Source organism: Ictidomys tridecemlineatus, chromosome 1 (assembly GCF_052094955.1).
Source record: "Ictidomys tridecemlineatus isolate mIctTri1 chromosome 1, mIctTri1.hap1, whole genome shotgun sequence".
NCBI lineage: Eukaryota > Metazoa > Chordata > Mammalia > Rodentia > Sciuridae > Ictidomys > Ictidomys tridecemlineatus.
This window is the reverse complement of record NC_135477.1, coordinates 33,126,377-33,414,734: the sequence shown is the minus strand read 5'-3', so window position 1 is coordinate 33,414,734 and position 288,358 is coordinate 33,126,377. Positions and strand designations below refer to the sequence as shown.

The following is a 288,358-nucleotide window of genomic DNA, read 5'->3' as shown; positions in this document are numbered from 1 at the left end:
TTAATAAATGAGAATTGAACCCAGGGCCTCACACATACTAGCCAAGCACTCTGCCACTGAGCTACAACCCCAGCCCTCATGGGGGTAATTTTTTAAATAAGAAATAGCTGGTCCACAAAAACCTGAATAACCCAATCAATAAATGGGCTAAGAAACTGAACAGACATTTCACAGAAGAAGAAATACAGTTGGTCAATTAATATGTGAAAATATGTCCAACTTATGTAGCAATCAGAGAAATGCAAATCAAAACTAGTCTTAAGATTTCATCTAACTTCAGTCAGAATGGCAATTATCAAGAACACAAGCAACAGGGGCTGGGGTTGTGGCTCAGTGGCAGAGCACTTGCCTAGCATCTGTGAGATACTGGGTTCGTTCCTCAGCACCACATAAAAATAAATTCAAAAAATAAAAGCATCAACAACTAAAAAATATTTTAAAAATACAAGCAACAATAAATGTTGGTGAGGATGTAGGGGAAAAGGTACACTTATACATTGCTGATTGAACTGCAAATTGATGCAACCACTTTGGAAAGCAGTATGGATATTTCTCAGAAAACTTGGAATGAAACCACCATTTTTGACTTGGCTATCCCACTCCTTGGTTTAAACCCCCAAAGACTTAAAATAAGCATGCTACAGTGACACAGCCACATCAATGTTTATAGCAGTTCAATTCACAATAACTAAACTATGGAACCAATGTAGGTGTCCTTCTGCAGATGAATGGATAAAGAAAATGTGGTATGTATACACAATGGAATTAAAGAAGAATGAAATTATGGCATTTGCAGGTAAATGGATGGAGCTGGAGTATATGCTAAATGAAGTAAGCCAATCCAAAAAAACCAAAGACCAAATATTTTCTCTGATATTTTCTAATTTACAATAAGGGGGTGGGGCTAGGAAAGAACAGATTTGGATTGGGCAGAAAGGAGTGAAGGAAGGGGAGGGGTTATGAAGGTAGGAAGAATAGTAGAATGAGTTGGACATACTTACCCTCTGTGCATATATGATTACATAACCTGTGTGATTCTACATCACGTACAGCCAGAAGAATGAGAAGTTATACTTCCTTTATGTGTGATGTGTCAAAGTGTGTTCTATTGTCATCTATAAACTAATTAGAACAACAACAACAAAAAGAAGATGATGAAGAAATGGCTGGTCCATGGGGAAGGTCTGTCTCCTTTCTGTAGGGGCCTGATTCTAGTGGTGCTGGATGCCTATGGATGATAATCTGAGCTTTGAGTCATGGCCATTTCCGATACATGGATTGATATTATCCTCCAATTAGAAGATTTGGTTAGTTCTGCACCTCACGGCCCATCTGTAGAGGTCTATTTCCTATTTATTGGCTTTGGCTCTCAGAAGGAATGTGGCAAAGTGGTTCAGAGCCTTATTCAGGATTTAGACAGACTCAAAGTTTTGAACCCTAGTTCTAGCACCTACTATCTTGGTGATTAAAGTTGAATCAATTGTCTTCTTTAAATATCAGTTTTCTCATTTGTAAAACAGGGGTATAATACCTGTCTGGAGGTCATATATACAGCACTTAGGACAGTGTCTGGTCATTATTACTATGCTGTCTTAATGAGTGAGGTAATTCAGAATGACTAAATCTCACTATGTCCATTTGACTCATCCCAGACTTAACAATCATATGTGTCATTTTCTGTGTGTTACCACTTCTCTTAGGGAGACTGAAGTCACCAGGCATTCTTCCCTTTATTTTTTCCCCTTTTTTATTGACGTATTATAATTTTACATAACAGTGGGATTTGTTATAATATATTCACACATGTACACAATAAAACTGTATAAATTGATGAGTTTCATTCCCCAGTACCTCCCCTTTCACTCCCCTCCCTCCCCCTTTTCTATTGGTCTCCCTTATATTTTTTAAAATTTGTTCTAATTAGTTATAGATGACAGTAGGATGCATTTTGACACATTATACACAAATGGAGCACAACTTCTCATTTTTCTGGCTGTACATGGTGCAGAGTCACACCAATAGTATAATCATACATGTATATAGGGTAATAATGTCTGTCTTATTCTACTATCCTCATCCTCACAGCCCCAACCGTCCTCCTCACGACCCTCTACACAATCCAAAGTTCCTTCATTCTTCCCTACCCACCAGCCACAATGGGTCAGCATCCACTTATCTGAGAAAACATTCTGCCTTTGGTTTTTTGGGGATTGGCTTATTTCATTTAGCATGATATGTTCTCTAGTTCTATCCATATGTACCACATTTTCTTTATCTTTTCATCTGTTGAAGGGCACCTAGTTTGGTTCCATAGTTTAGCTCTTGTGAATTGAGCTGCTATAAACATTGATGTGGCTGCATCACTGTAGTATGCTGATTTTAAGTCCTTTGGGTATAAACTGAGAAGTGGAATAGCTGGGTCAATTGGTGGTTCCATTCCAAGTTTTCTGAGGAATCTCCATACTTCTTTCCAAAGTGGTTGCACTGATTTGCAGTCCTACCAGCAATGTATGAATGTACCTTTCCCCCCACATCTTCGCCAACACTTATTATTGCTTGTATTCTTGAAAATTGCCATTCTGACTGGAGTGAGATGAAATCTTAGAGTTCTTCCATTTATTTAATAATTAATTTATTTAATAGTTTCCTCATGTAAACCTCAAGAAGTGAACAGATTGCAACATATTTAAGGAAATAGGAAGGCTCAAATAGGAAGCAACCCTACTACCACAAAAATTCAACAGAGGTCAAAGATTCATTGACTTAATGAATAAATATTTATTGCATGCCTAATGTAGGTCAAAGGCTATTTTAAATGATGGGAATTTAGTGATGGTTAAAACTGACAAATACCCCAACTTAGGAATTAAGTTACATTCCTATTGGGAGGTTGGTCCTTCTCATCTAGCAGGTGTTATTTATTAAGTGTACATAGTTGTTGTAAATACAATCATCTCTCCATATTTATGAGTTCTCCAATGGCAGATCAAAAACACTTTTAAAAATTGCATCCATAGTGTATATATACAGACTGTTTTCCTTGTTACTACCTAAACAATTTAGTATAACAACTATTCATAGCATTTACATTGTACTAAGTATTATAAATAATCTAAAGATAATTCAAAGTATAATTGTCCCTTGGTATCCATGGAAGATTGGTTCCAGGACCCCCACAGATACCCAAATCTATGAATGCTCAAGTCCCTTATATGAAATGGTGTAGTTTTTGCATATAACCTATGCTTATCCTTCTGTATACTTTAAATTATGCAAAACAACATGCAGGCAATGATAAAAATCAACTTCAGGTTGGTGTTTCTTCTGCAGAAAGAGAGGTATATTAAGTGATGAATGATTGATATTCAGAATAGTTGAAGAATTCTTATAAATGAATAAAACATAATCCAGTAAAAAATAGGGAAATGATCATAAGGGTGAAAATGATACTTTACAGTGCACTGTGTTGTTAAGCTAGGGTATTTGGCAGGTTTAGTGTATTAAATGCATTTGACTTCTTATATTTTCAACTTAGGATGGGTTTATTAGGACCTAACCCTGTTTTAATATGAGAAGCATATCTATATTGTTTCATTAGTTCCATAGGGTGAGTGAGGGCTTATCCCTATCTTGTTATTTATTATTTTGTACGTTGTACACAAATGTGCAAAATCACTATTTTTCATACACCTGTGAGGAGTCTGGGAAGGGAGCATGAGGTGCATAATATATACTCATTCAGTTATTTGAGTCTGTGAGTTCTTTCTGTGCCTAGTCTGGGTTAAGGTGGAGAAAAAGAGTTTCCAAGATTAAGACTGAAGACATTCATCACCAGTCCACTTCCTTAGAAATGCTAAAGAGATTCCTTGAGCTTGGATGAAAAAGTGCAAACTGCCAACAGGAAAACATATGGAAGTAAAAGTGTCTCTGGGAAAGACAAGAAGCCCTTAAGAAGACCAAGTAAACATAGAAATAGAAGATAGTCAACTGTACCAACAAAGGAGAGAGGCCCCAGAAGATACCATTCCAGCCAACCACTTGATGTACAGCTTCTGGAGTTATGAGAAAATAAATTTCTGTGGTCAAAGCAAAAAACAAAACATGTTTTGTGGAATTCATTGTAGTATTTTGTATGTTCTAAATCTTGTCCTTAATTGTGAAATTTTCAGTTACTTAGGCATAGTTGTTTTCCTTTTTTTTTTCTTTTTAAAGGAGTGTATTGACCCTGGATCCCAGACACCCTGGCCCAGAACTGCCCCGCTGACCACCAGATCCATGCAGGACCCCAGCCTCAGGCCTAGGACCACCCTGCCGAATAGCAGGTCCACCCCAGAGTCTCCCATCCAAGAGAGCAAGTACTATACCCCACCTCTAGGAGCCACAACCCCAAGACCAACCCTCTCACCCTAATAACCTTCACCAGCCTGAGGGTGGAGATACCAGCAAACAACAGACACCCCCCCCCTTTTGGATGAGAAGGGAAGCTGGAAAGATACTGATCTCCAACCCAAACTATCCTTGTATCTTCCTTTGAGATTTTAATTTTTTTTCTCTCTCTCTTCTCCCGACCTCACATCCCCAACATTTGTGAAACAAGTACTTTTTATGAATTAGTCTACTGAGGACTGGAATGTCTGAATAGTACATTATGATGGTGTTGTATATTCTTTTAGCTCCTATTTTTACTTTTCTTCATATTTATGTTTGTTGTATTCTACTATCTTCCCACTTACTTGTCTGCCTCAAATCACTTTCTCTCTCTTCTCTTGCTACTAACCAACTTCTTTAGATTCCTCTTTCATGTTTTCTAAAATTTAATAACTCTATATCCTCATCTCCTACTCCCTCAACATCTCATCCTATACCTCACCCCCAGTTCTTTGATTACCATCAGAAACTGTAGACCCTTTTACAAACCTACAGTTTATATTGTAGATAATAATTGAACTCACCATTTCTGTATATTGTGACAAAACCGTAAATGTCTTAGTAGTAACTATGTGGTTGAGGCTGCATATTGTTTGTATTGGGATCTGCTCACATTGTTCTCTCCCTTAAAGGAAAAGTATTGGAATTCCACAGGGACACTATAAGCCTATAGGGTAAAAACTGTAATGCCTCCAATCTGCAGTGCTAGAAGGGAAGATACACGAACAACATGAAAAACAAGGGAAGAAAGTGCCACCAACAAACCAAGATATTACATTATTAGAATCCATGGCTAATACAACAGCAGAAATTACAGAGAAGGAGCTCAGGATGTACATAATTAAAAAGTTCTGTGAATTAAAGAATTATATAAGAGAGCAAATACAGGTAACAAAAAATCATTTCAATAAAGAGCTATATAAGCAAACATAGGAAGCAAAAGATTACTTCAGTAAGGAGATTGAGGTTCTGGAAAAAAAATCCTTGAAATGCAAGAAACAATAAACCAAATTAAAAGCTCAATAGAAAACATCACAAGCAGATTACATCACTTGGAAGACAGGACCTCAGACAATGAAGACAAAATCTATAATCTTGAAAAGAATGTTGACCACACAGTGAAAATGGTAAGAAACCATGAGCAGAACATTCACGAATTATGGAATAACATAAAAGGCCAAATTTAAGAATTACTGGAATAGAGGAAGGCAGAGTTTCAAACCAAAGGAATAAATGATCTATTCAATGAAATAATATCAGAAAAATTTCCAAACATGAAGAATGAATTGGGAAATCAAATACAAGAGGCTTACAGGATACCAAATGTACAAAATCACAATAGATCCACATCAAGGCACATTAAAATGAAAATGCCTAGCATACAGAATAAGGAGAGAATTTTAAAACCACAAGAGAAAGTAATCAGATTACATATAGGGGGAAACCAATTAGGATATCTGCAGATTTTTCAACTGGATCCTGAAAGCTAGATGATCCTGGAACAACATATACCAAGCTCTGAAAGATAATGGACACCAACCAAGAATCTTATATTTAGCAAAAATAAGCTTTAGATTTGCTGACAAAATAAAAACCTTCCATGAAAACAAAAGTTAAAAGAACTTACAACTAGAAAGCCTGCACTACAGAACATCCTTGGCACCATAGTCCATGAGGAGAAAATGAAAAACAACAATAAAATCAGCAAAGGGAAGTATTATATGAAAGGAAATACTAATCACAGAAGAAACCAAGTCAAGTTAAATACTAAAAATAAACAAATATGACCAGGAATGCAAATCATGTCTCAATAATAGTCCTGAATGTTAAAGGCCTAAACTCACCAACCAAAAGACATAGACTGGCAGATTGGATTAAAAAATGCTGCCTTCAAGAGACTCATCTCATAGGAAAAGACATCCACAGACTGAAGGTGAAGGGTTGGGAAAAATCACCACTTACATGGACTGTGGAAGCAAGAAGGGTTTCCATCCTCATATCAAATAAAGTATATTTCAAGCCAAAATTAATCAAAAGGGATAAAGAAGGACATTTCATACTGCTTAAGGGAACCATACATCAACAAGACATAACAATTATAAATATATATGCCCCAAACAATGGAGCATCTACATTCATCAAACTCTTCTCAAGTTCAAGAATCAAATAGACCACAACACAATAATTCTGGGTGACTTTAACACACCTCTTTCACCACTGGATCAATCTTCCAAAGAAAAGCTAAACAAAGAAACTACAGAACTCAATAATACAATCAAGGGCTGGGGATGTGGCTCAAGCGGTAGCGCGCTCACCTGGCATGCGTGCGGCCTGGGTTCGATCCTCAGCACCACATAAAAACAAAGATGTTGTGAGTGCCAATAACTAAAAAATAAATATTAAAAAAATTCTCTCTCTCTCTCTCTCTCTCTCTCTCTCTCTCTCTCTCTCTGTCTCTCTCTTTAAAAAAATAATACAATCAGTAACTTAGACTTAACAGACATATATAGAATATTTCAACCATCAATAAATGAATACACTTTCTTCTTAGCAGCACATGGATCATTCTCTAAAATAGGCCATATATTATGCCACAAAGAAACTCTTAGAAAATACAAAAAAATAGAGATACTACCCTGCATTCTATCAGATCATAATGGAATGAAATTAGAAATCAATGATGAAATAAAAAATAGAAGCTACTCCAACAATTGGAGACTAAATAATATGCTATTGAATGAACAATGGGTTGCAAAAGACATCAAAGAAGAGATTAAAAAATTCTTAGAGGTAAATGAGAACATTGATACAACATATCAAAATCTCTGGGACACTATGAAGGCAATACTAAGAAGAAAGTTCATTGCCGCAGTCTGGCTGCAGCATAATAAGGGGGGGGTGACGAATAACTTGTGCAGATTGATACAGCAGGAATGGAAGCCGTTTATTGTAGGACAACAGAGCTATTTATACATTTTGCACAGCTTATCTTAATTAGCATAAACTAGATACATCAGTCAACCAATAAGGAATCTCCACACTTAATGGCTCGCTTTTGTTACTTCTCAAACCACTCCCTCTGGCATTTTGCCAGGCACCATCCAGACTTGTTTACGAACTCTAACATTTCTCTGGCAAAATACCAGGTGTTATTTTGACTTGTTTACAGACCTTAACAATTCCCCCTTTTGTTTAATTTAAATAACGACCATAGTGGTTTTTACAGAAACACCATAAATAACCTGCTACAAACAGAAAGTGAGGATACAAAATGTAACAATACCAAGCCAATTAATGGCTCCATGCAAGAAGCCCTTGGAAAAATTATACCAGCAATGACACTGTTAGCAAAGATATCAAGTTACAATTTGTTGTACATTACAGTTTGTTGTCTCAGTCCAAGTAAAGCAGTGTCTCCATAGATTAACTCACAGTCCAGGTAAATCATAGTCCAGGTAAGTTCTGCAGGCAGCTAGCTTAAATCACAGTCCAGGTAAGTTCTGCAGGCAGCTAGCTTGATCCGAAGTCTCCTCCGTTTTTCAGCTGAAGTGTCATCCTTTTTTCAGCTGAAGTCTCCTCCAGTTTTCAGCAACACTGGAAATTCTTCCACACTCGTTTTCACCAGCACTTGGACGAAGGCAGGAACTCTGCAATGCTGACTAAAGAAAATCTTGTAGCATTCTACTAGGAAAACAACCTTCTGAACAATTTAGTACATTATCTCAAGGTTTTTTACATTTGAAATAAGCCTTAATAGTGCTCATTACTCATTAGCTTCCAGGTGTGGGAGAACCATTGTAGTTTAGTTAAAGGTATTGAAAATGACCAAACATCAGGGATGCTGGTAGCGTCTTCTGCGGGTTGTAGCATCCTGGGAGCCCCAGATGGCCCCGGGGAGAGTCCGGGGAGTGTCCGGACTCAAACTGCTACTGGGCACAGGGAGCCAGAGCCTGCGAGACTGTACCTCCAGGTCAGGTCTGGATTTGGGCTCTTGCAATGGCGTCCCGCTCCCCGGGGAAGAGGCTGCCGCTGCTTGGAAACTCCTTACTACACCATGATTTGCTCCTGCACATGGCAGCCGCTGCACCTATTCACGCACCCTCCGGTAACGAAAAGTATTTAGTAATAGCCTTTTGCTGCAACTTTTTTTCTGATAATCTTTCTTCTTCTGAACTTTCTTTTTCTTTCTGACTAGAGTTTCTGGGCTCTTATCAACACATGCCCTAATTATTCTTCGTTCCATTGGGGTGCCTTCTTCCCTTAGTAATTCTCACCCCTTCCATATTTTCATCATAAAGACAATACAATACACTGAGACAAAACAAGACACAAACATACTGCATCAATCTTCTCCATTTTCTCGAAATGGCCATTTTTCCTCTCGCCCTATCTGTCTAGGGACGAGCAGATTGCTCCCGTCCTATCTATGGACGGGCAGCTTTTTTTTTCGTCACTTACCCCCGAGGGTCCCGGGGCTCCCCGTAACGGGCCACCATCTGCCGCAGTCCGGCTGCAGCAGAATAACTGGGGGGTGACGAATAACTTGTGCAGATTGATACAGCAGGAATGGAAGCCGTTTATTGTAGGACAACAGAGCTATTTATACATTTTGCACAGCTTATCTTAATTAGCATAAACTAGATACATCAGTCAACCAATAAGGAATCTCCACACTTAATGGCTTGCTTTTGTTACTTCTCAAACCACTCCCTCTGGCATTTTGCCAGGCACCATCCAGACTTGTTTACGAACTCTAACATTTCTCTGGCAAAATACCAGGTGTTATTTTGACTTGTTTACAGACCTTAACAGTTCATTGCATGGAATTCATTCCTTAAAAGAAGAAAAGTAATAAACAAATGAGCTAACATTGCATCTCAAAGCCCTAGAAAAAGAAGAACAAATCAATACCAAAAGCAGTAGGAGACAGGAAATAATTAAAACCAGAGCTGAAATCAATGAAACAGAAACAAAAGAACCAACTGAAAAAATTGACAAAACAAAAAGTTGGTTCTTTGAAAAAATAAATAAAATTGATAGATCCTTAGCCATACTAATGAAGAGAAGGAAAGAGAAAACTCCAATTACTAACATATGCAATGAAAAAAGAAATATCATGATGGACACTACAGAAATACAGAAGATAATTAGAAATTATTTTGAAAATTTGTACTCCAATAAAATAGAAAATATCAGAGGCATCAATAAATTTCTAGAGTCATATAATTTTCCCAAATTGAATCATGATGCTATACACAAGTTAAAATGGATCAATTTCAAGGAGTGAAGTAGAAGACATCATCAGAAGCCTACCAATCAAGAAAAGCCCAGGACCAGCTGAATTCTACAAGACTTTTAAAGAAGAACTAATACCAATACTCCTCAAATTATTTCATGAAATAGAAAAAGAGGAAGCACTTCCAAACTCATTCTATGAGGTTGATATCACCCTGATTCCAAAACCAGACAAAGACACATCAAAGAAAGAAAACTTCAGACCAATATCTCTAATGAACATAGATGCAAAAATTCTCCATAAAATTCTGGCAAATTGAATACTAAAACATATCAAAAAGATAGTGCACCATGATAAAGTGCGGTTCATCCCAGGGATGCAAGGTTTGTTCAACATACAGAAACCAATAAATGTATTCATTACATCAATAGTCTTACGGATCATATAGTCACCTCAATAGATGCAGAAAAAGCATTCGATAAAATACAGCACCTCTTCATGTTAAAAACTCTAGAAAAACTCGGGATAATAGGAACATATCTCAACATTGTAAGCTATCTATGCTAAGCTCCAGGCCAACAACATTCTAAATAGAGAAAAATTGAAAGCTTTCCCTTTAAGAACAAGACAGTGATGCCCTCTTTCACCACTTCTATTTAACATAGTTCTTGAAACTCTAGCCAGAGTAATTAGACAGACAAAAGAAATTAAAGGGATATGGACGGGAAAAGAACTCAAATTATCACTATTGCTGATGATATGATTCTATACTTAGAAGATCAAAAAAATTCCACCAGAAAGCTTCTAGAACTAATAAATGAATTCAGCAAAGTAGCAGAATATAAAAATCAACACCCATATCAGAGGCATTTCTGTACATTGGTGACAAATCCTCTGAAAGAGAAACTAGAAAAACTACCCCATTTACAAAAAGCCTCAACCCCCCCCCCAAACCTGGGAATCAACTGAATGAAAGACCTCTACAATGAAAATTACTGCACACTAAAGAGAGAAATTAAAGAAGGACTTAGAAGATGGAAAGATCTCCCTTGTTATTGGATAGGCAGAATTAATATTGTCAGAATGACTGCACTATCAAAAACACTATATAGATTTAATGCAATTCCAATCAAAATCCCAATGACATTCCTCATAGAAATAGAAAAAGCAGTCATGAAATTCATCTGGAAAAATAAGAGACCCAGAATAGCTAAAGCAATCCTTAGCAAGAAGAGTGAAGCAGGTAGCATCACTATTCCAGAACTTAAACTATACTACAGAGCAATAGTAACAAAAATGGCATGGTACTGGCTCCAAAATAGACTTTAGACCAATGGTACAGAACAGAGGACACAGAGACAAACATACATAAATACAGTTATCTTACATTAGACAAGTTGCCAAAAACATATATAGGAGAAAGGATAGCCTATTCAACAAATGGTGCTTGGGAAACTGGAAATCCACATGCAACAAAATGAAATTAAGTCCTTATCTCTCACCATGCACAAACTCAACTCAAAGTGGATCAAGGACCTAGGAATTAGACCAGAGACCCTGTGCTTAATAGAAGAAAAAATAGGCCCAAATCCTCATCATGTTGGATTAGGCTCCGACTTCCTTAATAAGACTACCATACTGCAAGAAATAAAATCAAGAATCAATAAATGGGATGGATTCAAACTAAAAATCTTCTTCTCGGCAAAAGAAATAATCAGTGAGTTAATAGATAGCCTATAGAATGGGAGCAAATTTTTACTACATGCATATCAGATAGAGCACTAATCTCTAGGGTATATAATGAACTCAAAAATCTTAACACCATAAAAACAAATAACCCAATCAATAAATGGGACAAGGAGCTGAAAAGACACTTCTCAGAAGATGAAATATATGAAACAAATATATGAAAAAATGTTCAACATCTCTAGAAATTAGAGAAATGCAAATGGAAACTACTCTAAGATTTCATCTCACTCCAGTCAGAATGGCAGCTATTAAAATTACAAACAACAATAAGTGTTGGTGAGAATGTGGGGAGAAAGACACATACACTGCTGGTGGTACTGTAAGTTGATTCAACCAATCTGGAAAGCAGTATGGAGATTCCTTGGAAAGTTGGGAATGAAACCACCATTTGACCCAGCTATCCCACTCCTCAGTCTATACCCAAAGGACCTAAAAACAGCATGCTACAGGGACATTGCCACATCAATGTTTATAGCAGCACAATTCACAATAGCTAAACTATGGAACCAACCTAGATGCCCTTCATTAGATAAATGGATAAAGATAATGTGGTATATACACACAATGGGATATTACTGAGCACTAAAAGAGAATAAAATCATAGCATTTGCAGGTAAGTGGATGAGTTGGAGAATATTATGCTAAGTGAAGTAAGCCAATCCCAAAAAAACAAATACCCAATTTTTTCTGTGGTATGAGAATGCCGATCCATACTGGGGATGGGCCAGGGGAGCTTGGGAGGAATGGAGAAACTTTAGATAGGGCAAAAGGGAGAGAGGGGAAGGGAGGGGGCAGGGGGGACAGGACTGATGGTGGAATGAGATGGACATCCTTACCCCAAGTACATGTATGAAGACACAAATGGTGTGACTGTATTTTGTGTACAACCAGTGACATGAAAAACTGTGCTCTATATGTGTAGTATGAATTGAAATGCATTATGCTGTCATATATAACAAATTAAAATAAATGAATAAATTTTAAAAAAGGAGTGTATCCCTCATATCTTAGATTTCAGCTATACTCACAACTGATAGATAAAAGAACATTCTGCTAAAAAAATGGAAATCAAGCTATTTAGGTAAGAAGGAACATGAGAAAGCACCGTTAACTTTCAGGCATTAGCTTTACTAACTTTTAAATTAAAAGGCCAAGCCAAAGAGAAAATGCATCTTTTTTTTTTAAAAAAATTGCATCTTTTAAGAAATAACAAAGTAGATAAGGATTCACTTTGTAGCATTTAGCAAACAAAAAGGTAAAGAAAAGAGAATGCTATCACCAACAGATAATTTTTATTTATTTATTTACTTACTTATTTACATATTTATTTATTTATTTTTGGTAGTGGGGATTGAACCCAGAGGTGCTCTACCCTTTTAATTTTTATTTTTAAAATATTTTATTTTTTAGTTATAGTTGGACACAATACCTTTATTTATTTATTAATTTTTATGTGGTGCTGAGGATCAAACCCAGGGCCTCACACGCGCTAGGCAAGCGCTCTACCACTGAGCTACAACCCCAGCCCCCCTTTTTATTTTTTATTGTGAAACAGAGTCTCACTAAGTTGCTTAGGGGCTCTGTAAATTGCTGAGGTTGGCCTTGAATTTGCAATCCTCATGTCTCAGCCTCTCATATCATTGCTGGGATTAGAGGTGTGCACCACCGCTCCTGCAGACAATATAAGATTGAGGTAAGGAGAGAGAGAGGCTTTTAAATAATCTTTTTGTTTATTTTTATAACTTCTGTCTTTCTGAAAAAATATTCTGTGGCCAGAAAGCTATAATAACCTGAAATGGAAAAGCAACCAAACATCAAAGACAAGGAAATGGTGGTTTTCAAAGCAGCAGCTCTCAACTTCTGGGATCATGATATACCTTGGGAATGAAATGAAAGGTAGGTAGCTTCTTCCCAGAAAAATGCACTTATATCCCCCAGATTCTGCCCATAATTTCAGGGGGCCACAGAATACTTTGAAAATCAATCCATAGACACTCCCATCCTCGACTAAGGGGTCCATGACCCTACATTAAAGCACCTCTTTTAAAATAAATTAAAGATTTAGTAATATTATCAATTAGAATTCAATGACATGTTTCTTGTGATACTGTACATATCTTCAATTAATGTTGCAATGAAAATATGGTACCCAAAAAGTCGTGGCAGGGATACAGGGAAGTGACCAGCAAAGAGGATGGTGAGTTTTGGTGTGACACAACATGGATCTGAATCTTCCCCAGCTCTGTGACCCTTGTGAAGTTCTTTACCTCATCAGGACTTTCTTGTCAACTTCACAGGTTGTTATAAGAACTCACTGAGATGATATGTATAAGACTTTGAAAATATTTTATTTATTTATTGGTTCTTTTAAGTTATACATAACAGTAGAATCTATTTTGATATAATTATACAAGCTTGCATAAGACTTTTAAACCCAGTGCCTTGTCATATTATAAAAGTTTTAAAAATGATAGCTACTGGAGCTGGAGTTGTGGCTCACCCATAGAGCGCTTGCCTCGCATGTGTGAAGCACTGTGTTCGATTCTCAGCACCAAATATAAATAAGTAAATAAAATAAAGGTCCATCAACAACTAAAAAAAAAAAAGATAGCTACTATTATTGACAAGAGGTTAGTTTAATTTATTGCTCCAAAGAATTTTAGAACAAAAAATTCACATGCTTAAAAGAGAACTTGTTTTCCATACAGCCTTGTAGAAAAGGAAATCATCCTTTCTAAAGAAGAAGCAGGAGGAGAAAAAATGCCTATGATCTTGTGCTAGGCATCATAACCATATTCCAAGTTTGTCATTCCTCCCCTCTCCACTTCTTCACATCCTGCTCTGGGCTTCCATCTTTTCTGTTTTTCTTTTTCTTTTTTTTGTACTGGAGATTGAATTCAGGGGCACTTGACCACTGGACCTCATCCCCAGCTCTATTTTGTATTTTATTTAGAGACAGGGTCTCACTGAGTTGCTTAGTGTCTCGCTTTTAGAGAGGCTGGATTTGAAATTGAGATTCCTCCTGCCTCAGCCTCCTGAGCTGCTGGGATTACAGGTGTATGCAACCACACCCAACGGGAATTCTTGAATGGCCTCTATATTTGCTGCTCAGTGACTACCCAGTGGAGGAAGGCTCTCTTTAAATGAGTCACAGAGTCTCACATATTTTGGCCTAGCTCTTCCAACACATCTCCATCATTTGTCCTCATTCCAGGCATACCTACCTGCCGGCTGTTTCCCCAGTATATTAGGCTTCTTTGGGCTTTGCTCTTGCTGCACCTCTGCCTGCAGTTCTCTTCCCACAGAGATCTGTATACCCTCTCTCAGTCAGGTCTCTGCTCAAACTTCACCTCCTCAGAGAACCCCTCCCTGACCAACTCCTCTAAATTGGCGCTTGACGTTTTATTATATATCTATTTTATTGTGTGCCTGTCCCTTCATGTAAGCAAAGACTTTATTTTATTCACTGCTGTATCCACAGGACTTATCTGCTGTATCCCCAGCACTAAGCCTAGCACTTGGGAGGCACCCTATCAATATATGTCAATGAAAGGAAGAGTGCATGAAGGAATATTCAGGAAAACAAGGGGAGAAGTACATATTTGGTCTCTGTTTCTGTGTCATGTGGCTCTTCAAGATTGAAATGTTCCAGATGAATATTTCTCCAGCTGGTAGGGGGAAGGAACTCTCAGGAGGATTTCTCAGGGAAGTAGGATGAGACCTATCAAGGTGGGGTGCCTGTTGAAGTGACCTCTTCCCTTTGACCTTTACTCTCTGACTTCTTCACAGCCTTGGCAGTGCCTTCCTTTCTTCCTGATTCCTCCCCAGTGGACCCTTCAAGTACCAGTGAACCTAGGACTGACCTCTCAAAGCTCTCCTCAGTTCCTTGATTTAATGAGAATTTTTGCCTTTCCAGCCAAGAACAATGTCACTAAACTCCTGTTTCCTGACCTTTTAGAAAAGCCAAGGATGTGGGAGAAAAAGTCTCTCTATTAATTAGCCAAGTGGATTCTGTTTTGTGCCTGCTGCCCTATATAATCTATCTTCTCAGCCTGACCAGAGTTTTTCTTAATAGGATTGGTACCATGTACTCTATTCTTTCATGGGATTTGAAAATTGGTTATTTTATTTTTTTCCTTGGCATTTTCTTGGGAAACAAAATTGATCTTTATTTCTCTTTTATAATATAGTCACCATGTTGCTCTTCTTAAATATTTAGTTCAAATTTGAAAGCAGTTTGGTAAGATATTATAGAATAATTATGAAATTTGTTAATTATTTTAAATTTTATAATAGTGTTGAAAGTTACAATTTATTAAGCACTACTGGGTACACTTGACCACTGGGCCACAACCCCAGCTCTATTTTGTATTTTATTTAGAGATAGTGTCTCACTGAGTTGCTTAGTGCCTCACTTTTAGTGAGGCTGGTTTTGAAATTGAGATTCCTCCTGCCTCAGCCTCCTGTCAAGGGTTTTGCATTGATTATGTCACTTGGTCCAATTAACAATGCTATGACATAAAATATATATATATATATAAATTTTGAGATAGGGTCTCATTAAGTTGCTTGGGGCCTTTCTGAATTGCTAAGGCTGGCTTTGAACTTGCACTCCTGCCTCAGCCTCCTGAGCGACTGGGATTACAGGAATGCACCCTGGAGCCCATCTGGAGTCTTCTTTGGATGGGTGGGGACGTTTGTTTCTCTTACTTTCACACTTCCTTTAAAAATTCTTTTCTCTTGTCCTATTTCAGCTCATTTCTTGCTTATCTGCTCTCATTGATTAAACACAGGAGCAGGTGGAGCTATCTTTGCCGCAGGAAGCCACACATACCTGTAGGCATGTAGACCTGTCTCTGTCATCTGGCCCTTTCTTCTCCAATGTGGCTGGAATCCCTGGGAAGCTTGTTTACATACACATTCCAGGGTTTCATTTTTGGGTTTTTTGATTTGTATGAGTAGGTAGACTTAGGAATCTGTGTTTTACTAAGCATCCCCTTATTCTCCAGAGGCTTTATTTTAAAGCTCAAGAACCATTCATGGATCCAGGCCCATTTTGTCTAGGCCAGTGATGGTGAAGCATATTGAAAGCATCTGCTCACTCACAGTTGCCCTTGACGCCTTTAGAGTTCTTGCTTCTGTCTGCTGCAGTTTTATGGGTCTTTGCTGAACTGGCTGCTACTACCATGCCTGGTTCTGGGGTTCTCCCATCCCTAGGCTTGGCTATGGACAAATACAGAGTCCATTTATCCCAGTGTAAATGTGTTGCCTGCTAATTGTCTTTATAGCCCTTGCTCTGCTGCTAAGTATTAGTTCATGCCCGGTTCTGATCCCTCAGTTTATGAAGCCAAATAGAATCTGGCAATGATGTTGTTGGTCATGTAAGTTGGAGAGATGCAAGCTTAAAGCTCAGCTTCACTTGGTTACATGACTGGGTCACTGGATCTTTTGGGGCCTCTGCTTGATGATCTGTAAAATGGGATAGGAATGTTTGCTATACCTATGTGAAAGAGTTGGTGAATAGGAATGACAAGCTACTCCATGCAAAAATGAATCCTAAAGGAAAGACAGTAACATTACTATTGTGCTATTAAGGAAATATTTAAATTAGATGGAATGATGCTTTAGAAATTACAAGATTCAAACACTGTTTTATGTTGAGAGAAATCCCCCAGAGGTTTTATAAGTAGTGCAGGAGTTGGGGAGGGCAAAAAGAAGTTTGACTTTATCAGAAACTTAAAAAATAAAAATAAAACAACAATGTTGAAACTATAGTGCTCCACTGAAAGCTGACCACCTGCCCTGAATTGAAGACCAAAGCTGTTCTCTTTCAAATGCAGAGGGAAAAGTTAACTCTTTGTTTGTCTTTCTTCGTGTGGGGTACCTTCTAAGGGCTTACCACTTTGGGAGTGTGACCCTAGACAGCATTTAGGACAAACCCACACTCTCCCTTGTGAAATAGAAAAGACCACTGTAGGGTTAATCCTAAAGTTTACTTGTGAGTTCATATAACCCACTGTCAAGGAGAAACCTGCTCTTGGGGAGCTGGTGGCCTCTACACCTGCCAGCTGGGGCATTTGAGGCTGAACTGGCTGCTTCTGAGAAGGCCACAGTTCCCACACTTGGGCAGCTAAGCATCTGGATGGCTGGAAACCTGAGCCCAGAGCCTAGCATGGCACTGTCAGGCCCAGCATCCCCTCCTCCCAGACGGAACTGTGGAGGGTGCCCTCTGGAGGTTTATTCACTGTGGTCTCTCAGTGTTGAAATATTCAGCCTCTGCTTTTAACAGATGACTAGCTGTAAACAGGTGGAATCTACTGCATAGGGTCAGAGCAAACCTGGGCCTGTAATTCCATGCTTTAATTGTGCAACAGGACTTGGAAGCAGGCCTTTCCTGAGCTGGTGGTGTGCAAGGGAAATGCCTTGTAGATTTGGCTCACAATAGGGACATCCTCTCCAGGGCACTGGGATTGAGGCAGAAACATTCAGTACAAAGCTTGGAGGTGTTTTAAAAGAGAGATTAACACTTATTGTAGAAGTGCTAATCACTGATTGAATTAAGCAAGGGCCAAACTACAAGATGTTAACAAGAAAGATTAGTGACTTTGGTGTGAAAATTCAAAATCAGGATTGGGAAACTTGGGACCTGAGGTTTTCCTGAGTACATAGAAGAAAGAAGACAAATAAAAGACAAGGTAATGAACTCTTAATTTGAACTAACAATTTTCCTTTAATCAGGGCTCTGGAATCATTGTTAAAAATATTAAATGTCAAGTGCCTGTCATAGTGCGTGACCTATAGTAAGCACTCAAGAGATATTAGCTATTGTTATTCCATTTGTCTATTAAGATCCTTTGTTTGGAATATTAACAAGGACTAGAAAGAAGCATTTATTTTCTTTAGAGGAAAAAAAAGTCTAGCTCAATTACTTTTTTAAAGAATTGAAGAATAGTTTGCCTGCAGCAAATTGATAAAGCTTACTGAACAATTTAAGCTCCACTACTTTCATAACAAAGGACTGGGGAGAATCATGTTACAAAATATATTAAAATTATTTTCACTTTCTTTCTGGGAAAAAAGTGATCTGTAATAGAGAACCAAATAACCAAGGGTACAGAACTTGAAAATAAAATTAGAACATAAAAGGATATGATTGCTTTAAACAAACATCAATGTCCAAATCATTAAGGCCAAATGAAATGGTTTTGTAGGGAGTCTGTATTTGCAGAGAACACAGTGGGAGGGCAGAGGGGAGGGGGTGGGCACTGAGGGAGGTTTCTCAGAGAATGAAGAGCTTTGAGAATGAGGTGTTAATTTTAAAAGAATATGATGTAACAGCCAGGACAAATCCAGAAAAAGAAGAGGAGGAGGAGGAAGAGGAGGAGGAAGAAGAGGAGGAAGAGGAAGAGGAGGAGGAGGAAGAGGAGGAGGAGGAAGAGGAGATAACATATTAGGTGGCATTAACTTGAAAACAAAATCATTTTTTAAAAATCCATGAGGATCAACCAACAGTTGCATGAGTGTCTTTTTTATTACTGAATTGAGGAAGAAGGAGGGCACCAACATTTATTGGGCTTTATTGGGCTATTGAAGCGGTAAAAGGATAATGTACTTTGTGTTTCCAGCTCAAAAAGGACTTCACATGTAGACAATTCCAGGCTAAGGACCTTGAATGGATAATCTCCTTTCATTCTCCCCATAACGCAAATGAGATGGGTGACATTATGGATGGGGAAACTGAAACTACATTTGAAGTTCTGGAGATATCAGTGTAGTTTTTTTTTTTTTTTTTTGCATGTAAACCAGTCAAAATGGATCCAAGTACACATCTAACATTTTTTGGATGGTATGGTGGTTACTGGAGATTGAACTCAGGGGCACTTGAACACTGGACCACATTCCCAGCCCTATTTTGTATTTTATTTAGAGACAGGGTCTCTCTGAGTTGATTAGTGCCTCGTTTTCTGCTGAGGCTGACTTTGAACTTGGGATCTTCTTGCCTCAGCCTCTGGAGCTTCTGGGATTACGGGGTTCATTATTGTGCCTGGCCACATTTAACTTTTCTTAGAGGCAAAATTTTGTTTACCATATAAGTTCACTGATTTATATAGTTATTCAGGTAATCAGTTATATTTAAAAATTTGGCTATCTAGATCAGCACTGTCCAATAGAAATGTAGTGTAAGCCACTATACCTGTGTAATTTATGTACATATGTACGTATGTATGTATGTATGTATCTGTCTATTTGACACTGGAGATTGAACCTAGGACTTTGTACATTCTGAGCATGTGCTCTACTATTGTGCCCTACTATTATATCTCCAGCTATACCGGTGTAATTTAAACTGTGTGTGTGTGTGTGTGTGTGTGTGGCACTGGGGATTCAATACAGGGCCTCATGCATGCCAGGCAAGTGCTCTACCACTAAGTTTCATAGCCTGGGACTTCATAGGGTCCTATTTCAGAGCCCTTTACCTTGAAGGTTATAAATCATTTGATAAATTGCTCTAATGGGGAAAAGCTTTACCAAAGGAAACACTGAGTTCAACACTGAATTAAATTTTACTTTGAGGCAAGGTCTTGCTAAGTTGTCCAGGCTAGCCTTGAACTTGGGATTCTCCTGTCTCAGCCTCTTAAGTTGCTGGGATTATGTGTGCACCACCATGCCCAGTGAGAATCTTTATGATGGTGAAAATAGGATCTTTTTCAGAAGGAGGATGGCAAGTCTGTTATAAAATGAGTAATTAAATAAGTTGTCCAAATTGTATAGCTGAGGGCCACTGTGGATGCTTTTTTGACTTTCCCTGAGCCCACTTTGAGCTAAACTACCCCCCTGAGATGCTCAAAATAAGTAATTACAAACATTTCTTTGCTACAAGACACCTCAGTTTTTCAAGAGCTTGAAATTAGAGTGGGGGCTGAATAAAAATAATAGTTTTCTTAAAGCTCAGGAAAGAGAGCACTTACCTGGGATTTTTTACACCCACATCCCATCTTTCAGGTGCTTGGCACCCTCCTGTTGTTTCCTGGCTGCTCCTTGATGTCCCGACTCAGGCCTGCCTTCTTGTCTCTTGTCTGATATTTGTCACATGCTCCAGAATTGCTCATCACTTTAATCCTTCTCAAGGGAAGTCAATCTGATGAAGTTAATTTATATCCATTATATTAGGCAGCTTTGATTTACTATAACAAAATACCTGAGAAAACTAACTTATAAAGAGAAAAAAAAATCTTATTTTTAGCTCATGGTGCTAGAGGTTCCAGTCCAACATTGGGAAGAACATTGTTTTGGGCCTCTGGAAGGGTAGCATATCATGGCAGGAGTGAGTGGTAGAACAAACCACTTACATCATAAGTCAAGAAGCAAAGAGGAAGAGGAATAGCCAGGGTCTCACAATCCCTTTTGGAGACTACCCCTAATGACTTAAGTAGTACCCACCTTTTAAAGGTCCACAATATCTCCCAATACCACTAAGTCAGTACCAAGCCTTTAACACCTGAGTTTTGGGGAACACTACTATATTTAAAGCATAGCACCCATAATGACAATAATTGACAGTCCTCTATCCCTTGAAAGGAAGGTCTGTACTTTTAAAACAGTGTTAAATTGATGATTCTCTATCCTCTCCTTCCATCTCTCTGTGCAGTCAGCAAACATTTAACGAGTACATCCCATAGCCACATACGAGACTAGGTCCTGGGGCACGCAAAGATGAATGAAAGTTTATGATGCCTTGAGTTGTCCTCTAGAGGGCGTTACAAAGGGAAATAAGGACTTTCAGGTACTATGTAGCGGGTGGCAATAACCTCTGGAGTATGTTATAAACTGGGAGTTATTTCAGGGTCTACCCAGTATAGTATTTAAAAATAGCTCTGAGTAAAAATGTAGTGAAAAGTTAAGGTCCATTTAAACATGTTCTGAAATGCAACTTAAATGCTCCTCCCCACAACCCTGGCCCTAGTTTTTTTTTTTCCTCCATGATCTGTCCTGGCTTTGGAGGATTCCTCTGCCTCTTCTCAGTACACAGCACAGCTGCCTCTCAATTCAGACAAGGAATAAATCTGGCACATCCCAGGCAGAAGGTCCAGAGCCCATGGTGCAAACATCATGGAATGAAACAGCCAATCTCATTTGTGAGATAGGTTTTCACACAGAGCAGAGCACGTTTGAATACATGATTGGCAACCCCTCTAACACAACTTTTAATGTAGCCATGTACCTAATATATTTTAGAATAAATTAGGCAATATAGAATCATACTGATCTAAAATATTTTGGAAATAGATTTCTGCTTCCTCCCTGCCCCCACATTGGTCAGACAAGCCTGCCATCTATCCAAAAGGCATTTTTAAATTAGTGAGTCATTAGGCTGTGTAAAAAGAGTTATCCTTGTGTAAAGGAGCCTTTTCCCACAAAACAAAAAGACTTTGGTGACCACAACTCATTTAAACTAAAGATTAAACATTTTAGCAGAACTGTGCTCTAATTCAGCAAATTTTATTTATGCCCAAAGGTAGTGCTATTGGCAATGAAGAACAATTCAAGAAGTCATAACCCAAGACGGTTATTGTGTAGGGTCTTCAGAGTTCCCTATAAATGTCCTTTTGTGACCTTAGAGCCAATGCTTGACCACCTAGCCAAATATTTGTATTAGGTGTTTCTGTGTTTAGCACACTAATTAAAAAGATGGAATGGTTTGATTCTATCTCAAATCATTTTACTTCTAATCTCTTTCTGGAAAAGGCTGCTGGATAAATGGAACTAAGAGTGTGCTTTCTGAAAAGAGGCTTTACTGTGTTGCAATAAATCCCGGGACTGGGGACGTTAATGTACCTGAAGTGCTCTTAATGTGTCTATGGTGGGGATCATCCTTAGGATCCTATTTCAGAGACCTTTACCTTGAAGGTTATAAATCCTTTGATAAATTGCTATAATGGGGAAAAGCTTTACCAAAGGAAACACGGAGTTCAAACATAGCTAAATGCTCTGGCCAGAAAGGCAGGTTTAAGGGCAGGTGAAGAAGCCATGACGCTTTGGAGCATTAACTAAAGAAACTTGTCTTTGCTGAGGCCACATGACTGGCCCTGAAATCTACTCAAAGGAAACTAAAATACTACCTGAAATCTGTCCGCTAACTCTAAAATAATGTATTTCTTTTTCTTTTTTTTTTTTCTTTTTACAATTTAGGAGTGGCAGGGACCTGTTGAAAGTGTAGTCTGAGGACCACTTGCATGGTAATCAGCTGGGGAAATTACAAAAAAATAAACACTCCCAGCGCGAGCTCATTCCTGCTGAACCAGAACCCTTGGTAGTGATGGTGGTGGTGCTGAGGAGTCAGACTTGGAATCTGCATTTAAATAAAAATTAGTATCTATTAAATTATTTTAAAATAGCAACTATAAAATTGTCACAGTCAATACACATAGCATAGCTTATGAACAAATAATTACAGTTTCCAAAGTCACAAATAATTCCATGGGAATGATTTTTTTTTTTGCAAAGATAATTAATATCTGGTTTCATAGAGAACAGCTGGACCCTCCTGTGTCCTTCTGTGTTGAATCTATTGTGATATGCTAGTTCTGGATGAAATCTAGCCTCATTCAGATATGTTGGGGAAAAAGTGGGTTGCTTTAGTAGCATTTTCAAGTAATAGTAATTTTTTTTTCTATTTCATCAAAACCAGGCATGTAGCTGGACATGGTGGTGCACGCCTGTAATCCCAGCAACTCGAGAAGCTGAGGCAGGAGGATCACAAGTTCCAGGCCAACCTCAGTAACCTAGGAAGGCCCTCAGCAGTTTATTGAGACCCTGCCTCAAAATAAAAAAATAAAAAGGGCTCATTGGTTAAGCATCTCTGAGTTCAATCCCTGGAACGAACAAACAAACGAAAAAGCAGACAAGTAGTAGTTTCTTAAAGGGTAACTACAGTGCAGAATCTGAAATCATTGAAGTTTTCATACTTCTACATTAAAATGTATTCATCTCTCTGGAGTCCACATTTTTAAATAGCTATCAGTTGTGATGTGTATATAGACCATAGTTTTAGAGCAACTAAATCAAATTCAATCACTTTATTTCAAGAGGTATTCTGAGGCCCCATAAATGTATATATTTCTTCACAGAATCCAAAGGCCTTTATTGGTACTTGTTAGTGCCTAACATGGTTGTGGAAACATAATGGGGGAGCTGTACACTTCTCTAAATTACTCTGTGAGTTTTGGGGGTCCAGCAGGTATATTCAAAGAGAAAAATGGGGAGAAAAATCTGCTTATCCAGGTGGACAAATTATTCAGGCACCAGGATATTCAAGTAACTAAGTAGGAGTCACAAGTCAAATCAGAAAGCAAATGGATTCCTGTACTTAAAGAGGCAACCCTGGGTCTCCTCAGCTGGGTGGTGACTTGATTTGATTCTAATGAATAGGTTCCTGATTCATTAGAACGGAGTGAGATGTTACCTTTAATCAAGTCATGACCCCTCTAACAAGCAGAGAAACATTTATATTCCTACCAGTATTTGTTCATATTGCTGTGCTTGTTGTCTTTTTTCCTCTCCCAAGACCAAGACAATCAAGGACTTTAAAATGGGCTCTTACCTGAAATGAAAGTACTTTCCTAAGGAGGGGAAGGGAGAAGAGTGCGATATGGCATCCTCCTGAACAACAAAGGCTGGTAGTTGAACCTCAGTATTCTCATTCTCACTTTCTACCATCACAGGATTTTTGTAAATATGCATGTGGTTATTGAATTTAGACTACATTTTCCAGCATTCCTTGCAGCTTAGTTACTTAGTCTGGCCAATGAAATGTGAGGGATGTGATATGAGACAATTTGGAAACCTCCCTTCTGAGATAACTGGTGTATGTCCCCTGCTCTTTCTTGTTTCCTTCCTCCTGTAGAGAGCTGGCTAGAGTTTCATCTTGGGACAGGATGACAAAGCCTAAGAGTAAGGTCTTTGGAATGGTGAGTGGCAGCCTAAAAAGAACCTGGAACACTGAAGACTTCATGCAGCAGGACTACCATGTCCGTCTGGGATTACTATTACATGAGAAATAAATACAATTTCAGCTTTTTCTGTTATCCTGTGTCTCTATTGCTCCTGCTTAGCTCTAACCTAATGATACCTCCTTATTTAAGTGTGAAGGAGAGACCAGATGAGGCCATGTAGGTCCTTTGCCAGGCGGCCAGTTGTCCTATGATGTCACCACCTATAAAAGTTTCTGCAGTGTGGGGCAATAAGGAGGCAGCAACACTTTCCTAGAAAGTCTCTGGGGAGCCTGGCTTTGCCTAGCTGCCCATGGGACAGGCAGGCTTGATTGGCACCCTGGATATGCATTAAGTTCCCAACTAGATGGAGGACAGAAATACAGCTCTGTTGTATTTCCCTGACTCTGCCTTCACCTGAGTGGCCTGGGTGGAAGTAGCTCCATTAAATCTGGAGGATCACACTAGAATGGGCAATATAGTCAACTCTCCTATATAGACATGTAGTTTTTTTAATTTATTTTTTTTTATTTTTATTTTTTGTGGTGCTGGGGATTGAACCAAGGGCCTTGTGCATGCGAGGCAAGCACTCTACTAATTGAGCTATGTCCCCAGCCCTAGACATGTGTTTCAATTCTTTTTTTTTTTTTTTGAGAGACAGAGACAGAGAGAGAATTTTAATATTTATTTTTTAGTTTTCAGCGGACACAATATCTTTGTTGGTATGTAGTGCTGAGGATTGAACCCGGGCCGCACGCATGCCAGGTGAGCACACTACCGCTTGAGCCCCAGCCCCAGCCCATGTTTTAATTCTTATTAGACATTTATTTTATTTTTATTTTTTGAACTCGGCATTCGACCACTGAGCCACATCCCCAGCCCTATTTTGTATTTTATTTAGAGACAGGGTCTCACTGAGTTGCTTAGCACCTTCCTTTTGGTGAGGCTGGCTTTGAACTTGCTTTCCTCCTGTCTCAGCCTCCTGAGCAGCTGGAATTATAGGCGTGCGCCACTATGCTCAACTTAAACATTTATTTTTATTTTTACTTTTGTGTGGTGCTGGGGATTGAACCCAGGGCCTTGTTCATGCGAGGCAAGCACTCTGCCAACTGAGTTATATCCCCAACCCTTAAACATTTATTTTTAACAGCTTAAAGTTCATTATTAAATTTTTTATTTAACTCATTCAATGTTAATTTGTTCACTCTTTAATATTCAATGTGTCACAATTTTCTCCTTTTACATTTTGGGTTTCTGGATTTCTTAACTTTAGTAGTTCCATTTCTGTGATGTCTATTTTCTGTGGCCTAACCATAATTTTTAAATTAACTTTAATAAACTATTTTTTTATTCATTTTGTGGGTAAGTAGGCAACATGGCCACAGATGTGAGGCCATAGTATTTTGGTCTTCATTCCCTAACTTGCTTCTCCAAGTAGAGGTACTTTGACTAGAGGGTAGAGGACAACAGAGGGAAGGAGAATATCGTTTCTGTAGTGGGTCAAAGGTACTGGAACTATACATAAACAGTGCATTTTCTTGAAGAATCCATTTTACTAAAAATGCTAAGAGAAAAAGCTTCTGGATTCTTGAAGATCTTTGAAGAAGAGAAAAATTATTTATACTAACCATAATATTAATAATAGTATTGGTATTAATACTACTGGTAGTACTAAGATTAATTTCAAGTGTATATGAACTTGAAATGGGTGTCAACTTTAAAAATTCACCCCCCGTTTAAAAAACAGACTCACTCTAACAGCATCTCAACTACAAACCAATAAGAAAAGGAAAAGCTTCAAGACTTTCTTGTCTGATAAGTAAACCCAAATATTTCTGCCTTATCTTTTCCCCCTTTTTAACGCCCCTGTAAAAATAAAAAGCCCTTCCCTTTGTTCAGCTTGCCTTTCATATGCCCTTCAGTTTATTCCCAATTTTCTGATTCTCTGTCCTTCCATGAGTTGTCCCACAGAGTCCAATTTTTCCTGCTGAGCTCAACGTATACACTCAAGTGGTCTCAGATCATTGGACTTTTCCTTTTGTTTCACATCACGCTCAGAATAGCAAGGGATTGTGTTTTCCTTGCATATTTCTCTGGTAGTGCACTGTGGAAATTTAATGAATGATGGAAAAGAAAATGGATGGATGGATAGATGCTCAGAATAATAAGGCCACTGTTGACTTTCTGGGCTGCCAAATTTAATAACCTACTTTAGTTTTCATGACTGCAAACCTTTTTACAACCTAAGCTTTTCAACTTTCTTCGCTATCTCTTATCCCTTTCTCAAATATCTATCCTTCCTTGGCTTTCAAAATCAAATGCAAGGGGTTAGCAATGATGGTGAAATGTAATGGACATTATTATCCAAAGTACATGTATAAAGACGTGAATTGGTGTGAATGTACTTTGTGTACATTCCAGAGATATGAAACATTGTGCTCTGTATGTGGAATAAGAACTGTAATGCATTGTGCTGTCATATATAAATAAAAAAATTAATAAAAAATCAAAATAAATAAATATATTAAGGATAATGGGGGACAAAAATCAAACGCAATTCTGGTTGAATCCAGACCCTCCAAATCCTTGTTTCTGTACCCTCTGCTGCTTTCATTCTTTCTCCTGGCCTTAACTGTGGACATCCCAAGTCTTGGGCACTGGACTCATCTGTTTATTTTCTGCCTGGTTCTACCTGAAAAGTTGTCACAACTTCAACCCTCACCTCCATGCTGATAACCCCCAAATCTATATCTCTAGCCCTGACCTCTCACCTGAGTTCCTGCCTCTTATCTCTGTCGGCCCACCACTGGTGATTTCTGCATGGATTTCCCACCAGCACATATGAAAAACTGACCTCTTCAGACTTCAATCAATAGGGAAGGGATTGTGTGTGTGTGTGTGTGTGTGTGTGTGTGTGTACATGTGCAGGTGTGCATGTGTTACTTGCTTTTGCTACTACTGCAAATAGTAATGATAATGATAGCTACCATATTTTAGTTACCTACTATATGTCAAGCACTTCATATTATCAGCTCACTTAATCCTCACAAGAATCCTGTAAAGCAGGAATTATCTGCATTTTTATAGGAGTGGAAACTGAGGCTCAAAGAAGTTAAAAAACCTGCCCCATGTCACACAGCCAGTATGCCAGATTCAAAATCAAGACTGTCTAAGCCCAAAGCTCATGCTCTTTCCAGCATACCCATGTATTTATTTATGGCTAAATTCCTTGCAAGGTGGGGAGCACCCGTGAGCTCTATTAGACTTTGGAATTTGGTATGATCTATATCCCTCCACTGACAATGTTTGCCCAACAACAGGTGGCAACTAAACACAGTGGGTCTTCCCAAGTCCCATCCCAGTGCCATTATCTACATGAAGGGATAAGATAACCTTTCTGAGTCTCAATTTACTCGACTGTAAAATGAAGACACTAACACCTACCTTCTGGGAACATCAGAAAGAATAAATGAAAGAATGTCAAGAGTCAACCCCAACTAGCCATCCACTAATAAATGAATGAATAAAATGTGAAACATCCATATAATGGAATACTGCTGAAAATAAGAGGGAATGAGTTCTGATACATCCTACAACCTGGATGAACCTTGAAGACATGCTGAACGAAGAAGCCAGACCCAGAAAGCCACATCATATTCCATTTTGACATGAAATGTCTAGAATGGGAACATCTATAAAGAACAGAAGTAGAGTAGCAGTTGGCTAGGTTAGAGGTGAGAGTGGGAGGGCAATGGCGGGCAGAGAATGGGGAGCGACCACTGATGGGCATAGGGTTTCTTTTGGGTGTAATGAGAATAGACTAAAATTATGCTATGGATTGCACAACTCTGTGGATACACTGAAATCCATTGAATTGTATCCAAGTAATGGGAAAATTACGTAGTATTTGAGTTATTCTCAAGAAAACTGTTTAAAAAAAAACAGAATGTGTGTCAAATGCTTAGCACATAATTGGTGCTCAATAAATTTTCACTCTTATGACTTTCTCCTCCTTGCTGGTTGGTTTTCAGCGACTGATGGGACAATCACTTTCTTATAGTGTCCTGGCTTCTCATTAACTTCAGCACAGCACCCCTCCCAGCCTCGTTAAACACTTGGTGGATTTGCTTTGTTTTCTTTTGAGGTGCTTGAGGATTCAGGGCTGTCTGTCTGCTACTTCTTATGGCTTAACCTGTTTTTTGCCTGGGGGTCCCAAATGTGCCCTCCTTCACAGCCTGTCAAATGACCTTGTGGACTACCTTTTAGACCAACCCCCTTTCCTCCCTAATCAGCAAACCCTTGGTAGCTAAAAGCCCCAAGCAGAGAATATTAGGTATTGTGGGTGCTGCAAGGAATTCTTTGATTGTGGTGGGGAAATAGCACCTACTTGGAAAAACACAAGTAAGGCGAGGACAAAGTCTGTTGGGTGTCAAGTGTGCAATTCTCACTTGGGTGCTATGAGAGTTTAAAGAAGTGGGAGATCCTTGGTCAGAGAAGTCTTCAAAAAGCAGTTGGTTCTTGAGGATGGGTAAGTTCTCTAGTGAAGAGAGAGGAGGTGTGCAAGCAAAGATCAGGGATGAGCCTTCCCTCTTCCTGCCATATGGATTTATCAAGCATATATTATATGCTAAGACCTGGAGGATAAAAACAAAAACAAAAACCTCCCTGTAGGAAGTTTACTGATGTTGGGGAGTTCCACACACAAAGAAATTACCAGGGATCTGTGAATATAGTGGAGTTAGTAAGTTAGGCGTATGAAGGAGTGTGTAAAGGAAAGGTCATAGAGGAGCCGACATTTGGAGGGTCAGGGTGAATAAGAGTTTCCTGTCCAGGGGAGGAAGAAGAGAACAGCAGAAGCAAAGGCCCGGGGGCAGGAAGGTGCCTGCTGTGGAGCAGGGGGCAGATGCATCAAGGGATGGTTAGAGCACAGTTGGGAGCTGAGGCTGTTCAGGTATGTTGCGGCTTTGTGGCACAAGTTCTGTGTTTGGTACCATAACACACAAGTTCAAGCAGTGTGTGTTTTCTATGGAGGCAAACTGCCTAATTTCAGTTCTGTCATTCTACTTTTTCCTAAACACCAACCCTCTTCAACACTTCCTGCCATAGGCTCTTTGTTACTTCGACTAAACCCTAAGTGCCATGCAGGCCTCCAGGGAAAACACATTTCCTTTACCCTCTTCCACCTATCACTAATCTTGGTGGAGACAGAGAAGGAAGCTTGACTGGTAGCCCCTATCAGAGATCACTAATTCATAAAAAAATAATAATAATAAAGACATTGATCCCATGAATTTTTCCTGTGGTCGAACACATCTATTATATATCTTCCCAATTTTATTTTGATTATAGCAGGCCCAAAACACTCAACAGATAAGTGCTTACACTAAATGAGTACACTATCCATAGAATGTTTGAATGTACTGAAAGATTTCAGACATCTTTCTATGAAAACAAATCCCTCTGTAGATCATTTGAAGCATCAGTAGACATGTATATAATGTTTTCAAGTGTACTTAAGAAGTATTTTTAAGCTAAATAGTATTCAGACAATCATTTCTACAATCTACAGGCAAAACAAAATTGTAGTTTCCAAACTACAAATAAAAGGGCAAGTGTGTTGGCTGAATTCATCTCCATTTATCATACGCCTCTGTACTGTATTAGTATCTTTAACTAACCAGTCTATCATAAAAAAATTAAATCCTCTGTAAATCTTATCAGCACCACAAAAATAATGGGATCTCTGTTTACTAGGTGTCGATTGTGTCCAGAGTCTTTGATAACGTCTGCAGACAGTCAATAAACACTGAGACATTTACATGGCCAATAGGAGCCTAACTAAACTATCTAATCTTTCAGAAGACAGTCAACACAATGAACTCTAAACCTAATCCCCTCAAATACTAGAGAGACAGTTCAGTGCTTTAAAGACTACTCAACTCCAAACTCCACATTAAAACAGAAGGAAAAAAAGTTTGTTTGTTTGTTTTTTCTTTAACTCACAGAAGCAAGCAGACATTCTGATTTCAGTTCAATTTCTGATGGCAAATCTTTACCCTAACAATCCAGTTCAATGATTGACAGGACATGGTGTTTGTGAAGAGGGACAAGTTTTGTAGCTGGTGTACCACTTAACTAAAGAGTAAAAGAGGAACAGTATTTGACATTCATTTCAAATTTTGAAATAACCTTTTTCCCTTTAATTTCAACAAAGCAAAGCACATTACTTGTTGGTTTTGTTCATTATAATCAAGTAAGTAAATTCACATTTGTTGTTCAGACCTTCGTATAGTCAGTGTTATATTTATTGCTGAGAGATTCTTTGAAAGAAGCTGAAAAACAAAGAGCTATTAACTGATCATTTCCTCTCTTCCAGGCCCAGACTACCCTGTGAAGAGAAAATTCTAAGATCCTGACAACAGACTTTTACACAAGGGAAATTGAAAATGCCTGGCTATGGAGTCATCCACTTAGATACTAAAAGAAACTGGGTTTTCTATGGCAGAGGGAGAAAGAGAAAGGAGAATTTCAGCATGACTTGTGCAAATGCCCTTTTGGCTCTCTGATGTTTTTGTGATATTAGTTTAAAAGATTAGTTCAAAAGTTAAAAGATTCTTGGGTGTTCATTTGTTAATTACTGGCCGGGGAAACTGGGCCCTGGCAACCCACCCAGAATGCTTCTCCTGCGGTGTCTGACTTGTGGCTACATTATTCCTTTCTTGTACATGTCCAGGGTATTCCTGTGCAAAGAGCCTGGCTGAAGAGGTTCTGACTTATTCCACAACCAGGGAACGTTGTGGAAATAAAATGTTTGTGGAAAGAGCAGCCATGTTGCTTGGGAAGAGCATGATCGAGCCCTGTTAGAAACACACTTGGCCTTGCTTTTGAACTGATGAACACAATAGACTGCAGGAACTATGATGTTCAACTCTCTTCAGGTTATAGAAATTAGAGATGCTTTGGTTGGCCTGGCATTCTGCCATGTCAGAGAGCCCACTGGAATCTCAACTTTGTCATTTGCAGGAAATGGCAGGAAGTGCATGAAAATCCGGAATCCAGGAACAGGATTTAATCATGCCACATTAGGAGGTCACTCTCTGTTTCAGGTCAGTGGTTGAAAGGGGCTGGGAGAAAGCTGATTTATTTTTAGGTGGGTGAGCTCACACTGCTAAGCCCCTAGGTTTTAGACATCTTTGGATACCATTAAGGCTTAGAGTTGAGTTTCTTGTTTTTTTTTTCCCCTGGTCAATGGACATGTACGTACTCTGTAAATCCGAACAGTCTTCAACTCTATTGGAACCCAAATCCAGGGGCTAGAGTTGTGGCTTAGTGGTAAAGCACTTGCCTCGAATGCACAAGGCCCTGGGTTCAATCCTCAGCACCACATAAAAACAAATAAATAAGTAAAGATATTGTGTTCATCTACAACTAAAAAACATTTTAAAAAGAGGAACCCAAATCCACTATTCTATTATATTTTCCATGTTGTCTCCCGCCTTACCTAGCTCAGGTTTATGGTCCAACACTTCAACCATTCTCTTGAAAATACTCAGGACTCCCTTTGTTGAATTGACTTGGCTGTACGGCAACCTCTGTTAAACTGGACTTTTCCTACCCCATTACACCATTTAACAAAGCTGGAGAAAGTCACACAGTCAAGTGAGCCTCTGCTTTCTCTCCTGATCCTCTGCATGAACTCTCCACGCTCTTTACAAAGGCCAACACCTTCACTTACACACCATGTGCCCCCACCCCTGTCCAGTCAAGGACAAGGCCTCACGCCACTTCCCCTCTCTCTTGTGTCATCAGGCTCAGCACCACACAAGCATTTTCTCATCCTCTGTTGAAAACAAAAAAAGACAAACAACTCTCCTGATCTCACTTCCCCTTCTAGCTTACATCCTCTGTGTCCCCTCATTTCTCTTTTCAGCAAAATTGTCTCTCCAGTTCTCTTTGCCTTGTTTCTTCTCTGACCCTCACCACCCACTGAAACACTGGCACCCAGAGCATTTCACAGTCACTCCATTTTCATACATCTGCCTCCACCTGGTTTCCACCACACTCCTGGTTTTCCCTTCTCTCTCATTGCTTCTTGTTTTCCTTGTCAGTTTCTCCCCACACCCCTTTCATTTCCTTCCTTCCTTCCTTCCTTCCTTCCTTCCTTCCTTCCTTCCTTCCTTCCTTCCTTCCTTCCTTCCTTCCTTCCTTCCTTCCTTCCTTCTTTCTTCTGGGGCTTGAGCTCAGGACACCCTCTATCACGGAGCAGCACCTCTGGCCCCAGGGTTCTTTTCTTGTTCCTTGGTCTCTCTATGGCAGAGTGTCCCAGGCTCAGTCCTTGGAACTCTTCTGTTTTCCATCGACACTGACCACTTTAATGATTTCATTCAATCTCAGGACTTTAACTATTACCTCTGTATTGATTACTTCTAAATATATGTATCTCCAGTCTAAACCACCTCCCTGTGTTGCAGACCACATATGTTCAACTTCCAAATCAAAATGTGCCTTTGGATGTCAGATACACATTGAGCTGCTGAGCTTCCATTCCCATCCAGAACTTGCTCCCCCCATAGTGCCCCTTTCTCAGCAAGTTTCTTAACCGATCTTGGTGTCAACCTTGACCCCTTCTCTCATACCTCCATTCTAATCCATTAGCTAATGCAGTCGGCTCTGCCTTCAAGATAGAGTCAGAATCGGACCACTTTTCACCATCTCCATGACTGCCACCCTGCTCCAAACACCTCTCTTGCCGGTCACCCTCCTTTGGTTACAATTGGTCAGTTGCATATCTGAGATTCAAATCCAACGAATTCTTCCATTTGGAAGGCTTTGCTGTTGTGTATGGGCTCTTCTAATCTTCTGCTTCTACACCTTTTGTGACTACAGCTATAGATACCTCCCCTGTATCAATTCCCTATCCTTTCCACTCCCCCTTAGGTCATATAAAGACTGTCTTTCCCAGCCTTATGTGCAGATGGGTACGGCCATGTGATGAAGCCCTGGCCAATGAGATAAGTAGAAGCTGCTGGGTGGAATTTCCAGGAAAACTCTTATAAGCAGGGCACGCAGCTGGTCTACATCCTTTCTGTCCTTTCCCCACCCTCCTTTCTGCTGCCTAGATGGGGAACTTTGTGTCTAGAGCTGCAGCAGCATTTTTTCAACCTGAGATGAACTTGAGGATGGAAGCTGTGGCTAGAGACAGAAAGTAGAAAGAAGCAGTCTGGCTGTCTGAGGACTCTGTGGAGCTGCCACAGCATCACTAGTCCTTATCCGGAATCTTTTACAGGAGAGACTCAAATTAACGACATAATTTGTATTAAAGATAAAGTATGGCTTATAAAGTAATGAGACTGAGTCTATAGGATTTCACAAATGAAAGCTCCATCACTTTAAAACTCTAAGGATTATAAAGTACTATTACCAACATGTTAGTCAGCTTTGTGTGACTGTGACAGAATGCCTGAGAAAATCAACTTAAAGGAGGAGAGACTTATTTTGGCATATGATTTCAGAGGATTCAGTTCAGGTTAATTGGCTCCATTTCTCTGGGCCTGTGGTGAGACAGCATCATAGCAGCCAAGGCATGGTAGAACAGAGCTGCTCACCTTGTGGAGGCCCCAGAAGCAGAGAAAGAGACAGAGAGCAAGGACAAAATAAACCCCTCAAAGGCATACCCCCTGTGATCTACTTCTTCCAACTAGTCCCCACCTCCTAATGTTTGTATCACCTCCCAACAAGCCATTATATGGGGACCAAGTCCTTAACACATAAGCCTTTAGGGGACAGTCCAGATTCATGCTGCAGCACACTCTCAATTCCTTCCACTGAAACATCATCGTGAGACAAATTTCTGTATAATGCAAATTGTGGATCTTTACAAAGAAACATTACCAACACTACTTCAAGAAAGAGAATAAAAGGATTGCTCATGGTATCTGAATTTGGCCCATGTAACATGGACATCTTATAAATTACTTAAAGTAAATCAATGCATGATTTTGATCTTTCCTCTTCTTGGGATAAAGTCTTAAACCTCCAAACCACAAGTTCTACCTCCAAGGCTGGGAATTGTCAGCCTAGTAAAGCAGACAGAAAAAATGGTTACAAATATGGAAAGTGGATTGGGAGATGATTTGCCCTTCTGGATATTTGTGCCAGGGGATCTGGAAATTATTCATCCCTGAAATGAATTCTGATTGGTGAAAAGAGTGTGTTCCTTCAAGTGCTGCCTCCCACACTGACGAGTCTCTAAGCAAGTCTTCTAGACTCTCAGAATCTAAGTAGTTTTTTAAAAAAATCTAAAGAATGGAATTAATAAAGAAATAGTTATTGCATAAGGCTGTTGAGATCACAGAATGAGAGAGTATATGCAAAAGGGCTTAGTTCATAGTAGTCACTCAATAAATATTCATTGGTCTGGAGAATGTATTACATTTTATAAATGCTTCAGAATTTTTGAATTGTTTTCACGTACTGTACAAGTTATTGTCAAATACCAAGCACCGATCAACACTTCCTCTAAGAGCTTTTGGATGGTTGGGTTTTAATCGTTTTAGGATGTGACCAACTCTTGTGGAGTTGAGTTAGTTGGCTTCATTATTCCCCTGCAACATTTCCTTTGCACTCGTTGATTTCCATGGCTACATGATGATTACTTCCTGAGAAACAAAGGAACACATGTGTTTAGAAGTAAAAAGGAAGCATACAGATCACCTATTGAACCATAACCCTGTAAAACCTGGTACAAATGGAAACTTTTCTTTTTATCCCAGTGTTCAAAATGAAGGAATCCACAGCAGTCATCTTCTGTGTTTACTCTACAACAGTTGTACTCACAAAGGATCAGATTGTGTCAGGGTTTATAAACCAAATTTTTCCCAGAAGTTTTGTAAGACTGAGTGTTGATGACACTCAGAATTTCTGAGTGGTGAACAATCCAGAAAAGTGATAGTAGGGAATGGAAAGTTTGAATGAGTGGAGGAAGAAATCACTCACCACTCTAAAACACACTGGTTCCATTTTTCAACATTAATTAGTTGACTAACTAGTCCAACAAACATTTATTGATGACTTCTATGTCCAAGGTCCTGTACCTTAAAAGGGCTTTGAGAACTACAAAGGCAGGCAACACCCAGAGGTGTTACTTAGTTTAGTATTGGAAACAGAGTCAATTGCATCCTATGTAAGGTGCAATTCAGATCTAGAGTGGCTTTGAGGAGGGTGTTGTCTGTGTTGAGTCTTGAAGAATGCATAGAGATTCGTTCACAGGAGGCCACTCTAGACAAAAGGAAAAGCATCTACAAATGCCCAGAGGTGCCCAGGTCAGAGCTAATGGTTCAGAGCTTGGCAGAAATTAATTTGGAGAATGAAAGCAAGTTGAGAATATCCATGTTGGGGTATTATCATTATTTGCAGGTGGGCATTGAGTGTGTGGAGGGTGACTTCGAGGACAAGAGAGGAGAGGAAAGTTAATGGATTTAATGTTGGACATGTTGAATGGGGTGGGTTATTCTGGTGGAGATATAGGTTGTGAGAAATAGAGTTTGGAGCTTAGGATAGAAGAGCAGTTAAATATCTGGATTTGGGGGGCTGTGGCTGTGGCTTAGTGGTAGAGCTCTTGCCTTGCACAGGTGAGGCACTGGGTTCGATCTCAGCACCACATATAAACAAATAAATAAAAATTAAAAAAAAAAGATCTGGATTTGGGACTTGTCGACACATGAGTGGAAAATGAATACTTTAAGGATCCTAAAGTAAGAGGAGAATTAAGGAGAGAATGCTGGGAAAAACTACATTTGAAGGACAAACTTTTTTATTAAAATAGTTATTCTTAAGTTTTAGGAGGACACAATATCTTTATTTTACATTTATGTGGTTCTGAGGATCGAACCCGGTGTCTTGTGCCTGTTAGGTGAGCACTCTACCACTGAGCCACAACCCCAGCCCCTGAAGGACAAACTTATAAAGTTGAACTTGAGAAGGAAGCTGAGAAAGAGAAGCCAGGGAAATATGAAGAAAAACCACAAGGAAATGATAGTTTTCCTTTCTTTTTGTACAGACCTTCTTTAGTGATGGACTAAAGTAGGTGTCAAAAGGGAACAGGAGACACTAAAGGAGCACTTAGCCAGATCCTTTTTATTCTGAGATTCTTTATTTTGAGATGGAAGCTCTTTTTCTAGTGTTGAATCTTCTCTTTGCTCCCATGAATTAACTCCAGGAGTCTGAGCAGAACAAATGGGTGGCTACCTCTGTGATTGCATGCAGAATGGATGCTTCTAGGAGTCAAGTTAAAAGGGCAATGTGTCATAAAGGTTATGAGCTCTAGATATGTGTTCAAATCTTGTTGCTGAGGTCCAGAGGTGGATCCTTCCAGTATGTGCATGCCATCCTGGGTATAGATTGCAGATTTCTCACTCCCAGACCCCACCCCCTCAGTCAAGTTGAAATACAGAAGAAATTTCTCTGCTGAACTCTGGAGTTCTCAAGGGCTTGATATATAGTAGTATTCCTTAGTATATAGTTTTCTTTATAAGGATGAATGAGTAAATGAACAAAACAATACTGCAGAGGAAATAGTTTTATAATAAGCACATGGACATTGTGGTCTCCTAACAGTTTTATGTGTAGTTGGCCTTTGTGAAATTCAGATCATAAGAGTGTAGCATCTAAAAAGAAATAGAGGAAAAATGCTACTCATCAGAACCAAAATAGAAATTCATGAATTAAGAAAAATGCATCCTCAATGGTACATCATGGTATTATCATTAAGCAAAGGTATAAGAGTAATATTTCCATAGTGTATTGCTTTCCTGGCATTGTTCGGAGGACTTTGTTTTCATTAATTAACTGGATCACATAACAAACTTATGGGACAGGAACTTGTCTATTGTGTAGAAAAAGAAGCTCCAAGTACAGAAAAGTACCCAAGGTCACATAGCTAATAAGTAGCAGAGGTAGGATTTGAAACGGGGCACTTCAACACCTCACAGAGTGCTTGATGCATAGTAGATTCTTTAATTCTGATATCTGATAACGTAGCTAGAGACGCTTTATTCATTGTCGAGTACAGAAGGAAAGCTACATGGGGCATGTGATACAAGGCTTCTGTGGGGACAGGTTGTGGGAGATGTATTTGTGTTAAATCAGATAACAAGCATGATAGTTTATTTATACTAAATCATAATCACACAATGGTCTGATTCCACAATTTACCTCCCCCAGTCACGTGGGCAGGTGCCTTTAGCCCCTGATCACAAATCCTCATCATAAGCTAAGAAGGGCTCGGTGCCTGTGAGCAGGGACCACTGACCCTGTCTGCCCCTTATAGTCCTGCTGGAGAGTTTTCTGAGGGACTGCTGTGTGAATGACCTGTATCTTTCAGTTGGTCTCTAGGGGGCTGCAGTGATTGTTCTTTTTCTGAGAGGTAAGTGAAGAGAAATCTTAAAAGGAGTTAAGCCGAAGAGAATTCTAACCATGAAGTGGAAACACTGCTGCTCCTTGAAGGGAATTTGAATTCAAAATGATTATTTACAAACTGGGCACGGTGGTGTGTGCCTGTAATCCCAGCGGCTTGGGAGGTTTAGGGAGGAGGATTGCAACTTTGAGGCCAGTCTCAGCAACTTAGTGAGACACTAAGCAACTAGCAAAACCCTGTCTCAAAAATTAAAAAAAATATATATAAAAAGGAAGCTCAGTGGTTTAATCCCCTGGGTTAAGTTCCCAATTAAAAAAAAAAGATTATTTACAATCATTCTAATGAATGTGTCCAATATCTGTTAGAGAACACGTATTTTTTTTTTTTTCCTGAAGTTCAGGGCTGGGAGGTAGCTCAGTGGTAGAGCACTAACCTAGTATGTGCGAGACCACCCTCCCACCTTACACACAAATTCAGAAAAAAATATTTCCTGATATTATGCTCAGTGAATGAGGGCATCTTACAATTGGCTAACTTTTATTTAAAAATACTGAATATCACTTACAGCAGAAAAGAATCCCAAACACATAAAAATAAATCAGATTAGCCTTTGTCTTTTGATTAATGTTTTTTTCACTGAACAGGAAAATACTTATTAACAAAAGTTTTGAGAACAATAAAGCAACTGGAGGTTATTAATATGAAAATATTGTCAATTGTTCCTCCTGTAGAAATCTCCCTGGACAGCTCACTTCCTGAAAAGTGACTCAGCAAAAGGTCCCAAGAAGGGTTGTTCATGCTTAATACAATTGTTTAGGTCAATGGCTTATTTCTTATCTATAAAGTCCCCTTGTGATTGATGATTCATGTTTCTTTCAATAATGGGCTTTGAATGCAAACTATTTCTTAATGTAAACAAATGGCCTCAGTATTTAAAACAAAACATTTCCGTTGGTTTAGTACTATTTCCTATTTTATGCCTGAAACAGTGTTTTTGAGGGGATTGTTTGGTTTCAAAAGAGAATGATTGTTTAGAAGAATGTGTGTAAAGGAGAAAGAAGTGCCTTTGCTCAGGCAGCCTCCAAAACCTGCCTGGAGTCAGAGGGGGCAAATGGAGGCGCATTCTCCCATAGCATGGCCCAAGGAAGCTGGTGTCCTGAATTCTGCCTACTGTATAAGTCCCTCGGATCCTGGGAGGAAAGGGCATCTTTGAAGCCCAATAATAGATCTTGTAGCATGGCTTTAAATTTTCAGTTCTACTGAACAGATTTAAGCTAGATGAATGGTGGATAAATGACACATAAAGCAGTTACTAAAAATATTAAAAAGAAGAGAGCAAGATCTTCAGTGATTTCTAGTGACATTTTACAATTGACAATTCAAAAGTAAAGGGAAAACCTGTAAGAGTTTGAGCATTTCAAGTGTGTGCCCAAAGTTGACCACTAGGTAGCATCATAGGCTAACTCCAGGACAACTGTGCTGTTAACCCGTTGATTCTATATTGACCAGGATGTGAAAGTTTTTAAGATTTACACTTGGGGAAAAAAAACAACAACAAGGTCAGCTTAAAAATTTTCAATGAAAAGATCATAACAAAAACAAACTGAGGAGGCTTAAGATTCAAGTATTCATTTGATGAAACTATTTCTAATATAGCAGTTATTTTTATTGAGAATTCAGAAAAACAGCACTGTACCTGATGTATCTCTTGAAACCCCAAATTTGCATGGAGATAAAGAAAAATAATAACCATAGTTAATTAAAACAACTAGTACAAACTTTTCTTGTCCAATTAGGAAAAAAACATAAATTTTTTGGGGGGGTGGGGTGGGGCAGATACCAGGGATTGAACTCAGGGGCACTCAACCACTGAGCCACATCCCTAGCCCTATTTTGAATTTTATTAGAGACAGGGTCTCACTGAGTAGGGTCTCAGTGAGTTGCTTAGCGCTTCACTAAATTGCTTAGACTGGCTTTGAACTTGCGATCCTCCTGCCTCTGTCTCCAGAGTCACTGAGATTACAGGCATGAGCCACCACACCTGACTAAAAAATCCCATAAGTTTAATTAAGCAATAAACGCTACTGGTGTTTGTTTTGAGTCATTGTTGTTTCATCATTCCTAAACAAGTCTTCCCCTCAGCAATGATTCAGGAGTGGCCCACTCTATGCCTATATTATGCTACGTGCTTTAGGTCTAAAGCACATTTCTTGCCTTTGTGTACTTTATAATCCAGCAGATGGATAAAGATGTAACAAAACCAAGGAATACAGATTTCGATAAAGACATGTTCAAAAGAATCATGATAGCAGAAAATCACTCTACAAAGCAAGTAGTGCTTAAACAAGTACTTGAAAGATAAATAATAACAGCTGTAACTTATTGCTATGTACCACATGTTCAACTCTCTCCTAATATTTTACTGGGCAAATGCTTCAAAGTTGCATTATCTTCACAACAATTATATTATCTCTGTATTACAAACAAGAAAGCCCATTTGTGGAAGACCTTGTGTGTAAGGACTCAGAGATGTATTATACCTTGATGTATTCCAATGAGCAGGTAGATTGGATCAGTAATGACATTAAAATGACATTAAAATATTCAAAGCAATGCCATGTCCTCAATGATTTTAAAAACAGAAGTGTGATGTTAGAGATTTAGAATAGAATTTAAAAGAATACTTTCTTATTACTTATTTGTTTATTTTAATTAACACCTAAAAATTGTACATAAATATGGAGCACCACGTAATATTTCAAAGAATTTTTGTTCTTTTAAGAACAGTAGGAATATAGCCTATTAAGAAAGCATTGGGCTGGGGTTGTAGCTCAGGGGTAGAGAGCTTGCCTAGCACATGTGAACCACTGGGTTCGATCCTCAGCACCACATAGAAATAAATAAATAAAATAAAAGCATTTTGTTCATCTACAACTAAAAAAATATTTTTTAAAAAAGAAAGCACAGAGCGGGCTTGTGTTGTGGCTCAGTGGTATAGTGCTCCCTTAGCATGCATGAAGCACTGGGTTTGATTCTCAGAACCACTTAAATGTAAAAATAAAGATATTGTGTCCACTTAAAACTAAAAAATAAATATTAAAAAAAATAAAGCACAGATCCAATGAAAGAACAAAACTTTTTTTTTGAGTCAAATATTATATCCTGAATTTTTTGAAGATGATAAAAAAATGTAGAATAACTCTGTGGAATCACAATTTCAGATGCTACAGATGTTTCTTTAAGTAAACTAACTTTCAAGTAACAAACCATATTGCTGTGTGTCTCCTAAAAAGAAGAATGCTATCTATGGTTTTAACTTAACTGACTATCTTGAAAGATTTCCTCATGTTGAAATCCTACTACTACTATAACAAAAACAACTTTAACTATTTTATTTTAGATAGCCTTTGTAAGACAAACTGTGATATCATGATTAAATATTTATTGGTTGTCATTACTTATACTTTGCTTCTGTGTCAGGATTATTTATTTAACAAATATTTATTGAGCACCTACCTTGTGCCTTGTAGCTACCGTAGCAGCAAAACAACGAGGGCCCAGTCTCTGCTGTGTCTCCATCTCCACCCTTATCTCAGGCAAGTGTACCTTTGTTCTCCACCCCAGCCACACTTCCCCCTCCCTGGACATGTCCTCTCTCCACTTTAGGGGCCCTCATTTCTAGGAACTTCTTTGCATATGACTTGGCTGCTTGTCCCTTCACTACCCTCTTATAAACAAATGGAACCTCTTCTTTAGTTTTCAGGCCAGTGACTTAGCCTCTGTAGATAATTTAGTTTTCTTCTGCATCCTCCTGGTACCAAAAAATAGCAAAAATCACCTTAACCATTTTTAAGTAGAATGGTTCAGAGTGTTAAGTATATCAACATTTTTGTGCAACAGATCTCCAGAACTTTTTCATCTTGCAAAACCAAATCTACACTCATTCAGGAGCTTCCATATTTCCCCCTCACCTGTCCTCTCTGTCCTCTGACAACCATCATTCTGCTTTCTATTTCTATGAATTTGATTGCATTAGTTGTCTGATAAAAGTGAGATGAGGGACTGGGGTTGTGGCTCAGTGGTAGAGTGCTCGCTTAGCATGCATGTGGCCTCACCTGAGAGGCCCTGAGTTTGATCCTTAACACCACATAAAAATAAATTAATTAAATAAATAAAGGTCTATCAACAATTTAAAAAAAATATATATATATATTAAAAACAAAAAATGTGTAATGACACAGAATTTGCCTTCAGTGTTCTTCCACATTGGATCATATGGGAGAATTACTTTCTTTTTCAATGCTAAATAATATTTCATTGCATGTTTATGCCACATTTCATTTGTGCATGTCCATTGGTGGGTACTTGGGCTGCTTTTCCTAGCATTTTTATCCCTTCCTTTTCAGCTCATCTCTTACCTTCATGAATGAAAATGTTCTCAACTGCAATTTTCTTTCTAATTTTTTAAAAAATTGTATGTTTCTTCACTTATCCACCAATCCATCCAACAAATATTTATGGATTGTCCATAAAACAGGTCTAGGCCTATTAGTAAACTGGAGACATATTCGTGAACAAAATTTCGTGTCCTATTTATCTGCATTCTAAGAGGGGAGACAGATACTAAATAAGATAATTAAGTAGCATCTATGGTATATCCCCTGGTGGTAAGTACTAAGGGATAAAAATAAGACAGAGGGGAAAAAATAGAGCAGAGAGAATGGGGTGGGGATAGGGAGTGTCGGATCAAGGTTAAAAAGTTGGATGCTGTTTCCAGTGAAGGCAGGGCTGAGAAGGCAAACTTTGAAGGAGTGAGCCAAGGGAACATCAGGGGCAAAAGCATTTGAGAAAGAGGGAAAGCCAGAGCATAAGCCCTGCGGGCAGCATGCCTGGGAGTGGGAGCAACAGTGAAGAGGCAGGACAGCGGACTGCCACCAGCAAGGAGAGCAGGAGATGAGGTCAGCGCAGCACCGGGCAGCAGGGAGGACTGAGCACCGAGGTATGGTGGGTCATTCTCAAGAGCAGGAGATGTGTCTGAGTCAGAATTATTATTTGAAAGAATACTCTCTGAATGAATGAAAGCCTCCTCTGAATGCACTCCATGTCAGGGCTGTCTCTGTTAGAGGATGGCACTAACGTCACCACACCATGAGATGGAGTTGTTGCCTTCTTTGCTCTGCCCTCTGCCTTGTGGATGCAGCCTGAGATTGCACTTGACCTTTAGCGGGGATCACACAGTGCACTACATGAAGCTCATGGTCTCAAAGCTTTCCTCTGTGTCTTCATCCATGCTGTGCTCTGTCCAGAATACTCTTTCCCCTCCTTCACTTGGCAAATTTCTATTTCTTTGTTATGGTTGCTCTGATGTCATCTTTTCCTCCTCCTCCTCCTTCTCCTCCTCCTCCTTCCTTTTTTAAACTTTATTTTGTTTATTTATTTATTTAATTATTTATTAGGTGGTGCTGAACTTTGAACCTGGTGCCTCCTATGTGAGAGGCAAGTGCTCTACCACTGAGCCACAACAACACCAGTCCTGATGTCATCTCCTTAAGAAAGGCTCCTGCCTTCCTGAACCCTATAGGGTGCCCCTTTTTTCACACTCCCACAGCAGCAGCCTCTCAAAGTGTGTTTTATCTCTCTTTCTCTCTTTTTTTTTGGACTAGGGATTGAACCCAGTGTTGCTTAACCACTGGGCCACATCCTCAGCCCTTTTTTAAAATGTTTTATTTTGAGACAGGGCCTTGCTAAGTCCTTAGGGCCTCGCTAAGTTGCTGAGTTGGTCTTGAACTTGCACTCCTCCTGCCTCAGCCTCCTGAATCACTGGGAATTACAGGGGTGCACCACCACACCCCACTAAAGTCTCTTCCATAGCACTTAAATATGCTATATAGAAATAATCTGATTCCCATAATAGACTTCAAGTTTTTTGAGAGAAGAAAGTAGGTTCATATATAACTGTCCCAGAGTAGATATTTAATATCAAATGAATTAAAACCCTCAAGTTTTAGTTCAAATATGGCACTTTTAATATGATTGAATTAGAGTTTTCTTTCTTCAACACACTCCATCAGCAGCATCGCTCCTGTTTCTTAGAGGTGACTTAGGTAGTGATTAAATGCAGAGTTCAGAAACTTCTGCTTCTATCCATCAAGTCACCAAGGGCAAGTTATTTAGTTTCTCTTTGCTTTGAGTTTTTTTTTTTAATTCTATGAAATGAAGCTAATAATACTAACATCTTCCTCCTAACATGTCATGTGGATAAATGAATTAATATTTGGGAAGTTCTTGGTTAGAATAATGTTTGGCATACATGAACTGCTCTGTAGGCACTTGTTAAAAATATAGTTTTAAAAAAAGTCTCTGTTTCAGAGATTTTTGCTCACCAAAGAGGATAGCCATGCTTGATTTATAGTTAGTGAAAAAAAGAAAAAAGTCCAGAATGGCACAGAGAAAGAGCACTAGACAAGTCAGGAAGTCCACATTGTATTCTTGATTCTGTAGAAAGATCCTGGGCAGTTAAAAAAAATTATGGAGGCTGGGATTGTGGCTCAGTTGGCAGAGCGCTTGCCTGGCAGTGGATTTGATCCTCAGAACCACATTAAAAAAAATAATAATAAAGGCATTGTGTTCATCTACTAGAAAAGATGTTTTTTAAAAAAAGTTATGCAATTTCAGGCGGGGGGTGTAGCTCAGTAGTGGCTCTGGGTTTGATTCTGGCACCACAAAAAGAAAAAGAAAAAGGTCGGTAGGAAGGTTAGGCAGTAAAAACAAAACAAAGCAAAACAACAACAACACTTATCTCCAAAGATGATCCTATCCACCATAAGATTTCATAGAGATGTGTGCATGTAACAATGCAACTATTCAGATAAGAAACAAAACAAAGGGAGGTAGGAATGACAAATATCTGATGTCTCTGAAGATTAAAATAGATACAGAATAAGATAGGAGGGAATGGAGAGACATTGAGCAAGGTGGATCTCTGAGTCCCCTTCCAGAGCCAATGCCAGGCCAGGAGAGCTTGTTTGCTGACCAAAGAGGCTGGGTGGGCAGGAGAGGGCCAAGTGAAACCAAACTCACCATGTATGGGTATTAGAAGTTCACATGTTGAGTTTATGGGGAGGAAGTGAAAAATATCTGTACACCCTGTGGAGAGTTCCTGTATTTCAAGTTACCCTGTCCCTTGTATGGTAAGGCAGCATGTCAGAGGGGAAAGGCAGATGACATTTTGTGACATATGAAAAGTCATTGTACTTGTGGTATCACCCTTGACCCTTAAAGCTAGAAAATTCATTCACATATCAAATGAGTCCAGGAAAGTATGTTGCAAGGGCTAAAGTTCATTCTAGACTTAGGGGTTCCCACACTCTAGTTATTCTTGATTCTCTTGGGCTTTTTCTCATCTGATAGGACACATCCTGAATGCTGACTTCTGGCCCCACTGGATTTGGAAACCCTCATTCTGCCTTTTTGAAATCTTTGACCTCATCATTTCTTAAATGTTTTATGAAATAATACTTTGCACTATAATAATACTTTCCTTTAATACTTTGCACTATGGCCTTATGGATCCCTAAATCCTTGTCAGGTAGCACGGCACAGTCCTAAATATTTGATATGTTTTAATGCTATTTTATATAATATGGATTTTGTATTTCATTTCCTAACTGATATCAAGGTAGAGACATACATTTAAATTTCACCTAGAGATCTTGTGGTATTTACTCATTGTCAGTCTATTTAAATTTTCTATATAGACAACCATGTATTCTACAAATGTCAAAGTTTCTTCTTTCCTACCAGTGTTTACATCTTTTATTTATCTTGCCTTATGACACTAGTTTGGATTTCTGGGACAATTTTGAATAGAGCTAATGATGGTTGTTTTCCTGAGGTGGGGGGGCCAATGCTTGGTATTTAGTCACCAAGCAAGCTATTTGTTTGGCACATTTTGATAGACTTTTCTGTTCCTAGATTACTGAGTTGCTTTTATGGACCCATCAAGACATATAAAGGTGAGAGGACTACTTCCACAGGGAGGTACCACAGGAGAGGGAGGATGGGAGTCTGACTCCACTAAGACTGAGCAGAATTAAACACCAGGTAACATTTGCCTGTCTGCTCCATCTACCCCTTCTCTTCCTTCCCCAGCAGCTAGACGTTTCCTAGAGTCAGTAAATTATAGAGGGGGCAACTGGGCCACCCCAGGAAAGGACCATATCAGAGCTACTTATGGCTTGATTGCGTATTCGGAAGATCACAGGACCCTTCAACATCTCCTGTCAGCGGTCAGGCTTGATCCTGTGAAGTAGACAAACTGAGCCCTAGTTGGAGGAGAGGTTAAGGGTTGAGACTGGGAACATTCCAGTCCCACATGCCATTCTTTTTTATGGGCATCTTGGAATACGACTGTTTGAAAATTTTCCATTTCCTCCTTTTCTCTTCCTTATTTGGTGAATTTTGCGGTCAGCTCTCTGCGACAGGGGAGATTGTTTTTCTGACTCTGACTTTTGGGAGGAGAGCCTTCTCCTATTCGTTCAATCTGTGCGGACTTCCGGCAGGAAATGGCACTCAAGGAAAGTTCTGAATAAAAGGAAGATGCTGTTTGAGCCAGAGGAAACAGGAAGTTGTTGCCTGAGTCTTATATAGAGTGGAGGAAAGTAAGGGGCAGGGAGAAAATTCACTTTGCAGAAATGGGAGGAGCAGAAGAGAGAGGAGTGAGAGAAAAGGAGGGTGGAGAGAACTCAGGAGCACAGAGAGGCAACCAGGCCACCAGATTAGAAGACCTTGAATCTCCTGGTGGTGCTGGCTGTCCTGGAAGAGGATGATGGCACTGTGTAGTGGGCCTGGGGTCATGCAGTAGCAGTAAGTCAAAGATACAGTGGTTTGTCGACCAAACTACTTTATTATGGTGTTATCCTATTCCAAAAGAGCTCTATTGAAATCACTACGATTTTTTCTTTCCATATGTTAAGAACATATACCTATATTCTAAAATCCCCTTCAGTAGAGAGAGAAAGAAAAAGCAAATGTGACAAAATGTTATAAATGGAAAAAGGGAATGTGACTGTTCATTATATTCTTCTTAAGACTCCTATAAATTTGAAAATTTTTGGAATAAAAATTTCAGCTGTGTGTGTGAGGAATAATAATCAATTTCTTAACTGTGGTATTTAGTTATATACAGTATGTATACTATTAAAGTGTTAGAGGCAATACAAAAATGAATCTGACATTCTGCTCATAAATATTATACCAAACCTCATGGTTTGATATAAATGAAAAACCTTATATATAAATGAATAACATTTTCATTAAGTCTTAAAGGTAGACATTTTTTCAAGTTGGGGCCAGGTGGTGTTAACCATATTCCTGTTGCATTTGTTCATCTCACATGAGAAATGTCAGGGCTGTTGGTGGGGTCGAAGTGAGAAATGCTGCCTTGGTTTGCTATTGCTGTGTAACCCTTCATTATTTAGTGACTGAAAAGCAGTTCTTTATTATGGCTGCTGAGTCTGTGGGTCAGTTGGGGCTTGGCTGATCTATCCTGGGCAGTTTCATTTCACACAGCTGTGGCTGGATGAAAATACATGCTTCTCCCTGTAAATCTGTGGATTAGTAGGGATGACTCTGTTTCATGGATTGCTTAAGAAATGTTTTTCTCAGGAAATGACAAAATGTAAGAGGACAAGCAGAAATATATGAAGCCCTACAAAGCCTAGGCTAGGAACTCACACAGTGTCCCTTCAGCTCATACATCATTGGCCAACAGATATCACATGGTCAAGGCCAAAGTCATAGTGCAAGAACAAATACCAGGCTCACAGTGAAGTGCTGGCGAGAGTATGGATGCAGACAGGAGTAACAAACTGATGGTATGTATGTCAAATGCCTTGTAGTCATATCACACTTTGACTATTATATTTTTATGAGAACATGAGTTTTTTTTCAGAAAATAATAGCTTCATGTGAAAGAACGTCACTATCCATCTCCTTAAATAACCACTTTCTTGTATGCAGAGCAAGAAAGTCTGAGGTTAAACTCATTTAAGGAAGATCTAGTGCAAATGCACATTTAGTCTCTTAGGCTTACTTGGGGCTGACTCTAGGTAATTTTCCATGGATATTTTGGGCCTCTGGTTCCTGCATTTATTTTTTCTTTCAGTGGCAATCAGTTCTCTTGAATTCTGACATCTTCATGCTCTGTCTTCTTCCCAAGCAAACTCTATTCTGAAGAATGGATCTGGCAAGCTCTATCACAGTGAGGTGTAAGTGACTGATAAGGATTAAAATCTAAATGCCTCTAGGAGCATTATGCATTTGAACATGAGGGAAAACAACTAAAGGCCCTAGAATGGAGGGAACTCACACAGCATAGAGTAGGGTGGAGAAGCAAAGGGCTCAGGATCCAAGGAACTAGGCAAAGACCTCAGAATCACATTCCATAGGACATTACATTTTTTTCCTAGGCGAGTTGCCTTCCTGGGTTTATGGGTAAGGGCAGAGGTACTGGAATAATCAGGAACATATGTCAACATAATTAATGCAGTAAATTATGCATTTAATATAAAGAATATTAAATAAATGCCCATCAAATCAAATGTATTTAACAAATTTTTATAGTTACAACGGTTCCAATTCTTACTTATAGTTACTTTGAGAAGCAAGTGAATAAATATAGCAGGCATTAGGCAGGAACTTTCTGAACTGTGTCAAGGTTAATAATAAGTAAAATGTTATAAGTAGACACAGGACAGCAACAGCTGTGCAACATTCTTGGAAGCAAGGACTCTGATAGCATGAGATCAGACAGTGAGCTTGTTTTTGTTGCTTCTTTGGGTGAACAGAGACTCCTTATAATAATTGCAAGGGAACTTGCATTTACTTTATAAATTACAATTGTTTTTCATGTAAAATTGAATGTCTGCAGCTGGAAGACCAGGGGCATATGGAACAATGTTGGAAGAAGACACAGATCAAACTTATGAGAATGTCCTGGCTGAGATTCAGTCTTTTGAGCTGCCCATTGAAGCTACACTAAGGTAGGGCACCTTTATATTTCATTGTTTCTTCTTTGGTGGCCTTTTCATTTTCCTTTTTTATACTTTATAAAATAACAGAATTTTAAAAAACTATATTTTTACAGAACAGTTGTAGCTTTGTATACACTTATTCTCACAGTTTGCTCATCTTTAAAGAAATTACAATAAATAATTACTCTACTTTTTTACATCATGTTTCTTTCTTAATTCATTACCACAGTTAAAAAATATAAATGACCTTCAAGTGACCACAAAGGACCTATACCATCTCAAAATAGGTGTTTTGTCTTTGTTTATGTGAGGTTTCAATTGTTTTCGTTAAAATATCTTTCTTTACAATATCACTAAGTGAAAAAAAACGTCTATAATGATTAGACATATCAATGAAACCAATTTATATTTGGGTAGATGTAAGTTGTAGAAAAAAATATAGAATGTTTGTTTCATGTTGTTGCTGCTCTCTTGGATATATCCTGACCTCTCAGATCTGTATTTTTTTAAATTTTCATATAAGATTTAAAAATAGCTTCTTTGGTAATACGGGTATTAATTTGCACAGTTCAAGAACAGGATTAAAATGAAAGACAGTGTGTCTTTGTGTTAAAGGGCAGCTTTGAAATTTTAATCCTCTCTGAGTGTCTGCCTAGATATGACAATTATCAGTATGGGAACAAGATACCAATCACTGCATGTGATAGTGACAATCAATAAATATTTGTTGACTAAAGGTTGTAGATTAAATGGAAGGATTTTTGAAATGTTCCCTCTTTCCAAGAATGTCTTAGGGCCATGTGCTTTGAAACCCACTATAGTTTAAACCTGAATAAATTTCTCCCCTATATTTGAATCTTATTTTGTATTAAACATAGTTTGAATGTCTTTGAAAGGCTTAGGGTAGTGCTGGGGCCACAGAAAACTGTTGTGTTTTACTGCTTAGTTACTGGAATATCAATATGTAGTTGCAATTGTGAAATAATTACAGCTCCATCATAACTGTTCAGTGCCCTTTCATCCTGGGTAGGTAATTTTTACCGTATTCAATAGATAAAAGAACTACTGTCTTTTAGAAATGGGAAACAATAAATTTCTTCGTATGGGATATACATTGTACTGTACTGTACTTTATACCAACCAGCTCCTTGTGCTTTTGCCTTGTGGCTAGGTCAGAAGTCTAAAGGAAAGTGAGAGAGAGTGTAGGGGGTCTACACATGTTGTAGTTACTACGGCCTTTGCTGCAGAACGCTCAGCCTTCAACCCCTGGTCCTCTTCCCCATTCCCCTGGTCTCACACCCCTGGCCAACATCCACAGACTTTATCCATCCACAACTATCTTCTCTGCTGTCTTTCTCTGGTGGGAGACTTGACTTCCTGCCTGGGTTGTTGCATGCTTTCTTTCCTCTATTCCTAGGACAAATATCCCCAGAACCAGTCTTCCACCTGAGGTTCCTAACTACATCTTTGCCATCTGGCAGTCACAGTACTCTTCCTGCAGCACTCTTTTGAGTAGAGAGAGTGCAGATACCTTCCCCAGGTGCTGTCCTGTCACCATAGCCCAGTGGGCTTGGAATGCCCCCTTTAGCTTTGCATTTGGGTTAGAGTCCTCTTTTGCAAGGGCTATTTTGGGGAATAGAATGGAGTCACAGAACAGACCACAGACTGTATCTGGGTCAATGTTAGACACAACTGTTGCTTTGGTCATTTTACTAGATGAAGATGTCTTACACTGGCATTTGGTGTCTTTTTAAAAATACCTATACATGCCATTGGTTTTCCAGTGAAACTGTTTCTATGGAACACATCATCAGCTCATTTGGCCAGATAGAAAATGGGGTTTGAAAAATAAATACAGGACATCCATTTTGGTCAAACTGGACTGTTTACTACTTGACAGTATGCGTAGAAATTTTTTCCTTTGGAGATCGTCATTCCTTTTTCTTATTATTTGCTCCTACTTCTGTCTGCTGAAAACCTAACCCAACTTTCAAGGCCAGCTCAAATGATTTCTTCTATTAAGCTTCTCCTATTTCCTTCTACTAGGTGTGAACACTCCATTTGTTGAAGTTCCAGATAATCCAAGACATTTAGTCTTGTGTGTGTGTGTCGCATGATTTAGGTTATAATCACTTCCAGGCTGAAGATTCCTGAGGGCATGGCCTGTGTTTTACTTGTCGCTTAGTATCCTCTGTAGAAATTTCCACAATGCCTGGTACATAGTAGCTGGAGAAATATTTGTTGAACTGATTCATGAGCCTATGAGTTAATATAACCTTACGAGGTAAAAGCAAGGAGGCGGTCTAGAAAGAACATTGTCATTTCAGCAAAGAAGATAAAAGTATTTTAAAACTCGAGCTTAAGGGGTTTGGCAGGAAGTTGATAGTCTTTCAGAGCCATAATGGCCCCTCTCTGAGGCCTTGGAATGGATATCGAGAGAAAAGTTGGGACATTGAAATGATAGGGCTGAGAATGTGAGAGAAACATTGCCAGGGAAGACCGTGCACCTGGGAACTGAGGCAGGGAGAATGTCAGAAAATGGAGAGTTCCCTTGCTTGCTTTTCCCTGTCATGGAAGTTAGGCATTACTTTAACTCACATGTTCTTAACTCTGTTAATGTCCTTTCCCTGTCACCTTCTTTTTCAGGTAGGAATCTGAGGTGCTTTGGTCACCTCAGTGTTCATATCAGGACCAGGTGGGGTCTGCTTCTACAAGAGGGTAAGCCCAGAGAGTTCAGTGACTCAGAACTCAGAGGGGTTCCACTAGTTACCTGAGGAAGACTCAATTTCTGTCCTTTCACAGAGCATGCCGACCTTCCTGACACGCTCATCCCTATTCATCATCGGGGAGAACTGATCTGTATCTGAGGAATTGTCAGTGGGTTTTTTGGGACAAGGAGTCATTTTGGCAGGGATTGTCAATGGCCTAGTCTCCTCCACCAGGCTCAGGTTGTATTCCTTCCTCTCCTGATTTCATTATGTGTCTTCTCCCAGAGCTCCCCACCATCCTGTCTCCTACCTGACTTCCCCAATAGGCCCTTGGGTCAGCATCTTTGGCACCCTTTATGCAAGAGTGGGTAAAAATCAGATGACTCTGAGGTCTTACATTTGTTTTTATTCTGTGTGTTAAGTTTCTAGTATTAAGTTTGAAGGAAAGTTTTAGGGTAAGCTGAGATACTATGGTCCCCCCCCACACCCCATGGGTTTTTGTTATTATTGTTGCCAATGAAACATTTGTTAAAGCCAACTCAAACAGTTGTACAAATTGAATTGGGAAATCAATTCCAGGATGGGAAAATGGAACTCATGGGGATGGTGATTGCACTTAAGAGAAAAGGAAGAAAGATAAAGGCCCACAGCCACTAGCAGTATTGCCACAGGCAGAATATTCGATGGCTGAATCTAACCACCAGGTGAGGATTGGACTTGGTTTTGCTGCCCAAATCCTTTTGCCCTGGGTATCACTGTTTTCATCATGTTGCAACCACATGCTAATTTCCACAGGATGTTCTCATTTTGTTTGGGGTTCTTGATTTTTTAATTCCAGGCCCTCTACTTGGTTTAGATACAACTGGTTTCTTGCCAGCTCTTCCCCTTAGAGGACATGTCTGTCCCTTAATGGCTGTTGGAGTTGTGCTAAAGGAAACAGTTAATACCAGTTTGATTCAGCATTGCCAATTTCCTTCAACAAGGAAGATAATGAATGGGTCTCAACCAACCTGTAAATTCGGATGCATTGATAATGGCTGTCTGAATTCTTCCTTCCAAGATGATTCTGACATATTTAGTGATAGCAGCTATGGTCCTAATAGGGCCATAGCAGTGTTCAAAACCTTTATTTGCCATATTCACACTAGAACTTCATACTGCCAGGTTTCATCATTAGACCCCCCTCAGACCAGAAATAGCCTGGGACTCATTATGCCTCCTGGGGGTCCTGCAGTTGTGTTGTTAACTCTTTGGAACAGGCCCTGAAAATAGGTCTGAATTGATTTGGCTCAAAAGTCAACGTGTTTTGTTGCTGTAACTGAGCCTAACTGATAAGAAAATTGTAGCTACACTGTAGGGCACTACAAAGTTAGTGGGAGGTAGAGGGGGGCAGAGCCAAAAAAGGGACTGCAGAGGGCTGGGAAAAAAATAAGAGGAAAAGGGAATTGTACAAGATGACGTACCAGAAGAAATTTTTGTAATTGTTTTATGATAACATAATTGTTTCACACTTGTATTCACAGCCTCTCTTGGGCTCTTTTCCAAAATCTGACCATGAATTTTTAAGAGCAAACAGGATATTATATTTCTTTGAGTTTAAAGTTTTTAGGAATGAAGATAGCATGCTTTTAAAAAAGGAGAGAATATATTTTAAAAAATAAAAATGCAAACTGTAAACACTATACAAATCTTAGGATTACATAAAAACAAAAATCATTTAACTAGTTACATTCAGCTATAGATATTCCAGAATGCTCTTGCTGTTGAAATCTTACAGAAATGTAAGATTTATATTATATTTTATTCTAGCAAGTATATGAAGATCAAAGTTCTAGATTTCCATCTGGAATAGACACCTATTAATTGTATGATTTGGCTTTAGTTTCTGACACTGTAACACAGACGGTATAATAAAATGTCTCCAGTGGTTAGTGGACATGAAGTGCTCAGCATAGCGTTGCTTGGCACATAGTAAATGCTTAGGAAATATTAGCTGCTACTACTATTGTCTAATCTGGGATATATATTTCAGTGTAATTTAATACATTCATATTTTTAATATGTATATCAGAGTCTTGACAAAGTATACAGGTACAATATCTTGAAATTCTACATGGGTAGGGAATATTGTCATGTGAATTTTTAAAAAGGAAATTTTGTAGTTTTTATTTTAAAATTTTAGCCACAAGTCAGGTACAAAAGCTCACTAATTTATAAAGGTAGTTGTTAGATCCAATAGAGAAAGTAGAGATCTCAGAAATATACCTGCAACCCAAACATCAGTATTTAATTAAACCAAATTGACCATAGAAGTCTACAAAATCCTTTTAAACATCTCATCAGGTTCAGACAGATAATAGATATATTAGGCTTTCCTTTCCCGCTTACTTTTTGCCCCCCAAGACTCATTCCCCGTAAAGGAACAGTTTCTCAGATAAGATGTAGAGTTAATTTACATCTTAAGGGCACAGAGAAATACCATAAATGGTGACCAAGAAAGAAATGTCCAGGGTAATCACTATTTAAATTTTTTCCTTTTTTTGAAATATATTTTATTTCTAATTGACACATGGTAATTGTACATATTGATAGAGCACAGTGTGACATTTCAATACATGTATACAATGTGTGATGACCTGATCAGGGTAATTGGTATATCAATAACCTCAGAAATATCATTTCCTTGTATTGAGGACATTTAAAATTCTCTCTTAAAATCATTATTTATTTTACTTAAGTTTTTTTTTTGTGTGTGTGTGTGTGGGTGTGAGTGTGAGTGTCTGAGGATTGAACCCAAGGATGCTTTACTACTGAAATACTTCCCCAGTCTTTTTGTAAATTTTGAGACAGGATCTTGCTAAGTTGCCCAGGCTGATCATCCTGCCTCGGCCTCCTGAGTCATTGGGATTATAGGAGTGAGCCACTGTACCTAGCTAAAATTTTATTTTAAATTGACAAATAATAATTGTATTTATTGGGTATAATCTTTTTTGTTCTTGTTGTTGGTTCGTTTGCTTTTGTGGTGATGGGGATGGAACCCACAGCCTCATGAATACTACTCAAGGGCTATACCACTGAGTTATACCCCCAGACCTTTTATTAGGTGTAATGTGATGTTTTGAAATGTTTGCATTGTAGAATGATTAAATCAAACTAATTAACATATCGATCACCTTGAATACTTATCTTTGTTTGTGATGAGAACATTTAAAATCCACTCTTTTAGCATTTTGAAATATATAATACATTATTATTATTGAAATCATATTTCTGAATGCTTATATTTTATACTAATGCAATATCATGACCTTATTTATTCTCTAATGAGAATGGTGTAGTATGCTACATGTTGTGGGTATAAAATGGAGTCTGGGGAAACAGTTCAAAAGTAAATGCACGTCCAACCATGACTGAGGCCTGCTGCCTCTGTAAAACCTCAGGAAAGCCTGGGTCCTTGATTAGAGTTGGTGGTATAATTGCCCAATTATTGAAGGACATTAAACTAATACAATTAGCTTTTTTATCTTCATTACAACACTAGACACAACTTAAAAAAAATGTTTCTGAACCAAGTATTTCAACTAGAAAGACAGCTGTATTTATTTTGTGGTTAAGTAAAAGGTCTTTGGAACGATGACATGGTTTCAAATCTGACGTTATTTGCTAAAAGAGCATCTAAAGGATTGTTTGAAACAGGCATGAAATGTATTCAATGTAATGTCTCATTCATGGCAAACACTTATTCACTCATTTCATTCAGTAAATACCTAATAATGGTTTACTAGAATATGTCAGGCCATGGTCGGTGTCCTGTTGATACAGCTAGATCAAGACCTGAAAATTCCTTGCCTACAGGGAGCTTGTATTTTAGGGAGGGGAACCAGAAATCTACACATAAAAATGGATAACAATTACTATGAAGAATAACAAAATAGGGAAGTTATTTTAGAGAGTGGCTGGGGAGTAAATATCAGCTATTATATTTATTTTGTTTCATTCCATTATCTACATTTCTAAACTTTTTTGGTCAAGAGGAAAGAAAGAAAAATAGGACAAATGAGAGGAAAGGAAAGGGGAAAATGGGCAAAGGACATTAAAGGAAGCTGAGTGGAGAAGAACAGGAATGGAGAGTGCACTGGATAGGATGGTAAGTTTTTTTTTAAAAAAAGCAATGACAAAGAGAAGGAAAGTAAGAGGAGAAGCGACAATAGTTTGTGTAATAAGTTGAGACAAAAACTCTGAAGGAAAGAGAATGAAATTCAGAGAAAATCATATTACTCTTTAATTACTCTGTACATTTAAAAATGTTTAGTTTGGGATGAGCATGCTAATAGAACTTTAAGGGCATTGTTTAAAGGCAAGTCTGGCCATATAATTTGTTGGGCTCAGTACAAAATGAAAATTCAGACTCCTTTGTTAAAAAATTATTAAGAATTATGAAATGGTGATGGCAGGTATTAAACCAAGGACAACTGAATAGGTCAAAGACCCCTGAGTCTGCCATCTCTGGGAGTTTAGCACAGAGCCTAGTTCACTGCAAACATTTAATAGAGTTCTTGCATGAATAAAACTGGGGGCTAATTACCTTTCAACTCCTCAGAGGACTGGATCATATTTAATGAAAAGATTATTCTATTTGGCCACAAATTCAGATTTCCTTCTATTGTTCTCTATGTGGGGTCCAGATCTTTATGGAACAGCAAATTCCTGAACATCCTTTAGTAGCAGGAATCCTCCCAGGATGGGCTGGGCTTTGTTTATTCTCTTGCATTTGCAAAATATGGCCACTTGATGTCACTGCACCAACAAGGGAAGGTGGAAGCTAATCAGGAAGACTAGCTTCTAATGAAATAACACTTCCTGGGTGCTTCTAGCTGCTTATCAGATAACCAGTCACTGATAAGCAGCTAGAAGCACCCCAGAAGGGTTAGTTTATTAGAACCAATGTATAAAGACTACTTGTGCTTTACATTTTGTTACAGTTTTGCAATTATACATGAAGGTCTCTAAAACTCCTTAAGAAACATTTGAATGCTTTTAGCAAAATCTCAAGAGGATAAAGATCAGATGTCTGCTGTAGAATAGCCAGGAGCAGGGGAGAATCTTTTTCCAGAGATGTATCCTACTTCATAAAACATGCTTTTACAAGATCAAGTTTAACATGAGAAATATTTGCATGTGGATAATTCATTTTACAAATATTAATGGGGCTCTTACTACATGCCAGATAGTGGACTGGGTGAACAGTATTACAAGGTCCCTGTCTCTGGCTTAGGAGCACTGCCTGTAGGTGGAGATAGACTTAGCAATTTGTTTGCCACCACAATATGTGCCTCAAAGGATGGACACTCCCTCCAAGGACCATGAAATGGCACTTGCCTTACAAGACTCAGAGGACTAAGTAAAGTGGATCTGGAAATAAGATGTGTTCCTCTTTCCTCCTCTATAACATCAGAAAACAAATTTCAGACTTTCCATCCTTTGGGGGTTCACAAATAATGAGATTCAGGTGCACAGACCCAAATACACAATCACACTACTTTGTCAATGGTTAGAAAAATGTGTGACTGGTTTTTTTTTGGGGGGGGTATTGGGAACCGAACCCAGGAATGCTCTACCACTGAGCTACATCCAAAGCCTGTTTTATTTTTTATTTTGAGGCAGGGGCTTGCTAAGTTGTTGAGACAGGCCTTGAACTTGGCAATCATCCTGCCTCACCCTCCAGGTTAGCTGGAGGGTGTGCACAATCATGTCTGGCTTGTGGGTTGGCTTTTATTCTCATTTTATTAAAGAAGATGCTAAATGCTGGGTTATGTGGTTTACTGAAAGATGCCTACTAATCCTAGTCTCTGATATTAACGTAAATTGAGCTCTGGGTTAAACATTACAAATAGAATACCTTCTTTTAATTCCCAAACAATTTGGTGAGCTAGGAATGCTTTTTGTCCCTAATTCACACTTGAAGAAACTGAAGCTTAGACAAGTAACTCCCTGAAACTTAACTTCTAGTAAGAGATCAGTTAGAATTTGACCCTAAGCTGTTAAATGCCAGACCAGGGCAACTTGTATTCTATAGTCTCCTTCTTGAAGGAGTTTCCTAAAAAATAGGTTATTAGTCTGTGGACAAGTGGCTCAAAGTATAAGTTGTTAATGACCAAGAGTTTATTTACATGTCAAATTCTTACTTTTCTGGTTAATTTCATACTGGATATAGAATGCAAACCCTATTTTGTTGGTCTCCTGGTGTATGTTTTTCCTCCTAGGACTCCTGAAGATAAATTTTGGATGGATCTCTGGAAGACAATATCCTCTGCCACCAACATGTACATGAAATGCTTATGTCCCCTACCCTGCCTACCCCTCCTCAAACCAGAATAATTAAATTATTTATCTTTTGGGTAGGCTTTTCCCCCCACATTTATATATTTGTTATATGTATGTCCATGATTAAAAACCTACAATGAGCAGGCTGAGAATGTTGCTTAATGGTAAAGTGCTTGCCTCGCACGTTTGAGGCCTTGGGTTTGATCTCCAGCACTGAAGAAAAAAAAAATCTAGTTATTTTGGGTTCTTAGCTTTAAATTCATAGCAAAAGCTTTCAGGTACTAACAGAACTGTCAGAAGTCACAGAGAGCAAACAGCAAACACTGTTACAGAAGAAGTGGTAAATGAACTTCCTTCCATGTTGAATTTTGAGATGATACTACTGCTATGTTGAGTTAATTTTTATGGGCAGGTGTTGAAACAGGCCTGGTAAGAGAAGTGCCTAAGCAGGCCTGGCTTCCCAGAGCAGGGTATTGGGATTTGGGTTTCCATAGATGGTGTCAGGATTGAAGAGAAGAAGAAAAGGTCTTGATAACAATTGCTCAGGAAAGGACTACTCCCGGAGAGGGTTGTCAAATAGGGAGCTAGCCTGTGCTATCTATGTGCCTTACCTTGCCTTGTTCTATTTTGCAGAGCCATGAATTCTGGTTGTGTTTACCCTCTAAGCTGAATAGTCTGCTGTCTCCTCCAGAGAGGACTAGCTTTTTATTCTCCCTGTAGGAGGAGATAAAAATTGTACTCATATTTTTATGATTCAGTTTCAGATTCAGTTTTCAAAAGGCTTATTCTCTCCCCTGAACCTGCAGTGGGGGTATGCTAATAATGGGTACTGGAGCCTCAGTAATCAGAGAAGCAGTTAGCCAAGGAAAAAGTTGTTCTTTATGATTTGATTAAAAGAACAATTTATATGGACAATGAGATTTGGTTTGATCTAAGGATATATATTTTTTAACAACTAGAAGTGGATACAGTTTATACTGTTTCTTACATTGGAGCTCTTGGTAAAAGCAGGCATCAGGGAATTTCAGGTAACATTCTTTGCCAGTGTTGTAGTTTCTATCAAGGGGACTAAATACAATCAACTTCTACTGTTACTATTATTTTCAATGTTCAATTTCCTTTAATGAACCCCATCTCTCTAAAGGATAGGTGCAGGCAGCTAGGTGATGGCAGGGGATGAAAAACATGGAACCTCACAAATTTGCATGTCACAATTTCTCTGTATCATCCCAATTTTAGTATATGTGCTGCTGAAGCAAGCACTAAGATGTTATATATATATATATATATATATATATATATATATATATACACATATATATAATATTTATTTTTTAGTTGTAGTTAGACACAATACCTTTATTTTATTTATTTATATGTGGTGCTGAGGATCGAACCTAGGGCCCCCTCCAGTTTCCTCTCATCTACGTGCAGAATTCTATGAGGAAGTATAGGAAGTTGGAAATTAAAAAAAAAAAAGTCATCTGAACTCAAGGACCTTACCATGGTGTGCCAATGCTGGTGGACTTGGGAAGAGACTTTCTGTTTCTATGTATTCTTGAAGCACAAGGAAGTGGGGTTTCCCAGGGAGAGGTCTGGAGCCTCTTGTTCCATCAAGGCAGTGAAAACAGGGATGAAGTTTGATGAATTCACACTGGCTTGCGATGGGGTTTCCTGATGAAATGGGCAGTTGGATGTAGCAGAGATTACTTGGTTTTCCATGCCAGTGTGCAGTGAGTTTCCAAGGAGGATAAAGTATATAAAACAAATAAAACCCATGAATGTATAAAAAGGATCAATTCAAAATAAGTGATTACTATTAAAACAATTGGAGGAGTGGATAAATGTGCTAAATTGAGTCTGTACTCATTGGAGAAGATTGATTAGTTTTGGGAATCTTCATGAAGCAAATAAATTTTGAGTTGCATTTTCCAAGAAGGACAGAGACTCAGATTAATAGAAGGGGCAATAAATAATGTTTATAGGACCCTTATAAGTATGGCAGGCAGGATAATGAACATTCAAATATGCTCACATCCTAATTCCTGGAACCTATGAATGGAACATGGCAAAAGGAGTGTTATAGATGTGACTAAAGTTAATAACCTTGAGTTGGAAGATTGTCCTGGATTATCCAGTGGGGCCCAATCCAATTACATGGATCCTTAAAAGCAGAGAAACTTTTTCTTGCCTAAGAGTCAGAGGGAGGTGTATCTACAGAGGAATGATCAGATGTAATGTGACCTTGAACATAAAGGAAGGGGGTCATAAGCCAAGGATTATGGGCAGCATCTAGAGGGTGGAAAAGTCAAAGAAACAAATTTTCCACTAGAGTCTTTGGAAAGGAATGTAGTTGTGCTGATACCTGTACTGTAGCCCATTGAGAACTATGTCAGACTTCTAACCTGAAGAACTGTAAGATAATGTGCCTGAGTTGTTTTAAGCTAGTATTTGTAATCATTTGTTATAGCAGCAATAGAAAATTAATATGAGACAGCAATATGAGGTAGATACTATTATTATTGTCGCTTACAGATGGGGAAGCTAAGAAATCAAGAGATTAGATTCTTGCCCAGTGTCACACAACTGTGCAGTGACATTAATCCAAAGAACTCAGTTGAAGACACTTCAGAACTCATGCTCTTGTCTATGATGCAATTTCATCTCCCAGGACTCACAGTGGGGAGGAGGAAGGAGACAGGTTTCTAGCAGAGGCTCACTGAAGGGAGCAGATAGTGACAGTGCTGGCCAACTCAAAGGAAAGCTCAAAGCCCTGGATTAGTGGAGGCCCGAAAATAGTTGTTCCTCAGGCTAGGTTCACACTCTGTCCCTGATTAATCTTCCTCGGTGGCTGCTTTGATCAAGACAAACTGGTTTACTCCCACAAACATGTTGTTAAGCAGGACTTTTCTACACAGGTACCTTTGCTCAAGCCGCCCACTTCTCTTTCCACCACTCTGCTGCCCACCTCTTCTCATTCCAGCTACCACTACCTGGGGGCACTTGGGTTCAAGGACTTTGGCATAAAATCACACATTGCTCTGGGCCTCTTTTGTATATTTGCTATTAAGTGTCTTAAATTCCTGTCGTTTACTTTTTCTTAAGTTTGTAATTTACTTCCTAGATGATATGTAATTTAATGGCCTCTGTGAATTTGCTTTGGGTAGGAGAAACAAAACCACCCAGAGCGGTCCTCATCAGGATTTTTTTTATTCGTTCCTAAAACAAACTTAACTTCCATACACAGTTTTGCTTTTTGTGAGTGTATGTTTTCCTTTCCCTGACTCCCCACCACTAAGAATATCAGGGCCTCTTGTTCAGCGATCCCCTATCCTTTATTACAGATTGAGGGTGACAAAGGGCTACCTTTCATTACCTTGGCACACTAAATACAAGAGTGTACGTTACAGCCCAAAGGTCAGGCAGGCATTAGACATCGAGGGTCACATCGTGGGAGAGAGCAGGTGGCGATTTTGCTCTCCTCGGGCTGGCGCGCCCCCGCCCCTCGCCCCGCCCCGCCCCGCCCTTCGCGCTCGCGCCACCTGCCGCTCGCCCCCGCCGTTCCCGCGGCGCCGCGCCTCGCCGGCTCCTCAGCTTCCAGCCAAGATGGCGGAGAGTGGCGAGGCCCTGGGCACCGTTCCGGAGCACGAGCGGATCTTGCAGGAGATCGAGAGCACTGACACCGCCTGCGTGGGGCCCACTCTCCGGTAAAACTCTTTTCTTCTCGGGACTTCGGGCTGTCTCGACAGTACCTCCGGTGTATGCGCGGGGTGTCCACCGCTGGCCGCGCGCGCACTGGCCCGACAGGTGGTGCGCGCGGGGGCGGACGGGGGCGCTCGTGGGCGGCTGGAGTCGGGCCGCGGCCGGGAGGGGCAGAGCGGGCGGCCGCACCTGTCAGTGAGGCGGTCAGCCCAGCGAGCTGTCACCGCGCAGCCGGTGGGTGTGGCTGCCCGGACGTCTCTGACCGCTGTAGCTGCAGCGTCGCCCGCTGCGCAGGTCCTGAGGACCCGCGGTAGGCCTGCCGGCTTCGTGCCGCTGCGGTGCCGGGGCGAAGGTTAGCTGCTGGCGGCCGGCGGGACTGAGGTGTCAGGTCACGCGCAGGGCGCGCCGGGCCGCCGCCAGCGTGGAAGAATTGAAATTGAGCGGGAGATGCCTGCACCTTGCATCATTTTATTTTGGAAAAATTTAAATGTTTAAAAGAGTAAAATAGGGGCTGGGGTTGTGGCTTAGCGTTAGAGCGCTTCCCTTGCACGCACGAGACCCTGGGTTTGATCCTCAGCACTATATAAAAATAAATAAAAGAAATAAAGGTATTGTGTCCAATATTTATTTTTAAAAAATAAATATTTTTTAAAAAGTAAAATAATAAACGAACCAGTATGAACCATCGTCTAGCTTCAGTTGTGCTTGATCTTTCCCCCTCTCCATTCACCCTCACTCTGGATTATTTTGAAGCAAATCCAAAGTGTATTAGCTCACCAATATATATTTTAGTATTCAAATTGACATTTTGTTATTTCCTAATTATCCTTTAGCTGGCCTGTCTATATTATTATTTTATTAAATTATTTTCCTCAGTGTCAGAATTTTTCAGCCTTCTCCCTGAGAAGTATGTGATACACTTTCCACAATACGGTCCTTTGATCACAAGAGAATAAAATTAAAAATCAATAATAGAAAACCTTCTGGGTGTACAACCAGAGATATGAAAAATTGTGCTCTGTATGTGTAATGTGAATTGTAATGCATTCTGTTGTCGTATATAACAAATTAAAATTTTAAAAAATTTTAAAAAAGAAAACCTTCTGGAAAAGGTTCTCAAATATTTAGTCACCACATGACATACTTTTGAATAATTCCTATGTCAGACACGAAATCACAAGAGAAATTAGAAAGTATTTTGAAGTGAATAAAATGAAAATGCAATATATAATTTTGAGAATGCTGCTAAAGATCTATTTAAAGAGAAATTTGTAGAATATCTCTACTAGAAAGGAATTTCAGTTTCTAAGTAAATGAAGTAAAAAAAAGGACCAATGAAACCCCAAAGAGTGGAAGAAAGATGATAAAGGTTAGAATGGGAAGCAATGAAAAAAGAAAATGGAAAGAGGTAGAGAAAATCAATAAAACCAAAACACAAGTTCTTGATAAACCTTGAGCAGGGAGTGGGTGGAAGAGATACAAATTACCAGTAACAAGAATAAGAAAGGTTAACACTACTGTAGATTTTATAAATGTTAGAAAAGGTAATATTTAGAAGGACTCTTGCCAGTTTGGACAACCTAGCAGAAATGTACAAATTTATTGAAAGATATGAAGTATCAAAGCTCACTTAGATCACCGAATAGTTCTCTATCAATTAAAGAAATAAGTTTGCTGTTAAAGCTTTCTTTCCTTAAAAGAAACTTGAGACTCAAGTGCTTTTTCTGGTGAATTTTACAAAACTTAAGGAAGAATCAACACCAGGTTTACAAAAACTCTTTAGAAAATTGAAGAGGTGGGAATATTTCCTGACTCATTTTGAGGTTAACATTGACCTTGATTAGCAAAATTAATCAAGACATTACTAGTTCAGTCTCCAGCACTGGGGGTAGGGTAGGAGTAAACATTACTTTAAAAAAGAAATTGTAGGCCAACATTCCTCATGAATATTAATCTAAACACTTGAGACAAAATTGTAGCAAATTAAATCCACACATGGATTTAATATGAAAATGTCATTTATAGAATATAGCTAAAGATATATCCATACACGTATATATTATATTAAAATGATATATATATATATAATGTATATGCACACATACACATATCATGATCAGGTGGGCCTTGTTTTAAGAAAGTATGCAGGCTTAATGTTTGAAAAAAAATCAATGTTTTCACCACAATGAACATTTAAGACCAAAAAAAAACCAAAAAACCCTGTATGTTTATTTCAGTAGATGCAGAGAAATCATGGATGAAACTTAAAAAAGAAAAAAAAAAAGATTATGTGGTATTAGGGAACGAGGTTGATCAAATTATGTTATGTATATATACAAATATGGCATAATGAATCCCACTATTATGTATAATTATAAAAAATAGGGGGGCTGGCATGTAGCTCAGTGATGAGCATTTCCCTAGGATGCTAAAGGCCCTTGGCTCAATCCCTAGTACTAAAAAACAAAACAGAAAGTCAAAAAGTAAGCAAAGTCCTCAGAAACTAGGAATGGAAATTCCTCAGTTTGAAAAGGGCATTTATGAAAATTCTATAGCTGACATTATACTTAATGGTAATGAAATGGTAATGAATGAGTGAGTGTTTTTCTTATAAAACCAGAAATAAAGCAAGGTTATTTTTTTAATGTTTAAATATTTTGATTACATTTAATGCCTAAGAATATCTCACACGTAAGAATCACAAGTATGTTCTTTTTTTAAAAAAAATTTTATTTATTTATTTTTGCATTACAATTCTTAATACACCATTATACCATAATTTATCATCTCTCTGATTATATATAAGGTATGTTGACACCAAATTGCAAGGATGTTTTTATCACTTCATTTTTAATGCAACATTATACTGGAGATTCTATCCAGTATAATGAAGCCATTTTAAAAAAGTATCTAGATGGGTGTGGTGGTATAATCCTATAATTCCAGCTACTCTGGAGCCTGAGGTGGAAAAATTGCAAGTTTGAAGCCACCCTAGGCAATTTGGGAACTTTATTTGTAGACAATATGATCATCGATATAGGAAAATATGAAATTCTGTGGAATCTATAGGAAACCTAATAGAATAGATAAATGAATTCAGTAACATTGTATTTGTATGCTAGCAATGAACAATCAAACTGAAATTAAAAAATTGATAACTTTGAAAATATGAAATATTTAGGGATAAATTTGACAAAAGATGTGACAAAAATATAAAACATTACTGATAGAAATTAAAGAAGACCTACATAATCGAATATGTATGCTGTGTTCATGGACTTGAAAACTCAGTATTAAAATGTCAGTTTTCCCCAGTTTTGTCAATATATCAAAAAACAATCTCAATTACAATCCCCACCGAATAAAAATTTGTAGAATTTGCAAACTGATTTTAAAATTTATATGGAAGGATAAAGGATCTAGAATAGCCACACTAACTTGGGAAAAGATGAACTGAGTGGCAGGACTTATACTACCTGATTGTAAGATTTATTATAAAGATACAAAAAGACAAAGAGGTACTTGCGTCAGGAACACAAATTGATGATATTGAATAGAGACCCTATAAATAGATTTATGTATGTTCAGTTGCTTTTTAACAATGATAAAAAGGCAACTCAGTAGAATTGGAATCTTATTTGTAATGGAGGGGGAACAATTGGGTTTCCACAGGCAAAATAACTTTGATCTGTATTTTGTACCATGTTTAAAAATTAACTCAAAATGGACCATAAACTTAAATGTAAAATGGAAAACTACTAAAACTGGAAAACAGGAAAAATTTTTTGTGATTTTGGATAGGCAAAAACTTCTTAAATACCATATTCCAAAAGCATAATAACATAAAAGAGAAAATTGGTAAATTGGACTTCATCAAAATTAGCAACATCTGGTCTTCAAAAATACTGTTAAGGGCTGGCATGGTGGCCCACACATGTAATACCAGTGGCTCAGAAGGCTGAGGAAGGAGGATTGCAGGTTTGAAGCCAGTCTTAGTAACTAAGCAGGGCCCTAAGCAACTTGGTGAGACCCCCAACTTAAAATAAAAAATTTAAAAAGGGCTGGGGATGTAGGTCAGTGACAAAGTGCCTCTGGGTTCGATTTCCATTATCCTCCCTTCCTCTAAAATACTGTTAAGGAATGAAAAAGCAAGCTCCATATTGAGAGAATATATTTGTAAATCTGTATCTAGTTAAAAAAAAATTGCATCCAGGATGCATAAAAGGAAGTCTTTGACACTGAATTATAACAAAAAACTTTAAAAAAATAAAAGGGTGATTTGAACAGACACTTCACAGAAGACACACAAAGGGCATAAACATATGAAAAGATGTTTAACATTATTATTCGTTGGAAATGCAAATTAGCCAGGCAAGGTGGCTAATAATCACTTGTAATCCCAGTGATTTGGGAGGCTGAGGTCTGAGGATCACAAGTTCAAAGCCAGCCCCAGCAACTTATCGAGGCCCTAAGTACCATAGCAAGATCTTGTCTCCAAATAAAATATATAAAAAAAGGGCTGGGAATGTGGGGATGTGGCTCAATGTTTAAGTACCCCTAAAACCACTACACTGTTGGAACATCTGAAATTTAAAAGATCATACACCAGGGGCTGGGGTTGTGGCTCAGTAGTAGTGCACATTCCTTGCGTGTGTGAGGCACTGGGTTTGATCCTCAGTACCACATAAAAATAAATAAACAAAATAAAGGTATTTTGTCCATCTATAACTAATGTGTGTTTGTGTGTGTGTGTATACAACTAGTATATATATGTGAGTGTGTGTGTATAATCATAAAAGTTTAGTTAAAAAAAAGTTCATTATACCATATATTGGTGAGAATATGGAGGAATTGGTACTCTCAACTATGGTAAGAGTTTCATGGATGTGTTTTATCAGGTTGAGGAAGCTCTCTTGTATTTTTAGTTTGTTGAGATTTTTTTTTTTTTGCAACAAAATGAAATTAAACCCCTATCTCTCATCATGCACAAAGCTCAACTCAAAGTGGATCAAGGACCTAGGAATTAAACCAGAGACTCTGTGTCTAATAGAAGAAAAAGTAGGCCCTAATCTTCATCATCTGTGATTAGGCTCCAACTTCCTGAATAAGACTCCTATAGTAAAAGACTTAAAACCAAGAATCAATAAATGGGATGAATTCAAACTAAAAAGTTTCTTCTCAGCAAAAGAAACAATCTGTGAGGTGAATAGAGAGCCTACATCTTGGGAGCAATTTTTTACCCCTCACACATCAGATAGAGCACTAATTTCTAGGATATATAAAGATCTCAAAAAGCTAAGCACCAAAAAACAAACAAACAAAAACAAATAACTCAATCAATAAATGCGCCAAGGACCTGAACAGACACTTCTCAGAAGAGGATATATATCAATCAACAAATATATGAAAAAATGTCATCATCACTAGCAATTAGAGAAATGCAAGTCAAAACTGCTCTAAGATATCATCTTGCTCCAATCAGAATGGCAGCTATTATGAAGACAAACAACAATAAGAGTTGGTGAGGATGTGGGGAAAAGGTACACTCATATATTGCCGCTGGGACTGCAAATTGGGTTAGCCAATGTGGAAAGCAGTGTGGAAATTCCTTGGAAAACTGGGAATGGAACCACCATTTGGCCCAGCCATTCCACTCCTCAGTCTATACCCAAAGGACTTAAAAACAGCATATTACAGGGACACAGTCACATCAATGTTTATAGCAGCACAATTCACAATAGCTAAACTGTGGAACCAACCTAGATGCCCTTCAGTAGAGGAATGGATAAAAAATGTGGTAAATATAGACAATGGAATATTACTCAGCAATAAAAGAGAATAAAACCATGCATTTGCAGGTAAATGGATGGTGTTGGAGAAGATAATGCTAAGTTAAGTTAGCCAACCCCCCCCCCCCCGCAAAAAAAAAACAACAAATGGTTAATGTTTTCTCTGATATAAGGAGACTGGTTTATAGTGGGGTAGAGAGGGGGAGCATGGGAGGAATAGATGAACTCTATATAGGGCAGAGAGGTGGGAGAGGAAGGGAGGGATCAGGGGGTTAGTAAGGATGGTGGAATGTGATGGACATCTTTATCCAAAGTACATGTATGAAGACACAAATTGGTGTGAACATCATACTTTATATACAACCAGGGATATGAAAAATTGTGCTCCATATGTGTAATAGGAATTGTAATGCAAAAAAAAGAAAGAAAGAAAATAACCCCTCATTTAAAAAGAGAATGTTAAATAATAGATTTATTTCTCAATGTGTTAGAAAAATTGGGTAGAAAAACTTAACATTTCAATCTCCCAGTTATTTTTAGACAAAGAAACATGATGAGAACATGTTTTTTAAAGTAAAATTTAGAATTGTACTTTTGCAGGTGTATTTTGAAAACTTGAATGAAAATGGTCTTTCGGCACACAAAAAAAGGAGTTTTTAATTTTATTAGATGATTTTTTCACATCTGATCTGATCAGAATGGTTTTTGTCCCTTATTCTGTGGATATGGTGTATTATATTAATTAATTTTAAGATATAAAACAGTCTTGTGTTTGTGGGATAAATCCAGTTTGGTCATAGTCCATAATATATAGCTCTTTTATTTTTTTGCCAGCTGTTTGCTAGATTTTGTTGAGGATTTTGCATGTGTATTCATAAGAGATATTGATCTGTCGTTTTCTTCTGATTTTTTTTGCATGAAAATAAGATATCATATTATGAGTTAATGTTCACTCACTTGATATGATCATGTCTACCTACCATATATTACCATTGATTGATTTTCATATATTGAACCACTTTTGCATTCCCAGGATAAAACCTATTTGGTTATAATATATAGTTCTTTTACTATACTATGGGGGTGTGCTAGTATTTTTTTTTTTAGGAGTTTTATGTTTGTATTCATAAGGGATATTGCTCTGTAATTTTCTTTCTTTTTTTTTTGTGAGATCGTTAGCTGGCTTTGGTACTAGGGTAATGCTTGAGTTTAGTAATTTGACTCTCCTTAGTTCTTCAATTGGATTGTTAATTTTGTCAATCTTTTCAAAAAACTAACTCTTTGTTCTATTCATTTTCTCTATTTTCTATCATTTCATTTATATCTGATCTAATCTTTATTCCTTTTTTCTATTTGTTTTGAGTTAGTTTGCTTTTTTTTTTATTAGTGTCTTATGGTGGGAGTTTAGATTAGTGATTTAAGATTTTTCTGTTTTTCTTTTCTTTTTTTTTTTGTATAGGCTTTTATAGAATTTCCCTCCAAGCATGATGTTAACTTTATCTAAAAAAATTTTGGTATTATGTCTTCATTTTAATTCATCTCACAGTATTTTTAAAAAAATTTTCCCTTGAGGTTTCTTCCTTAAACTATTGTTTATTTAGAACTATGTTGTTTAATTTCCATATATTTGTGCATTTCCCAAATGTTCTTCTCTTATTCATTTCTAGTTTCATTTTGTAGCAGTCAGAGATAATAGTTTGTATGATTTCAGTTTTTTTAAATTTATTGAGGATTCCTTTATGTCCTAACGTGGTCTCTTCTGGAGAATATTCCATGTGCACTTGAGAAAAATAGGTACCTCCTGTTGTTTGGTGGAGAATCTTATACATATCTAGGGTCTTGTTAGCTGATATATTTTTTTTCAAGTCTCTTATTTCCTTTTTGGTCTTCTGTGTAGTTGTTCTATTCATTATTGAATAATGAATAGTTTTTGTTTCATGTTTTTTTGTACCCTGTTGTTAGGTGTATATATTTTTATATTAATTATATAGTCTTGGTTGAGTGACACTTTTACCACCATAAAATATCCTCCTTTATCTCTAGAATTGTCTGTTTTGTCTGATATTAGTATAGTTATTCCAACTTGTGCTTGTTCTTTTCATGATACATACATATTTCTAGCCTTTTACTTTCAGCACCTTTTTGTCTTTAAATATAAAATACCTCCTCTAGATACCACATCATTGGATCTTATTTTTTATCCAGTTTGATAGTCTATGAATTTTGAATGGATTGTTCAGTTCATTTATATATAATGTTATACATACAATTAGATTTATATTTGTTGTTTTGTTTTTTATATGTTTTATCTTTTAAAAAATTTTTTATATTTATTTTTTAGTTGTAGTTGGACACAACACCTTTATTTCATTTGTTTATTTTTTTATGTGGTGCTGAGGATGGAACCCAGGGTCTCACATGTGCAAGGCAAGTGCTCTACCGCTGAACCACACCCCAGCCCCTGTTTCATATCTTCTTTTGCATTAATTATTTTCTAGTGCAATATTTAATTACTTTAATAATCTTTTTCAAAAGTTTTGTCGCAGTACTTGCTCTCAGAACTGCTTCAGATCTGTTATTTTAACTCAATTCCAGTGAGATACAGAAATAGTACTCCTATATAGCTCTATTCTTTCTTTGCTATATTGTTATAATCTTATATCTACTTGTTATAAATATAATAATACAATGTTACAACTTTTTGTCCTTTTAAAGAAGCTAAGAAAAAGGAGTGAATATGTTTATAGAGTTTGTTATGTTAATCTTTTAATTTTCCATTTATGATTTTCTTCATTTATTGCTGGGTGTTTAGCTGTCATCTGTGTCATTTTCTGATTCTAATACAGCTTTGCTCATAAACTCCCCCTTGTGCTCTTATGGTCAATTAATTATATTTCTACATACTATGTGTCCTCCATTACAAATTATGCATACAGTTTTATGTAGTTGAGAAGTCAGCTGTTAAATCAGTTAAGAGAAACATGAAGAAGAAATATATATTTATACTGTATAATTATATAGTTACTTTTACTAGGGCTCTTTGTGTGTCTGTGTGTTCACATTGCTACTCAGGGTTACTCTTGATCTTGATGAAATGCCATTTGTTTTAAGACTGGTCTGCTGGTAACTAATTCTCTATTTTTGTTTATCTGGGGATATCTTTATTTTATCTTCATTTTTGAAAGAAACTTTTGCTGGCTATAAAATTCTTGGTTGACAGTTTTTTTTCCTTTTTATATTTTGAATATGTCATTCTTTTAGCCTCCATTTTTTTCCCTTGTGTATGATGAATATTTTTTTTGTTTCAGTATATTTCCTTTATCTCACATTATTTTACTGTTCTCTGTGTATTATATTCATCATACTTGGTGTTATTTGATCTTAGATGTGTAGATTAATGTTTTTCATTGAATTTAGGAAAAAAATAAGCATTATTTTTTTCCAACAGATTTTCTGTCCCTTTCTCTTATCAGCTTTGGTGCTCCCATGACATGAGTGTTGGTGTGATTAATGGTGTCCATATTTCTTTGAGGCAATGTTTATTTTCTTTATTTTTTTCTTTTGAGTTGCATATGTTAGCTTATGTTGAAGTTCATTGATTTTTTTTGTTCTGTCATTTCACATTTACTATTGGAGTTTTCACTTTGGTTATTCTCTCTCTCTCTCTCTCTCTCTCTCTCTCTCTCTCTCTCTCCCCCCTCCCTTCCTCTCCCTCTGTCCCTCTCTCCTTCCCTTTATTTCTTTCTTTTTACAAAAATAATACCCAGGTTTTTTTTTATAGTTAACACAGTAAAACTCTCTTTCTTTCTCTCATCATAGCATCACTGTGCAAGTCACATAGTTCTCCTGGACTGATCTATTTCTCTGTTTTAATTATTAATTCCACAAATATTGATTGAAAATGTATGAAATATGATATGTCAAAAGCTTTATAATGTTTTGAATAACTAATAATTAAAAAAAGAAAAGCTCAAAAGTAGTAAAGGAGAAAACATATGTATTTGTGTTTTGCTTGCACACATGAGTAATAAAGATTAACTTAGTGTTTGGAAAAAAAATATTGTTTATATAAAACAAAGCTTTTTGGAGTTTTAAATCTATAAAAGAACAAAAAAAATTTGAGAACTGCTTTACGATAAAATGACTTTTTTCTTGAAAAACAAAAGCACATACTCAGTTGTGTTTTTTGGTCACGATTTTCTCCAGAGTGTTCATAGCCTCAGGTACTGATTTTAACTTTTTGAACAAACTAATTTATATTTCACATTGAAACCCCTGGAGCAGAACATTTAGAACTGTTGTATGCAAGCATTTTACTGTACTGGTAAAGTTCATACAAATACAGTTTCCTACAACCACAGAATATCCTTTTTATACTTTAAACTGGCAAATTTTTCATTAACATGTCCTAAAACTAAAGTCTCTGTAAGCATATAAAAATAAGAAACCTAAGTATATAAATCTATATATGTTTAGTAGTCTGTCTTTTAGTGTTCTTCTGTGCTTAAAAATTAACTAGGTAATGATTATGTATTAATTAAATATTAAGGTTTCAAGTTACCTAAATCTTGGAAATTATTTTCAAAACATGTTTTGCTTACAGAGCCTTTAGTTTTAGAACATGTTAATGAAAAATGAACCTAATAATCAACTTGTCTAGCTCTCGAAAAAAAATCTTTAAAGTGTTTTATTGGGATTTAACTTAATTTATAAATTAATTAGAGAGAACCTACATCTTGGTGTTATTGAATCTTCCTATCCAAGAACATATTCTAAATTAAAAGTTTTTCATAAATAACTTTTAGAATTCCTTAAGATTATGTGTTGGTACAGTCATACGTCTCATAATGATATTTGGTCAACAACACACATATGATGGTGGTCCCATAGATTATAATGGAATTATATGGATTATAATGTGATGGACATCATAATCTAAAGTACATGTATGAAGACATGAATCGGTGTGAATATACTTTTGTAAACAACCAGAGATATGAAAAATTGTGCTTTATATGTGTAATATGAATAGTAATGCATTCCGCTGTCATTTATTTAAAACAATTAAAAAATTAAAATAAATATTATAATGGAGCTGAAAAATTCTTATCACCTAGTGATGTAATAGACCTGGTAATGTCACAGTGCAATGAATGCATTACTCTCATGTTTGTGGTGAGGCTGATGTAGAGAAACTTGTATCCAGTCATATAAAAGCATAGTACATACAATTTTGTAATACTTGATAATGAATGACTATGTTACTTCTTTATATATTTACTGTGCTATATTTTTAATCATTATTTTAGAGTATAGTCCTTCTATTTGAAAAAAGAAGTTAGCTGTAAAATAGACTCAGGCAAGTCCTTCAGGAGGTGAAGGAATTATCATCGTAGGAAATGATAGCTCTATTTGTGTTACTGCTTCTGAAGACCTTTTAGTGAGACAAGATATGCAAGTGGAAGATAGTATTAATAATTCTGACCCTGTGTAGCCAAGATTAAGGGGTGTGTTTGTCTTAGGTTTCCTTCCTTCCTTCCTTCCCTCCCTCCCTCCCTCCCTCCCTCCCTCCCTCCCTCCCTCCTTCCTTCCTTCCTTCCTTCCCTTGGGATTGAACCCAGGATCTTGTGTTGTGCAAGCACTCTACCCCTGACCTATACTCTCAACCCTGTGTCTTAGTTTTTTTTTTTAAGATATATTTTTTTAGTTGTTGATAGACTTTTATTTTATTATTTATATGCACTGCTGAGAATGGAACCTGGTGCCTCACACATGCCAGGCAAGTGCGGACCACTGAGCCACAGCCCCTGCCCCTGTGTCTAGATTTTAATTGAGCAACACCCTCAATCTTGTGCCTTAGTTTTTGACAAAAAAGTTTTTCAAAAAGTTTGAAAATAGGTTTTACTACTTAGGTTCATTTAAGTATGCTCAACAATGTTTACACAGTGACAGAATCATCTAACAGTGCAATTCTTAGAACGTATTCTGCGGGACAAGGGGTAGTTTGTCTATGAGTAGCATGTAGTATGTGTTGTTCTAGCTTTGATTCCCAGTACCACAAAAAAGAAAAAAGAATGAATGAACATATCCCTGTTGTTAAGCGACACATGACTGTATTTCTTGTTATTTTTCTTGAGTGTTTTAGAATGTATATATATTTATTAGTAACTAGTATGTACACATACACATTCATATACACATACACACACACACAAACAAAGTTAGTTTGGATAGTGTTCCCCAAAGGTCCATGTGTTAAATATTTTATACTTGGGGTGAATCTTTTAGGAGGCATGAAACCTTTAGGAGGTGAGGCCTAGTTGGAGGACCTTAGGTCACTGAAGCATACCTTTAAAGGGATTGTGGGATCTCAGCCCCTTCTCTTCCTATTCTGCTTCCTGACTCTTGAGGCAGAACAGTTTTGCTCTGCCACATGATATGCTGGGTTACTGTAGGTCCAAAGAAATGGGACCAAAGACTGCAATCTCCAAAACTGTGAGCCAAATATACCTTTTCTCTTTTTAAGTTAATTATCTCAGATTTTTTTTTATAGTGACAGTTGATTTAAAACACATTAACATGTGTGCACACATACAAATGCTAGTGATCTTTGTATATTATCTGCACATTGAACCCAAGGCCTCCTTGTGCATGCTAGAAGTGCTCTACCTCTGAGCTATCCCCAGCCCTGTATACTAAATTTTAACTGTTAAATGCTATTTAAAGTTTTCTTATTATTTGTAGCAGTTTTCCTCTACTGGTTCTGTTAGGATTTTTAGTTATAAAATAAAATAACCTGCATTTAGAAATAACTTTATTTCTTCCTTTCTGTTTCTTAAATATTGGATTGCTTTTTCTTATCAACTTTAATAGCTTAATAAAGAAATTGCAACATAATACAGGTTGAGCATCCTTAATCTGAAAATCTGAAATCCAGAATGCTCCAAAATCTGAAATTTTTTGATCACCAGTATGATGCCACCAGGGGGAAATTCCGCACAATGAAACTTTATTTAATAAACACAACTGTTAAAACTGTTAAATTATCTCTGGCTATATGTATGATATCTTACATTTCCCAAAATTAAAAAAATTAAAAGAAGAGATAATCTAAAACACTTGTGGTCCCAAACATTTGAAATTATAGATACTTAACATGTAGCTGAGGCAGTCAGCATCTTCATCTTTTTCTCCACTTTAGCAGAAAAGCTTCTGGTGTTTCCTCATTAGCTTTTGGGCTGAGGTATTTATATTTTACAATGTTTAAGAGGTATCCATCCATATCCATTTTATTTAGTGTTTTTAACAAGAAATGCTGTTAAATTTTGTTAGATATTTTTCCTGCAACTTTGGAGATGGTCATATGATTTTTCTTCTTGGCTTCATCAATGTAATTGAATTTATCAATGGATTTCCTATTATTAAAATATTTGTCATCATAGAATAAATCTCACTTGGTTATGATTTGCTCTTTCAGTGTGCTATTGGGGTCTGTTGTTAGTATGCTTTCAATGATTTGTTTTGTATTGATATTTTTAAGTGAAATTGGTTTGAAATTTTCTTCTTTGGGGCAGTCTTTTTCAGATCTTTGAATCAATGGTATGCCCATTTCATTCAACAAAATGGGATTTTTTGCTCTTTCTGTGCTTTGTATAATGTATTATCTGATCTTTAAAGGTTTCTTAGCATCACCCCAGTGAAAATCAACTGGGTCTTGGGCTTTGTGAGTAAGGAGTTTTCTGTCTCCTTTCTTTGTTTCTTCTGTGGTAATTGGTCTGTTTTTCTGTCTCTAGATGGTCAATAAGTTGTATACTTTTCAAAATTTATTAATTTCTTTAAATTTATGAAATACATCTGAATAGTCATGCAATATGATCATGATTTTACATTTTTATAATTTCTTCTGTATTTCATAATTACATGCCTATTGTCAGTTGTACTTTTGGATATTTGCAGTTTTACCCATTTCCCGTTCCTTTCATAGGTTAGTGTACGGTTTGTCTATTTTGTTGATTCATTAAAAATAAACTTATTTTGGATGTATTAGTTCCACTAATTTTCTAACTTGATTTCTGTTCTTTAATGATTGATTCTGCTTCTTTTATTCTTTTTTCTAGCTTTTTATATTTTGTATCTTTTAACATTCACTGATATAACTAATGCTTATCTGACGATTTTGCTATACGTCTGTTTTTTCTCTAGCCATATTCTATATATTTTATTTTCCTTATTGCTATTTTAAAGAAATTCTGCTGTTTTATTTTTATATTTTCCTTTTTTAAAAATACTTTTTAGAAATATTTTATTTATTTATTTTTATGTGGTGCTGAGGATCAAACCCAGTGCCTCACACGTGGTAAGCAAGTGCTCTACCACTATAGTGCTCTACCATTCTACAACTTCAGCCCCTGTAGTTTCCTTTTAATCCAAAAGTTTTAAAAACATTCTAGTTTTATTACAGTATATTTAGATTAGTCTATTTAAATTATTTCTATTTTTCAAAATCATTACATTTTATTTGTGGCTTAATATATGGTTAGCTTTCTGATTATTTCATATGTTCTTGAAAGGAAGGTATATTCTTTTTTATCAGGATTAACAGTTTCAAATACATGCACACTTAGTTAAGTTTGTTATATCTTCTAAAGCCTCATATTATTTTTCACTTGATCTTTTTTGTATTAAGAAAGATGTGTTAAAGTCCCTTTTTATTGATTTATTTGTCTCTTATATCTCCTGTAATGTTTGTTTCTTGAAAATTTGTTGTTGATGTTTTGGGTAAAAACATATTAATGTTACATCTTTGCTTTTGAAAAATGAAAATATTTGTAGACTACTTCATTTGTAATTTTTAGCATAACAAAATGCGTAAACTCTAAGTCTCTTATTTTAGTTTTGTTTTCCACAGAGACAAATGTATTTTTTTGTTGCTTTGTTGAGAAGTAAACCCTTAAGCATATTTCTCCATAATTGTAGATTAATATTTCCATAAAGGACTTTGGCAGATTATATAGTTCATCTCTTAAGTCATTTGGCAAAATGCATATTAGTTCTGCCGTATGTAATCTGATATTTTTGTTTAATTTTCTAAAGTCTTCTAGGAAAATAATCTATGGCCATATTTATTAATCTGATTAATTATTTAAACTTTGTGAATTAAAATTTATTTTAGCAATTATTTATCCAAGAGGACAAATCAAATAAGTATATATTGTTATTTCTATTTCTTATCTTTTACATTTTACCAAGTAGCACAAAAGTCAACAGGAAGAGACATCTCTTTGGTCAGGAATGTGAAAACAGGAAGGAGGAAGTCTATTGCAAATCTGTGTTGGCTGATTACAAATTTAGTTTCACCATAAAGGATGTTCATTAGCAATTGTGCTATGCTGATATGCAGAATGGTAGTGAGCCTTAATGTTAGTACTACAGAAGGTTAACTTTAGTTATAGGAAGTAATGTTAATTAACAAACTACACCGAGTTCTTTCCTGTGCCTGGGAACAGGATACTATTAGAACAAAGTCACAGAAATTGCACAGAGGAAATCAAGGCAAGAAAAATTAAACTTTGAAATACATTGAAAACAATCCTTTATTTATTTATTTGCTTATTCTTGATGCTTTGACAGGTTATATGGTCTCTTTTTATTGTTTGTTTGGATGCTGGGGATGTGCAAGGCCTTGGGTTCTATCCCCAGCTACTTCTACCCCTTTTAAAAAAATAAGGTATGTTAGCTCTGTAATTTAAAAATAGTTTGGCAGAATATCTTCAACTGTATTTGAGGAAGCACCTGGTTGTTATTTTATAAAGCATTTTAAAACACATGTAGCAAACTAGATGAGATATTTCATGGGAAAATTCACAGGAGGTGAATATTTTGTAAGCAAGAAATCTTTTTTCACTGTTCTATATTGAAAAGACATGGATTCTGTGTTTGTATTCCTCCTCCTCCCCAGGATTTGTTAGAAACTCAAAATTATTCTTTAATTACAGGATACCTAATTAGGTTTGGATATCCGGCAGCAGAATTTTAAGATACATGCCTTATCCTAAACTCTTAACAGTACAATATTATAGATGTTTTGAAAAAAATTTAAAAGTGTGTAAAAGTTAGATGCATTATCATATAGCCTCATTATTCTGCAGAACTGTTTGACTTGCTCTTTTTCTTAGGAGTCTGTTAATTTAAAATATGTCTTGAGACCCTTATTTCTGGATTATAATATGGTAGTGCTTCTCAGCATTTTTTTATGTTATTACACAAGCTGAAAATTAGATTGAGGGCTGAGATGATCATTAAAATTCTAGTTCAAAATTTCTGAAAAAGTGTTTTCAGATTGAACTTAGATTAGTTGTATACTCCTGATGCAATATGAAGGGATTGGAAGAGACTGTGCTGCTCTACTCAGCCTTGTGAATGGGCAGTAGTTCTCATGGAGAAGGTATCTATTCCAATTGCATTTTTATGCTTTTCTGGGGAGATGTATAACTTTTGTCAGAATCACTGAGGAGGATCTTGCCACAGCCCAAATAAAGATTTGCTATTTTAAAAATTATAATAGAATTCATACTAATAATAGATGATATCCTTTATATAAGTTAAACATTTTAATTGCCTTTTTATAATGCCATCTTCTTTCTTGTCTGTCTTTGCCTTCCTTTTTCTCCACTTATGCAAATATTTACCTATTTTAAAATTCTCATTGTAGGTCCTTCTTCCTCTATGAAATTTTTGCATCGTAGACACACACATTCTACAAGGATACACACACATTATTTTTTGTTTGTGTGGATTCTTTCTTCCAGCATGGACTTTTAAGTTCTATACAGTGTTAGTTAGTTGTGGGTAAATGTATGTCTTAGTATATGTATGCATATGTGTATCTTAAATACAGGCCTGATGAAATTGTCCTTGAGACCCATGGTTGATATATATGTTTATTTATTTCCTGTTATATTAGGTAGCAGAATAACATGAGTATAACATACTCTTATTGGATTCTTTTTGAATCAAATTGATGAAAAACAAATGCCTTTATTATAGAAAAACTTGAAAAATTAGAACAAAGAGAAAAAATTCCCTTTTATTCCTACTAAAGAACAATCATTATTTATACCAGTTCTAGTTTTTTTCTATTGTTGTAGGCATGCAGTAAATATTTATTGAACATTTACTGAATGGATTTATGATATTCACCATATGAAATGTTTCCTACTGTTAATTTAAAAAAATAGTTTTGATACTGAGGATTGAACTCAGGGTGTTCTACTACTGAGCTACATCCCCAGCCCTTGCTATTTTTTATTTTGAAATGGGTTCTCACACAGTTTCTTAGGGTTTCACTAAGTTGCTGAGGCTGTGCTTGAACTTGTGATCCTCCTACCTCAGCCTCTCAGATTACTGGGATTATAGACATGTGCCACTATAAATGGCCCTTGTCAAAGATTTTTTGAATGAAGGCAAATTTCATTGTATGTAATTTTCATCATGTTTTCTCCACCAAAATCAGAGTACCTTCTTTTCTGATTATAAAAATATTAAATGTGCCAGGCTTGGTAGTGCACATCTGTAATCCCAGAAGCTTAAGGGGCTAGGGCAGGAGCATCACAAGTTCAAAGCTAACCTCAGCAACTTAGTGAGGCCCTAAGAAACTTAGTGAGATCCTGTCTATAAATAAAATATATTTTTAAAAAAGGGGGGCTGGGGATATGGCTCAGTGGTTAAGTGTCCCTGAGTTAAATCCCTAGTATACAAAAACAAAAACAAAAATTAAATGTTAGCTGGGGATATAGCTCAGTTTCAGAGCACTTGCCTAGCCTGTGTAAGTACCTGGGTTCATCCCCTAGTACCACAAAACAGAAAACAAAAAAACAAAAACCAAACTAATCCCAGCTACTTGGAAGGCTAAAGCAGGAAAATTGCAAGTTCAAGGGGGCCTGGATAAGTTAGTAAGATCCTTTCTCAAATATAAAAGGGTTGTGCAAGGCCCTGGGTTCATTCTCTAGTACCACCAAAACAAACAAACAAAAATTATTCATTTAAAATATTTCCCAGAACAAATGTATTTTTATAAAATTTACTTAAAATTCTTCTACTCAGAATACTGAATTAATATTTAGTGTGCATATTTCCAGATTTTTCCTTTGTGTTTATCCTGTTCAAAATTAGTACTGTTTAATATTTGTCAAAATGCTGTTTCATGCACTCTACAAGGCAAATTCTTAATGGTTTATTACATTTTAAAGCACATATACCTGATTATTTCCTTATGTTGCACATTCAGGTGTTTCTTATTTTTTGTAAAATTCTATATTAACTCTAATTTCCTAGTCAAGATCTTTGTTCCTAGAGGTAAAAGTGACCTTCTGGGTAATAACTGTAATAGTATCTATTTTCTATGTGCTGTAGTTTTAAACACTTCAGTGTATCTTTTTACGTAATTTACTTCACAAGAAGCAAATGAGGTACCATTACATACCCATTTGCAAATGAGGAAATCAAGGTAGGGACTATAAGGTGATTTGCTCCAGGCGTTCAGTTAAGTATTAGAGCTAAATGAATGAAGGCCATTTGACTCCAGGGCCGAAGCTTGTAATTACTATGTTTTGCCTTCTAATCTTACAGTATCTGATAATAAAACCTGCAATGTCAAAAACATTAAAACTAAACTTGAAAAACAGGCTTTATTTAAGTTTGGGAGCAGTAAGGAATATGACCAGAATTGAACCTGTGCTACGTCACAGGAGGTCAGATCCTGAAATAAACTCCAAAAAAGTGATGGAGGTTATCTTCTTCCTTTAATTCCTAAACAGATCTCAGGAAGCTATAATAAGGACAGTCTCCAGCTTATTCCCTCTAGGAGATGGGGGCTGCTTGGTACAAGAGAAATCACTGAAGTTTTACCCTATCCACACTCCTTTTCATTTCTAAATGATGTAAAACAAAATGGTGTAATCATTCCTTACCTTCCCTTTTTGTTTCTATCCTTATTCATTCATTCCAGTGGTGAAAAAGAACCTACAGCAAGTTTGTTTTTAGTGCTCACTTATTGGAAGGGCTGATTCTTTTTAGTTTGGTAGGGTAGGTGTAGTATCTGTACAGTGGTTTATTTATTTATTTTTATTGTTATGCCTGACTGTGAAGGCAGGCTACTCCCCTTTGTGTGGTTTGTGAGGGTGTGTGTATTATTGTTTTAGTGTTGTCCACTTCACTAGCAGGAGCTTAATTTTAAAAGAATTCATTAATTGAGGCATTGCCCCACTACTAAGAAAGAAATTGTAGAAATGAACAATGAACATACTCCTGGCATATTTAAGAAATAATTTCAGCAACTGAGTGGCAATTTTTGCTGTGAGCTTCTTTACCTTCCCTCTGCCCCCCTGTGGTATCCTCTAACATTCCTTATGAGGTCAAGATTTATATATTTAGCTCTGACCTTTTAGTAGCTATATGGTGTTGAACAAATTCCTTAACCTCTCTGAGCCTCACTTTTTAAAAATTTGTCAGTAGATATAAAACCAGTTATGATGTAGAGTTCCTCAGAATTCTTGGGATCAAGTACAATGATGCATGCAAAATAGCTTTGTAGATTGCAAATGATGAGCACAGATGTAAATATTATGTTTTGTTTTCCTACTTACAGTCTGCTTTTGAGTGGGCACAGTACTCTTCTTAACTTGTTTTCTCTCCTGTTGCAAATCTGTGAAATAACCAAGGGAAGGAGACTCTGTGATAAGGATCAATAATGTGAGTTGGGATCAGCTTTCTATTAGAGTAACCATGTTTCTGTTTTCCTCTGTACTACTTTTGAATATATTTAATTGGTAAAAAAAATTCTTTGTCTTTTAACAAACACATTATAAAAATTAAATATGTGTAAGTTATTATATATTTGTTTTAATATATTTATATTTGACATTGTCAAAAGGAAACATCTTTAGGTAAAAATAATAAAAGTTACGGGCTACAGAGATAATGCAGATAGTTCTAGTTACTTTATTAGTAGATATAAAGTAATCACTGAAGATCTTCAAGCTCCAGTCTTTTATTCATTTCTTAGTGTTGCAATTTCATATTACTTTTGTCTTGTTGGATGACTAAACCAGATGATGGTAGAGATGGTGAGCCATTGTTATTCAGCCCTGCCATACTTTACCCTCTGGAGTAGAGGGATTCTCAGATGGTGGATCTGATGCTTTTGTCTCCACATTTTTATGGTTTAGAGTTTTCTAAGTGTTTGCATTTGGTATTGAAGTTGCCATCATACTGATGTTGAGGTGACTGTTGACGTTAAGTCTCATCTGGATTTCCTTTATCCTTTTCAGTCTAGGCCATCTTTGGCAAGGAGGGTCCTGGACATATTTTTGGTAAAGACAAGCATGTTTTATTTATTTATCTTAGTTGTAGTTGGACCCAATACCTTTATTTTATTCATTTATTCTTATATGGTGCTGAGGATCGAACCCAGGGCCTCACACATACTAGGCAAGCATTCTATCGCTGAGCCACAAACCTAGCCCGAGAAACATGTTTTTGCAAGAAACTTTGTTTTTCTTAAAATACCTTTAAAGGGGGGCTGGGGATGTGGCTCAAGCGGTAGCGCGCTCGCCTAGCATGCGTGCGGCCCGGGTTCGATCCTCAGCCGCACCACATACCAACAAAGATGTTGTGTTTGCCGAGAACCTAGAAAAAATAAATAAATGTTAAAATTCTCTCTTTCTCTCTCTGTCCCCCTCTCTCTCTCACTCTCTCTTAAAAAAAAAAAATACCTTTAAAGATTTTCAAATTGTTTTATGCCTAGACAGGTTGAGATTTATAAGAAATTCATTTTTAATTTTTAATAAAAGTTGAATGTCAATAATCTGCAAATACCTATAAGTAGATAATTTATATGTAAATGTGTATTATATGTTAATATGTACTCTATATTTTTTTGGGAGGTTCTTTCTTCCAGAGTTAGAATTAAATACATCTGCATTTGACTTTTTCTCCTTTTTTTTTTTTGTGGTGCTGAGGATCAAAATCAGGATCTTATATAACTAGGCAAGCACTCTATCAACTGAGCTAACCCCAGCCCTGGCTTTGATTCTTAATATTTTCTGCAATTTAGTAAAGTTTTGGTTTTCACTTCAGAACATATTTTGTACAATGATACCTTTTCCAGGACCTCAAAAATATTTTTAAAAATATGAGCTTTACTTAAGGTACTTTTCCTGTAAGAAGGCTAATGTTATTATTTAGTTTAGAAGTAGGTTGAAAATCTCATAGATCTGTTAGAAATTTTAGGGTATTTTTCATTCAGTAATTTTAGCATGAACACATCATAAAAATATCTGTAGGTTTCCAAATGCTGATGAAGGACATAAATAAAATACATTTTTATTCATATTTGATTGCTAATTCTTTTTAGATTTATGAGTCAGTGCTAATTTTTCATCAGTTTTCAGTGTACTACATGTCTTTTTTTTTTCAAGGGTATTGAACCTAGGGGTGCTTAACTACTGAGCTACATCCCTGGCTCTTTAAAAAAAAATTTAGAGACAGGGTATTGCTAAGTTATTGAGGCTGGCCTTGAACTTGTTATCCTCCTATCTCAACTGCTGGGATTATAAGAGTGCACGATTGCACCTGGCTACTACATGTACTTTAATATATTTATTTTAAATTCAAACTGACTTTAAATTCAAACTAAAATTATTTTTATGTGTGTTCTTTCAGTACCCAAGTGTCTATTATATGTCAGGCACAATACAATATATAAAAGTTTATCCTATGCCATATTGTTCATATTTACTCCTAAGACCCTGTGATTAGAGAATTCTTATAGTGTTTTTATATATTTATATATTTATATATTCTTATAGTGTTCTGTCATTTTAATAATTATATCAAAGCAATAGTTAACAAAATAGCTTCAAAAATAGGGAAATATCACTTTTAGTTTGCTTTCATAGTGTTAATTATGAGATTCACAAAATACTTTGATGAAATAGTAAAAGATTAGATTTTGGGGGGAATACTTTTTGGTGAAGGGTGCCCTCTAGTGTACCTTTTTCTTTTATTAAGATTTCCAGTTTGTATCTTCACAGCACTTATGAATTAAACAAAAAATAAAAGTATAGTATAGGTTTTATGTAGAAAAGCTATAAAAATTCCAGGTAAAGCAAAAGTTATACATTATATCTATTCATGAAATTATCATGGAGAAACTGTCTTTGAGTTGAAATTTGAAGGAAATTTAAGATTAGTTTTGGGGCATATGGTAGGAGAAGAGGTTCCCAGGAATGCAAAAAAAGTTTAGAATAGTACCAAAAAGGGTTAATGCCAAAAGGAAAAAATTTAAGAAGAGGGGAATTATCTTTAAAAAGTTTTTAATGTAATACTATTTTAAGCATTTTATGCAAATGTCTAAAAATTTGTCTCATACTTGGAGACCTTTATTTGGGAATTCAGGAAGGTCTCGGATGGGAAGTTGTAGTTTGGCATCTCTTATGTGATTTATGTTAGCCAGCTTTCTGTTACTATAACAGATACCTGTGATATCACATTAAGAGAAAAGATTTGTTTTGTTCATAGTTTCAAAGGTTCCAGCCCATGATTGGTTGACTCATTGTTTTTAGGTCTGTGGCAAGGCAGTATATCATGGCCAGAGCACATGGTAGAGAAGAACCTCTCACTTTGAGACCAGGTTGCAAAAAAGAGGAAGAGGAAGAGGTTTGGGGTCCTACTATCTTCTTCAAGGGCATCCTCTCAATGATAATAAGACTTCTCACTAAGCCCTATGTCCTAAAGGTACCACCACCTCCCAACAGTACTTCCCGAAGGCCAAGTCTCCAACATGTGAACATTTGGTTAACACTTAAGATCCAAACCATTGCATGGTCGTACTCAGATGTTGGTTGTTCTTAGCCACTTGTTTGAGTTGGAAGTCATCTGAAGGCTCAACTGGACTAAACAGGCATGATGGCTCACTTTTATTGCTGGCAGTTGCTGTGGCCATCATTGGGAGTGCCTACATGTGACTTCTTCAGCATCCCATTTTTAGGGTAGTCAGATTTCTTACATGATAGATGGCTTTCTAAAGAAGTCCAGGTGGATGTTGCACGATCTTTTCTATTTTCCTGAATCACACTATATTTATTATTTCTTGGCCAGAATAATTGCAAATTTGCCCAGATTCAAAGGGTAAGCTATAGCTCCTACCTCTGAATGTAAGCTTTATCAAAGAATTTGGATCTATGTTATACAACTTTTTCATTTGCTTTCCTGCTTCTTTGAAAAATTAGGCCCAGTGCAGATAAATTTTAATGATGTAAGGAACAATTATTCTTTGTATTAAAGTTTCCTGTGTCTTTGCCTGTTTTCTGTATTTGGTTTCTAGTTTCTATTGTATATGTGGTCATGTAATATTTAGTAAATATTGTTGGAAAGAATCCTGTCTTTGTGGGTAGAGTTGTGGCTTAGTAGTAAAGTGCTTTCCATGAACACATGAGGCACTGGGTTCAATCCTCAGCACCACATAAAATAAATAGATAAATAAAACAAAGATATTGTCCATGTTCAATCTAAAAAAAAATAATAAAGTTAAAAAAATAATCCTCTTTTCTCTTTATCTGGCTATTATTGTTTTGGAGTTATTTCATTTCTTATTTGTTCCTGGTTACAAAGTATTAGTGAATGTTATGGGAAAGTTGTTATCCATGCTGCAATATTTGATAAAATGATTGGGAAAGTGTTAGGAGTACTGGATATAATACTTTTATACTGATTATGTTCTTTCTTGCTAGTTCATGGTGCTAAGTAGCTGTAGTAGAAATATTTTTTCCCTAAGATTGAGCAGCTATTTAGAGCAAGTAACAGATGGTGAATTTCAGGTCATATGATTTTATGAAAAATGGCTCTTCTCCCCAGTGATAATTTATTTGCTATCTTTGAACAATATTTTAGCCCACTGTTTATTACGTATTTTTTTAAATGAAAATCTGGGTGCCTTAACTATATCTGAAGGATACTGAAAAATGTTGTAGTGCTTCAAGTCTTACCTTTGACTCTAACTGCAGGATTTCAAGTGGATTCAAAATTGGTATTAAAGAGAGAGCTCCACTAAAAGATTGGGTTAAATTCCCTATACATATATCCAAGAATACAAAAACTTTCTAAAAATGAATAGTAAGGAACAAATAAAATATTTCAATGTAACTTCCTCTAGTTTCCAGGCTCCATGTAGGAGGCACAGAGAATTGCTGGTGAATTTATCTGATATAGTAAGATCTCACTGGATTTCAGATGCTTACTTTTTGCTGTTTAACTGCCCTCTTATACTTGAGGTGTTCATATGTTCCATTGTGAAGAGCTTTAACAATTTATGTGAACCAGTGTGATGGTGTGTGCTTTTAATCCCAGCAATTTGGGAAGCTGAGGAAGGAGGATCACAAGTGCTAGACCAGCCTCAACAGCTTAGTGTGACTATCTCAAAATAAAAAATAAAAAGGGCTGGGGATGGAGCTTAGTGGTAGAGCAACCCTGGATTCAATCCCCAGTACCAACAAAACAAAAAACAAAACAAACATACACACAAAAAAAGAGAGAAACAATTCTTGTGTTTCTGTTTAAGAATATCTTTTCAAATCTTAGTTTTAGATCAGTTGCCAAATGATTAATATGTTGTGTGACAATTTTTACCAAAATACCAAAATTATATTTTTAAAACTATTTTGAGATTGATAGCAAGCAGTATGTATTGGATGGGATGGTTTAAATAACTTCTGGAAATTTCTGAACAGTTTTTTTGATAATGACTTTAAAATTGTCTTCATAGTAGCATTTTAATGTTTAGTTTGTCCAAAGTTGGTAATTATTAGGGTAGTTGATTGTCTTATAAATATATTTAATATTCAAAAAAATTTTAATAACCAACATTTTAGTACTTACCATTAAGATATATACCCAGAATCTAAAAATAATTAATTATAAATGTGCAGTTGCTAAAGAAGTATGTCATTTTGTTAATATGAAATATTAAATTGTATTAGAAATATGCTAATGCTGATGTTAGAAATTAAGCTTGATATACCATTTGAAATATTAATGAAAAATAGCAAAAATTCCTGTAGACAGAAAGAGTACAGAATGCTTAAAAGAACATAAAAGCCAAAATTTTATTTTATTGCCAAAAATACTAATTTAAGACTGCTGTGTCATTGAAGAACTGGTAAAAAAAAATGTGGTTAATCTTTTGAAAACATATAATATAAGATGACATTAGGAAGCATCCACAGGAAGTTAGAAGTAATTGATACAATTTTATTAGAGATAAAAGAGTGAAATTTTGTTTTCTAAAAAAAGTTTGTAGAAATATATTTGACACCAAAAGGTCAAAGGCATCGTTAATGCCCAGAATTCTAAAAAGTCTTTCCCTTTCTAGTTTTCCAGTATTTGAAAATCCATTTTCTTGCTAGTCTTTGTTTTTTCTTAAAAAAGCAGTTGATTGACATTTTATAAAATTCCTTGGAAAGTCTGTCAGTGGCTATCATTTTAATATTGTGACTATTTCACAATAGACGGTATGTATACGTAGGTCTTGACCATTCTCTCATGGTTACAAAGCCAGTATATCCATCCTATTAGAAAGCAAAGTATTTGCAGACAGAGAAAAACCATTTTTGTTTTGTCTAGAAAAGAAAACTATAGTATTCTAGTAAATATAGGTACTTTGGGGAAAGTTAGGATTAGGTACTTTGAGAGTCTGCCAACTTTTCTCAAAGTATAGGTATTATTTTAGTAAATTAAAAATTATTTCCCAGGAAGTTAACACATTTTATTTTCTTTCCAGATATTGTGATGGAATTATTCTTTATAATTTATATTTAGTAAAAGGAAAAATACTGAAAATAGTATAAGAATATTGTATGCTTTTAAAAAATTGATATTATGTGCTTTTTAATGAAAAATATCCTCATATGTTACCAGAGCTGAGAGTCCTTTTCGTATGAATGGACTTGTGAATGTTTTTTTCTTTTGTTAGAAATAAACTTTTTCTTTACAAAGATAAAAATGTGGAATATGTTTGGTAGGTCATTAATTTTATCTATAGAATGTAGCTTCTTCAATAATATAAAAGTAAAGTCAGTTTCTCAGTTAAGACATTTGGTTTGATCATAAAAGCATTAATTTTCTGTGAACCAATTTAACATTTTAATCTTCATTTTATTTTTATTTTCTTAACACTAGGTGGAGTCCTATGTACATGATTCAAAAAGGCATCTGTGGAAGATAATTACTTATTTTAATTCCTTAAGCTTGTTGTATTAGGTGATCAAATACTATGTAGTAACTCATATTTCAACATTTTACTCTGGTGATTTGACAGAATAAAAATAAAAGACATCTTTGTACTTAAATTTCCAGCTATGTTTTTGAGACAGTGATTTTATGAATGCCTAATTGCTAAAATTAAAATATGTAGATAAAAATCTTTAGTGTAAACCATCAGTTTTTTATTTAAAATAAATTTTAAAGTTGATTTTGTATCTGTATTTTTGTCTGCATAGCATTAAATTTTAACAGAAGTTATATTTTACTATGCTAAGCTTTTGGAAGGGATGATTGAACTTTCATATTGATATCATTGTCTGTAATATGTAATATTAAGATACAGCCTTAGTGGATATGGGATAATGGAAAATTTACCAATTTTCTAATGCTCCGTTTTGCTAGTTATGTCATATTGATGTGCCTGTTTATAGAAATTTGATTAGATTTGCCAATAGACATAAAATTGGGAGAATGTTTTAAAAGAAGAAAACATTATTTTCATTAAGTTGTACATTGCTAAAAAAAATAGAATGGTTGTATAACTGGCACATTAATGTATTTGGTGGATATAACTTAACCAACTCAGGTTCAAAGAGTGAATAGTTTTGAACAGTATTTTATTGCAAATCAAAGTTTCAAGGAATAATAATGATCATTAAAGACAAAAAGGGACAAAGAAAGAAGATTTTTCAGAGTCCCTTCAACTGAGGTCAGATAAGTATGGGACCTTCAGTTTTCTCCATTTCATATTTTGTTGCTTCTTGTTTTGTTGCATTTGTAATTTAATACTGCCTAACAATTAGCTTTGCCTCAGTTCTCATTCCTTTTTTCTGTCTGTTGGTTGATTTCACCTGATGGGTGCAACAGTGCACATCAGGGATTCCCTATTGAGTCATTCTCAATTGTTGATCTTCAAAGGTGATCTGTTTGATTGCTATGCTGGTACTTCCTCTCTGCATTCCATGCTGCTTATCACCATTGCTAACTGGAGAGTTCATATCACATAATAGGAACATTGGCTTTGGAGTCAGGTAGACCCAGGGTTAAATCTTGGCTCTGTTTCTATGTGACTTTTGGACTTCATATCTTAATCTTCCCAAACTACATTTGTATATTGGGATAACGGAATCTATGTCATAAAGTGACAGTGAATATTTGATGATATAACACATGTAAAGCATTGAATACATAGTGAGTACTTGGTGGTTTGTTATTTTTTCTTTTAGTCACCATCACTAGCCAGAAGCAGCAGCCATGATTCCTTTTTATAGACAGATAAGTCACTGTGGAGAATCTTTATGAGAGAGCTTCTTTCTCTATTCTTCTCTCACTACAAGCTTTCAAATTATATCTATGACTAAATATAAATCTCCTCAGAAAAAAATATCGACGATACCTGTTTTATATACTGCATCAAGATTTTGGGCTTAACAATTCCTTTTACTTTTTTCCCCTTTCCAGTATTCTGATATCTATCCATCCTGTCTGTCTCTCTCTCTCTGTCTCTTTTGTCTCTATCCTGTCAGCTATTTCTTACTGACTTTATAAGTAAATTTCTAGAGTAGTTATTTTTATATTACCTTTCATTGATATGAATAAAGGATTAAATCAACTACATGTGGTAATTAATTCCATTTTGAGTTCTTGCTTGCTGGCTTTTAGGTTTGTGCTGCATTTATTAAAATGAGGTAGTTTAGATCTAGGAACTTTCTGGTCTATATTAGGGTCAGCATTCTATCATTTGTTGAATTTTGGATTCTGGCACTTGCCTGATACTTCAGTACTTTGTTTAAATGCAACTTATTTTTGTGGTTTAGAACTTTCCTTAATTTTGATGACTTTATTTCTGAGTACCCACTCACTGATATGGATTATAGATATAAACTTGGAGTTTGTATTCATGTCTGAAATAGCAAATAGCTATTAAGTGACGGTCAGGAGAAGTGTGGGGGAGTCTGAGACTTAGTTATAGGTAGATCAAGACCTGTTCTTTAGAAATGGGAGTTCAAAACCCAGTTGAGTCAAATGTATGAAAAATGATATATCATGAGCTCTGTAATGTTTTGAACAATCAATAAAAAAAAATTAAAAAAAAAAACCTGTTCTTCATGTTCATAGAACAGGTTGGCATATCTCTTATCTGAAATCTCAATATTTTTATTTTTTTCTTAGAAACTTCTGGTTCTATTTTAATAGCAGAAGACATGGAATATAAATAGGTTATGCTTTGCAGGCTTTATTAAAAATAGGAATATAAATAGGTTATTCTTTGCAGGCTTTAATAATTTATTACTTAGAGAAACAGTATGTTCTGATACTGTTTCTCTAAGTAATAAATTATCATAAAAAGAGGAGTTCACAGTGGATGTACTGGCAGTATTCTGAAATATTATAAAACAGTATTGTTTTTAAAATTCTGGGGAATAAATTGGAAAGACATGCCAAAGGATAGACATATAAAATATATATAAAATGAAAGACTTCTTGGAAAGAACTATTATTTCTCTTATGTTTATTTATATAATTTTGAAAGGGATAACAGTCTTGCCTTTTTACTTAAAAAGAGAGTCAGACTCTCCTTTGGTAGAGCAATCATGAAATATCTCTCGCTATATTTTTCCTACAGTGTGACACTTGTAATAGGTTAAGAAAGGGAGAGACAAAAAAAAAAAAAAGCAGCAGCAATGGCAGCCTCTCCTTCTCTTCATATGTCCTGTTTACTTATTGATACACACACACACACACACACACACACACACACATATTTTAGGTTTTAGGGATAGAATCTAGGTCCCCATGCATGCTAGACAAGCAATCTATCACTGAACCAAATTCCCAGTCCCTACTAGTGGGGATTTTAAGAGCCAGGTATATATCAAACTGTTTCATTAAAATACGTAGAAAAATTATAAAAATGTTCAGAGTGAATTATTCAGTGAGTTTTGAACATATACAAAGGAATATGATGATATCGATGACAGTTTAAAGTGATGGGAGTATTAATAATCCTTGAGATTGGTTCTAGGAATAAAAAGTTGATAATTAAAAAGCATGAGAGAAATTGGAGCTATTCTGATTTAGTATTTCACTTTTCATGTTGTGAACATGAAGATGGCCCTTTTTTAAAGGCTTCTGTCTTGAAAATATTATGTTTGAAGTTGAAGATATGTCTAACTGTATTTGTATAGTCCACAGATCTGTACTAATCTTGAATTTGATAGTTTAGGAAGGAATGATTTGAACTCATTCATGTTTAGACAAGGTGTCAGCAACTGAGAACCAGGAAGATCCATTTACCCTGCAAGTGACCCCCAAGAAAATTTCCTGAAGAAATTAGATTCTAAAGATTGTAGATGGGGAATTTTAAAGTTGTCATTAATATGTCCATAACTTGGAGATAAAAGAAGCCCGAATAGAGGAATTGTAGGCTGATAGGACAACTGGATTAAGTGCCAGTTCTTTTAAAAAGGGTATCTTAAAGATAATTTTGAACTTCAAACTTAGAGGAACTAAGGTAACTTTGATAGATAGTGAAGGAATCACAGAAGGTAAAATGTTTTAAATTAAAACTTAATTGTCTTTATATAATTTTGCCTAATATTACACATTTAAAAAACACCTTTACACTGTTTGTAGAAAGTCATGTATTTTTTTGGCTCAAAGTTGTTTTAGTGTTTTCTGTGGAGGGAATAAAAGTAAAATTTAGTCATAACAAACAAAATATATTTTGTTTTTCCTCGTAATTATGAAACACATACTAGGTTGAGTTAGATAAACTTCTTGCTCATGGATTTTCCATAGAAATAATATTACTGATTTAATTAAGAGTCCTTGTTAATTATGTATTACTTGTGGGAAAAGCATCAAGTAGGAGTTCTAATACTGCCTCAGTTATGTTGAACATATCATTTATCATTTCTACTCCGATTTCCTCATTTGTGAAAAGGAGGTAATGATATTTTCTCTGGTGTGGTATATGCAATAAATGAACACTAGGAAAAAAGGCCAAATCCAAATGTGAAATATCAGTAGAAGGCAGATCACTTAGCATGGATAATTAGCCATATTTATTTGATAATTGTAGCTAGAACTCAATTATTCAGCTTCTGGTTCATTCATTTAACAAGGATTTTGCTGTCTCTTATGTGTACACTGCATTAGTAGCCAATATATATGGAGCACTTATTATATGTCAGTTATTGTGCTAAGAAATTTTCATATTTACTAATCTGTCATAGCACTCTCATGTTGATAGTATTTTTTTTTGTATGGGAGATTGAATTCAGGGCCCTTAACCACTGACCCACATCCCAGCCCTGTTTTATATTTTATTTAGAGACTGGTCTCACTGAATTGCTTAGCATCACACTTTAGCTGAGGCTGGCTTTGAACTCTCAATCCTCCTGCCTCAGCCTCCTAACTCACTGGGATTACAGGCCTGTGCCACCACACCTGGTGATGTAGATAGTATTTTTAGAAAGACTTTATAGTTTTAGGTTTATAGCAAAATTGGGAGGAAGTTATACTCATGCAAAACTTCTCCAATATCAGTATCTCTCACCAAAGAGGTACATTTGTTATAATTGATGAACCTATATTGACACATCATTATCATTTACATTAGGGTTCACTCTGTGGATTGGGACAAATATATTACATATATCCATCATTATAATATTATACAAAATGTTTTCACTACCTTAAAAATCTCTGTACTCTACCATTCCTTCCTTCCTTCCCATTTATCTTTTTACAGCTTCTATTGTTTTGCCTTTTCCAGACTGTCCATAGTTGAAATTGTATTGTATGTAGTCTTTTCAGATTGCTTTCTTTCACTCAGTAATGTGCATTTAAGTTTCCTTCATTTATTTTTGTGGCTTGATAGCTTATTTGTTTTTAGTGCCAACTAACAGTTAGTTGTCTGGGTGAACCAGTTTATTTGTCCATTTACCTACTCAGGGACATCTTGGTTACTTCCCAGTTTTGGCAGTTATGAATTAACTGTTGTGAAGTTTATGTAGAGGTTTTGTGTGAATATAATTTTCAGCTCCTTTGGACAAATACCAAGAAGTATGATTGTTAGATCATGTTATAAGAATATTTAAAAAACATTTTTTCACGTGTTTGATTTTTTAAGAAACTGCCAACCTGTCTTTCAAAGTGGCTGTACCATTTTGCATTCCTGTAATTAATGAATGAGATTTCCTGATGTTCCATATCCTCACTAACATTCAGTTTTCTCAATTTTCTAGATTTCGGCCACTCTAATAGTTGTGTACTGGTGTGCCATTGTTGCTTACATTTCCCTGGGATAGCAAATGATATGAGACATCTTCTTTTTTATGTTATTTGCCATCTCTATGTATGTGTGTGTGTATATAATATATATCTCTCTATATATAATATATACACACACATATATATATGTATATACTTTTTAAATATTTTTTAGTTGTTGATGGACCTTTACTTATTTGTATGTGGTGCTGAGAATCGAACCCAGTGCGTCATGCATGCTAGGCAAGCGCACTACTTCTGAGCTACAACCCCAACCCCTGTATATATTTTTAAAAAGAGGTATCTGTTAAGGTCTTTGACCCATTTTAAAATTAAGTTATTTTCTTATGTTGAGTTTTAAGAATTCTTTGAAAATAAAAATTTAAAAAGAATTCTTTGTATATTTTGCATATTAGTCTTTTTTCAGATATGTTTTTGAAAATATTTTTCTCAGTCTATAGCTTCTCATTTTGTTCTCTTCACAGTATCTTTCACAGAGTAGAAATTTTTTATTTTAGTAGCATCCAGTTTATCAATTCTTTCTTTCATGAATTGTACCTTTAATGTTACTTCTAAAAAGTCATTGTCAAACTCAAGGTCATCTAGATTTTCTCTTATGTTATCTTCTAAGAGTTTTTTAATTTTAATTTTACATTTAAGTCTGTGATCCATTTTGAGTTAATTTTCGTAAAAAGTTAAGGTCTATGTTTAGATCCATTGTCTGCCATGTGAGTTACTAGCACCATTTGTTGAAAAGGCTATCTTTTCTCCTTTATATTATGTTGGTTATTTGTTGACATTCAGTTGACTTGGGCTGCATGTGTAACTCAGTGGGAGAGTGCTTATCTAGCATGTGTGAGGCCCCAAGTTTAATTCCCAGCATTGCAAACAAGCAAACAAAAAAATGTGTTTGACTATAATAATGTGGTTCTGGGTTGTCTGTTCAGTCCCATTGATCCATTTTTCTGCTATTTCACCAGTACCACATGTCTTGATTACTATAGCTTAATAGTAAATTTGAATTGGAGTTGTCGGCACTTTGTTGTTGTCCTTCAATATTGTGTTGGCTATTCTGGGTATTTTTGCTGCTCTCTATAAACTTAAAGATTAGTTTGTTGATATCTATAAAATAGTTTGCTGGAATTTTCATTGGGATTGCATTGAGTCTATAGATCAATTTGGGAAGAAATGACATTGTAACAATATTGTTGTCTCATTCTTAAACATGAAATATCTTTTTGTTTATATAGTTCTTGATTTTTTAATCAGTCATTTTCTTCACATAGATTTTTAAGTATTTAAAAAATTTATATCTATGTATTTCATTTTGGGGGATGCTAATTTTTTTTGTGTGTGTGTATATGTGTTGCTGAGGATTGAACCCCAGGCCTTGTACATGCCAGGCAAGCTTTCTACCACTAAACTATAGCCCCAATCTAATAGTATTATGTTTTTAACTTTAAATTCTTGTTCATTTTGCTATAGGTACTATTTTTATTCTTATCTTATGATTGAGAAAATTTATATTTAAAGAAGTCAGTTGCCTTACCTGAAGTTGAATATAGTAAATATGCTTTCTGATTCCATTTATGCAACTCAAGTATCAATTATTTATTGAGCATCTGTTATATGATAAGATAGATACCGTTCTAGAGCTAGGGATACAACAGGGAATAAACAGACAAAAAAAATCTGTGCCTTCAGGAGCTGGGACTCAACAGAAGAAACTATATAAAATCTATGTCTTCATGCAATTTGCATTCTATTGGGAAGACAGATAATTAGATAAAAATGTGAAACAATATATCCTGTAGTGGTAAGACCATTACCAAATAAATTCCTTTATTTTAGAAAATAAAAAGATTAAAAAAAAGAGAAAGGGATTGTGTGTGTGTGTGTGTGTGTGTGTGTAATGTAGATGTTGTAGCCATCTCAAAAAGAGGATAGAAGACTTAAATGAAGTGAAGGAGATAAGCACATACAAGAAATGTGATCCAGACAAAGGAAACAGCATTTGCAAAGATGAGGACAAGAACATGCCTGATGTGTTTAAGACACCAAAAGGAGTCCAATGTTGCTGACATGGAATAAATGAAATGGAAATAATTAGAAGTATGTGAGACCAGTGAAGTAACATGCAGCAAAATTATGTAGGCCTTAAGGATTATTGTAAGAGAAAAAAGGGTTTTGAGCAGAAGAGAGACATGGAATTTTACTTATGTAAAATTTAACTTATGATTTCTGCTGACATCATCTGATTACTCTATTGAGAACATACTGAAGGGGAGCAAGGGTAGGATCATGGAGACCAGCTAGAAAGCAATTAACGATAACCTAGGTGAGAAAAGTTGTTGGCTTAGTCCAGGGTGATACCCAGTGGAGGTAGAAAGGTGTGGTTAGGTTTGCTAGATTAATGGGGGGAAGAGGGTGAGAGAAAGAGATTATTCAGGGATGACTTCAAAGTTGTTGTTTTTTTCTTTTTCTTAGCAGTCAGAAGAATGGAATTTGCTGAATGAGGAAGACTATGGGAAAAACAGATTTGGGGAAAGAAGTTTGGGAATTCATTTTTAACATAGTTGAGATGCTCATCAGATATCTGTTTGGAGAGACTTGAGTTGGAAGTTTGAGAGAGGTCAAGTTTAGATATATAAATTTGGGAGATGTTAATATGTTTATGGAATTTAATGCTATACATCAAGATAAGAGCAAAAGAAAAATATAGGTAGAAAGGAGAGAGTGTTCAAGTTCAGAGCTTCATTCTAGCTCATCTTAAAGAGCCTAAATTCTTCATGATTACTATCCTGTATTGGTGTTTCTAGTATTATAGTTAGTACTCATTAAACCTGAGTTATGGAGGCTGCCCTCAAGAAGCTTATGATCTATTTGGGGAAACAAAATATGTGACATACCCATAAAGTATTTAAGTTAGATACAAAGTTATACATGATTACCTGTCAGAATAGCCGTGAAGGACTATAAATTTACCTGTCTTGCAGATGAAAGGATTACTTTGCATAGAAACGATAGGCAGAGGTCTGTTGGAGAACATGGAACTTGCACTGAACCCCGAGTAATGGGCAACAGATGGGAAAATACACTTTAGAATATCCCCAGATCTACCCTTAGGTTCAAAATTTGCAAGAATGATTCACAGAATATTATATATATATATATATATATAATATATATATATATATATGTATATATATATATATATATAAATTACAGAGAAAGAAAAGGCACATAGGGCAAAGTGTAGGAGAGTGCCAGGTACGAACTTTGAATTGTCTTTTCCCAGTGGAATTGTGTGGACAACACCTTTACCAGCACCGATATGTGGCAATACTCAGACAATGGCTGATCAGAGAAGTTCACTTAAGCCTTGAAGTCTAGGTGTTTTATTAGGGTATGGTTGTGTGAACATGACTAACCACCCAGGTAGACATGACTGACATCCATGTTGCTGATTGCCTGTATTGCTAACCTAAGTCTTCAGCCCCTTAGAAAGCTAAAAGGATGAAGCTCCTCCCAATAAATCACACTGTTAAGGCCTCCAAGAGGCAGAGAGGACCAAAGGCTTCCATTTCAGGAGCCAAGGCCAAGGTTAGTTCTTTACCACATGGTGAACGGTGGGGAGGATGTCCTCTAAGTGGCAATGAGTATGAACTGAAATACATCAGGCATGTGATGCCATCTTTAGAGAATATTGTAGTGACTACAATATGACCTTGTACTTGAGAATATGAACAGTGGAGCTAGATTGCCAGCATTCATATCCTAGCTATCATTTGCAAATTGTTGAGTTTACAGCAGTTACACATCAAGCAAAACAATAATAATAATAATAATAATACCTACTTTATGGGATTGTTGTGAGGATGAAAGAGTTAATATACAAAGTACTTAGAACATGGCTGATACATAGTAAATGCCATAGATACCATGAGTTTGTTCCTTCATTCCTTATTCACATGTAGATTCCTTTTTTAATTAATTAATTACTTTTTATGTGGTGCTGAGGATTGAACCCAGTGCCTCACACACGCTAGGCAAATGCTCTGCCACTGAGCTATAGCCCTAGCCCTGCTGCTTTTTTTTTTTTTTTTGAGCACTAGTATAAGACTTGTATTTGGCACTTATCTTCTGAGCCTCAGATCTTTGCTTGTGGATTACTAGTGATATATTTTGAGGGTTTTTGGTTTTTTAATATTACCATGTTCAAAAAGAAGTGAAATATTTTCACCAAAATTATTTCTATTGAAGACAATACCATCTTATTTGTTCAGACTTAATCTCTAGTTGTTACAAAAATTGGACTTATAAAGAATAAATTTTGGTGAACTGGGAAGTTAATTTTAGTTTTCTTATATATATGCAGGTCGGTGTATGATGATCAACCAAATTCACACAAGAAGTTTATGGAAAAGTTAGATGCTTGTATCCGAAATCATGACAAAGAAATTGAAAAAATGTGTAATTTTCATCATCAGGGTTTTGTAGATGCTATTACAGAACTCCTTAAAGTAAGGACTGATGCAGAAAAACTGAAGGTAGGAAATATGTTAAAATTTTGTTTTCCTTTGTTCTTATTAAATTACTCAACTATTATAGTACAAATCTGAAGTTACTATTAAATGCGCTTTCAGGAACTGAATTAGTATATGTATTTGGGAATGCTCTTTATGGCTGTTAACTCGGTTGTCATGCTAATGACAGGAGTAATCTCTTTTTTCCTAAAGCAAGTAGTACATTGACTTAATAGGATTTTTTTCCACCCAGGGAAGTGAATTCAAAACATTCATACAGTGTAAGGTCCTGTTTGCAGTTTTAGAATTTTTAAAATGATAATTAATACAATGTTGATTTGAAAACATCCTAAAATTGTTTAAAATTTACTATAAATGATTTTGTTCTCAAAATTATTTAATTATACTGTAAATTTGAAATAATTTAACAGCAGTTTATAATTTTTTAAAGGAAGATGGTCTACATTTTCTGTCATATAGTAAAAATATTATATATTAATGAGACCTGGATTTTTTCAGTAAGAATTTAAAATATTTAGTTATAAGAATTGTCCTATTTATCTTTGCATTTAGAGTGCTTAGCAGACAATTCAAAGATTATGATTAGAAAACTATTATGTGTTATATATAAAGGATATTCAGATAACAAGAGACCAAATACAGCATCAATGAGGTCACTGAGCATCTTTGTTCAGAAATTAATGAGATTTTTAATAAACCAGAATGTGCTTCCTTACTATGATGACCTAATGAGTCACTTAATATGTGGGAAAATTTGAGGTTGAGCTTTGCCTGCACCTGCAGCATTAAAATGTTGCTGTGGATTGAGATTTCCGTGTTTGATGTTAATCAACCACCCAGTGTTTGCATTCAGCAAAGTATGAATGTTTAATTACCATAAAATGCAATCACCATTTCCTACAGACAGTGAATGGCACATAGACCTCATTGAAGTTATCAAAAAGGGACCAGTGGTCAATTGGGTCAGTGATTTGAATTGTTTGACAGACTTAGAGAAGCAAGTAAAGTTCAAAAATCCTGAGTAAATTTGAGAAGTTTGCCACAGAATCTGTTAAAAAGAACTGTCATAAGTAATTGAAGTTAACAAAAGCCCTTTTCAATCAAAAGTTCAAGTTCAAGCTGTAGAGTTAATTTGAATTTGCATTTCTTTGTTCTAAGTTTCTCATGAAGCATGATCTGATTACAAGGGTGAGCAGTTACATCAGGGCAGTTTTATGCATATTTGTCTAACTAAGGTGAAATTATTTTTAAGGTACAAGTTACTGATACCAACCGAAGATTTCAAGATGCTGGAAAAGAGGTAAGAAAATGATAATTTTTAAAAATATATGTGGGTGTTATTTAATTGTTTTTTTAAAAGATGTGTATATTTCTTCTTTTCTAAGGTGATAGTCCAAACAGAAGATATTATTCGATGTAGAATTCAGCAGAGGAATATTACAACTGTAGTAGAAAAATTGCAGTTATGCCTTCCAGGTGAGTTTAATTTTATCAAGTCAAACATTATATTATAGACAAATTTCATAATAGCATATAGTCATTCTTTATTATGGGAATTTGATTATTTGGTGATTGCCTTGCAAAAAAGCTTTTGATTACCTCTCTTATTAACTCAATTTCATGAATTTCCATGGTTTTCTTTTTTATAATAAGGCCCTTGTTTGATTATCTGTTATAGCAGTATCCTAGAACAACTGTTAGTTTTGCACTTCCTCTCTGCCTACTTTGCTATCTGTCCACTCCAGCCCCCTGCCCTGTCCATGTTTTTTCCCCCCTCAGAATACTTTCCCATGCAGAGAGTGCCCATTACTTTTTCTCATCTTTGCCTAATTTGCCTAATTTTCTTACTTCTAGTTTTCCATCATTTTCTGTTTGTCACATAACAGGTTGGTTTTGTTTTGCTCACAATCTCATTTTGCTGATAAGGTAAGGAAACATCAAAAGTGTTAGGACTTTTCCCTTCTTGCTTTTTCTCCTATATTTTGGAAAGACTTAGTTTCTGGTCTCTCTGTTAGGGCTCAGATATTACTGGGACATCACATAAATTCTGAAGAAACTAATCAGTATTTTCTTTACCTGGATTTAATATAACTTTAAGTTGGAAGCATCCTGTTCAAACAAAAGGAAGCAGGTATATGCCATTTTTTTCTTAATATTGTAAGCTAAAGTTGTCTCATTGTCTCATTTGACTTATTAATTTTTAGGAAGGAACCTAAACCTATGCATCCAGGGGAATAGAATGTCTTGTATAATATTTATATGGTGTAAATTTAACTTAGAATACAAATTATATTGTTAAAACTGTCAGCAGATTTTATTGGCTAAAGAAATAGCTTTTCTTTTTTTAGAATCAGTGATAGCCTACTAAGTTTAATCTTTGATGGGCCAGCGATATTTACACATAAACTTTGAGTAAATAAAATACCTACTTATAATATTAGGTTTCAGGATTGAGAAACATATTTCTTTATAATGATGTTTAATATATGTTTGGCTGATATATCATAACAGCCATGAAGACAGCCTCTCAAGATTTATACTTTGTCCCTTTTTAATTTAGATAATAAGCCTAAAAATTGGTATTGATGGAATGAGAAAGAGCTGCACTCAGCTTTTTCTGTTAGTGAGCTATTCATAAGAGAAATAAAGGCTTCAAACTAGAGGTCAAGTTGTTGTTATTGTCACTGTCTGCTTTTAAGGCCAGAGAGCATTGTAAGTTCATGTAAATATTGTGTTCTGAATTGCAACATCCAGCATGACCACATTTCATTGTATAATTGTTGCAGATTTTATGCCAACTTTTTTTCAAAACAGTGGGGTGTGACCATTATGTGAAGCTTTTTAAAATAATAAATTGTGCTGGTATTACTTAGAAATCATTTATTACTAACCTGTCTTTGGTCCAAGAGTAAGTTGCACAAACTACTTGAGAATATATGTTAAAATTGAATAGTACAAATTGATGTACATTATCTTCATGACAGTTTAGCCAGTTTAGTGAACATTTTCTGGTCTTTATAAAGAAGTTAACTTATTGTTATTAATTTGTACATTATAGTCAAAATACTACACTTGAGAAAATTTACTATAGTGTTGTGAAGCGTAAACTGACAAAATCTAATCATCTGCATCTGAAGATTCTGTGCTTGCTATCATTGATTTTGTTATCTGACACATTGTCCTCAGTGCTTCTCATGTAAAATGTATTGATAATACATCAGTACTGCAGCATTCTAAGCCAATTGCTCAAGTCAGCTTTCTGAAATATACTGACAATGAACAAGTGCTGAAAATTCTAGGCTCTTGGCTTTTAGTGTGGGCAAAAACAAATGGCACATCCATATGCCACTGGTGGAATACATTGCTATTACATTTACCTTTTAAGCAGCATAACAAACAGAATTAATCTATGCAATGATTATGCTGTGAATGATTATTAACCAATTTTTGGACTGAAAAAATAGAGTGCAACAATTATGTAGTGAAATACAGTACCTCCTTTCCTCTGTCCATCCTTCTAAGTATCCAATGATAAATGATACTTACTTTTTTGTGTGTGTGTCAGGCATTATGGTAGGTATTGGAGATATAAAGTTGAAAATGACATAGTCCCAGCTTTAGAATGATTCTATAATCTAATGTGAATAAAGACAACTAAGTCATCAATTATAATACAGTTGCCTAACGACTCCTTGGTTTTGGAGGAGTGTGAGAGGATATAAGAATTCATAGCATAAATAATGCATTTTCTTGGTGGATTAGTTTTATTTGATTATTTTTGAAGAAAGCATAATTTTTATATGGAAACAAAGTAAAAATAATGAGGTAGATCTGAAATTTGTATGTATTATTGAGGTAAAACAGGAGACTTCAAAACCAGTTTATACTGTTGCAGCAGGATCTGTCCCATGTTAGGTGTTCATTCCAATACTTTGGTTGGAAAATGTGAGAATTATTATATTGTCTATAGGGGCTATGATAGAAATGTAGAGGGTCCTTTGAGGTCACAGAGTTAGGGCAGCTCACTGTAGCCACCATTGCAGGTCTGTTGTTTTTTGAACAAGTAAATAATTTCTTTAGTAAATTTGTAGACCCCTGGGAATAGCCATATAACTATAGCAAATCTGAAAAGAAAACTGTTGTCTAGTTCTAGGGAAATATGAGTTGGTTTGATGAGCCAATAATGATTTACTGACTCACTTTCAAATTCTACTAAGGTTAAATGGTCATTTATATGGTTGCAGTAAAGCCTTCTTGGTGATAGTAGGTCATTTTTTTTTGAAGCTTATGACAATTTTATTGAATAACTGAATTTCTGTGCCTTAATAGAAAGAATGAAATGAATAAAGATGCTTTGCTACATTTTTCTTTTTTTCTCCAGAATTACACAATCTCATTTATTGGTGCATTATAGTTGTATATAATGATGGAATTTGTTACTTATTTATATATGCATTCAATATGCTATGTTTATTTCTATCTTTATTGTAAATCACTCTTTGCAGTAAACTTTTGATATTTTTCTTTCTTTGTAGATTTGGTGTAAGTTTTTGTGTTTGGTTAATTCTAAAACAGTTGTGTTTTTGTTTGGTATGTTGGGTCAGAATCAGTGAATCTCAGTTGAGAAAGAAAATTTAATTCTCAAATAACTAAAGTCCAAACTTCTAATTCCAGTTCATGGAAGAAATATTAGAAATTTCTGAATAGTATAATTTTTACTAGGTTAATGTCTCAATTATAGGTATCAACATATGCAAGTGTTCCAGGTTCAAAAAATATATATATAAAATGTTCAATATCTACCTATCTATAAAATATTCAACATGTGAAAATTAAAATATTTTTATTTACTTTGAAACATATAATATTTATCAGAAAATATTAAGCTAATTCAATGTAGTGAAGACTATGATTTTGTAATATATCATTGCCTGTTTTAATTATTTTAATCTCTCAAAATGCTCTTTTTTTCCATTTTAAATGCTAAAATGTTATTTTTTGAATGCAGTGCTGGAAATGTATAGTAAACTAAAAGAACAGATGAGTGCAAAAAGGTAAGTTGGTTTCTTTCTTGTTATTTTAAATAAGCTTTTTTCCTATTACTGAAAGCACAGATAAACTTACTATAAAGCATAGTGAATTATGTGAATTTTGCTTTGTACTTCACATTAACCTTTTGTTCATGTAATTTGCTTATCAGGATCACCCAAGAAAGCAAACTTCAGTCACTTATTTATGAATATTTGTTGTTTTTGATATCAAAGTGATAATATTGATAAAGGGTAAATAGAGAGCTAAACAGGAATGAGAAAATTTTTATTAACTTGCCAGTGTACTAATACTGCATACAATCAAGGGCTTACAGACATAATGTGGAGTGAAGGCCAAGCGCAGTTTTGACCATCAGGGCTATTGTTCATATTCTGTTTTATAAAGAAATAAATACATGACAAAAGAAAAATAATTTAAATCATTTATTGATTGCCATTAGAGCATTAGCTATAACGATATTTAAAATGTTTTAAAATGAACAATTTTAAAGTAACATGGAAAAGCCAGAATAAATAAGACATATTTGGACTAGGAAAATATTTCTTCTTGATTTATTAATAATCATTTCATTTTCACAGCACATTATATACAAATCTATGATCAAAGATTTGTGTATGCTCTGCTTTATAGTGCTACACATTGAATTTCATTAGGCTTTACCAGTTGGTATTAATTAGTAGAATTATTTTTTTCCTTATTAGTAAATAAGACAATATATATTTATTTTGTGTGTATACTATTAATGTATCCTCTTTTTTCTGTTGTTGTACATCCTCATGTTTTAAAGATTCAAATAGTAGTTTTATGTGTTTGTTGCAAAAAAAACAAAAAACAAAACAAAAATCAAGCATCACCTTCCTTAATTTTCATATACCATTCCTACTTCATAGAGGCAAAATTATCTTTCTTTTTTTTTAAAAAATTGCTTTTTGTTGTAGATGGACAGAAAACTTTTATTTATTTATTTTTATGTGGTGCTGCTGAGGAGCAAACCAGTGCCTCACATGACTAGACAAGTGCTCCACCACTGAACCCCAGCTCCCAATTTTCTTTCTTAACTGATTATTTTGGCATTTACATTTATGTATTCAAATAACTAACTTTTATTATTATCTTATTATTTTCTGGTTTAGGGTATTAATTTATTTTTTCAATAATAAAATCCAATATTTATATAAATATATAAATATTAAAATGTTTTAAATTATCCCCTGAATGTCTTATATCTTCTTCCCTGAAAACATTGTTTGGTATGTCTTTTTTATTTCTTTTAATCTAGAACAGTTCTCCTGCCTTTCTTCATTTTTCATGAAAAAGTCCAGGACAATTCTTAAAGACTGCATTTTAGATTTGTCTGTTTGTTTCCTCATGATTAGATTCAGGTTAAATGTTTTGGCAAGAGTATGATATAAGTGGTCATTGTGTACCTCTTCATCTTATGACATGAGAAGGCATTTACTGTTAGGTTGTTTCTAGCTAATGCTAAATTTGATCATTTGGTTAAGGGGACTAGATCTCTTTTGGAAAGGTTTATTTTTATCTCTGCAATTAATAAGTAATCTGTGAAGTGACACTTTGATACCTGTTTCCTAATAATCTTTTACCCAGTGGTTTTAGGATTCTTGCTTTAATCAGTTATTATATGGGACTTATAGTTTCTTTTTAAAATGCTATCATTGCTGACTTTTTCATATAAAGAATTTTCCTTTCATCTGCCTTTTCCTTGCTTCTGATTATTGCTATGGATTTATGAATTTTTAATAATAAATGTCTCATAATTTATTAATGTCATTATTCCATTTGATGCATAGATTGTTATAAATTTTGCTAGAGAAACCCTCAAGCCAGTTTCTTTGTCCTCATTTGTCTTTGTATACTTTCTTGCTTGTTGTACAATAAGATGATCTAGCATCTCATTTTATTTTTCTTGCCCCAAACTTGGAAACAATTCTTTAAGGTACATTGGTCCCTCTAAGTCAGTAATGGTATTTAGAATAATTAAGATCTGCATATAAGATGGGCTTATTGTCCACACACACACACACACACACACACACACACACATATACAAACAGTGCCCCCCTTCCTCTGTCTCATTCCTTCTGTCTTCCAGGATTGCCATTGAGAAGTTTGAAGATTACCACCTTTGCCATTGAGAAGTTTGAAGTCATTGTGATTTCTCCTTCATTTGTGACCTATTTTTTTTTTTTGGTACTGGGGATTGAACTTGGGGTCACCCAGCCCTATTTTGTATTTTATTTAGAGACAGAGTCTCTAAATAATGAGTTGCTTAGTGCCTCACTTTTGCTGAAGCTTACTTTGAACTCGAAATCCTCCTGCCTCAGCCTCCCCAGCTGCTGGGATTATAGGTGTGTGCCATCATGCCCAGCAGTAACCTATCTTTTCTTGAGATCTAATTTTTTTTTTATGACATGCTTTGGTATAGGTCTATTTACTTCCATTGTGCTGGATACTTTAAATTTAATAAAAGGGGAGACTCCTTTTAACTTAGAAACTGTTCTTTAATCTGATAATGCCTTTAAATGCTAGGAAATTTTCTTGAATAATTTTTTTCCTTCTATTTTCTGGATTTTCTCTCCAGGACAGGTATTAATGTTCAGTCTTTTAGATTGGGTCTCTTCTTGGCTTTTTAAAAATCTTTTTTGTCTTAAAAACTGACATTTTTATAATTAAGTAACAATCCATTTTATTTCTGAAAATATTCATTGTTCTGAATGGAGCTCGTGTGAAATGAGTATAAGTAGTCCAGCTTTCTTTTGGTTAATGTCTACATGGTATATATTTCTCCTATTATACTTTTTCAATCTAATTCTTTATATTTAAAGTAGATTTCTTGTACACAACATGTAATTGGGCACTTCTTTTTTTTATCCAATGTGACAATTGATCTCATTTAACTGGTGTGTATATTAACATTTGACATGATTATTGATATATTTGGATTCAATTCTATCTTCTTGCTAGCTGTTTTCAATTTATACCATCTTTGTGCCCCTTGTTTTTCCCCTTCTCTTGGATCCATTGACCACTTTTGAAATTATTTTTGTGTGGAGATATATATATATATACACACACACACATATATAAAATTTGTGATTTTAACCATTTTAAGCATACAAGTCAGTGGCATTAATTATATTCACAATGTTGTGCAATACTCTCTATGTTTCTAAAATTTTGTCATCACCTAAAACAGGTACCCTCTAATCATTACTCAATACCTTCCCTATTTTCACCTTCCCCAACAAGTCTTAGAACAAACTATATTCTACTATCTTAATGGCTTTGTCAATTCTATATATTTTATATAAATGGAATAATACAGTATTTGTCCTCTCATGTATAGTTTATTCATTAGCATGTTTTCAAAGTCATATGGGTTGTAGCATGTATCAGACCTTCATTTATTTTATTGGCTGAATAATATTCCATAGTATTATGCATTACCCTGCATTTATCCGTTCATCTGCTTATGGATATCTGGATTGTTTCTAACTCTTGGATATGCAAATAATTCTGCAATAAAAATAAACATACAAATAAAAAAATCTTTTTTGTCTTTATTATTTCTTTTTTAAAATATTTTTGAGTTGTTGATGGACCTTTATTTATTTGTATGTGGTGCTGAGACTAGAACCGAGTGCCTCACGCATGCTAGGCAAGTGCGCTACCACTGAGCCACAACCCCAGCCCTGTCTTTATTATTTCTATGTAATTTCTTTATCTTTATTTTTCAGAGAGTATGCAGTTTTTTATTTTCCTATTCTGCTGTCTGATTTTAATTTCCAGGAAGTTTCCCTCACCCCATACTGGAAATCAAACCCAATAGAACTCAATTTTGATCTCTAATTTTTTGATTTATAGTGTTTTCTCTGAACTCTTTTGAGATTTTAGATGTGTACTGTCCTTACATGGTATATTTCCTCTAAATTTTAGATGTGTACTGTCCTTACATGGTATATTTCCTCTAAATTTTAATATTTGTTTTTATTTCTGCCTTTCCTGTTACAGACATTTCTTAGATGTTTGGTAATTGATTACTCTTATTAAAATGTGGTATATATAACAAACTGATTAGAAGCTCTGGAGCTTCTAATGAGACTTAATTATGAGTTTCCCTATATGGTTGGTTATTTAGTTGGGCTCTTTTTGGCTGGGAAATTTCTATCATTAATTAATATCTTGAGGTCTTTCTTCTGGGTTTGTTAGATTACCCAGAGGAAACTTCCTCTGTCTTCTGTCTAGAGGGTAAAAAGTCTCACTGCTAGCATTCTGGGATTTCAGTTGAGGAAGAGGACTCTAGTGTATGTGGGTTCAACTAATCTTCTTGTTTCTGAACCAGTACTATGGTCCTCAGTCTTGGCTGGTGTCCCCTATTCAGAGATTGTTTCAGTCTCCTTAGCCTTTTCCAGTATGGGTAAAGGATGGTTACTTACAGGCTTGGAATGGAGAAGAGAATTTAGAGTCTGTTTCACATTTTTCAACCACATTCCTTATGTTATTTTTAATTTAATTTTTAATGCAGATGCATAAAAGTTGTACGTTTGTACATTTGATGTTTTGATACATATATATTTTGTATAGTGTTAAACCAGGATAAATATATCTATTTCCTTAAACATTTATCATTTCTTTATGGTGAAAACATTCAACATATTCCTTATTTTTGTCCTCCTTTCACCCCTACTTCCAGAAACAGTAGGTTTCTTATCAATTCCTGAGTCTTTTGCAGATTTTAAAGAATAAATTAGATCATTCTTGGTTTCTCTACTTTTGGCTTAAGATTCAGTTTTCTCAGGTTTGCTGAGTTCTTACCACTTGCATAGGCAGTTTTCCAGCTTCTAAAATTTTATTCTTTTTTTTTTCTTTTCTTTCCATCGGAGTGGGCTTATGCTTTAAAAAAAAACAAAAACAAAAACAAACAAAGAAAAAACAAAAAACCAAAACCAAAACAAAAAAAAACCAAAAAAACCTTTGTTCATTGGTGTTTCATAAAGAAGTGAAAGTGAAAACATATTCAGTCTGCAAACTTGCTGCATTTTAGGACCCCATTTCCCTTTCTTTGATTTATGGTGTCCTGTCATTTTGTTGTAAAGGTGCCCTGCCATTTTGTTGTAAAGGTTAAGTATTTATACTAGGTAATAAGGTAGATAACAGAATGGACAGATTTTATTCTTGCCAGTCAACCAGAGATTGCAAATTCATGACCTACAGAGTCAAACACTCACAGATGTATTTGCTTTAACTTATATAGTATTTACAAATTTTGTAGTAGTTACTATCACTTCAAATTTGTTTTTTTAAAAAAATATTAATTTCTATTCAGATGACTTCCTAGTCTGATTCTCATGACTTAAGCTCAAGTTTACTTGATTCCTTTTGAATCTTTTCACTTGGTTATTTCACTCATCATGTTCAACATGTCTGAGGTAGGCTTAAAATCTGTATATTTTGGAACTTGGCCTGTTTTCTGTCAGATGTGTTATAAAATATTTTCTCTATTTATAGTGCATTTTTTATTTTTAGTTTTTTTGCTGAGTAGTTTTTAAGTTGACTTTTTATTATAACATAAACAAAAATGCACAGATCATAAATCTGCAACTCCATGAATTTTTTAATATGTAAACACACCTGTGTAACCACCAAGATCAAGATGTTGAATGTTATTACTACTTGTAAAGGTTTTGCCACAAGACATAGAATACTTCCATTACTCCTACAAAGTTTCCTCACCCACTTTCAAAACAATTCCTCCTCCATGTTCCAGAAATAACACTTTCTAATTTCTATCACCATATTATTAGTTTTATGTATTTTAGAATTAATATAAATGAAATCATTGTCACTCCAGATAATGTTTTCTGAGATCTGCTTTTGCATAGTTTGTTTCTTTTCATTGCTGAATAGTATTCAATTCTATTGTTTCTTTGAAGAATTCACCAGTTGATGGATATTTGGGGTTGCCTGAAGTTTTGAGGTATTGTTACTAAGACTGGTAACAATTATTAGTGTGCAAATCTTTTTTGTAGGCATGTGTTTATATTTCCCTTTAATAAGTATATATGAGTAGAATTACTGGATTATAGCATAGATGCTTCACAAGAAACCATTAAATAGTTTTCTAAAATAGCTGTATAATTTACACTCTCACCAGCAATCTAAGAGAATTTCATTTGTTTCACATCTTTGCCAACATCTGGCTAATCTGTTTTAGTTGAGTCATTTTGGTAAATGTAAAATAACATATCATTTTAGCTTCGGTTTGCATTTCAGATGTCCTTATGACTGATGTTATATTTCATTTCATTGCTATTTGGTCATTTCTGTATTTCCTTTTGGGAAGTGTCTGTTCAAGTCCACGTGTGTGTATTTTTTGGTAGTACTGGATTTGAACACAGGGGTTCTCTACCATTGCTACATTTCTAGCTCTTTATTTTGAGACAGGGTCTTGCTGTATTACTCATGCTGGCTTTGAACTTGTGCTTCTCCTGCCTCTGCCACCTCAGTAGCTGGGATTTTGGGTGTGCACTACCAGACTCTGCTTATTTTAAAAACAATAGAGTTTATTTTTAGAGCAATTTAGATTTATAGTAATGTTGAACAAAATTTACAGAGTTCCCATATATTCTCCGCTTACTCCCATGCACAGTTTCCTTATAATTAACATCTTGCTTTATATTGTACATGTGTTATAATCAGTGAACCCATATTGGCATATTATTAACTGAAGTCCATAGTTTACATTGGGGAGGGGGTTTCACTCTGTGTTGTACATTTCTATGACAGTTACATAATAACATGTATCCACCATTGTAGTATTATACAGAAGCATTTCACTGCTTGAAAAATCCCCTATTCTCCATCTTTTCTTTATCTGTTCTCTCACAAACCCCTGCCAGTCACTGTCTCTTTTCATTTCTATAGTTTTGACATTTTTGAGGGCTGAGAGTTGGAAGTATGCAGTATATAACATGTTTAGCCTGATAGTATGCATTTAAGCTTCTTTTATCTTCTTATGGCTTGATAACTCATTTTATCACTTAATAACTTTGCATTTTATGGATGTACCGCAGTGTTTATTCTGTCACCAAAGAAGAACATATCAGTTGCTTCAAATTTGGGAGTGATTATGAATAAAGCTGCTATAAACATTCATTTTTAGAGTTTTTAAAAAAATATTTTTTGAGTTGTAGATAGGTACAATGCCTTTATTTTATTTGTGCTGGAGATTGAACCCAGTGCCTCACATATGCTAGGCAGGCATTCTACTACTGAGCCACAACTCCACCTCTCATTTTCAGGTTTTTATGCACACAGGTTTTCAATTCATTTGAGTAAATACCTGGGAGTGCAATTGTTAGGTCATAATGCTTTATTTTCTTTGATTAGTTTTCTGTTTAGGTTTTTTGCCTACTTTTTAATTTGGTTGGTTGTATTTTTATTACTAAGTTTATTTTTTTGTATAGTTTAAATACAAGTCCTTTATTAAATACGGGCTTTGGAAATTTTTCTCCCATTTTATCACTTGTATTTCCATTTTCTTAATAGCGTCTTTACAGAGCACAAGTTTCTAATTTAAATAAAGAGTACCTTTATTTTTTTCCCATGGGTTGTGCTTTGGTATTATTTCTAATATCTCATTGCCAAAACCATCATTATCTAGATTTTTTTCCTATGTTTTATTCTAGGGTTAGAATTTTGTGTTTTACATGTAGGTCTGTGATCCATTTTGAGTTAATTCTTGTGAAAAGTGAAAGTCAGTGGATTTATTTACTTACTTATTTGTTGCACATGGATGTCCAGTTGTTCCAGCAATATTTCCTGAAAAGACTACACTTTTCTATTGGATTTCCTTTGCTTTTTTTTTTTTTGTCAAAAGTCATTTGATTATATTTGTGTGGATGTATTTCTGTGCTTTGTATTCTATTTCTTTGAACTATTTCTCAATCCTTTCACATTTATAACACTGTCTTTTCTTTTACTATAGCTTTATATTATATCTTGAAGGTGAGTAGTGCCAATCTTTTAACTTTGTTCTTCAATATTTTGCTATTCTGAGTCTTTTTTGCCCTTCTATATAAATGATTTTAGAGTTTGATTGACAGTATCCACAAAGTAAACTGCTGAAGTTTTTTGTTGTTGTTGTTATTGTTTGTTTGTTTTTGTGATGCTGGGAGCCAACCCAGTGCCTCACCCATGCCAGGCAAGTGCCCTACCACTGAGTTACAACCCCAGACTTCTGCTGGAGTTGGAAATTGATTGCCAAGATGAAGTTTGGAATTTTTATCTTGATAATATTGAGTCTTTCTTCCTGTGAACATGGAATCTCTCTCCATTTATTTAGATTTTCTTTATTTTCATCAGTTTTGTAGTTTATTTCACATAGATCTTATATATTTTTTGTTAGATTTATTCCTAAACTTTTCATTTGGGGTGGGGTGCTAGTGTGAATAGTATTTCTTTTTAAAAGAGAGAGAGAGAAAGAAGAGAGAAAGAGAGAGAAAGAGAATTTTTTAAATATTTATTTTTCAGTTTTCAGTGGACACAACATCTTTATTTTATTTTTATGTGGTGCTGAGAATCAAACCCAGCGCCCCGTGCATGCCAGGCGAGTGCGTTACCACTTCAGCCACATCCCCTGCCCAATAGTATTGTTTTTAATTTCAAATGCCAGTTGTTCCTTTCTGGAAAGGATTTGTTTATAAGAAAAGCATTTGGCTTTGTGTATTCACTTTGTATATACACTACAACCTTTTAATAATCAGGTATTAGTTTCAGAATTTTTTTGTCAGTTGTTTGGAATCTTCTACATGGACAATCATGTCAACTACAAAGACTTTTCTTTCTTTCTTCCCACTATGAATACCATTTATTTCCTTTTCTTCTTATATTGTGTTATTTACAACTTCCAGTATGATGTTGTTTTAGAAATGGTGAGAGGTGACATTCTTTCATTGTTTTCAATTTCATGGGGTAAAGCATCTTGTTTCTTGCCATTAAATATGAAGTTAGCTTTATATTATTTCTGCTCTTTGTAGTTTGTTAAGGCATATTTTATAGCCCAGAATGTGGTCTGTCTTGGTGAATATCTTATGTGAGCTTGAAAAGAATGTGTATTTGGTAGTTGTTAGATGAAGTATTCTATAAATGTCAGATCCAGTTTATTTTGGTACTTTTTGATTCAATTGTGTCTTTATTAACTGTCTGTTCACTGGATCTGTTAATTATTATTAGAGGAGTGCTGAGGTCTACAGCTATAATAAAGGATTTGTCTATTTGTTTTGCATTTCTATCAGTTTTTGCCTCCCATCCTCTTTGGTAATGCTGAGGATTGAACCCAGGGCCTTGAGTGTGCTAAGCAGACACTCTAACACTAAGCTATATCCCCAGCCATATCTCACATGTTTCTGATACACTGGTGTTAGTCATGTACATAATAGGATCCTTATGTCTCCTTGGAGAATTAACCATTTTACTACAATGTAATCCTTCTTTTTATCTCTGGAAAATTTTCTTGTTCTGAAGTCTGCATGAATATAGTTGTTCTAGCTTTTGTTTGATTAGTGTTAACATAGTATATATTTTCCATCTCTTTATTTTTGAACTTTTTGTATCTTTATGTTTAAAGTGATATTTTTTTAGAGAAATATAGTTGGCTTATCATAAGGGTTATAGAAGAAATTATAGGATAGCTTCATAATCCTTGGGTAAGGAAAGATTTTTTAGACAAAAGTTTCAAAAAATTGATAAATGGAACTTCAAAATTAAAAATTTCTCATCAAAACACATCATTACATTATATACTGTATAAAATTATCATACTGTATCCCACAAATATGTAAAATTATGTATCAGAATAATTTTAAAAAGACTTTTTTTTGTGTGTACCAGGGATTGGACACAGGAGTGTTTTGCTACTAAGCTACATTCTCAGCCCTTTAAAAATTTTATTTAGAGATAGGGTTTCACTGACTTGCATAGGTAAGTTGCTGAGGCTGGCTTTGAACTCTGGATCTTCCTGTCTCAGCCTCCTAAACTGCTGAGATTTTGGGCACACACCACTGCACCCAGCTAAAAAGAGACATCTTTCAGAAAATTAATAAATAAGTCACAGACAGGGGAAAACATTTTTTTTCCCTACTAGGGATTGAACACAGGGGCACTCACCAAATGAGTCATTTCTCCAGCCCCCTCTGCCCCATCCCCCCCGTTTTTAATTTAGAGACAGGGTTTTACTTGATTGCTTAGGGCCTTGCTGAATTGCTGAGGCTAGTTTTAAACTCACTCTCCTCCTGCCTCAGGCTCCCAAATCACTGGGATTATAGGTGTGTGCCGCTGTACCCAGCACAAGGAGAAAACATTTATAGTATTTACATAATATGTAAAGAACTCCTATGAATTTATAATAAAAAGATAAAAAAGATTTAAGAAAGGAACTTCTAGTTTCCTGTCTGGAAACTACTATGTGAATGGTTTGGATGCCATTGCTCCCATCCTCAATTAAAAAAAAAAAAAAAAAAAGCGGAAAGTGAAATTAATTGAAAATCAGCAAGTTTCCTTAATCTACCAAAGAACTGAGTTCACAGGCAAATTGATTCCCCCCAAAACTGGAGAGACCGGCAAAGATAGAATACTGCAATACTGGGAGCAGAATTCACTGTTGGAGTCTAGTAGCAATACTTAAAAGGTGATTAAGCATGTATTAGTTGAATGGTGTGTGTGTGGGTCCCATCTTAGAAAGGTTCCCACAATATTAAACTTTCTGGAGCCATATACTAGATTCTCCAGAAGGAGGAAGAAAAAAGTAACCAGTTTGAAATAGAGTACCCTGTTCTCTTCAACAAAATACTTTGGCAGAATTTTGATATTAATTCCATTACCTTAGTATGTGTTGAGTCAGCAAGACCTCTGATTTCTTCTTGAGTTAGTTTGTACATCTTGTGTTTTTAAAAAGACTTGTAAGTTTTAAAATTTACTGGTATAGAGTTATTAATAATTAATAGTGTTCTCTAGCCATCCTTTTAATATCTGTAGAATCTATTCTAGTATTCCTTTAATTAGAATTAAATCTATTACTTTTTGATGGTAATGGTATGAATTGATTCTATGATGGGAGATACTCTAAATTATATATCAAGTAACTATTATAATTCAGAAATATTATACTTTTCCATTTTTTCCCATTGTAAAATTAAAAACTCGTATAGTTCAATAATAAAAAGACAAACAGTGGGATAGTAAAATTATACTTATATATTTAAAACACTGTGGGGACTATGATGATGCTCTTTATGATATATATTTAGATAAAATTAAATAGTGAAGTTCATATTAGTGTGATGGTTTCAATCTGTAAATTGTATATGGTATATAATGTATGCTTCGTGAATAGAAATAAATGGGAATTTTACTTATTTTAACTAGTAACTCCCGCTGCCCCATTATCAAACCTAAGGCTTCTTGCATGGCAGGAGAGCACTCTACCATTGAGCTACATCCCTAGCCCCTATTACTTCTTTATCATGGGAGTGTTAAATTGGTTAGTTATTTAGACTTTAAAAATTAATGTGATAAGAACTTTATTTATAGAGTTTTATTTTTAACTTCTCACAGGTATTACTCTGCCCTAAAAACTATGGAACAATTAGAGAACGTGTACTTTCCCCGGGTTAGTCAATACCGGTTTTGTCAGCTAATGATAGAAAATCTTCCTAAACTCCGTGAGAATATTAAAGAAATTTCCATGTCTGATCTCAAAGACTTTTTGGAAAGCATTCGAAAACATTCTGACAAAATAGGTGAAACAGCAATGAAACAGGTGAGATTAAAAATAATTTTAATTTAATATTTAATAATCTAGGATATAAAATATATTCCAAGGTTTACTTCTTTAACTTACTTGAAATGGTTTTGTTTGTTTGTTTAGTTTTACCATTTTCTTATCCTTCCTGGTTCTTGTTTAGAATAGATTTTGTAAGTGTTTTCTTTGGATTTATAGCTATTCTATAGTTAAATAAAGTCAGTCTTAACTTTAATTCTTCAGTCACTCTGCTGTAGAAGTGTATTTCAGAGAAGTCTAAAGACTTCAGAACTTCACCTGAATTCTCAGTAATCTTCTCCACTTGTGTGGTGTTACAATAACTTTTGCCAGTGCCAAACCTGTTATAAAATTAGCTTAAAACTGACAGCCACAGAGATAGGAAGTAGCCCTTTTATGCTAAAATTCTAAATTGTTCTCTTTTTTAAAACAAAGTTTTTGAATTAAAAACTCTTACAGTTCAATAATAAAAAGACAAACAATGGTATTTGTGTACTAGAACTGAAATGCATTCTGCTGTCATGTATAACAAATTAGAACAAATAAATAAATTTTAAAAATACAAACAATAGAAAGTATTCAGCAGTTATGAAGTTATAATTCTACCATTTGAGTCTGTGGTTCCACTCCTGATTATTTATCAATTAGAAATGAAACCATGGCCTTATGATGTTCATATCAACTTTTTTCACAATTAGTCAAAAACTGGAAAAAACTCAAATTGCTTTCACAAGTAAAGCAGAATGGATACATTAATTATGGTGTAGTCACACAGTTGAATAATACTTAGCAGTAAAAAGAAAGGAATTACTGATAATATAACACATAGGGATCTCTCAGATAGATATGTTGAACAACAGAAGTTGAGCACAAAAAGGCACTGTTTATATGCAGTTTTAAAGCAGGCAAACAAGATTAAAAAAAATCAATATAGTTGTAGGTAACTAGAAGCTTGAGTGGGAAGATTGCCTGGGAAAGGAAACAAATGAAGACAGAAATATTCTATAACATGATGAAAGTGTACTGTCAAAATTGTACAGCTATGATGTATGTATTTTAATGTACATAAATCGTACTCCAAAGAAAATTGTTTAAAAAAAGGGTATATATGGAATGAGTGGGTAAATGTATAGATGAAACAAGTATGTAAAAATTTATGGTGGATGAGTGTTGCACACCTTCATTCCAGTGACTTGGGAGGTTGAGGCAGGAGGATTGCAAGTTTGAAGCCACCCTAGGCAATAGGGCAAGACCCTGTCTTAAAATAAATGAATAAATAAATAAGAATGTAAAAATATTACTTGGTTAGAGATTATTGGTGGGTACCTGAGAGTATGTTATATTATTTTATTTACTTTGCTTATATTTAGAATTTTCATTGTTGAAAAGTTTTAAAATGATTATGATTTAATTCAAATTTCTAAGGACTGTTAAAACTCATAATAATTATTACATCATAAGAATAAAACAGTGCTCAACCTGATTTCTGATGCCTGAGTTTTTTCCCCCAAGTATCACAAACTACTTTTAAGAAGGTTTTATTTTATTTTTGTAATTTAAAAATTCATCTGTAACAGAAGTTAAATCAGAGGAAATTAAAATTCCATATATGAATTGAATTCCCTATTTTAATCTTTTAAAGGATTATCTATAAATCAGATAATTTCTGTTTTACTTCTAATTTTCTCAGCATTGCATAGTAATATACTATATTCTGTTTTTTTCTCTTTCTATTGTGAAATTCACATAACAAAATTAATTACTTTAAAGTAAAAGATTCAGCTAGTTGGTAAAGATTTTGTACAACCATCATTTCTGTCTAGTTTCAAAACACTTTTCATCACCTCAGAAGGAAACCCTGTGTCCATTAAGTGGTTAGTCATGTCCCATTCTTCCCTCCTTCCAGCCTTTGGCAACTACCAATCTGTGTTATGTCTCTGTGGATTTATCTATTCTGAATATTTTGTATAAATGGAACCATATAATGTATGATCGTTTGTGTCTGGCTCCTCCATGTTAATTTTCTTTATTAATAGATTGTTTACTTGTAGGATGTATTGATTTTGGAAATTCTTTACCACGACCATTTTACTTTACAATAATGTTTTCTGAAATAGCTTAGTTTTTTTCTCAGTTGTAGTTAATTCTTGCGTATGTGTAGATGAATTATACAGACTCAATTTTCAAATGATTTTTGATAGTATCTTTCATTCAGCTTAACATTTAATACTTAGTTGACAAAAAACTTTATTTGCTGTAAATAATAAATAGATAAATAAAGCCACAAAATAGAATTTAAGCCAGACTTACTACCTCTCTCTTCTATGGAAGCCAGGGTTGAGGTCATTTCCCCTACCAATGTGGTGATGAGAATGTGGTCTGTTGTGAGTGATAGTGTAGGAATAGAAATGGTAATTGTAGGTCAGTGGGTTAGGGTTCCAACATCTGGTTAGTAACTTGAAAAAAGTAGAATCTAAGAAGATATGAGAAAATAAATTTCAAAGTCATAGTGCAGGAAAAGAATCCAGAGGTTCTGAATCTAGAAACTATGATTACCCACAGAACTCTTCCAAGGTTAGGAAAGCCCCATGTTTAGAGGGAAATTTATAGCCTTAAATTTACAAATTAGGAAAGAAAGGCTGAAGTCAATGATCTAGTAGTTCCATTTCAGGAACTTAGAGAAATAGAAAATTAAACTCGAAGAAAAAAAGAATAGAAATAAACTTTCCTATGGACAAGTATAAATAAATTACAGTGAATCTCTACATCATGTACAACCACAAGACTGAGATCCTAATTAGAATAAAATGTACTCCATGTTTGTATAAATATGTCAAATTATACTCTCCTGTCATGTGTAACTAAAAAGAACAAATTAAAAAATAAACAATGTGGCCTCTTGGTAATGTTATGAATTAAATTTTCATGATCAGATTACATAAAACAATATAGGAAATGAGATCAGTTATGTTATTTTTCTCAATTTGAAAATGTGAACATATTTTTATCAGTTTGGGGGGTAACAATGTGATCTGAATTTTCCTCGTGGTTTAAGACATATATTAAAGGACATGGAAATGAAAAAAAATGAAAGAATATAAATAAGGACAGATAGCAACATGATAGGAAATAAAATATAGTAAGTTGAATGGCAAAGCCAAAAGTTGGTTCTTCATCTTTTCAAATAAAGTTGATAAACTCCTGCAAGATTGTTTGTAAAGGAAGAGAGGAGGCACATGTATTGAGTAAACAAGCAAACACTGCTACAGATACTATACCTACATTAAAAATATAAGGAAGTATGGACAATATTTTGAACCAGTTTTTACCATAATAAATTTTGAAATAATTTGAATTCTGCTTTCTCCAAAATAGGCACAACAGCAAAAAGCCTTCAGTATTGCTCTGCAGAAGCAAAATAATGTGAAATTTGGGAAGAATATGTATATAAATCATGATAGAATTACAGAAGAAAAGCATGAAATTATATTGAGACATATACTTGAGGAAGAGGATGAGAATGAAGAGGAGGTAATGGGGTTTCTTTATCTATTATTGGATAATTTTTTGGATCATAGTGTATATCTGTGTGACTCTTAGTTTTCCCATGAATTCATGTTGACTCTTCATCTTTCCATTGATGTTGATCAGATTGCAGTAGGTTTGGAATCACCTGAAATTCTGAACTACATAATTGATAGACAAATAGGGCATATTATATATTCAAAAACCATTGATAGTTGGGTCTGGGTGTTTTGCCATAATTAGCAGTAAAAATGTAAACTTAATGACTTTTTTGTAGTAGTCTCACTTTTGAATTATCTTTGGCAAATTTTTTATTTCATAAGGTTTTGACCTTGCCATTTGCCCCAATTCTGGCTAGCTTATGCTTTTTTTTTTCTAGTTGGTGCTGAAATACTGCAAAGTAATTCTATTTTTTATTACAGTTTAAAAATTTTTTTGAAGTCTTAAAAAGTCTACAAACCTTGAAATTATTTTTATTTTTTTTTTTTTTTTTTTTTTTTTTTTTTTTTTTTTTAGAAACATCTTTTCAACATTTTTATTTTATTTTATTTTATTTTTTTTTTTTTTAAAGCTTGATGTTTCTTTTTTTTTTTTTTTTTTTTTTTTTTTTATTGATTTGAAATTATTTTTAAATGTTTATTTTCTGTCACCATTGGTATCCAAATTTATTCTTTTATCTTATTGCATTTTTGATTCCCTTCACAAAGTTTTCTATTGTGTCTTTTATCTTCTTTGAATTCTTCTGAATTTAGTTGAATTTCATTTATATCATAGGGAACCTAGTTACTCTTGGTTATTTATAAGTTTATCAATGAAATCTTTAATTCTTCTAACAATCTAACTGAGACACCATAAGAACTCTTAATTGAATTGTGTGAATGTGTGCTCAAGCTTCCTCTGTAGATGGGGAAATAACTGAGTGTTCATTACATACATTTGTGCTGTATGTCTGAGGATGAGACAAAACACTCTTCTCTGTGTGTATGTATCTGTGTATATATAACATATATTGGTGCACATATATATTCAGTGAATGTCTGTTATCATTCTGAATATAGGCAGCTAAACATTTTCTTGATGTAGAATTAGTGTGTCTTGCTTCATCCCTTGAAATTACATAAGTGATTTTAAAATATACACTTTTGTTCTTTTGTAATATTCAGAGGATCTCTATTTTCTATTCTCTCTAGGAGTTCAAAATAGTAAAAACAGACCATCTAGTTTTCTTACCTCTGCTTTCCCTGGTCTGTTTTGTGTATCTTAGCTACTTAGAGTGTTACAGTCATGCCTTAACCCCAGATCTACACTCTTAGAGTTACCGTGTTGGTTTGCCTGTTCTCTTCTACTGTTAGTAAAATTTGTTTCTATCATTTTTCCCTAATAAGTAACATTATAATAAAAATAATTTAGGAAATGTGTTCTTTAAAAAAGGGTTTCATTCTACTATATTTTATTAGTTCCAAGCTGCAGTTTTTCATATTATAACATTCCAGAAGTTGGTATACATCTCAAAATTGCTGGTGTCATTGTTTCAAATTACTGCATTATTTTTTCTTTAGTGTCCCATAAAATAATAGCGATGGTGTCTTTAATTTGTAGGTATAATGGCAAACCATATGATTTCGATGCTTAGCAGAAGGAACTTTTGTTTTATAGGTAAACCATAAGTTTCATGCATCATTTTACAAAAACAACAATGAAGCATGTAGGTATTTGTAGCAATATTCTGGTTCTCTATCAAGTACAATAAAAATAAACTTTATAATCTAAACTAGTCAACAATGGTAATAAATAGATGAAGAATAAACTACTGAAAAAATGCTATAGTAAAATAAAGCAGGTATTTGTTTATATTGTATGCTTTCAATGGGAGGATTAATTGAATATTATAAAACAAAATCCATGAGTTTTCTTGACTGTGTTATCCAATAGCAGATTAATATTTTAAACTATGATTTTTTAAAAACTGATTTTATTTTTCAGGTCTTAACTGTTCAGGACCTTGTTGATTTTTCCCCTGTTTACCGATGTTTACACATTTATTCTGTTTTGGTAAGAATATTTCATATGTATGTATACATATTTATATTATTTAAAAGGCATGTATGTAGTTTAAGCCTTAAAGAATGATCATAATCTTAGATACAATAAATCTTAATACAGTAAAAATTTGAAATATCCAGTGTATATGCACTTCTTTTTTTAACTTACAATGATCAAATTTCAAGTAACATATTTATGTATATCATAGGAACCTTACAGTTGTGTATAGTCATGTACATATAACAATGTTTTGAATTGTGATGGACTTCAAGTATGACAATAGTCCTGTAAGATTATAGGGAGCTGAGAAATTCCCCTTGGCTATTGATAGCTGTAGTCATTGTAATATCTTAGCATTGTCATTACTCATGTGTTTGTGGTCATGCTAATGTAAACAAACCTACTGTGCTGCCAGTCATTTAAAAGTAGAGCACACTAATTTCTTTATAGTATTTAATACTTTATAATAATAGTAAAAACTATATTACTGATTTATGTATTTACTTAGCATTTATTGTTATTTTAGAGTGTAGTCTTACTTAAAAAACACAAAAGAAGGTTAACTATAAAACAGCCTCATCCTTTAGCAGGTATTTCTGAAGAAGGCGTTGTTATCAAAGTTCCTTTTGTTGCTGCTTTCCAGTAAAATAAGATGTAGCTAAGGAAGATAGTGATATTGATGATTCTGACCTTGTGTAGGCCTAGGCAAATGTGTAGTGTTTATGTTTTGGTCTTGGTCTTTAACAAAAAAGTTTTAAAAGTAAAATTAAAAATTAAAAAACAGGCCTGGGATTGTGGCTTGGTGGTAGAGTTCTTACCCTGAATGTGTGAAGCACTGGGTTTCATCCTCAGCAATAAATAAAAAAAAATAAAGATATTGTGTCCATCTATAGCTAAGTTTTTTTAAAATTTAAATTAAAAAAATAAAGATATTGTGTCCATCTACAACTAAATTTTTTAAAAATTAAAAAACAATTGAATAGGCTATCCCATATATCCTAGGTGTATTGTATGCTGTATCATCTAGTTTTTTTGTAAGAACATTTTATGATGTTTACACAACGAACACAATGCAGTTCTCAGAACAGATCTCTGTCATTAAGTGACACATGACTGCACTTCCATTTTTCCCCTTGTTTTTGTGGTAATGTTGCATCACATTTAATTATAATTATGTTATTTCTACATATGTTTTATTATAAAGTATGTTATTCTTATTTTTGGTTAACCAATCCCTTATCCTTTTAAAAAACTGCTTTATTAAAATATAATTCACATACCAAAAATTCATCCTTTTAAGGTATGTAGTTCAGTGATTTTAGCATATTCACAAGTACATGCAACTGTTTGTACTAATTCCAAAAAAAAACATTTTATTATCTAAAAAAGAAACCCCTTGCATTAGCAGTCACTCCTCATTCTCTGCCTTCTTCCCCCAGTCCATGGCAACCACAAATTTACTCTGTTTCTATTTGCTTGTTCTAGTTATTTCATTTAAGTAGAATCATATTATATGTGGCTTTTAGCTTCTGGCTTCTTTTATGTAGGTGAAAGGTTTTTGAGATTTTTTAAAACATTTATGTTTACAGCTGTGATTTCTCTGTAAGTGCTGGTTTAGCTTTATCTCATAAGTTTTGATATGTTGTGTTTTTGTTTCCAATTATCTTAGAAGTATTTTCTAGTTACACTTTGTAATTGTTTTCTTTAACCCACTGATTATTTGGGGTGGGGAGGGGAGTATTTGTTTAGTTTCTATATGTTTTTGAGTTTCCAAATGTTTTTCAGTTAGTGTTTTCAAATTTAACCTAATTTGTGGTCAAAGATTATAACTATATTTTATATGTTTTCAGCCCTTTCAAATTTTTTGAGTCTTGCTTTATGGCCTAACATGTTTCTGTCTTAAGAAGAGTGTATCTCTGACTGTAGCTGGGTGATATATTCTATAGATATCTGTTTTGATATAGTGATTTTTAGAGTCATTTATATTTAATATCTAATATATCCCCGTTGGTTATCTTCCTATTCTGTTATTGAAAGTGAGAGTATTGAAGTCTCCCTCTATGACCTTTGAATTGTCTATTTCTATTTTCAGTTCTGCCAATTTTTGCTTTATATGTTTTTGAGATTTTTTTGGTACGTGAATATATGTTTATAATTGTTGTGTCTTCCTTATAGATTGACCTTTTCTTTCCCTTCCTTTCCTTTCTTTTATTTTCTCCTTCCTTCCTGTAGTGGAAATTGAACCTAGGGTGCCCTACCACTAAGCTACATCCTTAGCCCTTTTTATTTTTTCTTTTGACACAGGGTCTTGCTAAGTTGTCAGAGTTGGCCTTGAACTTGTATCTGGGAATACAGGTCTGTGCCATTGTAGTTGGTTTACATGTGTTTTTAAAGGCCCCTCCTGAAAGACTAGAGCAGATCATATCATCACCACCACTAATACAAAAGAGTAACTCCACACAAAATTGGTATTTTACTTCAAGTAAAACAAAAATAAAACTGTGGTAATTCACAGGGGAAACTATATTACTGCTAGTTAATTTACATCTTAAAAATCAAATGTTTGGAAAAAAGTCAAACATTTGTTGTTTACAATAGTTTCCCCAGTTAATCATCATTGCTTTTTAATTTTGTTTGTAGATCTATAAATTTTTAGAAGGTTAAATCTGTTCATCTTTCTTCATATTTTTTTCCCTGTTTTTATTTGGTTAGAATAGCTAATAGTAATTTATATGTTCTTCAAGTCTCCATTTAAATCCACCCAATTCTTTTTGGAATACAGTGAGTTGAAAATAAAATTCTCATTAGCTTCTGAGTTGTTGGGATTGCATACTCCTGATTCTGATCCATTTTTCATCTTAAATGTCTCTTTTTTTGGTAATATTTTTTGGTTTGAAATCTATTTTAGCTGATAAAAGTCTATCTTTTGGATGCTGTTAACATAGTACAGTTTTTCCATCCTTCTACTTTTAAGATCTTTGGGTCTTTGAATATAAATTGTGTCTTATACAGATAATATATGGTTCAATTTTTTTTTAATCTAATCTGCTAATCTCTGTCTTTCACTGGCCTGTTTAGTTCATGTACATTTAATGTAATTACTGATATGGTAGGACTTGAGTCTGCTGTTTGCCATTTGTTTAAACATGTCATATGTCTTTTTGTCCTCTATGTTAAAAGCGTTTAAAAAATGTTATAAAAGGGTTACATTAAAATGTATGAACTAGATCTGTTTACTGTAGGCCCATTTTTTTAGCCCGATGTTCAAAAATTTTAAGAGAGCATTTCCTTCTTTGTTTAATCAACTATAAGTGTTTTATGAAAGCAAATAGGTATACTATCAAAAAGCAGGGCTCTCTTTGGAAAATAGTGCAAACAACATCTACATTATAGCTTATCACACTCATCCTAAGAGCGTTCATGGTGAATTTTCTTAGGTGACTATGTTCTAAACTTTTGGTGAGTTAAGGGACTATTTTGTTAGAAATATGAATGAATTAATTTTTGGAATGTATTAGACAAATTCAAAATCTTGTGTGAGAATTGCTGTCTTAGGCATTTTAAAAGTATATGAATGCTTTTCAAGGAGTCCTGGGCTAGAAATTTTAAGAAAATAAGTTTGAATTCTCATCTTTTTCGTAAAAATGACCTTTCTTGGACACAGCCTGTTTGCATAATAGTTCTTCTCTTAATGTTGATGCTCTGCCTAAATCCCTTTGAAGCCCTTTCTTAGGAGCTAGAAGTGCCTTGGAGTCTATTACCACTACGATTCATACCATGTGACAAGGATTAAAATTAGTCAGTCACTGTATGAGGGTATGGCAGTTTAGAAACCTAGATTCTTTGCTTCGATTAGGACAACTCTAGAGTTACAACTTATACTCTAAATTTATATTGTGGAATCAAGCTGAAGCCAAATTTCTTGGCAATTCTTTACCTAAGGTGGGATCCTGGATTGGCTTCCTGTTGTTCTCTTTCTTGCTTTCTTCATTTTTTGAGCAGTTTCCTTTTTGAGCATTTCTTTAGTATATTGCCGATCTTAGTTCTGTTCCTAGGAATGCTACCTAAGATACTGTTGTATTCATTATCTATTTGCTGCATAAAATACTTGTTTAACATAATAACTATTTACTGCTTCACAGAGTCAACTGTTTGGGTGTGGCTTACCTGCTGGTTCTGCCTAAAGTCTCTCATGAGTTCTAGTTAAGAAGTCAGTGAGGGCTACAGTCATCCAAAGGCTTGAAAGGGGCTGGAGGATTTTTTTCTTCAATGGATTGATGGCAGAAGGCTCTTTACAAGGCCGCCTTTACAGTCCTCATGACATGGCAGCTGACTTCTTCTGGAGTGATACAAGAGAGAAATCAAGATAGATGGAAGCCATAAGATTTTTCATAACTTAGTATCCAAAGTGGCATGCTATTATGTTTGCTTTATCCTATTGGTCACATAGACCAACTATGATATAAGGTAGAGGGGAACTACATAGAATATGAATACCATGAGATATTCTTCGGAGGCTATCTTATAGACAACTCCACTGTTTATCAAAGAAAGTTGTGTCCTTCACTAATATTCAAGACTACCACGATGCATTGTCTTGTTCTGTAAAAAGCTTCCAGAATGTCACAGAAAAAAGAAGAAATTATATACACATAAGGGTGCCTTTCTTTCCTGTCTTACACAGTTTCCTGTTAAGGGTAAATTATATTAGAAACAATATATTTTGTCCTATGGTGGGGTGTTCTTAGTTCACATACATAGTAGGGAATAATGACATACTTGCCAGTAATATTAATTTACTCTCTTTTTTGGGGGGTATTGGGGATTGAACCCAGGGGCATTTAACCACTGAGCCCATCCCCAACTCTTTTTTATTGTGAGACAGGGTTTTGTTGAATTGTTTAGGGTCTTACTAAGTTGCCAAGGCTTATCTCGAACTTGAGATCCTCTTATCTCAGCCTCCTGAGTCGTTGGATTTATAGTCTTGTGCCACTGTGCCCAGTACCAATTTACTCTTAATGACCTGATTTCTTTTATTTCTAACTATTGACAATATAGTTATTCCTTACTATGTTACATTTAAGAGAGAGTCATCTGATAGTATAGCAGGAAAAACAGAAAAGTTTGAATGCTTAAACTATGTCTTGTGCATTAAATGATTTCGGCAGATGTTAATACCCTTCTTTAGGATGTGTTGTTTGCTGTAAAGAAAAATAACTTTCAGTAGCCAAAATGATATGGATTAGTGAAGTTGAGTTTTTAGAACAGAACTGGCATGTTTTCTGGGGTTGTTGAAAGTTTTAAGTGACATCGACCAATCCCATTCTTAAATTCATGTACATTACGATTCAGTGAAATGGTTAAAAATGTTTTACCATCTCTGAGAAGTGTCTTTTTAGTTCCTTGGCCCATTTATTGATTGGGCTATTTGGTTTTTTTGGTGTTTAGCTTTTTGAGTTCTTTATATACCCTTGAAATTAGTGCTCTATCTGATGTGCAAGTGGTAAAAATTTGCTCCCAAGATGTAGGCTCTCTATTCACCTCACTGATTGTTTCTTTTGCTGAGAAGAAACTTTTTAGTTTGAATCCATCCCATTTATTGATTCTTGGTTTTAATTCTTGGGCTATAGTAGTCCTATTTAGGCAGTTGGGTCCTAATCCGACATGATGCAGATTTGGGCCTACTTTTTCTTCTAATAGGTGCAATATCTTTGATTTAATTCCTAGGTCCTTGATCCACTTTGAGTTGAGTTTTGTGCATGGTGAGAGATAGGGGTTTAATTTCATTTTGTTACATATGGATTTCCAGTTTTCCCATAACCATTTGTTGAGGAGGCTATCTTTTCTCCAATGCATGTTTTTGGCTCCTTTGTCTAATGTAAGATAACTATAATTATGTGAATTTAGTCTCTGTGATCTCTATTCTGTACCATTGGTCTACCAGTCTCATTTAGTGCCAATACCATGCTGTTTTTTTTATTGTTGCTCTGTAGTATAGTTTAAGTTCTGGTATAGTGATGCCTCCTGTTTCACTCTTCTTGCTAAGGATTGCATTAGCTATTCTGGGTCTCTTATTTTTCCAGATGAATTTCATGACTGCTTTTTTCTGTTTCTATGAGGAAAACTATTTAACATCTGTAGCAATTAGAGAAGTGGAAATCAAAACTACTCTAAGATTTCATTTCACTCCAGTCAGAATGGCAGCTATTAAGAACACAAACAACAACAACAAGTGTTGGCAAGGACGTGAAGAAAAAGGCACACTCATATGTTGGTGGTGGGACTGCAAATTGGTTCAGCCAATATGGAAAGCAGTACGGAGATTCCTTGGAAAACTGGGAATGGAACTACCATTTGACTCAGCTATCCCACTCCTCAAAGGACTTAGAAACAGCATAGTAAAGGGACACAGCCACATCAATGATTATAGCAGCACGATTCACAATAGCTAAACTATCGAACCAACCTAGATGCCCTTCATTAGATGAATGGATAAAGAACCTGTAGTATATACACACAATGAAATATTACTCAGCAATAAAAGAGAATAAAATCATGGCATTTGCAGGTAAATAAATTGACGGAATTGGAGGAGATAATGCTAAATGAAGTTAGCTAATCCCCCCAAAACCAAATGTCTTCTCTGATATAAGGAGGCTGATTCATAGTGGGAATGGGAGGGGGAGCATGGGAGGATTAGACAAACTCTAGTTATGGCAAAGGAGTGGGAAGGGAAAAGAATAGGTATAGGGGTATAAAAAAGATGGTGGAAGGAGATGGACATCATTACCCTAAGTACATGTATGAAGACATGAATAGTGTGGATATACTTTGTATACAAGCAGAGATATGAAAAATTGTGCTCTATATGTGTAATATGAATTGTAATGTATTCTACTGTCATATATAACAAATTAGAATGAAAAATTTAAGAGAAGGAAAAAATGCTTTACCAAATTATATCATAAGTTCAATTGCATGTTTACTATTTTCTATTTTAGATTTTTAAAGAGTAAAATCTGGCAATTAGTTTTTAGCAATATATATCATTCTATTTCATTAAATATCCAGAAAAAGTATCGTCATCATAACTAACAATATTAATAGTATATGCCTTATTTTTGTACTTAGTTACATTTAATTATTTCTAAAAGTTAAATTTTGTTATTTTGTTTATGTTTACATATTTACTGAGGGCTTGTAATATTGTTTATCATACACCTTACTGCATAAATAACTTAGAATCATAGTTTACAAATTACATTGCATTATTATTAAGTAATGAGAAATAGAATAATGAGAAACCTATTTATTGACTTGTTTTTAAGGAACATAAATGAATAAAATAATCACATTGGGATTAATAACCATAATCTCGATCACTTTTTATTTCTTATAGTTTTCATAATGTTACTCAAAACATATGTTGGTATATTTATTTGATTTGCAACACAAAGTCACATTTTTCCTGAAAGATAGTAAATATAATTTGACTTATTGGTTTTACTATGAGGACTGATAGGCTTTACTAATAAGGTTTCAGGGTGGACTTTTTAAAAAATATGTTAAATACCCTTAATATTGTACAAATTTACTTTTTAGTTTACTCATTATCAAAATGTATGTAATCCCAGCAGCTCAGGAGGCTGAGGCAGGAGGATTGAGAGTTCAAAGCCAGCTTCAGCGAAAGTGAGACACTAAGCAACTCAGTGGGACCCTGTCTCTAAAACAAAAATACAAAATAGGGCTGGGAATGTGGCTCAGTTGTTGAGTGTCCCTGAGTTCAATCCCTGGTACCTCCCTCCACAAAAAAGTATTATATATTTATGCTGTTGAGACTCGTTAATTACTAATTATAATAATTTAATCCAGAAGGAAGAAAACTCTTTAACACTGAAAGTCTTAAAGTCTTATTATCTAAGAAATAAAATATATATAAAATATAAGTTAAAAAATACTACATTTGAAAAAAGCACATTAAATTTGAAAACATTCTGTAAGGGTAGTTTGGTACCAAAAAGAAAAAAAAAAAAGGAAACATGAATTCAAAAAGGAAAAGCATAATGTAACCTTTCAAAATGATAAGGGAGATTATGTTCGTATGTTTTTTAAGTGAATAATGGTTTGGATATATTTAAATAAGGTTTTAACAGTTTTTTAAAAAATTTTAGTGTTCATAATATGCTGGATAGCATATCATTTGCATTTAATTACATTGATGGTGAAAAATTTACTCTATAAAAATTATATGAGGGGACTGGAGTTGTGGCTCAATGGTAGAGTGCTTGCCTAGCACATGGGTTTGATCCTCAATATCACATAAATACAAATAAATAAAATTAAGGTTTTGTGTCCAACTACAACTAAAAAAAAATAAAAATTGTATGAGGAGGACCATAACTATTTTGAAATTCTTGTAATTATTTGAGTAAAAAAAGGGAAGAACTTCTTTAGGGGATACTTATGTAAAAAAAATTTTTGCATTATGAAGTTGCTTTAGAAGCATTTTTAGAACTTGTGTTTTTTCATAGCTACTTAAATGTAAAGAAAATAAAATCAGAATTTTTTTCCAGTGAAAATTGTGTTTTGATGTTTTTTTTTTCCTATTATTTTTTTCTTCTGGTTTCTGAAGCCTTAAACGAGTAGGGGAATATGGTCCCAACATTTTCTTCTGGCTCTGAATGAATTCTTCTTTGAAACAGAATATATAGCCATTCATTTATTTGTTTAATTATTCATTCAACAAATATTTTTGAGTGCCTTCTACAAGCCAAGCATTCTTCTAAATGATGAGCTTATACTGGTGATCTAGATGAATATGGACAATTTGTTAACAGACCAAGAATGGAAAAGTTAGCTGGGTGTGGTGGCGCATCCTATAATCCCAGAGGCTTGGGAAGCTGAGACAGAAGTATCCCAAGTTCAAAGCCAGCCTTAGCAACTTAGGAGGTCCTAAGCAACTCAGCAAGACCATGTCTAAATAAAATATAATAAAAGGTTTGGGGATGTGGCTCAGTGGTTAAGTACCCCTGGATTCAATCCCTAGTACCCCCTCCCCCCAAAAAAGGAAAAGTTAGATTTCTGTTGTTCACTGTGGTAGCCACTAGTTAAATGTAGCCATTTAAGTTGAAATTAGTTAAAATTAAGCAAAATTGAAGTGTGTCAGTCCTATTAGCTGCTTCAAATACTCTGTTGCCACATGTCACTAGTGGCTACCATAGTAGATAGTACAAACATAGAATACTTCTACCATCATAGAAAGTTTCATTGGGTAGCACTGAGATAGACTAATAATTGGGGAATTATAGCACAGTATAAATGCTGTGATAGGGAAGTACAGATTGTTGTGGTATAACAGAAAATAACAAGCCTGTGGAAATTAAGGAAAGCTTTTTAAATGAAGTATCATTAATGGCAAATCCTGAAAAGATGTGTAAAAATTGTATAGTATATTTCAAGTATATTTCAGAAATAGCCAGCACAAAAGCCTGGCAGTGAAAAGAAGTTTTGTATCAGATATTCTAAGAGTTAAGGTGTGGCAAGAGATGAGACAGGAGATTGAGGAAGAAACCAGATCATGTAGGACCTTATATAACATATTCAGAAGTTTAGGCTTGATGGTTAATAACTCTTTATTTCCTTCCTTCCTTCTTCTTTTTTTTTTCTGGTTGCATTAGGGAATTCCATTTTTGCCCTTGAACATGCTAGGCAAATTCTCTACAACTAAGTTACACCTCCAGTCTTTTTAGATTTTATTTTGAGACAGGAGCTCACTAAGTTGCTCAGGCTGGCCTCTGGCATCAGCCTCACGAGTAGCTGGGATTCAAATGTCACCTAACACAACCAGCTTGACAGCTAATCTCTAGTTTCTCTTATTAACTTCCAGATTGTCTTGGCATTCAAAAATATATAAAGCTTAAGTGATAAGTTGGGAAAGTGTCAAATGTTTGCACTTTATTCATTGTAATATTTAAGATGCCAAATAAAGTTGCTGTCTTTGAACTAAAATGACAAAAACCCTTTCTTGACATTCAGTATGAAATCCATTCAGCATTTATTTTCCAGTTAGAAAGTTTAAAATGACTCTTAGTGGGTTAATTACTCTTAGCAGTAAATGTATGTGTATGTGCATGCATGCAAGCTTGAATTTTTCTTATTCTACTGACTTTATTATTTAGGGTGATGAAGAAACATTTGAAAATTACTACCGAAAACAAAGAAAGAAACAAGCAAGACTGGTATTACAACCCCAATCAAGTATGGTAAGTATGTTAAAATTATTTATTAGCTTTGTTGGTACTTTTTATCCCCTTAACCTGCTTTAATTTCTTCAGAGCATGTGTCACTATTCATTCAACTACAAATATCTATTGAACATTTACCTTTTGTAGTAATTGGTTTAGGTGCCAAGGATACAGCACTGAACAAAATTAAATCCCTTCTCCCATGAGTTTGCCTTCTACTAGGGAAGAAAATGAACAATATAGTAAAAGATAAAAATGAATTGTTAGACCAGGACGCAAGAAAAGACCACTGACTCCAATTAAAATCAAATTAAAGCAAGCTTATTATTTCGACCGGCCGGGCTGCCTTTCCCTCCCAAAACAGCGGGAACAAAACAGCCGCCCCACCTTTCCTACAGCCCAGCTTTATAGCCCAGCAAGTTACACAAAAGGGGGGTTACAGATAACAGAACTCTGACAAGCATCACACTAATGGTAGTTTACAATTTTTTTTTTTTGCTGGCCCCAACATCAGAATTTATGAGGATCATTAGAGCCTCGGAGAGGGTCGTTGTCTGGCCAGGGAAGGCCAATATTTATGAGGTGTCACTAAGTTTCGGAGAGGGCTGCTATCTGGTCAGAGAGCCAGGCATGGGTGAGTTCAAGGCACGGGCAGGCATTCCAAGCAGGTTCAGAATTTGCAATAATTTATAGTAAAGCCGAAATTAGCTTTTCATGGCTTTGTGGCAAGATGGCTTCCAATTTTAATAAAAGATCAGGTTGGGTCTATCAGAATATGTATAATGTCAGGGTGTAATAATTAGTTCCTGATCATATGGGAAACTGTGTATGTTGATTAATTGTCACACCTAAAGATGTTGGATAGACATTTAAGTTTTTTTAAAACTTCTTTTTAAAAGCACAGAGGACCTGACAGAATAGTATAATCAGGCCAAAAACTAAGTGAACGTAGAACTCTTCTATATGTTGGTTGTGGTAATAGTTAATGTGACTAGTTTGTGGAAGCTCATAAGAAACTGCATATGAAAGAGAGTGAATTTTATTGTATGTAATTTGTATCTCAATACATCTGACTACAAAACAGATGAGTGAAATAAGAAAACCTAAAGGAAAGCAGAAACTCAGATAGGTTTGGTGAGGGACTGTTTTAGTCAGCTTTTATACTGCTGTGATTAAAGACCTGACAAAAACAATTTTATTGTAGGAAAAGTTTATTTGGGAGTTCATAGTTTCAGAGGTCGCAGTCCATAGACAGCCAGCTCCATTCCTCAGGGCACATGGTGAGGCAAAACATCATGGTGAAAGAGTGTGGTAGAGAGGAACAGCTCACATGATGATCAGGAAGCAGAGAGAGAGTCCACTCATCAGATATAAAATATGTACCCCAAAGGTATGCCCCCAATTCCTACCTTTGCCAGCTATACCCTACCTGCCTTCAGTTACCACTCAGTTAATCCCCATCAGGGAATTAATTCACTGATTGAGTTAAAGCTCTCATAATTCAATTATTTCACCTCTAAGCCTCCTTGTATTATCTCACACTGAGCTTTTGGATGACACCTCACATCTAGACCATAACAGGAATTGAATGTAGTTTTTATTGTAGGAGTATATATTGAAGTAGAAAGCATAAGTTTCAGGATATGGAGTTCAGAGGGTTAAGCCCAGGGCCAAATCAATATGTCAGAATTTATATCCCTTTTAAAGCCCCATTATTAGGATGTCCTACAGATAAAACCATCTAAAATCTTCTCTATTTCTTCTTGCAAATACCATAAAGAAAATTACTTATCATTGCTGAGTGAACTGGGAGAAAAAATTCTTTTGAGGATTCATAATAAGTTTGTCACATGTGTTTGCAGCTCAAATGCATTCTTGTTGGATAGACAAAAAAAAAAATTCAACTGAAAGTTTAGTTTAAAGTTGCTCCATGGTGACATTGCTTTCAAGTGCCTGGCAGAAGTGAATGTCGATCTTTGCACTTTCATTCCAAAATTAAAGAGTATCCAGAGTTAAAGTTTTAAGGAAAATTTAGCAATTCACAGTCAAAAGTAATTACCAGATAAGTGAGAATCATTTACCCCTCACACATCAGACAGAGCACTAATCTCTAGGGTATATAAAGAACTCAAAAAGCTAAGCACCAAAAAAACCCAAATAACCCAGTCAATAAATGGGCCAAGGACCTGAACAGACACTTCTCAGAAGAGAATATACAGGCAATCAACAAATACATGAAAAAATGTTCATCATCTCTAGCAATTAGAAAAATTCAAATCAAAACTAAAGTAGACCAATGATACAGAATAGAAGACACAGAGACTAACTCACAAAATTACAATATCTTATATTAGACAAAGGTGCCAAAAACATGCAATGGAGAAAAGATATCCTCTCCAACAAATGGTGCTGGGAAAAATGAAAATCCATATGCAACAAAATGAAATTAAACCCCTCTCACCATGCACAAAACTCAAATCAAAATGGATCAAGGATCTAGGGTTAAAACCAGGAATAAAACTATTAAACCTGCATCTAATAGAAGAAAAAGTAGGCCCTAATCTTCATCATCTGTGATTAGGCCCCAACTTCCTTAATAACACTCCTTTGGCACAAGAATGAAAATCAAGAATCAGTAATGGGATGGATTCAAACTAAAAAGTTTCTTCTCAGCAAAAGAAACAATCTGTGAGGTGAATAGAGAGCCTACATCTTGGAAGCAAATCTTTACCCTCACATATCAGATAGAGCACTAATCTCTAGGGTGTATAAAAAACTAAAAAAGCTAAGCACCAAAAACAAAACAAAACAAAAAAACCCAAATAACCCAATCAATAAATGGGCCAAGGACCTGAACAGACACTTCTCAGAAGAGAATATACAATCAATCATTGAAATACAATATACAATAAATATATGAAAAAATGTTCATCATCTCTAGCAATTAGAGAAATTCAAATCAAAACTAAGATATCATCTCACTCCAGTCAGAATGGCAGCTATTAAGAACACAAACAACAGTAAGTATTGGCGAGGATGTGGGGAAAAAGGTACACTTATACACTGCTGTTGGGACTGCAAATTGGTTCAACCAATATGGAAAGCAGTGTGGAGATGTCTTGGAAAATTGGGAATTGAACCATTTGACCCAGCTATCCCTCTCCTTGGTCTATACCCAAAGGACTTAAAAACAGCATACTACAGGACACAGCCACATCAATGTTTATAGCAGTACAATTCAAAATAGCTAAATTGTGATACCACCTAAATGCCCTTCAATAGATGAATAGATAAGAAAAAGTGTGGCATAGATACACAATGGAATATTACTCAGCAATAGAAGAGAATAAAATCATGGCATTTGCAGGTAAATGGATGGAGTTAGAGAAAGTAATGCTAAGTGACGTTAGCCAATCCCCAAAGGCCAAATGCTGAATATTTTCTCTGATATAAGGAGACTGATTCATAGTGGGGTTGGGAGGCAAAGCATGAGAGGAATTGATGAACTCTAGATAGGGCAGAGGGGTGGGAGGGGAAGGAAGGGGGAATGGTATTTGAAATGACGGTGGAATGTGATGGACATTATTATTCAAAGTACATATATGAAGACATGAATTGGTGTGAATATACTTTGTATACAACCAAAAATATGAAAAATTGTAATACATTTCCCTATCATATATAAATTTAAAAATTAATGAAAAAAAAAAACAAAACCCAATAACAGATTATTTTTAAAGAGCTATTATATAGACTGGTCTTATGATTCATATTATGTCTATTAAAATAATTTTAATATCCTCAAAAACAAACAAACAAATTTTGATGAATTGAATAGCAAAATTAAAAACTTCTGCTGTTCAAAGCCATTGTCAAAATACCCCAATTAATGAATGGGCAAAAGAACTAAACAGACACTTCTCAAAAGAAGAAATACAAATGACCAATAAATATATGAAAAAATACTCAACATTCCTGTCAATCAGGGAGATGCAAATCAAAAGTATATTGTGATTCTATCTTACCCCAGTTAGAATGGCAGTCATCAAGGATACAAATAATAAATGTAGGAGAGGATGTGTGGAAAAAGGTACACTCGTACATTGTTGGTGGGAATGCAAATTACTATAACCACTTTGGAAAGTAGTATTGATATTCCTCAAAAGACTAGGAATAGAACCACCATATCACCCAGCGATTTCACTATGGGTATTTATCCAAAAGAACTAAAATCAGCATATTATGGTGATACAGGCCTGTCAATGTTTATAGCAGTGTAATTTACAACAGCTAAGTTATGGAATCAGCCAAGGTGCCTATCAGCAGATGAATGGATTAAGAAAATGTGGTATGTACAGAATGGAGTTTTATTCAGCCATAAAGAAAAATGAAAGAATGGCATTTGCTAGTAAACGGATAACACTAGTGAATCATGCTAAATGAATTAAGCCACACTCAGAAAGTCAAAGGTCAAATGTTTTCTCTCATCCATGGAAGTTAGAGCAAAGTAAGGGAAAAAAAGGGGCATGGGGGTTTGGAGGTAGGAATCAGATCTCAAAAAAATAAAAGAGAAAACAGTGGTGTTACAGGAAAGAGATTGAGGGGAGGAAGGAGGGATGGGGAAAGGGAGGAAAAGAAGGAAATGCAGAATGAATTTGAGGAAATTACAGTATGTACCTATATAAATATACCACAGTGAATTCCATCTTTATGTACATCTATAAAGCACCAATTAAGAAATAAATAAATAGGGCTGGGGTTGTGGCTCAGAGGTAGACTGCTCACCTAGCATGTGTGAGGCACTGGGTTCGACCCTCAGCACAACATGAAAATAAAGATATTGTGTCTACCTACAGCTAAAAAATAAATACTTAAAAATAAATAAGTAACAGAAGGAAGATAAGTAGAATAGAGGAGGAAGGATAGGGAGATGGAGGGGGGTGGGCAGGAGAGAGAAAGTGCTAGGGACTGAAATGGAGACAGCTAAATTCCATGTATATGTGATTATGTCAAAATGAACCCCACTATTATGTGTAACTATAATGAACTTATAATAAAAACATTTTTTTTAAAAAGGCATTTTCAAGAAAATCAAAAGGCAAGACATTTGGAGAAATATTTGCAAAACTCATGTCTAACAAAGGGCTTATATCCAGAATATAAAAATAACTTATATAATTCAACAGTTAAAAGACAAACAAACTAGCTTTGAAAATGACAATAAAAATTTGAATATACATTTTATTAAAGATATACAGATGGTAAATAAACACATGAAAAAATGTTCAGTATAATTTTTTTGTCAGGAAAATGTAAGCTAAAACCATAATGAATTGCTATGACATACTTATTAGGATAACTGACTTTAAAAAAATTGATAATACCAAGTGCTGATGAAGATGTAGAACAGTTAGAATTCTATTATACTGTGGTGGGTATAGAAATTACACTGCCACTTTGGAAAACAGTTTGGCAATTTAAGATAATGAATTAACATAAAACCGTACATCCCCAATCCTAGATTTTTACTCAGAAGAAATGAAAATATGTTTTTATACAGTGGTTCATATGTGAATGTTTATAGTAGTTTATTAATAAATGTCAAAACTTGAACCAACCTGAATTTCTGTGAACTAGTTGATAAATTGTGGTTAATCCACATGAGTAGATAAACAAATTGTTTCATATTCATATAATGGAATACTTCTCAGCAATAAAAAGGAATTGATAAACATAGATAAATGGATACACTTCAAGAGCATTATTCTGAGTAAGAAAATTAGATAATGAAGTTATGTTATTTGACATTTTTGAAAAGGCAAAACTGTGGGACAGAATGGGATTAGTGGTGGTCAAAGGCTGGGAGTTGGGCAAAATAGTTCACTGCAAAAGGGTATAAAGAAACTTTATGAGCTAGAAATCTAGTTATACTTCTTGATTTTGGTAGTGATTACACAACTGTCTACATCTGTCAAAATTTAGTGAACTCTGTAGAAAAAGAGTTGGTTTTATGCTATGTAAATTATATGCCAATAAACTGTACATAAAAACAAATCAATCTTAAAATACTCATAAGAGAGTATTATCAAGTAAACAAGACAATGAAATATTATCAGTACCAAACAAAAATAACTGTCAACCTAGGAAACAAGGTCAAAGATACATATTTTAAACAAAGAAAAGCAGAACTTAAGGAAAATTTAAAAGAAAAGGAAAAAGGAAAATGAGACCATGTGGAAGATAGGAGATGTGAGAAGGAATGAGTAGTGAAGAAAGTATAAATATGTAGATAAACCTATGTTGACGGAACAAAATTTTCAATAAGATATTATGGACTTAAGATGGAATTAAAATACAAAATAATAACATAAACATTAGAATGAGATGGGAGTTAATGAAAGTGTCTGAATTGTCTAGAAGAGCAGCAAAAATGTTTGACTAATTTTAGAGTTTGATTACTTACAGATATATAATGTGGTGTTTAGGGTAATTTCTAAAGGAATAAAAACCAAGTATATACTTTCATATAATACAAGATAAAGCCTATAATGATAAAAAATAAAATATATGTATGTCTTAGAGTTGTTAAACATTATATACCTGTTATAATTATTTATTATAATTATAAACCTGTGTGCACTTAATAACATTGATTGGAAATATTTAAAGCAAATATGCCATAATTACAAGGAGAAGTGGAAAAATCCACAAGCATAGTAGATTTTCAGTTGTCTCAGTATCTTGAAAGCCAAGTGGACAGAGTGCCAGTAAGAATATACAGTATGCTTAAGAGGCTTGATCTAATGGAACATAGAGAACCCTATTTCAACAGTTGCACATACGTATATATACTCTTTTAGAGTACACATGGGATAATAAAAAATTTTTAAATTACATTCTGTATAGAATAAAGCAAGTATCAAGGAATATCAAACATTTGGTGTCATTGTAAACTATAGTTTCTGAGCACAGTATTTTTTAAGTTAGAAGGTATTAACAGTCTTCTCCCTGCAAAAATTGAAAAAAAAAACCCAGAAGTTTGAAAATTTGATCACATTTATGAAATATGCAAATATATAATTTGAACAATAGAAATATGAAATATTTTCTACCAGCAAGTTTTTATCAATGATAAGTCAGGTGATCAAATGTTTTCTTTTATGCCTTTTGTTAAAATGATAAACAATGGGCAAATGTAGACTATTTTTAAGAGGTTAAACTTGTTATATGAAAAGGCACTAAAAGATTTTCTTTGGCTGGGGAAGTTACTGGGGGTTGAACTCAGGGGCACTTGACCACTGAGCCACATCCCCAGCCCTATTTTGTATTTTTGTTTAGTGACAGGGTCTCACTGAGTTGCTTAGCACCTCACTTTTGCTGAGGCTGGCTTTGAACTCAAAATCCTCCTGCCTCAACCTCCTGAGTATTGGGATTATAGGTGTATGCCACTGCATCAGGCACTAAAAGTTCTTTTTGGCAGAAGATGTAATGTTCTGACTATTGTTTGAAAAGCATTATCCTGCAGCTATATGAGAATATACCATAGGGGGTAAGGCTGGAAGCTAGGGAGACTAGGTAGGAAAATGATGTGTTAACCCAAGTAAGAGATGATGGTAGCTTCAACTTGGGTGCTGAGAGGGGGTTCTGAAATCCTATTTACTTTTAACTTATTTAATGTCTTATCTTCTTTCTTTCTTTTTTTTTTTAAAGAGAGAGAGAGAGACAGAGGGGGACAGAGAGAATTTTAACATTTTTTTAATTTATTTTTTCTTAGTTCTTGGCGGACACAACATCTTTGTTGGTATCATATGTAAGCATTTTTTGTTATTTACATGTGTATTTCTGGAACCTAAAAATATATGCAGCATACAGTAGGCTGTCAATAAATATTTGTTAGTGAAGTTGTAGTGACTTGGAACCTTTATATCACTGGTATTTATTGGTTTAAATTGATTTTTGTTTTTCATTTAAAGCATGAAACAGTTGATGGCTATAGAAGATATTTCACTCAAATTGTAGGGTATGTATCTAATATGGAAGTAACTATTATTAATTTTAATTATGTTAAACATAAGAAATAAACATTTTCTATTTGGGCTTTTAAAAAAATTTTTAACACATGCTGTGTTGGTAATTACTATTCTAGGTTCTTTGTTGTGGAAGATCACATTTTACATGTGACTCAAGGATTAGTAACCAGGGCATACACTGATGAACTTTGGAACATGGCCCTCTCAAAGATAATTGCTGTCCTTAGAGCTCATTCAGTAAGTCAGACAATTTTTGTTACTAAAATTTTAATTCGGTTACTTCAAGAACTTTGGAGTTACACAATTCAAAGGAAAACTGTACTTCCATCTTTCTGTATTTTTTGGTAATTTCTTTGATTTGAAAGCAGTAATGTTAGGCCTTTATGTTTCTGGTAATATCACTCTGGATTTTGCAACTGACGGGGGCTTCCCAAGACATTTTTATTCTAGCATTATAGAAAATGAAGAATTAAGCTGGTCTCATTAGTCTCAACTGACCTCTTTATTGGATCACTGAAAAGCACCATGAAGAAAGGATTTTTAATTATCATTCCAAATTCTTTGTTTCCAAAATAAGCTCCACCATTAAAACTCAATAGAACTTGTTTTTCAATGTTTATAATTTGCAGTAGTACACTACAATTATGAATTTATGAAAAATTTTCAGTTTTAAAAAGTTGAACTCATTTGAAATAATGAACCTTTGTGTAATGCGAAGTTTTTATGGACTAAAATTGAGCAAATATTTTCCTAAGGCTTTTTGTGGAAATAATAAATATGTTAGTGTCATAAGCAAGATTGAAATTAAAAATTGGTCAGACTTTTCTTTAATAAGACAGTCTAAACTATCACCGTATTCAAATTTTATAATTTGATATTTATAATTATTTTATTATTGATTAAGTAGAGATTTAAAATATATGAGGGAGGATTAATTATCATATATAATATTTAGATTGTAAACACACTACATTTTTATTTATCAGGAATCTAGATGCACTGTCCTATGAACTGGAACTTTTTCTGACATATTAATAAAGAGTAATACTTTTTTGGGGGGCAGAGACGGGTGTTGGAGATCAAACCCAGGACCTCACATGTACTAGGGAAGTGCTCTACCACTGAATAATAATAATTTTATCAGATCAGTTCTAAGTATATAAAATTATGGTATGTTTCCTATTAATTCCATGACATTAAATGTTAAATGATATTATTAAATGCAATATATAACATTCAAAATCTCATTAAATGCTGTTAAAAAATAATTCCAGATATTTTAATTGTTATTCTTATGTTAAAAAAATACATTATATATTTTTATAAGAGGGGGAATAAATGATTGAAAACTAAAAATGCATGGTCTATATTAAATCCATTGTGTCAGTTTAAAATAACTAGTTTCTTAAAATCTTAAAAGTTTTAGAAATATAAGTATTATTGTTTTGTCCAAGGTTTATCATGTGCAAATTTCAGAAAAAAATAGTTACTTTAAATAATCTCCCTAAAAATTTATACCAAGTAGAAGAAGCCCAGCTGTGGATCTGACTAATAAAGATTTTAATTTTATTGTGAAGTCTGTTAAATTAAAAGAAACTTTTTTGGGGTTCTTATTTCTTAATTTTTAATTAAATGTCTCTGTCTTCCCCCCACCCTCCCGCCCTATGTTGTGTTTCCATCTCCACGCTAACCCATCCTTGTTCCCTCAGTCTTATTGCACTGATCCTGATCTTGTTCTGGAGCTGAAGAATCTCATTGTAATTTTTGCAGATACTTTGCAGGTGAGTAATAACCTAATGTTCAATTAATGGCTGTTTTGAGCACTTAAAGACATACAAAATACAGAGCATGCTCATTTATTTTATTGTGGATTAATGGTAGTAAATAGATAGTAATAAATGTTTACTTATGTATTAGCATTCTATTACCTCAAACTATTCATACCACTTCCTTCTAAAATAACAGAGAATTGATTGCATTTTTGTTTTTATGCTTAAACTTATGGGATTTTATGGTTAGAATTAACTTTTTTATTAAAACAGGCTACCATTTTTGTAAGTATGAAATAGCTATATTTGCATATTGTTAGATATGCAACAAAAAGGAGTTTTTGTCAGAATGTGAATTAACTATATTATTAAGTACAGTGTTTAGGACAATTGGCATCTTGCTATGGGTGATAATTTGTCAGTGTAGGTTAACAACATTGATTTATCTTTTGGTACAAGCTCCTTATCTCTTTGTAGATCATTACAGCTTTTGGATTGGCACTTTCAGAACAACTAAATCTAGAGTATTTGACATGGTTCTAATGACCTTTGCAGGAAATCAAAGAAAATTGGAAAATTGTTGCATTGGAAAAGCAGCAGTGATGGTTATGTAAACCCTTGCCAAGAATACCTTTCTAATCTTACTACTTTAAAATAAGATTAAGGAGGACACCAGTCCTTTTCACTTATTCAGAAATGCTGCAGTTTTCATTTTGCTGAAAATTGACAGACTTATTATTTGGAGGATTTTTATCTGGCTTTTAAATTTAAACCTATTGAAGAATGGACCTGTCTTTTTCATTAAAACCAGTTAAGGAATGTCATATAATTTTTTTCTGGTACTAGGGATTCAATCTAGGGGTGCTTTACCATGAGCTGCATCCCCACTCCTTCTAATGTTTTTTTATCTTGAGACAAAGTCTCATAAAATTGCTGAAGCTTATCTGGAACTTGTAATCCTTCTGTCTCAGCTGCCCAAGTAGTAGGGATTACAAGCATGTGCCACTGCACCCAACTAATTTTTAGTTTTTTAAATTGGCCATCTTAAGGAAATTTTGCTTTTAAAAGTACCAGTGTTTTATCATTTAAAATAAGGTGACTAAACAATAAAGTAAAAAGTAACACCAGCACATTCCTAGTTCTGCTTACTGACTGTTAGGCAAATTGAAAGTAAACATAGATTGATTTATTCATTAACACTTTTTAAGCATCCTTTTAGCAGTTATTTGATATATAAAATGGTGGAGCCATAGAAATTAGTAAGAAAGTATGGACATAAAAATCCTTGGTTTTAATAAATTCAATTTACTTGTAAACAAATAATGAATTTAATAAACAATATAATAAAACAATATGTTAAAGAGTACTAGCTCACAGAAGATAGAATGACTAATTTTGATTCCAGGAGTTGGGGGAGGCTATATTCAGAGAGTTGAAATTTGAGCTAGATTTTGAAGGATGAGTTCAGCAAGCTGATAGGAAGGAAAGGACATTAAGAGAAAAGCATGTGCAAACTATAGATCTAGTTTGGAATGGTGAATTCAAGACTGATTTAGCAGCTTTATTATGTTAGAAACTAGCATGTGGGTATGAGCAAGGAAGTACAAATAGTGGTGATGAAATTGATGAAGTAGTTTAAATTAGATTGTGTCAGGTCTTGTGGGAGGGAGTTTAGTAAATCTTTTTTACTTTTTTACTTTTTAGGGGGAATGGTATGATTGGGTTTGAACTTTTGAATGGTTGGTAATTTTGAGGGTTGAGAATCTATTCAGTTGAAATAGGTGGGTGTGATTTTAGTTTAGGAAACTCTTACAATGGCCTATGAAAGAGATATGAAGGACCTGAAATAATTCAGTTATACTGGGAATATTTCTAGAAGAACGAAAGATTTGAAGGAGATTTGTGAAGGATGAAAAATGAAAAGTTTTTGGTGACTGATTAAATATATATAAGGGAGTTTAGGTGATTTTGAAGTTTTTCTCTTGAAAAACTGTATTGATGATAAAATTATTACCGTAGATAGAAAGTAAAAAGACACATGGTTTAGTTAGAAAGGGAGAAAATAAGTTAATTTTAATGTGATTGTTGGCTAACTGAGTGGATTTTCTAACAAGGTGTTGTAATTTATTGGAATTAATTGTCTGGAATTTAGAGAGGTCTAGCTAGACATATAGATTCAGAATAATCAGAAAAATAGTGATTAAAGTCATTAGAGTTAATATTGCTTTAGAGAATTAAAAGAAAAGGTAGAAAGACAGTGATAGAAATTAAGGAACTAGAAGGATTGTTTATAGATGTAAAGAACAAGGAGAGTAAGGTGGTGTTACAGAATTCAAAGCAGAGGAGTTTCAAGGAAGAGGTCTCCCTTGAGATCATGGAATTTTATATTTAGGAGATAATCTTTCACATTGTTGAGCAGTTTAAATAAAGGAGTAGGAATGGGAATTAGATTGCATTAGGGGTGGCCATAAAAGAAGCGAAAGGGAAACACCTAGGAACCACAAAAATTTCAGAGAGGACTTTTTTGGTCTCTTTGTTGTTCTTAGTTTAAAGATGGGAGACAATTTAGCATGTTTACTTAGCTAAGGGAAAGGAGCTAGGGAAAACTGAAGACATAATAGAATAAGTAGATAATCCATGGAATAGTTCTTACAGAAAGAGAACAGAGATGAAGGAAAAACCTTGGAGAGGAAAAGGGACAACTCTGCAAAGTAAGACAAGATGTCTGGCCCCAGAATGGGTAGGATTTCAGTGAGCTCGGAGTATAAAGGACTAAAGTTTAGGGAGTACATATGTAATTAATGGAAAGATACAAATTTTCCTTATAAGCAAAAAAGTAAATCTGAAATTGAAGGTACAAAAGGAAGTCACCATTTTCTAGACAAATTTGTTCCTTTTCCTCTTGTTTACTCTTTAGGTACACAGCTATGTAGAACATTAATCTTGAACTCTTTCCCATCTTGACTCTTTAATACTTTTTGAGGTTAACACTGAAGTCCTGACTGAAAAGAGAGAAGTGGGAAAAAATTTCCAGTCCTTTAAAACTCTTTCTGGACCTCTATCTTAATGCAATTCAGTAGAAAGTTTAAAAATCATTGTATGCTTTCAGAGTGATGTACAACGTGCTTTAGTGAACTCTTCCAAATGATTCTTTAGTGTTCCCACCATTTTTTATAAATATTTTTATACATTTGTTTATCTGCTTTTTTGTTTCTTTTTTGGTATTTTAGGGTTATGGTTTTCCAGTGAACCGACTTTTTGACCTTTTATTTGAGATAAGAGATCAATACAATGAAACACTGCTTAAGAAATGGGCTGGAGTTTTCAGGTTAGTCTAAGCCATGTGCCTTAATGTAATGAATAAGTTTGTCAAATGCTTAATCAATTGATTTTGCATATAGCCCCCCAAAATGCTTATAATCAATTTCTAATACGGTAAAGTACACATAAAATTGACCATTTTAATCATTTTAAAATGTACAGGTCAGTGTTGTTAAGTACATTTACCTTGTTGCAACCATTGCCACCATCTATCTCTAGAAACTTTTTATTTTCTCAAACAGTAATTCTGTACCCACTAGACAATAACTCCCATTCTTCTTTTCTCAGCACCTGGCAGTACCACCATCCTGTAAAATTTCATTTATCTCTAAAATTTAATTGTTTTAGGTAACTCCTGTAAGTGGAACCATACAATATTTGTCCTTTTGTGTCTGGATCATTTTACTTAGCATAATATCATGAAGGTTCATTCACAGTGAATATATTAATTAGAATTTCATTCCTTTTAAACAATGTTCCATTGTTTCTTTTTACCACATGTTATTTTTCCATTCACTTGTTGATGGACATTTAGGTTGTTTCTATTTTTTAGCTATTGTCAGTAATGCTATTGTGAACATGCCTATACATATATCTGTTTGAGTTCCTACTTTTAATCTTTTTGAGTTTATACCCAGGATACGGTAAATATATCATTTTTTGAGGAACTGCCATACTGTCTTCTATAGTGACTATACCATTTAGAATCAATTTTTAATTGTATTTACTTTTAGTTAATATCTGTAATTTTCAGCAAATAATTAGATACCTAAAAGTCTATGAATATTCAAAGGAATTTCATATACAAAACTGAAATTTATAGCCATTAAATTTGGTTTGGAGAAAATGTTTTTTTTTTTTTAACAAATAACCTAAGTAGATTAAGAATTGTGGAGACTCTAAATAGGAAAATTGCCTTTACTATAACCACTTACCTGAAGACATGGATTAAAGTATTTTAATATCTGTGAGACTTTGCATTGCCATGAAAAGAGAAATCTGCCCTTGCTTTTAATTAGTGAAAGCTTTCCTCCCTCCCTCTTCCTACCTTCCTGTCTTCTCTCTTCCTTTTTACTTTGTTCCTCCTTTTCTCACTCTTTCCCTCCCTCTCTTTCTCTTTCAGAAAAAAAGTCAATCTTGAGATCTTCTAGGTTGTCCAAAATATGATAAAAGTAATATGTCAATAATGTCTGATGATTTTAAATTAAAAATACCAGCTTAACACTTACCCCAACAGTTTGTAGGGAAATTAACCTTCTGAATTCTATAATAGAAATCTTATTAATTGGTGGTACACATATTAAAATTATATTTACATTGTATCATATTTATAAGATGATACATTTATATTAAAATTAAAATAAACTAAATAGATTCTTATTTGAGCCTATTGTGTTAACATTTTTTAGGAGTAATACTGTCAAGATGATGTCTTGGTTGAAATAATTGGCAATACTGATAAGTCCATATTATTATCATCAATTTTTTATATTATTTAGGAGATGACAATAGTGCTTATTAATAGAGGCAGTTATCTATAACATATACTATGATATGATGTGATATAATATCTTTTTTTAATAACTTTATTTCATTTATTTATTTTTTGGTGCTAAAGATCGAACCCAGGGCCCTGCAAGTGCTAGGCGAGTGCTCTACCACTGAGCCACAACTCTAGCCCCATGATATAATATCTTTATACTTGTAAAATCTTAGAGTTGTTATTTATTTGGCCTCTTCAGAAGAAAGTTTGAGATTTTATAATTGTTGCTGGATTATATTGAGCCAGCTATTCTCTTTTATCTATCTTAAGACTTCTAGCAGTGACATTACTCCCCCAAATTAAGGAAATCAGGAAGTACCTTTTCTTTGGAAAGCTAAGGAGTTCATTCAAATAGAGTTAAGATGAACTTTATTCTTCAAAGTAATAGTGGAGGAGAACAAATGATAGTTTACAGATTATAATACATAATTCTCAACATCATTGTAGGTCACATTTTTTGCCTAAATTTTTTGGAAATAGTAAAGTTTTAGCTTGGCTTGACTTACCCTGATTTATATCTTCAAATATTTTACAAGTAGTGAATTGACAATCTAACAGTAAAATGGGGGAAAAAGTAAAAATTTTCATCAGTACTAAATAATTAAAACTCGGCCGTATCCATGGCAGAATTTATAATTTCACTACTAGTATACTTTATCTATATGTAGTTCTCTCTGACCACATTGTGAGTACCAATGTTTTATTATTTTTTATACATTTTATATACCCATGCTTTTTATTTATTATTATTATTACCAGTGATTGTATCGAGGGGCACTTAAACATTGAGCCCCTTCCCCAGCCCATTTTAATTTTTTTATTTTGAAACAGGATCTTACTAAGTTGCTGAGGCTGACCTTGAACTTGCAATCTTCCTGCCTTAGCCTCTGAAGCTGCTGGAATTGCAGGTGTGTTCCACCACACCTGGCTATTTATTTATCATTCTTAGTTGACAAATAATAATTGTTTATATTTATGGAACATAATGTGATGTTTTAATAATATATTATTGATGATTAAATCAAACTAACATACCCAGTGTGTGGGTGTGTATTTTTGGTACCAGGAATTGAATCCAGGGGTGCTTAATCACTGAGCACATACCCAGCCCTTTGTTTTATTTTTTCTTTTGAGATAGGGTCTTGCTTGCTAAGTTGCTTAGGGCCTTGATATGTTGCTGAGGCTGACTTTGCTCCTTCTGCCTCAGCCTCCTACGCCACAATGCCCAGCTATTCTCATCATTTTATATGCATACTTTTTTGTAGTGCAAGTATTTAAAATCTACTCTCTTGCTGTTTGGAAATACATGCCACATAATTAATTATAGTCACCTTGCTGTGCAACAGATCTCAAAAACTTATTCTTCCTCTCTAACTGCAACTTCATACCCTTTGACCAACATCTCATCTCACCCCTTGTCTCTAGTAAGAGGGGTAACCACCCTCCAGTAACTACTATTCTACTATCTACTTTTTATGAGTTTGGCTTTTTTAAGATTCTACAAGCAAGTGAGATCCTTAGTACTTGTCTTTCTTTGCCTGGTTTATCTCACTTATATCCTAAAAGTTTGTTCATTTTATTGCAAGTGAAAGAATTACCTTTATTTTTAAGGTCAAATGGTTCCATTGTATATATGTACCACATTTTCTTCTTGCTGTTGAGTTCCTTTTATTTTTTTATATTAATCTCTTACCAGATTTATCAGATATATATTAGCAACTATTTTCTCCTAATCTAAGTTGTTTCTTCACTCTTGTTTCCTGTGCTGTGCAGAAGTTTTTTAGTTTGATGTAGTCCCATTTGTCTACTTACGCTTTTGTTGTTTGTGCTTTTAAGATTATATCCAAAATATCATTGCCCAGACCAATGTTGTGGAGCTATTTATATATTCTTGATTACTTAGCCCTATTGCACTGTTTTGCACAGAATAGGCCCTCATTGTATGTTTGCAGAATTTGGTACTATAACTTCAATCCTATAACTTGCTTTATAATCTTTTTACTTTATTTTTAAACAATATTTAGAATGGAATAGAATAAATAGAAGCTTCTCACTATGTTTTAAGTGAGCTATGCCTTACTTTGTGTGCCATCATGATTTATAAACCTGTATCTATATTTCTATCCTGTTATTAAGACCTAAGAATAAATTTTTATCAACTGGACATCATCTGCTACCCAAACCACACATTTCTCTATGTGCCTTACCTCAACGAAATGTCTCTGATGAGTTATGTATCATTTATTCATTTTCCCTCTCTAGAAACCAGATTTGTCATAAATATATTCTCTTCCACAATCCTATTTAATTTTAAGTCCTGTACATTCTACTTTTTTTTAAAGGCACTTGTTTATGCTACCTTTTTTTCTCCCTTCTCTACTATAGTTTTAAGTCAAACCCTCCTTGCCTATTATTTAGGTTATTCCTCAGTCTTTCTAACTGGTCTTTTTGTACTCATTATTGGCCTTTTTCCAATTTGTTCTCCCATATAGTACCAATCTTCCTATGACATTCTCCTTCCTAAAACCTTTATTACCTCAAGGATAAAGTCTGTGTACCTGAGTTTGTCAAGCTGCTCAACCTTGTCTTTCAACATATGCCTAATAAACTTTAGACTCCGGCAATATCTCAATACCTATTGTTTGACACCACCTGATATTTATACTTTTTCACTCTTTATGCCTTTGAACATATGTTCCTTCTGTCCCAAATGCTTTTCTCCCATAATCTCATCAGTAGTGTTTCTTTTCATCTACAGAGTCCATAGCTCTTCTGTAGAATTCCATGAGATATTCCTCCACCTGCTCTCATAGTTACTTCTTCCCTTATCCTGTTTTTGATTCTTGTAACTCTCTATTATATGTAAAACATCTCATTATAAACATAATTTGTATATCTGTCTCTTGTATTTGATTCAAGGACAGGGATCTGGCTTTTTGTGGGGGAGTGGTGCTGGGGATTGAACTCAGGGGCACTCAACCACTGAGCCACATCCTCAGCCGTATTTTGTATTTTATTTAGAGACAGAGTCTCACTGAATTGCTTAATGCCTCGCTTTTGCTGAGACTGGCTTTGAACTTGCTATCTTCCTGCCTCAGCTTCCCGAGCCATGGGGATTACAGGTGTGCACCTCCATGCCTGGCCAGAATCTTGCTTTTATCTTTATGAAGTAAGGAATTTTCACCATAGCTCAAAGCCTAGAATATACTAGGTATAGTAAATATTTAACCAAATTGTTGAATAAAAATTAGTTACTTGGGATGGGACTGTAGTTCAGTGGTAGAGCGCCTGCCTCGCACATGTGAGGCACTAGGTTCAGTCTTCAGCACCACATAAAAATAAATAAATAAAGATATTGTGTCCATCTGCAAATAAATATATATATAACTAATTGAACAGCAGCAGCTACCTTAGGATAGGCTGTATTATACTGCAGCTACAGAAAAACAACAAAACTCCCCAAATCTCTACACAGACAATTTCTTATTTATACTGAAGTCTACAGTGGGTTTAGTAATCAGAGATCCAAGCTATTTATATTTGTGATTCTGTCTCCTCAACATATTGCTTCCTTTGTCACTATGGGGAGGAGGGTTACACAGTTAGCTCATAAATACTTTAAACTCAAAGTATCCCTTCCGTTCATAGCCAGTGACAACAACTAGTTATGTGATCCTTCCTAACTGTAGGGGGGCTGTGTAGGGGAGCACATGAATAGGTGATCAGTAGTACATGTCTCTGTCTCACTAACTATAAAAGGTCCTTTATAATCACAACATTATGAGAAACTAAATAAATATAATATTTGGTTCATCAAGTGCTTGTGGTCTAGTTGGGAAGAGAGAAGGCACAAGACAATTTGAAAACTCTCTGTATCAAAAAAATCTGATTGGTCTTGGGGTTCTGGCTAGTGGTAGAGCGCTTGTCTCACACATATGAGGCACTGGTTTCAATTCTCACCACCACATAAAAATTAATTAAAGGTATTATATTCATCTACAACTGATAATATTTTTTAAAATCTGATTTGAATATGCTTCATCTCGTGGATATGTTTTTAATGCCAATGATGAACTTCTGGTTCAGACTATATCTTAAGAATTGTTCTAGACTAGAAAACTGAAAGTACTGGCAGGATATAACACATGACACATGACAAAGAGACAAGACTTATACTGGATTTTAGAATTGTAGATGATTAGACAGTATTTTCTTATTTGGACTTATAACTGACAAATAAAAATGCTTTTGTTGTAGTTGGGCTCTTAAGATACTGTCTTGTAATGCTTTAATGATATATTTTCTAATAATTTTTTAATTCTCCTTTCTTAACAGGGATATTTTTGAAGAAGATAATTATAGCCCCATCCCTATTGTCAGTGAAGAAGAATATAAAATAGTCACCAGCAAGTTTCCCTTTCAAGATCCAGACCTTGAGAAGGTATGAATTAGTTTTTAATTTAAGAATTAAAAAAAATAAATTCATGATCTGTATTATGACATAAAATTAACCTGATATTGTAAATAAGAATGGCTTTTTGGAACAATTTTTTGGTTGTATTATTTGAGAAAATTATTTATATTTTGTTAGCTTTTAAAGATTATGCTATTATTCTACTATTTTGATGAAAAGAAGAAGGGCTTTCCTGGGGATGCCAGAAGGAAATGTTATCCCAAATGTTAGGTGGATTCTTATGGCAAGTACTTACGTTGAGTGAATTCCAAGTTATATGTACTAAATGTTGAATGAATTATTTTAATAAGAATATATCGAGGGAAAGAGAAGAGAATTTCTTTGAAATATTCAGCACTGTGGAAAATCTTATTGTGGCTTTTTAAAGGAAGTATAGTTCTATAAAAATTTTATCTTGGTTAAGTAAAAGATATATGAAGGCAATAGCTCCTTGCATATTTCCTCTGGAAGAAGGGATATATTTTTAGAGTCAAGATACCTAAATAAAAGATAGGGTAGAGAAAGGAAGTAGATCAATATGAGGGATATTCTGGGATACACATGAGTGCATACACACACACACACACACACACACACACACAATTACACTTATCCAGTGTTGCTGGAGAGATTCAGATCTTATGAGATTTGAATATGAATATGAATAGCATATTTCCTGCAGCTGTCACCTATTTTATTTTCTTTATTTTTGTTTTTGCTTCTTATTTTTTTTTTCAGTTCTTTATAAATTCAGTGCTTTTCTACTTTTTTTGTGTATGGTACCAGGGTTTGAACCCAGGTGCACTTAACCACTGAGCCATATCCCCAGCTCTTTTTTGAGACAGGGCCTTGCTAAGTTGCTGATAATGGCTTTGAGCTTGTGATCTTCTTGTATCCTTCAGCCTCCTTATCTGCTGGGATTACAGGCATGCACCTGCTTATTTTCTATATCTTTATTGTCAGAATAAGCAAGACTGAATTCAGAGTGAATTGTGACTGTAAGTTTTTGTCATATTTTTATGTACAACTTAGTCATAAATGTGTAATAATCACTCAATATAGAAAAAAAACAATTAAATGCATAGCTTTTAGATTATAGCTAACATTGCTAAAAGATCAGAATAATTCTTATTCTATATTTTTTAAAGTCCCAGAGTTGTCCCTGTGTCAAGAAACATTACTAGAATATTCTCCCTCTCATGGCTTGGTTTTGTTTTCTTTTGTTTGTAGTTACTGGTAAGGAGTTCATTCAGACTATAACATCTGTGTCAAGAGCACTGAACCAGCCAGGTGTTGTGGTGCACACCTATAATCCAGTGACTCGAGAGGCTGAGACAGGAGGGTAACAAGTTTGAGGCTAGTCTTAGCAACTTAGTGATGCCCTGTCTCAAAATAAAAAATAAGCACAAGGGATATAACTTAGTGGTAAAGTACCCCTGGGTTAAATCCTCAATACCTACCCCCACCTGCCACTGAAATAAAGCACTGGACCAAGCTGGATTCGCACATTAGCTCTGCTTGTAGCTTACTATGGCCAAGTGACTTACCTTATTTGGGTATTAGGGCCTAATCTAATCTGTCAAATGAGGTAGAACTGAGTGATGTTTACTGTCCTTTCCAATTATGCTAAATAATTCTAAGTAGGTTTATAATTTAAAATAAAATTTTCTTGTGAGGAGCTTCCAATATATTCATTTATTCCTTAGATTAAGCTCCTAATTTAGAAAAATCATTTCTGCATGTAGAAGGCTGTAATTCTGTAAAGTATAGTTGATGAAGTTTAGTAGATGGAGATCCAGAAATGTAATTGGAAGATGCCTGTAATACTCGTGACTCAGGAAGATTGCAAGTTCGAGGCTAGCCTCAAAACTTAGTGAGACCCTGTCTCAAAATAAAACATAAAAAATGGCTGGAAATGTAGCTCAGTGGTAAAGTAGTCCTGGGTTAGATCCTCTGTAGCTCCCCAAAAAAGAAAGAAAGAAATGTAATTGGAGAAATAGAAAGGGTCAGACCATAATAGCTCTTGTCAATAATGTTGGAGAGTTTAGCCTCAGAGGCAAGTCACTGAAAAGTTTTAAGCAGTAACAACATAATTAGATTTGTGCTTTAGGAATATCATTCTGGCTAATCTGTGATGATTGGAAAGAGTAAGACTGGTAGCAAGGAGTCCAGCTAAGACATTTTTACAGTTATCCAAATGAGAGAGGTTGGTGACCTGAATAGGGGCTATAGTTATGGAACCTGACTTAGGAGGTAATTAGGAAGTTGAACAACAGAAGCTGATGGTTATTTGCTTATGAGGGATAAGGAAAATAAAAGAAGTCAAGTATAATAACTAAATTTCTATCTTGAATAGTGGTGGTATTCACTATGATGGGAAACACAAAAGGAACAGGTTTTGAAAAATAAAAGAGATGATCATTTCACTTTTGGATCTATTGTGTCTGAAATAGTATAACCAAAGGGAGTGTCCAGTAGGTAGTTAGATATATGGATTTGGACATTAAGAGAAAGATTCAATCTGGAATTGTAGATTTGGGAAATACTGACATTTGCATGGTCATTGAAATCATGGGAGTATGAGATCATGCAAAGTATACAAGTATTATGGATACAAAGTAGTAAGCTATTAGATTTTTTTCTGTACAATGCTCATCATCAGAATACAAAGAGGTATTGATATGTGCTGTCTCTGCTTGTTGGAAGTATACTAAAATGATTTTAAGTATAAGATTAAAATGCTGCAGTTTTTCAGAATTATTTTGGATTTCTTTAAAATATAAAAAATAAAGTAGAAAAACAGCAATAGAATTTATGTAATTATTTACTATTAATTCAAATATGAGGTCAATTTAATTTTTATATTTTGTAATGATTAGAGTGACTTTTCCAAAATTTTCAAAAACAATATTTACTTTCTCTTTCTACAGCAATCTTTCCCCAAAAAATTCCCCATGTCTCAGTCAGTGCCTCATATATACATTCAAGTTAAAGAATTTATTTATGCCAGCCTTAAATTTTCAGAGTCACTGCACCGGAGGTAAGCTTACTAATAAGAAATGTGTCTTTATCATACTGTTTTTATGAATCATTAACATTTAGTTTTAATACCATGACTCTTTAATGAATTACTCTCTCATCAATAAAGTTTACATATTTTATTTAGTTATATTTAGGGTTTAGTTGTTATAAATCTAATATTGTATTTTTAAGTTTTAATTATGTAAATCTTCAAAGTACATAAAAGTAAAAATAATTTATAGGAAACTTCTATGTTCTCAGCATCTAAATTTAACAGTAATAAAAATTTTGTCATATATTCTTTTTTTTGCAGTGATGGGGATTGAACCTAGGGCCTTGCTCATGCTGGATCAATACTCTGCCCCTGAGCAACATCCCCAGCCTTTGCCATATCTTCTTCTTCTTTTTTTTTTTTTTTTTTTGCTGATATATTTGCAAGCAAATTCCTAATATAATGATCTTTTATCCCTGAATACTTCAATATGTTTTTCTATAAACAATGAGGACATTTCATTAGTTAACAAAATGTAACAAAATTAACATGATTCCATAGTATCAGTTTCCTAGTATATGTCAATGTTGTCTTGATTGTCTTGCTTATCTTGATTGTCTTTTTCAGTGAGGTCCAAACAAGGTTCACACCTTGCATTTATGATTCAATTTGTTTCATGATGTCCCTTTTTCATCTGTGACACTGACTGCCTTGTTGAAGATCTGATATTGTTAAGCTTGTTTTGTTTTTTTTTCTCAGAAAGGTTTAAAGTGAGGATTCAACAAAATCAATAGAATAAAGAATCAATAAGTAAAGAATGTTGTAGCAAGTTGATACACTCAATAATGGAGAGCAGCACAACTATTGGTAGCAATAGCAAATTTATTTTTATAGGCAAGAAATGTCATTTTATCTGATATGATGAAAATAATATCCTATGTTTATGGAAATGGGAAATGTGATATTATTCTTTTTTGCTGATAAGGAAACTGAGGCTCAGAAAGGCTAAATCAATAATTCAGAATGATCATGCTCATTAGGTTGAGAGCTGGGATGAAGAGCAGGTCTTCTGATTCACGTCTGTAAAAATGTGTGACACAATAAAAAAGGTTCAGTTAATGGAAGCAAAGCATTAATCTTTATGCTACATCCAGTTATCTAGAAAGATCCTGCATTATAGTTAGGTGATACATTTCTGATTGTGAACACTCTGGAACACATGAAGTGGTAATTCTTGCTTTCATGTTTACTCTGAAATTCATTCTTCTGAATTTATATATGGAATAGCAGGAGATATTCTTTTTCAGGGAAACTCAAAATTTTAAATCACAAAAAAGCAGTTCATATGTTATAATTATTTTTCAAGCAGAAATTTTATTGTATCTGTTTCTTATCATAAAGTACTACTATTTTGGATTTAAACAAGATAAAAATAAATGGAAAAAGAAATTTGTTCTGCCAGTGTGAATGAGTATCTGATTTAAAGTCTTACATTGTTCTTTCTTTGTGAGTAGTAATTCTTTGAAAGATTTTGTAATTCCTGTTCATGAGTAATAAGAATAGGAGAAGAAAGGAAGGCAGATGTCTAACAAATAGCATTTGTTGTGTTATGTGATTCCCATAAGCCAGCAGTTCTCAAAGTAGTTGCCAGACCAGTAACATTAGTATCACAGAGGAAATAATTAGAAATACTACCTCAGACCTCCTAAATTAGAAACTGAGGGTGAGTTCCAAGGTTTTACCAACTTCTCTGAGTGATTCTGTTGTATAGCAAAAATTTTTTAAAAATCACTGCTTAAGCTTCATCATACTTTACCAACCACTTACACCAAAATTTCTAAAGACACTAACTTTAGCTTTAGATACTAGAGGTTATGTAGCATAACATATCACACACACCATCATGTAGCCTTTGAAAAAGGTAGTGAATATAAGTTGAGTATTACCTGAAAAGGAATAACATAAGAGTAAGTCTGATTACAGTGGTAAGTTTTTCTAGTGGATATGTCAGAGCCATCAACAATTTATTCCTATCCTGTTTTTCATTTAACATTCTGTTCTAAATAGAAGCTATGCAGTGCTTAATAACATAAGCTTTAGTTTGAGTCTTGATGCTAACAAGTCAATTCATCTCCTTAAACTGCAGTTTCCTCATCTGTCAAATGAGGAAAATAATTTGTAGTAAGAATGAAAGAAGGTAGTGCATGTGCAATAAAGCACCAAGTACAGTACCTGGCACCTGGTAGGCTCACAGAGCTTAGGAGAGGATGGGATGCTAGATGTGAGACTGGAGCTTGGAGTATTTATATTTTATTTTAAAAGTGTTGGGGAACTATTGAAGAATGTTTAAGGTGTGACATGATTGGAATTATTTTTTTCAAAAGTTTACCTCTGGCTCAACATGGATGGTAGATTGGAGAAGGATAACAAAAAGTATCATGTTAAGGAAGTGAAGTCAGTGGCTCAAGAAACAGATGAAAAATGACTGAAATAGGATCAATGGTTACAAAGAGAAAGAAACATATACAAGAAGTGTAAGGAGCCTGAAATAGGACTACTTGTGAATAAAGGGATGGAGGAAAGTTTGACTTATATTTCAGTGGATTTGAATTTGTTTATATACATACTCTCTAATAACTATAACTGAAATCTCTATTATCTTTAAGTTTTTTTTAAAGAGAGTGAGAGAGGGGAGAGAGAGAGAGAGAGAGAGAGAAAGAGAGAGAGAGAGAGAGAGAGAGAGAGAGAGAGAGAGAGAGAGAGAGAATTTTTAAAAAATATTTATTTATTTATTTATTTAAGTTCTTGGCAGACACAACATCTTTGTTGGTATGTGGTGCTGAGGATCGAACCCGGGCCGCACGCATGCCAGGCGAGCGCGCTACCGCTTGAGCCACATCCCCAGCCCCATCTTTAAGTTTTTAAAGATGGGGATATATTCATCTTTTTTTTTAGGTGAACAAATGCTAGTGAAAGGGAAAAACAAAAAGTATCTCTTTAGCACTCATCTTATAACTTGACTCAAATAGAGTAAATTTGAGAATTATTCTTGAAGTGGGGGATCCTGGGATTGAACCTAGGACATTGTGCATGCTAAAGGATGTGCTGGCTCATCCCTGGTCTTGAGAGTTATTCTTGAAACTGCAATCCTAATCTATAGCATTAGTTCCCTTTATCTTTTCCTTTAAATATAATTACTTGTTGTGTGGACAATTTGAATGTTCTAACATGTACTTGTTATTACCTACTCTAATGTGGATTCTTGAAACACAATACTCATACCTGATTAAGATATTACTAAATTTGTAGAGCTAAGCATGGTGGCTTATGCCTGTAATCCCAGCAGCTTGGGAGGCTTGAGACAGGAGGACAGTGAGCTCAAAGCTAGTCTCAGCAATTTATCAAGGCTCTAAACAATTAGTGAGACTTTGGCACTAAATAAAATATAAAAAGGGCTGGGATGTAGCTCAGTGGCTAAGCGCCCCTGGTTTAATCGCCAGTACCAAAACCAAACCAAACCAAAACAAACAAAAAACCACTTGTAGAAAGCATGGAAATATAGCATTTTGGAATTATTATTTTTTTTATTTACAGAGGAGATATAGTGACTTTCTAATAATTATGATTTGGCTTTTAAACTGAATTTATAATACCAAAGATAAACGTCATTAATCATATTATTATGTATAAATTTCCCTGAAACTTAATGTCTGAATATAAAACTAGAACATCAATTCCAACTCCTTTTATATATGAAGTTTTAAAGGCAAATATTGTGTGCTAATGCTACAACTGAAAAGGCTACAATATTCTCCTTCTCTCTTTGACAAAAATATCTAATTTTGTTAGATTGATTCTGATCATTTTTTGGGTGGTGGGGATACCAGGTATTGAACTCAGGAGCATTTGGCCACTGAGCCACATTCCCAGCCCTATTTTGTATTTTATTTAGAGATAGGGTCTCATTGAGTTGCTTAGTGCCTCACTTTTGCTGAGGCTGGCTTTGAACTTGCAATCTTCCTGCCTCAGCCTCCTGAGCCACTGGAATTACAGGTGTGTGCCACTGTGCCTGGCATTCTGCTCATTTTAATAAGCTGTGATCATTATCTATTCAAGAAAGTATTTATGCTGACATTTAAAAAATTATGCTTTGCCAAATGCACTCACTATTCTAATTTTGTTACTAAGAGGAAAAAGAAATTCAGAATATGGGGCTGAGGTGTAGCTTAGTGGTAGAGTATTTGCCTAGCATGCAAAGACTCTAGGTTCAATCCCCACTACTATAAAAAAGAAAAAAAATTTGGGATATGAAGAAACAGACAATGATTAATTAAAAGATATATAAATCTAAATTTACTCTAGATTATTGGTTCTTTGACATTTTTATTTTTAAACTCTACATACATAATCTAAAATTGAGCTTTAAGAGTTGTTATGTTTTTTATCATTAAAGAGTTATGGAAGCCAGGCACAGTGGTATATACCTCTAATCCCAGTGATTTGGGAGGCTGAGGCAGGAAAATTGCATGTTTTGAGGCTAGCCTGGTCAATCTTATTGAGATCTTGTTTCAGAACAAGAAAGTAAAATGGACTGGAAATGTAGCTCAGTGGTAAAGTATCCCTAGGTTCAATCCCCAATACAAAAAAAAAAAAAAAAAGTTATGGATAAAAAAAAAATCATGTCTGTGTTTAAAGCTCATATTTTATTTTTGTTTAAACATATTTTGGAGTTAAGATTTTTTAAATAAGAAGTATTTTATAGCTTTTATAGTATAAATGTTTTTATTTATGAATAAAAGTAGTGCCGAGAATTAAATGACTTCATAAAAGACTCCAAAGTTTCATGATTATTTGGTTGTAGAGGAATAATATAAGATTTGAATGTTGTTTTTAAGCGTTTTTTAGTCCTCATAAGAGATTAAGCTGTAAGATATTTAGGAGAGTTATTGCACATTAAATTTAATTATTGTGAAGTGTTCTTTAAAATTTAGGAAGAGTATAAGTTATAGGTTCAAAGGGCAAGGACTTAAGGAAAAAATTGCTCAGTTGATATTAAAAACTACATGGGGGGAATACTGGTCATAAGGTAAATCTTGCTGGCCCAAATAGGACACAGGTGCTGATAGATTTTCTTTCTCTGGTTTATGAAGAAACCAGACTCAGCATTCAAGGATGTATAGGGAAATTAAACAAAAGATATTATCTGTAAATGATAACTTTCACATGAAAAAGATGCTATGCAGTGTGTCTTTAAGCACAATTTCAGTGTATCTGAAAAACCAGAGTTGTTGTCAACCACCTTTCTTTTATTAGGGTGAATAATTGGCTTGTTCAAGGGATACTATTGATCAATTAAAACATTTTCTGTCTTGAATGTTTGATACTAAGTAACCCTGAAGCTCTGCTCATTTCTGGAGAAGTCTTGATTCTATATTTTAAAACAAATCAGAGAGAAATAGCCTCCTTGGGCCTACTAGAATTAGGGTTAGCAGAAATAGTACAGTCCCTGCACTGGAGCTGGGGTGGAAGCAGTGTTAGAGCAGGAGCTTAGCAAGCACAAAGCTCTTGGTTGGACCCCAACACCAAAAACTAAATAAAGTAAACAGAAAAGGACCTGCATTAAAATGTAGAACGTTGGAACAGTAGCAAGAAGTGTTCATGTTTGGTCAAATTTTGCTTTATTTGCATCTTTAAAAATAAATGTAGGGGCTGGGGGTTATAGCTCAGTGGTATAGCCCTTACCTCGCACACGTGAGGCACTGGGTTCAATCCTTAGCACCACATAAAAATAAATAAATAAAGTAAAGATATTGGGTCCATCTTTTAAAAAAATCTTTAAAAATGTAATAAATATTTGTGCTTTATATAGTTTTAGGAATGTTATTTTAATACAGTAAAAAATAAAAGGAGATGACTTGGGAGGTTAAGACAGAAGGATCACAAATTCAAGGCCAACCTCAGCAACTTACCGAAGCCATAAGCAACTTAGTGAGACCCTGTCTCAAAAAATAAAAAGGACTAGGGAGTAGGTCAGTGGTAAGGTGCCCCTGGGCAATACCAAAATAATTTTTTAAAAAGTAAAAGGTGTAAGGCAGTTGTTCTAAACGGAGAATAATTTTGGCCTCCTCCCTGCTGCCACCCACCTCTCTACCTTTGGCAATGTCTAGAAATATTTTTGGTTGTTACAATTTGGGGGAGGGGTGCTACTTGGAACTAGTAAATGGAGACCAGAAATACTGCTAAACATTTTACAGTGCACAGAATGCCCCCCCCAGCACAGTATTATTCAGTCTAAAATATTAATGGTGCTGAGATTGAGAATCCCAAGAAATTATGATTCGGTTGAAGGCCTAGTGGTGAGGAGGAAAGCATAAGAATAGTGCCAGCTTAACAATCTTTAGGATGTTCAGAAGCATCATAGGTTTTTTTGCACTAAATTGAAATTAGTTTAAAATATGAGTGTCTTAAAAAATCTCAATGGAAATGGATAGCTTAATTATTTTAAAATTTAAATCTGAAAAATTATATCTAAGAAAAGTTCACATCAATGTGTGTTAAAAAAGTAATTTTTAGCTATAGTTATATATGAAGTGTCTTGCAAAGTGACTGTAGAATGTAGTTGTAATTTAAGAATAGTTTTATTTCCTTGTACTAAGTACCTCATGATTTTTCTGTAGTGGTTGATTTGATGAATTTAAATTATTGCCATAAAAGAATATTCTGCTTTGTGAATTTATGAAATTGAATTGAAGTTTGTGATTTACTAAGTATGAGTTATTATAATTCATTTAAAGATAAGAAAGAATGGATTAGAACAAATTATTTTAACAAATAATATTAAATTACTTAGAATGTTAACTAACTATACCCTTGGAAAGTTTAATAACATCAACCTTTCTTTTTTTAGTTCAACAGAAATAGATGATATGCTTAGAAAATCAACAAATCTGCTGCTGACCAGAACTTTGAATAGCTGTTTATTGAACCTTATTAGAAAGCCCCATATAGGTTTGACAGAGGTAGGTTAAGAAGACATATACAACCAAATAGTTTTTTATATGAAAAAATTTATAGATTATTGCTGAACATCATAATATAAAACTGGCTTGGTATTTTATTTATTTGTTCTTTCTTAGATATACGTGACTGTAGAGAGCATTTTGACATATTATACATACATGGAAAATAATTATTTTAATTAGGATCTCATTATTGTGGTTGTACTTGATAATGGAGTTTCACTGGTAGTGTATGTATATATGAACATAGGAAAGTTATCTCAGATTCATTCTACTGTCTTTTCTAATCCCATCCTCCCTCCCTTTCCTTCATTCCCTTTTATCTAATCCAATGTGCATCTTCTCATGTTTTCATTTATTTACATCAGAAATAAAGGAAATGTGAGAAAATGCATTTAAATATCTCATTGCCAGTCTTTACATGGAGGATCAAAATTCTCAATCCTCATGTTTTTTTACTTATTTAATGTATGAGATTGGAAAAGTACTATGGAAAGCTATTTTAAAATTATTGGCAGTTGGATTCTTGGTGTATCCATATATATTTTTTAATGATGTTAGCAGTATTTGCATCAGGCTTTTAACATCAGATAATCAGTTGTTTCCTGTGTTGCTATAATTATGCAGAAATGGTACAGTGTCTGGAAGTAATAATGCTGTTTTAAAAAATCAGATAGTTTTGCATATGTGTAAATTGCATTTTACTGTATATATATATATTTTGTGTTTTCTAGCTAGTGCAAATCATCATAAACACAACACACCTGGAACAAGCTTGTAAATACCTTGAGGACTTTATAACTAACATTACAAATATTTCTCAAGAAACTGTTCATACCACAAGACTTTATGGACTTTCTACTTTTAAGGTATATAAAATCTGACCAAAGTTTTCTATTCAATTACTGTAGCAAAATTAGGTAATTAAAGACAAATTTTTTGGTGTGATTTCATTGTATTTCTAAATATTGAGAATTAGAGCTAATTATTGTCAACAAGCAGATAAATGTCAGTTCCTTTTTGGCATTTTAAATATTAATAAAACATTTTAAACTTCAATAAAAATGGAGAGAAACATTGATTTTCTACACTGAATTACATTTTGTTTATGGTTTGAAAACAAATGTAAGGTTGAATTAGGCTAGCTGAATTTTAGAGTTCAATAATTAATTTTACATGTGTGTGTGTTTGGAAATGAAAAATATGAGATAAATAAGTGTGAGATTTGCTTTTCATCCCTTATTGACTCTATACTGAAGAAAAAAATATGTCACAGAAGTTCTTTTTTCTGGATGAAAAGATTTATATTTGTATAGTAGCAGGGGATATACTGAAAGATGAATTGATGGTTGTTTTTAGCAGAGTGCAAGGTTCAATAATTTTATGTTTGTGTTATTGATTTGGAAACACAAATGATACATTGGAATAGGCTAGCATTGTAAATTTCCTTGTAAGGAATATTTTATTGAATTAATTATAAACCACTTACTGATCCCTTCTAACTTTAAAAATTCAAAAGAATTTTTATCTTCCTACTTTTTCTATATTATAAATTATTCATTTTATCTCCTAAAATTATATTGTAATAATTTATTTTTAAAATTAAGTGCACTTGTATTTAGATATAATTAACTTAATGTTAATATTTACTCTGAATGTGCAAAGCCCAGAAACAACTGTGGGTTCCCAAAATTATCTATTTGGTCCCTAAATCTTATGCTTCCCCGATGACTCTTAAGCTCATGTTGTCAGCCTGATACAGAAGACAAATTCAGAATGGCATCTGTGTCAGTGGACTTATAAAATTAGAATTGAGACAGAACGATGTGAAAAAGCAGGCATTCATTTATTCAATAATATAATGTAGTGATTAAGAGTATATACTCTGGAGTAGACTGCTATGTGACCTGTGCAAGTTTTTTAACATTAATGACTATAAATTTCTTCATGTGTAAAATCAGAGTAACAATATACTATCTACCTCATGAGGTTATAAAGATTAAAGGAGATAGCACAGAGCAATTCATTGTTTATCAGTTATGCTCTGAGCGCTCTATTAGGCCCCAAGTATACAAATATCTGTAACTTCCCTGAAGAAGCTCACAGGAAGAAAAAACTGTAAAAGATACTTAACAGTATCACTTAAGTATTATAAGGGGAGAGTACAATTTTGGACCTTTATTTATCCAAACATGCATTGATCTTCAGCTTTTATCTTTCTTTTTTCCTTCTTTGTGGTACTGGGGATTCAACCCAAGGGTGCTCTACCACTGAGCTATATTCCCAGTTCTTTCTTTCTTTCTTTTTTTTTCTTTTTTTTTTTAATTTTGAGACAGTGTCTCGTTAAATTGCCCAGACTGGCCTTGAACTTGTGATCCTCTTGCCTCAGCTTCACCAGTGTCTATGATTCCAGATGTGTGCCACTGCCTTCAGAAACCCTTAGCTTTTATATTAGATTTTTTAAATAATCTCTCTCTCAGTTGTTCTTTCTGTCCTTATATTCATGTATGCTGCAGACCCTGACAAGAGGGGATTTATTTAGGCTTAGAGTTGTAAGCCTAATTGACTGCTCACATTAAATTTGATCTGCTTACTCAGTACTCTGAATAAAATATGAAATACCTTGGTGTTTCTAAGGATTTTCAAGCAATTGTTTATTATCAGTTAGAATCAAAGATGCTGGAACATGGTGCTCTTATATTGGGAGATCTTGAAACTGTTTCTCAAAATCTGACTGTTGGGAGAGAATTTTAGAAATATTAGCTCTGGTTCACCACTCCATAGTTGTAGATATTTAGTTGAAACACCAACTACCATCATATACCCTTAGGTGGGTTTCCTTGGAAATCAGAAATCAAGTTCTGCCACTACAAATAGCATAGCTTCCTCATTTTTTGTTATTCTTTGTTTTATTTTCACTTAGAGCTTAGTAAATATTTCTTTGTTTCATCCTATGTTTCATATTATAACAAGAGCTGTTTTGTGCTCATTATTGGAAAATCAAGTATTTGTTTCTACATTTTGATTTATTTCGAGAGGAATTTGTCTTGAATTGTGATATGAGGAAGTGGTTCAGCAGGGAGAATTGTTAACTCAATGTTAGAGTGAATTACTCAGGGACATTGGGGAATTTCCATTCATATTGAACAGTCAATGTGTTGCCTATTCCACAGAGATGATTGAGGTACAGTCTTAGTTATGGATATTAGATTGAATTGCTTAGTTAACCTCTTAGCCTAATTCTTTTCAATCCAATAACCCTACAAAACATTCTTGTTTGGTTTCTTAAGGGTCATGGAAACAAGCATTTTCATGATTCCTTTACCATACCTCTATTTGTTTTTCTTCCAAAATGCACATATGCATACATATGATATATGTGCTCATGTATGTCATCTGTTTATTTTCTAAATTATTATAGATTTTCTTATTAGCTTACCTTTTACTTTGCTGAATCTGTGAGTGGTATTAGAGGTACAACAGAAGTTACTACCCTAAAACAGTACTTCAACTTATTGAAATTAACTTGGACCCACACAGAGCCACTTAAAAATAATGTAAGAGTTATGCTCACTGAAAAAAATTTGCATCAGGATAGAGAGATGAAATGGGAATATCATTTCCTTTTTGGTTTATGTTGTAGAGGAATGATCCCAGTTCTCTCTCTTTGGCACCAGGGATCTTTTAACTTGGTTCCATGGAACTTTTCCAGTCTGTCACCCTGAAGAGTTTCTTTCTGAGTCCTGGTAGTGATTGCAACTGTAAGTCAATCACAATAATATGGCATAATGAAAAAATGTGTTGAAAAATAGCCAAGTGAAATAGTGCTCCTTTACTAATTTAATTAGAAGCATAAAGAGACAAATCTTTCTTTCATTTTAAAGTTGTTGTTAGGTACCAAATATAAGAATTAAGTAACTTTTCTTGATTGTCAAACTGGTATCTAAAGCATCTAATGAAATTAGCTATTTATTTTTTAAAACTATGATTCCTTAAATTGGCTTGTCCTCCTGTCCATCTTACTCATTATTATACTCCTTCCCCCATCATGACTAAATATTAGGTTTGTTGTATTGTCTTATCTGTTTTTCCCCTGTTTTGTCAATACTGACATTAAGATAATGATTTGGATGCTATGTGTGGTATAATTAACATTTAGAAATTTCTGGATCAAAATTATGGCTTACTGTAACATTGTTTTTTGAAGAAAAGCAGGAAAAAATTAACTAGGGAAAATAGTCTTGTGACAGTTCCAGGGCCATCTGCTACTTAGATTTTTAAGGCCCCAAAAAGGTTATTGAACTGTTTGCCTTATTCTGAATGAGCAAAATTAAACATAGCCTTTTTTTCCCCTTAGATACTCAATAAAATGTTCAAATAGGATACTTGTAATAGAGCTACTAAGAAAAAATTTGATAGAAACTAACAGAAAAATTATCTCAAACTTTCTTAAACAATAATGGGGCCTGGTGGAGTCACATGCTCCTAAAGCCACCGAGCAACATAATGGCACTCCATCTTGAAACAGAAACAAAAACAACCAACTAAACAAAAAACTGCAATAATTTTTTGTCAAAGTAACTGAAAAGTCCAAAGACAGGGCAGATTTCAGGTGAGGATGAAGCCTGCTGCTCAGGATGTATCACCAAGGACCCAGAGTCTCTCCTTTATTTAGCTCTACTTTATGCAATTTTGACCTCATTTTCAGACACCATGTGATGACCCAGTACCTGTAGGTGCTCTCCTGGTAGCAGAATGGTTGCCTGGTCCCAGTTCCAAACCTCACATTTTCATGCCTTATCATCTGAAGAGAGAGAAAATGTTTCTTTCACTAGCTGCTGTGGAGTTCCCTGTATAAGAGGATGGAAACTGCGAATTTTCTTATACTCATCAAGATTCATCCTTGGAGCCAGATATAGGTTCAGTCTTGCCTGAACCAAATATCTGTGAATGTTTTCCAAAACATGTTTGAAGACTGCTCCAAAAGGGAGAATAAATGACAAACAGAAAATTATAGATGTGTATTTCTATTTAGCTTTCATTCAAAACACATGCTTATGGATTAGGAGGTACAGATGAAGTTTATACATGTTTGAAAAATCCCTCTGGGGTAGTTCTGCTGTGCACCAATGGTTGAAAACCACAGATAGTATGACCTCATTTAATTTTTATGCATTGCAATAAAAAATAGTTCTCAAATTCTGCTCAATACATTTCTGCCTCCAGAGGGCACTGTTTCTGTAACAAGCAAAGGAAGAATGAAAGAATTTGTTTATAAGCTGAATGTTTTTAAATTTTATGTTAAGATTTAAATAAGATTTAAACTGACCTTCATAAGATCACTTCATGCAGTATCGAGGTCATATATGTTTCCTAATGATTGTATTTGGATTACAAAATAAGTAAAACTTTTAGTCATTAGAAATGTTGTCTTAAAATGTGTTCCTGCTCAGAAATTCTGTCTGAATTTTTCTTTCACATAGCATAGCCACTAACTTCCTGATTTAGATTTCTTGGCTTTCCTTTATAGTTTATGGACTATAATAAACTTCTTAAAATATTAAATACTTCTCCTTCCAATTTAAAAAAAATCTTGAAAAAAGTTGGTTTGAACCTAAATAGTTTATAGGGAAAGTAGAACCTGCCCTTGGTGTTACCTCAGAAAAGTAAACTAAACACCAAAGTTCTTGACAGTAACAACAATGAAAATAATAAATTTTTATATTTCCACTTTATTGTTGCTTAGTTTCTTTTCTTTTCTTTTTTCTTTTTTGTGAATCACTTTATCATGAAACATGAAGTCCAGAAAGCACGCAATTATAATTACTTCATTTGACTATAATGTGAATGACTTTATTGTCATCATTTTAATAATTTTTCTTTTTTCAAATAAAAGACTGTTTTGTTTTTCCTCATGGCTTCAAATTTTGTAGATATTTTCTCACTCTTTCAATTTTTGGTTAGCATTTTAGTTGTCCCATATTACTTTTAAAAAATTCAGGAAAATATTAGTTAATACCTTCTTTATTTTAATAACACTGTGTATGGTAAAATAGGGTATTAAATATACCATTAATTTTAAAAGTGAATTTAAATTAGAATCTTTAAAGAATTTCTATTTTATAAAAATCAAAAGCTATAAATCCATAAATTTAGAGGAAAGGAGTCTCTTGAAACTGGCTTAATATTTTGTTAGGGGTGGGGGATATAGTTAGCGGCACAACACTTGGCTAGCACGTGTGACGTCCTAGGTTCAATCCCTAGCATTAAAATAGACAAATAAATAAATAAATAAATAAATAATTTTTTTTGGTTAAGAATCTTCTTTTCTTGCCTACATAAGAGGCTTCCCAGAAAAGCAAGAGAAATCATAAATACAGTCTGAATGTATATAGGAAATGTAATAGAAGATAGAAACAATCAGTCTCTCAATTTTCTTTGCCTTATAATAGAAATGTTGAATATGGGATGATTATACAACACTGAGCTTTAGGTCTCTTTTATCTGAGTGGTGTATGGAATTTTTGTTTAGCTTCACTTCTGTTGTGACCTATATTAATCCATTTAGATTCAACAAAGACAGTGAGTCATGAAAAAGGACTAATAATGAATGTTGGGGCAAAATGGAAAGTGATAAATGAGCATTTTTTTAAATATATGGCTTCAAGAAATTGACTTACAAGTGGTATTAAGATGTGTTATGGTATAGTTCTGTAGGTTATAAGCATTTGTCATCTTAATAATATGTTGTTAGGGATGTTGTTAGGGAAGTTGAAGAGAGATGTGTATTACTGCTATTGATAATACTTATTATCTATGTTCCCATTGGCTAGTTGCTAGTGTTTCACATTTAAAAAAATCTTTCTGTGAATGTTCAATATGCATTTTTTCTCCACTACATGCAAATAACTTTTGTAAGTTAAGTTAACTTGGGCAATTTGGAAGGCTTGAAATACTGATATGTTAATCATCTTTATGCAGTTCACTTAATATACATTTATTGACCATTACTAGCTACCTAACACTAGTAGGTGTAAGGAAACTAATCATGTTTTTAAATGATAGGTGCCTAGTACAGTTACTTTGAATTAATGATAGAAGTTTGCATAATGTCCTGTGAGATAGGGATGATTGTTACTTCCTTTGAAATAATAATAATCCAAGGATCTACAAAAGTTATTTTGCGCAAGATGTAAAGATATAGTGGGACGCAAACCCCTTCCCATTTTTCTCAAATCCCTTTCCACTTTTTCTGTTAAGTAAATTAAAATTCTGGCCCATATTCTTTAAGTACATCAAAGAAAACTTTATGGTCCATTTCTTCATTATTTATTATTAGCAAGGATGACAATTTTTTAAATGGCCACAATTCTTAACACTTCTTTCATTGAGCAGTGTGTGTGTGGGGCGGGGGGAGGTCTATGTCCCTCCTTCCTGATATGGGTAGACTTGTGATTGCTTTGATCACAAGTCAACTAGTACAGTGAAAGCATTGTAAGACATCTGAAGCTAGGACATAAAAGGCAGTGTAACTTCCACTTTACTCCAAGCATGTGGGCATGGACCCTGAGCTGCCATTTCATGAGGAAACCAAGCCATATGGAGAAATTACCTATACCAGGTGCCAGTCATATGAGTGGGGGGCCTCCAGAATGATTCTAACTCTTCATTGTTGAATCTTATTCTCAGACTCAAGTTGTTCCAGCTGAATCCCAGCTATTATAGAGTAAAATCATCTCCCACCCCTAGAACCTGAGAACATAATAAAATGCTTTTTTCAAACCATTAAGTTTTGGGGTAGTTTATTATTCAGCAGTAGTAACTGGAATAGCAACTGATATAAACACTTCTCCCTAGGTTCCTATTTTTGCATATCATCTGGTAGCTTTTCTTCCATGACACCTTTTTTTCCAGCCTAAATGATCTCTCCTTTCTTGCTATACTTTCACTATACATGTAGTCAATACTGATTTATTCATATTTATTTATTCATTCTGTGAATATTTTACATTCGATTCTTTTCTATTCCAAATAGATTATAAACTTCTTCAACATTTTCATTTAATAAGTACTTAGTTGCTATCTACTATACATCAAGTTCTGTTCTAGGTGCTGGGGATACATTGTTGAACAAAAATAGGCACAAATTTCTGCCTTAATTGAACTTACTTATTTTTGTATAACTTATTCCTGCATTGCTCAGAGTGCTGCACATATAGTGACTAATAAATTATTATTGATAAATACTAGTTTTTAGCTTCTCAAGATTTCTATGAGATAAGGTTAGAAATTTTAATGAAGAGAGACTAAAAGCGTAAGTTACTATAAATAACTATTTTGAGTCATCTCATTTTGCTACCACCATATTTAGTAGTACTTCATAACGGTTTCTGCTAATGCCATGAACATTAACTTATCCTAAATTCCTTTTTTATTTAAAGTAGTATTTATCTTTACTTTCTTCTATAGCTGAGGAGAGGCACTATTGAAGGTTTTTATTGTTTATGTGAAATTGGTATTAGATCTTTGAGTAGAAAGAAGAAAAATCCTTCTTGGAATTCCTGTTCCAGTTCTACAGTGAAGCTAAACATGCAGATGGAAATATATCTACTGGTAGTTGGTTTTCCTCAGCAGGGGGTGGCAGTGAGTAGTAAGTGATTAGACAGTATGAAAATTGGACTAGGAACAAAAAAGTGTTACAATATGAAGATGATACATTTTGATCATTCATATTTACTTCCTTTATGCTCTTTTTTCTTTTTGGTACTGGGGGTTGAACTTAGGGGCACTCAACCACTGAGCCATATCCCCAGCCCTATTTTGTATTTTATTTAGAGACAGGATCTCACTGAGTTGCTTATTAGTGCCTTGCTTTTGCTATGGGATTACAGGCATATACCACCACGCCCGGCTACTTTCTCATATACACTTTAAAAAAAATTTAAGGCACTCAAACCAAAAATACCTTTGAGCATTATGTTTTTTAAATATTTTCTTAGTTGTACATAGACACAATATCTTTATTTTATTTATTTATTTTTATGTGGTGCTGAGGATCGAACCTAGTACCTCTCACATGTGAGGCAAGCACTCTACCACTGAGCTACATGCCAAGCCCATCCTGATTGTAATTTTGAAGTTCTGACTCAAGTAGCATTGCTTCCACAAAGCTTTATCTGACAAATATGTACTAATTATTTTCTCCTTTGTTTGCTCAGGATGGTTTGCAAAACTTTTAATGTCACATTAATCACATTTGATTATGTTGCATCTTTTCTTGCATTATAAATCCTTGATGTTAGAAACTATCTTACCCATTCCATTGTCTTTATAGTGTTCTTACTCATAGACATGGTATAAATGGTATATTAGGTGAAATTGTATTCAAATGTACAATGTGACTAATAATGGTGAGTGATACTAGGTCTCTCAAGGCATTAGTTTAAATAGGTATTCATTTTTTCAGAAATAGTGCTTAGCTACTTAAATAAAATTAAATCCAACTCCAAAGTGCTACTGTCACATATTTGTGAATTTTATAAATTTTTTTCTCTTATTAATTTTTTTTTCATTTCATTGTGGCCAGAGAACATACGTAATGGTGTGCCTTCAGTACTTTTAAGGCTTGTTTTATGTCTTAACATATGCTGTTTTCTGGAATGTGACCCACTTAGCAACACATTTGAGTACACACTTTTTTTTTAAATTTAAGGTATTCCAACCAAAATTTTGAAGATGGTTTAGATATCCATTCTCTGCTATTTTTGTTGAGGTTACTCCTATCATTTCTTTTGTCCTCAGAGAAATTAATCATCTACTTCTTCTACTACCTTTTAAACTCAAAGCATTACAGTTTGTTCTCTGTATCCATGGAGTCCATATCTGTGGGTTCAGCCAACCTTGGGTCAAAAATACCTACGGAAAAATTTTTGTTTGTACTGTACATGTACAGACATTTCTTGTCATTGTTTCTAAACTGTATGGTGTAACAACTATTTACATAGTGTTTACATTGCCTTAAGTATTATAAGTAATCTAGAGATGATTTAAAATATATGAGAGGATGCTCTAGGTTATATGCAAATACCATTTTATATAAAAGACTTATGTGTCCTTGGAATTACATATGGGAGAAAATAAGGGAGACATTTAGGAATAAACCCCACTTCACTCCTGAGATACTGAAAGGCAACTATATTTCATATTTTTTTCTATGATAATCTAGCTTTCTTTTCCTCGGTGGGAAGGCATGATCTTCTGCATTACTGACTTTTTTGTTTTCCCATTTCTTAGGGTCTTCTTAACGTTATGAGAATAAGTTGGGAATTAATATCTCATAAAGTATCTGGTCACACAAAGAAAAAACAGGTGACAAGTTGAAAAAGAAAGAAGAAAATATGTGATATTCAGTCAAATAAACAGAGTAGTATTAAGAAGTTAACAGTTTTCCTGGGCTTTGAATAAATGACTAAAATATTAGACCAAAGACCAAAGAAAAGTATAAGATAAAATTTATAATTTTAAGCAAACTTGCTTTATTATCTGCTTCTGTAATGGTTTCTTATTTTTTCTTTTTTGCTATTATTTTGTTTTGTCAGGATGCTCGACATGCTGCAGAAGGAGAAATATATACCAAACTCAATCAAAAAATTGATGAATTTGTTCAGCTTGCTGATTATGACTGGACAATGTCTGAACCAGATGGAAGAGCTAGTGGTTATTTAATGGATCTTATTAATTTTTTGAGAAGTATCTTTCAAGTGTTTACTCATCTGCCTGTAAGTATGAACAATTTTTAAAAATTGTAGTATAAATTTGCTTATAAAATGTTTTAGAATTTAACTCTAGATTGGGTTTACTTGTTTAAATAAAATTCCTAGATTGTATATTTCCTTTTCCATTATTATAAATCAGTTTATAAGGACTGAGCATGTAGCTCAGTATAGAACACTTGCCTAGCATGTGTGAGGCCCTGGGTTCAATTTCCAACCTGCAAAAAAAAAAAAAAAGAAAGAACACCAAACCAAAAACAGTCTAGTCTAGTCCTTTTAATAAATCAGTTTATAAGGATCATAACTTAGCCAGTTTTTTGAGGTTCTAATTTATTTTACTTTCTAACCAAAAAATTTATTTTCACTAAAACCAAAGCAAAACCCTGAAACTGACAATGTAGACTTAAATAGAAATAAATACTAGTAGAAGTTTTTGGAAAAATCAGTATAATCAATGGTTTTTCTAGTTATAAAGGGCCAAGAAGTCACTGACTAGTTTTTATACCAGAGATGAAAAGTAAAACAAGCATGTTCTGTCCTGGTACATGTTCTTAGTTCATGTATATCTTGAACTTCAGTTGATGAAACAATTTAAAAAAAATTAGAGCAAGGACATTTGGATGTAAATAGGCTGAACATCAGATTCTCCAGATGAGGACTACAAAGGCCAAAGGGTGGGATGGACATGCTCTTATTAAATGTATCTAGAAAATAATATAACCACTGTGAAAACAGAAATACAGTAGTTTTACACAAATAAAATAGGAATAAATTTTATCAACATTTCTATCATATGATAGAAGATGTAGCTGAACATAAAAAATAAACTATTTAATTCAAAACTTAGCTAACTACCACCAACCCTCTTCCTTGTTTGAAATGGAGGGGAAAAAAAAAAGTATTTTCCTTATTCTTACCCTATCCTCTTTCCCCATTAGGAGTTGTTCCAAAGAGCTAATTAGAGAAATTGAGGGAAGGTGTTTCTATAGAAATAAATAGAAGAACATCTTAAAAGAGATTTTAATCATGGCTCTTGGTCAAAGAAATTTTAGGTGCTTACCTGGGGATGATATTTTGTTTCTAATTGCTGTCCTTGAATTTATTTTAAAAACCTGTAAATATTGTTAATTAAATTTTACATCAACTGATTTCTAAAAAAGTGCTTTTCTTGTAGTATGCACTAAATAATTATTGAGTTAATTTGAATTCACCTTGTCAGTATAAATCTCTATGCTTCTATCCAAAAGCAATCTTCAAGGATAAATATATACAAAATGTATATATTGTGTTTTTATGTTGTAATATCTGCATCACAAGTTGGTAAGAAGTGATAGATAGGAATTTTATGTATACATGGGATAAAATTAAGAGAGATTATATGTTAGAAATGTTTGGGATAAATTCCTCACTTTAGAAGGCTCATATCCTGGAGGAAATCCCAGTTTCTCAAAAGAGACTGATTACTTTGTGAGAAACAGACTCTTAGTCTAACTAGATTCAATCACTTACCTGATACATTGTGATATTTTGTCTGATTTTAAGTGAGTTTTTATATGCCATTTAAAATTTTTATCTTATCTACATGGGATTTTCTATAAAGAAAATAAATTTTTATACAGTGTAGACAGATAAATTCAACAATAAATTTAGGACATGACCAAGCAATTCACAGCTAAGAGAATGTTCTTACAATAGTATGTTCTTATTTAAGAATGAACTAAAAGAATTTTTAAGCAAAAATATTATGATATTGACTGTGATAAATTTTAATTATAATTAATAGAGCAACTATATTGTGACTTAGTATATTCCCTGAAACTCTGAAATTATATAAAATATTGAACTAGATTGTTTTCTTTCAAGAAAATTGACATAGTTACTAAATGCATAATTTATCTAAACCAAATATGACATTATGTAAGCTATCATTTTTAAATATTTTAAGCTGAAAATGATTTCTTAGTTTTAGATTATTTGTGGACTGAGATAGAGAGACCAATTCCAAAGTTCTTCAACCCTCAAAGAAGCTTCAGAATATATTTATTTATCACATCTAGTCCCAATTCAGGCAGCAAGCAGAACTAGTTATCCTATTTATAGACATAGGAGGTTAAATAATGTGTCTAATTTTAGACTCATGCCCTATCTTTGGTTTTAGCAATGTTCCTGAAAAATGGGATGAGTTAGTCAGTGGAAGCTGTGAAACTAATGACTCTTTCAAACAGTGCTAATATTGGCCAAAAGTGCAAAAAAATGGGACATGGAAGTAGATTTTCTGCAATAAAAGAAAGTGGCTCTTACTTACCCTGCAACTCTGAAAAGACACAAAATTGAACATGTTCTGTTTAAAATCTCCACCTGTAACTTTACTGAATATTTAGGTTTTTTGTCATTTCTATCACTGTTGCAAAAGAATGTTTTCTTTATCAAAGACTGTCATTATGTACAATTGGCGACCACATTGCCCAGTGAAAAGTTTCATTGATTCCAGAAAAGTTACAATTATCTAACAGAGTTTTGTTCTCTGCTTACAAGATCTGAGAACAGTAGAAGTTAGTAGATAATCATGGTTTTGATGGAGCCTAGGGAAAGAACTCTGTCATTTTCAAATAATGGTAGAAGTAGAAAGCTGTAGGATTTGGAGAACTACCAGTTATGTCTACTTTTTATTTTCTCTCCAAGGTTAAATGAGTGAGAGAATGGATATCTCTTACTTGTTTCTCTTAAGAGTGAATATAAACCTTTTTAGGAAATGGAAAAATAAAAGCTTTTTTGCCTCCATATTTAATTAGCTATTCCTCTTCATTTCATCGTGCTCCAGCAGATAAGACAAGCTCTTTTCTGGCCAGAAGAATTAACAGAAATTGAAATAGTCAGTATTTGTAGTAATCACAGTTATTTTTCCATTACTCAAAGTATTAAGCTTCCTTGCTAACTATGTTTTCTGCCTCAAGGAAACTTGCCTTTTTCATGGCTCATTTAGAATTAAACTCATTAATCTTTTATAGTTTCTACAGGCTTAGGTGCTGAAGTGACGATATTCATAGGATAGGCTCTGGAGTTAGGATGATTGAATTTGAACCTTAATTTATAATTTGCTAGCTATAGGATCCTGGCAACTTATGTAACCTTTCTGTGCCTCTTCCCTTCCACAAAATATAATGTATATATAATATATATTAGTTTCAGATTATTTGTGGACTGTGGAAAATATAATAATATATTTTGGACTGTGGAAAAAATATATATTTGTGGAAAATCTATATGTATAATATATAATCCATTCATTCTCCATAGGACTATTATAGGATGAATTACAATGCCTTGTAAAAACATTGCCTGACAGGGTGCTTGGTGTGAAGTAGGCACTATTAATAAATGTTTTTAAGGTTTAGTTAATATGTGAAATAAAAGTTACTTTTTCCCTGTATCAGTGCCCTTGGAAATAAACAAGTTTTACTATTTCAAAATGTGTAAATGACCCTTCTTTTTTTATAAACTTTCCCTGACAGTTAGAAAATACAGAAGAAAGACAACAAAAAATTAATTTTGTCAAGGGATGATTAGTGTTTTTATTTTAGCCTATATTCTGCCAGTTGATTTTTCCTATGCATTTATGACATATATTTTTTAAACTAATTTATAAGCAAACTTTTTTGTATTGTAAGATTTTATATAAGCCAGAAAATGTTATACTAAGGAAATTTTTAAAAAGCATTAAACATTTACTTCCTGTTAGCATGAATATAAATTAAAGAAATTTTTGAGCCACTTGTACATCTAGGCACTCTCCATGCCTGCCAATGGAACTCAGTAACATTTTGCTCCAACTACTGCTTCAAGACCCCAGAACTGGTCTATTTCTGGAAAGAAGAGTTAACATTTCCTTCCTTCATAAATGTTATTCATGAGTTTGCTTTAATAAAGATAATTTATTGATTTACAACCACTAAGGGATATATATAAATGATAGTTTTTAATTTCATCACAAATATTTATTAACGAAAGGGTCCCAATTATTCAAATGTTATTAACAAATAATTATCTTCTATAGTAGAAATAAATGGGAGCTCTCAAATGATCAGTTTGGCTCATATTTCTTCCTTTTTAAGAACTTTCCATTGTTTTACTTTTAACCATAAGGTAATCTTTTCTGCTTCTTTACTTACTCAAGAGGTGTAAGATTTGTAGATATATCTGATTTCTATTTGACTTTTCAATGTTTTCTTCCCATAAAGATCTTTTCCTTTTGCTTTCAAATATACTTAACTTTTTTTTCCTGCATTAATGAAAGTGGCGTGGACAGTTTTTTTAAAAATACATTTAAAAAAAAATTTAATTGTTGATAGACTTTTATTTTATTTTTTTATATGCGGTGCTGAGAATCGAACCCAGTGCCTCACACATGCCAGGCAAATGTACTATCAGTGAGCCACAGTCCCAGCCCCTAAAAAAGACATTTTTAGAAATGACTTTACCTTTGGCATGTAATTCTCTAATCAAATGTAAATATAATTGGATGTTTTTCAAGAAAATCACTATATGGTTATAGGTGTTTCTCACTTTAGAGAATAAATGTCTGAAAAACTGTTCACAGCAGTATCTGTTAATCAAATTATTCCTCCCAATAGCTTGTACTCTAAGATTAGAGATGCCTTCCTACTGAGAGAAAGTGACCTCAAGATCATACTGGGAAATTGATATTGAGCATACCTCTTCCCAACTGTGTATTCAGTTACATTACACTGGTAGTCATGGTAGGAGTATTTAGAACATTGTAACCAGCAAATGATACAAACCAAGTTTTTTTTTCCTCCAGAGAATCATTGTTAAAAATTAACTAGCACACAACTAAATACAGCTTAACTTTAAAAATCACACTGTAAAACAAACAAACAAACAAACAAAAAACTTAACTCAAAAAGTAAAACATAGTATTGCTCAACAATAAATTGAAAATATGGGATTGGGGCTGTGGCTCAGTGGTAGAGCACTTGCCTGACATGCTTGGGCACTGGGTTCAATCCTCAGCACCACACAAAAATAAAATAAAGGTATTGTGTCTGTCTATAACTAAATATATATATATATATATATATATATATATATATATTAAAAAATAAAATGAAAATACTACAGTAGAAATAACTTTTAAGGGAAATGTGTCACAAGTGTTGTTAGTCTTTAAATGCAGTGCTGTATTTCCTATCTAGTTCCCTTTCAAGGTGTTTTCTTTCAGATGCTTCCTTTGAAAGCGCTTCCCTTTTTTTGATTTGTTTGCCTTAGGCTGTTAGGGTTCTATTGATGTGCTAATTTGATATTCTTTGTAAATTCTCTGTGCTTAAGGCTGTAATCCCTTTTCTTACTAAATGTAGATATCTGATGGGACTGAAGTTTTAATTTCCTTTTTTATTTGTTAATGATTTTTAAGCATATTATGCTCTCTTTAATTGAGAAGCATATATATATGCATATATATTTATATAAGAACATATATATATACACATACACACAATATTAAATGAAGATACATAACTTAGGCAGAAATGGATAGTATCTTAACTGTTAAAATATTCTCTCCTAAAAAATTTTTTCAAGATGTAGCACTGTACTAATATTTTGAGATTTGGGTCCTCGATTTGATTCTTCCAATTAATTGCATTGTGAAAGCAGGCAGATCATTTACCATCTGGATTAATTTACTAATATATTTTATTTCATAGAACTGAAAATAAAGTTTTTCTTGTTTTATTTTACTTTTATTCCAATTAATATGTTAAATGGAAGTAAGCCCAGTAGTCCTGAAAAGTCTGGAATGGAAAACAGCCTCTCTCCTTGCCCTTTCCTATCCTCACTGCCATTCTCCCAGACTACCATTTTTCATCACTGGGTTTTGTTTCTTCTGGTGGTTACCATAATACAAAAATAGAGACTAGCTAGTGATTTCTTGCTATGAAGGATAAAGCACAGGTAGCAACTCCCCCTTTCCCTTTTTCCTCCCATGGATTTTTATATTTTATTTATTGTTTTATATAAAATAGTTGTATTTCGATTTCAATTCTTTCTACTTTAATCACTATCTTAATTCTCTTCTATGTAATGTAATACTATTAGCCTCCCTATCTTTCGTGCCATCATTTCTTCCATCTGGTACTGTTTTCCAATAAGTATACTTTTATTTTTACCTTTATTGAAGTTATTAATATTTACATTATTTTGACAACCACAACCTAATCTATGCATTGTTCTGGGTTGGCTTTTCAAGGTGAATACCAGAAAACAGTACTTTTTAATGTTATGACAATATTGTTCCCTTTAGGCAAGGAGTGAGTACGCTAGGATTTTTTTCCCCTTTCATGTTTGGGGTCTGGTATTTTAAATTCTGGTCATTTAAAGGAGATTATTTTTTCAACATGGCCAAATAGATTCTTTTTTATTATATTCCATATCTACTGAAATTATACTGCATTTTAGATGACTTCATTTTTTTTTTATCTTTGTTGATAAGTGAGTGTTGTATTTTCAAAATATCAAGTGTTTCTAGCCTTCTTTCCTTCATTTGGGTAAAAATCTTCCACAGAGGCCTTTCTTCCAGACTCCTTTGTCTCTAATCTGTACCAGTTGTTCTCTGTAATAGCTGCATAGTCATTTTCCTTTCTTGCTCTCCTGGACTGAGAACTGTTTCCTAGATTTGGTGTGTGTGGGGTGTGTGTGTGTGTGTGTGTGTGTGTGTGTTTTATTGCTTTACTGATTTGTCTTGTGCTGCTTCAGAACTTCCTCAATAATTAATAACTTCCCCTGGAAAGGAAGTACATTATTTAAGTCCTTGAATATCAGAAAATATCTTCTGTGCTCATGTTTTATTAAGAATATGGCTAGTTATATAATTCTAAGTTAAGTAGTTTTTTTCTCTTGCAACTTTCATTGCATGCCTGCATTGTCTTCTGTCATCTGGGTTTTAGAATCTATTTTTAAGTTCTTACTATTAAGAAATACATAGAAACATGTAGAGATGTTAGTCTTTATTTCATTCACTTAGCTATTTACTCAGTGGCCCTTTGCTGAAAATGAGTGTTCTTATTCAGGAGAGGGAAATTATCCTCTATATTTAAAAAAAAATTTTTTTAGTTGTCAATGGGCTTTATTTATTTTTTATATGCGATGCCAAGAATCAGACCCAGTGCCTCACACATGCTAGGCAAGTGTTCTACCACTGAGTCAAAACCTTAGCCCTCCTGTATATTTTTTTGATAATTTTGTTCCTTCCATTTTTCTCTTCTTTGCTAGACTGTCATTAGAGTTCCCAGATTGGTTCTCTGTGTTTCGTACTCTTTTTTCTTTCTATATCCCCATCTTTTTTGTTTTATGTTTTGGAAGATTTGCTTAATTTTATTTTTCCATCTTTCTATATATTTTATTAATTATATTTTTAATTTTTAAGGAACCACCTCTGTTTTTGTGTTCCTTGTTCATAGAATTTTCTTTTCTAATGAATTTATTATCTTTTAAATCTGAATGTAGAAAACTTTTAAAGTTGTTTTCTGTGTCTTACTCTGGAATAGGTTTTTGCTTCTTTATTTTGTATATTCTTTTTTATTCTGATCTTTTCCACAGTGTGGTAATCCTTGGTTTTCTGTTTGTTTTTTAACAAAGAAGGCCTTGAGATCTGACATGGATTTACTCTGCTACTGTGTAAATACATACCCTATTTTTTTTGATAGACCTTTTCCCTTGAGCAGGAAATATTTATATACATTGCTGGGGGCATTTTGCCCAGGATTCTTTACCTTTATAGTCAGCAGGTATGAAACTAGTCATGAGATTGTGGTCTTCTATTTTCAGGACTAACTTCCTGGGTATGCAACCTTATAGTTATAGAATACCATGTTTAGAAGGGCTCTTCATGTGAATTGGTACTTATCTTTTACAGTCTTGGAATTCTTATTTTTTTTTCCCGTACTGGGAATTGAACTGAAGGGTGCTCTATCACTGAGCTACATCTCTGGCCCTTTTTATTTTTTATTTTGAAACAGTGACTCACTAAGTTGCCAAGACTGGCAATTAATTTTTGATCCTTCTGCCTTGGCCTCTTGAGTGGCTGGCATTAAAGGTGTATACCCAACACATTCTTAATGTTTGAACAAGGGTCCCCACATTTCCATTTTGCAGTGACTCCACAAATTATATATTATTTCCTTCCTTTGTTTCCATTATCATCTTGCCAAAATGAAAGGGACTTTTCCTTTTTTTCCTTTCCTTTCTTTGCTTTATTTTCATTTCTTTCTTTCTTTAGCTTTCTTCCCCTTACCCCCTGCTCCTTTTCCCTTTCTCTTCCCCTTAAGTCAGGAACCTCAGCTGTTCCTGAAGAGTTCTTTCATTAGGGAAATTGCCTGTGCTCTGTAGGTGGGGGATCATTGGCACAGTTGTTCCAGAAATCTCTGTTTCTATCTCATTTCTCTTCCCTTTCATACTTCTAATTCTGGACTTCAGTGTACTGCTGGCTCGCAGCTCCACTGTAGTTAGTTCTCTGTCAGTGACTTTCTTTTTTCTGTTTCATCTGCCTTCTGTCTTCCAGAAATAATCTCTTGATGAATCCAACCATGCATCTTAATTTCCTTTGTTGTTGAGCAGTTTGTCCTTTGCCATTCTGTGCTTTTTATTTCACTTGTATCTCAGGATGGGGAGGAAGCAAACAAGTTAACTTAGTCTGTCATATGATTCTGAACAACCTGGTACCTTCTCTTGGAAGTTAAGTGATTGAATTAGATTACTTCAAGGGTCCCTATATATAATATTGTATGTTTCTAAGCATCATCCCTTTAGATGAATGTCAGGTCCCAGCTTAAATGACTTAAATGATTCTGGCACTTCATTTACTCTTATACCTGCACTTCATTTTTTTGGCTCACACTTATTTATGAGTTAAGTATAAGAGTTCCAGTGGCCTTTAACTTGACTGAAAACTCCAGAAAACTTTAATTCTAGTCTAGTAGAATTATTGACTTTAACCTATCCTCTTTTTATGTAACCAGAAAGAATTGTATTTAAAATACAAGTATTGTACTTTTTATATTTCGGCACAAGCAATTAGGAAAACATTTAGTGTTTACCTATTAAATGAAAATATAACCATATACTGGGCATATATTCTTACAAATTAGTTTTTCTTATTTGGATATTAATTTTTAAATGTAGAGGATAATGAATGATGTTTATCTGATTTATTAATATAATTAATATAAAATGGTATTATGTGAAATATGATGAAAGTATCACACATCCTATGATGTAGATGGCAGTCATATGTTGAATGCTGTTGTCTGACTTTTATCAACAAGTTTCTAAATTTTAACTGAATTTTGTCTTCACTTTGTGGCATTTATATATTTCCCAAGACATCTTTACATACACTTTGAAAGAGTCTACAAAAAATTGTTGAACAAATTACTATGTTGATGGGATAATTATAATAATCAATACAAAATTTATTGGAAGTTAAATCTAGAAAAGACTTAGTAATTATTTGGGATCAAGTCCAGTCTTCCAGAAGAATTAATTGTTTGGCTAATACACCTGTCAGCGCACTGCTTACTAGGGTTAATTAGATTGATCAGCCTGACTAGTTGAGTTTCTGCTGTGGTCTTTCTTTTACTCATTGTGTATTTTATTTGGTAAAAAGGACAGCTTCCCTTTTGGAGGAGAACCTTCAGTCTAGTCTATACCAGAAGTTCAACTTCCACTAATAAATAGTTTTGAGTTTCTTTGACCTAATGTAATTAGGTTAGATTCATATTTCTGAGTAAATACCTTTTTCATAAAAAGTTTAATAGTGTTTAAATATTACATGTTATTGAAATTTGAAAAGTAAATTACATAATTTTTTTTAAAATTAACACTTATTTTAATTTATTTAATCCTTGTTATTTTAAGGAATATTAAATTAATATTTATATTTTATTAATGCTTAATATTTTTAAAGAATAAGCCAGTAAATATATAGTTAATATAGAACTCTGACAGGAGCTTATCTGCATTTAAATTGAGACCAGAAATTTGGTTTTACTTTGGCTTACTATTATTCATTTACTAGTGGATACATGTAAATAATTAGCTGTAAGATAACTTAGTGAGGGCTGGGGTTGCAGCTGAGTGGTAGAGAGCTTGCCTAGCCCATGTGAGGCCCTGGGTTCGAACTTCAGCACCACATAAAAAAATAAGTAAATAAAGGTATTGTGTCCATCTACAGTTATAAAAAATTTTTTAAAAAGATAACTTAGCCATCATTTCTTTAGTAATTTATTTCAAGTTATATTAACAGATTATGTGAGAACACAAAAGATTTATCCTAAGTTGCTTCAGAATCATGTATGCTCTATTATTTCCTGTTATTTGTGAAAAAATACACATTTATTTCTGTCTATATTAAAATCACCTCTGAGAGGAGATGCTTGTTAAATATTCAGATACCATTGCTTGGTGTAGACTTAACTGCACTAAAATTTCTCTAGCTTACAAATATGCTTTTTTTCCTTGAAGTTCGAGAACCACTCCTTTATAGCAAAAAACACTGTTGAAGAACTGTTGTTTTCTAAATTTTCCACACAGCTGACATTTAGTAATTTGCTAACATCCTTGTACTTTAACGCTGACTAGACAACTTGATTAGATAGACAAAAGTTTGAAGGAAGATTTATCTGATTAATGTGAACATAAAAACTCACATCAATCTCCAAAATAAGTTGATAATATATGTGATAAATTAATACCTTTAAATGAGAGTAACATTTGTAGAACTAACTTGCTTGTTGTATAATATATTTTCTTTTGGTGCTTTAAACACTGTTTCTGCTGTTATTAGAATACATTTTCCTTTTTTATTTGATTTCCTTGCTGACTTCCTCCTCAGACCAACAATGATTATGCAGCCATGTCGGTAAGTAGATGCAAACTAAAGCTAGCACATAACATTAGAAAATAATGAACTTCCTACAGGCTTATTTTTCTCTGCTTATGTTTTTAAATTAACTTCTAATTATTTTGGCAGTGACTTTGATATATTTGTAGTTTTGTAGAAACATAAGTTTGAAGGTAATATTAGTTGTTTTGATGAAATAGAATTCTCTGTGATTTGATTATGAAAGTTAATATTGAAGGCATATCTGTGGGGAGTGCTGTGCTTTTGGAAACCTCTCTGTGGTCTTTCCTGATCTGTGAAATCATGTCAATGGGAATATACACCCCAAAGATTTTTGTGAGGCTTACGTGAAATAGTATACATAAAATGTTTAGAACAGTGCCTGGCATAAAATACAGTCTTCAAAAATATTGTTATTATTAGTCACTTCTAAGAAAATTTATGCCTTTTCTGAGTTTCTCTGCAACTCTATTAGCAAAACTTGTAGAAATTTAACCTAGTACATGACCCATTGTGAGCCAATGTGATTCATGACCCAGTATATATTTTTCTCAATTCAGCCCAATATTGCTTTCCTGAATTGCCTTAGCAATTCTCTCTCTCTCTCTCTCTCTCTTTTTAGAGAGGGGGGGATTTCTTAATATTTATTTTTTAGTTTTCGGTGGACACAACATCTTTATTTTATTTTTATGTGGTGCTGAGGATCGAACCCAGCGCCCCACTAATGCCAGGCGAGCACGCTACCGTTTGAGCCACATCCCCAGCCCAAGCAATTCTCTTTTTAAAATAGCTTTATCATATTTTTTTTCTCTATTTATCTTTTCAACATACAATTTTGAACTCTTGACAACCAGATTAAGAAGTAATTAAATATTTTCAAGATGTATAAATATTGAAAATTCTTGGGGGAAAAAAATCTCATCTAGCATTTGAAATGTAAATGTTCCTAATTTGTATACTTCTTTTTCTGTTCTTATTCCTATTATTGAAGTTCAAATTTTGATTATTGTAATTGTCTTGGGATTGATCTCTTCCAACAGTCTCTCCTTACTTCAGTCCATCCTATACACCAATGTCAGATAATTCTTTCTAAAGTAAAATTTAATCTATTTCCCTGTTCAAAAACTTCTGGGGCTCTTGATTGTTTGTTTAATCAAATAAAAATTCCAGAGGCTAGCAAAAAGTATAAAAGACATATTAAATTTGCTAACATATTTCCTACCGATAAACCATTTATATATACAGAAAGCAAAAATGGTGTTCATAAGTGAGACTGACCCTTTGTCCCAAAATTCAAATTGTTTATTGTCCTTGATTTTAGAGGGTAGGGGATTGTTCTATATAAATTTTAATTAGAAATTTTTAAAGTTTGGTACTTGAATGTCCAGTGTTTTGAAAGTTATTTATGTAGAATAGTTCTTTCTATGGATATAAATTAGGCATTTCTATGACATGTTTTGCTATCTATTTTCATACTGTTATAATGAGTTAATTCCAAGTACACAAAACATCAACAAAAACCAACCATTGACAGTATAATCATTGCATTAGATAAAGCTAAAGATTTTTGAGACAGAGAGTATATGAAAAGGTCGAAAACAGTCAAAGCCTTTTATGTGAAGTAGAATTTGTTTTTATGAAGGTTTTTCTTAATGCTTTAAAACAGGTGATTTTTCAGTATAGGAAGTTAATTGCAAAACAAAATTGCCTCTTAGTCAAAAGTGAGCATACTTTTATTTTATAACTTTAATACTTTTAGACATTTATTAAGTAGGCATCTCAGTTAAATGCTGACTAATCTTGGTGAGAGATTTATTTAATAACTTGTAAGTATTGTGTGTATATATAGCATAGCATACTTAAATACTTCCCTGCTGTTAAACACTGTAAAAAACGATATTTTGAATTGCTTTTGGTGAAGGCTCAGTTGGAAATAGTAGTAGTATTAGAAGTAATTTTAGAAGGGAACACTATGAGAGTTTTAGTAGGAAACCTGTGAATTAGGATAGGACTTCAGACCTGACCTGTGACAGATAAGAGGGATATAAATAGAAATAATTATAATGGACTCTTTTCAATCTATAGACTATACGTATATGCACTGTATGTAATATCTTATAACTTCACTCTTTGACAGAGCAAGATGAAAATAGACTAGATCATTGGTTCAGGCTTTATGAGCAAAGTACCATTTTGAATAGGAAGATTCAATATTAAAAAACAAATTAAAGTGTAGCATCCGGCCACTTTACTTCCTGATAACAACAGAGGTTTATGTTTAGAAAATTAAGTTTTTTTTTTTGCAGAAAGGAATGGCAAATTTCTAGGGATTCAGATAATATCTTCCCCTTTAATCTGAAAAGAAAGATTTTTTTCCTCTTTAAGTTAAGGGGCAAAAGTTCAAATGGGGAATAAGAAAAGGGACTAAATATGTGGGTAACAGATTGCTTAAATTGAAATTACCTTTTATTGTAAGCAGAAAAATCAAAAGGGAGGTCAGATCTCTAAGGAAAAAGAAGTAGGTGGTAGAGAAAGATATTAGAGTCAGACGTTTCTTGTGCAAGTCAAGATCTGGTGAGGCCATAAAGAGACCATTTTTCCTTCTGTTTTCCTTTGTTTCTTCTTTCCCTCTCCTGTAAAGAGGGAACAATAATGGAGAAAGGAAGGGCAGAGCTAATGGGAGGGGAGAACAACCTCAATACATTTACAGGATGTTTGCAGGTCAGATAGAGATAAAAGAAAATACAACATGTGGATATACACTTAGAAAAAACTTATGCAAGGTACTAAAATTCAACAAGTTAAAGAGATTAGGCTTTGCAGAGTAAAGTCCCACCAAAGTAGTATGTTCAGGCTAATATTACATATGAGGGGGAAGGTTCAGACTATGGGAAACCACCTTTTAATCATTTACTTTCATCCAGGAGACTTTAGTTGTTGTAAGAAAGCTGTCATGTTTTAAGTCTTTCTATCTTTTATGGAAATCAATGTGATAGATGGTAGTATTGAGGTTAAAATATTTTTAAAGAGCACATTCCTTTCTTATTCTTTTTTAAAATATTTGTTTATTTATTTGTTTGTTTGTTTGTTTTTTATGTGGTGCTGAGGATTGAACCCAGTGCCTCACATATGCTAGGCAAGTGCTCTACCCTGAGCTACAACCCCAGCCCCAAGGTTAAAATCGTTAGAAGCAAAAGAGGAGCAATTGGCAAAGATCTGCTGTAGTTGTCTGTAAAGACATTCTTAACAGAATTACCTATTCACAAGTCCTTGTTATTCAGGATAAGTACATGCCTGAGCTTTGAGAATCCTCAAATTTGAGGATACTACTGTGCTATATAATTTTTTTCAGAAAAATGCTATGAAATATAATTGAAAACCAAAGACCTTAATGACAGTTATTTCATCCATGCCAAGACAGCAAAGCCACATAGAGATGGGGAAGTTGGTTTGACTGCAGTCATCCTTTGAATGATTTTTACCCCATCATACTTATTTCACAGAACATGCTATTCTAATGTGTACCTAAATAAATGATGCCCTATTAGTCCTAGACTCTCAGAATCATCCTTAAAAGGTTGGCACTGAAATATAAATCCTTGAATGACTAAGGTCTCCTCTGTGCTATGTCTTTAATTATGGCTGTGTTTATAATGTATTAACCACAAACATGCATGCATTAGTAAGAGATAACTGGTAGGCTTTTGGTGGTGACACTTGTCCGGTTTACTAATGATACTTGGAAACCACCTATATTATCTAATCTCTTAGTATTATGGCAGTTTCTTTGGAAATTTTAAGTTTTACTAGGGTTGTGAAATATTTTCATTTTTAATGGTCTTGGCACTCAGAGCTATATGCTTATGTAAAGGAATAAGGTTGTGGGTCTGCTATTACAGAGTTACTATTTTAACGATTCTTGGAATGCTTCAGTTTTTCAAACTGAATTCTGTAAATTGGCTGTACTACATTATACGTCAACCACAGGGAAAATTAAGCACATCTTTATCTTTCTTGCTTTTCTTATGTTTGCCAAATGAGAACAGTGATAGGGCATTAATGTTGCGTCGCTTCCTTATTTAAAAATAAACATAACAGCCCAATAATGAGTAGTGTGGAAGCAGAGGCATTTCTTCAAAACCTTGTAACTTTCTAGACCTTTACTGTTCTGCTTGTCCCTGCGTTCTCTTTCTTCCTACTAAAGTTAGGATGTGTTTAAAGATAACCTGAGACTACCATGACAGACAGCAGCAATGATACTTGCTAGAAAGCTAAAATGTGGATACTGCATGCCATCTAAGTCCATGTTCAAAAGATAGTTTAAAAACAAAGACTGCCAAAATTTGATAAGCCCTGTGATTGGGATAAGGAAGTTTTGAGGGAAATAGAATTTTGCCATGTATTACTGGTAGTCCTGAAGTTTTCTTACTTTGGGAAACAATTTTGTTTCAACTTTAAGATAATCATGTTCTATTCTATCTTCCTGCCCCTCCCGTGTGTGTGTGTGTGTTTGCACATATGCATGTGTCCCAAGAATAAGCATTTATGTTACTGTCTGGCATCCTTATGATTGGGAATTGTTAGAAGGAGAGTGGAAAAACCTAAGAGGGGAGAATGGGAATTCCTAGTTGACTATAGAATTGTGGCTAACTAAGGTGGTAGCTAGTTTTTTCAGGGATGGAAGTGGTTAGATGATGACAAAAAGCAAGTATAAGAGAAATAGAGAAATGTAAAAGAAGTATTTTAGAGAATGTTGAGTGTGTTTAGAATCAGTATATTTTTATAGACCTAAGAATTCTTTGGCATAACCTTAAAAATCTGTCTTCATAGTAGTATTAAAACAATTATTAAAACTCACTAAAGAAATTCATCTTCATATTTAAACTTATATCTCACCCATTCTGTTTTATTGAGAATTTTACACATTTAACTATTGTATATAGTGTAGGAAATAAAAAATGGATCAAAATCTAAAGGAATCCTTGTGCATTTGTGAAATCATCTTGGGAAAATTCCACATTCTATGCGAATGTTTTAGTTTTTCTGATTTTATAGTATCTTTATATTTGAGTAAGACGTAGTATGTAGTTCTCTCTCTCTCTCTCTCTCTCTCTCTCTCTCTCTCTCTCTCTCTGTTGTTGTTGTTGTTTGCTGGGAATTGAACCAAAGGTGGTCTACCACTGGGCTACATCCCCAGCCTTTTATTTTTTGAGACAGGGTCTCACCAACTTTTTACCATGCTGGCCTTGAACTTGTGATCCTCCTGCTTCAACTTCCCTAATAACTGGGATTGCAGGCTTGCACCTCTGTGCTAAGATGTAGTTTCATATAGTAAGACTTTTGTTTTTATGTGGTGCAGAGGATTGAACCCAGTGCCACATGCATGCTAGGTGAGCACTCTACCACTGAGCCACCATCCCAGCCCATAGTAAGACTTTTGATTAGTAGTTCTTGTGTGAAACAGAAGGAAAATAATAGATTTTTTAAATTAAAATATCTACTTTTCACTTAGGTTCACCATTTTAAATTTGCATTAAGAATTTTTTATTTCTAATTTTAGTATTTACTCCACATTTGGTGAAAGACCTTATTCTTTCAGTCTGTGTATTTTAAAAGGCTATAAACATTGTGGCTCTTTAGGAGACTGAAGAATCCATCAAAATAATTCTCTTCCCCGGGCTGGGGTTGTAGCTCAGTGGTAGAGTGCTTGCTTTCCACACATGAAGCCCTGCGTTCGATCCTCAGCACCACATAAAAATAAAACAAAAATAAATACATAAGAAAAAATAATTCTCTTCCCCTTTTGCCTCTGGAAAGACTATTTCATAGTCTGCTAGCTGAAATTTATATAGCAAACGGAGAGGCAGTAAGTTTATGCGTAACATCAATTTACTGCTTTGATTTAAATAATTTAAAAGGCAGGATTAGAATTAATAAATTCACTTTCTAGTTTTAGGTGTAATATTTAAATCCACCATGATTTTTTTTTCTGTCAAGGGTTATGTAACCTTTTGAAACAAAATCTGTTATCAATTTAAAAAATAACATTATGCATAGTATATTTGTATCTATATTTTTCTTTTTTTACTTAAATAAAAAGAGTAGTTTATTGTGCAGAGTTGGTTTTTGTGATGATTATAAATAAAGGGAATTTAACTCATCTGGGATCATTAAGGAAGAGTAAACCAGTACAGAAAGGTGGTTGTGATATCAGGAGCATATTTTTACATGAGATGTTCTTGAAAGAATGAAACAGACTTGAAAAATGCTTTTAAATAATTACTGTTGGAATCAATCCTTTTAAAAAAAATTAGATCTTTGAAATAAGAGAATGGTGAGACAAAACTACAAATGAAAAGTCAAAGTGCCAATTATTTATAAATTTTCAACATTTCTTCCACTATTAGAGTAGATCTATGAAAACATTTCTTTGAAACCCAAACAATTTGAACCATAATCTTAAAAAACATGTATTTTTATTACCATGTTATTTTATAATATTTCAAAGGAAACAATCTTTAGCTTAACCTGTAATAGTAAATTATTTGGGAAATTTGGCTTGACATACAAACATTTGTTTTCTTGATTCTAGACTGAGGTTGATGGTTAGTGGTTTATTGTTCCTGTGATTGGCATTAAAAGCCTTATTTCACAGCTTGCAGTGAGGAACTATTGAGTAAAGAGTGGCTGTGTTCCACAAACTAAATTCAAAAAGTGTCAATCAAGGTCTCACATAGGTTACTTAGAGAATGAGTTTTCTTACTGATTTCACCAAATGTCACCTCATGCTGTCTTTGATTGGCACAGCCTGGCAGGGAGGATGGATGAATCTGTCACCGGCTGGTTAATTGTGTTGCTGGTCTCAGTCTGACATCAGGTCTTTGACTCTTAAATGGCTCAATACAAAACAAATTAGCAGATTGTAGTCATATTTCTCATTCTATATGCTTTGACTTTGTTGAATGCAGTCCATAAATCATATTGACTGACACACAAGTAAATGATGAAAGCTGCTTTTGAGACATGAATCTAGAAAGCAGCACTGTGAAGGTGCATGGAAGGATGCATATGGTTGACCCTTTGGGAATTTCCTAGGAGCCAAATGTCTCTTTACCACAATTGTTCTTAGAAGAAAAGCTTTTGGGTAATGCAAAAAGGATCTAATATGTCAGCAGATTCTCTTTTACAAGTGCCTTTGAAATATAAGAAGTTTGTCTAAGGGTTTTCTCTCTTTGCAAGTTGTTTTTCAACAAAATGTTAGAACATGAAAACATAGTTACACTTAAAACTTAAGCAGGTGTTTTAACTTATTTATTGAATTTTGTGTTGTTAAAGAGAAAAATGTTAATAGTTGCAATTAATTTTTCAGATGAGGGCAAGAGAAATTTCTAGGTGCTTAAAATTTATTAAATGTGCAGTGTTTTTTTCAGTCATATATTATTTGGGCTTTTCTGTTTTCAGGTTAAAAACCAGTCATCTCTAATAAAAAGGGATAGTTTTTAAAGATAGTTATAAAAATTGTTAGATTGTTTTTGTCTTATAAAATTATTAAAAGCTTCAACAATAACAGCAGTAATATTATTCAAAGAGTGGTGTTTAATTATATCAAAGTATGTGCAGGGCCATACGCATCAGAAATAAATTGTCAAATATATTTTTTAGGTGTGCAAATTTTGGAAAGATTAGAATTTTTCTATCTAAAAGTAAGTAGTAGGGGCTGGGGATGTGGCTTAAGCGGTAGCGCGCTCGCCTGGCATGCGTGCGGCCCTGGTTCGATCCTCAGCACCACATACAAACAAAGATGTTGTGTCCTCCGAAAACTAAAAAAATAAATACATAATTCTCTCTCTCTCTCTCTCTCTCTCTCTCTCTCTCTCTCTCTCTCTCTCTCTCTCTCTCAAATAAATAAATAAATAAATAAAATTAAGTAGTAGATGAAATCTAAGAATATATGTACACTTTCTATTGTTAGAAAGTAGGCACTTTAAAAGTATGTAATCTTATAGAACATAATTTTTTAAATGGAAAGAATCTGAACCTTTGATATTATTAACTTAAATTTTGATCTCTAGTAACAAAGAATTTATTTCATTTGAAAAATTTATAAAATATTTTATAAATATTTTAAACTTCTTTGAGAACAATAAGCCTGTATTTAATATGCCTAATCAAAAAATTAATGTTAAGATTTTATTATTATATGTAACAAATATGAATTTTCATTACCTGTTTCTACCATTTTATGGAATAACTTTATCTGTATACTCTAACCATCATTTTCAGCTCCAGTTACACACACACACACACACACACACACACACATACATACACACATATATATTTGTAGCCTCTGAATCTGTTAAATTTTAAAGGTTCACTAAAAACAATACTACTCATATTGTGCAGTGTATTTGCTTAAATGAATTTAAAATGAATTTAATAATAAAATTTTCAGTTTATTCATCTGTTTTTGTAGTGAGTACATTATAGTAAATAGAATATGGAGCTGATTTGATGAAGAAGTACATTAAACTGAAATATACTAGTTGTTTCATTAGGTCACAATGACATTTCCATTTTCACAAACCTATTATATTGTAATTAAATAACTGGTCATTGATTTCCTCTTTTTCTGCTTTTATCCCCCCTCTCATTCATATTGATATTATTCTGCTTGGGGAATGGAGCTGCATGTCTCCCAGACTAATTCCTTTTAGGATTGGGGGATCTTGAAGCATGCTGGGTTTTTCATTGTTTGTTACATTCCTTTTTGGCAGTTCATCAGTATCTGTCAAGTATATTGTTTGCATCAGCTTTTATCTCAAGTTTTTGATTGAGAAATTGACATTCCATTTCAGTTTTCTACTGTGCATAGTGTCTAAATGCTAACGAATCATTCATAAAAGTTCTTTGTTTCCAGTCTGATTATTAATGTGTAAGTTAAAGAACAAATTTTCTAACAAATGTGAAAATATATTTATGTTCTTTATTACTTTTCAAATCAAATCCACATAAACATTTTTGTACCCATTTATTGTAGCAATTATGTTTGGAAGATATTTTTTCATGATTGTAGCTTTATTGCCTTTTTGTTAAGTAGGAAGGAACCTAATTATTAAATATAAATGGTTAAATATTTATTAATGGAAATGAAGCAAAACATGGCTTGTCTCCAGGAAGTCATTTTTTCTAACCATAACCATAGATGTTAAATTTTATCATCAAATCACCAAATCCCATAATGGCTAGAGGTAGCCATTCTAGGAGCAGTATTATACTAGAAAATTTTATCTAGAAGAGTCTTTAAAATATTTTATTTTAAACTTCTATTTCAAATGCAAAGCCTTTTAAAATAAATAGTTTCTACTAAAAGTGATGTAGTATTGTAATTTAGCAATATAACCTAGAGGCTAAAAGAAGAAAACTTAGGGCTATCAAAGTTCATGTAGTTTCAGGACCTTATTAAAGTAGAAAATATATTTAAGTGTTATATACCTTAATAAAAGAAAACCACAAGCATATGTAGTTCACTTAACTACTACATATTTCTAAATTACCAAATGATTTTAAAACTCAATTTCTAAAACTAAATACAGATCTGTATTTAATTCAATTTGAAGTCATACTAGTAAATAAGCCTCCCTCCCATCAGTAATTAAAGCTGTGTCACAGACTAGCATTCTGAGTAGAAATAAAGACTTATGGCTCAAAGTATATTTTGAATTTTAGATACAGTTTAAATAGTAATAATAAATTACAACATTAACTTTCTTCATTTTGGTTTAGTTAAATATACAAAGGAGAGCTTAGAGAGCATTATATGGAAAAGTGTGTTTTTTGATGTTATGGTGATTTTGTCATAAATGTCATATTTTAATATTGAAATATCAATATTTTTAAAATTTTCAGGCATTTTAATATTAGATATTAATTCTTTTAATCTTAGATATTTCAAGAGATATGAAATAATAATAGCTTTTTAACTTGTATTTCAGTTTTCTTTGTATTTCAGTTAGATCTTTAATGATATATCCTGAGAAAGATGAGGGAACTAAGAATATTAATTTTGGTTCTTACAATACAAAGGCATAGTTATTCAGGATGCAGAAACAGAAAAGCCAATAATCACTATTAAAAGATTGTCAGTATATAATTTTTGTACTACTTTATAGTATATTTTTGTATTTGCTTATTTATTTATTGTTGTTTGTTTGTTTTTTGTTTGGTTGTTTGTTTTAAACAGGGGAAAGTCGCCCAGACAGCTTGCATGTCAGCCTGCCAGCATCTGTCAACAACCTTGATGCAGATGCTGCTGGATAGTGAGTTAAAACAGATAAGCATGGGAGCTGTTCAGCAATTTAACTTAGATGTCATACAGTGTGAATGTAAGTACCATGTTGGTTAGTTCATGAATTTCAAGGAATGTATATTTAAATTATATGAAAAAAATTATATATATAGTGGTAGTAGGATATTTTGAAGACGGAAAGGATCTAATGTAACTAAACTTTTGGCAGCCTTGTGAGTAGAACTAACTTTAAAGGAAGAGAAAAATGAAAAATATGCCAGCTTCACGACATTCAAGGTTTCTAGAGAGGCACTGAAATGGTACTCTAGATTGGGATAATTCAAAAGATAACTCATTATCCCCAATATTTCTTTCTCAGGTAATTCTTTTTTTTTTCTTTTTTAAGTATTTTTTTTTAGTTGTAGGTGGACATACTACCTCTATTTTATTTATTTATAAATAAAATTATTTATTTATAAATAATATAATATAAATAGATTATTTTATTTATTTATAAATAAATAAAATAGATTATTTTATAAAATAAGTAAATAAATAGAATGGATTGCTGAGAATCAATCCCAGTGCCTCACACGTGCTAGGCAAGTACTCTACCACTGAACCTCAACTCCAACTCTCTCAAGTCATTCTTGCTTTCTTGCCAGGACTCTTAATGTTTGTCATAAATGAATGAGATGATTCTAAGTTTGTCACTTTTTTCTATTAATAACTTTTTAGATATTTGGTAGAAGGACAATCTTAAGACCCTGCATATTGGGGCTGGGGATGTGGCTCAAGCGCGCTTGCCTGGCATGCATGTGGCCCGGGTTCGATCCTCAGCACCACATACAAACAAAGATGTTGTGTCTGCCGAAAACTAAATAAGTAAATATTTAAAAAAATATCTCTCTCTTTAAAAATAAATTTTTAAAAAACCTGCATACCAAATGAAGTGTCTAAATTTTTGTTTATCTTTCCCAAAGATTTCTCAAGCCTTTATAGTTGCCATTATTTTTTACTTTATTTTGTTTAGGTACTAAGGTTCTCATATTCCATAATCTAGTATTGACATTTAGCTAATCAGCTTCAAAACCGATTTGGTTACTTGAGTGTTATTGGCCTTATTATATGTACTTCTGGATATGGGTTTTATCAACCCTTAAATTATAACTTTTAAAGTATAGAACATGAGTATACATAAGCAGTTTTCAAGCAGTACTTTCAAATGAGTAATCCCTTGTTGACAGTTGAGTTAGGCACCTCCATTGATAAATTGAAAGTCAGTGGGGCACAAGAAGGATTATAAAATACTTGTCTGAGGAAATATTTGCAATAATATATTCTTTGTGAAAGACATTTAAAAATTAAATGTCAGCAGCCTACAACTTTTTTTTTCCCAACAAGGATCAAATATTCCTGTGACTATTGTGTATAAGGTTTTCCACTAGAGAAAAAAATCATTTTCTTAGGAAGTGTTTCTAATTTTCTCTAATTGGAAAACATTTATTTTCTTTATAAAAAATAAAACTAACATTTACAAAATATTTTTTGTATTTGCCAAAAAAAAATACTTTAAAAATTTTTACAAGCTATCTAAGCTCAAATTATTATTCTATAAGTAGTTTGAAACTAATTTTTTTCCTTCCTTCCTTCCCTCCCTCCCTCCTTCCTTCCTTTCCTCCTTCTTCCTTCCTTCTTCTCTTTCTTATTGAACCCAGGGTCTGGCACATACTAAGTGTGTGTTGTACTTCTCAGCTGTGCTCACAGCTAAAAACTGATTTCTTAAAGTTTTTAAAAAGTTGCCTTATGCAGGTGTGGTGGTACATGCCTATGATCCCAGTGACTCAGAAGGCTAATGCAGGAGGATCACAAAATTTTTTTTAAGCATTCTGGTTATTTTTAGTTAAAGAAAAACAGCCTTTTCCAAGGGCAACAAAGTGAACTAAAGGTCAGAAGGAAGCTGGGTGTAGGCTTTTCACAGGCTCTTGCTCCAAAACCTGGAAGTAAGGAAAGAGCCCTCCTAGGAACTCTGGGGTGCCTGGAACAGCAGAAGGATTCCTCTGGTGGGGCTGGGCACAGCTGCCAGACCAACCTTGGTCACTGGATTGGTTTGCATGGGCTCTAGGGCGATTTCCATGGGCCAGTCATTGACATGATTAACACTAGTATTCTTTGGGGCATTACATTAAGGAATGATACAGGGAGCCAGAAGAGTTGGCTTATTCGGTTGGATTCTGAATCACAATCAGGAAATAGTCTTTATCTGGTGCAACCATAGTTTCATTTTTCTTGGAGCAGATTCGAAGGAAAGTGAGGTCATTCTGGGGGTCAATTTCTCGCACAGTGCTCCTTGCCTTCAAGATAAAGTTGTGCATGAGGTTGGCATACTGTGTGGTAGTGGGATTGTCCATGGTACTCTTGATGGGAATTCCTTCTGTAGTCACCACGATGATTCCCTGTACTCCTTTCTGGCTCTGAAGTCACTTCAGTGTCTCCTCCACCTCTGCCTCTAATGACACCTTGTTTCATTTTCCTTTTCAATTTTTCTTATAAGCTTTACATATCATCTCGGACTGATCCTTAGCTCTGCGTCGCGAACACTCCGAGGATCACAAATTTAAGTCCAGCTTCAGCAATTTATCAAGACCCTAAGCAACTTAGTGAGACCCTGTCCCCAAAAAATAGAAAATAAAAAATGAAAAGGGCTAGGATGTAGCTCAGTAGTAAAATCCCCCTGTTAAATATCCAATACCAAAAAAAAAAAGTTGTCTTATGAGCTCATTCCAGTATGACATTGCTTATGTACACATTTTACATTGATATAGCTTGAGATATTTTGTTTTATTATATCTCTTTGTGACTTCAAAATAATTAGGTGGTTGAACCCTTTGTTGATGTTTGGTTATTTCTTCTCAATTAGATTTATTGCCAAATGATAGAAATTGCTGTTTGGTTAGGCAATTCAATGTCTAACTCTCTCTGTTCATACTTTTGTATGAAGGGTAGCCTAACTAAGTCGGCACCCCGCCCCACCCCCTGGCCAATCTTTGCCTTATTACTATCCTGTTGTAGTGATACTTTTTGCTTTTACTCACTACTTTGGGCAGAATTGCTAAAGGATCCTTTTTAAATGTGATGTTTTCTTAAAGGACTAATCTCTTGAAGAACACCAAGGAAGACCCTGAGTATGAGGTATAACTCAATTAGGAAAGTCTGAGGTCAAGAATAAGAAGGATAAATCCTAGCCTTCTGGGGGCTAAATTTTGGCACTAGAGATAGGGAAAGGAAGGGACCAAGACTCAAAGAGAAACCGTAGAAGAAAACTTGGCTTCCTTTTAAGATTTTCCCTTTGGGTGACTCTGCCTCTTAATTCGTATCATCTATCACTATAATCATTACTTTTTAAATACAGTATCATACTTTCAGTAATGACCAAACAAATATAAATTGATTATATTTTCATGTTTATTTCACAGCTTGTGATGTTAACTGTTTTTCCCCCCCAAAAGGCATCTTTTAATTTTTAATAGTGTGGTATAAGTAATGAAGGAGTCCCATACTCTTTTCTACTGCAACTCATGGACTTTCAGTGATTGACACATAAATCATTTAAGAATGAACAGAATGGGGTTGGGGATGTGGCTCAAGCGGTAACGCACTCGCCTATCATGCTTGGGGTGCTGGGTTCGATCCTCAGCACCACATAAAAATAAAATAAAGATGTTGTGTCCACCGAAAGCTAAAAAATAAATATTAAAAAATTCTCTCTCTCTCTCTCTCTCTCTCTCTCTCTCTCTCTCTCTCTCTCTCTCTCTCTCTCTCTTTCTCTTTCTCAAGAAAAAAAAAAAGAATGAATGGTAGCTTAGCATGGTGACACACACCTGTAATCCCAGTCACTCAGAAGGCTGAAGCAGGAGGATCACAAGTTCAAAGCTAGTCTAAGCAGCTTAGTAAGGTCCCAAGCATCTTAATGAGACCTGATCTCAAAAAAAAAAAAAAAAAGAGTGAGGGTGCTAGAGATGTTTTTCAGTAGTTAAGTGCCTGTGGATTCAATCTCCAGTACTGAAAAACCTCAAAACAATAACAAAAAACCTGCAGCTTTCTCTAGTGAATATATTAAGAAAATTTTTAACTAAATTTTCATTCTATTTTAAGTAATTTTTGGTTTGTTTTTCTTTTTTTTTAAATTAGTTACACATAACAGTACAATGATCTTGACATATCATACATTTGAATCAGATGGGATATAATTTCTCATTTTTCTGAGTATGCAGGTTGCAGAATCACATTGGTCATGCAGTCACGTATATACTCACAGCAATAATAATGTCTATTTTATTCTGCTTCCATTCCCTCCTTCCTCTCCCCTCCCCTACCATCACTTCTCTCTACCCAATCTAATGTGACCCACTTCTTTTTTTTTTCTTCCCTCACATTGTCATACATATATTCTGTATAACGATGAGGGTCTCCTTCCATCTTCCATGCAATTCCCCTTCTCTCTCCTTTTCCCTCCCACTTCTCTTCCCTATCTAAAGGTGATATTCTTCTCATGCTCTTCCTCCTTACCCCATTTTGAGTCACTCCTCTCATATCAGAGAAGACATTTGGCAATTGTTTTGGGGGGGCGGGATTGGCTAACTTCACTTAGCATAATCTGCTCTAATGCCATCCATTTCCCTGCAAATGCCATGATCTTGTTATTTTTTAGTGCTGAGTAATATTCCATTGTGTATAAATGCCACATTTTTTATCCATTCATTCATTGAAGGGCATCTAGGTTGGCTCCACACACTAGTTATTGTGAATTGTGCTGCTATTAACAATTATGTGGCTGTGTCCCTGTAGTATGCTGTTTTTAGATCTTTTGGGTATAGTCCGAGAAGAGGAATAGCTGGGTCAAATGGTGGTTCCATTCCCAGTTTTCCAAGGAATCTCCATACTGCTTTCCAAATTGGCTGCACCAATTTGCAGTCCCACCAGCAATGTATGAGTGTACCTTTTTCCCTGCATCCTCGCCAGCACTTGTTGTTGTTTGACTTCATAATGGCTGCCATTCTTACTGGAGTGAGATGGTATCTTAGAATAGTTTTAATTTGCTTTTCTCTGATTGCTAGAGATAGTGAGCATTTTAGAAAGCAGTTTGTATACAAAGTATATTTTCAGTACTAATTAGTATGTATGCTTTAGTATGTATGGGTCAGGGAAAGGAGAAGATAGGAAGAGGAATTTGGCTAGATAGGAAGAAGGCTAGAGTACATGGTAAATTTGTGAAAAGAAGGGGTCTGATTATTATGGAATCACTTGGATATGGAGGAAAAGATAGGTAGTTTAGATGAAGAATCCCCAAAGCTAAAAAGATTGTTGAGTTTCACTGCCAACCTCATAACACACAAACTCACATACTCTTCCACCTTGAAATCCTCTCTAAAATAACCTTACGGTATAGTTGTCCAGATATTCCTTGAACATCCAGTGTGGGAGATTAGCTACTCATCAGAAACTGTTTTTCTATATGATATCTTGCTCTATTATTATATTACATTGAGCTGAAAGCACTTTTTCTCTAAACTTCTCTTGATAGACCTAGTTCTACCTTTAGGCTAGCGTTATCATTAGTTCATATTGTGCCTTTATGCAAATTAGGAAAGTGTTCTCACCAAAAGGCAAAAGTTTTCTCCTTTAAATGAATTAGAGAAAGTCTAGCCTTTTTCTAGCTGGTCTCAATCCCTACCAAGTCATGTGACTCATTGAATGAACTATAAACTGAATTTCTCTTCTCCCTCCCTTTCTCCTTCTCTGGGTACCTGTGTGTAGGAAGTATCCTGACAACTGTATGTGGCAGTCTGCTTAAAGTCATACAGAAAACAACAAATCCTTATCTATAAGCTAATTATATATTAAAACAGCTCTTATATCCCTCTAAACTTTTGAAGACCAGACACTAACAGTTCTTCCTATTCTCACATATAATTTTAGATCCTGTGCTCTTTTTTGAACAACTGGCTTGACTCTGTTTCTGTTTGATGTCAGTGTCTAATCCCCCAGGTTTAGGGGAACCAGCATAATATGTAGGTGGCCTATCAAATACATTATTCTATAATCTGTACTTTATTAATGAAGCCCAAACTATTATGACTTTTTTTAATGGCCAGAGTATACTTAAATCATTGATGCTACAGTGCACTAAATTCTGTACATCTTTTTCTTTTTTTGTGATTGCTAAGCTCTGGAGGTTTTGTTTTACTTATAGAAATGGAGATTGAACTCAGGGCCTCCCATGTGTACTAGGCAAGTGCTTTACCACTGAGCTTTAGCCCCTCTAAGCTTTGTTTTTCTAATCTTATACTTGTATGTATGGTTTTTATTTTAGTATTTTAAGATTATTCCATAATTTTTATTTTTAAGATTTATTCTATAACTAGCCTATTGAGATCTTTTTACATCACAGGTTAATATTATCTATAGATTTTAATCATGTAGTCTGCATATTTAACAAGGTCATTTCCAGAATGTTGGGTAAAGCCTGTTATTAATATTCTGAGATACTGTATATCATAGGTTCTCAAAACATGGTCCCCAGATGAATAGCAGTAGCATTGCCTGGGAACTTACTAGAAATACAAATTCTTCAGCCCCACTTGCTGAATTGGGAATCCTGGGAATAAATCTCAGCAATTTGATTGAATAGGCCTCCAGGAGACTTCTGAAGCACAATAAAGTTTGAGAACCACTGCAATATCTGAACCTCCCCCTTCATATCAACTTAGATCCATCATTCAGAATCTCATGAGTACTTGTGGTTGTCTTAACCAGTTTCTAATCCTGTAAGTGAATCTAATTTATAGTTTAATGTTTTACCCAAAATTATAAGTCACCTTTAGATTGACTTGCTAGCACATAGAGTTAATACCTACCATTGAATTTTCCTCATCTAATTACCTTTTCAAAGAAGAAAATGATACTACTGTGATTCTTCATAAACCCAAATTGACTCATAGTAATCACTTTCTCTTTAAGACTCCAAGAAACCATTGTATAATAGTCTGTAATTGGTTCCCAAGATTTATGTAAAATCCCACCAATACGTGGCATATTAGCAAGAGATCCAGAGTCCATGCAAATTAGATAACAGGAATTGAACTTAGACTGGAGCCCATGAACCACCAAAGATCCTGGACAACTCAGGAAAGGCACTTAAAGAATTTAAGCAATAGTGAGTGAGTTTAGTTCCAAGTATGAAATATAAGCATCATCAGGAGTGCCCTTTAAGGCCAGGCGCTATGGCACATACCTGTAATTCCAGCGACAGGAGGATAGAGAGTTCGAAGCCAGCCTTAGCAGTGGTGAGGGGTTAAGCAATCAGTGAGACTCTCTCTCTGGGGACGTGGCTCAGTGGTTGAGTGCCCCTGAGTTTAATCCCCAGTATAAACAAACAAACAAACAAACAAACAAAGTGCCCTTTATTCTGAGTTTGATATTTCTTCTATTTTCTTTAGTCAGAAACCAAAATATTTACTTTACCACCCTTAATACTTTGTTAAAACATTTTGCATACATTCCTAGGCTGCAGAATGTCATTTCACAGCGATAAACAAATAGCACATCTGGATGATGTAAGAGATGGAAAGTTGGAACTAATTCAGTTTCTGACAAATTATTATGTACCATCATCAGCCATGTACTTTTGATTTTTGTTTGGGTTTTTTTCTGATGATGAAGAAGAATTAATACTAATCATCTACAGGCTCACTTATTTCTTCAAACAGTGTGTTGTTATGGTACTCCTTTCCCTGGTGTTTCTTGCAATGAGTATCACATACCTGTGAGGTAAACTAGCTTAAGCCAAAATTTCAGTAATTATAAAAGTTTTTTTTCCATGTTAATTGATATAAGACTATTCATTTATTCAAATGTTTAATGAGAACCTTTTACATGTCGTATATTGGAAAATGAGAGATGAATCAGACTTCAAATATTTCATAGTCTTTTTGGCTGGGAAGGAGACAGATGCATTAAATTATTAGAATATAACAACTTCTTAGGCTGGGGTTGTGGCTTAGTGGTAGAGCACTTTCCTAGCACATGTGAGGCCCTGGGTTCGCTCCTCAGCACCACACATAAATAATAAAATAAAGTTAAATATTAAAAGAAAAAAATTTTTTTAAAAAACAACTTCTTTATAGAAATATATATGTAAAGAGATTGTGATTCATTCTACCTATAATGGGATTGGTAAGATTGATAACAATGAAAAGTGAAATTTGAGGTTGGTCTTTTAATGAGTAACATTTCATTGAAAGCAGGGAAGGGCATTCTGAGAAGAGGGAATGGCATAGGCAAAAGCATTGTGATGGGATTGTGCTTAGGGAGTCTTCAGGCAATTTCATGTGAGTAGACAGCAAGATGCCTGCTGAAAGTATCAAAAGGCCTGACTGAGAAAAGTTAGACTCCTGAATGCTTTAACTTTATTTTATCCAGGAAGTGGGGATCTACTGAAGCTATTAAATCAAGACCATGATTTTATGAAATCTATATTATAGAAAGTTAACTTTCGTGTTACATGGAAACTTAACTGAAATAAGGGAGAGACCAAAAACAGAAAGACCTACAAAAAGGCTCTTGAACTTTTTCATGTGAAAGATAAAGAGAATTTGACCTTGGAATGTGGGAATGAAGAAAAGAGGGTATATTCCAGACATCTTAGAGGAGGGAATATATACATATAATTGGTGAACTGAGTAGAGGTATTATTTGTTATGTTAAGGTGGTTAGAATCAGAGAAGTACACAGTGAAAGAAACCTAAAGAGTGCATCCCATGGCTAGAGGGTAGGGAATAAACATAGAGAAAAGAAAAGGAGGAAGAGATGATACATCAAGGGTAGATAGTTTAATTAGTGAAATTTCAGGAGCACTTAACCACTGAGTCATATCCCTAGCCTTTTTTTTTTTTTTTTTTGTATTTCAATTAGAGACAAGGTCTCCATCAGTTGCTTAGGGCCATTGGGATTACAGGCTTGTGTCACTGTGCCTGGCTCAAATGTTTTAAGATAGTCTGAGCACATGGCAGGAAGTTAAGACGTTGGCTCTGGTCCTGACTCTGATTCTGATTTAATCAAGTTGCTTTGGACAAACCATTAAACCACCTAGAGGCCTCATTTTTTCCCATAAAATATGGAATTTGGAAGTAACAACTTCTAGGATACATCCTAGTTCTAAGATTCTGAGGCAGTTAAATATTAAGGCAATGAAGGGGCTTTGGGATTACATATTAATTAATTCCTTTGTTTCTATTATATAGTTGATATTTAGGGTATATATATAGTGGTAAGCCAAACAGAAAAAGTCCTTACCCTCTTGAGGTTTAAGCCCAGTGAGGAGATAGTCATTAAATAATCTCACTGATAAATCTTATAAAGTGTTAAATTCTACAAAAGTAGCTGGTACTTTGAGAAAGTATAAGAAACAGATCTAATTTAGATATAAAAATTTATAGGTTGAAAATATTAAGCAAGTCAGTGCATGAATGTAGTAGATACTTTTGGTTAACCTGATCATAGCCATAATACTAGTATAACTATATTTTTGAGAAAGTCAGAAAGATAATAAGTAATGTTTGCTGGAGAATCACAATAATAGCCCTCTCTAAAATTTACATTGAACATGTGATCCTATTATAGATTTGTATAAGTTCAAGATAAATTTCTGCTGAGTGTGGTGGCACATGCCTATAATCCTGATGGTTTGGGAGGCTGAGACAGGAGGATGGTGAATTCAAAGCCAGCCTTAGCACCTTAGCAAGGTCCTAAGCAACTCAGTGAGACCCTATCTCTAAATAAAATATAAAAAAAAGGGTTGGGATGTGGCTCAGTGGTTAAGTGCCCTGAGTTCAATCCCTGGTATCAAAATAAATAAATAAATAAATTTCTTCTTGGTTGGAGATGCATTGGCCAACCTGGCATAAGGCTAATGTTTAAATCTGTGTATATACTTTGCTTAAATATTTATTAAATACCTGCTCTGTACTGAGCCTAATATAGATGCCTTACAGATATAACCATGTAGAAGAAAAGATAATATGTCCTCTAAAATAGTTATTAAAAAGAAGTCTCAGAAATCCTTTGTATTTCTAGCAAAATACAAAATATTTCCAAAGCATCAGAGAACTACAAATTCTGTCCCATATTTGAAGTTTTCAGGATAGATTTAGAACGTACTTTTTCATGCATTCTACTCAAATATCTAGTGAGGTTCTCTCCTAAGAGTTACCATCTTTTTAGGTATCAGAAAAGCTCCAGATTGAAGAGTGCCAGCACCTACTTTAAAGGTGAGTTATTGAGAAGTAGGTAAATCTCCATGTGTCTTTCTTCATTTTGAATAAAGGCTTAACCTTCCATAAAAAAACAATAAAAATTTTTAAAGAGGTTAAGTCTCTTTTTTATGACCATGACCTCAGGAACCCCAATTTCAGCCTTGAAAAAGTCTCACACCCCCCAAAAAAGTATTAGTGGAGGCTGGGTTGTGGCTCAGTGGTAGAGCGCTTGCCTAGTATGTGTGAGGCACTGGGTTTGATCCCTGGCACCACATAAAAGTAAAAGCAAATAAAATAAAGGTATTGTGTCCATCTGCAACTAAAAAAAATATGTTTTTAAAGTATTAATGGCAAAATTATGTGGATGGTATGAGAATATTGCAGTGTCTTATTTAAACTAAACTTTTATGCTATTACACTGTTTGGATACCTGAATTTCTTACTTGCTTTGTTTAAAATAAAAGACATGATCTTGTTGTGTTTCCCTGGCTGGCCTCAAACTCATGATCCTCCTTATTCAGCCTCCTGAATGCTGGGACTATAAGGCAAGCACCACAGCACCCAGCAATTCTGGATTTTAATAGCACCTAAACTATTTGATTGAAGGCATTTTACCAGTATTTTATTCCAAGAAAGGGATAGAGCTAAAACTACTTTATGTAAAAATGGGATGATAAATGTTCTAAAAGCTTGCATTCCTCTACTGCCAACCTCATGTAAACAAATGTAAGTGTGAGAGCCCCAAATTCTTGACTCCTGACTTGGAGAATGGGTTTTCGTATTGCCAGAAAAACCACTAGGTGGCACTCTTCTAATGATCTATCTAGTCCATGTAAGATACTTTGCCTAACCAAAATTTGAGTTCTAACTAGTCACTTTAAATCTTCAGATATAATGAGAAATGAATGCATTAAAACACTTGTCAATAACCAAACAATTGGTATTCATATTCAGTACTTTATTTAGTTACAAAATGACTCCATTTTATATGCATTTGCCTTTGTCATCAGTAAACAAGGTCTTGAGACAAGCCTAGCCTCCTTACCCTCCCTTTAAATTTTTTGTCAAGCTCTTGGTCTCTTCACTCTTATGACTCCATTTATACTCATTCTTCCCCTTTCCCTACCCCCTGACAATTCTACCTACCCAATGTAGATGTTTTCTATATCTACATTGTAAATAATTCACATTCTCTACTTTACAATAAAAATTTCTTTCTGCCTAGTACAAATTTTTCAAGAACTTTTCACTGTGCATTTTACTTCAAGGTCAGAATAAATACTTGGGGCCTGACTTTTTATCAGTCTTCCTCCCACAACCCTCCTAAACCAAACCTAGTACATCTTGTATAGCTACTAAGGTCAGAAAGGCCTGTTATCCTAATTTTAAAAAAATATATATATATACACATATATATATGTGTACACACACACACACACACACACATATAATTTGTATTTTTGTCTACAGATATTCCTTTTTTAGTCTCCTAAAATTTCATAATAGATTGCCAATTTGAAAGATACCTTTTTGTTAAAATCACAGCCCACACAGCATGAATTACTTTTTTTAGAAAAAAAATTGTTCTAATTAGTTATATACAACAAGAGAATATATTTTGACACATTGTTTACAAATGGAGCATAACTTCTCATTCCTCTGGCTGTACATGGTGCTGAGTCATACCAGTAGTGTAATACATGTCTGTCTCATTCCACAGTCCATCCTTCCCATCCCCACTGCCCCACTCCTCCCCTCTAAACAATTCAGATTTCCTTCAATCTTCCCTACTAACTGTCCACTGTGGATCAACATCTGCTTATCAGAGAGAACATTCAGCTTTTGGTTTTTTGGAATTGGCTTATTTCACTTAGTATGATGTTCTCTAGTTCCATCCATTTACTTGCAAATGCCATAATTTTATTCTTCTTTAAGGCTGAGTAATATTTCATTATGTATACATACCGCATTTTCTTTATACATTCATCTGTTGAAGGGCATCTAGGTTGGTTCCATAGGGTTTTTAAAATTTTTTTTAATTGTTGATGGACTTTATTGCTAAAGATCAAACCCAGTGCCTCATGCATGCTAGGCAAGCACGCTACCACTGAGCCACAACCCCAGTCCTGGTTCCATAGTTTAACTATTGTGAATTGAGCTGCTGTAAACATTGATATGACTGCATTACTGAAGTGTGCTGATTTTAAGTCCTTCGGGTATAAACCAAGGATGGGGATAGCTGGGTCAAATGGTGGTTCCATTCCAAGTTTTCTGAGGAATGTCCATTCTGCTTTTTTTTTCCCTTATTTTTTTTAATTGTGTTTTCTAGAATACATGATAGTAGAACATGTTTTGGCATAGTATACATACATGGAGTATAATTTATTCTGATTAAGATTCCATTCTTGTGGTTATACATAATGTGGAGATTCACTGGTGGTATATTCATATATAAACATAGGAAAGTTATAACCAATTTATTCTACTATCTTTTCCATTCATACCTCTCTCTCTTCCCTTTATTTCCTTTTGTCTAATCCACTGAACTTCTGTTCTCCCCTCTATTATGTGTTAGCATCCACATATCAGAGAGAACATCTGACCTTTGGTTTTGGGGAATTAGCTTATTTCACTTAGCATGATAGTCTCCAGATCTATCCATTTAGCGGCAAAAGTCATAAAGACATCCTTTTTATGGTTGAGTAATATACCATTGTGTATATATATCACATTTTCCTTGTCCATTAATCTATTGAAGGACACCTAGGTTAGTTCCATAGCTTAGCTATTGTGAACTGAGCTGCTATAAACATTGATGTGGATGCATCTCTGTAGTATGCTGATTTAAGTCTTTTGGGAATACTATGAGGAGTGGGATAACTAAGTCAAGTGGTGGTTCCATTTCAAGTTTTCAGAGGAATTTCCATACTGCTTTACAGAGAGGTTGCATCAATTTGAAGTCCCACTAACAGTGTATGAGTGTACCTTTTTCCTCACATCCTTGCCAACATTTACCATTTTTTCATATATTTGTTGACCATTCCTATTTCTTCTGTGAAGTGTCTGTTCAGTTCCTTAGCCTATTTATTGATTGGGTTGTTTGGCTTTTTTTTTTTTTTTGGTGTTAAGTTTTTTCAGTTCTTTATAAATCCTGGAGATTAATGTTCTGTCTAAGATGCAAGTGATTTTCTCCCATTCTGTAAGCTCTCTCTTCACGTCAACATTGTAAAAGTTTTATGTGATAAACCCAAGATCAACATCATTCTAAATGGAGAAAAATTGAAAGCATTCCCTCTAAAAACTGGAACAAGATAAGGATGCCCTATTTCACCACTTCTATTCAATATAGTCCTTCAAACTCTACCCAGAGCACATAGGCAGAAGAAAGAAACAAAGGGATACAAATAGGAAAAGAAGAACTCAAACTATCCCTGTTTGCAGATGACATGATTTATATTTAGAAGACCCAAAAAATTCCACCTGAAATGAATTACTTTTTCTTCTCAGTTTCATCTGCTTTGATTCTGTCTTCCTCCTACTTAGGCTGACATAGCAAACTTTTATTCTATTACTTACCATAGATATTTCCAAGATCAGACTTTTCTCTCTGGAATCTTTTTTTGGAGTACTTTTAGACATAGAATCATTTACTATTTCTAAGTTCCATATGGCAGAAAATAGTAGGAAATTAATTTATTATCAAGTTATTTTGTCTTTTTAAAAATGACCATATTGGAGGCAATAAAAATTTAGAAAACAACAAAGATTCAGAATAGTCTGTTTAAAAATTTTTAAAGTAAATAAAATATTTTATTTAGGACCAGGATCAATTTATGTTTTTTAAAAAATATCCTTAAAGGCAAGGCTAAACTGTGAAGACAAGAGATACCATTTTAGGGAAGTAGGCATTATATTTTTAATTATATTATGGTCCAAAGGAGTAGAATAAGTAAACCCCAGGATATGACAAATCACATACACAAAATGAGAATCCGAATGAACTAAGAAGGAATTTACATAATAATTCAAAAGTTAGTCAACAGTTCTTTAAAAATTTGACATGTACCTCAAGAATTACTGGGATCATTAGCCAAGTGTGATGGCATTTGCCTGTAATTCTACCTACTTAGGAGGAGAGACAGGAGGCTTGCAAGTTTAGGCCAACCTGGACATCTTGGTGAGACCCTGTTTCAAAATAAAAAGGACTGGGGATGTATTTCAGTAGTAGAGTACCCCCAGGTTTAATCCCCAGTATCTATCTATCTCTCTCTCTCTCTCTCTCTTTCTCTTTCTCTCTCTCTCTCTCTCTCTCTCTCTCTCTCTCTCTCACACACACACACACACACACACACACACACACACACACATCAACACCATTAAACAATGGTCTGGGACCATTAAACAATATTAGAAATGAATTCTTTATATCCCTATTTATTCCTTTAGCACATACTTTGTTAAGATTTCCTGTAAAGGTGAAAACAAAACAAACAGCTCTACTTTCCAAGATGTGGAAATTCTTCAATTTTTATTGAAGAATGCATTAGGAATGTTCTCACCCACACTGATTTATTCTGATATAAATACCCTAAGTATGCACAAAATGTTCTAGGTTTGTACTATCCAATAGCCACATATGGCTATTAAATTTAAATTAATGGGCTGGGAATGTATTTCAGTGATGGAGTGCTTGCCTAGCATGTGCAAAGTCCTGAATTTGATCCCCAGCACTGAAAAAAAAAATATGTATGTGTTTAAGTGACATAAAACTAAAAATTGTATTCTGTGCAGTTATGGAATATTTCCATATAGCAGGAAGAGCTAGTGCTATTTTTTATCTAATCAGCAACCTAGATAGTATATTAATTACCAAGACTGAATGGCATCCTCTTAGAATTTATTGCTTGCTCAGTTTTCTTTCATTCACTTGAGAAACTTTCATTAAATATTTCTTATTTAGGTCATAGAAATGAGAAATGGAAGTATAGTCCCTACCCTCAGGGAGTATGGTCTGTTGGGGAGACCCAGACAGTTATAAGCAACAAAAATGAGTGCTGAAAGGTTTACACAGGGAGTTGCAATGGGAGCCCATAGGAAGGATTTAGCCCAATCTGCAGGGATAATGAAATTCTTCCCATGAAAAGTGATGATTGAATTGGTGGATAAGTAAGAGTTATTATTTTGGTGAAAAAGAAGAGAAAGATGCTCTAGGCAGAAGGATCAAAGGCAAAGACAGGAGAGAGAGACTGGTATGCAAGGAAGTACAGGTTAATTTGATATGAAAAGTTTAAGATGCCCCAAGAAAAGTGGTAAGACATGAGGCTAGAAAGATAGGCAAGGGACAGGTTGTAAAGGACCTTAATCTTGTTTTATTGTGAAGGTTAGGGTGAAACATTAAATGATATTTACTTTAAAGTGCCCAGATCACATTTACATCTTACATAAATCACATTGGGAGAAGTGGATGAAGAGGTTGCACAGAGGAAATAGGGAGGCCAGATGGGAGTGTGCTTTTAATAATCCAACAAGATATGATGATAGCTTGAACTGAGGTAGAGACAGATATAGATTCAAGAGATTTTTAAAGGTAAGATTGAGTACACTTAAGTTTTAAAGTACTAAAGGAAAAGAATATGAAGCTGCTAATCAAATTGACTAGCATATTCTTACAAATGTCCTCTGTGTCAGGTGATTATCAGGTTGTTAAATTCCTATTCCTTAAAAATATTTGAGAAAAAGCCCTGAGAGTTATAAATCAGTGAGTTTCTCTGTATTAATTAAATTCTCATAAGAAATGAGATAAAAGATGAGAAACTAAATTCTTAATCAAGTTCTGGATCAATGGATTGAATGCCAGGAGACCAGAATTAGCTATGTGATTCTGGGCAAGTCACTTTACTTTTCATTTAAAATGAAGGACTGGGTAACTTTTAAACTGAGCCCTTAGGGGACTGTTGGAGATATTTCCAAAGGCAGGGATGTCACTTTTAGGTGTAAGATTTTATGATCCATCAATTGTATGCCCTGTTTACTAAAATAAAGTATTATGATAAAATGATATATAAATTTATGATGTTTTATAATTAAGCTCTTGGCTTTAATGCCAAGCCAATGGAGATTAAACTGTAATTTGTGTGTGTGTGTGTGTGTGGGCACTGGAGGTTGAACCCAGGGCCTCATGCATGCTAGGCAAGTTCTCTTCCACTGAGCATACTTCCCTAGCACTTTTTTTGGAGACAAATCTTCACTAAGTTATCCAGGCTGATCTCAAATTTGTAGTCCTGCCTCAGCTTCCCAAGTAGCTGAGTGTAGCTCAGCATGCCCAATGCCCTCGGAGGTGGATGGAGTATTCTTAATGGTAATTCAGAGAGTTACAAAAAATCTAAATAATGTATTTTAAAAATAAGAGGTAAGAAAATATTATAGTACATTTTATAATTCTATACAAAATGCTGAATATTAAAGAAAAATTTTACTTAAAGCAAAAATTATCATCTAAAAACAACAGCAACAACAAAAACTTTTTTTTTACTCCTTATTCTCCAAAGATGCCAGATAAATTAAACTGTGCTAAAGTTTCATTTACTGATTTTTAATTATTTATTTTGTGTCTTCCTAAACTATGCTTCACACAGAATATGTTAAATTTAAGATTTTTTTTTAATTCCAAGAACTATAAAGGCTGAAATTTTTAATGGCTTCTAACGTACTGGCTCAGTTAAATACAAAAAGGAAAATTCATAATGTTCTAAGAAAATTAGAATATTAATGTCGAGGGAGAATGAGTATAGACATTCTTAGCACAGAAACAAAAATAATGGGGTCTTTTTTTTATGAACCCAGAGTGCTTTGTCTTCAAAATAACTAATATTGTTGAGATTGTCTTTAGTTAAACTAAAGCTGTATGCATAGTATTAAAATTTTTATTTTAAATGCAAAGAATTAAAGATATTTTGAATGTTTAAAATATTAAGATAACTTTTAGTTTTAAAGAAACAAGATTCCTTTATGAAAACAATTTATTAAAAGATGTGAGTATACATTCTTGAATCATGATTTTTCTGCTTTGGATATTTTACCTGTTGTCTGCATGTAAAGCTGACTTCTTGTCTGCCTTTTATTGCTATTAGCTAGAGGTAAGATTTTTGTAGAGCCTATTGTATAACAAAGCAAATGTTTGGAATATGTTGACAGCCATGGAATTGGTATAGTTTCAAAATGTTTCTATAATCATTCACCTAAGGCTAAAAAGAGTCAAGTGTATTACAACTTTTGAACTGCATGTTGGATAACCCTGCTAAATTTATTGTGATTAAGGATTATAGTGATTAAATGGCAGATTAGAAGTTTAACATTATTAAAATATTTGTGGTAATGGGTGTGGAAAACAATCTCACTAGTAGAAATTTGAAGTTATAAATAGTTGAAATGGTTATGTGTAAATATTATAATATATGTGTAATGAGTAAAATTTAGCAGTTCAACTCATGTGTATTTTACAATTTTGTTTTAATTCCTTTTAATTTATTTTTTGTTTTTAATAGTGTTTGCCAGCTCTGAGCCTGTGCCAGGATTCCAGGGGGATACCTTACAGCTAGCATTTATTGACCTCAGACAAGTAAGATATAATAATGTACTTCTCATTTACTACCTTTTATCTTATCTCATATCTTTTTATTTTTAATGCTACATGAGTGCTTGTTTGCTTTGAAACAACCTTTTGAAAAATGCTTTCTTGATAGCCATGTATTTGGCATTTCTCTCTGAACCTATATTCATTCAATATCTCAGTGTTATAGAGCATTCTCACAATGAATATTTAATTTAGTCATTATACCTGCAAAGCACAGGTATAATGTTTAGTGACAATTGAAGTTTATTTATGCTTTGTTTAGTGACAATTGAAGTTTATTTCTTAAGAATTTCATGGCCATATATTAAAATTGATGGTAGCAACATTAATTTCAGGACCCAAGTTAAATGTACATTATCACAACCTAAAAGTAACCCCTTGCTTAAAATTTTGCCAGTGGTGTAAAGAATGCCTTTTTTGTTTGTTTTTACAAACTTTATAAATTTTCAGAAAGATGAAACTAATTTTCAGTAATTAATTAGAGGGCTGGGGATGTCTCAGTGGTAGAGCACTCACTTAGCATGTACAAGGCCCTGGGTTTAATCTTCAGTCACACACACACACACACACACACACACACACACACACACACACACACAATAAGCCAAGCACGGTGGTGCACACCTGTATCCCAGCAACTCCGGAGGCTGAGGCAGGAGGATTGCAAATTCAAAGCCAGCTTCAGCAACTTAGTGAGGCCCTTAGCAACTTAGTAAGACTCTGTCTCAAATAAAAAAAGGTCTGGGAATGTGGCTCAGTGGTTAAGCAAACCTGGATTCAATCCCTAGCACCAATAATAATAATAATAATAAGAAGAAGAAGAAGAAGAAGAAGAAGAAGAAGAAAAGAATATATAATAAAATATGTATTATTATATAATAATGTTATTACTATTGTTACTAGATATTTGCATAATTCTTTTTTGATCATAATACTCTTAAGTTTAATAACAAGTGTGAAAATCTTTTTTTCTGCTTCCTTTGATTTTACAACTCTGACATTTCTGCTTTGTTGTTTTTTTTTTCTCTCTTTTTCCATCTTCCATATTTTTCATTTTATATTTTTCTTCCTCTTTCCTCCTTCTCCCTTGTCTTTTTTTTTCCCCTTAATTCTATGGTTAAGGAGGTTAATAGAGCTGGGGAATCACAAGGGTGTGCATAAGGGGATGATCTGAGTTCAAGGGTTCAGGAGTGCTTGGCAAGAACCATATGGAGACTGAATTAAAACAAAGGCATTGTGTTGTCAGTCTCCTAGTGATGCCCATTCCCTTTGGGGGATGAATATGACTGGGGTGTAGCTCTATAGGTATGACACACTCTACCATAATAATATTTGCAGATGGCCAGTTTGAGCAGTTAAGGAACTTTGATTTTAGTAAATATTTGAGGATAGATCTATTTTTGCTCTAGTTCCCGACTGGTGTTTAATAAGTACTTATCAATGGCTATATATACATTGTTTAGAGAGGAGATGTGGTTGAAATAGATAAAAGAGTAATAGAGATAGTTTCATCCTTGTGGAGCTTAAAAATTCTTTATAGAAGTAAAATACCCACGAACTAGGTAGGAATCCTTATGAGACAATTAGACATGTGGAATTAAGTGGTATATCTTTAAGTCAGGTTTAGAAGGAAACTGAAATGGCCATTTCTGTCCCCATATTATGTCTGTTTAGCACTAAACATTTTTGTTTGCTCAGTACTCAGATATTATGCCAAACGAAGAATACTCTTATGAATGGCTTAGATCTATAGATGATTGACATTGCTAAGTTGGGAAAATTATTAGGAAATAAAGGAAATGGACTCTCAACTTCCATTTCAGTTTAACAGAAGAGATTTCTTTCTACTGGCAGTAAGTCATTTTCCTGTAGAAGAAGTTCTCTGTTGCAGTTCTGTTTTCCTGAACAAAATGATCTAATATAGAAAACTGCTTTCTTTAGCAAGTTGGAAATAGGTTTCATTGTATTCTTGTTTTCCTAGTAAGTTATGCAGCTTACCTGGGGTAAGTTTTCCTGTTGCAAGAAAATAGTATGTTCTCTAACCCAAAAAGACAACTTTAAGAGGGGATGATTTGAGGATAAGTTCCATAATACACAAAGAATTTGCAAAAAAATTGAAAACTATTACATGATATTTTTTGTGTTATATGAATTTAGGTGGTATTAACTAGTTTTAATGATATTAACTAGTTCTTAATCTCATTGTAGGTTTGTGAGTAGGGCCATGGGCTTATGAAACTTGAAGAATTTTGTTCCTAGTAAGCTGGGGTTATAGCTCAGTGACCCTGGGTTCTATCCTCCTGCACTGGGGAAAAAATAAAAAAGTAAAAATGATTTTATTCCATGATTTGTCCAGATAGATAGTTGGTTTGATTTAGATTAAAAACTTTGATTCAGCTGGGTATGGTGGTGCATGCCTATAATCCCAGTGGCTTGAGAGGTTGAGACAGGAGGATCACGAGTTCAAAGCCAGCCTCAGCAATTTATTGAGGTCCTAAGCAACTCAGCAAGACCCTGTCTCAAAATAAAATACATAAAAAGGGCTGGGTTGTGGCTCAGTGGTTAAATACCCCTGGATTCACTCCCCAGCCAAAACAAATAAACATCAACAACAAAAAAAAAAAAAAAAAAAAAAACACCCTCTGATTCAGTTACTTTCTTTCTTCAAAGACCATTGATGTCTGATAGCATAAAAGTCCTTTTTACAAGAATATAACTCCCTAGGGAATTGTCACTAAGGCATACTTTTAAATATTAATAATATCTCAAGTCATTTTGGTTGATTTACTTTTCAGGTATGTACACTTAGAAGACATTAAGTCCTGGTTGGCTTTTCCTTATCAGTGTAATTTGTTTAAGAGACTTAACTGAATTAAAAATTTTTACTATGTAAATATTAAACACAATTCTGCAGTATGGTAGTAAATATGCAGTATTATAGACCAGTGAATAGAAAATTGGACTTTTATTGGCACATTATAATCATATATAATGATGGGATTTGTTGTTACATATTTGTAGATGAATATATATAGCAATATAATTTATATCATTTATATCATTCCCCAATATTTCTCCTTTCTCTTACCTCCTGCCTTCTCCAGACCCTTTCCTCTATTCTATTGGTCTCTCTGATTTTCATGAGAATTCTTCTAGTTTTAAAAGGGCATAAAATAATTTTCCTTGATTATTGTTTTATAATATTTTTTTAATTGTAGATGAACACAATACCTTTATTTTTATTTGTTTATTTTTATGTAGTGTTGAGGATCAAACCCAGTATTAGGTGAGTACTCTACCACTAAGCCACAACCTCAGCCCTTCTCTGATTATTAATGTTAAAATCTGGTCATATTCTATTCTACTTTTATATTCTAAAATGGTTAGTAATTCTTGTTTTTAGCTATTTGATCACTGTAGCATAACTTAATCATAACTTATGATTTCAGTAGTTAATCTATTTAAAATGGTATTTTCACCTATATTTGCTTTTTAAATTAATTTATAAACAAGTGGCAAAATGCCAAGTATGAGAATAGGCCAAAAAATAAAACTAAACTTGAAAACAAAAGCCTCACATGAGAATATACAAGTTTTTTTTTGCATCAGATGTTAGTGATTATTTAAATAAGAATGCCCTAAAATTTCAATAGTGGTTTTTTTCTGAGTTCATAAAGATATTTTACGGCATAGTGTTTTTACGAAGTAGTATATCACTAAACATAAAGGGGTGCTAATACCTTTATTTACATTTTAGTTCAGTTTCTGCACTTTTCCTTCTTTTTTTTCTAGCCTGTGATCCATTTCTGTCTTAATAGGGAAGCTGACAGTTCTTTTCAAGTGTACTTAGAAAGGCAAAAGAGCCCTTTTCATAGTACTTATAAGAGGTCATGCTTCTGTTTTTTAGTTTGAATTTGATACTGCTTCATGAATTGCTGGGTATGAAAGATTAGGAAGTAGGTCCAGTGGTCAAATTTTACCTGCCCACCCGGACTTTGCCCTGAGGTCAAACTCCTGATATTTGCTCTACTGAATAGAGGAGTTGATGACAAGTATGAGCTGATACAAGAGGAAAGCTAGAACCGTATCAAAGCTGAAGGCAAGAGAATTGGGACTCAATGAGAGACTGTAGCTAAAAGATGGATCATCAGGATTGCCCTGGTCTAAAGAAAAGGAAATAGCTGACCTGTGAGTGAAAAGACTTTATCATCCTGCCAATCACATACTTGCTAATGGAAGCCAGTTATCTCAACAACATCTTACTAGCTACTGCCCCAATAGGCAATGTGGAGGATTAGTGCTGCTGGTACTATAGTATGTGAATATGCTGCCTCAATTTAAATATGCTGTTAGATCATGATTTGCCTGTAAAACCTGTCATCCTCCTACCCACCCCTTTGAAGTTTAGTCACTAAATATGTTAATATAATATAATAAATATAATATATTCTGATATATTATTTCTGGGGTTTTTTACAAAGCCCATCTATTTTGTTAAACTTGTTATATATCTTTTAGGTGGACTTCAATGAATATGTGAAATTCTTTTTAGCAATATATGAAAATCTTAAATTTTTGAGATTTTCTGTATGCAGCATTCAGTGATAATTTTTACAACTCATTCTTATACAATAGAAATATTTCACTGGAAAATGAAGTATTCCATAAGTAACTAAAGATTATTTTCTAATCACCAAAACTTTTTAAATGTAATTATTTTGATAGAAAACATGTATATGTGTTTTATATATATATATATATATATATATATATATATATAAACTTTATAGCTTCTTAGTAGCATAATTACACAGTAGACTGAGCATTTATGGCTTCACTAAGTTTAGTACTAAATCCTATTTAACTGATCCTATTTCACTTTATGATAAATTACTTAGACTAGTGAGATGTTGTTTCACTTGATAGTGTCTTGAGCATCTTTTGGACAATATGAATATATTGAGGTAATCTGATGATATAGCAGTAATGTGGGTTGTAGATAATAAAATAATCTCATGCCCCAAAGAATATTGGCTAATGGATCATTATCACCCTTAGAACAGTGTTTCTAAAAGTGTCTTTCTGGGACTGCTGATTTCTCAAGGTAAGAAAAGTTAAAAAAAAAAAATTCCAGGCTGGAAATTCAGGTAGAACACTTGCCTAGCATATATCGGCCCTGGGTTTTATCCCCAGCATCTCAACAAAAGGAAAAGGAAAGAAAAGTTTCCTAAATCAAATGTTTGGGAAGTATTTTCTATTCTAATCCCTCCCCTTTTAGAGACTCATCATGTTCATTAGAATTGTAAAACACATTCTTCAGTAATTTAGCATTTCCCAAACTCTTCACTAACCTTTCTCCTGACTCATTTTAGGATGTGGTACATAAAACATCCTTTGGGAAATGCTGCTTTGGGACAACTCTGGTAGCACTCTATAGGTGATTATCTTTGATAGTTGGGATCAACATATGTTTAAATTATTAGCTTGAATAAAGATAAAAATATGAATTATATATGTAGATTATATAGAGCTAGGAGAGTTACCTAAGATGACAGAAGACAGAATCAAAGTGTTCTCAATAGGCTTGAGAAATGAGCCCAAAGTAACCAACTTAAATTTAGTAAGGAATATATTATATGCTGTAGTTAACTTTTTTAATTGAAAAATTTATACGACGTACTAAGGAATATTGACCTGTAGAAAAAGATCTGGTAGTTTTAGCTAACCTCCAAATTATGTGATGAGAATTCTTAGACTGCATTCATAAAATAGTGTGGTATTTGGGTCAGAATACAGTGATTGAAGCTATTAAGACTGTGCCTCAAGGGCTGTGGTTGTGGCTCAGCAGTAGAGCGCTCATCAAGTACATGTGTGTGGCCCTGGGTTCGATCCTCAGCACCACATAAAAATAAATAAAATAAAATAAAAGTATTGCGTCCAACTACAACTAACAAAATATTTATTAAAAAAAAAAGACTGTGCCTCAAATATTGCTTGATGATGTAGGCACTCAGAAATGGCAGAGCTCCTGGTATACCTTTACAAGGTCTGTAAGGGATCAGATACTTGTCATGAAGAACATTTTTAAAACTCTTGGAATATGTAGTTCAAAGCCTTAGAGGTATACCTTTGTAATAGAAAATCAAATGTGTGGTTCTGTTGAGCCTAGGGTAAGAAAAGTATACCATTTTCTTTCAAATACAATCCTAGGCCATAAATATTATCATTTTCCTTATCCTTTGTGAGATTAAGTACTGTTTTCAGGTATTTGATTTGGGGCAAACTATGGAAAAGAGGACTTGATCATTCCTCTCAATTACATATAGAGAATTTGAAAGTACTGTCACCATACGGTGCCTCTTTCCAGTCTTGATTGTCCTTCCTCTCAAAGGATAACCACTGTCATGATTTCTAACACCATAAATTTAGCCTGATTTTGAACTTCGTAGGCATGCAGTATTTTTTTTAAATATTTATTTTTGAGTTTTAGGTGGACACAACATCTTTATTTTATTATTTTTTTAAAGTGGTGCTGAGGACCCAACCCAGTGCCTCATGCATGCCAGGTGAGGACCCTACAACTTGAGCCACATCTCCCGCCCCTACATGCAGTATTTTTGATTCTGCCTTTTTTTTTTTTTTTGCTCCATATTATGCTTGTGAAATATGTCCATATTGTTGTCTTTATCTGTGGCTCATTCATTCTCTTTGCTAAGTAGACAGATATGCTATAATTTATTTATACATTCTCCTGTTGGTAGACATATTAATTGATTCCAGATTTGCTATTATAAATAGTGCTAACATGAACATTCTGTTTTATGTCTTCTGATGAACATATGCACACATTTCTGTTGCAGCATTATATTGAGGAATTGCTGAATCAGATGTTGTACACATGTGATATTTTAATAAATACTATGAAGCAGTTTTCCACAACAATTGTGCTAGTTTATATTTCAGGCAGTGGTATAGTTGTTGTACCTCCTCTTCATCTTTTGGCATTGTCTGTTTCTTCATTTTTAGCCATTCTAGTAGTTGTATAGTAATTTACATTATTGTTTGAATATATATATCTTGATGGCTAATAAAATTGAACTCCTTATTATATATATGTTAGCCATGAATATCCTCTTTTATGGATAATGTATCCAGATTTTGGCCTTTTTTTTCTATTTTGTTGTCTACTTCTTACTTATGTATAGAAATTCTTTATATATTCTGAGTATGAATCCTTTGTCTGATATATGTATTGGAGACATTTTCTCCTGCTCTGTTGCTTGTCTTTCTGCTGTTCAATGTCTTTTGAGGAAGTCTTTTTGTTGTTGTTGTTGTTGTTGTTGTTATCAGGGATTGAACTCAGAGGCACTCAACTACTGAGCTACTGAGCAACATTCCAAGCTTTTTTTATTTTGAGACAGGGTCTAAGTTGCTTAGGGCCTCACTAAGTTGCTGAGTCTGGCTTTGAACTTGTGATCCTCCTGCCTCAGCCTCCTGAGCTGCTGGGTTACAGATGTGTGCCACTGTGCCTGGTTTCCCTCCACAGCCCCATGCTTGGGATTAAACACAAACTTCATGCATGCTCGGCAAGCATTTTGGCATTGAGCTATATCCATTGCCTTTGATGAAATACTTTTAATGAAATCAAGTCTATCATTTCCCAGCTTATGTTAGTTCTTTTAATGTTGTGTTTAAGAAATCCTTTCCTACCACTGATATGGCAAGAATGGCAAGTTTGAGGCTAGCTTGGGCAACTTAATATACAGATATTTTCTTCTAAAAATTTTATTGTTTTTATCTTTCATATTTAAGTTCACAATCTATCTGGAATTGATTTTTATATATGATGTGGAGTATAGGTTCATGACTCATTTTGTTCTACACGGTTATTCAATTGACCCAGCACCATTTATTAAAGAGAATTGAACCTCAAAGCATTTTAATGTAAACTAATTATAAAACATAACACTGTGACATGTGCATAACATATAAGTGACATGTGCATGTAATATCAAATAAAACGTTTTATGATGTCTTTTTCTAACTTTTTTCTAATTTCATGTTTTGTTCCATCCTCAGAAGCAATTAGTTGATTGCAGTTTTGATAGGGTTTTGTTTTGTTTTTTGTTTTTCCTGAGTCAGGGTCTTGCTAAGTGTCCAGGCTGGACTCTAACTTGGCAACCTTCCTGCTTCAGATCCTGAGTGATTGGGGTTATAGGTGTGCTACACTATTCCCAGCAGTTTTGGGATTTTAAACACCACCCTAACTATCCTCTTATCACATCAAAGTTATTAAAGTAAAGCAATTCTAGAGTAAGTATTTATAGCAAAATAGGCAATATGTTTTCTAAAAAGAGAAAAAACTAAAGTACAAACTTATGAGGACAAGATTTATGCTTTTTGTTCATTGCTATATATCTATGGCCTAGCACAACTCCTGTCACATAGTAAACAGTCAATAAATGTTGAGTAAGTGAATGTAAACCTTTTAGCTCTATTTAAAACCACTTTTGGAGAAAGTTGGATTTTTTTTTTTTTGCTAAGAATTGAGGTATTACACATAAGTTACTGTTCCATACAAACAAATGTTCCTTAAAAGAACTATTTTTATATCCTATTTTTGGTGAGAGTGTTTCTAAAGTAAGACTTATTCTCAAATTAAAGTAACATATAAATATATTTTGATTTATCTTGATTGGCATTAGGAATCCTAAAACAGTCATGTTATTTCTAAGAAATGTCATCATCTTCCCAGAACCAACTGCTTCTTCTTTAATGGATAAAAAAGTATTTTGTCTGGGTATAATAGTGCACACTCAGGTACAATCCTAGGTACATGAGAGGCTGAAGCAGAAGAATGGCAAGTTTGAGGTTAGCTTGGGCAACTTAATATAGAAGCTGTCTCAAAATAAAAATAAAAAGGGCTGGAGGTGTAGCTCAATGGTAGAGTGCCCCTGGGTTCAATCTTCAGGACTGCAAAAAGAAACAAAACAAAAAATTTATGGGCAGATGAATTATAAGAATTTGCACAAAAGCAATGTCTACCTTAATTAAGTGATCAGCAATGATTGAATATAAAGCAGCATTTCTCAAACTATTACTGGAACAGTGAGTCATGAAGAAAGTAAACTGTGATCAAGTAAATGGGGAAAATTCCATATATTGTTTTCCTCTTATAAATTCAGAATTTTATTTGCAAATTAAAGGCTTCAATAGTAAAAGTATATTCCCCCACCACCACCAAACTTGTTTGGATGCTGAATACTTTGTACAAACAAAATTTTTTTCATTCTACAAAGCAATATTTTGTTGCATAATTTAAAAACAGATTTGTTTGGACCACTAGTAAATTAACTTGTGGGTCCCTAGAACTATCAGATTAAAACAGAGCATTATAATAGCAAATAGATTAACCTTTGAAGTAAATAGATAAAGTTTAAATATTAAAATGTAAATAATAAAAAGTAAGAAATTTATTATTATTTTAAAAATAATTCAAACTTCCTTTTTTAAGCATTCAGTTGATTTTATGAAAGATGATAATTACTAGAGGATTACTGATACTTAAGTACAGTAAACCCAGCCAGTCAGTCACACAGAATAACTTGTTTTTAAGAAGCATGAAATGGTAATATAGGATGGCTTGTGAAAAATGAAAAGATTTAAGTGGGAAATTAAAATACCAGCTCATATAAAGTTCAAATCTGAACAGTTGTCAGATTCCTTAGTGAATTATCAAGGTATTATTGTTGAGCCACATTATTCATACTCAGAAAGAATATACTCATTATTGGGATTTTTTTCCTTACTAATATACTTCATATATTATAAATGAGATGGAAAATTTTTGAATAATAGATATTTTGACAAAATTATTGTTTTATATTTTTCTGCTTGTTGTAAAAAGGTCTTATTGTAGTAAAGAGGAAATACAGTAAAAGTTACATTTTTCAGGATAATTGTACCTTTCCTTAAGACAGAATATCTAATACTTGTCAAAATAAAATTCTTAAAACAAAGCCAAAAATTCCAGAAAGAAAATAGTATTACTATTCAGTAATACTAAAAAATATTATGGAGAAAAGATTTAAGTCCTTTAGAATTTATAGAAGTGTCTTTGCCCAGTTGACTTACTTTACATGTTAACTTAACTGTAAGCACCTACAAATGCAAAAAGAGAAAAAGTACAGAAACAAAAGTGACTTTGTTCAGATGATATCTTTTACCTGATATCAAGTCCTCCTTGCCAGCTAGGAAACGAGTTCTGTCCTTAAATGTTCTTTTTTCCTGCCACCACCTCTTTGATCTAACATAGTTTTTAAAATAATACTTTTTTGAAAGTAATTTTATGACCCTGCACATGCATCTTTTTATTAATAGTACTCAGGGAAGAGCCTCTGCCTGCGGGAGAGTTCATAGACTATTCTGAATGTAAGCCAATTCTTTGTACTTTTTGTTTTTGTTGCTGGGGATTGAACCCAGGGCCTCTCTACCACTGAGCTGGCTACATGACCACTCTCTGTGTTTTTGTTGTTTAACTTTATCAACCCCTACAACTCACTTGTTCTTATCTATGTCCTAACCCAATACAATCTTTTTTAATTAGAGTAAGAGTATAGTCTTTGCCATTTTTAAAAGAGGCAATCCATAATACTCACAGATTTTATTACCTGTGTCATAACACATATGCCATATTTTTTTTCATGTTAAATTACAAATCTGGGCTTCTCAGTACTCTACAAAAGGACTAAGTAACCATCAGTCATGGACTTTACCTATGTGAGGTTAGGTTCTATCACCTTACAGAGAAATCTGTTAGGAATAATATGCAAATTTTTATTGATATTCCCCCCCCCCTTACCCTTCATCTCTATGGACAGGAATTGGTTATAGTGTAGACTGCATTGCACAAAGGCCCTTACTAAGGCTTTTAGATCACAGGTTCTAATCTAGAATCATGGGTTGTTATTAGGAGGTACATGCAGCTTTTGTTATTGTGTATATTTTTCTGAGAAGAAAGCTCAATGTTTTCATCTCAAAAGTAGTACATAAGACCTAAAAATGATCAACTATCTACCACTGACTACTCTAAAGGAAATGGAAAGCTGTTCATATTAAGCCATATCACTGGAAGCTGTTTCTTTTTTAGGTGTTTCTTCGTGTGTTTAATAAATGTTTGCACACTTATTCTGGGCACTATTCTAAGTGCTAAGAGTACTGTGGTGAATAAGATAGGCAGATCCTCTCCTCATTTTTGTAATCTCATTTTGTTGGAAGGAGATCCCCAATAGATAATGAAAATTTCAAATAATTTTAGATGGAACTTTAAATAAATAGCTTTTAGATGGTATGAGAAATAACTTTTAGATGGTAAGAGAAAAATAAAACAGTGTAGTTTGATAATAACTGGAGGTGAAGTAGGCAACTTCAGATTTTTGGCCAGGAATACCTCTTTAAGGAGGTGACAGTAGAGAAGATATCTGAATAAAATTGGAAGATATAGGGAAATAGCGTTCTTGACAAAGGAAAGAGAAAATATGAAGTCCTAAGATGGGTCAAAGAACAGAAAGGGCAATGGTATGGCTGTAATTTTTAGTGAACCAGGGGAAAAGAGGTTTACATGAGATGAGGAAAATTATCAGGGCCAAATTAAGTAGGACCTTGAGGACCTTATTAAGGAGTTTAGATGGTAAGTATGTTGAGAAATTATTGAAGGGTTTGATTTGATTTACATTTTGAAATGTAAATGCAGTGGCACTTGCTTGTAATCTCAGCAACTCTGGAGGCTGAGGCAGGAGGATCAAGTCCAGTCTCAGTGATTTTTCAAGGCCCTGTCTCAAAATTAAGGCCCTGTGGCTTAGTGGTAGAAGCTCCTGAATTTGATCCCTAGTTACCCACCACACACACACACACACACACACAAAAAAAAAATTATTTGCTTTAAAGAGAATAGATTTTTTAAAAGGACAAAATCAGAATCAGGAGAACCAGTCAGAAAACTGTTTTGGTAATCTAAGCTATAGATGATTGAATTGATATTACTTAATCACTGATGATATGCTTCACTATTTCATAGTGGTGTCATCATGTGGACTCAGTTCTGTTTTTAGTGTTAGAGATAGTTGAAATTATCCTCAGCAATTTGGTTGAAGAATACTGTAAATTATATAATTAATTATGTTTTCATCTTTATTTTGGAGCTAGAAAATGCAGGTGTACATGATTGCATCACCTGCATTCCATATACTAACTTCCTCTTCTCTCCTCCTCTTACTTTCTCTTGGTCCTGGCTGTTCTCACTTATTGAGTTGTATTTATTTTGCGTGTAGTTTTGTAAGTTTCCATAAAGCCCTTTTGGAACAATGTAGTGTGTTAATAAATTAAACATTTGCTAATGGAGTCCTAAAACTGGCAGTAGTAAAAACATTAAATGTGGATGGGTCCTTTATTTGCTTGTTCACTTACTATTTCATTTATTAAACAAATGTTTATTGAGTATCTCTCATAGACCAGCACTGGGAAAACACATGTGAATGGTAGCAATATAAATAAGAGGCAGACTATTTGAGATATGAGTTAGCTGATATCAATGAAGATAAAGTTATCTTATTGAAAGAATAGAAATGAGAGTATAAAAAGAAAGCTACTGAAATATCTGAGTGGTGCAATAACAAGAATACTATTAAGTAGGAAATTGGAGACAGGGTAGAATCATGCTTCTCTTAATAACCATTGCATGACCTTGGGAAACTTTCCTGGACTATTTCAACTTTATATTTTAATAATTTAATGAAATCTCTAAGAAAAAAGTATTGTACAGTTTATTTCTAGGAAAGATTTTTTTCCTGGCATGCTTAGTCTTCATTGCTGAAGTTAGTGAATTGTTTGACATTTACATTAAAGAAGCCGATAGTGGATGGAGTCAGCAATTACCATCTATCTGTACTTAGCATATTTCATCAGGGCAGTGGCAAGGCTAGTATGCCAGGTCTACATTGTGGTGAACTATTAGGAGCTGACATTTTCATTCACCAATATTGCTTAAAAAAAGAAGGAACCTGGGCACCCACCTCCTTGTTCTTATTATCCCCATCAACTTCTTTCTTCCATCCTTTTATGCTTAGTCTGAAAATTCCTTTCTCCCATGCCCAAATAATTATAAATTTTAGGAAATAAGTTCTGATGTACATCACCATGGCAAAACAGGAGAACCTTAAAATTTTGCAGGGCTCAAACTGCATTTGTCTAAAAATGAACAACTTCAGCTTCTATCTCTAAGAACAGGAACAAGCCTCGGAAGTTATGAAGGAATTGTTTGGCCAGAATTCTTGCCATGGAGACTGGGTGTCTGCCAGGACTTTACTTTGAAATTTTTGTCTTCTGTTTCTAGTCTTAAGGCATCATAACATACAATTCTTTTGCCACTGGTCCAGTTTGTTCTTTTATAATGAAGAAGTCACTTTTAAATAACAATTATTTCCACTATAATTAAGCAAATCTTCTTTTGTTTGTATTATATTTGTTACCATATTGTATACACACCCCGCTTGCTTAAACTTGCCCATGTGACTACTCCACAGGAACTTTCTTTAGAAGTTTTAAAGCCTTTGACTTCTTAAAGTATTAATGGGATTTGCCAAAGTTGTAGTATCCAAATACTTAACTAGATACAGTAGCAGGACAACAAGCTTGTTCACACAGCTCCTCCAGCAGGCATTTTTTTCTTTAGACTATTTTACTTCATTTGAAGTACCAGAGAATTAAAGGAAAATGTATTTGAGTTTATTCCTGAATGTAACAAGACCAGACATCTCACATAGTTTACCGTAAGGTCCAAATATTAGAAAAGTATGCTTGGCCTTTGGGAGAGCTAAGGTTATAAAGGATTAGTCTGAACTTAAATGGCTTTTGCCTTTTTCTTCTTTGTGTTCCAGTGTCATAATTCTGGAAGTTTACAGTTTGTGTTTTAATATGTTGGTGATTTGTACTCTTATCTTCAGTTATTAATACAAATTTTGATTTGGGGGTTTTACTGTTACTTTAAGAATAAAGTTTGAGCTGTTTAATACTTTTAAAAATTACTCTCTCAAATAATTTTTGAAAACAAAAACTCAAAGTAAACATACACTTTAATAACTACAAAAATAACATTAAATAATACATGCTTACTGTTTGGTTGGGTTTTTTTGTGTATGTGTGTATGTATGTGTGTGTATGTGTCAGGGGTGGGGGTTACTAGGGATTAAACCCAGGGCCTCACACATACTAGGCAAACTTCTATCACTAAGCTGCATCACCAGCTCTTTTTATTTTTTAATGAGTTAAAAGTTTACCAAGTTGGCCAGCGTAAGGTCTTACTAAATTGCTCAGGCTGGCCTCTTACTAGCTATCTCCCTACCCTAGCCTCTCAACTAGCTGGGATTACAGATGTCCATAATCCATCACTGTGCTGAGTTTTGTTGATTTTTAGTTTCTTTCTCTCTTGTGTGCATACTCTTTGTTTTTGTTTTTTTGTTTGTTTTTTACAGTGTTGAGGATTGAACCAAAGACTTGGAGCACAAGACAGGCTCTTTACCACTGAGCTTCATCCCCAGCCCTCATATTTTTTTTTAAATTAGGTATATATGACAGAAGAATGCATTTTGATTCATTACACAATTGCAGCACAATTTTACATTTCTATGGATGTACATGATGTAGCATTGCACCATATGTGCAGTAATACATGTACCTAGGTGATGATATCCATCTCATTCCATCATCTTTCCCACCCCCATTCCCCCTTTAAATGTTTTCTTAATCGTCAATATTCTTATCATTTTTTTTCACTCAAAGGAATAGCTTAAAAATTTTTAAATAGTTGATCACAGTAAAGGATTGTGAATTTTGGTCTTTGATCAATATATTATATACATTAACTTAATTATTAAATAGAAACTCAGTATTGACACTATCCAACAGTGAAGCATATCTTTCAAAATTAATTCATATTTGGGCCAGCACAGTGCTGCATACCTGTAATCTCAGCAGTTCAGGAGGTTGAGACAAGAGAATCATAATCTCGAAAATAAAAAAGTCTGGGAATGAAGCTCATTGGTAGAGCACACAAATTCAATCCCCCCTACATACACAAAATCACATTTTTGCGAAACTTGTTATTATTCATGGATAAGAAATATTTGTCTCTAACAATTGTCTTTTATTGAATGTTTCTCTTTTTTTCATATAAGTAGTTTGGAATATAGTTATGAAATTTTAAATAGTTAAATACTTTGTCTAAAAAAACCCCAAAACAGTAATAATACAGTGTTTCACATACTAATGACTATTACAAACAATCACCACTGTCACTATTAGCATCTCTTTGATCTATAAAACAATATTCCCTATACAGCACCTATCAGCATTTGCCATATACAGTGTGAGTCTAAATAGGGCTCTAAAAGGCCCTATTTAGCATTCTTTTTGAGAGCAGATTGGTATACATACAAACAAAAGGAAATCTTATGTCAATTAAGCCATCCTAGTCTAGTTTTTTAAGCACTATAAATAGTAAAATAGATGAGGCTAAAGCTCAGTGGTTATACTCCCCTGTGTAAAATCCCCAATACCCACCCATCCCCAAACAAAACAAAACAAATAAATAAGAAATTAGATTCCAGTTCTATTTTACATATAAATTTGAACAAGACACAATCTCTCTGAAACTTAGTTTCTCCTTTTATGAAGTACTGAAAGGCCTGCATTCCCTTGAATCAGATGTTCAAGTGAAAATGTATGCACAAATATAGCTAATGGTCTAGAATGGAGATAAAGAAAAACTAACCGTAGGAGATTAAGTGAACTTTGCATAATCAGGATCCACTATAGGTAACCCATCTGTATGTGAAATGATCTCAGACTGAAACTGTATACAAACCTTTCCAATGGTTTAAAGTAGCTTTTCTTATATATTAATCTATTTTTCCTTTGTGGCTGTTTTGTGCCAGAAAAGACACAGTACTTAATCTTTTGCTTCTCAAAAGTGTTGTATGAAGTAAAATTTAGTTTATATTTCAGTAAGCTTTTATTGATTATCTTAAAGGGAGAGCTATTACCTCTGTTCCAAATCCCAGAACCTGGCATATATACTTACTCCAAACTTCAGAAAATTATCAGTAGCCCACAGAGCTACCCATCTTGAAATGTAGAAGGCTCAGAGAACTCAACACTGCTAAAACTTTTGGCATTTCAAAGGAATGCGTTCCTCCACTGCACGTGTAAAGCATATTGTAAAAGAAATTAGTATCAGTGAAAAGGTCAATAGTGATCTCTTGAGAGCCAATTGGATATAATCATGATGAATTTTTTACTAATATCAGAAGACAAATTACTGAGGGGCTTTTTAATTTGAAAATAAATCTTTTATAATATTTTTGCCTAAAATTATGTTTAGGTATATATTTCAATGCTTAATACTAATGTTAAGTGACATTTTAGTTCCTACAGTATTTTACAATGTAAAGTTTTCTCCTTTTCTTTGATTCTTTTCTGTGTTTTCTTAAATGTCAGGGCATTGTTAATTATCTTCAGTCTGTGAATCTACGATTTTCATGATCATGATATCCTAAGCCTTGAGAATCAGAAGGAAGGGACTTCAGGAAATCTAATCACTGGTTCTACAGCTCTCAAAAACTCTCCCCTTAACAGGGCTGTTGCAGCTGCTCCAGGTGTTCTGAGATTTCACACATTCAGGTAGATGTTTCCCTGCCCTTTTGGAAATCTAATTGCAGCCTTCACCATTTTTCTCTCTGAGACCTGGTCAGACACTGCCATTTCTCAGTGAAATTAAATCCCTTTTTTCACTTTCATTTTCCCCTCCCCAACCTCCTGACCTTTCTCCTGTTTTGTTCCCTTATTCTATGTAGTCTCTCTTTTCATTTCGTCCAGCACTCTTACATCGAATCACTTGAAAACCTTCACTCCAATATAAATGGCCTTACTGCTTCAACTGTTGTCAGAATGCTTTCTTCACCTTCTCCTCATAAAATTCAGGGTATACTATCACTGCAGCCCTCTCTAGTTGCCATGCACATTTTTTCACCGGCTAAGCAGTGAAAAAGATTGGTGTTCCCTTAATTGCCCATTTCTATTCAAAGACCTTTGTTCTTCCTTACTTGAGAGAAGCTGCAGCCCCTTGGAGCTTTCTTTCATTCATTTCCATAACCAGTAGTCTCCCACTGTTGAATTTGCAGATGTGCACACCGAACCGCACTTCCTTTCTGTCATTCTCAGGTGATAGGTAGCCATTTTAATGAGGCTCTCTCCTCCTTTGCCCTTGACCCTATCTTTTCTATGGGACTTTGTTTCAGTATTCACCTACCTTTCTTTTCCTTTAGCCTTTTCCTGATTACTGCAGCCTAAAAACATGTTCAAATCTCTCCTATCCAAAAGAGAATCTTCTGGTTTCATTCTAGCTATTTCTAACCTCTCTTCTCTCTTTTGCATTAAATTTTCTTAAAAGAGTAGTTTAGAACTTATTATCATTTTTCTTCATTTCTCGTTCATTCCTCAGTTCTTAGTATCTGCTTTGCCATGTGCTAAAACAATATTCACTTAGGTCACCAGAGAAGGCTAGTAAATGTGTTTAGCCTTTATCTGACTGGTTCTTTCTGTCACAATGAATGATGTTCATCATGTCCTCTTTAAAATCTCCTCTCCTTTGAAAGTTGAACTCTATTAATGTTTTTCTTTTTATTCTTTTTTTTTAAATGACAGCAATACGCAAACCGTATTATAAATCATGATGTGATACATTTTTTTTAATATTTATTTTTTAGTTTTCGGCGGACACAACATCTTTCTTTGTATGTGGTGCTGAGGATTGAACCTGGGCCGCACGCATTCTAGGCGAACACGCTACCGCTTGAGCCACATCCCCAGCCCCCTTTTATTTTCTTTGTGGTCTCCTTTTCTTGTTCCCTAAATATCCCTGAGGTTTCTTCTGCAGAATACTCCTTTGTCTCTGCTCTTTACCTGAGTGAGCTGATCCACTCTTCATCATGTCTCTGATGTAAACTGATATGAGCTCCAGAAACACATCAGATTGTTTGGTAGATACTTCTATTTAGATGTATGTCCTACATCCTTTCAATATGTCATTTTCCCTCATTGTTGGATCATGTCTTCTTTCTATGTTCTGTTTTGGTGGAAGCATGTCTTATAGCTAATCAACAAGTCCTAGGAATTTTTTCTCCTAAATATTTCTCAGACCCATCCTCTTCTCTCCATCTTAAGTATCTGCCTACACCTATGCATCCTCTTCTATGCCAGCTACTTATCTGTCTCAGTTTATTATAAGGTTGTCAAAACAGTCTTATATTTTTTTTGTCTTAAGTTTTTTCTCCTTAAATTCATTCTTCACAAAACTATTAGAGTTACCTAAGTAGTGAATCTGACCAAGTCAGCTCCCTTGTTTAGAACCTATCAGTGGCTATCCAAAATTCCCAAATAAGGCACATATATCCTTTTGTGATCCAGACAGCCCCTGTCCTTTCCTCCAGCCTGTCCTGAACTCGTATTTCAATTTAGCAGTACTAAAGTGCATCACACTCCTAATGAGCACACTATTTCTCATCTTTGTGCCTTTCCTCATGTTGTTCCATCTGCTTAAAATATCTTTACGTGTCCTGAATTAACTCCTTCTTAAGACTCAGTTTAGGTATCACCTTAGAGGGTTTTTCAGATCTTTTCACCCTGCCTCGCAATATTTAGCAATATTTAATGCTCTACTACTAATCATTTGTACATAGCTCTGTCAATGAGATGAAACCCAGGACCTTGATCATGCTAAGCAAGTGTTCTGCTGAGCTATACCCCAAGCTTAAAGCATTAGCTCCTAGGTGTTTTCTTATTCAAGTGACAACTAAGAAAAGCAAATAATATCCACAAAGGGTTTTTTTGAGGGGAGTGGCACTGGGGATGGAACCCAGTGGGACTTTACCATTGAGCTACATCCCCTGACAGGTTCTTGTTCAGTTGCCAAGGCTACCCTGCAATTGTGATCCTCCTGCCTTAGCCTCTCAAAGTTGCTGAGATTACAGGAATGCACTACCACACCCAGCTTCATGGAATATTGATGAAATGAGATAATGGAGGACTTGATTGTCCCCAACCAATAGAGTTAATTTCTAAAAATCTTAAGTACCATAATTAAATGTCATATTTTTTAATTATTCTTTTAAAATAATGCTTACTCATTTTAACTTGTGGTGTTTATTAAGGCTTTCTTTAAAGTTATTCCCCAGATTCTTACCAGGAATTAAGTTCTACTTTTAATATTTATAACTACTTCCAACTTTTTTACCTATTAATATCTTTCTCCTCTTTTTTGTTTTCCTCCTAATTATCATCAATGAAATTTTACCTTCTCACATGAATTGACGGAACTGGGCCATGCACTGTTTTTATGTATTACAAAGAAGAGACGCTGTGGCTTAGGTTTTTTTTCTGATGGTCGAGTAAGATGTTTATGCAAAGTGTCAATGGAAACAATTATCTTAACAGGATGACACAGTTGATTTTCCTTAGAAATGTCCTGATTTCCTGTTTAGGTTATCCAGAGGTCAGGTAGGGATTTTTCTTTGCACTCCCATAGTGCAGATTCACATTATACGAGGATTGTAGGACTTAGGTCACAATCCATTTAATTCCAGTGGCTGCATTTATCTTCCCAAGGAATGTGTTTTCTTTGTTTTTATTTAGTTTCCTTTTTTGTGTTCTATTGCTGTAACCTGTAGTAAGGATGTGTTACCAATAGCTATTTGCCAGTAGTTGCTTCTTAATTAAACTGCATCTTAAAAGTTCATCTTTTGCCCATTTTGAAGTTCACATGGATACCTGCGGGAGTCAGAATGTTGCAGTGTTGTCACTGTTACCTTGTCTTAGAAATCTCTTCACTAACTGAGCACTCAGGCAAGCATCAAGCCCCAAAGTAGGCCTTGCCTGCATGCTGTGAATTCCTGCCGTAGTGAATCAGCTTCAGTGTGGTTTGATTTTGATAACTGCCCTCCTCCCCTTATTTAATTATGCCTTGAGGTTGTGGAAAGACATTTATCTGTTGAAACAGTCTAAGTAGCAAGTGTTCTGACATGTTTATTGAGCAAATTATTATATCTGACAAAAGGTAATTACATATACAATCAGGTTTGGAAGTAAATGAATAATTAGGGGTTAAAAAATAAGTTGCCTTTTAGATTCAAGAAAAATAAACTAAATACATATTTTTAATTGAGTGAATATGGTAAAATCTATTATATGATTTGAAAGAAAGAACTGACTAAGGATGCAAGCCCCCTTAAATGCAAGTACTCACTACTATGTTATAATATTCTTTTTCTTTGATCTGAGTTTCTTTTTAAAGAGGGAATGACAAGATGTCTCTGGTGTCTAAAGTATTTAGTTTTAATTTTAGTTGAGCTTTTTTTTCCTTTAAATAAACAGCATTGATAACATAATGGCATTCATAATGGCAAATTATGAATATTGTTTGACTTACTAAAATTTTAGAGTCTCACATGTGACGAATTTTATTGAAGATTAAGTTAATTGAGCTATTAAATTCACCAAGTTTTCATTTGCTTGATTTTAAATCACAACCATTAGCTAGGAGGGATGGGGGAAGTTGGTGGAGAATACCCACTTAGATTCCTAACAATTTGAAAAAAACTAGTATTCCCTCCCCCTTGTTTTTCTTAACAGGTGCTCTAAAAAGGAGTACATAAAGAAATTCAAGCTTAGTCTAGCGTGTGTCATTAAAGCATCTGCCATGTCCTGGAATATAGACACATCAGCATACAATTTTTTTCATTGACTAATCCATATTGTCTTCTTTTGTTGCTTGAGTTCTTCCAAAGTCCATTCATACTGGCAGATCTTATTTCTTCATAGCTTCAATGAAACAAAATGACTCATCAGAGAAAACTGAAAATCTGGTGAACACCTCTCTCATGAATTTCAGGGTTTAATTTCCTTAGTTTTGAAAGTCTTTGAGCCTCATTGATGAAGTCATTACATAACTACCTATTTTGTAAGTATAGCAGATGATGTAATGAATTTGGACAGAAAAATTAAATGTATGACCTGGGAATGCTATTTAACATGTTTGGTGGTGGCATCACTAGAGTACATAAGTGAATCTCAGGAGCAGAACTTTAAACTCAAAAGTTGTATTAGTAATTTACATGTAACAATAACATAACCATATTGTTAGTATGTAAGACATAAATGCTGTGTAGACTTATAAAATTATGTTAAAAGGTAACATATGCAGATGGTGAAAGGAGATGGACATCATTACCCTAGGTACATGTATAATTGCATGAATGGTGTGTCTCTACACTGTGTACGACCAGAGAATTGAAATGTTTTTGCACCCTATTTGTGTACAAAGAATTGAAATACATTCTGCTGCCATATACAACTAAGTAGAACAAATAAGAAGAAATTTTTTTAAAAAGGTAACATATACAGTTTATCTCAACATTTAGTTGGTGCTTACTATATTATCAGGTGCTGGGTCAAATGTGAAGGTATACATTTTAAGTAAAATAAAGTCATCATCCTTGAAGCATTTACAGAGTATGTTACAGGAGGAGGAAAAAGCACTTCAGCCACTGGGATATTGGAAATATCGAGCACTTGGATAGCCATGAATCATTAAAACTAAAAAATGAATTACTGATGTTTAATTATTTAATGGGTAGAGAAACTAATCCCTGAAAAATAAAGTAGTACAGTATACCATGATAAATAATGTGATAGCAATATGTGGAAGGTATTGTGAGGACACAGAAAAGGAGCAGCTTACCCAGACAAGGTGGTGTCAGAGGGCTGCCTGCACAGTTGCTTGCTTACCAAAGTTTTTTTTTTTTTTTTTTTTTTTTTTGTGGTGCTGGGAATTCCATATAGCTGAGCATCAAAAATACTTGAAGAGCATTCTACCTCTGCCATATGCAGTTCATCTGAGTAAAGTGACTTAAGAGCACCAGTGCCTTTCAGCAGCCTCTTCTGCATGAAGTGCTCAGAGGTCACTCCTAGTCCTCACAGAGGAAGAATGGCAAGACTGGCTGACACTAGGCTTGGCAAATGGGACATTTGAAGAAGGCAGACTTGAGTGAAAGTGTATCAGAAATCCAGAAGGTAGCCAAGGAAAATTAAAACCTAAAGGCAAGAAAGGGAGGTTGCCAAAGGCACAATATTGTTTTGCTTCTTTATAGTTTTGACCAGGCTTCTTCTGGCTGATACTTAAAATTATCTTCTATTCTGCAAGTGGAGTTTTCTGATTATGGTTTCACATAGTGGTAAAAGAAGGAAAAGCCAAGTGCTTTAAAAATCATGGAGCCAAGTGTGGTGGTGCACACCTATAGTCTCCATGATCCTGAAGAGTGAGGCAATAGGATCTCAAGTTTGAGACCAGCCTCAGCAACTTAGCAAAACCCTCTCACAAAAATAAAAAATAAAAAATATGGGGCTCATTATTTGATTCCATTATCTATTTAGAAAAAGGACTTCTGCTTTTTCTCCAATGTGGCTAATTTAGAAGACCTATTTTTCTTGAATTCCCAGTGGCAGCTAATTAGGAATTGTTCGAAGGACAAGTATTCTTCCTAAAAGCTGTATTGGATTTAGGAGTTTTGTTGTTGATTAAACCTCTGGAGCACTCTAGGAAGCTTTGCTTCAGCTTTGTTTTTTGGTGGCAAAGGAAAACCGATCTCCTGGTTTACTTTTGGAATCTGCAAAGCAACCCTGAGGTCCCAGGTGGATTTAGTGTTTGGAAAAGGGAACTTGGGGAACTAAGGTTGACCCTGAGCCCCCAGGTCACTGTTCACATTTACAAAAGCAAACCTAGTATTCCCAATTGCTTTTCTCTTGAGGTTGGCTTAACTTTATTTTCTTCTGTCTTGGGTCACTGCCCCGAGGTGCTTCAAAAGCAAAATCCAAAAGACCCAAAACAAAGAAAGCTAAACCAGATTCAAGGAAAAAATGACCTGGCACTGTGTATTCGTTTTTACAAAGGCAAAAAGCCACTTCAAGAGTTCCAAAGAATGATTTTAAACCTGCCTAGATTCATTCTGTCATTTGCATAAAGTGACTTCATCAAGTCTGAGACCCCAAGTTTCTTGGGTGTGGTTTAGGAGTGAGTTCCTGGGATGGGAAGCTGTCAGCAAGCTAAATGGGTTGACACAGATAGATTCCTCCGTAATTCAACTATTTTGAGCCTATAAATGGGACCACCCATGCAACCACTTCTCCCCTTAAGCTGCTCTTTTTGTTTTCTGGACACACAGGGAGCACTGAGGAAATGAAATTTATAACTCATGTACAAGTATTGGTATAAATCCACTTAATGTTATTAGTTATGAAGGGTATTTTTGAATCCTTGGTGGGAAAAAAAGGATACTAATTTCAGATAATCTTATAAATTGTGATGAGATAAAACTGAGGCACATTGTTTTGCTATTCATTTTTATATGATCCATAGTTTGCTTACTTCCCAAAAGGATTTAAGGTGGAATTATTTTACTCAACTGTTGGGACAAACCTGTTTATATAACTTAATACCAATTTTCATTACCATATACCTGACTTTATCCTTTAATAAGTAATTATAAAATTACTTCTGGATAATCCAGGGAGATTTTTGTTTTTGTTCATGTTTGATCCACATCTTTGAATTTCAGTTATATGTGTTAACTAATAAATTCACCTGTTGAGACACCATGTCTTACTGTTTGTTTACAAGACTCAAAGAGATTTTGTGTGATTAATAACAAATGTATTATTTGTGCATTGCCATCTGAAGGAAGCACTACTCAAATAGAAGTGGGATTTTCTATAATTGAGGTTTTAATATTAAAAACACAGCATATCCTGTGAAACCTGAGCAATTGTGAGAGGCAGTCCCCAAAACATTGACTATAATATGGAGTGAAGCTGAATGTCAGTGATTTCACCTGACAACATCCAAGTTTCCTCTTTTCTTCCCATCACACTCTGATGCTGGAGCAATTTTGTTTTTTTTTATTGTTGCATTATAATTGGACATAATAGTGGACTGTTGTTACATATTCATCTGTGTACATAACATAGTTTTGTTAGTTTTATTCTCCATTTCTCCCCTTTCCTTTCCCTCCTCCCTTCACCTGGCTTCCTTCCTCTCCTCCAGTGGTCTCCCTTCTGTTTTCAGTCATATTGTTTTTAGGCTATCAAAATCAAAAAACAGGATTTGTGCTTCTCAGTCAGAACAAGAATGGGTAGCAACCTAAGGAAATAGATTTAGGCCCTAAAATCTGGCCAAGTGGGACCTAGGAATAAAGTCCTGGTTTTGTGTTATACTGTTCTTTTAACAGAAATGTATTTTAAAAATTGGAAAATGACCTTATAATTGTTGTGGATCAAAGATAACATTCAGAAATATTAGTGGTGCTTTCTCTAGAAATTGTTTTACTCAATAACTAGACCTAATGCAAAAATAATATCATGAAGGAATCTACCCTCTTTATCAATATCCTATCCCCATTGAAATCCTGGGAGAGACGGAGGGGAGTCAGTTTGCCTTCAGGCAGTATAAGCCAGAGTTGTTTATAATGTGCTCTTTTTTAAAATTTAAACTCTTGAAACTTAAGTAAAAACTCCTCGGTATATTTGGAATAGTAGTCTGTTATCATTAATCAGTTCTTTCTTGAATATCTACTGAGTGGTTTCATTATGCTGAACACACTTTGATTTTGCTTGCCAGCTTGGTGAAGCTTTTCTCTCTTTACTCCTTCCAGCAGTAGTGTGCATTTGAAAAATCCTTATTTATATTCATGGAAATGAGAAATCAGAAAATGAGATCAGCATGCTTGCCGGCCCCATTCTTCTCTTATCTACATCCATTCATCCTTTGGAACCTAGACACTGAAGTGGTACTCAAATGTTCAGCCTTTAGATTCAATGAAAGCCAGGTTCACTGGCACACACCTGTAATCCCAATAGTTTGGGAGGTTGAGGAAGGAGAATCCCAATTTCGAGGCCAGCCTGGGAAATTTAGGGAGTCCCTGTCTCAAAACAAAAAGTAAAAAGGACTAGAGATGAAGCTCAGTGGTAAAGCACCCTTAGCTTAATCCCCACTACAAGAAAAGAGAAGAATCCAACAGAGACTGAGAATAATGAGTAAACAATCAGTGGTTTCTGCCTTATTCTGTATTAAAGTAATAGTAGCTTCCTCATGTCTTACTGTAGCTTAATAGTAGGATGTTCTGTGAATAATAGTGTTTTTTTTAAAATAATTTCATATTAACACCAAAATATTACCTATTTTGTTTTGTTTTGTTTTTATCTGTTTGTGGATCAAACTCATGGATGTCTTACCTCTGAGCTACATTTCCAAGTCCTCATTTATTTATTTATTTGTTTGTTTGTTTATTTATTTATTTATTTCTAACTTCTTATGTATGGCAGCAGGATGCATTTCAATTCATATTACACACATAGAACACAATTTTTCATGTCTCTGGTTGTACACAAAGTAGAGTCACACCATTTGTGTCTTCATACATGTACTTAGGGTAATAATGTCCATCTCATTCCACCATCTTTCCTACCCCCATACCCCCTTCCTTCTGCTCCATCCCCTTTGTCCTATCTAAAGTTCCTCCATTCCTCCCATACTCCCTGCCCCATCCCATTATGGATCAGCATCCTCATATCAGAGAAAACATTAGGTATTTTTTTTGGGGGGGGGATTGGCTTACTTCACTTATATTCTAGCCCTTCTTATTTTTTTTTATTTTGAGATGGGGTCTTGATAAATTGCTGTGGTTGACTTCAAACATTCAATTCTCCTGCCTCAGGCTCCCAAGTTGCTGAAATTATGGGTGTGTGTAACTATGCCCAGCTTTTTTCTTGTTTATTGCATCCCCACTTAATAATATAAGCTGCTTGGAGAATGGGATATTGCCTGATTTCAATACGTGTATGGTACTTAGCATAGTGTCTGGTATGTTACAGGTGGGCAGTCAATATTTGTTGAATAACTAAAGGGATTTTTATCTTGATGTTTAGACCTTTAATCCATATTGGCAATGCATTGCTTCATCTTTAATGGGCAGATTTCCACAGATTCATATATAGATCAATTATGCACAAGTACTAATGTAAATGTGACAGCACGTATATTTGTCTACATGTGAGAAGGTAGGTTAAGTTTTGTGATTCTTGTAGTTTCTAGAGATTTGCATGTGATATTTGGCCATATATTAAAATTATAAGTATAGTGTTTAGGAAAGTTCTGTTTTTGTGTTGTAGAAGAAACAGTACTGTATTCAGAGGTGCAATTGATGTAGGCTTTTAATTCATTAAGTAGACTCCTCCTTTCTCACCAGGGTGTAGAAAAACTTAGAAAGAAAAAGAACTTTATATAAGACTCTTTCCTCTTCTACATCCCAAAGGTCACATTGCTAATAATGCCTTTGGAAAGAAAGGGAGATGACAACCAATATATTAAGTGGTTACTTTCTGCTGACTGTTTGCATGATCACATACACTTGTGCAAACACATAAATAAACCTGAGAGGAATCCTTCAGAATGAGGCTTTTACTGATGACTGTGAAGGGTGTTCATTATTAGAATGTATTTTAATATGTGAATATATAAATTTTAAATCTATAGTATTAGCAAATGTTCATTGTAGAGTATTATAAAAGTAAGTAGCAGTTACCCACAATGTCACCATATAAATAACTACCATTGTTAATATTTTTTAAGTCTTTTTTTTAAATGGGTTCTCACTAAATTGATGAGGCTGGCCTTGAACTCAGTATCCTCCCTGCCTCAGTCTCCTGAGAAACTGAAATTACAGGTGTACACTACCAAGCCCAGCTTTTCTTTTAGTTATGTTTTATATGTTTTTTAAATTAAGTAGCAACATTTATCATAAACATCTTCTCAAGTAATTTAAAATTCTATGTAAATTTTAAGCACATACTATTATATTCATCATGCAGGTACACCTCACTACTTAATCACTCATAACACTAGGATTAAAGGTGTTTTCAGTTTTTTGATAACCAAATAACATTTTTGAGTTTACCATCTTTGTGCATAAATTTTTGTTTACCTTTATTAATGTTACCTGAAGTTACATTCCTTTAGAAGTGCAATTACTGAGTCAGAGAATGTCCATTTTTATAAGGTGCTTAAACACTTGGAGGATCACATTGCAGAGAAATTATATCAATTATATTTTCACCACCTGAGTGTATGAAAGTAACTTTCTCTCCATGTGAAAAAAGAGGAAAAGTATTTACTGACAAACAACAGTAAAAAATTTACATATAAGTTTCCTTTTCTTTTTCAAACAGTATATTAAACATTGTTTCAGTATGCTTTCTGTACCAGTGTTTCAACTTCTAGTATGGCCTAGAATGTTTTCTTGTCTGACAGTGGCTTTTAGTAGTTACTTTCAGTAGTTAATATTTTTTATACATAGCAGTTTCTACCTTTTGCAAGAGCCTCTGTTGAAAGTTGTAAATTGGATGGAAAAATAGTCAGACAAGTCCCTTGCCTTCCTAAAGAAAAGCTAGTTTATTCTAACCTTTACTTAGTTGTGGTTAATAACCCTAGAAGTTTCATCCTTCTCAGAGTCAGTAGGTCAGTTTATGTATTCTTCAAGTAAATCCAAATGCTTCCTTTATTTGAAAGTTAAACCAGTAGTCTCCTAACTTATGCAGTGAGTTTAAAAAAAAAATAGGGGAAGTAGTAACTAAAGCATTTAGCTTTCTGAAACAATTCAGATGGGGATAGGAAGTTGGTTTTAAATGGCTTAAAGGGGATTACGGTTTTAAAGTTGGATAAGGAGTTTGGTGCTTTGGGTTAGGCATGGCATTGCTTTTAAAAGATTACTTCCATATTTGACAATGATTCTAACTGGAGTTTATAAAGCAAACAGTCAATTTTAAGACACTATGGAAAACAAGAGAGTTTCTTTTTTTGTTGTTGTTTGTTTATACAAAATGATTGCCTAAAGTTAACAGGCCAAATCCTGAAGTCCTCCTTTCATAATAATACTGGGGATCTGTCACCAGGGAGAATCCAGCAGAGGTTCTTTAATGCACTTAATTGAGATTATCTGAGCCTTTGGTTTAAATTACTTTAGAAAAGTCTGCATGCAAACAACTCCTTTGAAAGGTAAACATATCTTTAAGGAAAAGGGTTCTTTAAATTTCTTTGTATAGTTAGTAGCATCAACCCCTATTAATTAAATATGAGTACTGACTGAACAATGAATAAACATAAATTCTCTAAACATTAGCATGTGTTAATATAATTCACAGAACAATGAAAGTTTTTATTTATGATTATTTGAAAATTCAGTATTTATTAGAAAAGCAATTACTGACAGTTTTAGTAATTCCAAAGTAAAAAAGATAATGTCCTGGGGCTGGGGTTGTGGCTCAGTGGTGGAGTGCTTGCTTAGCATGCATGAGGCACTGGGTTCCATCCTCTGAACCACATAAATGTAAAATAAAGATATTGTGTCCACCTAAAACTTAAAAAAAATAAATATTAAGGGCTGGGGTTGTGGCTCAGCGATATAGTGCTCGCCTAGTAAGGGAAAGGCCCTGGGTTCAATCCCCAGCACCACATAAAATTAAATAAATAAAGATATTGTGTCCAACTACAATTTTAAAATATTTTTAAAATAAATAAATAAACACTTAAAAAGATAAAATACAGTTAATGAAGTTTTAGATATGAATTTCTTTTTTCCATTCCATCTAAGAAGCAAATCATGTTAAAATGGACCAAGAATAGCATATACTTAATTTGTGTATGGGTCAATAATTAAAAGTCAATATAACATTTCCCCCATTTTTCTTAGCTCCTTGACCTGTTTATGGTTTGGGATTGGTCTACTTACCTAGCTGATTATGGACAGCCAGCTTCAAAGTACCTTCGGGTGAATCCAAACACAGCCCTTACTCTTTTGGAGAAGTGAGTATATTCTGAAAACATTTTGTATAGCCTTTAACAGATTTTGAGTCAATGACAAAATGAAGAACTAGAAATTTTTACGAAAAGAGGTATATCTAGATGGAGCTTTTAAAAGCTCACACTATTTTAATGACTAAAAAATAAGCTTTTTTCTTACCCTTCAGAATTGTAATTACATATGCAATTGCTTTTGTGTATGAATGTGAATAAAACACTTTTTCTTTTGTGTCCTGAATTGCACGCTTAATAGGCCTTAGAAATGTTTATTGGGGACCGGGTTTGTGTGGCTAATGGTAGAGCCTTTACTAGCATGCTCCAGGCCCTGGGTTCAAGCCCAGCACCACCACCACCAAAAAAAAAAAAAAAAAAACTGCAGATATAAATGACAACTGAATTTATTAAAACCCAATTAGGTGCAGTGGTGTCACCTGTAGTCCTAGCTATTTGGCTGAGATAGGAGAATTGCATAAGCCTATGAGTTCGAGACCATCCTACGCAATATAGCAAGGCTATGTTAAAAAAAAAAAAAAAGAGAGAGAGAGAACAATAACAACAAAAAACTGTATGATTCAGGAAAGAACGTACTTGTAAAACATGCCCAGGAATTGGAATGTTTGCCACTAGGCTCTCTATATCATGATTTCTTTGAAGATAGAGAAATATGTAATTTGAAAAAAATAATATTGCTGGGTATGGTGGCATATACTTGTAATCCCAGCCACTAGGAAGGCTGAGGCAGAAGAATCTTAAGTTCAGTGTCAGCCTGGGAAATTTAGCAAGATACTTACTCAAAAAATAAAGAGTTAGGGATAACTTGGTGAGAGTGCCCCTGGGTTCAATCCCTAATACTGCCCCCTGCCATACACACAAAAAGTGAGAGAGAAAAAAAATAATACTGTCAGAACTGAGGTAACAATTTACTGGCACATCTTTGTCCAGCTAAACACAAATTAAGGTGTTTTTTTCTTCTCATTATGTGGCAGTCTGTCTTGACTTAATCATATTTCACTTTACATATCACTACTAAAATCTTCAATTTTTAATTAAAAGTATATATATTATTCTCCCACATTTCACAACATGTGTGATATATTTGACTTAAGGAACTTTTAAAATAAATGTAGAGGGGCTGGAGCTGGAGCTCAGTGGCAGAGTGCTTGCCTAAAGGCATGTGTGAGGCACTGGGTTCAATCCTTAGCACTGCACAAAAATAAACAAATAAAATGAAGTCATGGTGTCCATCTACAACTACAAAATTTTTTTAAATAAAATAAATATAGATTTATAATGTTATGAAACACCACTGAGGCAAAAACATTGCTGTTTTAAATTTTCTAATGCATTTTTTCCTTTTACCTTGTCTTGCTGTGAATGTAGTTTGCAGAATCCACATAGAGTATTTTAGCATACTTTATGGAATAATATTAGAAAATGGTATAATATTTAAACTTAGCATATTTTAGATTTACATTCTAATGCAAAAATACCACTTCATATAAAATGTAAAATAAAACCATTTGTGTGTGTGTGTGTGTGTGTGTGTGTGAGTGTTTTCTCTATCTGTAACTACATTAGTACCTTCTTTCTTTGAAGAATATTTTTTAAGCATAGAATTAGTGTGAGGTAATTTGGAGCTTGCCAATATATTTTACTTGTGATAGCATAGCTTTTAATTTCCTCCTACTAACCTTATTCATTCACATTTGTTTCTAGGATGAAGGATACTAGCAAAAAGAACAATATATTTGCCCAATTCAGGAAGAATGATCGAGACAAACAGAAGTTGATAGAGACAGTCGTGAAACAGCTAAGAAATTTGGTGAATGGTATGTCCCAGCACACATAGATTTCACATTGTTTATACTCAGTGACACTAATCTGTGACTGAGCATTGATCTCTAACAAGCACAGGTCGTGATGTAATAATTTGTTTACAGAATTCAAAAATACAATAGAGAAAATACACTGATGAGGGCTTAAATAAGAAATAGTAATAACATTTGTATGGATTTTAAAAAATTGAATACTATTTTATATATGAAAAATGTGAAACTAATTTTTTCAGTTTTAAGGGGAAAAGGTAAAACTATAATATATAAATTGTCAAAAATTGTATATAAAACTGATTGCAAATACATTAGAAAAACATATGCCTCTACTTAAAAGTATTTTTTCTCCCCTTATTTAAACTTGTGATCTGTTTTTTTCTTCAGTGTATGGTTTTGGAATGCAATCATGTCTAATGTGGGAATATTTCACTATCATTTTATGACAGACTTATTTTCATCTTGATGTGCTTTAAGTAGACTAAGCTTTTAATTCTGCTGATTCTGAGGGGAAAATACACATATCTTTAAAGCGTCCTGAAATCAAACGTAATAAAGAGTGTAAATTATGTTCTACTTGGGTGCTTTAATTGAATCCTTTTGAATATGAAGAAAAGATTTTGGATTTTCTAAAGATTTAGTGTTGTTTCTGTTCATCAGAGTTAATATTTCTATTTGCTTGTAGTTGATATCATTCTAGATTTGGTTTGGTTTGGTTTAAATTAAAAGATAGAACAGTTAACTGGGGCTAACCACTTCAGGTGCAGCTTGAACTAGGGGAGATATGTTCTTCCTACACATAGACTTGACCACAGGGGTCAGATTACTTTCTTTAAATAGCAGATCTCAGTACTGTATCCTCAGTGTGGAAGCAGACCAAATCAACTAAACTCTAAAAAACATAAAACAACTGTACATTTTCCTTTGTGTAAAGTCACTGATATCCAAATACTAATATAAATCCAATCCTTATTTTTCTCTTGGTTGTATTTATGCTGAATACTTTCTTTGCATTTTTGGTATTTATACCTGTAAGAAACTATACCTGACTGTAAAATAAATGTCAAGAACTATATTTACATCTTGATTTTGTGGTGAAGTATTAAAAAGATTGAACAAATTATTGAAAATGCATTGTGATTTTGTCTATTTGGTGTTTCCAGATTTAAAATTGCTTCCTTGAGAAAGCAAAACTATAAACCAAGTCAAAATTGTAAGAAACTGTAAAATAAGTGTTGGTGCTGGTGTTTTGGTTCAGTGGTAAAGCACTGCCTAACATGTGTGAGGTACTGGGTTGGTTTTTCAGCACCACATATAAATAAACTAATAAAATAAAGGTCCATCAATAACTAAAAGCTAAAAATAAAAAAGTAAGTGTCAAGAACTATTTACATCTCTGGATTTTGTGATGAAATATTGAAAGTTTGAGCCTGTCTTTTAAAAAGACTTGCAAAAAGGAATATTATTTATTATTGGAATGGAAGTGGCACCAAAACAAAAACATTTGTTCTCTTGACCATCTCTTACCGTAAAATATTTAACATTTAAAAAATATCATACAAAAAAACACGGTAATTCTTCAGGCACAATAAAATCTAGACATTTGGAGAACAGCTAGCATACTCTGAAGACTATGGAAAGTGGCTACCCCTGGCTACCTTACCCTGCCCTCCAGGGTACTTTGGATGCCTCCCCATTTTGTCTGCTGTCTGCGGAGGCATCGAGGATGCTGTCTTTTTGCCACCTGGAGCCGACCGGTGTGGCTACCCTTTACTCTTCCCAATAAAGAAAGCACCGACCCCATGCTCCTCCCCACCCCCAACCCCGCCAAGCCACAACAGGTTGCGATGTAGGGACAAGGACGCTCCGGTCCGTCTGGAACCCTCGAATCGGACTCAAAACCCCAAACACAACTACAGGGGATCGTAGGTCGGACTTGGGAGAGGGGAGAAAGAAAAAGGAGAGAATTCGGTCTTTCAGACCCAAAAGGCAGGATTTATTACTCTAGACTATGGGGCGTCGCTGAATTTTTGGCAGCAATGAAACTACCATCTCTTCAAGGATCCTGAAGTGGTGGATCAGAGAACCCGGGTAGGGTTCGGAGTCAGAGAATCTGGGCCCTTCTGGGTTCTGGGGATGCCAAGGGCCGGCATCGATGCCCCAGTTTCCCTGAAAGAGACGGAGCAAAGGGGAGCACTCCCAGTCCATTAACCGTGAAGTGGTACTGAAGGGGACATCTAGTGCTCGAGAGTGGGGATCCTAGAGACAGCGGTCAGGGGTGGGCCTAGAGCGCTTCGGGGCGCAAGCCTGTGAGCCCTGCACAGGCTTTGCCTTCTTCCCAGGCTCTTGGGAAGAGGGGAAGTTCTGGCGCGAAAACACAAGCCCCGCCCGAGGGTGCGCGGGCGTGGCCCCCTGCCTAGCTGCCACTCCCTTCTAGGATCCCTTCCCTGATTGCGCCCCTGCCCAACGCCTCCAATCATTACTCTGCATGGGGCGCTTTAAATATGCAAAGGCACGTCGTGTTGTACAAAGCGGGATCTGGGATCAGTCGGTAGGGAGGGAGCCATTATCTATATAAACGTGTTGAGGATAATCTGAGAAGGGTTAAACTAGTAGAGAGAGGAGTTGGGGCCAGGGTCTGCAGCCCTAGTTGACAACCCCGGTGAGTTGCTTTGCCCTCCCTCGCTGCTTCCATTCTGGGAGTGTTGATCCGGGGAGGAGGTGGGAGTGTCCTGCGGGGGCCTGGAGTGAGCATTCCCAAGGCAGCCTGCACCCCCAAAAGGGACTGGTGTTTTGAACTGGAAGCTGGGAAAATATCTTAAGTGCGCCAGCCAAAGGAGGAGTACTTGTTCCTCTCGGGCGCACGGTCACTGCGGCTTTTCACTGCCAATTTGTTTTTAGAGCGGGACTCTCGTCTGAGGTTTACTAATCTCGATCTTGGCCCCCAAGCCTCTGGCCCTTTCAGGACAGAACAGGTGAGCTCTGCACACTCCGCTCGCGTCCCAATTCTTGTGCTCCTGTTCACGCAGCGGCCTAGTCCCCGCAGCCTCGTCATGTTACCCTGGGGGCTGAGCTGCCTGTCGGTGCTTGGGGCGGCCGGGACTGCTCTCCTGTGCGCCGGCCTTCTGCTATGCGTGGCCCAGTACCTCTGGACCCTCCGCTGGAAGTTGAGCCGGGACCGGACCTCTGCCCTGCCTCTGCCCAAGGGTTCCATGGGCTGGCCCTTCTTCGGCGAAACGCTGCATTGGTTGGTTCAGGTGAGCAATTTATCGTTCCCTGCAACCTCATATGGCTCCCTTTCTACAGTTCCCACTGGACCCTCCTCATTGTCAATGCTCCCAGGGTTCTTAGTACCTTCCCTTCGCCCAGGACCCCGGGGAGAGCTTACAGCCCTCGTTTATGCTAGCTTCTCTGCTTCCTAGAAAGACCGTAACTTACTTACCAGAGTTCTCCCCAAAGCAGCTTAAACAATACTGGGCTTAGGAGGGGCTTGAGGAGCGAGTATAGATTCAAGTATAGAATTAGAGTCAGGGGGCGTATCTCAGTCATGAGACCTTGGGCGCTCACGTCCCCATTCTGAGCCTCTATTTCTTTACCTTACCAGTGGAAACAAGAGCATCTGTATTACCATCGGGTATTTGCGGGGTCTGTTTGGAGCCCCGTTTTGTTAAATACAACGGGCCGGGATGGGGCAAGGTGTTATCAGTTGGGAGGCCTAGGCCAGAGGCCTCAACCTGGCCCAGAGGCCCTAGCCCTCCAAGCTCCCCTCGCTCACAGGGCTCGAGTTTCCACAGTTCCCGCCGGGAGCGCTACGGCACAGTGTTCAAGACCCACCTGCTGGGCAGGCCAGTGATCCGTGTGAGCGGTGCGGAGAACGTGCGCACCGTCCTGCTGGGTGAGCACCGCCTGGTGCGCAGCCAGTGGCCGAAGAGCGCGCACATCCTTCTAGGCTCCCACACACTTCTCAGTGCGGTTAGTGAGCCTCACCGGCGGCGGCGCAAGGTGAGTGGAAACTAGGGGCAACATCAGAACTGCGATCCTCAGGCACCTGCTGAGGGCCAGGTAGGAGCCAGGTATAAGGGTACACCGAGAACCTCACCGAGATCCCTGGTTAAGAGCAGGTGGCTCTTACATTCTCCAGTTTTGAATTATAAAGTGACTATTATACAGAAACGCTGGAGATCAAACCTAGAGGACTTTAAGGATGGCTTCTAGAAAAGCGTGGATATATGGGAGGGACTGTATGTAACCGCATATCTAGAGGGAATGATTGTCCAGCCGGACTGCGGCAAATGATGAGAGCAAACCCAGCAAGTTTAGGTTTGGGGTGCTTTGAAGAGGAGGAAGGGATCAGACTTGGTCTTCTGGCTACTAGAGAATTGCGCAGCAGAGTAGGTCCCCTCTCCCGCCAGCGCTGATCCGGCGCGCTCGCCACAGGTGCTGGCACGTGTGTTCAGCCGCACCGCACTGGAGCACTACGTGCCGCGCCTGCAGGAGGCGCTGCGGCGTGAGGTGCGCTCCTGGTGTTCTGCCCGCGGACCCGTAGCTGTCTACCAGGCTGCCAAGGCGCTCACCTTCCGCTTGGCTGCGCGCATCCTGCTGGGTCTGAGGCTGGACGAGGTGCGGTGTGCCGAGCTGGCCCGGACCTTTGAGCAGCTGGTGGAAAACCTCTTCTCACTGCCCCTGGACGTGCCTTTCAGCGGTCTGCGCAAGGTACTGGAGCCCTGGCCCCAGACCTTCTTCCTTTTGGGTTCCACGGCACAGGTGGGTATCCCTGAGACTTAGCGCACCACGACAATACATCTGCTGGGAGGCTGAGGTGCCGCCCAGCATGGGGACGCGGCTTGCTGTGGTGGTGGTCTCCTGGGCTACTTCTGTTCTGACTGGATGTGGGATCCGGGGCGGACCACACACCCTTTCAGAGTCTTGCCTGAAGCGTTGGGCTCCAGCCAATGCAACCGCTGGCTTCCTCAGTTTGGGTCTCAGTGGCGGGTGTCCAGCCAATCAGTCCGTGCCCTCCGCAGAGCGGCGGCTTCTGCCTGGGCCTCCAGTGCCTCTTCGGAAGCCTGGATGGCTGCGGAACTGGTGGGAACCGGAGGGCAGCAGGCACCCCCCAGCCCACCCCAGCACCTGCCCTGGGCAAAAGCGGATGGGAGCTAGCCCCCAATACTGCTGCCTTGGGCCGCTAATTTCCAGATCAGAGTGACAGGCGGGGCTCCGAGAGCACCGAGAAAGCCCTATTAGCCTTCCCTTTCCTCTGCATGGAGCTTTTCAGTCTGCAGATTCTCTGATTTTCAGTCACCAGAATAAAAATAACAGATTTGTATAAAGGGTCATGTGCGCTGTTCGCTTTGGATACATTCTCTCACTTAATCCTTGCAGACTGCTAAGCAATATTATTCTTATTTTATTGATGAAACGGGCTCATTGGGGTTAAATGCCTTAACCAAGATCACAGGGCTAATACCGGCACAGGCAGGATTTGAATCTATGCTTCTGGTTAAGAAGTGCTCAATTTCAAGGCTTCCCCAGGGGGATTTTTATTTTATTTAGATATTTCCTGGGGATTGAATTCAGGGCCTCACAGATGCTAGGAAAGCTCAGTATTGCTGAGCTACAGCGCCAGCCCCAGGGAGCTATGTTTTAGTTGTGCTTGCTCCCTGAAACTCTGAAGGGGCATCCCAGCCCTCTTCCCCAGCCCCTTACAGAGGCTAATACTTAGAACATATGATAGTGTCCCCTAAAAGCTTTCCTGGGTGTCCCTTCTTCTCAGCAGTGATGCCCACCGCCCTAGCCTGAGCCTAGTGAAGGAAAGGGCACTTGAATGATTGTACCCTGTGTTGTGTTACTCTGAATCATCACTTGACCCCTCTGAGCCTCATTGGCCTTCAGGATGACAGTCTTGCTCAGGGGGACTTATGATAAACAAGATATAATGATTGCAGACAATGGACAGATTTATGGTCATTTATTGAATTATACTATGTGCCAAGCATGGAGGGAACTAAGCTGAGAGATCTAACACCAGGATCTAGGCAAAATATGTGAAACCAAAGAAGTTTTAGAGGCAGGTAGCTAAATATAGTCCCTGAGTCTTCCTGCCACATCTGCCTTCTCTCCCTGTGCATCAGGGTATCCAGGCCAGAGACCAGTTGCACAAGTACCTGGAGGAGGCCATTGCTGAGAAGCTTCATGAAGATACAGAAGCAGAGCCAAGAGATGCCCTCAACCTGCTCATTCACAGTGCTAGGGAGCTGGGCCATGAGCTGTCAATGCAGGAGCTGAAGGTAGGTGGCAGGAGGTTTTTCCTTCCTCTCTTTGTTCCCAGCAAGTATCTACACACACTAGCACCATTTTGAGGCACAGGCACATATTAGGATGAAAGGAAAGAGGAAACTGGGTTCCTGCCATGAATCAGCCACATCCACTAGCTGCATAGCCCTGCACTGGTACCCACCTTCCAGGAGCACTGAAAGGATGAATCTTAAGCCTGTCCTCATAAGGTCTGGCCCAAAACAGCTCTGGACTTAACCCCTCCACTTGCCCCCCCTCACCCCATGTCATTGTCTCTGCTGTACCCTGCCTATGAAGTCCCCTTCACTCTTTTTCTATAAATTCTAAGGGGCTCAGCATCTCAGCATCATATAAAAATAAATAAAATAAAGGTACTGTGTCCGTTAAAAACTAAAAAAATAAATTTAAAAAAATCCTCAAAACTCCCATCTTCCTCCCCAAATCAACATTCTCATTTTATGAACCATCTTGGCACCTGGCACCTTTAACTGCCTGTTTTGCTTCTGCAGGTTCTCCTGGAGAATTAGGACCACTCTCCACCTTCATGTAGATGCAGTGGAGAAAAGGAGGGAGCTTGGAATGGCCCAAGATCTATTTGAGAACCCAGAAAGAAGTGCACTATGGGGGCTAGGAGAAAGTGAGAAATGGAAGGACCTCAATCTTCCATAAGCAATTTCCATCCTTTCTCTGACTTGTTTCCCACTTTCTACCAGCCAGCCACTGAATGTGGGGCTCAGCTTTAGTTTCTTCTCTGACAATGGAACAAATAATCTCCATCCTGACTCCTGGATGGTTGAGGTCCAGAAGCATCAAAATGGTTATAAAAGAATAAGCAATCAGCTCATGGGTCCTGGGGGTGACCAATGGATAAGATCATTTCTGGGCAGTAAAGGGAAGTGGAATAGAATGAAGTAGATGATCCCTATGCCTTGACAGGACTGGAAAGGGGTGACAACACCCTCAGGAAGGTGCTCACTGGCCAGGAATCTTCAGTTCTGGCCTGGGCATCACAAAGGGAGACCAGACTGGCCAGGGAGGATGTTGGGGCCCTGGGCTCCTCCATCCCAGATGTCCATCTTGTCCAAGATAGGACCAGCAGTTAGCCTTCAAACAGGTCAATATTCATTCCACAGATATTATGTACTTATTCACTGCCAAGCTCTGTGCTGAAATGGGAGGTGCAGTGGTGAGCAAAACAGCCTCCTATTCCCCAGGTATGGGAAGGGAGGATTCTCGTCCACCCTATAAACACAAACACTGATGCTGCCTGGAAGGAAGACACTTGACAGAGAGAAGGTGGAGGCTTGAAATCTGAAGGCTATCCCTTCTTGAGCAGAGCAGACCAGTAAGAGATATAGTGACCGACAAGAAGATGAAGGGTTGATACAGGCTTTGGTGGGAGGCTGCTGAAGATGCCTTTGTTTCACTGTAGTTGCTATCAGAAGGCTCAGTGGGAGTTGGAGGCAGCACCACCAAGAGGTCCAGATCATTTGGAATCCTAAGCCTTACTGCTAAAACTCCTAGTTGTAGGGATCTTGAGCATGTCTCAGCCCTCAGTTTCCAATCCTGTAAAAGGATGGCAGTAATTGTGCCTCACAGAATTAGGAGGAGAATCCAATGGGTTAATAAAACACTAAGGATAATGCACTGAGTAAGTTTCCAGCATTGCCTCTGGGAACTCTTTCAACAAGAAAGGTAAGTAGACCCTTGTTTGCCTGGTGCTCTATACTTTCCCAAGAGGCAGACTTGGAAGTTAATGGATTTCAGGACCTTCGCACAGCACACAGCCATCACGGTAGCACATCCCAACGCGCCCGCCTTAGTGCAATAGTTTAAGGTTTTCTGCGCCTCCACCGTGTGGCGGTGAATCAGAGACATCGGGGCTGTCTTGCAGGAGTCCGTTGTGGAGCTCCTCTTCGCCGCCTTCTTCACTACGGCCAGTGCCAGCACGTCCCTCGTTCTGCTGCTACTGCAAAATCCGGCGGCCATCGCCAAGATCCAGCAGGAGTTGGCGGTCCAAGGGCTGGAACGCGCGTGCAGTTGCACGCCTGGGGCCTCCGGGCCAGGGCCAGACTGTGGTTGCGAGCCTGACCTCAGCCTCGCGGTGCTGGGCCGTCTGCGCTACGTAGACTGCGTAGTCAAGGAGGTGCTGCGCCTCCTGCCGCCGGTGTCCGGGGGCTACCGCACAGCGTTGCGCACCTTTGAGCTGGACGTAAGTGCGCCTTGCCCGCCAAGTTGCCAGCCTCCTTCATCTGCTACAGTGAGGGGGTGGAAGGAGGGCTGGGGATTAGGGCCGCAGGTCTCCTAGCCCAGGACCTCAACTTTCCCGTCTGTAAAACAGGGTGAGCCCTCCTCCATTTACCAGGGTCCTCGGCACAGGGATGCAAAGCTTGGCTCCTGGTAAACCGGGAAACGTTAGGAATTTCGTTTAAACCTTTTGTCAGCGGTCTGAGTAGGTCAGCTCAATAATAATCAAGTTTTAGAACTAAATTTGCTTTCCTCTGCACACCATCCCCCTCCCATTCAGCAAAGGTGAGTGGGAAGCAAAGACTGTAGTATGTATCTCACCTCTGGCTCCCTCACGAGATCAAAGAATCCATCATTATTGCCTGACCAGGGCTCCAGCTAAGGTTGGATGCCAGTGAAGTGCAGCAATTCTACAGGGTAGAATTTCTTAATGGTCTGCCGACTGCCCTGGGATGGGCAAGGTTAAGGTCTAGACCTGACTCCTCTTTGAATGCAGTGGGCACTTCTCTCTTCACTCTGGGCCTCAGTTTGTTCCCTGGAAGGAAACTGTCTTGGTCCTCCAACTCTGATTCTCCAGGTGGGTTCAGGGTTTGTAGCTAAGTGGCAGCATTGGGATTGGCCCATTCCGACTGCTAAATCGAGGACTATTGGCCTAAAAAGCCGTCTGTGGAGCACCATGCTCAATAACTGGGCAACTCCAAACAAAGAATGGGCACTTCCTTCCACAGTGAGCATCCATGACCCATTGCTGCCAGGGTGCAGGGGGAGGGCATTGAGTATCATGGGGACAATGAGGGGACCAGCACTGATAGCTTCATCATAAATGGTGGAAAAAAAGAAGTGATTTCCAATGCTAGGTGCAATCAAAACATTTTGGGATCTGGCATTTGAACTGAAGTCATGAATGTGGTAGAATGAGAGTACACCACAGAGAAGGAACAGCCCAGACAAAGGTGGGTGTTTAGAAGTGTCTTGGATGCTGAATCTTGGAAATCACAGTTTACTCTGCAGATGCTGGTATGCCCTGAAAGACCTTAGGGGAACAGGAAGAGGAGCGGAAGATCAGGGAGGGTCCCCACAGAGGGTGAGCAGAGATTAAGGAAGAGTCTTAACCATCCTCCAGTGTACAGATGGGGTGTACTAGAGAGGAGAGCCAGCAATTCCAAGATGAATCTTAGTGACTCCAAGATGTCCTATCACCCTAGTGAGGCTGTGGAGTGGGGGTTGGCAAACAGGCTTCAGAAAGCTGCAATCTCTTGAATTGAGGGCAGCAGGATGATCAAGGGATTGGAAAATACATCAAAAAAGCAAAATGGTTAGCAAGGTTAGAGATGGGCAAAAATTACAGGAAGGCTGTCTTCAATATCTCCTGTGCTACTTCCTAAAGGGAAGTAGTGTCCAAACAGTGAGTGGTTAAGTTTTCAGTTAAATGAAAAGAACAGTTATAATTAAACAGACCTATAGGAATGGGGGTCCCTGCCCTTTGTGTTGGGGTTTCAGGCAGCTGGTAGGTGCAGAATGGAATATAAGTCTTCTGATCTTATGTCAGAAGAAAAAAGAAAGACAAAACAAGGGAATATAAACGATAGATTTACTATATAATAACACATATTTACTGAACACTAGTATGTGTCAGACCCCTTTTCGAATCTTTACAACGAAATGGGCATTTCAGTTCTCATTTTATCAAGTAAGAAACTGAGGCGCAGATTGAATGTCTAGCCCAAGATCATACAGCTTCCTAATGAAAGAGCTGAGGCTGGAAGGAAGATCATTCTGGTGCCCAGAATGACGCCTTCCTGCCGGGTTTCACATGCCGGTATAGCGTGGTGCATGGGGGTGGAGGGTCTTTTCGGCCCTGTTTCCAGGTGTTTTGTGGTCAGGTTGTGCGCCTCGCCTCCTTACAGGGCTACCAGATCCCCAAAGGCTGGAGCGTGATGTACAGTATCCGGGACACGCACGAGACGGCAGCTGTGTACCGTAGCCCGCCGGAAGGCTTTGACCCGGAGCGCTTTAGCGCAGCGCGAGAAGATGCTCCGGGCACCTCTAGCCGCTTTCATTACATCCCTTTCGGTGGCGGAGCGCGCAGCTGTCTTGGCCAGGAGCTGGCACAGGCAGTATTGCAGCTACTAGCTGTGGAGCTGGTGCGCACCGCTCGCTGGGAACTGGCCACGTCTGCCTTCCCGGCCATGCAGACGGTGCCCATCGTGCACCCGGTGGACGGGCTTCGGCTCTTCTTCCACCCGCTGGCGCCTCCGGCCCCAGGGAATGAGCTACACCTCTGAGCGGTGGCGCTGCGAGACTTGGCTTGCCCAGTGGCTGCTGCGCCCTACATCCTGCGCGCATTCACCCGGTCACTAACTAGTTCAACAAACCTTCACCGAACGTGGCTCGGTGCTGGACTTTAGCGAGTAAGAATCATGCCACAGTCATCGCGTCAAAGCACCGTAGAGAGTACGTGGATCGCCGGCCCGCAGCGGGGGGGTTGCACAGAGACCAGGCGCACATGGTGGGAACTACAATACTTTCGAGAAAGCCAAATCGCCAGGGGCCATTCCTGAATTAATTTAGGGCCTTGGGAGCCCAACAGAAGGTAGTGGGCCTCCGGTTTCATGCGACTTGGTCTTTCTGCCCGTCTAATCTCGCGGAAACTCAGAACTGGGTGCGCTTCCAGGTCCCTGAACAGCTCAACATCACCGGATTCTGCTGGAGACTTATTAAAAGAAAAATTCCTACTTCAAGAACGCATTTAATCTTTCCAGGGTAGAATAGGCATATCGAGATGTCTCTAAAGATGGTTCATGGGAGATTGAGACATAATCCCCTCATGGGAGGCTGAGATATAATCAGAGAGGTTTGGGATATTTGTACCCAAAACAGGAAGGCCAAGAAATAAAATTTCCTGCCAGCGGTTGAGCAAGGAGGCTAGGGCTTAGCTGAGCTGCTGCTCCTTGGTGGGAAGGCACCAGGTGGAGGGTGGGGGAGGCACTTAAAGGACCTACCTGAAGGACCCACCCCGGAGCATATTCAGAAGGTGGACAGCACCAGTCCTTCACTGGACAGGCTTCCTTTCTGAGCCTAGTTCTGGAGACGGCTTTGAATGATCTCCCCCATAGCTAGCTGCAGAAATCTCCTGGTTTACTACTTCAATATCCTCTCTGTTACAGAGGATGGGCTAAGGAGGAAAGAACCAGACTCCCCAAGGAGCCAGCAATGGGTTTGTGGACTCCCCCACCAGTGCTTCCTCTACCCCATCACTTAACCCCACTGCTTCACCCTCTGAACTTAGCCCCTTTGGCTTTTCATAGGAATCCCTAGCCCACTTCAACCTGCTACCCATCTTCCCACAGGCCTGGGCAGCTGAACATGACTGGTGAGCTGGGGAAGTTGCCTCTCAGGCCAGAGCTGACCCCTTAATGAACCAGAAGGAAGCCAGTGCCCTCCTGACCTTATGCTTAAGGTGGATCCTAGGGCCTGAAGGAAAGGGGGAACTCAGCAGGGGTGTGCAGGGTTGGCAGCTCCAAAGCATAGCCGGCTCTTCCAAGAGGGGCTGACACTGCCATAACCCCCATACAGCGCAATTCATCACCCATGGCTGGTCACAGGTCGGGCACCAGACCCTGAGCTCAGCAGGCGCCAGAGGTAGCAAAGGTGGCAGGATGCAGGTCTGCCCTTAGGGTGCTCTTGGAAACACTTAGGACATTTGGGTCTGAGAAGCATATGTCCGGGTGAGGAGGCCAAAGGACCCCAGCTTCAGGATTGATTCTGATTTAGGGAGAGTGTAGAAATATGAGGCATAGCCTCTCAGAAACCAGGATAGTCAATCAGTTCCCAGAAACTCGGTTTACCTGCACTTGGGTTTGAACTAAGTAAGCCATAGGAGTGGCTCCAAATTTACTCTAATTTCTCGTTGCTACATCATGTTAATAGTTTTAAGGAATAAGGTTCCCTGATTTAGTAGCTTTAAATTCTTTGGGAAGGAGCAGATGTGGTTATTGCCCTTCTGTTCTTGATATTGCTCATGGAAGGAGGCAGCCAATGAACTAGCAAAAACAAACAAAAATAAGAATCTGTCCAGTGGTGATAAGCCCTGTAAAGAATATAAAGCGAAGCATCTGTAATAGAGTGGTGGGCTGGGAAAGCTTTTCTGAGAAGGTGATATTCAACTTTGGAAGGAACCAGATAGTGGCAGAGGGAACAGCAGGTATAGAACCCTGAGGATAAAAATGTTCAGGAGAGATGAAGAAGGGAGAAAAATGGAGGGGTGCTTCAGCTGCCCTAGTTTATCTGACTTATCTACCTCTGGATCCTCCCTTTCCCTTCAGTAAAGAAATAAATCAAAACAAAAAAAGGTTTCTCACCTCCACCTCTTAGCAATGAAATGTTTTGGAAACATTTTGGAAACAGTCTGTTTCCAGCCAGCCAAACCCCCCTCCCCGCCCCCCACCACTCAAAAAAACGTGGCGAGGCTCCTAGATCAAAGTTCTTTGGGGGCTGGTAATTTATTGACCCCCTCTCCCCCTTCAAGATGTTCTTTAATGATCTTTCACTCTCATATGTAATTTTTTTTTCTGGCAACAGATACCCCCGCGCGGGTCTGGATGAGTAGGCAGGTTTTTCCTTTTTCTTTCTTCTTCTTCTTCTTCTTCTTCTTCTTCTTCTTCTTCTTCTTCTTCTTCTTCTTCTTTTTTTTTTTTTGTCTGTGGCAACTTCCAGCGCGCAGGCCTCGCTCATCCTGTGACCCGGCGCGAGCTGAACTTGGCGAGGTGGCCCCGCAGAGTTCACTTGGATGTCACGGTCCGGCCTGCAGGGGTCACAGGCGGGTCAGGCCCGAGGATTGGGAATGGGCCCCAGGTCACGCTCCCGCTCCCGATCGTCAGTTTTGCACACGAGCCGGAGGCGCTCTACAAAGGGGAGGGTTGGGGATTTCTGAGAATTACCTCTAGCGCGTTTCTCCCCGGTTCCTGCTAGTGCCCAGAAGTTGACTAAAAGAAATGACAGTAAGAGACCGCCTTGCCCAGAGATTCTGAATCACTAACTCCTCCAAACACGCCCTGTGGCGACCCTGGCTTGGAGGTTTGCTGGACTGTGCGGGTCGCTATGACCTCCGCATACATTTCCTGACCCTCCGAGTTTGGGGACCACCGCGAGTCCCCATTAGTGCCACGTATTTAAGTTCTCAGGATTAAAATTTTCCGTCTCCAAGGGACGCTTTCCAAGGCGTGCGAGAGTGCTTCTGTGAGAGCCAGTGCTTCTAAACAAACGTACGTCATTCTGTTTCATTTTCGGGGCAGCTGGTACGTTCAGCTCGCAAACCCAGGCAGCGAGTGGCTCTGACTGGTCGGAAGCGGTGTGGCTCGGCCAGGTGGGAAACAGTGAATGCTCTTGCGCACCCGGTAGTGCCAGAGCTCAGCTACTGGCTGCAGAAGCGGCTTATTGGAGTTGGGCAGAGTCCAGAGGACCCGCTCCCGGGTATACATTCCCTCAACCTTCCCATTAGCTGCCGGCAGACATCTGGGTTTAGGGCCAAAATGCCCTCTCGCCAGAGTGAGGACAGTAGCCTTACACAGGTTGGGAAGTGGGGGAGCGGAGGAAGGCTCTAAGCGCCCAACGTCCCGGCCACCCTGGTAATGCAGCTTAGCGTCCCTGAAGCTAGGAAGAGTCTTTACATCCAGAAGCTCGGTTTGGGAATTCACCGCTGCCCTGAGTTGTAGACAGACTGGGAACGATCACCTCCATCCTAAGGAGGAGCAAACAGGCACAGGAATGTGTAATGACTTGTCCAAGGTCAGGCAAGTAGAGTTGGAGCCAGACTCCTGGGCTTTCCTTTGCTCTGTCTGGGTCTCCTTACCCTGCTATGACCAAGGATTCTTCCCCGCTGCCCAGGTAGAACTGCAAGACCCAGGGTGTTCGGGAACCGGCGGCGTGACCGGATCACACAGCCTGGCGTTGATTGTGGAGCGGTGGATGAATTGCCCCTGGGGTCCGCCTCTGGAGAGTCAAAATAAGGGATCAGGCTGTGCAGGTTTGCATCCAGATTCCTGAGGGACCTGGATGCTTACTTGTACCCTTCCGGAGGACTTTCCAAAACTTTTTGAGTACTCCCTTGTGACACGGGAGCTAGGATCCACGACCCGCAGGTCATATTTGACTCACAGTGGTTCTCGCTTGTGTCTTGGTCCTGGGTTCTTTTCTGGAATCCTCGAAAGTCGGAAAACCTGCATTCTGGACCTAAGTTACCACACCTGTGGGAGGAGTTCACTGAATAAAGATTGCTGAGCACGCTTCCCTTTGCTTCTTGAGCAGGTGGACAGGAACCCACGCGACACTTGTGTATGGAAAGCCCGTCCCACATGACACTTGTACATGGAAAGCCCGTGGAGGCGGCTTTGGGCTGGGGCGACGCTTGGATCAGGCAGGAGGGATTTCAGGGGCCTCCTGAAAGAGCCAGGAGAGGAATTCTCGCTCCTGGGAGCCCAAGTCCGCCCCCACACCCTGCTGTCTGGGAGCTCCGCACACCTTGGATGGGGGAGGCGGCGCTCCTAGCCTAGCACCCCAGGAGGCGCGCTCCGAGGGTAGCAGCTACCGCTCCGCCTCTGCTTCGGCGCAGAACAAACGGTTAAAGATTTTGGGCTGCGCCTCGCGGGGGGAGGAGCCAGGGGCCCAATCCGCAATTAAAGATGAACTTTGAGTGAACTAATTTGTGTCTAACCAAGGTAACGTGAGCAGTAACCTGGACCGCCTATAAAGCGGGCGCGCGGCGGGGCTGGAGAGCTGGTGGCGGCGGCAGGTGGCGCGGGAGACCGTAGCGTGCCATGGGGCTCCCCGCGCTGCTGGCCAGTGCGCTCTGCACCTTTGTGCTACCACTGCTGCTCTTTTTGGCTGCGATCAAGCTCTGGGACTTGTACTGCGTGAGCAGCCGCGACCGCAGCTGCTCTCTTCCCTTACCCCCCGGGACTATGGGCTTCCCATTCTTTGGGGAAACGTTGCAGATGGTGCTGCAGGTAAGGAAGCTTGGGCGGGACGCTTTCCCGGAGCTCGGCTCAGCTCTGGATCTCAGCTGAAGCCAGGTTAGGCGTACGGGTGAAGGAAAAGACTGCAGCTAGGAACGGAGCTAGCGGGAGGCGCGAAGCTCCCAGGCGCCCCCTCATGCCCACGTCTCTCTACGGTCTTCTCACAGCGGAGGAAGTTTCTGCAGATGAAGCGCAGGAAATACGGCTTCATTTACAAGACACATCTATTTGGGCGGCCCACGGTTCGGGTGATGGGCGCGGACAACGTGCGGCGCATCTTGCTTGGAGAGCATCGGCTGGTGTCGGTCCACTGGCCCGCGTCTGTGCGTACCATCTTGGGCTCTGGCTGTCTCTCCAACCTGCACGATTCCTCGCACAAGCAGCGCAAGAAGGTGAGGGCGGGGTGGTGACTCCTGGGCAAGGAGCGGGACTCCTTTTCTGGAGAGGTTCAGGCAGATAAATGCAAGGCAAGTGCTAGCAGAGGTGGGACTTGGACTCCTCCGAGCTCTCGTTTAGCTTTCCCAGCCGGAATGTACGTAGAGTCTGGAGGAGCTGAGGTTGTATGGCCCGGGACCCAGGAAGGTGAGATGGAGCGGATAGAGGATTTTAACGATCTTGGCTTCCCGGGACCCAGGTGATTATGCAGGCTTTCAGCCGCGAGGCACTCCAGTGCTACGTGCCAGTGATCATTGAAGAAGTGGGCAGTTGCCTGGAACGATGGCTGAGCTGCGGCGAGCGCGGCCTTCTGGTCTACCCCGAGGTGAAGCGCCTCATGTTCCGCATCGCCATGCGCATCCTGCTGGGCTGTGAGCCCCCGCGGGCTGGCAGCGGAGAGGCAGAGCAGCAGCTAATCGAAGCCTTTGAGGAGATGACCCGCAATCTCTTCTCGCTACCCATCGACGTGCCTTTCAGCGGGTTGTACCGGGTAAGGGCGGCAGGCGGGGTGCGAAGTTTGGGGCGCAGGAGTCGGGCGTCTGCTCACCGCCTCACTCTCTCTCTCTGCTCAGGGCATGAAGGCGCGGAACCTCATTCACGCGCGCATCGAGGAGAACATTAGAGCCAAGATCTGCCGGCTGCGGGCTGGGGAAGCAGACAGGAGCTGTAAAGACGCGCTGCAGCTGTTGATTGAGCACTCCTGGGAAAGGGGAGAGCGGCTGGACATGCAGGTGAGTGATAGCTTCAAAGCGGGGGAAGTGGAATTGGGTCCCCAGCTTTTCAACCCGCAGTGCTTGGGGGCCCTCAAAGCTTCTCAGAGTGGGCACTCTGCCCAGACTCCAGCAATAACATCCCGAAGGGTTGATACTAGGTCAGTAGAGCCGCTAAAGAGGCTGCCGCCGAACTCTAAGAGCGTCCCCTGGTCTTTCCAAATTTCAAAGGGAAAAATCGGAATCTGCAAATGTTAATAAAGAAACTTGGGCATTTTTAATAACTCAGGAGGTCCAGGTTCAAGTAGCTAATCTAAAGAGGCTGCATTCTCTTTAAAGACGTTTGGTCTATCAACAAAACTTTTTGCGTTTCTAGTCTTCCCTCCAGAACCCTCAGTTGGATTCTGAGTAATCACTGTGAACCTGCATGGAAACTTGTAAAAATATCGGTCTTACTCGATTCTTAGGCACTAAAGCAATCTTCAACTGAACTACTCTTTGGAGGACATGAAACCACGGCCAGTGCAGCTACATCTCTGATCACTTACCTGGGACTGTATCCTCATGTTCTCCAGAAAGTTAGAGAGGAGCTGAAGAGTAAGGTGAGAGGATTCTAGGAGTTCTGTATTAGCTTAGGAATTTCAGTTGCTCCCTTACCAACTTCTCTCCTGTTTAGGTCTGCTGAGTATTTCACTGAATATTTTGAAAGTGCCTGGCCAAGGGCAGAGTGGGCCTGTTGGGGGAGAGAATCTTGAGCTGTGATCCTACTTGGGCAGGGTAGACCTTGAGTTCCTGCCTCTCCTCTACATTTTGCAGAAATGTGGAGATTTCCAGATAGTTTCCACTTTCTTAGATTTGGGTGTTCAAGGCATGAGTAGAATAGTGTGATAAGTGCAAGTAGCTGATGGGGCGGTGACAGGGGTGGGGAAGCTTGACCCTTCTTCATTGTGATCAGCATTTTCTTAGAATTGTAAATAGAGGATGGATTTGGGCAGAGAGTGGAGGTAAATGGCTCCTGGCTGCTGTTTCCCTCTATGCTCTGCCATCCTGAGGCCTTTTGGGTTCAGCCACCATCTAAGTCCTATTTTTGTCTTCTGGGCTGATTTTATTGGCGTGCAGGGCTTACTTTGCAAGAGCAATCAAGACAACAAGTTGGACATGGAAATTCTGGAACAACTTAAGTATATAGGGTGTGTTATTAAGGAGACCCTCCGACTGAATCCCCCAGTTCCAGGAGGATTTCGAGTTGCTCTGAAGACTTTTGAATTAAATGTAAGTTAAGAATTCTACCCGCATCCCATTCCTGCTCTGCCCCTTTTGTTGTTTTAAACCTATCCTTGCTTCCTTGAACATTGGCTTGAATTCTTTATGCTTTTGATAACATTGTCCTGTGCTGGAACCAATCCCTCTCTCTCCCAACCCTCTTTCTTTTAACTCATAACACCCCCAAGGAGATCCCTGGTAGTTTTTTGTTGGTGAAAGTTAAATTCCAGTTTGTCAGCCCTTGGGACTTCATAATCTTTTGCAGGGATACCAGATTCCCAAGGGCTGGAATGTTATCTACAGTATCTGTGATACTCATGATGTGGCTGATATCTTCACTAACAAGGAGGAATTTAATCCTGACCGCTTTATGCCGCCTCACCCAGAGGATGCATCTAGGTTCAGCTTCATTCCATTTGGAGGAGGCCTTAGGAGCTGTGTAGGCAAAGAATTTGCAAAAATTCTTCTCAAAATATTTACAGTGGAGCTGGCCAGGCATTGTGACTGGCGGCTTCTAAATGGACCTCCTACAATGAAAACCAGTCCCACTGTATATCCTGTGGATAATCTCCCTGCAAGATTCACTCATTTCCAGGGAGAAGTCTGATGGGCATGAATGCTCAAAACTTGGACTTATTTGAAGTGTACATATGAGTTTTTATATACTGTTGTGTTGACTTATTATATTTAATTTCTAAATGATATTATAATATTTATGTGTCTCTACTATAGCACCATGGTCTTTAAATATTAAAATAATGAATTTGTATAACTTCCAAATGAAATAAAATTTGAAAATATTTTTCTTGCATTGAACGAAATGGAAAAATCCACTGGTTTAATGTTTGGACTTAACGTTTGTGACCAGATTTCTAAATGTTTACCTGGGTTGATCTGTCATCTGTTCATGTTTATTTTTTGTAAGGAGGAAATCTTAGCTAATTGTTTTTCTCTCAATAGTTATTTGAAAATAAGTATTAGGTGTGTGTTGGCTCTAAGGTATCTTTGCAAATTCTTTAAAGGTAATTTAGATTCCCTGTTTGGAAAATCTATTAAGGTTAATTTAATTAATTAAAATTTTTTTCTTTGTGTTGCTGTCTGGGGATTAAACCCAGGGTTTCGTGCACACTAGACAAGTGCTACATTGCTGAGCTACATCCCCAGCCCAAAGTTAATTTTACTTTTTTGTTTTGTTTTTGTGTTTTGTGGTGCTTGGGATTGAACCCAGGGCAATTGTAGTTTAGTTTTTTCTTTTTTTTAACTTCATTTTAGGGAAAGATGATTCTGAAAAGGTCACACGCCGATAACTATCATTCTACAATAACACCTTCATCATATCTAGCATTTAATAAACATAATAAATCCTTATGCTTAAATAGAGCCAGAACTTTTCTCTGAAGTTAAGGTTGTAGATAAGACAAAGCTAGTGACTCCACTTATGGACAGTCCTTGACTAAAATGAGACCAAAATTCACTGGCATGTCACCTTTACTTAGAAGTTGCATTTGAAAACAGTTGGGAGGGGGGGAAGGCAAGTCTCTGGTTTAGATAAGCTGAGCCCAGGTTTTCTTTATTCAAAATGAGGCAGGAGGAGCAGATTTAGCAAACTGACAGATAAAGTTTTTATCTATCCCAGGCAATAGGGTGTGAGCCTGACATGACTGATAAAATGGCCCAGTCATGACCCTGTGAACCTTGGCTAACCTCCGTGAAAGCGCAGTTTTGTCACATTTCTGACCCTGGCATGGCCATGTTCTGAACTGAAGGCCAGACTCTCAATCCAGAAAGGTTAGGCCTGGTGACTTGCTTATGCAAGCACATTTTCCGTTTTGAAATGGCACAATCTGCTCACTGAACTTCTGATGGCTTGCAGGTTGGACTTTAAAATTTTCATTACAATTTTAGAATTTGGCAATGCTGAAGAAATCAGGTAGTCTACACAGGTATTTGAACAAAGTTCTGTTCATACAATTAGAATTTCATGTTCTACCTGACTTTAATATTTAGGTAGAGCTTGGATTGCACTCATTGTTGGAATCTTCTGATTTTTAGAATGTTTATACAATAACTTATAATGCTTTATAATAACCTTATAAAGCCATTTAAATATGTGATAGACTTACATAGTTTCAGCCAAGATTTAGTGTTCTGTAATGTACAAAAATGCTTCCTTCTCTGCATAACATTTGCCCTAGATCTTTCCAGCCAGGAGCACATAGCCTGAGGGGCGTCATTATTTCAGATAATTTATGCAAGATTACTTTAAAAAAGATTTTAACTCTTAATTTTGCTGGAGGACAGTTAGCCTCTAACAACAATGTTTTTGGTGGCTTTGCGTCTGTTTCTCTATAAGCATAATATAATAAGAAATTGGAGACATTTTAGCATATAATTCAATGTTTAAAATCCACCTTATTTTTTATCTGGTGAGCTTTAAGGAAAGCTTTTGCTTTTCCCAGGGCTACCTTTAGCTCAATTATGCTTATCAGTTATAGAGTAGTATAGAATTACCTGAAAAAACTTGTTAAAAACCCAATTTTCGATGATGCTGAGTGCTCAATGAAGGCACTTTAGTTTTGGGGTGAGTGTGGGGTGGACTGAACATTTGTACGCTGCTACACTGGACATAAAATGAGCCTGGTTTGTTTATCTGCGGCAAATGTGCCTTATGGCCCAGGTGCTCCTAGGTCACTGTCCATGCGGTGGAGAAATGATGCAGACTTGGCCAGAACTGTGGGAGGAGGGGAGATGGTATAGGAAATGATGCGGTGGGGCTCATTGTTGGAATCTTGCAGAGATGAAGGGGTGCTGTGTTTTCTGGGGCTGTGGGTATATCTGCTAAGCTGGTCAAGTTGGAACCCTCTGTCTCCTTCCGCCAATGTCCTTTGCCCTTATTGCCTCCCATGACCTCTTGTCTTCAGTCGGAGGTATGGCACCAATGAGCACTGTCAGGGCAAGGATGTGGAAGCCTAGAACTTTGGCATTCAGAAAAATTGTGGCCCTTGCTTAGCACAACCCCTGGGGAGCCAAAGCGGGACTGATTTCCCTGGGAGTGGTGGAATCAGAAAAGACCTCCTGATACCCCTTTTTTCCCTTCTTTTTTTAAACAGCTAATTATACCTGCCTGATATTGTTCCAACTTTCTGTAGCCAGACGACTAGACCAAGAGTCTCTCTCATAACTTTCTACATTTCTCCTGCTACCTTTCCCTTCTCCTGCCACAGTGCTGATCAGTTCTTTTGCAGGCCATCAGAGGCAACTGGTAAAATGGGAGCAGTAGAGGAAGTGGCTGCTCCCTCCGGATCCCTTATCTCCTGGGACCAGTTCCTTGCTTTTCAAACCTTGCCACCCCCAAGAGGTCCACAAGGGGGCGGGCTTCTCCCTTGTATGCCAAACTCAGGGACTGGTGGTTTTCCCACCAGTGTCCATGAAATCCAGTGTCCACGAAATCCAGTGTCCAAACACTCTGGCCCAAGAACACTTTGAACACAGATAGATAGAGGCCTCAGGGCACCCACAGCTTAGCAACTCCTCCACAACAGGCCTGGCCCTTCTGGCGGTGGTCACCCCAACTGGGTTGAGCAGGACAGTCTTTCAGTTTTGGAAGACAGTCTGTGATCTCTGAGGTTAGCCAGCCCACGGCCCCAGCATTGCCCACACACTACCCACAATCTGACCTGTGTCACTCTTACTCCACCTGAACAATCGCTCTCAGTTGTGAGGGAGCAGGGACCACAGTTTTTCCACAATATGGGCAACCCTAGTCGGTGTTCAGATGCCCTTGCCCAAGTCCCTGAGCCATCCTATGAAAGCACTGTGGGAGTAGCAAGGGGTGGTTAGAGAAGCTGTGGTGGCTCCTTCAAGCAGTTGGAGCTCTGCTGTAGTAAATACAGATTTAGGCCAGTTCTGATAAAGAGAGTATGTGCAGAGGAGGGTGAAATAGAAGAAGGGAGATGCTGGGCCATCTAAAAAGTTCACTAGAGCCCTTTAGTGATGAAACAGGCCACCTGCGAAGGAACAAGCATGCATCCAAGCAGAAGCTGGGTAACTAAGCCACCATAGGGATCATAACAGGGAGGGTGAAGCTGGGGTAAATGACCCTCTCAAGCTTCTTCAACATTTTAACAGTGGTGAAGCTCTGAAAATTGATTCTGTATTAATCCAATTCCTCAGATACCTCCTTTACTTTAAAATGTGGATCAACTTCCATCTAAGGAGATAGGACAACCCCACATCCTCTTCCAGAACATCCAGCAGTCCTTAGTGATCATTCTCTCCAACCTCATGGCCAGATCAAGAGGTAGAACTGCAGGGAGGACTGACCTGTGACCTCAGAGACACTAAGTGCCATGTGACCTGTTGCTTCCAGCTGCGGTTCCTGTGCATGCTCTAATATATCCAAGGCCTCTCCCGGCTGACCCATGCTGACCATTCACAGGACCTAGCCTCGGGAACAGTACCCTGCTTTCCCCAGCCCTTCTACTGTGCTGTGCACTGAGCTGGAGTCTGTCCATTTCAGTTATCCCTTTTCTCACCTCCTGTAAAGCTACTCACAGCCGGGAAGTGTGTCTCACCATTCTAATCTTAGAAACCTAGTCCATTCCCACTCCTCCCTGCCTTCCCCCAGAATATACTCACACATAGTAGGTGTTTTGGGGGGAGAGAAAGCTTCTTGGGGCCAATTGACACCATTTACTCTATGTTTCTCCAACTTACATGGTGCCATGTTTTTCTTTGAAAAGTGAAACTTAGGAAAATCTCAGCAGCCTCGAGCTTACAGGGCTGTGGTTTAACAGCATGTCACATTCCTGAAACCGACGCTCCATGCATTTTTGGCCAAACAAGCTTTCCTCCCTTTGAAGTAAAGTCAACTTGAGTTAGAACCCTGGGATGGGGTGGAGACCTAGCTCTGGCCAGCGGGGTGGGTTTTCTGGGTGAGAGTTATCATGTTGCAATATTTGTAACCACATCTCTTTAGTACAAAAGCTGCCCCACACTGCAAGCCTTCCTGTTGCTGCCAAACCCTCCTAGTTGACCAGGGGTTAGAAACGTATGTACAAAAATTTTTTGGGGGGGAAGACAGAGGGTGTATCAAGGATTGAACTCAGGGGCACTCAACCACTTAGCCACATCCCCAGCCCTTTTTAGTATTTTATTTAGAGACAGGGTCTTGCTGTTGCTGAGGCTGGCTTTGATCTTATGATCCTCCTGTCTCAGCCTCCGGAGCCACTAGGATTATAGGAGTGTGCCCTAAGTACACATTTCTGATAGTAGATGCTTCAAGATTTTTATTTGCAGTCATTTTTATGTTCACTTAATTGTGCAAGGGGACAAGGTGTTTTGCTTGTAATTTGACAAAACAAAACTCATTAAGAACAGCCAGATCAATTCATTGATTCCGTAAATACAGCCATACCATCCAACAGAGCAGTGACTTATTACATGATAGATGAGGGCATTCAGTATTCTGAAGTGGAAAGTTCATTTAATATCATCATTAATCACAGATTACTTTAGAGCTGGAAGGAAAACAGTAGACAGATCATCCAAGCCCTCTAGGTCACCTTGGAGAAATCTGAAGTACAAAGAAAACTTAGGTTACCATGGAGAAGGGCCCAGTATGTTGTAGGACTTGGTCATCAATTTTTAAAAATAGCTATATTGCTTATTTATATGAGTGAAGTGGGAAGAAAAAAAAACAGGCAGGTGAGTGGATCATTTGAGACCAAATTGTTTCCAGATTCTTGCTCTTCACTATATCTCTGAGAGAAGCTCTTGAAGGTTCTCTATGAACTTGGAGTTTTGTGGCCAGAAAGAATTTGACCCAAAGCCTGGGAGAAAGTACAAAATTATTGGCATTTCTGGTGAGCCTAGTGGCTAAGTCTGCACATTTGTAGAACTGGACTCTCGGACATTTTGCAGCCCTGATACTGAGTAGTAAGTAGAAAATAGTTTCTAAGGCAAGACTCCTTACTTGTGAGAAAAAGGTGTTCTCAGACTTGAAGGTGCATCAGAATCATCTGGAGGGCTTGTTGAAATACACAAACATCCAAGGCTTTCTGGGTTGATCCTAGAAATTTCATTTCTAGCAAGTTTCTGAGTGACACTGATGCTGCTAGTCCAGAGGCCAGAGTACCACTGATAAAAAAAGTTTTTTGATCTGTAGGTCAAGGATCACAGACTTAAGGGGACTGGTAGGTAGTGTGAGGGTAATGTAATGTAATGTAACTTGAACCAGGTGATGGGTGTGCTGACATGGGCATCACAGGTACCCCTTAGAGTGGCATAGCCCTGACCTATCTTTGACCTGTAGGAATGAAGACCTTGGTTTGAAGCTCTTGCAATTATTTTAGGAGATGCTGGGCCTCAAGATTTACATAGGAATATCTTTTCTCGATATTGGTGGCCAATTTATATTTTTAAAAAGTGTACATGGAAAAGAAAACTTGTTTGTAGCTTTGCTGGCTGCCAGTTTGGAACTTGCATCTCTGATCTTAGGGGAGTTTTTTAGAGGGCTCAATCAAGAGTGGGTTAGCTGGGTGGTTGTAGTTATGATGTTGGCTGAAAATAGAGTCAATCTGAAGGCTTGATTGGGGCTGGGAGATCTGCTTCCAAGATGGCATATTCACATGGCTGTTGGCAGGAGGCCTCAGTACCTTGTTATGTGATTTCCTCCACAGGGTTGCTTGGGGATCCCCAAGGCATGGCAGCTGACTTCACCCAGATCAAGTGATCCAAAGAAAGGAGCAAGACAGAGGCCCCAGTGTCTTTTATGTCTAGCCTTGGAAGTCACACTTCATCATATCCACAATATATTATTGATTACAGAGGTTAGCTGTATCTCTGAGTGGGGCGGGGGAGCATTTAGAGGTTGGCTTTCCACAGTGTGTTTGAGTAGATTATCCCCCTATGTTGTCTGTTTCTGGGGCAATCCTTCATTCTGATATTTTCACTGTGACCCATTGCCCACAGACGTTTACAGCTGACATCAAGGAAAAACATAGTGTAGCATTTCTCAGCTGGTTAGAGTCTAAGGGATCATCTAGGCCAAGGTTGCAAATTGGAAACCCTTGGGAAGAGCTTGAGTACATGGATGTTTAAACTTTTCTGTTTGCCAAAGTTTCCAACCAGCCAACTTCATTCATTTATATTACTTTTCAGAACTCTGAGTCATTTGACGTTAGATAATCCAATTGCCAGAGTGACAAACTATCCTGGTTTGTCTGGGATGCGAGTCTTTCCTGAGACTCAGGACTTTCAGTTCCAAAACTTGGATAGCTCTAGGATTGAGTCCAGACAGCAAGCAGATGTGAGTCAATCCAGTTACTTCCACAAATGTACACCATAGACCAGCAACATCTGGGTTACCTGGTTGCCTGTCAGATATGCAACATCTCAGGCCCCACCCCAGATCTAATGAGTCAATCTGCAGTTAAACAAGAGTGCCAGGTGACTCTGATGCATGTTAAGGTTTGAGGCTCTCTGGATAGAAGCAAAACCTGGACTTGGGAATCTCTGAGGCTTCAAATTTGCTGACTTTATGGATAAAATAGATTTAAAAATGAACCTCTTGTGCTGTGGTAATTTGACCTTGACATATACATCTTTTTTTTTCTCTTTCTTCCTGCCTCCCTCCATACCCCCAAAGTAAAGACATCTAAGATTTCATTGTTGGAAGGAACCTAAAAGTCCCAGTTCTCACCTGGGTTTGAGTAGTGGTTTTCATATAACACTTTTTACAGTTGAAATTTCCCCCCTTCTCAAACAAAAATGTCATAAACAACACAGATAAGGTGCTGGGCATTTAGGTTATTTCCAGTATCTGACACTCTAAGCAGCGTGCAGTAAATATCCTTCCTTGTATGTATAACCTTGTGTATAAACCAGTGCTTGCTTTCTGTAGGTTTGATTCCTGAAAGTGAGGTTGTTGCATTGTGAGAATGTGCATTTAAAATTGTGCTGGGCATCTAAACAGGTACCTGTTCAAAGAGGAGTGTTTGAAAAAATAATGGTGCAATTATTTTATGGAAAGTTATGGAGCCATAATAGAGTAAGTACAATGGATTCTGTTGACCTTGAGGAATGGCTATGACAGACTATTTCATAGGGAGAAGTTGCAGAAGGACTTAGTTAATTGGGTGTGTGCGTGGGGGGGGGCAGAATAAGGATACTTCCCAAGGAGATTATTTACACTTCCCAAATACATTTGTGGATTTATGGATGCTGCTTCTGGTTGCAAGGCATTTTTTATGTATTTTTTTTTAATTTTAGTTGGACACAATACCTTTGTTTTTATTTATTTTTATGTGGTGCTGAGGATCGAACCCAGGGCCTCGCATGCGCTAGGTGAGCGCTCTACCTCTAAGCCACAGCCCCAGCCCCCTGCAAGGCATTTTTTGTTTGTTTGTTTTGGTACTAGGGGCCTTAACCATTGAGCCACATATCCAGCCCTTTTATATATTTTATTTAGAGACAGTGTCTCACTGGGTTCCTTAGGGTCCCACTAAGTTGCTGAGGCTGGCTTTGAACTTGGAATCCTCCTGCTTCTGCCTACTGAGCTCCTGGGATTATAGGCATGTGCCACTGTTGAAGAATTTGTTTGGGTTTTGGTACTGGGGATGGAACCCAGGGCCTTACTCATGTTAGACAAGTGCTCTTCCACTGAGCTACACCCCCAGCTCATTGATTTTGTAATTAAGAATTTTAGGAAAAATAAAATAATGGAGGTACCATTTTGGAGACTCTACCAATCAGCTGCCAGTCTCCCCTTTCAGTCCATTCTTCCTGTCTCTGCCCTCTCTCCATGTTCCTTCTTTCCACTTTCAGAGGAAATGTCCCAGTTGCCAGTTATGAGCATCTGATTGGCTGAGTCAAGGTCATATGCCCATGGACTGCCAGTTTTGGGAGAGGGAATGTCTGACTCTATTCTAAGAGAGGAAAGATGATCGCCAAAACTATGTAGGGACAGTCGCCTCCCAACTAGGAGGTATATGGTAATGCTATTTGACCCCTAATCAGTAAGTGAAGTGGAAAATCTTATAGCCCTACCTTTTTGAAAACTCCATGTGTTTGGAAAAACAGTTCTAAGTTTATTAATCTTATTTTATTTTATTTTTTTAGCACACTAGGAAAAATAGCCAAAATTTGCTGAACATTTACTGTGTTATTTCACATTGTCTGATTTGATATACATGATAATATTCATGATGCAGATACAAGTCATTTTTTTTTTTTAGATAGGGGTCTTGCTATGTTGACCAGGCTAGTCTTGAACTCATGGACTCAAGTGATCCCCCACCTCAGCTTCCCAAGTGGATGGGACTACAGGCATGCACCAGATACAAATTTGAATGCTGATCTTACAAATGAAGCCATGGAAACACAAAATGGTTGAGTAACGTGGCTAGAGTCATAACAGCTCGTAAGTGTTGAAGCCAAAATTGGCAACCAGGCTGTCTGAGTAGAAGGTTCTACTCTGTCTCCAGATTTGTAGCATTTGGAATGGATACTGATTTTATCTGGAATAATAATGATTCCTATTTTCACTGAGCACTTAGTATGTGCCAGGTTCTGTTCTTACTGCTTTCCATGAATTAATTCATTTCATCCTCACAACAACCCCCAATAAGAAAAGTGAACCCCTAAGTTACCAGCTACTCAGCTCAGGGTTGAGGCCCAGGCAGTTTGCCTCCAGAGCCCACATAGTCTGCATAACACCCCAGAGCCACTGTCCTCTCTACTTATCAACACCAATGTACTGTTTCTTCTGTATCCATCTGAAAGCAGTTCTCTTGGGATCCAGAAATTCGGACTGTTATCAAGATAATTCAACTGAAGTTGAGGGTTTTATTTCAATTTTTTGTTTCATTATGACTCTGAGGCTTTGGACATAAGCTAATGTCATCTAAAATAATTTAAATTAAATACAGCCCCTGTCATTGCTGGGGTTTGATTGATTTGAAGGTAATCTAAAAAGACAAAGGAGAGGTTTGTGTGTGTGTGTGTGTGTGTGTGTGTGTGTGTGTGTGTATGGATTGTGCAGTTCTAAATTTCTATTATTACAGAGATGATAGGAAAGAATAAGAAAGGGAGGAGAAATCAATGAGTTTTCTTAATAAATTGTTGCATATCTAAAGTACAGAGATATAACACTTTGGCGGGGGAGGTGTTAAAAATATGTCATTGCTAGAGGAAATGTGTTTTTCTAAGTGAAAATAGGGTTTATCCTCAATTTGAATTGCAAATCTTCCAAAAGCAAAGTGAAAAGAAGGATAATTCTTGGCAGAAATGAGATCTTTCTACTTTGTTTTATAAAAACTTTCAGAGACAAGCTCTAAATAAGAAATCATAATTATTTTTAAAAAATTCAGGTATCCTTCTGATTTGAATATCTTAGATAAACCAAAATAACCAGATAATCTTATACCATACCAACTTGAAAAAAAAAAAAAACACAAAGACAGTCATCACCTCTTACTGGATTTTTGGAAGCAGAGAATTTCAGGGTGTGTTTGGCAAATGTGACTTTAGAAATCAGATGTGTCTGTAGAGCACAAACCACAGGACAGAGATAGGGCTGAGAAGTGGGGAGGACTGAGGTCACATGTGTTTAGCACAGGTGGAACAAGGTGCCAGGTGACATATTTCTCTGTCTTTCCCACACTCCTTGCAGTGAGCATCATTATTTCTGATTTTCACATGAAAGTAACTGGAATTCAAGGAGATAAAGTGACTTAGTCCAAGTGCCCCGGCTAATAATTAGTTAGGAGATTAAATGTGGAAAATTTCAGGCAAGAGAAGTGAGGCATGAGTGGGTGTGTCAAGAAGGGGACAGCAACTAAGGACAGCTGGGTGGTGGATGTCTAGCACTTTGTTACTCTAGATCCTCTAGCTGGAGGAGAGGTGAGTGGGAGGGGCCCCCACTTGAGAGCCAGGTGGCTGGGCAGAGGGCAGGGTGTCTGGGAGATGGGGACCTAGGGCAGATGCTGGTTTGGGGAAGGGATGCAGAAGGTCCTTTTGGGCCTGTGAGACTCAGGACAGCAGGTGGAAGTGTTCACAGGAGCTCTGCTACTGTTCCTGGAGACAGGCTGGATGAGTGAGTGAGGTCATCCAGGCACAGTGTGCAGAAAGGGAGGGGAGTGCAAGTCCCTGGGAGAAGGGGACTGAGGCTGAGAGGGACAGGCCAGAGTGGAGAGCAGAAAGCTGGGGAGCAGGTTCAGAAGAACCAACAGGGAGGAGGGAGACTTTTGTTGCTTTTTTTTTTAAGGCTCTTCAGAGATAACTCCAAAGGGCACAGAGCTTGATATGTGCCAGAGAAAGAAAGAGAGAGGGCTGGGGTTGGAGCTCAGTCTAGAGCACTCACCTCGCACGTGGAAGGCACTGGGTTCGATCCTCAGCACCACAGAAAAATAAAATAGAGGTACTGTGTCCATCTACAACTAAAAAATATCAAAAAAAAAAAAAAAGAAGAAGAAAGATAGAGGGGGACAATGGTGATGGAGTACGCTATACAAGGAAGCTGAGACCTTGAAAAGAGGACATAATAATTGTATTTTGAGGAGCCAGACTTTCCTTATTAAAACAGACAAAACTAAAATCTGCTTTGTGATATTTCTCTCTCTCTCTCTCTCTCTCTCTCTCTCTCTCTCTCTCTCTCTCTCTCTCTTCTTTAGTATTAGGGACTGAACCCAGGGGTACTTAACCACTGAACCACATCCCCAGCCCTTTTTAATATTTTATTTAGAGCTAGGCTCTGGGTGAGTGGCTGAGGTTGGCTTTTGAACTCCCTATCCTCCTGCCTCAGCCTCCCAAGCTGCCAGGATTATAGGCACGCTCCACCATGCCTGGATCTTGTCCTCAGTCTTGATGAACATGATGGACTTGTTGCTTGAATGAAGATACTGGAGCTGGAGGGAGGTAAAGGGCCAGCTCACCTGAGGGAGAGGCAAGAGGGGCTTAGCTGGGTTTGATTGCAGCCTGGTTTGGGGAGGGGTCAGGGGTCATCCAGTCCCCAACACTCCACAGGCCCCTGTCTGGCACTTACCTCTCATCACAGCAGGAGAGCCTGGGAGGAAGGGCTGCTAAGGGCAGTTCCCTCGGCCCATCAATGAGTCCAGACGGTGCCTCCTGCATCCAAGGCCACCCATTTGCTCCATGTGGCTTCCTCTACCCACCTGAAAGCAGCAGGGAGGTGGGGCTGGATTTCCACCTAAGTTCGGCTCAAGCATCTGGAGGAGTTTTGTGGGCTCTGATCTTGATCACCTTCCTGCTCAGACCTCTGTCTCCAGGGTCCTCTTTCCTGGTCTAAGTAATCTGGGTGATCCTGAAAGAGGACTCTGAGCTCCAGGGTCCCCATTCCTGCTCCAAGCTCTAGAGAATGGGTCATCCCCTCAGGTTCTGCATGAGCCTGCCTGGGTGTCATGGCTTGCCCCTTAAAGAGGGAAGTGATCCTGGGCTCTGTCAAACTCAGTCTTCTAGACTGTATCCCAGGATTAGCGCACACTGAAGCCACTCTGCTCCTCCGTCTGCACCGATGAGCACTTCCTTCCTTCACTTTATTCTCTCATCTGCACAGTTGCTACGGTGGACGGAATTCTAAGACAGCCCCTGAGATTCCCGTGCCTGACATCCATGGCTTGGACTTGAATGTCGGAGGGATTTGTGACTATGATAGGCCATCCCTCTTGTGAGAAGCTTCCCTTATAGGATGAGAGGGATTTCACAGGTACAGTTAAGGTCCCTAAGTAGTTAAATTTGAGTTCCTCAAAAGGGAAAGCATCCTGGATGGGCCTAACCCAGTCAGGTGAGCCCTTGGACCCTTCCTAAAGGAAAAGATCAAGGGTGAGATGTGAGAGGCTTATGGAGGAGCAACAAGGTCAGACCTTTTTGACTTTTTTTTTTAGAGAGAGAGAATTTTTTTTTTAATATTTATTTTTAAGCTTTTGGCGGACACAACATCTTTGTTTGTATGTGGTGCTGAGGATCGAACCCGGGCCGCACGCATGCCAGGCATGCATGCCAGGCGAGCGTGCTACCGCTTGAGCCACATCCCCAGCCCCAACAAGGTCAGACTTGAAGGGAGCCTCTTGGAACTAAGAGAGCCCTGGTTGTCAGCTAGTAAGAACTTGCAGGCCCCAGTCATCTTGTAGAAGAAAACTGAATTCTGCCAGTAATCTGGGTGATTCTGAAAGAGGACCCTGAGCTCCCCATGAGAAGACAGCCCAGCAGACACCTTGATTTCAGCTTGTGACATACTGAGCAGAGACCCCAGTGATGCTGTGTGGGGACATCTGACTACAGAGCTGTGAGTTAAAAAGTGGATGCTGTTTCAAGTCACTAAGACAAGTCCCCAATCTATTGTGGTGTTGGGCTAGGTGCTGGGAACAGAATGAGGAACAAAACAGACATGTCATACCCTCAAGGATGGGAGGAGAGGACGCATAGCCCGGTATTAGAAGTGAGTGCCCTCCAGACGGTCCTGGGTTGGAATTCTGGCTCTGTCTTTGGCTCCCAGTCCGAGTGGGCAAATCATTTAAGCTTCCCATGTCTATTTTTTCCCATCTACCAAACAAACACCAAAGTAGTGTTACAAAGATTTGTGGGTTAAGTAGAATAAAGAAAGTGACATGCTTAGCCTGTGGCTGGCATACAGCAGGAGTGCAGTATACATCAGTTGGCATCAGTTCAGGTCCTAGTCTGGGACAGAGGGAACTGGGACAGATGGACACTCCAGGCTGTTATTCTTTCCCCATCCCCAGAAAGCCAGGGCTAAGGCAAGAGTCCTGAGTCCTGAGCCCCAGGTCTCTGTCCTCTCTCTGCTCCAAACTGCCACTCCCTGGGTTCAGCAACTAAGGTATTTGGGGACATTCTCCTTCTTCATCACTGACAATGACTGTTCGGTGACAGTGATGGACACAGAGGCGCTGCTGAGAGCTTGGGGAAGTGGCAGCTGGTCACACTGTCTGCTCAAGACTCCGTTCCGCTCAGTGCCTGGCTTAGCTGTCATGCTGATGGGCGTGTGTTGTTACTGGAGGAGGTTGGGCTGCCCCAAACCCCTAATTGATCTAAATCTCATTATTTATGTGGCAGAACTTGAGCTGCCTCTAATCACTTGGCTGAAGAATACTTAGTTTTCTAGTGTGGATGAGGATGTTAGGAAGTATAATTTGGTTCATTATTTTTGGAGGACAGTCTTGGCATTAGGTATCAAAAGCCTTAAAAGTATACATATGTTTTGATTCAAAGATTCCCATCTTAGTTTTTGAGTAAATATTTAACAAGAAGAGTGCTTATTGGAGAATATATTATCGAAGACATTATAAATAACCTCAGTCCACTGATAGGGGATTGGGAAGATTGTGGTACATTTGAACAACAGAGTAGTATAGAGTCATTGAAAATGATGTTGAAGGCTAAGAACTCAGAAAGATATTTATAGGATAATTAGTCAATTTCAAAGCAGTAAGAGTGAGATCATTCTGAAATCAGATGTCCTGGATTAGAATCCCAGCACCACCATTTAATTGCTGAATGACATTGAACAATGTATTTGATTTCTGTAAGCCTCAACTAATCCCTCTATAAAATGGGAATAATAATTGCATCATCACTCAGAGCCATTATGAACTTTAAATGAGATGATTTGTGGGAGCTGTTTAGCATAGCCTAGTGTACTTGCTCAATAAACATTGCTTTGCGATGATCCTATATTTGCTTTTGAAAACATATTAAAAAAGGTCAGGAAGAAATAAAAGCAAACGAAATGGTTCTTTCTGGGTGATGGGATTGCAAGTGGATTCTTTTTTGTTTGTTTTTGTTTTTTCCGAGTGCTCTACAATACATATCAACTTGACTTTTATGAAAAGAAAAGAGTCACTAAGAATAAAGGAGGGAGAAGAAAGTGGCTGTGAATTGTTGAGGCCCTTGGGGAGCTCCGAGACCTGCTTTTGACTCAATTCCTTGGTGATGCTCTTTCTGGGATTGGGTCCTGCGGAGAGACCAGTAGGAGGCAGGTCCTGCCACATTTGCTGCTTCCTGGGCTTCCTGCCCTGCCCCAGCCTCCAAATCCCACAGGCCCAGAGCTAAGCAGATCAGGGAGGTGACCCATGGAGGCCAGGAGAAAGGTGGGCCCCACTCACGAGTTTGTCTGCATCTTATCAGCATAGTGCCAGGAAGCACTCATTAGCGCCACCCCTACTCCTTCTGTCCTGGGGTCTGCTCTATCAGCCAGCTGTTAGCACGTGTAACAAACATGCAGTGTCAACAGAAGGGTTAGGTGAGAACCAAACTGTTTCAATCTCCTTGAAATGACAACAGGGGTCTTTCCTGGAGGTGACTGACAGAGGGGGCTGAGTTAGGGCTTTGAGGGCTGGGGGAAGACTCTGGAGGTGCTGTCTTTAGCCAGGAGGGTGAGGGAGGAGCCTGGAGCAGAAGGGAGTTGCCATTGCAGGCTGTCCAGCTGTTGCTTGGGGACATCTGATAGGCCTTGGTGAGGAAGCAGTTGGAGTCACACCCTGAGAAGGTTGAGGGTGGGGAGCAGAGTGGGGCTGGAGGTTTCCTCGGCTGGAAGGCAGCCGGGAGGGGACTGGAAAGCACTGGAGTCTGCCCTAATGACTGAGTGGTGACATAAACTGCTGACCATGGCTACTGCTGACCACACCCTGGCTCTATGCCACAGGGGAGGGGCTCACTAGGAAGACAGCTGCTACAAGAGATTCTGAAGGAAAATACTGATGCTGAGTAGCTTTTTTTTTTTTTTAATATTTTCTTAGTTGTCAATGGGCCTTTATTTATTTTTATATGGTTCTGAGGATCGAACCCAGTGCCTCACACATGCTAGGCAAGCGCTCTACCGCTGAGCTACAGCCCCAGCACCCCCCCCCAGTAGTTTAAAAAATTTTTTTTTAGGTATGTTTTAATTATTTTGGATGTTTAAGTGAAAGCAATTCATATACACTAAATGGCACATATTAAACTTATAATTTATGAAAACTTTTGGGGGGTATTGGGGGTTGAAGCCAAGGGAACTTTACGGCTGAGCCACATCTCCAATCCTTTTCATTGTTTATTTTGAGACAGGGTCTCACTAAGCTGCCAAGGATTTCACTCAGTTGCCCAGGCTGGCCTCAAACTTGCAATCCTCCGGCCTTAGCGTCTTGAGGCACTGGGATTACAGGTATGCACCACGCTACCCAGTTTATTTCACGAATTTGGACACTTGTGTTCATCTCTGAAACCATCACCACATCAAGATTGTGAAGCCGTGTTGTCCACAAAAGTTTCCCTGTATTCCTCTGTAATTGTTCATTCCTGTTCCTCCCTCATCCTTTTGTGCACAGGAAACCACTGATCTATTATGTCACTTTAGATTGGTTCGTATTTCTAGAATTTTATACATAAGGAATCATACAGAATACTCATTTTTATTGGTGTCTTTCATTATAATTGTTTTGAGATTTGGGCCCTGTTATTGTGTCTATAACAACTTGCTCCAATTTACTGCTGAGCATTTGCCCACAGTATGGATAGTCCACAATTTGGTTTACCTATCACCTGTGAAGGACATTTAGGTTCCAGTATTTGTAATAAACAGGTGCTATGAACATTCAGACACAAATCTGTGTGGAGATACGCTTTCACTTCTCTGAGGGAAATGCTAAGAAGTAGCATGGCTAGGTCTTACGCTATGCATATTTTTAACCTGTGAAAAAAAAAAAGTTCTCCAACACAGTGCGCTATTTGACATTCCTACCAGCAATGCATGAGAATTCTGCTGGCCCCGCATCCTACCGTATTTAGTATGGTCACCCTTTTTGATTTTAGACATTTTAATAGATGTGCAGTGTATGTCACTGTGGTTTTAATTTGTCTTCCCTGATGACAAATGAGTCAAAGATCTTATATATATTTGGAGTTGGCAGGGTTATTTGTTTTCTTCCTTCCTTCCTTCAACCCTCTCTTTCTCTCTCCTGAACATTGAACCTCGGGGGCTTAACCACTTAGCCACATCCCCAACCTACTGAGTTGCTTAGGGCCTCAATAAATTGTTGAGGCTGATCCTCCTGCCTCAGCCTCATGAGGATCAGACTTTATTTCTTGCTCATGGATCTATAATTGTTGAGTGCCAGTTTTGAGAAGACTATCCTTTCTTAACTGAATTGCCTTTGATCTCTTGTCAAAAATGGTTGTCCATGTATGAGTGGGTCTCTTTTTTAGACTCTATCCAGTTCTTTTGATCTATTTGTCTATTTTTCCCACAAATATCACACTATCTAAAGAAGCGTATGTAGTTTGATCAGAAGCCTTGAAATCAGGTAGTGGAATTCCCAAACATTGCTTTTATTTTTCAAAGTTGCTTTTAACTTTGATGATGTTGTTTTAACTTCAACCTCTTTTTGTTCATTGCCAGTATATAAAAATAGAATAATTTTTTGTATACTGATTTTAGGTTCTTTGTATTTCTGTATAACTTTTAGAATCATCTTTTCCGTTTCTAGGAAATCCTACGTGGCCTGGAGTTGTGGCACACATTTGTAATCGCAACAGCTCAGGAGGCTGAGGCAGGAGGATCTAAAGTTCAAAGCCAGCCTTGGCAACTTAATGAAGCCCTAAGCAACTTAGCAAGGCCTTGTCTCCAAAAGGCCTAGAGATGTGGCTCAGTGGAATCTCTAGTGCTGTACAAAATAAAATCCTGCTAGGATTTTGATTGAGATTGTATTGGATGTATACAATAGATCCTATACAGTAAATCTCAGGTGATACCAGTTTGAGGAAGATGGACATCTTAACCATTTTGAGTCTTCGAAGATTAACAATTCTGAGTCTTCTAAGAATATGGGATATCCCTTTGTTTTTTGTTTCTCCTAGGAATGTTTTGGTATGTTGGGTTTACAGGCCTTGTGTATCTTTCATCAGATTAATTCCTAAGCAGAATTAATTCACCTTTTCATGTTGATGATGTTGTTTTAACTTCAACCTCTTTTTGTTCATTGCCAGTATATAAAAATAGAATAATTTTTTGTATACTGATTTTGTATTCTGCAATGTAGATGGTTATGTCACCTGTGAATAAAGATTTTTTTTTTTACATCCTTTCAATCAGAATGTTTTTCTTTTTTCCTTTTCTTTCTCCTTTTTATGGTTTTATTAAGCCTTCAGTACAATGTTGAATAGAAACGGGGAGAAAGAACATCTTGCCTTGTTCTGTGTTTTGGATGGAAAGCACTGAGTCATTCATTGAGAATTATGTATTCTGAAGATTTGTGATAAATGCCCTTTATCTTTTATCAAACTGAGGAAGTTTCTTTTTTTGTTTTTTTTCTACAACTGGAGATGAATGGAACCCAAGGCCTCACACATGCAGGTTAAGTGCTCTACTGATGAGCTACGTGGTAGAGCTCTCAAAAAATTCATTTTTGCTCTTATTATTTGTTTTCTGGGTTTTGTTTTATTGTGGTTAAAGATTGATTTCTGATATGATCTTTATTATTTCTTTTTTCCCTCCTTTGGATTTTATTCATTTTGCTTTTTCTAGCTTTCTAAGGAGGAAGCTGAGGCAATTCATTCCAGACCTTTCCATTTATCTAAGTAGGTGTTTTAATGCTATATTTTTTTCTGTAATGCTGCTTTAGCTGCAAATCACAAAATTTTATATCTAGTTTCTTCATTTTCCTTTACTTCAAAATGTGTTCTGCTTTCCTTGTGCTTGCTTTCTTTCCCTCCTCCTCCTCTTCCTCTTCTTCTTCTTCTTCACATCAGTTACTTAGAAATATATTAATTTAGTTTAAAATATGTGGGGGATTTTTCAGAAATCTTTCTATTACTGATTTATATTTTAATTCTATTGTGATAAGAGGTCATATTTTATTTAACTTAAATCCTTCCAAATTTATGGAGTCTTGTTATATATGGATCAACATATCTTTTATTTGAGAAAATAGACACATAGTTCTATCTGATATAATTTTCCTTCTGCCTGATGGATTTGTTTTACTTTTTCTATTAGTGTGTATCTGCTATGATTAATTCTTTCAGTTTTTATATATCTGGTAAAGTATTTTGTGTTTGTTTTCAAAAGATAGTTTTACCCAGTAGAAAATTTACTTTTTTTTTCTTCTCCTCTTTGGTACTCTAAAGATAGTACTCTACTGCCTTGTTTTTTTTGTTTTTGTTTTGTTTTATTTTGTTTTACAGCTTCTGGCAAGAAATCTATTGTTATCCTTACTTCTGTTTCTCTGTAATTAATATTGTTATTGGTTTTCTGATGCTTTTAAGATTTTTCTCTTTATCACTGGTTGTCAACAACTTGGTTATAATGTACATTTGTGAATATGTCTATTTCTCTATTTTTTCAGCTTTGCTTTATGATTTTTGAAGCTGTTATTAGGTATATATGCATTTAGGATTCTTATATTTTCCTAAATAATTGCCTACTTTATCATCACGAAATGTCTCTTTTGTAAGCTCTGTCTTAAAGCCTATTTTGTGTTTTATGAATATATTTTCTCCTGATTTCTTATGCTCTTCCCATGATGTCTTTTATTTTCAAACTTTGTCTCCATAATTAACATTTATCTCCTATAAATAGTATATGTTTGATTTCTGCTTTTTATCCAGTTGAACACTCTCTATTATTTAGGATTTTAAAATTTAATCATGGACATGACTGTGCTCAATTCTCCTATCTTTGCATTTTTATTTATTTATTTGCAGTGCTGGGGATCAAACCCAGGGCTTCACATATTTTAGATAAGCATTCTTTCACTGAGCTACATTCCCAGCCTATATCCACTGTCTTGCTATTTGTTTTCCTTTTGTTTATTTAGTATATTTTTTTTATTTCTTTTGCTCTTTGCTGATTTCTTTTGTGTTAGAAAAATATTCTGTCATTCTGTTTGGATTCCTTTTTCTTCTTAGCTGCACATTAAAAAAAATATTTTTAAGTGGGTTCTTAGAGCTAGCAGAACGTATCCATAACTTATCAAAATCTGTTTAGTCATTTTATCTCTTTGCACTTCATACATCAGATTTCATAGCTAAAATGTCATATTCCCTCTTTCTCTGTCTCTGTGATTCCAGGGCTTGAACACACGGGTGCTTAACCACTGAGCCGATATATCCCCAGTCCTTTTTTTAATTTTTAATTTTAATTTTTAAAAAATATTTATTTTTTTTAGTTGTAGGTGGACATAATATCTTTATTTCATTTTTATGTGGTGCTGAGGTTTGAACCCAGTGCCTCAGTGTGTGCTAGGCGAACACTCTACCACTGAGCCACAACCTCAGCACCTTTAATTTTTTATTTTGAGGCAGGGTCTTGATAAGTTGCTGAGACTGGCTTTGAACATGTGATCCTCCTGCCTCAGCGTCCTGAGCCACTGGGATTACAGGTGTGTGCCACCACACTGGGCTTCTCACCTCACACATGTAACAACCTCAAATTTTTAACTCTGTTTATCCTCTCTCATTTACCTGAACCCTCCTATTTCATAGAATAAACATGATTAGGACGTGTTTCCTAATCAAGGAGTATAGAAGGGAAGAGAGATGTGTAAAGAAAGAATCGGAACTCAGGGGTGGTGGTGCTCACCTGTAATCTCAGCTACTCCAGAAATGGAGGGAGTAGGATCACAGTTTTGAGTCCAGCCTGTGCAACTTTGAAATACCCCATCTAAAACAAGAGAAAGAAAGAAAGAAAAAGAAAAAGAAAAAAAAAAGGGGGCTGGGGCTATAGCTTAAAAGTAGAATGCTTGCCTAGCTTGTGAGAAGCCCTGGGTTCAATTCCCAGTTGCTGGGGTGGGGGAAGGGAAAGAGAGAATTGCAGTGTGGAGAGGTAAGGAGAGATGAGAGCCCCAAACGTGGCAGAAGTGTCTTCAGGGATTTGATTAAATCTAATCAAAGAAATTGGAAAAATCAGAGGACTGCTCACCGAGAAGGAGCTAGAAATGGAGTTGTAAAAAGTAATAGCTTACCAAGTGCAAACACAGGAAACCCGTGTGATGAATTAGGGTTCTCCAGAGCAACAGAACCAAGAGGATATATGTAATTTTAAGAGGGGATTTATTAGATTGGATTATGTGATCATAGGCTGAATAGTCCACAGTGGTCATCTGCAGGTTGGAGGGCCAGGGTAGCTGCTCAGTCCCCAAAGCTGAGCCCTTAGAACAAGACAGGTCTGAGTCAGCTAGCCTGAGGCTGAGGACCTGAAACCCCCCTGGAGAGCCACTGGTGTAAGTCTGCATTCATAAGATGATGAATCTGGAGCCTGATGTCCAGGGGCGACAGGTGCAGTGGCAAAAATGTGCACACACTCCAGAAGGACTGAGTGTGTGCTCAGAGCTTCCCCTTCTTCCCCTCTTTATTCCACCTGGCCCAGCCAGTTGCATGGTGCTGCCCACGCTCAGGGTAAGGTCTTCCCCATTGAGTTTGCTGACCTGTCCACCAATTTTCTCTGGAAACACCTTCATAGACGCACCCAATTTTCTTTACCAATTCTCTAGGCATCCCTCCATCCAGTCAAGCTGACAATCAATATTAGCCATCACACAGCGCCAACCATAGCAGGAGCATCTACAAAGCACAAGGGGTTCAGTGTGACTGGAGCAGCAATAGGCAGCATAGGGAGAGAGGATAGGTGAGGTCAGAGTTCAGGGCTCCGTCTCTGGATTGTGGAGAGCCAAGCGTGTCCTGCCAAGTTCAAACTTCTGTGCAAGAGTGAGGGAGCCACTGAATAGGGACCTTTAAAACATTTAGATTTGTTTTAGGCTGGACTGGGTGGGAGGACGATGTAAGAGAGCAGAGAAAGAACTTTGTAGGAAAATGTTATTGTCCCCATGAGATACAAGGGCTGTCCACTGTGCCTAGAGAGCAGGGCTGGGGAGGCATCGACTGGCTGTGAAGAGGGAGGGTGAAGGAGGTTTACTGGGGTGGTTAGGGGTGGAGGTGGCATTCATTAGGTAGAGAACGCAGACCATTGCCAGTATCAGGAGAAGGGGGAAGAGGAGGAGTTTAAGATGGGACAGTTGAGTGCGGGGTTGTCTGGAAAGTTCAGCTGGGTACATTCAAAAGACAGCTGCAAATACAGTTTGGTGTCCAGGGCAGAAAGGAATGGAATTGGGATTCACTGATGGGCGGTGGGGGAGGGACATGGCTCTTGTGGTTATGGATGAAACTGACCAGGCATAACACAGAGTTGGGATCACAGGCAAGAAGGGAGGCTTGGGGGAGACGGAGGGGAAGGTGTCCAAGGAGACAACAGCTTGCCAAGATTCCACACTCCCAGGAGCATTCCGTTTTATTCGCTTGTTAAATATTCCACTGGACCTTCTGCTTAATCTAAGAGGACACTTGATTTTATTAGCAAATGTGGGGATTTTGCTTCTTATTAATCAGTATCTGCCTCTCAAAGCCCAGAGGAGGGGTCAGGTGACCCGTCCCAGTGGGTTGCAACTTCTGCCACTGTGCAAGGGAAACAAGAATGGGCACCTACCTGTAGCTTTTTGTTCCTACTGAATCTAGTCTTTGTGGCCAGAGCCTCAAAGAAGGAGAAAGAAGCCACCATTTTTCAAAGACCTACTATGTGCCGGGCACTGTACATTTACTAATATTATTTGTCCTTTAAACCTCTTTAGGGAAGTATGAGAAAGCTATTAGCTCTCTATAAGTGTAAAAACAACACAAAGCAACACCAACAGCAATAGCAGTAAAAACTGTCTTAGAAACCTAGAATGTGTTTGTGGCCTGAATTTTTTGCTGAGTTCTCTTTCTCCCATTCAAACAGAGAGACGCTGTGCTCAAGGTACATTTAAGACAGAGCTTCCTGGATTTTTGTTTCCAAAGCATGAAAGCATTAATAGTATTTGAGGGGTTTAGTCAGCTTTTTTGCTGTGGTGACCAAAACACCTGACAAGAATAATTTCAGAGGAGGAAAAGTTTATTAAGTACTCATGGTTTTAGAGGTCTCAGTCCATAGATGGCCAACTCTATCTAGGCCTGAGGTGAGACAGAACATGTGGCAGAGGAGAGCAATCCAGAAGATGGTGATCAGAAAGGGGGAGAGAGAGAGGGACAGGGACAGGGACAGGGAAAGGGACAGGGACAGGGACAGGGAAAGGGAGAGGTGGGTGGGGGGGAGAGAGAGATTTATCCAGCATGAGTGTGAAACAGAGCCTCTGCTCACCAGGGACAAAATGCATACCCAAAAGGCACACCCCCAGGGACCCACCTCCTCCAGCCACATCCTACCTGCCTATAGTCACCACCCAGTTAATTTTTTTTTTCCTTTATCCTGCTGAAAATTTTTATTGATTCATATTAATTATGTAGAATGATAGATTTCATTGTGGCATATTTATACATACATAAAAAAATAATTTGAGCTGGACTCGACATTTGGCCCACAATAATATGGCTCTGTGTGCGGGGGTGTCTGGAGGGAGCTCTCTGCCCTAGCCTCCAGAGTTGCTTTTTGGGGAATCTATCACCTAGTTTTCTTTTCAGCAGGACCACCCAGTTAATTTCTACCAGTGGTTTAATGCACTGATTATGTGAAGGCTCTTATAACCCAATCATTTCGCCTCTAAGCTTTCTTGCATTCTCTTACACATGAACTTTCTGGGGACACCTTGTATCTAAACCATAACAAGGAGGGAAAGAATTTAGCCTCTCTCTCTCTCTCTCTCTCTCTCTCTCTCTCTCTCACACACACACACACACACACACACACACACAGCCTCTGGATCTAGAGGTAGCAGATAAGGAAAACAGAGTTCTCTGTCCCCATCAGACCTGCAAGGACACTCTTGGAGAGTGTTTATGCACCGAGGGAAAAGAAAGAAGCGTTTGCAGATGCCTTGTAGAAAAGAACAAGAATTTTCTAGGGGTGATCTGTATAAAGCCATGGTTAAAGGCTGTATAAGATCCTTGCTTAGCATCTGGATGGCCATGTGAAGTGACAGCCACCATTTTAAGGAATAAGTTTTGCTTTCCTGCCCAAGAGCCTTTCTGAGAAAGGCTCACCACTCCCTCATACCAATCCCCCACTTAACCAACCGCATTAGGACCTGCCCAGCTCTGATTCCTGAGCGGGGCCCCCCCCTCCCCCCCGCCATAAAAGTCCCAGAACTCAACCTGTTTTGCCTCTCTCTCCAATAGAGAGATGGCCTTTATTTGTCAGCTTTGACAAATAAACTCTCGTGTGTATCTCTGCCTGGTCTCCATCTTTCATTTCTTGCTTACCCGTCTCTTGTTTCTCTCTTTCCCTTCAGGCTGATGGGCCCTTTTCCATTACCAAAGTTATCTTCCTTTCCTCCTTTCCTTACAACCTTGATGCAGCCCTGGGAGGGAAAGGGGACCAAAGATGTGCTGATAATCTGGGTCTCCAAAAACAGCAAAAGAAAATCCCTGCCTTATAGCACTAGCTGACTACTCCCACCGGGCTGACTTCAGACTGCCAACATGAGGTCAGAGGATGCAGAATTGGGAAGGGCTGACGTCAACTGCTCTTGCCAGCTACATGAGTTGGCTCTAGCACATTGCTAAAATCTTCCTTGGAAAAGACTAGAATTATTAATTCTTATCAACAAAATAAAAACGGAGTTGAATTTTAAAAAACATACTAATTTATCTTTCTTGCCAACCTAATTTGTGACAGAGATTGTGTGTTACTTAATTCTAAACATGAAGAGCCTGGTGCAGTGTTGCATGCCTATAATGCCAGCTACTCAGGAGACTGGGGCAGGAGGATGGGCAGATCAAGTTAGGATCTCCACCCTCACAATTTAGTGAGACTCTGCCTCAAAATGAAAAAGGAGATGTAGTTCAGTATTAAAGCATCCATGAGTTCAATCCTCAGTACAGGAAAAGCAAAAACAAAATAACCCTCTCCCCCAGCCCAAACCAAGAAAGTGGCTGATCTGGGACTTGAACGCACAGTTACCTGACTGCAAAGACTTGTCCACTTTCTGACCATTCCCTGGGCCTAGGTCCTGTGGGAGAACTTTAGCTTCACTGCTGAAATTCTGCTCTTGTTTTCCACTTGTGCCCTTCCATGGTCCTATGAAGAATATCTTTGGCTGTGGGTAGGGCAATGGCCAAGGGTATGCATTCTTTTAAGCCATCCCTTTCTTTGTTTTAGTATTCATTTCCTTGGAAATTACTGGAGTAAGGGTCTAAATTTTCCTTTCGGATTCTGGATACAACTACCTGTATTGGGGGCAGGGGGAGGGGTTGTCACTGGGATCAAATGACAAGAACATTTATTTATTTTAAAAATTTTTTGGTACTAGAGTTTGAATCCAGGGACACTTAAACACATTTCCACCCGTTTTTATTTTGACACAGGATCTTGCTAAGTTGCTTAGGGTCTTGTTAAGTTGCTTAGTACCTGGCTTTGAACTTGTGATCCTCCTGCCTCAGCCTCCCAAGTCACTGGGATTACAGGAATGGACCACGGAGCCGGGCTAACAAAAACAATTCAGAGGAGGAAAGATTTATCTTGGCTCAGTGTTTCAAAGGTTTCATTCTGTGGTCAGCCAACTCTATTGCAGAAACATCATGGCAGAAGGGTGTGGTGGAGGAAAGCTGTCAGCTCCTGGCAGCTGGGAAGCAGACTGGACAGGGGACAGGAAAAGGCTAGGGAAAGATTTAGTCCCTGAGGCCACATGCCCAGTGATTTCCTTCCTCTAGCCATGCCCCACCTGCCTACAGTTACCACCCAATAATCTATTCAAATGAATCCACCAATAAGATCAAAACCCTCATAATCCAATCTTTTCACCTCTGAACATTGCTGTGTTGCCTAACACAGGAGTTTCTTGGAGAACATTCCAGATCTAAATCATAGCGCAACCTAATCATGTTTTATTTAATTGATTTATTTACTTTGAGATGGGGTCTCCGAATGTTGCCTAGGCTGACTTCAAGCTCCTGGACAGAGGCATTCCTCCTGCCTCAGTCTCCCCTACGGTTGGGACTACAGGCACATGCTACCATGTCCAGCAGTACCACCATCTAATTATGAGCATTAGGCAAGTAAGAGCTGGCTAGGGTGGCCGAGGGGAGGGAATGAAGAGATCATGGACTTGTCTCTGGCCCTTGCTCCTAGAAGTCAGAATGCAGTGCCCACTTCTCATACTCACTGTGCCAGGAATTTAGTCACCAGAGAAAGGGAAAATATTGTGGCACTTGAGCCACCATTTCTCTTTTCTGGTCTTGTGGCCGATATCAGCAACTTATCACGACTTCTCTGCTGAGCCCTGTATAGGTCACATATGCCTCAATGTTCCACTTCAGGAAGCCACTACAAAAATGGGTTGAAAGTGGCTCTGTCAGGTAGGAAGCCCAAATGTGTCCCTTCACTTCAAACTCACCGCTCCGTACCTGCTTTGTGATGGTAGAACTGGGACTCTGCCCATGAGGGGAAGCTAGAAGGAAGCAGCCATGCTGGTGGAAGAAGAGGAGGAGGAAGGTCTTGCTTCTTTCTGTTTGCTGAGGCTTCTGTGAGCACTTTGCTACACTTAGCAGTAGTTTGTTCCAGTGGCAAAAGCTGAATCCAAGATGTAGTTTTCCTAACACTCAAACCAGCCTCCTTGTGCTCCAATTTAGGCCTGCCAGCCCCTTCCTCAGAACTCTGGGAGTTGCTAAACTTCTATTTTTTAATAATTCCCCTGGGCCCCAGTTGGGTGGATTGTCACTGGTTCCTGCAATTGCTTCCTCCCTGCTCCCTAGAGTTCTTTTCAAAGGTACTCTGTTGCTTACCTATTTAGCAACTCTTCACAATAGGTTCTGTCTACTGAAATAGCTGTGATTTCTGTCCCCCAACTGGACTCCGAGTGATAAAATGCAAATAAGATCAAACCTATCTAGGCTCTTAAGGTGAGGTCACTGGCAGACAACGTTGCTCCATAAGACATCAGGCTTTTCTGAGGTCTGAAGAGGGTACAAGGACAAGGCGGGGACAAAGTATGAAGGGCCTGGCCGACTTAGCCTGTTTGGTTCTGTAACTCACAAATTGGGTGTCCAGGTGGCAGGCTGCCCTCCAGCACACCAATTAAAGCCCAGACTGTAGGGTGGGAGTGAAGGGAACCTAGAAATCATCACCTCATCTTGAAAATTGAACCCTAAGCCCAGAAATGGGAAGACAACAAAGCAAGGGTGTCAGGGTGGGATCTGACCCCAGGCCTCCTGAACTACAGGGGCCCCTTGGTTCATGGCAAAAAAAAACCCCTCTCTCAATTCTTCCTATTTGTTAAATATCCAGGCTTGAGACCATGGTCTTACCAACTTGTTTGTCTAATATGTCATTTCTTTTCTTAAAATGCATAAAAATAGTAAAAATAGTTGTTCTTTATGTTTAACAGTAGCTGATCACTAAGGGTAAATGCACTGTCCCCAATTCTAAATTTAAAATACAAATTAAATGCGGCAATGTAATAGAAGAGCGTGTGCACACGTAGGTGCAACTAGCTGCAAGAGTGTGGGCCAGTGTGTTCACTTCTGCCCCTTGTGAAATGAGCACTTCCCTCTGAAGGTGAATCCTGTGGCAAAGCCTTCCCCAAATAGATGGCAGCTCTTGTTGACACACGACTTTCATACTTGTTTCAAATATAGTATATCCACTTCTTTTTTTCCATTGATCTTTCTGGTTCTGAAACAAAAAGGAAAAAAAAATGTTTTCAGTAGCACTGCTCCTGATGTTAAGCCAAACTCAACAAATGTGAGAGACTCTCCAGTGGTCAGCACCAGCAAGTGGTGTTTTCCTCTAATCCTACCCAAAGAGATGGCTGAAGTCATTTCTTTTGGGGAATTGAAGACTCTTCTCTGGTCACCTCTTCCTAACCCTGGAAGAGGTCCCTTCTGGTGACTGAGCAGGCTGACTGGTCCCACACTCCTGATGACCCATGAATGGGGTCACTCAGTGGGAGGCCTCCTGGGCTTGGCCTCTAGGAAAAAGGGTCCCTTAAGGCCGTCACCCAGCCCTGCTGGTTTACACCCAGTGATTTACTGAGCACGGGGGCCACTGACACCTTTTATGCCCCTTCCTCCAGGCCACAGAGACAAAGCTAGTGGAGAGGTGGCCGGGAACCCATCCCTGGGTCACCTCCACACAACTCTCCCATCATTGATGGTGTCCCTTTGCCCTGGAAAACAAAACCTAGGCCCCTTGACTTTGGGTTACCCACACTTTGGCACCATCTCCGAAGCAGTGATCTGAATTTACGACACTAGCATGAAAGACTGTTTGAGGCTCTGCCTTCTTTCCCCGCCGCTGAACTTCATGTGGTCCAGAGTAAATCACCGTAATAGCCAGTGGGCCGGCATTGTTGTGGGATGTTTTATACCCGGGCTGTCAGTTATTTGGGGTGGTTAGGTTGAATTGCCAAGTGTCGAGTTACAGTTGTTGCTTTTCCTTGCCTTGTGCATAATTATGAGGAGCCACAACAGCCAAAGGTAGGTTCAACCCAGGACCTTCCAAGCGGCGAGGTTTGTAAAGGAGAAGGCAAAACCTACCAGAAGGCAACCTGGTTTGTAGCCCAGGAGGGGATTTCCTTTCTACAACACTGGACAGAGAAGTCGTTTTCTCCCAAAGAGAAAAATGATCCAAGGAAAGAGGTGGCTTGGATCGCCAAGTGGTCTCTGGGCTTGTTGCCCTGATGAAAGAAACGTGTTTTCTGTATCCCTCAGGTAGCCACACACTGGGCCCACCTGGCTCTGGGCCCACCTGGCTCTTGGACCTGGGAGTGCAGAGCTGGGCCAAGGGAAACTGAGGTCAGAAAAAAGTCTTTAACCTCCTCTCCACTCCCACCTGTATTCCTTATGTGTTTTCACGAGGAGGGATTCACATGTGGATAGCCGTTTCACATCTGCAGCCCTGGGAAGCCCATAAAGGCTTGTGCTGCCCTCTTCATGGGTACAGCCCCAGGGACAAGTCCAGTTTCTGCAATGGCAAGTCCCTAGGGCACATTATTTATGAGTTTGTGAAGTTCTCTCCTACCCTATAGGGCATTATGGAACTCTTGGGTCAGGTAGATTCTGTTGATGGTTCCAGGTGTGGTGTGTGTGGGTGTTAGTGGGGATGTCTCTTCTTGTTCATTCAGTGATGGAGGCTGGAGAAGGGCAGGAGGATGGGCAAGCAGATGGTGCTGATGGGAGTCTCTTCCCAGCCTGGGTGGCCCCATCTTCTTCATGTGCACCCCCAGAACACAGAGTCCGTTTTTTTCTTGAGGCTTTCTGCCCTTCCTCTGTATTTTTATTATTGCAATGTAGCTGCAGTGTTGATACATTCTCATAGCTGAAATGCAAGAAGCCTCTTCCCTTCTCAGGCCCCGTGCTCCCTCTCCTTGGCCCCCAGAAGAAGCCCTTGGGGCTGCCTTCTTGGTTTGGGCATACATTTTTGAACTTACTTTTAAGAGAAGGTTGGGGGAGGGAGGACTTGTGATTTGCCCTGGTGCTTGACTGTGGAGGGCTGAGCAAGTCGCCAGTCAGCTCAGTGTCTAAGAGTGGAAGAGCTGTCAGGATGAAGGACTCAGGGGGTTGGGGCAAGTCTTTCCCAAGGGAGAAGAGGGGGCAGGTAAACCATGTAACAGGGCATTGCTGTTTCAGAACCATCAGGGCGCCTGAGTTCCTAGAGTTGAAAGGTACAGTCTGCTTGCTAGTCCAGTAGGTAGCTGAACCCAGAATTTGAATTCATGGTAATAGGCCAGGGCAATGATACAGCAGAGTGAAGAGAGGCAAAGGGGAGAGCAATTTTATAGTCATGGGTTGGTGAGGAAAAGCTCCTTGGAAGTGGTAATGGCTGAGCTGGGCTTTAAAGGATCAACAGGTGGTAAGTGGACTGATGGGACGGCTATGGGGGAACCCATGTGTGCAATGGTACACAGGGAGCTACAGTCAGATTGGCATTGTGGAGTCTAAAGTGTGTGTGTTTGGGTGTATACAGGCTGCATGTGTGTGTAGAGACAAGGTTGGAGGTCAAGGTTGGGCAGGCAAGGCCTGGATGATGAAGGGACCTCCTCTGACTGATGGTTGGGACAAAGTGTGCTTCCTTTGGTCATTTCTCTTCTTCAGATATTCACTGAGCACCTGATCTGTGCCAGGCAAATGCCCTAGTACTGGAGGCACAGTGATGAGTAAGACAAAGATGGTCCTCACGGAACTCATTTATAATGAGAGTGGCAGATAGGAACCAGGAGGGTAAAAGGAGCCAGGAAGGGGCTGAGTTAGCCAATGATAAGGTGGTGAATGTACATGACAGGGTGTTGCTACTCATGCTG

At 36.4% G+C, this 288,358-nt stretch overlaps 3 protein-coding genes and 1 pseudogene across 11 annotated transcripts; 3 read left to right on the top strand and 1 right to left on the bottom strand.

The window, feature by feature from the left end:
- Window positions 1-48,057: 48,057 nt before the first annotated feature.
- Exoc6 (exocyst complex component 6) lies at window positions 48,058-241,247 on the top strand. 9 transcript variants are annotated; one of them, XR_013434312.1, is made up of 25 exons: window positions 48,058-48,084; window positions 48,747-48,858; window positions 97,344-97,515; window positions 98,765-98,812; window positions 98,898-98,988; window positions 102,521-102,566; window positions 114,199-114,403; window positions 117,779-117,934; window positions 119,912-119,980; window positions 130,150-130,233; window positions 137,990-138,025; window positions 138,189-138,235; window positions 138,362-138,482; window positions 139,955-140,026; window positions 143,245-143,342; window positions 149,214-149,319; window positions 152,262-152,371; window positions 159,252-159,363; window positions 160,098-160,232; window positions 169,962-170,141; window positions 181,042-181,068; window positions 191,294-191,435; window positions 201,620-201,666; window positions 209,196-209,269; window positions 238,189-238,206. XR_013434312.1 is itself a non-coding variant. In XM_078037990.1 (25 exons), the coding sequence occupies exons 2-25, from the start codon at window positions 48,773-48,775 to the stop codon at window positions 240,145-240,147; spliced, it is 2,463 nt and encodes an 820-aa protein (XP_077894116.1). In that variant the 5' UTR covers window positions 48,070-48,084; window positions 48,747-48,772; the 3' UTR covers window positions 240,148-241,247. The 9 variants fall into 9 exon arrangements, 8 of the variants coding, with proteins under 8 accessions (XP_077894116.1, XP_077894125.1, XP_077894120.1 ...); XM_078037990.1 differs by lacking the exon at window positions 201,620-201,666 and adding an exon at window positions 240,015-241,247 and having other exon boundaries at window positions 48,070-48,084; window positions 238,189-238,301; XM_078038008.1 differs by lacking the exons at window positions 48,058-48,084; window positions 48,747-48,858; window positions 201,620-201,666 and adding exons at window positions 61,429-61,588; window positions 240,015-241,247 and having other exon boundaries at window positions 238,189-238,301.
- Window positions 193,507-201,568, bottom strand: LOC101963162 (dynein light chain roadblock-type 1 pseudogene; annotated as a pseudogene).
- A 1,424-nt stretch (window positions 241,248-242,671) lies between the features above and the next one.
- On the top strand, window positions 242,672-252,616 carry Cyp26c1 (cytochrome P450 family 26 subfamily C member 1). Its single transcript, XM_005333727.4, has 6 exons — window positions 242,672-243,384; window positions 243,905-244,129; window positions 244,565-244,840; window positions 246,259-246,414; window positions 248,316-248,633; window positions 250,576-252,616. Exons 1-6 carry the CDS (start codon window positions 243,181-243,183, stop codon window positions 250,951-250,953), a joined length of 1,557 nt encoding a protein of 518 aa, XP_005333784.2. The 5' UTR covers window positions 242,672-243,180; the 3' UTR covers window positions 250,954-252,616.
- Window positions 252,617-254,155: 1,539 nt separating this feature from the next.
- Cyp26a1 (cytochrome P450 family 26 subfamily A member 1) lies at window positions 254,156-259,476 on the top strand. The gene is made up of 7 exons (XM_005333726.4): window positions 254,156-255,672; window positions 255,849-256,073; window positions 256,316-256,606; window positions 256,689-256,847; window positions 257,294-257,428; window positions 257,946-258,098; window positions 258,355-259,476. The coding sequence occupies exons 1-7, from the start codon at window positions 255,484-255,486 to the stop codon at window positions 258,694-258,696; spliced, it is 1,494 nt and encodes a 497-aa protein (XP_005333783.1). The 5' UTR covers window positions 254,156-255,483; the 3' UTR covers window positions 258,697-259,476.
- Window positions 259,477-288,358: the final 28,882 nt, after the last annotated feature.

What these genes read in the sequence shown, in the direction of transcription:
- Exoc6 (XM_078038008.1), top strand. Translation starts at nt 61,488, where the DNA reads ATGGCGGAGAGTGGCGAGGCCCTGGGCACCGTTCCGGAGCACGAGCGG. An exon ending in TACAACCCCAATCAAGTATG is followed by an intron (nt 130,234 to 137,989) that starts GTAAGTATGTTA and finishes ATTTTTTCTTAG; the next exon opens with TTCTTGGCGGACACAACATC. An exon ending in CATCTTTGTTGGTATCATAT is followed by an intron (nt 138,026 to 138,188) that starts GTAAGCATTTTT and finishes TTTCATTTAAAG; the next exon opens with CATGAAACAGTTGATGGCTA.
- Cyp26c1 (XM_005333727.4), top strand. Translation starts at nt 243,181, where the DNA reads ATGTTACCCTGGGGGCTGAGCTGCCTGTCGGTGCTTGGGGCGGCCGGG. An exon ending in CGCTGCATTGGTTGGTTCAG is followed by an intron (nt 243,385 to 243,904) that starts GTGAGCAATTTA and finishes CCTCGCTCACAG; the next exon opens with GGCTCGAGTTTCCACAGTTC. An exon ending in CTCACCGGCGGCGGCGCAAG is followed by an intron (nt 244,130 to 244,564) that starts GTGAGTGGAAAC and finishes CGCTCGCCACAG; the next exon opens with GTGCTGGCACGTGTGTTCAG.
- Cyp26a1 (XM_005333726.4), top strand. Translation starts at nt 255,484, where the DNA reads ATGGGGCTCCCCGCGCTGCTGGCCAGTGCGCTCTGCACCTTTGTGCTA. An exon ending in GAGAGCGGCTGGACATGCAG is followed by an intron (nt 256,848 to 257,293) that starts GTGAGTGATAGC and finishes CTCGATTCTTAG; the next exon opens with GCACTAAAGCAATCTTCAAC. An exon ending in TGAAGACTTTTGAATTAAAT is followed by an intron (nt 258,099 to 258,354) that starts GTAAGTTAAGAA and finishes AATCTTTTGCAG; the next exon opens with GGATACCAGATTCCCAAGGG.